The 288358-nt window shown below is 34.8% G+C and overlaps 1 long non-coding RNA gene and 1 pseudogene across 1 annotated transcript; both read right to left on the bottom strand.

Moving 5' to 3' along the window:
* Positions 1–105870: 105870 nt before the first annotated feature.
* LOC147581182 (uncharacterized) lies at positions 105871–227528 on the bottom strand. The gene is made up of 4 exons (XR_015250864.1): positions 227483–227528; positions 109127–109312; positions 108521–108658; positions 105871–105984 (listed from the first exon to the last, which is right to left on the bottom strand). It is a non-coding gene; the product is annotated as an uncharacterized LOC147581182 (long non-coding RNA).
* Positions 106656–107271, bottom strand: LOC112862137 (high mobility group protein B1 pseudogene; annotated as a pseudogene).
* Positions 227529–288358: the final 60830 nt, after the last annotated feature.

Raw genomic sequence — 288358 nt, 5'->3', positions numbered from 1 at the left:
TATATATTATATATATTATACATATATTGTATATATTATATATAAATATAATATAAATATAATATAATATATTATATATTATATATAAAATAATATAATATAAATATAATATAATATAATATATATTATATATTATATATAAATATAATATAATATAAATATAATATAATATATATTATATATTATATATAAATATATTATATATTATATATAAATATAATATAATATAAATATAATATAATATATATTATATATTATATATAAATATATTATATATTATATATAAATATAATATAATATATATTATATTTATATATAAATATATTATATATTATATATAAATATAATACATAATATATTATATATTATATATAAATATAATATAAATATAATATAATATATAAAATATATTATATATATATTTTTTATATCATCTCACAGGTCCTATAAAATTAAACTCTGCTCCTACTGAACACAAATTTTAACCCAACCTCTCCATACTGTACATTATCAAATAGACCTTGTGTGAGGGGAAAATGTAACACACATATTTTAAAAACAGTGTTATTTTAAGATAACACAAATTAACAACAAAAACGCACTTTACATTGGAACCAGCCTCTTCCTTTGGGCAGAATCACACAGGACAATAGACTCAATTAGAGGGGCAGAGTTTTCTCAGCTCTAATAATCCCCTCTCATATTTAAACCCTCTAGATTCATCCAATTTCTGCCTTCTATGTGAAAGACTACCCATCCCTTTGGATTTTCAAGAAAGCCTTTACTGCTTAAAGAGAACCAAATCATTGGGTTTATTATCTACTAACCCTATCAGTCAGAAGAAGGTGAATGGTGCCAAATTCCACTAAATACAATTTCCCCACAAAACCTTCCTCAAAAACTCAGTGTCTTCAAAGACTCTGTCAGCTGGACTCTAAGAGATACTCTTACCTCATCATTCTCTCCTATAACTTTCTGAGTCCCTTAAAAACTAACTATAGGAGCCATGGTTGTCATGCAAAACCTATTCCTGATATCACCCGAAGAATGTCAGGTAGTTATGGATTAATAAGTAGAGGCAGTACTCACTCAACATCCCTCAATTTTAGGTGCTTCATCTGATTAGCCTGAGACAAAATCTTATCAGAAGTGTGGTAGCCACATGAGACAAGAATATATACATAGTATCTTCAAATAGCTTTCTTGGTATCTAGAATCTCTGACAAGACCACACAGATGAAAGCTAATTCTTGTATGTCACTGCTGTTATATACTCATATGTTGCATCAGTGGTCCTGAAAATATCTTATAATAACTACCTTCCTTTTGAGGAAATGTACACAAACATTAGATTTATATTATCACCAGGAAGCAAACACAGAAGATATAATGCCCAGGTGTCCTTCAAAAATACATTTTCTGGGGTGTCTGGCTGGCTCAGTTGTTAAGTATGCAACTCTTGATTTCTGCTCGGGTCGTGATCTCATACTTTGCGAGATCCAGCCACACGTCAGACTGTGCTGACAGCACAGAGCCTGCTTCAGATTCTCTCCCTCCATCACTGCCCCATCCCCCCAAATAAATAAACATTAAAAAAATACATTTTGTTATCATAATTAATTCACTTTGCCTGAAGATTCTTATTATGTTATATGCAAATCCTTATTATCCACAAATTTGACACTATTCTATCTCCCATTCAAAACCTCAATTTTATAGGGGCACCTGGGTGGCTCAGTCAGTTAAGCATTTGACTCTTGATTGCAGCTCAGATCATGATCTCATGGTTTGTGACTATGAGCCCCATGTTGGGCTCTGCGCTGGCAGTGAGAAGCCTGCTTGATATTCTCTCTCTGCCTCTCTCTCTGCCCAACATTCCCTGCCGCCTGTGCTCTTTTTTTCTCTCTCTCTCTCAAAAATAAACTTTAAAAAATATTTTTTAATTAAAAAATAGAAATTCAATTTTATCAATTAAACAAGTGCTGTACATATAGCAATAACCTACTTAATAACTGATTGACTAACCACATTCTTTTTCTTATGAATTGCAAATATATTACTATTTTTTTCAATTTTTTTAATGTTTATTTTTGAGACAGAGAGAGAGCAAGAGAGACTGAGCACAAGTGAGGGAGGAGCAGAGAGAGAAGGGAAGACAAAGAATCTGAAACAGACTCCAGGCTCTGAACTGTCAGCACAGAGCCCAACGCAGGGCTCAAACCCACAAACCGTGAGATTACGACCTGAGCCAAAGTCTGCGCTCAACCAAGTAAGCCACCAGGCGCCCCGAATTTCAAATATATTAAAACGGGCAATTGATCTAAGATTTTGAGAAAACCTAAATAAATAGTATTTTTTAAAAAACAAGTAAAATTATATATTTTACTTACATAAATAAAAATTTATATATTTATTTTTAAAATAACATGGAAGTGCATTTGCTTTAGGTATATTGGCATATTAACTATCTTCTCTTCCTTCTTAAACAACAAAACAACAACAAACAAACAAAATCTTCCACTTTGAAAAACATCCAAATAAAAAGATTATATATTCACATCTTTTCTTAACTTCCTTAACTAAAGGTAATATGCTGCATGGCAGGAAAGTAAGGAAAATCCTTAGAGACCAAAAGATAACAAGAAAGTACAAATGCAAACTACTAACTGAAATTTGAAATGCACTGTAACCTTTGTTCATCTGATCCTCAAGGCTCAGAGCAGAGGTCTTCAAACTATACAATGTTTCCAGATTACTCTAAAACTTTCTAGTGGATGTGGATACAGACCACAGCTTTAAGAAAACCAGTTTCCACATTAACTTATATCAATTTTTTTTTTTTAAAAATTCATCTGCCTGGGCACCTGGGTGGCTCAGTTGGTTAAGTGGCTGAGGTCATGCTCCCATGTTTCCTGAGATGGAGCCCCATAGTGGGCTCTTTGCTGACAGTGTGGAACGGTGGAACCTGCTTGGGAGTCTCTCTCTCTCTCCCTCTCTCTCTCTCTGCCTCTCTCTCCCAAAATAAATAGACTTAAAAAAAATCATCTGCCTGAAACTTTGCCTGTAGTCAAATTCCCAGCAGCATTATCATTTCTAGTTTTTCTCTTGCCCTTTCTTGTTATAATTCTCCCAGTTTCCAAAAAAACACTTTTTTTAAAAAGTCAAAACTTTAACATAACTGAATTTTATTGCATTCCATTTTCCAAATATAAAAACAAAACTTTTGAAGTGTTTGTGAACAGGAGGAAGGGAAGAGAAAAGTGAAAGAAAAGAGAAAAGATCTGAAACAAAGCAAATATTTAAAAAGGACAGTCCAAAATAATCTTGACTACACACAGTTCCTGTAATCAAAGAACTGCCTCAGCTTCTTCTTTTGCATGATTTCAAATAGAAAGTAAAAAAACTTCCATTTTATTTCTGACATAGCAAAGTGATCTTTGATTCAAAAACACATATCAGAGATAAGTTAGTTTAGACGTTTATTGAGATTTATGAAAGTAATTTTCACTAAATTTTGGCACTGAAAAATTCTCATGCATTTTTTTTAACTTGGGTGCAAGTTGGCTCACTATCACTGGTCAGCTGACTGCTTGCTTATTTGTGCATTATGTACTTACTTGTTTTGTATTAATCTAGTTGGAATATGCTGAGGATTCTACTATAAATGATGTACTTAATGACAATCATTAGTTCATGGTTTGCAAGCCCTGAATTTATTGGTGGCCCACATAGTCTCTTGCCATTTCCTGTTAATTTCCATTGACACTTACTTTATTCTACCAATAAGTCATACTCATCTATGAGTACATGAATTAATTTTAAGAGACCTATCCATCTCATTAAGTAATACATTTCCAGTAAAATTTTATTTTTCATGTTTTAATCAATTGTGTACTATTAATAATTGGGTAGTGATTTAATACAAAGGAACTTGGTTAACATTTAGAGCTTAGAGGAAGTGAAAAATCAATTTCAATTTATAAACATAATTTAGTCGAAGAGAATATGGTAGGCCACAAAAAAGTTTGGTAGAGGCTGCTTTCAGGCAAACATGCTTGAGCAATGGAATGTCGAAAAGACCCATCAGGTGACCCACCTCAAAATATCCATAGCCCCTAACTGATCAATGGGCTTACAACTAGGCACTGTTACCAATAAAGGAGAATTCCAAACATCACCATACCTCCTGATCTTCCCCCTTTAAAAACAGCCTTAACCCCCTACCTCTTTGCAGACAGCCTGTCTCTACTGTCCTGCCTGCTGCTCCCGTGAAGTGTATTCAATAAGCTGTCTCCTTTGTTCTGCCTCAGGTGAATGAATGATTTCACCTCCGGTGGCATTGGCTTCCATCCTATTGTTGCCTCACATTTGGTGGCCTCCATTCAATCGAGGGACCCCCCATTTAGGCTCCACAAACTTGTGCATAAAATATAACATAAGATAAATTCCTATGTAGGAGATGCCATGCAAATATGAACTGGTAAAGGAAGGCACAGGTTGACTGAAAATGATCCAAGGTACTCTCACAAGATTGTTTGGATCATGAGATAAGTAGGATTGTTCCTTTTTTTTTTTTTTTTTCCTCAGAAGCAAAGGCTATATCAGAAATGAGTTTCCAATGGGATCAGTGGCTTTTCCACTCCTTAGAAGGCTCTACAATTCTTCTAGGATATGAGCAGCTGGTATTCCAGATATTTTTTTGTAAAATGCTGTCATTCATATATAGACTTGCTGGTATGCACGTTATTCATGTGACTCTTCACTCATAATGTTGCATTTTCCCTGAAGGAGAGAAATGGGAAAGAATGTCTATCAACTAGAATACAATCCATATTGTGTGTCCAGCACAGCACCCTATCTTCTCAATGGGACAGTGGGAAAATAGGAGCTCAGGTCTTCTCTGCTACTGACGCTGGCTATGGTAGCTTACTCCAGATAAAATTTATTGTTAATCCACAGCATAGATTATCGAATCTTCACACAACAGGTGAAAATACACATGGGATCATCTTAGCATAGTAAATAATGGAAAATATATGAATGTTAAAATATAACATTATAATATACTTTTATATGAATAATTGTGGGTATTGATTCACTTATATTCTACTAAACATATTTAGAAGGGTGAAGTAACAGTTTTATTTTGAAAGTTCAATATTAAAACACAACAGATTATGTATTTTTTGCCATTCAAAATTTAAATTGAAACATTTTAGGTATCATACATTTATAACTTATCAAAATTCTTTTAGGGGATATGCAAACAATAGTAAAACTTGATTACCAATAATCCAGATATTTCATTTTAATTGATCATGAAAGTCAGGAGGCCCAGATATGGGAGTTTTATAAATCCTGTAAAAAGCCAGAACCATGAAGGAACATTTGGTCAGTGAAAAGATGAATCAAAACAAAATAGGCACCAAAAAAGAGGACTCTAAGGGAACTTTCCTGCCTTAGTTTTTCTTGATATATGTAGCAAGAGGAATTCATAATCATAGACTTCCTCTCATGTAGTTTTGGGACTATGATCATACTACCAATGTAATCCCTAAATCTCCAAGCTAAGTATACTGTTGAATGTGGTTTCAGGTCGGTGGTACTCTAGTCACCCAGCAGAAGCAAATACTTTAAAACCAGTCTCAAGGATTTTTTTTTATCCTATAAATGTTTAAGGAATGTGAGCTTTCAATGTGAAGAGGCAAGATCAAATAGTGTGAGACAGGACTGTCCTGGTCCCACCTTTCATGTACACCATGAAAACTGTTAGTTCGTGTTTACATGTTCACAATGTCCACCATGAAAACTATTAGTTATCTATTACCACATTAAAAAGCTGCATGACAAATTCAGGGCTAAAAACAGTTTCTGTGCATCAGTAATCTGGACATGGGTTAGTTAGAGACTCTACTTCTGGTTCTCTTAAAAGTTCAGAAGGTGCCTGCTAGGCTCCAGTTATCTTAAAGCTCAACTAGGGAAAAATTCATGTCCAAGCTCACGTGATTATTGGTAGTATTCAGTACAATACCTTGTAGGAAAGTGTTCAACTGGTAGCCTCAGCTTCTCACTGGTGGCCTCAGATTCTCACTATCTTGGCTGTAACCTGCCATCAGTTTCTTACCACGTGGGCTTTTACAATATTGTAGCTTGTTTTTTTTTCAAAGCATGCAAGCTAAGAAGGCAGTAGAGAGAGTAAGCCAACAAGATAGATGTTACAGTCTCTTGTAATCTAATGAAAGAAGTGACATTCTATCACTTTTGCCTTATTCTGATTATTAGAACCAAGTCATTAAACCAGTACACTCAGGGGGAGAGAATTATACAAGGATGTAAATAATCAAGGCAGACATCTCTGTGGTCCATCTTAAGATCTGTCTACTACACAAATTAAATTTACCAAACTATAAAGGATCAGGGAAATGTGACCAAAAAGGGGAAGAGAAATCAATCAAAACTCATCCAGAACAGAGATAATAGCAGAGAAGGAGAAAGAGCAGGGATATCAGAGAGCTCACTCTTTATCCCTGTCAGAGAAGGACATTAAAACAGCTTACAGGAGGCTGTGCCTGGATGGCTCAGTTGGTTGAGCATCTGACTTTGGCTCAGGTCATGATCTCGCAGTCTGTGACTTTGGGAGCCTGGCAACAGTCTCTGTGCTGGCCTGCTTCAGATTCTGTGTCTCCCTCTCTCTCTGCCACTCCCCCCACTCATGTTCTCTCTCTCTCAAATAAATATTAGAAAAAAAAAAATAAAACAGCTAAGTGAGGACACACCAAGAAAACAATTATCTGCAGCCAAGAAGAGAGTTCTCACTGGAAACCAATCAGCTAGAGCCTTGAACTTGGACTCCCCAGTACCCAGTGAGAAACAAGTATCTATTGTTTAAGCCGCCCAATCTAAGATGTATTGTTATGGCAGGCCAAGCAGGATGAGACAGATGGAAAATAAGCACATCAAGACATGCTTAAAATTATTTGTCATTAGGGAAATGAAAATTAGAACTATGAGAGATATCTGCACATAACACAAAAATAGCTAAAATTAAAATATTGACCACATCAAGTTAGAAAGGATTGTGGAATAACTAGAACTCTCATGTACCACTGCTGGGATTATTAAATACTACAACCACTTTGGTATACAGCTTGGAAATTGCTTAAAATATCAAACATATACCTAGCATATAATCCAGACATTCCTCTTTTTACTATTTACTCAAGAGAAATAAAAGGATATGTCTTCACAAAGACTTAAATATGAATGCACACAGATTTATTTGTAATAGTGAAAACCTGGAAAAAAAAACACCAATGTTCATCAACCAGAGAATTGATAAACAAACTGGGGTATATCCCCACAGAAGGAATACTGCTCAGTAGTAAAAAAGAATAAACTGTCGACACATGCAACAACATGAGTGAACCTCAAAGTAATTATACTGGACAAAAAGCAGATAAAAAAATAGTACACATGACAAAAAGTATAAATGCATAATTCAGTGTCTACACAGTTTGATAAAATGCAAATCAGTGTGAATAAGGGATATAAAGCTAGAGTGAAGTAAGGACCTATTATAAAATGGTAAAAGGAACTTTGGAGGGATGATATTGTATTGATTTCAGCAATGTACATATATGTTAAAATATATCAAGATATACAGTTTATATTTTTAGTCCAGTTTACTATATATCGATTGTATATAAAGCTGTAAAAAAATCAAACTAAAGAGAAAAAAAAGTTTAAAAACCATGACAAAATCATTAAATGTTACTACCCATCAATAACCTTCAACAACATTTGGAAACATCATTCCAGCAGCTCTAAATGCATATTATTTAAAAATTTTTTATTGTTTATTTATTTTGAGATGGAGAGACAGAGTGTGAGCGGGGGAGGGGCAAAGAGAAAGAGGGAGACACAGAATCCGAAGCAGGCTCCAGGCTCTGAGCTGTCAGCACAGAGTCCGACACAGGGCTCAAACTCATGAGCTGTGAGATCATGACTTGAGCTGAAGTCAGACGCTCAACCGACTGAGCCACACAGGCACCCTTCAATGCATATTATTTTAAATAAATACAAATTTAAAGATTGCATTATTTGGGCAGGTATTATGAGCATGATTCTGATGTACTTGCTTAATACCTACTATCTTTTCTACCCTCACAAATCCTACATATAGAGGGTAATAATATGATGCACTAGCTATGTATTAATAAGGATACTGGAGCAAAGATAGGTTAATTAATTTGCCAAAGACTATCATTTATAAGTGATAGATGTTAGTCTATGCCAGAGATACTCCACTATTCTTACTATTAAACGCTTTATAATACTGTAATAATACCAGTTTGAAAACTATGGTACCTGAGCCAACAGCATCAGTTTTACTGGGGATTTATTTTAAACCAATTATTGGACCTCAACTCTAACCTACTGAATTAGAATATCTAGAGTTGGGCTGCAAAATCTAGAATTTTTAATGTAAAATCTAATTTACATGTATTTATATGTGTTATATTTACATATATTTCATATTTATGGAACATATTATGGAAATTATATTTTATATAAATATGATTTATACATATGTTTTGTATAAATGTATAAATTTTTCAGCTTTATTGAGATATAGTTGATAAGTAAAATTTTAACATATTCTAAGTGTACAGTGTGATGGTTCAATATACATAGATATTATGAAAGAATCTCCCCTTTGAGTTAATTAACAAATCCATCCCCTCTTTTCTGTGGCAAGAACATTTAAGTTCTCTCTTACCAAATTCCAATTACACAATAGAGTGTTATCAACTATAATCACCATGTTATACATTAGATTTTCGGATCTAATTCATCTTACAACTGAAAGTTTGTAGCCTTTTAACAACCTCTTCCTATTTCCCCTAGCTCCCAGCTCTGGGCAGCCACTTTTCTACTTGTTTCTATGAGTTCTAATCTTTTTTTGATTACATATATAAGTGATACCATGAAGTATGTGTCTTTCTCTGTCTGGCATATTTCAGTTAGCATAATGCCCCCAGTTTCATCCATGTTATTCCAAATGAAAGGATTTTCTTCTTTGTTAAGGCTGAATTATATTCCATTATATATTATTATATTATTGTATATACATTGTGCATATGTATGTTCACATTGACCCTTGAACAATATGGGGATTAGGAATGCTGACCTCCTACGCAGCCAAAAATCTATGTATAACTTTTGACTCCCCCTAAATTTAATTAATTAATAGCCTCTTATTGACAAGAAGCCTTACTGATAACATAAACAGTCAAATTACATGTATTTTATACATTTTATGTATTATACACTGTATTCTTACAATAAAGTAAGCTAGAGAACGGAAAATGTTATTAAGATAATTGTAAGAAGAGAAAATACCTTTATAGTACTGTCCTGTTTGAGAAAAATTCTGCATAGAAGTAGATCCACACAGTTCAAACCCATTTTGTTCAAAGGTCAACTATGTATATATATATATATATATATATATCACATTTTCTTGAACCATTCATCTCTTGACGAACACTTAGGTGGTTTTCATACCTTGATTATTGTGAATAAAGCTGTGTTTATATCACGCATTATTGTGAATAAAGTGTAGTTATATCACTACTGCATAGCTTTGAATAAAGTCAACATGGGAATACAAATATCTCTTCAAGACAATTGTTTTGTTTCCTTTGAACATATACCCAGAAGTAGGATTACTAGATCATATGGTAATTGTATTGTTAATTTCTTGTGGAGCCTCCATACTGTTCTCCCCAGTAGTTGTGCAGTTTACATTCCCACCAACAGTGTACAAGATCCTTTTACTCCAGCATTTGTTATCCCTTGTCTTTTTAAAGACCTGAAACAGTAAAAGTCCTAGAAGAAAACATAGGGGGTAACCTCTTTGATATTGGTCATGGCAATGATTTTTTGGATTTGACAGCAAAAGCAAAGGTAACAAAAGATAAAATAAACAAGTGGGACCACACTGAATTAAAAAGCTTCTGTTTAACAAAGGGAACAATCAACAAAATGAAATTTTGTTCATTTCAACAAAATGAAAAGATAATCTACATATGGAATGGTGGAAAATATTTGCAAATGTTAATATGGAGTTAATATGCAAAATATAAAAGGGACACATAGAACTTAATATCAAAAACCCCAAATAACACAATTAAAAAATGAGCAAAGGACCCAAATAGACATTTTCTAAAGAAAGAATATAATTGGCCAACAGATAATGAAAAAGTGCTTAACATCGCTAATCATCAGGGAAATGTGAATCAAAACCACAATGAGATATCAGGTTATACCTGTTAGAATGGCTGTTATCAAAAAGAGAAGTGATATATAATTTACATTATTGTATTCCATATATCTGAGTTGAACCTGAGGTAACTGCTGATACTTACATAAATATTTCTTAATAAGTTACATGTTTCCCCAAACCTCTCTAAAGTTAATAAAAATATTAAATATGTTGACTATTTAAAACAGTGTCATTTTAATATTCAAATATATCTATTGGCTCTTGCTATAAAAATTATAAATTTAGCAGAGTTAAATTTTTTATTTCTAAATTATTACTAGTTATATCAATACTACATAGCTATTACTTATAACATTCTATGTATTTTTTTAACTTAATTTCCACAGCTGTTTGGTCTAAGTTCTATATTCATGATTTTCTTTCTCATTGAATGTCTTTATATAATAGTGTTTCCTTAACTGTATATTAATTTTTATGCCCCTCTTTTGATTCAGTAGTTTTATAAAATTATTTTTTAAAGAAATTACTGGTGCTCTCTTAACTTATAAAATCATTGAAAGTGACACTCTCTTCTCATAGTATTTGAAGTAAAAACTTCTTAGGTCACATTTTCCTGACATCATTCTTTTAGCAGAAAGTACTGCTAAAAAGAACTAAGTCAACTTATTTAATATTCCTCTGACATGATTTACTTTTACTGTATGATTGTCTTTATTTTTACTGGAAATACAGTTTTGTTAGAATAAGTTGGCAGTGTGTTAGGAGAATAGGTTGTAAGTTAAAAAAATTTTTAATTCATTTCTAGCCTCCCTCTAACATTGGCCTCTCCTGCTCTTCCAAAAGTGGTGTTGGTTTTCTTAGGTTCTTGTTATTCAAAGGGTGGTTTTTGAATAAATGATGTCAACATCACCTGGCATTTATCAGAAATGCAGAATATCAGGCCTGACCTTAGACTTACTGAATCAGAATCTACATTTTAATAGAATCTCAGTTGATTCTTCTGTACATTAATGTTTGAGAACCATTGGCCTAAGTGCGTGCTCATTTGATCCCATCATTGCCTCCTGAAATCCAAGTTCCCAAATGCCAGCCAAGGGCAAATCTTATAAACAGCCTTTCTAAGGATAAAAATCTTAGGACTGCTATTAACTCTTTTCTGCACATAACTCAAGCCAAAGAACTTGAAAAATCCCAATAATTTAATTAGTGAATTTTATCCATAAGGGCATGCTTGTATTAATGTGTTTCTACTCTAAGGTAATTTTATTACTTGATAAAATTTTGACTTCAAGTATGTTAAATGTTACTATTTTAATTTACCACATTTACATTTTACTCTTTTGACCAGGGAGAAGAGCAGAGATAAAATAACAGAGATGATATTTTTTATACTTATAGTGGAATTTTTAAATATTAGTTCTAGAATTTGCAGTTTCCAAACAAAATCAGAAATCTTCAAGGAGTTCTGACTCAGATAAATGTTGATGTTATTTAGCATTCATGTCCTTTTCTTCCCCAAATTTTTCCCCATCTATATTATTTAATGAAGAATGCATAGTTTTGAAATATGAGGTAATTTATGTCTACATATGAGAGCGTGCCATATGCTTCTTGAATTATATTTTGGATATTATTATTGTTTTTCTAGTTGGGAGTAGTTACTAAAACTTTTATTTTTGAGAGCCATCAAATTCCAGGCTTTGTGGGAAAATTGCCAAACAAGCAGCAGTTGAATCAATTACTAACCTGGTTATTTTTGTGAATATAATTAGAAAAAAAAAGTTACTGAAAAAAAAATCAGAGTGTATGTACTCTAAACAAATAATAGTTTGTAACTCCAAATGTATTCATGCCATGATTTCTACTTCTTCAAAAAGGTCAAGGATACCGGAATTATTATTGATTGATTGATTGATGCAAAATGGTGATATTATTAAAGCATGGGGACAGGGTCCATGGACACAAAGAGCTGCACTGAGGTTGTGAAGATTGACTGTTTATGTACTATGGAGTTTGGGGGAGGTAAAGTCAAGAGGAAGTTTCTTCAAGGGATTTCCATATGCTAAAGACTCACAGATTATGGGAGTCTACCTATTGTCAAGCTTAGCAAAGCATTAACATTAAGACAATAGGGAGTTCCTGGAAGGGATCAATTTTAAGAATATGCAAAGTAATTTAGGATATGATAGGGAGAAATTTTTATATATGTTCTTTTCAGTACTTAATCAAGTAAAATTCATCTCATAGATATGATTAAATGGTGCAATTTTAATGTTTAGTAATTCTTTCTAGCAATTTAAAATATTTAAATAGCAAATAAGTCATGTGGCCCAAATATGCCAAAGACTAGGCAAGATAGTTAAGAATTACATACTTTCACCTTATATCAGTGGAGAAAACCATAAAAACTTGAGAAAAGACAGTATACATTTGCTGTGTGGAATAAAAAACATTTTAATATACAGAATTTTCAATTATTAAGCATAACATTATATTGGGTACATTATAAACCCTTCAGACAAACAATTATAAGTAAAAATCTATCAAATTTTGCTTTTTATGAAAAAGCATTATTATAATAATGTTAAATGTAGATACAAATTTTATTCAGAATGAAAATCATAGGTGAGGAATATTGAGCATCAACAATATGTAAAGTTAAAGTTTTAAACAAAATTAAGAATAAAATTAAATCCCCATATATCTTATTAGTTTAAAAGCACCAAAATCAACAGATATACATAACATAAAATTCAGTATAAATTAACTTTAGGAGAGCCTGGGAGGCTCAGTCATTTAAGCATCTGACTCTTGATTTCTGCTCAGGTCAGGATCTCACAGTTCATGAGATCAAGCCCCAGGTTGGACTCTGCATTGACAGCATGGAGCCTGCTTGGGATTTTCTCTCTTCCTTTCTTTCTCTGCCCCTCCCCAACTCACACACGTGTGATCTGTCTCTCAAAATAAATAGGTATTTAAAAATAAATAAACAAAATATCAGTTTAATGGTGCATTTGATTTTCTAAAGGGATTTGTGTGGGTCTGGATTTAGCAGAACACACTTTTAATTTTTCCATATTGACTAATTTAAACTAACCTAATTCCAGAAATTTTGGTAAATTTCCCCTTCCCAATCTCATTAACCACCCCAATTAAGAAATGTTTCCCTTTTGTTTCTCAAAAATATATTCATCATAAAGCCTTAGAATGCTTAAATGTCTTCACATGCAGTTCTGTTTAAACTTCCTAGTCCAAATAGTCATAACTTCACCTTTAGTGAGAAAATGGTAATATTTAAACATTGTATATTTTAGAGAATTATTTCCTTTAGAGAAACACAATTTCTCTTAAAGTGGTAGGTAACAATAAACAGTTTGGCATATATTTTTCAGTCAATAATAATCACTGAACTTTAGAAAAGGAAACAAGGAGGAGACAAACCTATTAAAATAAATGAAAATATATAAATTATTTAGAAGTAATTGAGCAAACTATGCAAGTGGTATTGGAATTCAATCAAATACCATTGAAAAAAATAGCTGTTAAGTATTTGAATAACTACAATTAGGTAAACACTGGGGCAGCCTCATAGAAGTCTATAATGTTTAAGCAGCTTCATGAGATAATTTATTTTTTGAGACAATTTTGCATTGTCAGATCATGGAAATATCTGTAATCTTTTAAATCAGGGACTGCATACTTATTGACAGTAAGTCAACTTCAAAGATTTTTTTTCTCTGTCATTAATTACTTTGGGGATGGCTGAAGGCCATTAAAATAGTCACATTTTAAGTCCCTGGTAAGTTTCCTAATTACTCTTTGAATTGTTGCACTTTTAAAACATATTGCATTCCCTTTACTTTTACAGTTCTGTCATAAAACAACATGTCCATGTCTAAAATGTGGTAATGAGGGGGTAGATTCATTATGTTTTATTTAAGCTAGGGATTTTATTTTAAACTTACTTGAACCTATCACATAATTTCTAAATTGCTTTATACACAATTCCAGCAAATGTCATGTCATGGGACCAGCTTGTATTTTTAAGTTAAAATAACGCAAATGGCAACTTAAATGTTAAAAGAGAGAAACTTGAAGCATCCACAAACAATTTGGATTTCCACTGTAATTTAGAGTCATACAATTGAGCCATTTGAGATTGGGCCCTTTGAACTAATGCTAAAGCTATTTTATTATATGGTTCAAAATAATGTGACAAGCTATCATTTGTCTCAATAAATTGTTGCCAACTATGACTGACAAGCAGATTAAAATAAAGCCAGAAACAGAAATATCTAATAAAGAAGAACTATTGCTAATGAATATAATTGTATAGTTTTCAGTTTCCAGTAACCCAAGGACTAGAAGAACAGATACAGGAGCTTGGTGAATAAGAAATTAGCCATAAAACCTGTCATTTTGTTATTGCATCTGGAGGCACCAGCCAGTTTTTTCAATGACAATATCTCTATGTGATATGAGCTGTTGTATAATAAAAATAATAAATGGCTCTGTTGTCTTTGTATCACCAGGTCACTTAGCAAGAAATAAAACCAAAGAAGCCTAAGTAAAGAATAGAGACCATATTGTTCTAAAGGTCAGTATAATCTCCTTCATTCTCTTTTTAAATTGCTCATATAAAAATAAAATTGATTTGTATTACAGTCATAAACTTCCTTTAGAGGAAAGATTAAAGCTATGCTCAGAATGCTTGTTTGAGCATATACAATGCCTTACCTAAATATAGATTTTTTTCTTGATTAAATTCACACTTTTCCATCATCACTTACGGTGTTTTCTTTTTCTGAAGATGGCTTTGAGAAGACCAGTAGCTTCAAAAGTCAGTGTAGATTTTTATTATGCTATGACCTCTTCAAAAGCATTCTGTAAAGCTGTTAATCATTTACAGAAATAATTTTGAAGCCTAAATATTGGGAATTTCAAACTTCCAAATAGAATATATTAAATAATATGAATACGTGTCATGTACATTCATGCATGTGTCCTATAAAAGATTAACAATTCACCATATTATTCTCATTGCATGACATTGTATGACAGTACCTATTATTAATATGCCCTTGATAAGTATTTATTGAATTAATAATGAAATAATTTCTACTTATTGAAGCCTCATTGTAAGTAAGCTGACTACTCAGTTCTACCTCTTGGATCTCAGACCATACATTCTACTTTTTTGTGGACAGAGCATTATAATATGGTTGTTAATTTACAATGCACAGAAATTGTACAGGGTCAGATGATTAATTACTGAGAATCCACAAGGTATACTCACATAAACTTCAATAATGGTAAAGGATATGATACAGATGAGAAAGAAAGTAAAGGCAAACATAGAAAGGTCAAAAACTTTCTGGTCAAAAACAGCTGCCTGAGTCCTTTGCACAGGATGCACTTCCTTTTGGATTATGGACTACGAAGATAATGCAAGTTACTCTGTTTCAGGAAAACCAACATATAAGTTAACTCAGGGGTCTGTGTAATGAGTTAAACCAGGTATAATTTGTCATTTAGTAAATTTTCAAGAAAGGATGTAAACAGGCAAGTACCAGATGCCTCCAGGAGACTTTCAGACTTTAAACGAACAATTATAAGTCACCAGTGCTGCATTTTGTCCTTAATTTGGCCAATGATAAACATCATGGCTTCAGGCATCCCTAGAGATGAGCATACATCCAGTAAGGACCAGTTTCCTTGTACCAGGTGTATACTGAATCTTGAAGGATAGCTTTCCATGCTTGCAGGGTGTTAGCTCCAAAATGATATTTCACAGGCTCACAGGCAGACTTCAAAAGTCTATATCATTACTCTAAATAGTCTGGCAGCTTTTGGATTGTGTGGCATTTAAGATGACCATTGGGTCCCATGGTCATAAGTGTATACTACACCTTGTTTGCTGTAAAACAAACATTTACTACCTTGGTCCAAATGGTTTTATGTGGTATTTCATTTCAGTGAATCAAATACTCTGTAAGTTCCCAAATAGTGGGCCTATTTAATACCGTTGAAATTATTCTCAGATAAATTTGAATTGAGTTTTTGATTTTTTCAAAGTCTGTAGTAACATTTAGATAATCTTTTGATTTTGTTTTACTGGACATTAATCTTAGTTAGAAAATATAGATTTTAGTCATTTAGCTCCAAAAGAAAAAAATTATTTCTCTTATTAATAAGATCTTTTAATAAGATCCCTTACTAAGGGACATTTTCAGAATCATTTAGTGAGAAAAATTTCATGTGTCAATGTACGGCCTACTTTTCTCAATAGAAATCATTTAAATATATTCTTTGATTTCTTAATTATTGAGAAGTAATGTGTTGTAAATGATCCTTTGATTTGTTTTACATTAAACATGGTCTATACCTGGACTCTGTCTAATGTATAACATCCATCTCCCCACCTCACTCATTGAGCTCTAGCCACACTGAGAATATCAAGCACGCTACTATTCTGTGGGTTTTGCTGTTGCTCTTTCCTGTAACTGGAGCATTCTTCCCCCAAATCATTGCCAAATGTGGTCCCTCATTTCAGTCAGGCCTCTGCTGGAATGTCTTCCTGTTAGAGAGAGATTCCCTGACAATCCCTGAAATAGCACACTGCTATCTTTTTTTTTTTTTTTTTTTTTTTTTTTTTTTTAGAGAGAGAGAAAGAGGGCACAAGTGAGCAAGGGGCAGATAGAGAGAGAGACAGAGAGAAGGTGAGCTCACCCAAAGTGGGGCTTGAGCTCACAAACCATGAGATCATGACCTGAGTCAAAGTCAGATGCTTAGCCGACTGAGCCACCCAGATGCCCTGACTGCTATCATTCTTAATCCCCTTTATTTTCTTGGAATAAAAATAAACAAAATTGAATGCCAGACAGTAACTTTAACAGAGTGGATGACAATAATAAAATGTTAGAAAATGTAAGGTGATTGTAAGAAGAAAGGGGAACAGCTGTTCACTATATTTTCTGAAATGCAAAAATGGGCTTTAATTGTGAGTTAAATTCATATATGACATAAGAAAGATGGTTTAGTATGTCAAACAGCTGTAGTACTTACTGTGAAAGGCTTTGAAATCTTTATAGAAACTATCACAAAAAGAAAAGATCACTTTTTATCCTGAGTTCTTTAGCTCTGATTTTACCACATTTTGGAGTGGACTGATTCTTTTCAAGGCCTCTTCATATCATAGGATTACTGCCAAAATATTCCTATTCCATCTTTCAAACAATAGCTGCATGTGGGATAAATATTATTCATAAATATATAAAGCATAAAAAGTTTAACATGCATATTTTCTCATAGTTTGATATAAAAACAAGTTTAAAAATTTGCACAGATATTTCTCTGTTGTTTCAAACTCATGTTAATTTGAGCTTACTGAAACAAAATTATGATGTCTTTGCTGAATCTCAAGTTTAAGGACTAATGAAAGTGATATAAGAAACTGAATGATGTAAAGTAAGGATGGGATAAAAAAGAATTATATGCATCTCCCAAAGAATTGCATACTAAAAAAATAATAAATGTTAAATTGCAAATGTTAGAAGGAAATGCATAACCCTTATAATTACTATAGTTGAAAAATATGATATATAATACCATATGGACAATTTACATATGCTCAGTAAACATTTCTTGATATTTCTATATATTTTTTAATCTTTAAAAATGATCTCAATGAAATTTTACCAAGAACTATGTGAAAAAACCCTACACTTAAGGAAAATAACAATAAAAATCAACTTTTAAAGCATCTTAAGTGTCAAGATGTTATCCACCTGTGTGGGTTCTTCTAAAACTTATTAAAACAAAACAAAAACTCTGTAAGCGTTTGACAAAAGCATGCATTAGAGGTGATAAAAAGCAAAAATCCCTGAGCTGTTTTGAAGACAATTCTAATTTCTAAACACAATGAAGCAGAACAAATGAACTTTCAGCCTTTCCTTAAAGAATGATCAGTGATAAGCAACATTTCACAGGAATACCTTAGTAAGAGAGCAAAGAATGCAAGTCTCCAGTAGTCCTCAAACATTCACTGTTCAGCACTTTTCATCCATTATACCTCCTGTTTCACTTCATTTGGTCACAAACACAATTTAAACTCTTTTCCTTAAAAAATAATCCAGAGTCTAGGAACACACAAAGAGAATGAATATATAGATTTCTCAAATTAACAAAATAAAAACTTCTTCTCTTTATCCTGTCCAGAGTTGTTATTTTATAAAGACAGTGGGAATTAGAATCAGTGGTGTGTACTTTCTGGCTACAGGCTGTCTCTTATACGTTAATCTGAATGAAAGTGCTGATTTAGAAACATGCAAAAAGGTAATGCACATTTTATGCTGCCATGCTCATTAAACCTTGTGACCCCCAGGACCAGTCCTGGTCAGTTTGGGGATAAAATTTTGTGAAGAAAAGTAGCTAGACTCCTTAGACAAAATGACTGCATGTATTTACATGCTTCTGGAACAGAAGATGCTATTTTAGGAAAGAAGTTGTATACAGATGATATGGAAAACTAAAATGTGCTTGATTGTGATCATTAAAAACACTATCAGGCTTCTCATGAGAATAAAGGTTTGCCTCCTGGCCTGATTCTAACAAGGATAATTAAATTCTGCATACCTAAAATCCTTTTCTGATTCCAGCCTGGAGAAGTCATTTCTTTTTTATTATGTACTGCTGTTCTAGGCTCTGAAACTCTAGCTGTCTTTTGGCCCAGAGATAATTGCATTTCAGTGGTGGGCAAAGTATTATGCTTCGTATGCTATATAGTAAAATGCTTTCATATGAGAAATTTTATCATAAATTTGCATTATTAATATGGATATTTTATTCTATTTTTTGAAATGACATAATTGAAAATACTACATATTTACTACATCTTAAGGAAATAAAAATGAGCTAAAGTAGCAACATATTTTATAACTGTCATATATTTGACATAACTAATATAAGTTACATTAAGAAGAACCACATCAAATATGAATCATTTTCCTAAGAATTTAATATAATAATCTATGTTCTTACATTATTTTTTCTATAGCACTGCTTAGTCTCAGATCCTTACCCTTCAAACCTCACTAGTGCAGCATCCAATTCGCAACAGCCTATATCCATGTTTTCTTCCTTTATTCAAACCAAGACTGATTTCATGAGAGAAACAAGTCTCTTCTCCCTGCAGGCCTCTCTCCATTTCTAGTTAAACCAGAAACTACCATTCTCGGCAATGTTAAATCAAATGAGCAGTGAGACCAAGTGTGGAAAGGCTATTTCTTTGGTGTTGTGTAAAGCAGTTCCTGTTATTTAGTGCCTTGTCTGTCATCCACCCTTCTATTGCTATATGCCATCATCTAATTATGATGCCTCCCTGCCCGAAATCCTTGGTATTACTGGGAATGCAGCTTATGTCTGTGAACATTCTAGTATTGCTCAATTAATTGACCAGCTGCATCTCATTAGGATGATTGGCAGGTTTATGATGCAGCTTTGGTGGAAATAGTGGTAACTGAGAAGGCCAGCCACCCAAACAACAGAACCGGTTCTATCTTCCCCACGTTCACCTTACTATCCAAGAGGTGCGATGAGCAGACCACCAGCGAGTTTGTCTCCTGCTGGAAGGAGATACCGTTTTCAGATTTGGACTACCAAAAGTCTGTATGAAGTTTGGTTGTTTATATAACTGTAATTAAATGAAAGCTTTGTGATTAAACTTGCTCTTGTCCCCAATAATATTACCCCCGTGCTCTTGTAAATCTGATAAAGGCACCATGGCATCAAATTACGCTACATTCTTAATTCCACAAATGTATGTGTTGTCTAGTTTCAATCCCATTTTGCTTTGAATTTCAGTTTCATCTAAATCATAGGTTAAAAGGGGACATTCAAAAGCGGTTTTATTATATTTCTAAGTTTCCAACAAGGTTAATGAAGTTCAACACTTCAGCTGAATCTGAAAATGAAGGAAAAAGTATGATTATTATAGTTTCATTCTGAAACTGCTGCACAGAACCAAGCAAAATCATTATAATACCACATTCTATGAGCAAATACATGGTGATGATGTGACATTCCTTCCTTTTAAAAAAAATTTAGTCTACTTTTGTTTAGTGCCTACTGTCCAGCAGTCTTGAATGTAAAATGCCTTCTAGGATAAGATGCATACTCTCAAAAAATTTATTCAGAATAGCAAATAACTCTCCTCTGCTACTTTTATGTAAATCAGTTTCTAATGGTGTCTCTGGAGATACCTACTTTTTTCTGCTTTATGGTAAAATATATATTTGCACTTAATGTAAATAAGATTTTTAAAAGAATTAGAAAATTCATGTGCATATAGTGTTTCAAGATATGAGTTGGAAATAAGTAAGAGTGGCTCAAGTTTCACTTACTTTTTATGGACAACTTTATAAACAGTAGGATATATAGAAAGATATTCATTAAAGCTATCACATCCGAAAACCTAATCTCAGGAGCAAAGAAATCAGAGAAGGAATAAACTATTTCACGTGTTCTAGTTATCAGCTGAGTGAATTTTCTAAATTTCATGGTTTTGTCTGTAAGGCACTAGAATTGTATTGAATTTTCAAGTAATTTTGGGTGCCCAGTAAGTTTTTAACTTGTGTTAGTACATTGGTGGATCAGTTCTGTTTAAGTGACCTGGTAGAAATTTTTTCTTTTCTGAAACATATTACCATTCTATTTTTCCTAAAAACAACTTGAATGTAGCCTAAAATATTTATAAATAATATGATAGGATGTTTGGGATTAGCTTTAAACAATACAGGATGGGAGATGCAGATGGCATGTAGATGGGAGAGATCAACAGACTAATGTTTGTTGGCCACAAGGAAATTCTTTACACTAGGCTGTCTACTCTTATATATGTTTAAAATTCTCTTTAATAAACATAAAAAAAATCGTCTACCTTAGGGGTTGCAAACTGGTGGTCTTCAGGCTAGATCTAGTCAGCCAACGTTTGACCCACATTGTGCTCTAAAACTGAGAAGGTTCACATAATAATCTGACTTTCCAGATTTTCTTGAAACATTAGATGTGGCAACATTGAGACAGTGTTCCCTCATAATAACACTAATGCCGAGTAGCAGCTATTTCCTTCAAGAAAAGATGTGCATTTGCTATAGCCCTGAAACACCCTAATGTGTTATTTCTCGCTGACTTCACTTATTTACTTTGCCTTCCTGACTCTTGTAACCATTGAAATGTTTAAGTTATAGTCACTCTTTTATTGAAAGATACTGCTACTGAGAAACATTCAGTTCTTTGTAATGAAGAATATGAGCTCAATGTTGCCATCTTCTGATTTTTCAAAAAAATCTGGAAAACTTAGGTTATATGAAATTTCCAGGTTTACAAATAGCGTCTGCATCAAATATCAGTCACAAAAGTGACCAATAAATCAGAATATTTTCCAATGTTCTTATAGGCATATCCACGCCAATTTAATTGTGTATGAAAAGATTAAAAATTAAATATAATGGAGAATGCCAAGAAGGTATTTTAGATCCTGAAATACAAAAGAGAAAACCTTCCTCCCTCTCATCCAAGATTTACACTGTGGGCATGAGAGCTTTTATATCAGTTATTTACTCATCCAGGATTTGTGATAATTGAAGTGTTTTTATTCCTGAACCCAAATGTTAATCATCCTATGCTTCGGTCAAAATGTAATCAGTTACTCTGATTACATTGATATAATCACATACATATACACATAACACACACACACACCTTACTGCATGTTAAAATATATTTTCCATTTCAAGAAATTGTAAATCAAGCATATAAAAATGAAGGGAGAAGGAAGAAATATACCAGTGTTGCAGTGAACAGAAGTAAAAGAAGAAAAATGAGTTATGGATGTCATTATATATCATTCATGTTTAAAAGAACTTTTTGTAACATGAATATTCAATTTACAAAGGCTTGTTATAAATCAGCCATCATGGGTGAGAGATTTATCTTGCTTGCCTGCGTGATATCATAACTCATTGCTTCATGGGAAGAAAACCATAGAGTGAATTGTTAAATTCATTAAAATCATATATATTACTGTCGAGGAAAAGGCCAATTGATTGAAAGCTGCTAAACCACCAAATCCTTGATTCTTTTACATAGGAATACTTTAAACAGCTTTATTAGGATTGGTATTTCAGATGGGGTTACAAGAGACAAAAAAATGATACCATGTCAGGTTAACAGTTTGCTAATAGTTAACAGTGAAAGCTTTTGGGGAATTTAACATAAATATGTTGTTTTTTAGAATTTGATGATGAAGATTTTTTATCCCATCCAAGCTGTGGGACTTTTACCACTGAGGAAATATAGGATATACAGGGAATTTCAGCACCAGCACTGAACCCTATGCTCACAACAGTTTCACATTTGGGTTAGACCTAATAATAGTGTATTTTAAGTTTTACCCTTTGGTCTTTTGGGTTCAGGGAAACTTATTAATATCTTGATGTAGGAGGAGAGTAAAAATGCTGCAGGGTGGGTTTCTATGTATTCATTTAGAGAAATGGGTGGAACGCCAACCATGAAAAAGTCCCCTCTCTTTTCAAATGGTACAAATGGAATGTATGGGGAGATGTGTGACTCCTCTGGAATGCCATGAACATCCTAACAGATTTTTTTTAATATAGCCATTCACTTCATAACAGGTAGTCTCCTCTTCTAGACTCCTAAAAAAAATGGTAAAAATTGACTTAGACTGTAGTATAAATGATTGTTTTGTGTTCAGTTGGAATTAAATCACTAATACGTGTGTGCTATGACTACGTTGGCCTCTGCTGAAATCTAGGAATTGGGAAGAAGCAAGTGGAAATGTACCTTCTAGGGTTAATTAATAAAACACAGCTTTTTAATGTAGCAGAGATTATATGCAGGTCACTTGCTCTTTTGTTAACAATGTCAGGTTTTCTTAGCATATGTATACAAATCTGTTAGGTACATCCAGTAAGAGCAGTTGGAAAGCAGCTCACCTTTCAATATTATATAGTTTCAAAGCTGGCCTTTTTCCGGAAGTTCCATCTTTCTTCCTTAACCACACCAACCCTCACACTTTGAAGATGATATTTTTATCCTCAGAATCATTAAGATATAAGCTGCTACTTGGAACTTGTGTACGTATCACTGAGTGTCTTGGACAGGTTATGTTTGGTTATGGGCATTTGCATCACCTTCTATTCCCTTTGTCCTAAAATATCCCATCTACTCAAATGATTCATTAATCAAAATATTCTTAGATTACACTGAAATGTTTTTCTCCACATTTGGCCCCTAAACTTTCCACTTTACTACCCTGTACATTCAAGTTTCTAACCCCTGTGCCTGACAACCCACAAGATTCATATTTTTTTTATAACAAATCCTTCCCTATTTTCACTATATAATGACATTTCTTCAAATTAAGAAATACCTTCAAATTAAAGAAATGAAAAGTGTGAGAACACAGAGTTCAGAGGATTTTTTAAATTAAAATTGACAAAAATGCAAATTTATTTGTTGTTGGAGGGTGCTGGACCAGATAATAAGGAAACTGTTTGGAAACACAACTTCTCTGCAGGTAAGATACAAAACAAATTGTTCTTCGGATACTTCTTTACTAGACCATTTTTAACATCACCCTTCACTTCTCAGACATTTCTGGGTAGGCATCTGATTGGGTAAAGTCAACAGTATCAAAAGAGAATAATGGTTATTTCGTGCTCTTATTTCAGTTTACTAATAGACTGCAAACCACTTAAAGGCAAGATCAATGGTTTCCTCCTATTTGTGTTACCTAGCACAATGCCGGGTGCCTGTCAAGCACTAATTAGATGTCAGCTGAATTGGTAGCTTTAAGACTAAATAAGTGAATGAATTGCAATGAATGGATTGTCAGGTATTCTTCTTTTATTATTTTTATTTTTTTTAAGTTTTATTTAAATTCCAGTTAGTTAACATACACTGTGATATTAGTTTCAGGTATCAGGTATTCTTAAGAATAGTGACTGAGCCTGATCTTTTCAAAGGTTGTGATGGCAGTAAAGACATGACTAAATAATGGTTGCCCAAGTATTGCCATGTCAGTGATTTGCTTTAAGAATAAATATGGAATTTTATGTATTATATCAAGGATATGATCCTGCTACACTCACTTTCATTCCTACATATCCTGATTTATTCCTGAGATTAAAAAAAATAAAAACAAAACAAAAACTGGAGTTTAATATAGTGAAGAATGCCCAGCAGAGTGTCAGGCATGGTCATCTTCTGTCCTGGGCATCTTACAGCAAACATTAAGAATCTCTGACCAGGGGATGAGCTTTTAGAATGAAAAACTACAACTCCCCTATAAACAAGTAACAGAACAGTGGCTCAGAGAGGCAACTGACAAAGGAGAGCAGAGAAATGAGGAAGAAAAGTAAGTCCTCAACTGTGGGTGCTAGAAATATTCCTGGGTATCCCATTTATAAATCTTTATAAACTCCCATTTATAAAACTTTCCATATAAGACTAATTAGAGCAGTTGGGGTACTATTCTAAAGAATATAAAATGATCCTGTTGATGAACCACATTTTACTTTCTTATTTTCAGTGTGAATTTTAAGTCAGTAATGGCACATAGCTCATTTAACTCTGGAATGTTCTTGCTCCTGCTTTATTGTTTTTAGCTTGGTTAACTTTTCCTCTTTGTTCTAGTTTAATTATGTTTCCCTCCCCAAATATGTTTCCCTCCTCAAATAACTCCTAATCCCCAGTACCTCAGAATGTGACCAAATTTGGAAGTAAGGTCTTTACAAAAGTAATCAAGTGAAAATGAGACTATTAAGGTGGACCTAATCCAATACGACCAGTGTGTTTATGAAAAGGGGAAATTTGGACACACACACAGAGGGAAGGAAACGTGAAGAGACAAAGGGAGATGATGGTCATGTGACTGGAGTAATGTGCATTCGCAAGCCAAGGAATGCCAAAGATTTGCCTGCAAACACCGGAAGCTAGAAAAAACAACACCCTGATTTCAGACTTCTAGCCTTCAGACTGTGAAACAATAAATTTCTATTATTTTAATCCACCCAGGTTTTGGTACCTTGTTTCAGCAGCACTAGGAAATTAATATATTCCTGGTCTCAACCTTAAATGCTACTTCCTCTCATTAATCTTCCCTGACAACGTTTTCCCCAAGTAATGGGCCTGTATTGTTCTCTAGGACATGATACTTATATGTGGTATACAGTAGACACTCAATAAATATGAATTGAGTGAATGAATAAATGATTAGAAAATTGATATTGGTTAATTCTTAGAGAAGCTGGAAATCCTTATGAAAAACATTTGTATATTAAGACTTATTCCTATCAATCCTTTCCAACAAGTTAAGGACTGTGTAGCACATAAAATAAAATGTACATTCCATTAAACTATCATTTTAATAGTTACTTTTTATAAATTGTATTTTATTTAAAAATAGAAGTAAGTATATTGCTATCACTCATCATTAAGCCTAATTTTAGGTGGAGGAATTTTAGGGGGAGTATTACAAGGTTTACCTTAATATACTTCAGGGTAATAAATTATAAAATGTGGCACAGATGTCTCTTCAAAACCAAAAATGAGGATATTATTGATGTTTCAGGTAGTCTGGAAGAGTCAGTTTTCTAAATGATAATCAAGCAGTACTATAGACCCAAGTCCCTTTCAGAAAAAAATAATAGTTTCATGCTATGAAATCATATTTGCATCCATTTAACTCCGTTCCTATTTTCTTTATGAGGAATTGAGGAACAGAGAGCTTGTAAGATTTACTCAGGGGACAAGTCAATAGGGGTGTCAGGGCCACAACATGAGTCCTTACAATTCGAAGCACTCACGTTTTCCATTTTAAGTTATTTCCTCTCCGAACGAAATTAGGAAGCATTTCCAAAGGACTGAAAAGCAATCATTAATTCCTAATATGTCTTGACTATGTCTACTTCTCCCTACCTCTGGCAGTCACCACAGTCTAAGATATTCCTCACCTGACTTTATGTTCCAAACTTCTCCCTGGTCTTTCTGCTCCCACTGTTATCTCTACCACAAATGGTACCACAATTGGGTGGAAGCACCCAGTACCACGGAGTTTTCACATGGCAGCCACTATTCTTTCTAAAATCTAAGTTTGGTGATATGAATGTCTTGCTGAAATCTTTAAAATTCGTCCCATTATTTTTGGAATAACAATCAAAATCCTTAACCTGACTTTGAAAGTCTGAATTATTCATCACTCCACTCCCTACACAACTCTGAACTAACTTTGCACAAATCTTCATTGATCCATTCACAGGAGTCTCTTAGATTTCTCAAAGTTCAGTCTTGCTGCCTCAGAATGTAAAGGAATTCCCTTCTACCTGAAATGGTTTTTTGTCACTTAATTGTTTCCTAATTGTTTTCTTCACCTAGTTAGGTTCCATTTATTTTTGTATGGTCTTTGCTTAAATATCATTGCTCAAAAAAGCTTTTCTTGCCCATTCAAAACTTTGGTTAGGCTCCTTGTATTTTCTTTCATAGTATTTATCACTCCCAATTATATTTTTACTGTCATCTCCCTAAAGGTAAACATCAGGGCTGTTTTGTTCACTGATACACTTCCTAGCACCTTTTAAGTGCCAGACTAGATATATATATTGAATTAACTGATGGTTTTCATATTAGCATGAAGGATACCAGATGCCTGGCTAGTTTACTGACTCAGATTCTCTGGGCACAGGGCCCTCCTTAAAATAAGTGATTCTGATGTGCTGCTTAGTTTGTGGAAACACTCAGCTAAGCAATGTTTCCAACAGTCACAACATGTGACCAAATTCAATCTCTTTAGAGAAGAGTAAGTGTAAAAATTATCCAGGTAGCCTCTATAAATGTATAAAGATTTAATAGTCTGTGTTTACATGATGTAAAAATGAATAAGATAGAACTGATTTACCTAAGACAGAACTGTAAATCAGTTGATCACAAAGTAGTACATCAGATAGATTTATAATCAAACAAACTTCAAGACACTGAAATATATTTTTTCATATATATTGAGATGTGACCTTTAGTTCTATTAGAAAGTATAAAGTAAAAGACTAGTTTTAGGACCCCAACTTGCATTAAGTCTTAATGGATGAGAGGGGTAAAAGAAGGAAATTTCTGGAATCATGAAAGACTGTGGCTGCCTCAGGCACTAGAGTTAGAATGCATGAGAAGTTAGTTTGTAAAGGGCATTGTAAGCCAAGCCAAAAAACCTAACATGTAAACATTTTAATCAATATAGTAACATTTACAAAGACAAAGACACTGTCTTGTAGGAGTCTGATGAACAAATATGTCTCTTAGCTGATTTCAAGAACTTAATTGTTTTTTCCTGTCAGCTCTGACACAAGTTACCATCTAAACTGAAAACATTATGTTTGCCAATGAGAACATTGTTTATTACTATATATATATATATATATATATATATATATATATATGAAACTGAAAGCTTCAGTTTTCTAAATTCTCTGAAATGTCACATTGGAATTTAAATTGATATTTAAAGACATTTATCAGAAGCATTTGTTGTATTCAAAATTATAATTTATTTTCTATGGACTGCTATATCTAGCTATGGGAAATGCACATTTGGTATCATTGACATAAAAATGTATCAAAATTGCTAACTGGAAAATATTCTATAAATAATAGAATGGGAATCCTCTAATTCAATAGTTCTCAGCTCCAGGCCATACTTTAAAATACCCAGGAAGTGTTTTAATTAATTGATACTAGGCACTCAGTCTATGTTTCTTGTGTTCGTTTAGAGTTACATTATTAGTTTAAGAGACTAACAGTAAATAATTACATCTGTACCAACTAATCTGCTAACATCAGGGGGGAGAGAAAGATATCAGAAAGGAAGTTTAATATTGGCTGAAACCTAAGTTTTTTCTAAAAGCACACTTCCTATTGTACATTCTTAGCCTGCTTCTTTCAGATGATGAAAAGAGATGCTTAAGACACCTCCATGATAATGTTTGAATTTCTTGTCCTTATCTTTTAGAAAGATTTGTGATTATTGCAAGTATTATTAAAAAATTATTTTGTATACCATATTTTGCTCTAGACAAATTATATTCATTGTTGGATTAATCTTTAATGTTTTTCTTTTTCTTTATATTTGCTGTGCATAACTTAGTATTGCAATAGGAAAAAAAGAGGAGTCTTGTCTGAATGAATTTGTTTCTGTGAGTACCATGAAGTTCAAGCTTGCCAGACATTCGTGGTTCTGCCTTGATGTGATATGTGAGCAGATTTCTATGTGATGGATTAATATTCACCCCTGAAGAACAGAATCTAGGGAAGCTTTCCTACCCAACTGACCTGCATTCTAAAAGCTATTACAATTTACATTTAATCCTTTGAGCTTTATCTCCCACCAAAATTGCAAGCAGTTTTCCTGTCTCTGGCAGTGCTTGGGCATATTAATTAGAATATTTAAAAGCCACCGTTGTCATGGCAGACACGTATTTCTAGGTATAGAAAGAAAGCACGCAATGAGTCAGGAAGTTTATTTAAATTCTCAGTGATAGGGGCGCCTGGGTGGCTCAGTGGGCTAAGCGTCCGACTACAGCTCAGGTCACAATCTCACGGTCTGTGAGTTCGAGCCCCGCGTCGGGCTCTGGGCTGATGGCTCGGAGCCTGGAGCCTGCTTCCGATTCTGTGTCTCCCTCTCTCTCTCTCTGCCCCTCCCCCGTTCATGCTCTGTCTCAAAAATAAATAAACGTTAAAAAAAAAATTAAAAAAATAAATAAATAAATTCTACGTGATAATTGAGAGCTATATACTTATATGTAAATATAATAAAAATATTATATAAATAATATAATATTGTAAATATATACAGATATGAATATATATATATATATATATATAAAGTGTATATTTCTATACACTTCAGCTCTTGATTTTGCTCTTATGCCTAATGAGAATAATAACTTTGGTTATACTTAATTCACAGAGTTACAGTAAGATACAGTACTCTGCACTTACACAGTAATATTCAATACTATGGTAATGTCAGCCCCAATTCACTTGGCATCCACTCATTCACAAAATATTTCCTGAAGATATACCATGTGGGTATATTGTAATAATTAAAATCTTGGCTTGAAGTCAAACCTTGCTACCTCTTCCTAGTTATATGAACTTTTGAAATTAATTTGGTCTTTCCAGTACTCGCTTCAGCAGCACATATACTGATTTTGTTTCTTCAGTTCTCAGTATTTTTTTTTCATCAGAAAAGTGGAAGGAATGGAAATATGTACCTCAAAGAATTATTGGGAGAATTTCATGGGGTAACATGTTATTAAAGACTTAGCACTAAATAATGGATAGGAATTGAGGAATGACAGTACAGGAAAATGCTCATAACAGGTCTGATCCTTAGAAGGGCCTGTTTCCAGAGCTGGCCCTTGGGTGGCTTTAGGAAACTTGGCTTTGGAACATTCTGTAGACTGATTAGGTCTCTCTACCATCCTACCTAGGCTGTTTGTACTGACAATGTGATTTATGGTGAACATCCACTTTCATTCTGGGAATCTTAAATTTTGGTAGATGTGGCTAGGCAGAGTGCCTGCATGACCCGCCCCCAATAGAACCTCAAACTCTGAGTTTTAAAGTGGCTTTCCTGTGCAGAGTAGTGTAAATTTCACTGGTGGAGGAATGAGTGTGCTAAGGGGGGCTTTTTGAGGAGCACATAGAAAGCCCATGGTGGGATTCCACCAGACTCTGCTAGATGTGTCTTTTCCCCCTTGCTCATCCTGTTGTGTTTCTTTTCTCTGAAATAACTCACAACCATGAGTATAATAGCCTCCAAGTCCCCTGAGTTCTAACAAATCAACAAATATGAGAGTGGACTTGGGACTCCCTAACCCAAATAGTAACAGTGATGAAGTTTTTTAGAATTATCTCCATTCACAGAAACATGACTAACGTGTTATTTGGAGAAAAGAAAGCGGGAGAGGTGGGGATTCTGAAGCTCTGTTGCCTAGATATCTATGGAATCACCCATATATGAAATAGAAGCTGAGCTGTAATTTCTTATGAGAGGTGAAAGTTACCAATGGACCTGAAAAATGATCAGTCTAATCCCAGGAGAGCTGGCTCAGTGGATCCCTGGGTTTGTTTTTGCTATGGTAGCTAAGGTGGCAAAAGGTAAAACAAGAAAAAGAAAAGAACAGATAAGGCTCCCAAATCCCCAAGATCATACTTTTTAAGGTGGAAAGGAGAAAGTATATTTTCAGGATGCCTACATTGCCTCTGTGTTTACCAGAATTAAGTTAGTATTAATTTGGACTAGAATTGTGAGGGATAAGAGCATATTATAATACCCACAGCAATCACTAAGAAAATAACTCAAAAAATGGGGGAAAAATCAACAACAGAATTAAAATGATATATTAGGTATCTGCTTAATAATAAAAAAATAACCTACCCTCTGGGAGATATGACTGAATGTAATTATTCTTCTAAGACTTTGAAATTATGAAAATATTAATGTAAAAACGGAATTATATGAATACAATTTAAGTTAAAATTCAAGTATAATATATATGGACAATATAAAATAATTCAGCAGTGTTTTCAACATTCAAATCACTTTAAAATAAAATATAAATTTATATCCATTCATACCATATATGTAAATTCAGAATATTGAATTTTCTATTTAAAAAATAAAACTGTGATTTTATAAACATGAGAATAGACCTTAACAACAGGTTCTATATTTGTGAATAAGGACTTTCAAATCAGATACTATTAGAGCATTTATAATTGGCTAAAATAAATTTGTCCCATTCTATTGATTTTTCTAGAAAAAGATGTACCTCTTCTTTCACAATAAACAAACACTTAAAATGTGTGTATATCTGATTTATTTTTAAATATTTGTAATAGTTTCATGAAGTTAATATTCCAGTATTAAAATTTTTCTTGACCTTAGGCTCTTTGCCAAATGATTAAGCATATGGAAGCACCCTTGCCACTAAAAAACTGCTTTCAAAAAATCCAAAGAAATTTTTCATACTGAAAATAATAAAACCTTATGTACTTATTTTATAAAGTTCATATTTTATGAATTAGACTGAAATAATGTCTGTATTTAAAATCAAGAAAATACTATATACTGGCTGCAACTCTTTAATAAATTGCATTAATGTGGAAACTCATCAAATTACCTCCAACAATTCATAGCATTTTTCACCTTTAAGACTTTTTGAGTACATTAACTGCAATATAAATTGCCCTTTTGAGCTATCACTACATGAACATTCATGACTTGAACTCCATGAGGCAGGATAATTTGGGACTGGTGTGAGTAGAGTGGTATGCGTGAAGATACACTCTGGTTCAGACTCATAATGAAACACCATTCAGAATGTGACAATTTCTTCCCTTACGAATCATGCAATTTCCAGTGTCATCCTTCAGGAGGATGACACTGCTCAGTTGGATTATCACTCATGCAGCTTTCTGCCAAAAAAAGATTGGTTCTTTAGAGTTGTAAAGTTCAAGAGGCTGAACAAAATATAAAAGAGGAAGAGAGGAGAAAGGAAAAGTTTTAGAGTGTTTATGAAACCCTCTTTAGGCTGTTCGGATGTAGTCAGAGTGATAACTATATATTCCCCTGTGGCTCGAGATGGAAGATGACTTTTTAGTGGTCACTAGAAAATGCATGCATGGATAGGGTGAAATGCTTCTTCGTGCTGTGATTATTAATTTTTTAACTTGTCTTAATTTTTTTATTTTTAACAGTAAACAGAGATTGTTGAACTTACATTTGTATCAAATAGGTTAATTAATGGAACCCATGTTTGAAATCTTTAGAATCTAGTAAGACTTTAAAATACCAAACAGATAAAGCAGATAAGGCCAGACACAGAGAGAAATTTGTAGCTTTTTAATACTTACATTAATAAAGAAATTATATTAAATCAATAACCTAAAATTCTCTATTTAGAAATAAAAAACAAAAGAGAAAATTCAGCCTAAAGCATACAGAAGAATTAAACATAAAAGACTAAAGTGGAAATCAATGAAAAAGAAGACAAATCAATGAAACCAATATTTGGTCCTCTGAATGATCAACACAATTTGCAAACCTTTATCTGTATTGTACAAGACACATGTTAACAAGATCAGGAACAAAAGAGTCAAGTTCCTATCATTTTTAAGAGTTTTGTATTTCAAAAGGTAGGGTCAATCAACCCCATACGGGATGTGCCAGTGGAACAGAAGGAAACTAAACAGAAATAAAAAGAAGGATATTTAGATCAATAGTAGGTCCTTGTGAGCACGCCTTTTCTCTCCCTGGAGTAACAGTGGAGTTCTATAGCAAGAACTGATAGCCACTCAGAGGAAACTTAACCACTACATTTTGCATTTGCCACTAATTTAGTTAAGATTATATTTGAATACATTTTAGGCATATGTTTGGACATATTTCTTGTCTTCAATAAGAAATTGTTGGAAAAAAGTTATAAAAAAATCTGATTCAGTTTGCCAGACAATTCAATCAATATATTATTGGTATTCCTATTGATATTGCATTGTTGGTGCTTTCTTTTACTCTCTGAGGAAGGAAACTCAACTTGAAGTTAAGTTGTAAAGAACGTTAAATCATGATCTCTTTAAGTTATCCAGCAAGGGTTTCCAAGAGAAGAGAATGATAAACTGTGTAATTTGAAACAACTTAGACAATCAAGAAGCGAAAAACTTAAAAAGTGTTAATAGAAAGCATTTAGGAACTTCAAAGCAACCATCCTGCTCAACTTGGAAACCTTCTGTTTAATGTTTGTTTTTTTGTTTTGTTTTGTTTTGTTTTCCCTTTCCAACGGAGGTTAAAGGAATCTATTAACTGGAAGAAGGTAATTAATTTCTACATTCAGATCTGGGTCCCCACGAAGGTCCAGACTCCTCTCCAGAATCCTTGCAGTAGCCAAATGATAGAGAAAGAATATGGGTAAAATTAAAGACTTACTAATTTTTTTCCAGAGTTCTCTAAAGTTTTATATTTAAATTTGTTTCGTTGTTCAATGTGTTATTGTGTACAATAATAGTACAATAATAGTAACACCCTCTGTTATATACTGGATAAATGGAAGGACATTGCTGAGAAAAAGAGGGGAAGCCACAAACTACTTGAATTTTACACTCAGGATCGTAATGGACTCAAAATCCAAAGTTCATATCAGCTACAGAGAACATACTTTTCAAATTTATAGACACCTCTGATTCCACTAATTGAAAGTACCTTTGCCACCAGAGAAAAAGCAAGGATAGTCCAAGGCTTGAGGAAGATTGTGAGCAACTCAAGTGCAGGCTTAATATTATGTTGACTTTTTTTTAATGAATGACAACTTTATTTTATATACTTAAAGACTGATGAAAAACCATTACTAATCCTATTAAAGAAAATCATATATCTCAGTCAGAAAGAATAACTATATTTATTCATTACCATTTGAGTTTTCTACAACACAATTTGAAAACACCCAGCATGCATGTTTAATCTCAGTACAATGGATTCAAGATCAAGTATACATTTTAAGTATTAAGGCTAGATTATAAATTATCATAGTCATCATCTTCATCTTTTCGTTTTCTTTTCAATGCATTTGATGATTCATTGGCAGTATTTTGCAATGACACCATGTTAGTGGTAAAAAGAATGCACCAATTAATGATGCATTAATCAGAACATTCTGAACTGTGGATGTTGCAGGAATTGATGCTCTTAAAGTTGGGGACTGTGAAGTGGGCATCTCTACTGTGAAACTTTGTCTTGTGAGAGACATTGGAATCCCTACTTCAGTTGACACAGAAGACATGGTTTGTGCGGATGGCGCAACTGCTAATAACTGAACCAACACTTGACCAAGGAACTGTTATTCTTCCCACAGAAGTAGATGCCTTTTTTTGTAAAGACTTAAGTCTATAGTTTGTAGCAATCAGGTAATATCTATTAGGTGGCAGCCTGGGGCTTGGATATGGCAAAGGAATTTGCTTTCTTTTTTTTTTCAATATCTAATATAAAAAAACTCTTGAGGGAGAAGAGGTAAAAGTCATAATATTCAAATATTGCTTGACTGAATGAGAAAGTAGATGAGTATGTAAATGAATATTGGATCATTTTAGGGAACATGATTTTGTTTTCTCTTGATTTATATTCAGATCATTTTTAACAGAATCCTGAAATTTATCTTCCTCTAATTTTACCTCATTAGCTTTAAGTAAGCACACCACTTTAAGTACATATGTGCAGATATAGTGCATGTATATTTCTAATAAGCATGCCTCATGATTATATTTCTTTTTTTTTCTTGTTTTACTTTTTGAAAATATTTATTAAATTTGAAAGAGACAGAGGCACATGCATGAGTGGGGAGGGGCAGAGAGCTAAGAAGAGAGAGAAAATCCCAAGCAGATCATTGGGCTGACAGCACAGAACCCAGTGTAGGGCTTGAACTCATGAACTGTGAGATAATAACCTTGGCAGAAATCAAGAGTTGGATGCTTAACTCACTGTGCCACTCAGGTGCCCAGCTTCATAGTTATTTTTCTAGACACACATTTGCCCATTTTTATTGTATTAGATATCCAGATGAAAATGAAAACTTCTTTTTGAATGTTCAAAAACTACCAAATTCAAGCATCTGCTTGGATTGTTCAACAGTATTTAACTTTGGGACTTAATCATTGGCTGAGATTTCTATATTTAATATCTTTGACTCACTCAACTTTGTGAGTAAGTTTCTTAAGCCAGCTAGGGGCACATTTTTGCATTGAGATGGTCTTTTATACTTGGCACCTTCCAAATATCACAAAATTGGCTGCTATTGATAAGGAAAAAAAGAGCCTAATCATTTAAAATATCCATTCATGTGATCCATTACATGCTCAATTGGGAATTCTGTGGGCACTTTAGTTAAGGTTAATAGATCTGACTCCTTATTTCTGGTTCCTAAAATAAATCTGCAAGTCAGATCCACAGTCATTAAATTTAAGTTAATCAAAATCCAAAAATCAAAAAGTTCTAAGACCAAATTAAGAAAGAAAAGTCATAGCAAATGTGACCTCAACTGATGTGTGGTTATTAGTTTGAATAGTTGTATTTGAGCACATGTGTTTGATTATGGGAAACTTCCACAGATTCCACAGAGTGTGTTTCATAATATATGCATATATAATCTATCATCTTCATAAAATTATAAAGCAAATTCTAAATTCTAAAATACAACTAGTGTCAAGAGTTTTCTATGGATCATATAACAGCTCCTATTTTGCTTTCTGTTTCCAAGGAAAGACGCATTTTGATGAACCTGGAAGCTTAACCATAGCTTTGGATTCCATAGTGTGGATTTATGATTGAATTTTTACATCAGATCTGGTGTTTTAGGATTATATGAACAGGGTTTGAAATATATGAATAGAGACAAGATTGACCAAAAATTTGTAGTTTTTATTTCTCTAAAAGCCAAATGAGAGACTCTGCAGCTAAGATAGACTTTCCAGAAGACTGGATAGTGTGTGGAAGATAGAGGAGCTCCCTTTGTTTATAAGCCTGATCTCAGCTTCACCCAAGGTCATCGTATTTAAGCTAAAATTTATCCAAACCTCCAACATCTTCATGCATACGTGACCTTTATACCCAGATACCTTGATCTCTAAACTCTCCTTTGTTTAATTTATATGTATTAGGCCTTTCTAACACTTGCATTGTAAGAAGGTAGAGTGGGAGGAAGAAAGAATCCCCATCACTGGGGCTGTAAACTCTTAAGTAACTACATATTCAGCAGGATAGATCTGATCCAATCTCATTGCAGGACTTAGGAAAAGGAGCAGCTGGATCTTTTCATCTGATCTAGAGTGTTCATAGGAGCCCCAACTGAGCATCACATTGGATCAATTGATCAGATGTATATATATTTTTACTTCCCTGTTCTGTTTTTGTCTTATCAATCTTGTCTTATTTAGAAATTTGGAGGGAACCAAGAGTAAAAAATCCCTGTCAGTACCACCATGTGCTCATAGCACATGGACAGCAAGAACTTCTTACTCAGTTAACATAGTCAAAGATTCTAAATACCAAGTAGCCATGTGCCTCTCTTTCCACTATGTGTTTTTTTTCCCCAGTAAAACCTGTCTAGTTTCAGAATATATACCATATCTTATTAGACCTGTGTAGGTTTATTAAATCAAACCAAGACATTTAGCCCCTTTTGTATTCTTCCATGAATCATAATTTAGTTATATATTTGTGTATATATATGTGTGTATGTATATATAAATATACAATTAATAAATGAATCTACATAACTACATATATAAATTTAATTAATAAAAATACCATTTATCATTTACCTATATTTTCAAATAAACGCTAACTTTCCAAGAGATCAAATTTGGAATTAATTCTGCTCCTTTATAAAACTTTTTTTTCTTTGTTAAAGAAATGCCTACAGCATTATTTTAGGAACCACACAGAGCTTTAGTACAATTACTTCATAGTTACACTTACTTTTGTAACAGTATTACCAGTTTTAATTATTCATATTGTGATTCACTCATTAATTTTGATGAAATATTAACTTTCTTACAAGGTGAAAAATTTGTCCACATTAAGAATATACCTAAGAAGACTTAAGATATTTCCAAATTAGGCCAATACTAATACTTCTGTAGTAATTGTTTGAGCATTCTCCTTATGAACCATCTAAATGCAATAATAGATAATTCTTCATTATTGCCAGTCAGAATTTCTCTTGCTTCTACTTTGGGAATTCTTACCATGAAAGAGATAACCAGGAACCTACCTACCACCTTTAAAAAAAAATAGGGTCCTTACTTCTCATTCACTGAATTCCCTGCCAGAAACTGTGGGAACAGCCTTGCTAGTAGGCCAAAGTCTGGACTTATCCATCCAACTTCTTCCTTTCTTGCACTTATCTCTGCCAGTTTTAGGAGGTTCTTCAGACTACATTTGCCGATGTAAGATGCAACCTGTATGGGTTACATTTGATATTATTTCCCTCAGCTCTTCATGTGAATCTGTAGATACAATAAATTCAGGATAGAGAAGACAGTTCATCTAATTCTCTACACAAAGTATATTTGAATCTTAGATCTTATCCAACTATAAATCCTAAAGCATTCACATACATGGATAAGAAAAACAAAAATCCTATCTACAATGACATTGAGATGTGACTTTTTTTTTTTTCAACGTTTATTTATTTTTGGGACAGAGAGACACAGAGCATGAACGGGCGAGGGGCAGAGAGAGAGGGAGACACAGAATCAGAAACAGGCTCCAGGCTCTGAGCCATCAGCCCAGAGCCCGACGCGGGGCTCGAACTCACGGACCGTGAGATCGTGACCTGGCTGAAGTCGGACGCTTAACCGACTGCGCCACCCAGGCGCCCCCGAGATGTGACTTTAAGGCATTATATTGAGCTCATATGCCAAAATTATAACAATTCCCATTCCAGTCACTGTTCTAAGTTTTTACACATAATTACCATATTTAATATTCACAACAGAACTTTATGAAAGATACCAATATAGCCAGATGAGAAAACTAAAGAACAAAGAATTTAAGTAACTCACTCAACTTGTAATTAATTAAGTGTCACAACCAGGACTTAAAACAGCATTATAGTTCTAGAATGTGTGCTTTTCATCGCTGAACTATACAAACTTATAATATGTATAAATTGTTTTTATAACAAAAATATAATGAATAATGTTTTCATACTCAAAAATGTAATTTCAGCTCTACACCTTCCAGAAACTACGGTAGGATTGTTTTTTTGGCACCAGTGCTTTGTGCTTCCATGTAGTCCAGGTAAATAAGTTCTGTGTATTATTTTCAGGCCTAATATTTAATTGCCTATATGAGACTCTGACAAAGAGAGGGAAACACTCAATTTAGTGGATACTCCATCTGTCTATATTCCATAGTAACTGCAGTGAGTTGAGATTCCTGTCAATCTGTGAGGAAATATAATTATACAAAAATTAAAATTGTATTGTTTTAAGGCACACACATTTGGGAATTGCCTGTTAACAACAGTAAAATCTAAATACATTACATGTTTCTGGTATGAGTATAACAAAAGAAATATAAACAAAACATGATAAGCAAAAAATGTTAATCATTCTAGAACTCTTGTCATAATTAAGAATTGACAGATATTTTTATCATACAGAATTTTATACTTGTTTCATAATTTCATGTGCCTTAGTAACTTGGTAGTAAATGATTTCTTGCTTTGATCACTATGTTGAATAAAAATTAAATGTAAAATGGCAAAAGACTAAGAACTGAAATAGGTAAATGATTTACTGTCACAAGACTATCTCACTTAAAACACAATAAATTTTTTTTACTGTAATGATACAACTTAATTCATCAACAAATATGTATTAGTCACTTAATATATGTTCATTATTGCTGAACTAAGAATTAGGACAGATTAAAAAATAATTTTTAGAAAAGTGGCTAGAGATCCATAAGATTTTCAAATCATATTTTATAAACAAATGTTAGATATGATGCATCTAAGATTGAAACAACAGTTTCTAGAGCAAAGAAATTTATCAATAGTAACTCAGTATACCATTGTCTTTTCAAATCTTCTATTATCTACTAGTTTAAAAATTTTTAAATGCAATATGTATTTGTTTAATTTTAAAATGTTACCTTTAGAGGAAGATGGGGGCAGAGTAGGAGGGCTCACCTTTTTCTTATGAATACAACTAGACAACTATCAAATCATCCTAAATACACCAGAACTAAACAAAATGAGAAGAAAGAGGAATTTATCCCAAATGAAAGAATAAGAAAGGGCATGGCCAGAAATCTAAGTGAAACAGGTAGAAGTAATATGCTTGATAGAGAATTTAAAGCAATGATCCAAAGAATACTCACTGAACTTGAGAAAAGAATTGAGACATCAGTGAGAAACTTACCCCAGAGATAAAAATGTTAAAAAAAAATCATTCAAAGATGAATAGTGCAATAAATGGAATTATAAACATGCTTGATGCAATGAACAGCAGGCTGGAAGAAGCAAAGGAATGAATTAATAACCTAGAAAAGAAAGTAATGGAAAGCAATGAAGTTGACAAAAAGAAAGAAGGAAGAATTATGCAAAATAAGAATAGATTTAGGGAACTCAGTGACTCCATCAAACATAATAACATCTGTATTATAGGAGTCCCAGAAAAAGAAGAAAGAGAAAAGGGGAAAGAAAATTTATTTGAAGAAATAATAGTTAAACTTCCCTAATCTGGGTAAGGAGACAGACATCCAGATCCAGAAGGCACAGAGAACTCCCATCAAAATCAACAAAGCAGGCCAACATGAACACATACTGTAATTAAATTTGCAAAATATAATGATAAAGAAAAATCTTAAAAGTAGCTAGACAAAAAAAGTCATTAACTTACAAGGGAAAATTCATAAAGCTGTCAGGAGATTTTTCAACAGAAACTTGGCAAGCCAGAAAAGAGTAGCATGATATATTCAAAGGCTGAATGTGAAGAATCTGCATCTAAGAATACTCTATCCAGCAAGGCTATCATTCAGAATAAAAGGAGAGATAAAGAGTTTCTCAGACAAAAACTAAACCAGCTCTACAAGAAATATTAAAGGGGGAATTTGATTGGAAAGGAGAGACCAAAAGTGACAGTATAAAGGCAGAAAAACAAAGCAAGAAAAATGAGTATTTTTGTAAAAAATCAGCTAAGGAACTCACACACACACACACACACACACACACACAATATTATAACATATACCTAAAACATAGGGAGAAGAGGAGACAAAAATGGGTTCAAATTTAAACGACCATCAACTTAATATAGACTGTTATCTGCAGAAGAGGTTTTATACAAACCTAATGGTAACCATGTATCAAAAACCACTAATAAATATTCAAAGAATATAGAGAAAGAAGTCCAAATATATCCCTAAAGAAAAACAGCAAAACATGAAAGAGACAAAGACGATAAAGGATCAGAAAAGGTCTCTAGAAGCAACCACAGAACAAGTAATAAACTGGCAATGAATACATATCTATCAATAATTACTTTGAATGTAAATGGACAGTAAATGGAATCTTAATGGATTGAACATGCCAATCAAAAGACAAAGAGTGTCAGAAGAGATAAAAAAGATAAGAGCCATCTATTTGCTGAGACTCATTCTAGACCTAAAGACACCTGCAGATTGAAAATGAGGGGATCCAGAAACATTTATCATGCAAATACATGTCACAAGAAAGCTGGAGTAGCAATATTTATATCAGACAAATTAGACTTTAAACAAAGACCAACAAGAGACAAAAAAGGGCACTATATCATAACAAAAGGTACAATACAACAAGAAGATATAACAAATGTAAATGTTTATGCACTCAGCATGGGAGCACCCAAATATATATAAAACAATCACAAACATAAAGAAACTAATTGATAATAATACAGTAATAGTAGGGGACTTTAACACCCCATTACATCACTGGACAGATTATCTAAAGAGAAAATCAACAAGGAAACAATGACTTTGAATGACACACTAGACAAAATGGACTTAACAGATGTATTTAGAGCATTTCATCGTAAAATGGCAGAATACATATTCTTTTCAACTGCACATGGGAGATTTTCCAGGATAGATCACCTATTAGGCCACAAAACAGGCCTCAACAAATACAATACAATTGAAGTCATGCCATGAACCTTTTGTAACTACAATGCTATGATACTAGAAGTCAACCACAAGAAAAAGATCTGGAAGATCACAAATACATGGGGAAGGATAAATAACATGCTACTAAAAAATAAATACCTCAATGCAGAAATGAAAGCATAAATTAAAAATACATGAAAATGAAAACATAACCATCCCAAACCTCTGGGATATAGCAAAAGTAGTCCTAAGAGGGAAGTTCATAGCAATATAGACCTACCTCAAGATGCAAGAAAATCTTAAATAAACAGCCTAACCTTATACCCAGAGAAGGTAGAAAAAGAACAACAGGTGAAGCCTAAAGCCAGCAAAAGAAGGTAAATAATAAAGATTAGGGTAGAGATAAAATGACATGGAAACAAACAAACAAATGCAATAGAACAGATCAATGGAAAGAGGAACTGGTTGTTGTTGTTTATTTATTTTAGAGAGAGAGAGAGCTCAAGTGTGAGAAGGAGGGAGAGAGAGAAAGAGAGAGAGAATTCCAAGCAGGATCTGTGCATAGACCCACATGGGGCTCAGAGCTCAACCTCAGAAAGAATGAGATTATGACCTGAGCCGAAATCAAGAGTTAGGTACTTAACTAACTGAGACACCCAGGCAGCCCAAGGAGCTGATTATTTGAACAAATTAATAAAACTGATAAGTCTCTAGACAGACTTATCAAAGAGGAAAGAGAAAGGACTCAAATAAATATAATTGCAAATGAGAGAGGAGAAACAATCAACACCACAAAAATACAATTATAAGAGAATATAATGCAAAACTATAGGCCAATAATTGGCCAAGTAGAATAAATAGATAAATTCATTGAAACATACAAATTACCAAACTAAAACAGGAATAAATAGAAAACTTGAACCGTCCAGTAAGCAGCAGAGAAATTGAATTAGTAATCAAAAAATTCCCAACAAACAAAAGTCCAGGGCTAGATGGCTTCATAGGCAAATTCTACCAAATATTTAAAGGACACTAAATACCTATTCTTCTCAAAATTTTCCAAAAAATAGAAAAAAAAGAAAACATTCCAAATTCATTCTTTAAGGCCAGCATTACCCTGACACCAAAACCAGATAAAGACACCACAGAGAAAGAGACCTATTGGCCAGTATCTCTGATGAACATAGGTGCAAAAATCCTCAACAAAATACTAGCAAACCAAATCCAACAACACATTGAAAAAAGCTATTTGCCAATATCAACTGAGATTTATTCCTGAGTTGCAAGTGTGGTTCAATATTCACAAATCAATCAATGTGATATCATTACATTAATAAAAGAAAAGATAAGAACCATATGATCATTTCAATAGATACAGAAAAAGCATTTGACAAAGTACAACACCCATTCATAATAAAAACCTTCAACAAAGTAGGTTTAGAGGGAACATACTTCAACATAATAAAGTCTACATATGAAAAACCTACAGCTAATATCCTCAATGGAGAAAAACTGAGAGCTTTTCCTCTATGGCCAGGAATAAGACAAGGATGTCCACTCTCACCACTGTTATTTAACATAGTACTGGAAGTCCTAGCCACAGCAGTCAGACAACAAAAAGAAATAAAGGCATCCAAATAGGCAAGGAAGAAGTAAAATGTTCACTATTTGCAGATGACATGATACTCTATATAGACAATCCAGAAGACTACACCAAAAACTACTAGAACTGATACACAAAAAGAGCCTGAGTAGCCAAAGCAATCCTGAAAAAGAAAAACACAGCTGGAGACATCACAACTCTAGAGTTCAAGCTATATTACAAAGTTATAGTGATCAAAACAGTATGGTACTGGCACAAAAATAGACACACAGATCAATAGAACAGAACAGATAACCCGGAAATGAACCCACAACTATATGGTCAATTAATCTTTGCCAAAGCAGGAAAGAATACCCAGTGGGAAAAAGTCAGTATCTTCAACAAATGATGTTGAGAAAACTGGACAGCAACATGCAAAAGAATGAAACTGAACCACTTTCTTACACCATACACAAAAATAAACCTCAAATGGATAAAGACCTAAATATGAGACCTGAGGCCATAAAATCCTGAAGAAAGCACAGGGAGTAGCTTCTTTGACATCAGTTATAACAACTATTTACTAGATATATATCCAGATGCAAGGAAAACAAAAGTAGAAATAAACTACTGGGGATACATCAAAACAAAATATTCTGCACAACGAAGGAAACATCAACAAAACTAAAAGGCAACCTATAGAATGGGAGAAGATATTTGCACATGACATATCTGATAAAGGGTTAATATCCAAAATATGAGAGAACTTATAAAACTCAACACCCAGGAGTTCCTGGGTGGCTCAGTCAGTTAAATGTCCTCCTGTTGATTTCAGCTCAGATCATGATCCCAGGGTTGTGGGATTGAACCCTGCTGAGTGTGGAGCCTGCTCAGGGTTCTCTCTTTCTCTTCCCCTCTGCCACTTTCCCCCACTTGTGTGAGCTCTTTCTCTTAAATAAATAAATAAACAAACAAGCAAACAAATAAGTAAATAATAAACTCAATACCCAAAAAGTGAGTTATCCAATTTAAAAATGGGCAAAAGACATGTATAGACATTTCTCCAAAAATATCATACAGATGGCCAACAGACACATGGAAAGATGATCAACATCTCTCATCATTAGGAAATACAAATCAAAACTACAATGAGATATCACCACACACCTGTCATAGTGGCTAAAATCAACAACACAAAAACAACAGGAGTGGCAAGGATGTGGAGAAAGGGAAACCCTCTTGCACTGTTGTTAGGAATGCAAACTGGTGCAGCCACTCTGGAAAACAATACGGAGGTTCTTCAAAAAGTCAAAAATACAACTACCCTACAATCCAGCAATTGTACTGCTAGGTATTTACCCAAAGAATACAAAAATACTGATTTGAAGGGATACATGCACCCCGATGTTTATAGCAATATTATCAACAATACACAAATTATGAAAACAGCCCAACTGTCCATTGATTAATGAATGGATAAGGAAGATGTGGTATGTATATACAATGGAATATTACTCAGCCACCCAAAATAATTAAATTTTGTCATTTACAATGATGTGGATGGCACTAGAGAGTATTATGCTAAGCAAAATAAGTCAGTCAGAAGAAGAAAAATACCATATGATTTCACTGATATGTGGAATTTAAGAAACATAACAAAGGAGCAAAAGGGGGAAAAAAGAGAGGCCAACCAGGAAACAGACTCAACTACAGAGAACAAATTGATAGTTATCAGGGGGGAAGTGGGTGGGGGTATAGGTTAAATAGGTTTGGGGGATTAAGGAGTGCAGTTGTTATGATGAGCACTGGGTGTTGTCTGGAATTGTTGAATCACTATACTGTGTGCCAGAAATTAATATTACACTGTATGTTAACTAACTGTGGAATTTAAATTAAAAACTTTTAAAAAAATGTTAGCTTTCTATAAATTATGGAACAGACAATTTTTCCATAATGAAATTAAAAAGATGGATTTCTACCCCTAAGAGTACTATAATTCACAAATGTCTATATTTTATCATTAAGGATTAATAATTAGAAATACACCAACATTCCTTTGGCTACTTAAACACTTATTTCATGGGAAAATATTTATGTAGAATTTTTAAAAATATGTTGGAAAAAGATAAATTTCCTCCTGACATAGTTTCTGTAGTCCTATTTCTCACTTTCTGAGGATATCTGTCACCTAACAGTTTTATTTCATTTTATTTTATTTTTACATTTATTCATTTTGAGAGACAGAGAGAGATAAAGCATGAGCAGGGAAGGGGCAGAGAGAGAGGGAGACACAGAATTTGAAGCAGGTTCCAGGCTCCGAGCTGTCAGCACAGAGCCTGATGTGGGGCTCGAACTCACAAACTGTGAGATCATGACCTGAGCCGAAGTCAGACACTTAACCAACTGAGCCACCCAGGCACCCCTATACCTAACAGTTTTAAAGACAGAGATCATTTAAGTCACTGGTAAAATTCTGGCCAACATAGTCATCCAAATAAGATAATAAGCTTAGTTTTCCAATAGAAAACTGTTGGCAAATAAACATATTTGTCAGGCTTTCCAATCTCACAGGGAAAACAATTACTGTGTTTGTTGTGCAAATAAGAATACCCCTCCAACTGGCCCATAGCTCTTTGTCATTTGGAAGTAAAAGCTTTTTGTGTTATTAAAGCCAGTTTCTTAAATTCTTTTGTAACATTCTTACAGACAATGAAATATATTCTTTTTCCTTTCTTGGAAAAAAACATATGGTAACAAGAGTAAAGCTGATGAAACTGGAATTAGTAGAATTAAAGAGGAGAGAAGATTGACTTGAAAGAAGTTATAGAAATGTGAGTATTGAGCATCTGTTATTAGTGGAATTTAGAGCTATGGAAATGTATTAATCATTATATACTCATACAATGGAAAGAAAAGTATTTATGAATAATTTAAAAACAAAGTTTGAGAAAGGTGAAAATCTTCCCAAGACCTCTTTTTGGAAAAGTTTAATTTTATTATTTTGTTGTTGTTAATAGTAAATGGAAAGCCTCATTTCTTTTATGGTCTCTTTTCTTTCTCTAACCTAATTTCTTTTTGTACATATGCATTATAGGTTAAAAAAAAAAAAAAAGGAGAAGAGGGTGGGTGGTGGGCTAAATTTGTGTTAAAAGGTACACTGAGGAACATTACAATTTTTCAAGAGTTTATTTGAGCATATACATCAATCTGAACCAGGCTGCACCAAATTAATGTGGTTAGGAACACTGTTGTGCCAGGAGGTAGGGGTAAGGTGTAAGGGGTAAGGTCTTTTTATAAAGATACCAAAGCAAAGTAAAGCGATTATTTAATTGGTTATAGCTTAAGCACGTACTTTATTTTGGAGAGCCTAATTGGTTGTTTGTGATTGGTTGGTTGTAAATTTCACTTTCTCAAATTTTAGTGCATTGACTCTGGAGTAGTTTTGGTTTGCTTAGGTAGCCTATCAAGATTTTAGAGCCACCGCAGTCTTATGGCCTCCTTGTTTAAATACTTTAACAATTGATATTTGCATTATAAACAGGTTGTTTATGGAGAAAAACAAGAGGGGAAAAATCATTCCACTATAGATCCTTTTCCCCAATCCTGAAAAAAATTTATTTTGAAAATTGCTACTTGCATAATAAATGTGTTCATCCACTTCATCTGGATTTTCACATAACTAAATTTAAGAAATAATGTGGGCATACTTATGTATCAAATATTATAAAATAAAAATTTACAGATGAAACATCCAAAAGACGTTGCTTCCCAACTGTGCTAGCCCCTTCAGGGAATAAAAGGGATGACGATGACTCCCAATTTCTACCTTAGAGGAGCGTCAGTAGTTTTGGACAGATAAAACATCCTAGATATTACCCAACCATGGACTAAAATGGGTTGCTCACTGAACACCCATGTCCTCTTACAAGGCTCTCTTGGGTCATTCTGACACTGTTTCAAATATTCAAATAGTATATTATACTGATTAAAATAATTTGCTTTAGAGTCAAATCCAGACCTGGATTTAAGGACCAATAATAATACAACTTCCAGGATATATAAACTTGGACAAGTTACTTATTATCTTTAAATTTGAGTTGCCCCATCTACAAAATGTAAATAATTACAGTACTCATTTTATGGGAGTTTTGCAGAATAAAATATAATAATTATAAGAATGTTTAGTTCAGAGCCTCACACATAGTAAATATTCAAATAACTATTCATTTTTGTTGTCATAATTAATAACAGGATGCCTCTTTTATTCAGTGCTAGAATGGATTCCATTCCATATGAGCCTGTACTGTTTATGAGGACAAATAGATATATGTATATTGGATCACCAGAAATTGCATAATGGTTTAAACATCTATGCTTAACTCAGCAATGGCTCCTCAAGGAATAATTAACTAATTGTCTATTTTCGGTTTTCTTGTCCCAGAGATACTCTGTCACACTAGCCCGTTGTGATCAACCCATCAGATATATGGTAACTGGAAATCCTATATTTCCTGCTATTTGCTTCCTTTTTTTCCCCCGTGGCTTCTATAAGACCTTATTTCTTTCAATAAAATTTTTTTAACATTTATTTATTTTTGAGACAGAGAGAGAGAGAGCATGAACAGGGGAGGGTCAGAGAAAGAGGGAGACACAGAATCTGAAACAGGCTTCAGGCTCTGAGCTGTCAGCACAGAGCCCCACGCGGGGCTGGAACCCACAGACCGCGAGATCATGACCTGAGCCGAAGTCGGAGGCTTAACCCACTGAGCCACCCAGGCGCCCCTATAAGACCTTATTTCTAATAAGAAATGAATCAGTTTGAGATAGTCACGGTCATGTTTATTCTACTTGTGTTATGTTTGAGGCAAAGCCTGAAATGTGATCATAATCAGCTGATTCCCAATTCTGTGTTTTCCCATCATGCAGTACTCACAATGAGAGGACAGAGTTGGATGATCAGGATGTGTCAGAAAGGCCAGTGATTCCAAGCGTTGGCGATTCTCAGTCATCGATCTCACTTATTGCCAAACTTTTCAGGGGAGCTGAATGCTATAGAAACAGCATTTATACTAAAAAATGCCAACTGTAACCACAACTGCTTTTCAGAAGGAATGGAAATAAAGAGAGCTCCCTATATATGTAGCCATTATCAAAGATTATTAAATATAATTTGAGTATTACCAGAACAAGCCCTGCATTACCAGAAAAGCCTGAGATCTGAGTAAATTAAGTTTTCTGTAATCACATTGTTTATCATCTTTTTCTCTTGAGATAGTTACCTGAGTCAAAGCTGTCAATTTGAGAGAGGCATTATCTAATTAGCTTGTGATCACTCAGACAATCAGACACTATAATACTTTTCTCTATATTCACTAGTTATGAGCTAAAATGGTCTACCTTTTTTTTAAAAAAAAATTTTAATGTTTATTTATTTTTGAGAGAGACAGAGACAGAATGTGAGTGGGTTAGGGGCAGAGAGAGAGGGAGACACAGAATCCAAAGCAGGCTCCAGGCTCCGAGCTGTCAGCAAGGAGCCCAATGTGGGGCTCCAACTCATGGGCCGTGAGATCATGACCTGAGCCAAAGTCAGAGGCTCAACCGACTGAGTCACCCAGGTGTCCCTAAAATGGTCCACCTTTTATATCCATTATCTTAGTAAAATTTCAGGTATTTGCTTTCTTTTTATTTTCTTTCTTTTTTGAAGTAAAATATTTCTTATTATTTTAAAGAGCTATTTTGTGTTCATTTATGACTTTATAAAGAATACATATTGGGGGGGTGCCTGGGTGACTCAGTCAATTAAGTGACCAACTCTTGATTTTGGTTCAGATCATGATTTCATAGTTGCGAGATCGTGCCCCAAGTTGGACTCTGCGCTGAGTGTGGAGCCTACTTGGGATTTTCTCTCTCCCTCTCTCTCTCTGCCCTTCCCCCACTTATGCTGGCACTATCTCTCTCAAAATAAATAAATGAACATTAAAAAAAAGGTGGGGCGCCTGGATAGCTCAGTTGGTTGATTGTCCAACTCTTGATTTCGGCTCAGGTCATGATCCCAGGATCATGGGATCGAGCCCCATGTCAGGCTCCACTCTGAGCATGGAGCTCCCTCTCTCTCTGTCCCCAACTCATGCTATCTAAAAAAATAATTTGTTTTTAATTTTAAAAAAGAATATATATTGGAAATTTGTATTTTTAGTTGATAGTTAAAATATAGTTTTTCATCACCCAAATATTGTCTTTCTAATCTTCATTGTGCTACACAAAACTCCATTATCTTAAAAATATTTATGAAAGAGGGAAGATGGCGGCGTAGGAGGACGCTGGGCTCACCGCGCGTCCTGCTGATCACTTAGATTCCACCTACACCTGCATAAATAACCCAGAAAACCGCCAGAGGATTAGCAGAACAGAGTCGCCAGAGCCAAGCGCAGACGAGAGGCCCACGGAAGAGGGTAGGAAGGGCGGCAAGGCGGTGCGCGCTCCACGGACTGGCGGGAGGGAGCCGGGGCGGAGGGGCGGCTCGCCGGCCAAGCAGAGCCCCCGAGTCTGGCTTGCAAAAAGCGGAGGGGCCTGACGGACTGTGTTCCGACAGCAAGCGCGACTTAGCATCTGGGAGGTCATAAGTTAACAGCTCTGCTCAGAAAGCGGGAAGGCTGGAGGACAAAGGGAAGGAGAGCTGCTGAGCCCCCAGATGACAGAGCTCAGTTTGGTGGGGAACAAAGGCGCTCGCCAGCGCCATCTCCCCCGCCCATCCCCCAGCCAAAATCCCAAAGAGAACCAGTTCCTGCCAGGGAACTTGCTCGCTCCGCGCAAACACCCAACTCTGCGCTTCTGCGGAGCCAAACCTCCAGCAGCGGATCTGACTCCCTCCTGCTGCCACAGGGCCCCTCCTGAAGTGGATCACCTAAGGAGAAGCAAGCTAAGCCTGCCCCTCCTGCCCCTGTGCACCTTGCCTACCCACCCCAGCTAAGACGCCAGATCCCCAGCATCACAAGCCTGGCAGAGTGCAAGTAGCCCAGACAGGCCACCCCACCCCACAGTGAATCCCGCCCCTAGGAGAGGGGAAGAGAAGGCACACACCAGTCTGACTGTGGCCCCAGCGGTGGGCTGGGGGCAGACATCAGGTCTGACTGCGGCTCCGCCCACGAACTCCAGTTATACACCACAGCACAGGGGAAGTGCCCTGCAGGTCCTCACCACGCCAGGGACTATCCAAAATGACCAAGAGGAAGAATTCCCCTCAGAAGAATCTCCAGGAAATAACAACAGCTAATGAGCTGATCAAAAAGGATTTAAATAATATAACAGAAAGTGAATTTAGAATAATAGTCATAAAATTAATCACTGGGCTTGAAAACAGTATAGCTGACAGCAGAGAATCTCTTGCTACAGAGATCAAGGGACTAAGGAACAGTCACGAGGAGCTGAAAAACGCTTTAAACGAAATGTATAACAAAATGGAAACCACCACGGCTCGGATTGAAGAGGCAGAGGAGAGAATAGGTGAACTAGAAGATAAAGTTATGGAAAAAGAGGAAGCTGAGAAAACGAGAGATAAAAAAATCCAGGAGTATGAGGGGAAAATTAGAGAACTAAGTGATACACTAAAAAGAAATAATATACGCATCATTGGTATCCCAGAGGAGGAAGAGAGAGGGAAAGGTGCTGAAGGGGTACTTGAAGAAATTATAGCTGAGAACTTCCCTGAAGTGGGGAAGGAAAAAGGCATTGAAATCCAAGAGGCACAGAGAACTCCCTTCAGACGTAACTTGAATCGATCTTCTGCACGACATATCCTAGTGAAACTGGCAAAATACAAGGATAAAGAGAAAATTCTGAAAGCAGCAAGGGGTAAACGTGCCCTCACATATAAAGGGAGACCTATAAGACTCGTGACTGATCTCTCTTTTGAAACTTGGCAGGCCAGAAAGAATTGGCACGAGATTTTCAGTGTGCTAGACAGAAAAAATATGCAGCCGAGAATCCTTTATCCAGCAAGTCTGTCATTTAGAATAGAAGGAGAGATAAAGGTCTTCCCAAACAAACAAAAACTGAAGGAATTTGTCACCACTAAACCAGCCCTCCAAGAGATCCTAAGGGGGACCCTGTGAGACAAAGTACCAGAGACATCACTACAAGCATAAAACATACAGACATCACAATGACTCTAAACCCGTATCTTTCTATAATAACACTGAATGTAAATGGGTTAAATGAGCCAACCAAAAGACATAGGGTATCAGAATGGATAAAAAAACAAGACCCATCTATTTGCTGTCTACAAGAGACTCATTTTAGACCTGAGGACACCTTTAGATTGAGAGTGAGGGGATGGAGAACTATTTATCATGCTACTGGAAGCCAAAAGAAAGCTGGAGTAGCCATACTTCTATCAGACAAACTAGACTTTAAATTAAAGGCTGTAACAAGAGATGAAGAAGGACATTATATAATAGTGACAGGGTCTATCCATCAGGAAGAGCTAACAATTATAAATGTCTATGCGCCGAATACCGGAGCACCCAAATATATAAAACAATTACTCATAAACATAAGCAACCTTATTGAGAAGAATGTGGTCATTGCAGGGGACTTTAACACCCCACTTACAGAAATGGATAGATCATCTAGACACACGGTCAATAAAGAAACAAGGGCCCTGAATGAGACATTGGATCAGATGGACTTGACAGATATATTTAGAACTCTGCATCCCAAAGCAACAGAATATACTTTCTTCTCGAGAGCACATGGAACATTCTCCAAGATAGATCATATACTGGGTCACAAAACAGCCCTTCATAAGTTTACAAGAATTGAAATCATACCATGCATACTTTCAGACCACAATGCTATGAAGCTTGAAATCAACCACAGAAAAAAGTCTGGAAAACCTCCAAAAGCATGGAGGTTAAAGAACACCCTACTAACGAATGAGTGGGTCAACCAGGCAATTAGAGAAGAAATTAAAAAATATATGGAAACAAACAAAAATGAAAATACAACAATCCAAACGCTTTGGGACGCTCAAAGGCAGTCCTGAGAGGAAAATACATTGCAATCCAGGCCTATCTCAAGAAACAAGAAAAATCCCAAATACAAAATCTAACAGCACACCTAAAGGAAATAGAAGCAGAACAGCAAAGGCAGCCTAAACCCAGCAGAAGAAGAGAAATAATAAAGATCAGAGCAGAAATAAACAATATAGAATCTCAAACAACTGTAGAGCATATCAAGGAAACCAAGAGTTGGTTTTTTGAAAAAATAAACAAAATTGACAAACCTCTAGCCAGGCTTCTCAAAAAGAAAAGGGAGATGACCCAAATAGATAAAATCATGAATGAAAATGGAATTATTACAACCAATCCCTCAGAGATACAAACAATTATCAGGGAATACTATGAAAAATTATATGCCAACAAATTGGACAACCTGGAAGAAATGGACAAATTCCTGAACACCCACACTCTTCCAAAACTCAATCAGGAGGAAATAGAAAGCTTGAACAGACCCATCACCAGCGAAGAAATTGAATCGGTTATCAAAAATCTCCCAACAAATAAGAGTCCAGGACCAGATGGCTTCCCAGGGGAGTTCTACCAGACGTTTAAAGCAGAGATAATACCTATCCTTCTCAAGCTATTCCAAGAAATAGAAAGGGAAGGAAAACTTCCAGACTCATTCTATAAGGCCAGTATTACTTTGATTCCTAAACCAGACAGAGACCCAGTAAACAAAGAGAACTACAGGCCAATATCCCTGATGAATATGGATGCCAAAATTCTCAATAAGATACAAGCAAATCGAATTCAACGGCATATAAAAAGAATTATTCACCATGATCAAGTGGGATTCATTCCTGGGATGCAGGGCTGGTTCAACATTCGCAAATCAATCAACGTGATACATCACATTAACAAAAAAAAAGAGAAAAACCATATGATCCTGTCAATCGATGCAGAAAAGGCCTTTGACAAAATCCAGCACCCTTTCTTAATAAAAACCCTTGAGAAAGTCGGTATAGAAGGAACGTACTTAAAGATCATAAAAGCCATTTATGAAAAGCCCACAGCTAATATCATCCTCAACGGGGAAAAACTGAGAGCTTTTTCCCTGAGATCAGGAACACGACAGGGATGCCCACTCTCACCGCTGTTGTTTAACATAGTGCTGGAAGTTCTAGCATCAGCAATCAGACAACAAAAGGAAATCAAAGGCATCAAAATTGGCAAAGATGAAGTCAAGCTTTCGCTTTTTGCAGATGACATGATATTATACATGGAAAATCCGATAGACTCCACCAAAAGTCTGCTAGAACTGATACATGAATTCAGCAAAGTTGCAGGATACAAAATCAATGTATAGAAATCAGTTGCATTCTTATACACTGATAATGAAGCAACAGAAAGACAAATAAAGAAACTGATCCCATTCACAATTGCACCAAGAAGCATCAAATACCTAGGAATAAATCTAACCAAAGATGTAAAGGATCTGTATGCTGAAAACTATAGTAAGCTTATGAAGGTAATTGAAGAAGATTTAAAGAAATGGAAAGACATTCCCTGCTCATGGATTGGAAGAATAAATATTGTCAAAATGTCAATACTACCCAAAGCTATCTACACATTCAATGCAATCCCAATCAAAATTGCACCAGCATTCTTCTCGAAACTAGAACAAGCAATCCTAAAATTCCTATGGAACCACAAAAGGCCCCGAATAGCCAAAGTAATTTTGAAGAAGAAGACCAAAGCAGGAGGCATCACAATCCCAGACTTTAGCCTCTACTACAAAGCTGTCATCATCAAGACAGCATGGTATTGGCACAAAAACAGACACATAGACCAATGGAATAGAATAGAAACCCCAGAACTAGACCCACAAACGTATGGCCAACTCATCTTTGACAAAGCAGGAAAGAACATCCAATGGAAAAAAGACAGTCTCTGTAACAAATGGTGCTGGGAGAACTGGACAGCAACATGCAGAAGGTTGAAACTAGACCACTTTCTCACACCATTCACAAAAATAAACTCCAAATGGATAAAGGACCTGAATGTGAGACAGGAAACCATCAAAACCTTAGAGGAGAAAGCAGGAAAAGACCTCTCTGACCTCAGCCGTAGCAATCTCTTACTCGACACATCCCCAAAGGCAAGGGAATTAAAAGCAAAAGTGAATTACTGGGACCTTATGAAGATAAAAAGCTTCTGCACAGCAAGGAAACAACCAACAAAACTAAAAGGCAACCAACGGAATGGGAAAAGATATTTGCAAATGACATATCGGACAAAGGGCTAGTCTCCAAAATCTATAAAGAGCTCACCAAACTCCACACCCGAAAAGCAAATAACCCAGTGAAGAAATGGGCAGAAAACATGAATAGACACTTCTCTAAAGAAGACATCCGGATGGCCAACAGGCACATGAAAAGATGTCAGCGTCGCTCCTTATCAGGGAAAGACAAATCAAAACCACACTCAGGTATCACCTCACGCCAGTCAGAGTGGCCAAAATGAACAAATCAGGAGACTATAGATGCTGGAGAGGATGTGGAGAAACGGGAAGCCTCTTGCACTGTTGGTGGGAATGCAAATTGGTGCAGCCGCTCTGGAAAGCAGTGTGGAGGTTCCTCAGAAAATTAAAAATAGACCTACCCTATGACCCAGCAATAGCACTGCTAGCAATTTATCCAAGGGACACAGGAGTACTGATGCATAGGGGCACTTGTACCCCAATGTTCATAGAAGCACTCTCAACAATAGCCAAATTATGGAAAGAGCCTCAATGTCCATCAACTGATGAATGGATAAAGAAATTGTGGTTTATATACACAATGGAATACTACGTGGCAATGAGAAAAAATGAAATATGGCCTTTTGTAGCAACGTGGATGGAACTGGAGAGTGTGATGCTAAGTGAAATAAGCCATACAGAGAAAGATAGATACCATATGGTTTCACTCTTATGTGGATCCTGAGAAACTTAACAGGAACCCATGGGGGAGGGGAAGGAAAAAAAAAAAAAAAAAAGAGGTTAGAGTGGGAGAGAGCCAAAGCATAAGAGACTGTTGAGAACTGAGAACAAACTAAGGGTTGATGGGGGGTGGGAGGGAGGAGAGGGTGGGTGATGGGTATTGAGGAGGGCACCTTTTGGGATGAGCACTGGGTGTTGTATGGAAACCAATTTGACAATAAATTTCATATAAAAAAAAAAAAAGAGGCTGAACACTATCATAGGCCCTTCTGAATCCTGGGCTTGACCATATTGAGATATTTCAAATGAAGTAGCTGTAAGGAAAGGTAATGTTACAAACCACATTTTCCCCAGCATTGTAAACAGTGAGTTTCTCAAAAGTTGGGGCTTCCAACATCTTCTTAGTTATAACCACTGTATTTTGTATGGTTTCTAGCATATAGTAGGCTCTCAATAAATTTCTATTAGTTGAAAAAAAATAAAAAATAAAAATAAAAAGCAAATATTGAAAAAAAAATATTTACGAAAATGCCATTAATTTAAAAATAAGTATTTCCCTGTAGTGTTTATAGAGAAAGATTCTTACAACTATTCTTCATATCAATCGCCCTTCTGCATGGAATCTATACATAGATACATATATCATATGTAGGCTTGCTTTTTTTCTATAATTCTAAATCTATTACTTCTTCAAATTATGTTTAAGAAATATTCCTCAATATCAATGCAGCAGAGAGAATAAAAGGACTAAATGAAAACTGATTTACAATGGAATGGTCAAACTTAATCTAAAATATTGATAGGGAAATGAGAAATGTCCCCAGTTGAACAAAATGAACAAAACAGAGAGACCACAGCTCAAAAATACATAATAACAGATTATTTGTAAGTCAGAAAAAGCCCCCCTCTCCCACGAGGGTCTCAAAACATCCAACTAGTACAGTTCAGAACAGATAGCCTTCAATCCTTTCCAATATGTTTATTTATAGGAGACCTTGTTTAAAATGTTTCTTTCTTTTTTTAATTTTTAAATCTTTCTTTATTTTGGGGAGAGAGGGAGACAGAATACAAGCTGGGGAGGAACAGAGAGATAGGGAGACACAGAATCTGAAGCAGGCTCAGATGGGGTCTTGAACCCATGAACTGTGAGATCATAACCTGAGCCAAAGATGGACTTTTAACCGACTGAGCCACCCAGGTGCCCCTAAAATTTTTATTTCTAATATTTATCAAGGAAAATGTTGTTATTAACCTAACTCACATGAGTTTATTATTTTTTCTGCTTTTTGGCACTTCAGTGAAAAATCTAATCCCTTTATTCAAATGGCAGCAAACAACTGAAAATCTTGCCTATATTTTACTTGCCTGAAGTAAAGAAAACTTTGTTAATCTTATCTCAAATCCACTAAATATAAGTGTTTTAAGGAGGATGCTTTTTCATTTATTAAAACTAAATAACTTTTACTATAACTAATGAGATCCATCTGTTTTTATTCCACAATATTCAAATGTTAATACTATCAATAAGGCATATATTAAATAAGACCCTATTTGATGGCTGGGAATAATTGAAGAACTTTATCTGGGTTCATTCATTTATTGGTTTATTTAAAAATATATACTGAAAGTATACTATACACAGAATACTGTGGGAAAATATGGAGGTTGAAAATATAAATTAGACATATATCTTTGTATAATAAGCTAACAAATTAAGAAAATAATTAAAATATGTACACAGAGAAGGAACTAGAGTGACAACAGCAGGAAAAGCAATCCTTCCTGAGATGACCAGTGAGCATTTTAAATACAGTGGAAGTTTAGGAACAATTTCACAAAGTGGAAGTAAAGGTTCCAGGTATACTAGGGAAAAATGCAGAAGTTTAAACATATAGACAGGAATGATTACAGTTTGTATAGGACATGGCAGAGGACATAGGTTATAAAAAAAGGAACTAGTCTGTTAGATTTCTATAAAGACATGAAAGGGTCTTCACTGACTGTGATGTATCTAAATGTGAATTTTGTCTGTTTGTTTAAAATAATGCTCAGTTTTGATTAATTTTTTCAATATCAATACTGAGATATTTTTTCACCTTGAAAAATTTCAAGTATTATTTCTGGTATTTCCTGTAGTTTTCTGTAGCTGTTCCTCCTGAAAATCCTCTCAGATAAAATTGAAGCTTCTCACTCTGTTCTTTAGTTCTGTCAACTTCCAAACTTGTCATCTCTTTATTTCTCTCTGATATGTTTTGTGCTACACATTCATTTCCAAATTCTAGTAATTAATTTTCTTTTCAGGATTGTCTACTAGTCTATTATTTTATATACTGACATCTTTTTTTCTGATATTTTGTTTCCATTTCTAAGATTTTCAAGAGGAAAAGATTGTGTGTGCTTTGTCTTTACTGTCTTTACTAGAACCTGTCATTGACATTTAAAATAAATTGTAACATGGTTCCAGCATAATACTCTTCCTATTTGGTCACTTCAAATGCTATAAAAGTCACCTGGTTTATCAAGTCACCATGAATTATTGCCCTGTCCTCTGATGTGTCACCAACTATCTCCCTCATCAGTTTTCCTTATACATTGATGAGCCATGTTCTTTTTTTAATATATGAGAAACATAACAACATACAATAAGCTGATTACATTAGTTTTTCAGCATGCCTCTATCATGTTGAGGGTGACATTTTAAAAGGTGTAATAGCTCTAGGTCTTTTTTGAGTTTGTATATAAAACTAAATTAGAAGGTAAAAAAATCCAGACATCCTTACAGAGATTTCTTTTTCTCCAAAATGATTAAATAATTATATGATAGACACTGAACTCAAAAGCAGAATTTAAAGAAAATGACATTCTATAAAACTTGCTTCAGTACAATCATATTCAGTGACTCATACTGTTGTGCCTTCTAACCTCTGCCCTTAAAAACAAGCCCTTAGAAGGTCACTGCAACCTTAAATGATGTTGATTTTCTTCAGATTATGCTGTAACTTGACAGGAGCCATAAGAAGGCCACATTGTAAATGATATATCTTGGTTACTAATGTCCTTTTATGCTGGCGCTCAGACAGCTCTTGTCAAAACTCTTAGACCAGATAATGCTTTCCTACTCCTTTAAAGAATAATCTGAAAACACTACCCAGAGTGCAATAAAAGTCCCAGAATTGTTTTTCTGTAGATAGGTCATGTCTTAGGGGAAAAAAAAGTTTTCTTTTTTACTCTTTTGGTACTATGGTATACACACACACACATGCACACATATATTATGTTAAGAAATTTAAGTCTCATAATTTTTTTTTTGGTTGAGGAGTTTTTATTTTTTTATTTGCTGGATTTTACTTATGAAATTTAAACTAACAAATACATATGTATGTGGTCCTAGTTTTCTTTCTGAAATTAACATATAGCAAAAAAAGTTGGGGGGAGCAGGTGAGAAGGTTAAGTTTCTCTCTAGGCCATGGAAAGCATTGAAAAACACTAACATACATATTAATGTATTAGGTTAATCATGTGTCCTTATTCTTGGTATATATTGAGATTTTAACATTTATGCCTACAGACTTTAATAAACAAAATTGTCAGAAAGAACAATATTTAAAAAAACATTTTTTTTAATGTTTAGCTTTGAGAGAGAAAGAGAGACAGAGTACAAACGGGGGAGGGTGAGAGAGAAAAGGAGACACAGAATCTGAAGCAGGCTCCAGGCTCTGAGCTGTCAGCACAGAGCCCGATGTGGGACTTGAACTCATGGACCACAAGATCATGACCTGAGCTGAAGTTGGACTCTTAACCAACTGAGCCACCCAGGCACCCCAAGAGCAAGTTTTTAAATAAATGATTATTTCAAACTTCCTTACTACAAAAAGCCCTTACCTTCTAAGCTGACAGGACACATTTTCAAGGAATTTTTTTATAATATCAAAGGTAAGAATTTATGTTACTCAACACTTCAGGCTTTCATAATGTCTTTAGCCTTAAGACTATAAAATCTTCAATGGCAGTGATACTCTCATTTATTTTGTGTACCCAGCACAGGGCTAGGTGAAGTTGGTACAAAATAAATGCTATTTGGGGCGCCTGGGTGGCGCAGTCGGCTAAGCGTCCGACTTCAGCCAGGTCACGATCTCGCGGTCCGTGAGTTCGAGCCCCGCGTCAGGCTCTGGGCTGATGGCTCAGAGCCTGGAGCCTGTTTCCGATTCTGTGTCTCCCTCTCTCTCTGCCCCTCCCCCGTTCATGCTCTGTCTCTCTCTGTCCCAAAAATAAATAAAAAACGTTGAAAAAAAATTAAAAAAAAAAAAAAATAAATAAATAAATAAATAAATAAATGCTATTTGATAAATTGAATGGGTCAATGAGCTTTTAGTTTTATTGCATTATTCAAACATAATTAAAAGGTATTGAACGCTTATGTGATATTTTAAGAAAGGGGTAAGAGAACACATCTGTATCATTTTAAGAAAGAATTAAGAAAATGGAAATTCAATTAATTGCCACTGAACAGGTGCAAACTGAGTTTTTCAGAAGGAATAATTAATTTATAGAAATTAACCTACAGACATTTTAAAGGAACATGACACAAAACTGCATGTCATAAGATTATATAAATAATAATATTTTACAGACAAATGAGCCTATAAGGAACCTTAGATATTTTCTAGTCCTGTTTCAAGCACTTGGAAGATCTATCTTTAATTTGAACCAGCACATAAATTGAGCATTGCTGAGAAGTCAAATTACACTTTGGTGAAGATGGAAGAAGTGATGAATAATAATAATGATTGCACTTTACTTTTATATAGTAATATATGCCATTTAATCTACTTTTATATCCATAGCTCTAGAGCAGGCTGCAAAGATTTCATAATATCAAAATAATGATATAGCTTACATCTATCTACACTACACTTATATGTTTTCCACTCTTTTCCTGGAAATGCCAGGAATTTTCAGTTCTCAAATTTCAATGCATTACTCAAAAGTCAGATCTATGGTTGCAGACAGTATCATCTCTATAACTATCACTTCTCAATATAAGCAGTGATCTTCAGGTTGAAGTAGTTAGACATATTTGTATTGATTTTTATAGTGATGAGAAACCAAGGCAAGTACCTTCAAAATTTCATATCAAATATTCCCTAATGTAGCCCAAAAGTCTGCGTGATAATATAAAGGTTTTTTTTTTAAAGCTTTTTTCCCTGAAGCTAGAAATACAATACCAATTATTCTAATGCTGCGTCACTTCTGCCCAGTGTGTAGATTAGAGCAGTGTGGTACAAATTCCAGAAAGGAAAAGGATGGGAGCTGGAAAAGATGACAGTTAAACAGTACTCTCCAATTTTAAGCACTTATGATTCCAGTAATTTTATACTGCTAATAGGTAGAAAACCATTCCATATTTTTCACTACGGATGACATTCATGATTACAAATAAAATACCTCCCGTTTTGTTTTCACAAGGCTTTCATCCTGATTAATGTGAAGCACTTGGACATAGTTAACTAGACAGATTCCAAGCCCTCATGAAGTTATTTTCAATATTATCATTACTAATAAACTACATTAAATCTCATTCGTGCATATTTATTTAAAATATTGTCCTCACCAGTTTCCAGGGTATTTAATGATCTGAAACATTTAAGACAATTTTTGTAGAAATAGAAAGAAGTCTCTCTAGGAGAGTTTAAGGAGCATCTTCTATGACAGAAGATAAAAGGCTATTATGAATGTTACTTAATTGGATGCCATGCTTTTTAGAAAATAGGTAACCAGGGCAATGTGTCAAGTTGCAGAATTTCTTTTTGTTTCCAGTCAAACCAGACTATGAAAACTTACTCTTTGGGATGGGGAGAATGGAGGAAAGAAGGGTCTTCCTGATGCTTCCAGTCACCTTGCTGAAGGCAAGGGTGACTGAGGATAATGATAGCTGCCTTGAGTCTTCATATGTCCACCAAAACCATACATAACTACCAGCACCAATATATATATATATATATATATATATGCCAAAGCACACCTAAAACTACAAATCAAATGTAAGCTTTAAAGCAAACACTAAAACCCTATAGGGTCCCTTTCATGATCTTGCCATAAACCTTTGCATTTAGCATACTAGACAGTCTCCTTCCCACCAGAGACACCAGAGAGGTTTGGGAGTCACTAGTGGGAAGAAATCTCCCCAATAAAAACCCAGTCAGGGAAGATTCTTTGTCCGCAGGCCTGAGACTCTCTTCTTATAATGAGAGGCACCAAGGTAGGCAGGTGGGCACAGGCACTGGCAGCCTCTACATTACTCTAGATCTGAGGGTTCTACTCCCCCATCAAGAGATACTCTGTGGCTTGCCTAGAAAAAAACCCTTCTGTCCTCTCAGGCAGTGCTAACATTGACCAGTGGGAGCCACAATAGCACCACATAAATAAGCCAGCAGATCAAAATAATACTGCAAGTGTCTGAAAATTAAATTATAATTGGAATCACAATCCACAAAAGTAGTCCAGGACCATGTGTTAAACCTAACCAGGGTGACTTCTTGCTAAAATAAAAGAAGTACTCATGACCCAAAACCTCTTAACTTAAGACAAAATGTTTAGGATACAATTGAGAATTGCTCAACATACCAAAATCAAGAACACCATGACTTTAATGAGAAAATAAAATCAACTGATACCAACACCAAGATGAATCAGATGTTGGAATTATCTGAAAAGGATTTTAACACAACTGCCGTAAAATGTTTCAATGATCAATTAAACATTCCCTTTAATAAATTAAAAATTAAAAACAATCTCAGCAAAGAAGTTACTTTATAAGAACCAAATGTGAATTATAGACAGAGAAATATAGTAAATTAAATTTGTAAAAGGTGTGTTGAATGGGCTTAATAGTACAGTGAAGATGGCAGTATAGAATCAGTGAACTTAGAACAGATCAAAAGAATATATCTAATCTGAACAACAAAAAGAAAATAGACTTAAACAAAGAAAAAAGAACAGATCTCAGGAACCTGTCAAACAATAACAAAAATGCAAAATTCCTAATGTTAATGGAGAGAGAAAAAGAATGGGTTGAAAGAATATAGGTGAAAAATCTTCAAATTTGGAATACACTTGTTTTCAAATTTTCATATACTTATTGGCTATTTGTATATCTTTTTTTGGAAAAATGTCTATTCAGATTCTTTGCTCATTTTAAACTAGTTATTTATTGTTATTTTTTGTTATTGAGTTGTATGTATTCCTTATATGTTTTGGATATTAATCCCTTGTCAGATATGATGTTTACAGATGGTTTCTCCCAATTACAAAATACAGATTCAACACAATCCCTTTCAAAATTGCAATGACATTTTTTCACTGAAATAGAAAAAATGATTGTACAATTCATATGGAACCACTAAAGACCCTGAATAGACAAAGCAATTTGAAAAAGAAGAACAAAATTGAAGGCAACATACCTCCTAATTTCAAATTATATTACAAATCTATAGTAATCAAATCAGTATGGTGTTGGCATTAACAACAGACATACAGACCAATTGAACAGAATAGAGAGCCCAGAAAACAATCCAAACATATACAGTCAACTAATATTTGACAAGGGCACCAATGATACACAATAGAGAGAAGACAAATAAGTGATGCTGGGAAAACTGGATAGCCACATACAAAAGAATGAAATTGGACTCTTATCTTACACTATACACAAAAATCAACTCAACGTGAATTTGACTCAAATGTAAGACCTGAAACCATAAAACTCCTAGAAGAAAACCTAGGATAAAACCTTCTTGACATTGGCCTTATCAGTTATGTTTTAGATAGGACAGTAGTAAAAGCTTAGGTAACAAACACAGAAATGAACAATTGGGTCTATATCCAAGTAAAAGTTTCTGCACAGAAAAGAAAGCAACAAAATAAAAAGGCAACCTATGGACTGAATAGACATTTCACCACAGGGGATAGAAAGATATCACAGAAAAGGTGTTCAACAGCATTAGCCATGGGGAAATGCGAATTAATACCATGATCAGGGAACTCTATATGCCTATTTGAATGGTTAAAATAAAATTAAAAATATACTAATCATATCTACTGCTGGCAAAATTCAGAACAACTGGAACTATCTCATATGGCAGTGCAAAATAGTACAGGCACTCTGGAAAACAGTTCAGCAGTTTCTTGTAAAGTTAAGCATACCCTTACCACATGACTAAGGAAGCAGTCCTGGGTGTTTACACTGGAGAAATGAAAATTTATATGCACAGTAAAATCTGTACACAAATGTTCACTGAAGCTTTATTTATGATAGCCAAAAGCTAGAAATAACTGAAATGGCCTTCAACGGGTGAATGGATAAATTATGACATATCCATACAGTGCAATACTACCAGAAGTAAAGAGGAAAACTATTGATATAAACAATGACTTAGGTGAAACTCAAAGATATTATACTGAATGATTACATGTCTCAAAAATTACATATTGTATGCTTCCATTTCCTTGTCATTTTCTTTTAATTTTTTTTAATGTTTATTTTTGAGAGAGAGAGAGCATCAGCAGGGGAGGAGCAGAGAGAGAGACACACAGAGTCTCAAAGCAGGCTCCAGGCTTTGAGCTGTCAGCACAGAGCCCGATGTGGGGCTCAAACCCTCTGACCACGAGATCATAACCTGAGTTGGAGTCCGACGCTTAACCGACTGAGCCACCCAGGCGACCCTCCTTGTCATTTTCAAAAAAAAAAAAAAAACAAACAAACAAATGGAAAACAGGTCAGTGGTTAGCAGGAGTATGGGTGGAGGTGATGGCTATCACTATGAAATGATAACATGAGGGGTTTTTTACACTTCTAGAGAACTCTGCATCTTTATTGTGGTGGTGATTACCCAAAAGTATACATGTGTTAAAACTCCTAGAATTGTATAACAAGAGAAAAACATCCATTTAAATGTATGGTAAGTATAAAATAGAAAATTGGAGCATAAAAAAACAAAGACAAAAAAGTCATTATCACAAAATCAGCATACTAATTATTTGCAGAAAAGTCTGGAAATGTGACCGTCATGGATTCCCAAGGAGATCCTAAGGTCTTAATAACATTTTTTTATCTTAACCTGGGCATTTGGCATGTCTTAAATATTATGTGCATATATTTATAAAACATTTCAACAATTTGGCATGTCATATATATGTTTCAACAATTCTAAATGATAATTTGGACATAACTGGTAACATTGTAGTAGCATATATACTATGCCACAATCAGTCCTTATATTCTTTTAAATAATGGTACATTATTCTCCATGGAATCATATACAAGTGTGCTTATTACAGCACTTTCTGGTGAAGAAAATATTTAGATGTGACCTATTCATAAAAATAAAATTGATTAATAAATATGGTTATTTACAGGAAGAAATAGTACACATATCGTTGAAAATAAGTATCTGTATCAATATTGATATATCTCAAGAACTTAATACAAGCAATAGAAGCAGGTTGTGCACTGTTGCATACCAGTTATTCTTTTTTATTAGTAAAATAACTAAGCTAACATATAAAACAAGTGCAAAGGTAATGAATATCAAACATGTGATAGTGCTTATCTCTTTTGTAAGAAGGAGAATAAATGAAGAAGGGAATAGAGGAAACTAAATTCATCTGTAGTGTCTTGTTGAAAAGAAGAAAATAACTGCATCATATATGGCGACATTTGATAAAGCTCGCTGGTGTGTGAGAAGGGATTGATGGCCGTATTATTACCTATACATTTGAACTATCTTATAATTTAAAGGCATATTGATTATATTCCTATCAACTGATTTTTCTTAAATGTGAATTGCTTCTGCCATTTATGTTACTTTCCTGGCTCCTATGTACATTTGAATTTGTAATCCCTGCACTTCACGGTGAGGCTAAAAACATGTCTTAGGCCTCTGACAGTTGACAACCTTTGTAAACACTCGGCCACGTGGATCCGGAACCTTTTTGCTTCTAATTTTTTCCCTCTTAGTTTACTACAGCCATAGTTACCAACACTGCTTCTATTCTCTCACACCCAGGACCTGTTGTTCTAGGTCATGCAAACTCTGAACAGAACGACTCTTTTCTCTGGGCTGCTTTCCTTGAGATGCTCCTTCTCCACCTCTCTCTGAGTCCCTGCAAGAAAGATTGGGAATATCACTACTGGGGCAGACTAAGTAGGTATATAATTCTTGTCTTTTGTTCACTTGTTTTCCTATAAATTAGGAAGAGAGGCCCATCTTTGGGGAGGAGTAAGCTGGAGTGGTTTTTGATAGTTTGCAAGTGAGGCTGTTCCTGCCAAACCCTGGAAGTCTGTGGGACCCACACCCCCCCCCCCGCCACCATCTATCAAACTATATTTTTTTCTTATTCTCCTTGGGAAATCTTGGCACGATAGGTAAAACTAGATTTTTCTAAAATCATCCTTAAAAAAGCAAAGCAAATTCCTGCTCTATGGAAATGAGGTTGGATCCTTACCAAGCTACTAAGATTCTGTTAACATATCCATGTCCGCAACTTATCTCTTTTTAACATTTGTGCAAAACAAAAATATATAAAATCTCTATCCCTGAAGGACTTGAGGTAAAATAATTGGTTGCTTAAACAAAGTGAAACACATTTCTTGGCTTTAAATCTGAAATGATGAGTTTTTAAAATTATCCTTCACTTTATACAAAGTAGGTACATTTAATGAGTTTATATATATGAAGTTTACTTACCAAGTTCACTGTTATTAAAACAACTCAGTAATGTATCCTAAGATTAAGTTGATAAGAGTATCAATGTATGTGGGTAAAATGGAAATCTATCCACTTATGCCAGAAACACTTATGAAAATGTGTTTGAAAGATATTTCAGAGTTTGGGTGAAGTTAATTAGCATCTAAGCACCACTTAAGAAAGTACTTCCTTACAAGAGGCTACTTCTATATGACAGCTCAAGAAATTTATGATAAGGAAAGATGCAGATTGCGCCTGTCATTTAGCTCATCAAGACTAGAACAAATGGGCTTTCCTTCCTTTCCAAAAAAGATGTTTTACCGCTTAGAAAACACTTTATTTTTTTTAACTCCTCTGATCAAGACTGTTTTGTTTCTTGAGTATTTTTAAATTGAGCATGAAAATGTTAATAATTTATCTTGTAAAAGATAAACTGTGTACTCTGTAATATCTAAAACCCTAGGGTGGGGGCTTTGTTTCTTGCTTGTCATGTCCTTATGCATTTATGTGTTCATTGTATGGTCCTTCTGTGTTGTATAGATTGACCATATTACTGTTTCTGATTGAAGGAAATGTGATTCTTGAGGTAAAGAATTTTGTATCACATAGTATCTAGCACAGTACCACACATAAGGGACATTGTTTAAATGTTTATTTATTTATTTTAGTGAGAGAGAGTGAGCATGGGAGAGGCAGAGAGAATCCCAAGCAGGCTCGAAACTGTGAGCACAGAACCTGATGCAGGGCTTGATCCCACAAATGGTGAGATCATGACCTGAGCCGAAATCAAGAGTAGGATTCTTAACCAACTGAGTCACCCAGGTGCCCCCACACAAAAGAGACCCTTAATAAGATTTAGGGAAAAATTTATTTTCTGAATGAGACCAATTGAAGATAATATATTACATGTGCTTGGGAGTCTGTGGTATAGAAAGCCCTTCCCATACAGATTAGCTAAAACACAAAAAGCAAAAAACAAAACATAAAAACAAACAAAAGAAACAAAACAAAACAGTATTAGCCTGAAGCAATGCCTTATAATGTAAACTGCTTTGGAGACTTGCCTTCCAATCTCTTCCTCTACTGTGCTAACTCTGTGGACTTAAAAGACATATAACTCTTGATTCCCCTATTCTGTGTTCAAGTCCTAGGCAACCATTAGTCTACTTTTTATCTGTATAGATCTGCTGTTCTGGATATTTCATATAAATAGAATCATCTTATTTGTGAGTTTTGTGACTAGTTTCTTTAACTTAGGATGTTTTTGAGGTTCAGTCATTATATATAAATATAAATACATATAATAAGTATAATTAAATAATTATATAATATTTTAATATATATAATGTTATATATATGTATATATATAATTCATTTTTATTGCCAAATAATATTCCATTGTGTGGATGTACCACATTTTATCACTTTTCAGTTAATGGACATTTGAGTTGTTTTCACTTTCACTTTTTGGCTATTACAAATAATACTGATAAGAACATTCAGGTGCAAGTTTATTTGTGGACAGGTAATTCATTTTTCTTGGGTAAATATCTGAGACTAGAATTGCTGAGTCATATGACAATTTTTTATTACCATTTCAAAGAACTACTAAATTGTTTTCCAAAGTATTTGCACACTTATACATCCCAACCAGCAAGGCATGAGGGTTCCAGTTTCCACACATCCTTACCAGCTCATTATTTCCTACCCTTTATATTATAGTCATTCTAATGTTTTTATTATGATCATTCTGTTTATTATTATTATAAATAATAATTATCATATTATTATAAATAATTGTGTATAAATTATGGTTATCCAAATTGAATTTCTTTTTTGGAAAATTGACTTTCTGACTATACTAGTGACCATGTTTTGATTATTTGTACTTGAATTATTGAGTTCTAAGTGCTCTTGATGTATTCTAAATACAAGTCCCTTATCATTTATGATTAACAAATACTGTCAGCATTCTGTGAATTGTCTTTTCACCTTCTTGATTGTATCACTTGCATCACAAAATATTTTTAATTTTAATGAAAGCAATTTACTTTACTCCTGTTTTCTTCTAAGAGTTTTGTAGCCTTTAGCTGTGTGCCTTATTTCTTCAGTAACTGTTTTAAACTTTGATCCCTACTGCAGCACATAGTCATCTAGAGAATTTTCCTAAGCTTCCCACTTCTCTGAGCAATTTAATTCATACCTCCACCACCTGCCACAGTTTTTCTAATATCTCAACTTCTCTTAACATGAACAATCACTTTTCCTTCCTTCTAGGATCCATTTCAGTAGTGAATTTGCAAAAAGAAAAAAATACTCTTAAAATTATATTAATTTCTTTTATTATATTAGCAAACAAACTTTTCTGACATTTCTATCCTTCTTTAAATAGACAGAATAATGAATGACAAACCTGATAGATTTAAAGAACTTTCCTTGTTTAAGATTGTCTATTTTCTGTGAAAAAAAATTCTTAAATATTTTAACTTACCTTAAGTTTCACCTACATATTTTTCAACGTTTTTTACTTTATTTTTGGGACAGAGAGAGACAGAGCATGAACAGGGGAGGGGCAGAGAGAGAGGGAGACACAGAATCGGAAGCAGGCTCCAGGCTCCGAGCCATCAGCCCAGAGCCTGACGCGGGGCTCAAACTCACGGACCGCGAGATCGTGACCTGGCTGAAGTCGGACGCTTAACCGACTGCGCCACCCAGGCGCCCCTCACCTACATATTTTTCACTGGCATATGTAGCTTTCAGTATCCTTGGTCACTGCTTTCCCAGTATCTGAGCTTACTACCTGTCAACCTCATCTACCTAATCATAGTTTGTGATTCCTTATCTTTCCTTTGAATAAAGTTGTTTAAATTGCCCATCCTTTCTCTACCGTTTATTCTCTCAAACACACAAAAGAGAGTATGTGCATAATATAGTTCTTGAAAAATAAACAAAAAATAAAAGACAAATCTTCAAAGAAATAATGATGACTTAAGTTTTCAACAATCTTTCTTCATATTTATATTACTCTGCTTCTCTGGTTACTTAAATGATAACATATATTATATGATAAAGAAAAAGTGCAAACTCCTTTCTATTAACTTACGAAATAAGACTAGGAAGCACTTGGGCAAACCCCAAATACATAAAGTTTTAAGAAGCATGGTTAGCCTTTTATTTTCTATGGGTGATATTTTTTCAGAAAAAACTCGATATCTATTTGTTATTTGTTTGTCCCCATTCATTATAGTATATTGTTCTAACTTGTATTCAATAACTATTCATTGAATTGAACTTAATTGAACTACATCTTTTAAAAAGTAAAACCAATTTTCTTCCCATCCTTTATTTCCCTCTTTCTTTATTTACACTTATATTTTTCAGAAAACTTCTCTAATTTAATTTCCAGTCAGAGTTGTAAAATTCTTTAGACCACTTGAAGAAAAATTTATGTTTCAAGTTCTTTTATGTGAAGGCAATTATTTATCATGGTTGCTTTTCTCTATTTGGTATCCCGGGGATATAGTTCAATAGAGTTTTGGAAAATTCTCATTACTCTTCCAGGCAATATTCTGGTGATTCTTTGTATTTTGTTGACTTGACTTTCTCAGTTTTTTTCACTGAGTTTATGGCTTTGGATGCTGTGATGAGAGGCAAAAGGAATAGGCAAGGATTTAACAGATTTTATAAAGGTTAAAGAAGTCCACCATTTATTTCAGCTTCCAGTAATGTACTGTACTCCATCAGACATGCTAATTCAGAAATCCTTACCTTAGTGCTAGACAGTTAAAATGAATATATTATCATGAATATTCATGATTATATCGAAAATGGAAAATTGTGTAATGTTCAACTTTTTCTAGTTGCTTTCCAAAAATTGTATTTGCATGGCCCTTCTTAGGTGTCATTACTTAAAAGGCAAAATTTGAATGGTCCATCATCATTTTATAAGTGTTTAAGCAGTGAGGTTTGCAGAACGCAAGTGATTTAATGTTTTCACTGGCTATGTGATATACAATAAAGAGTTTCTTCTCATTTTAACCTTCCATGATGAAGTCAAAACATACTTTTATATAGACAATAAACACTTTACAACTTTGTAAGTGAAATAAATTACCCCATTTTGCTTCATTCTTAGTATTTGCTTTAGAATAAAGTTTGAAAGAAAAACCCTTGTGGTGAAGTAAAAATAAGTCACTGCTCTTTGGCAGCTTGAAGGAGGTAGGTGAGATCTCATATTCTTTCCCTCCTGGTTTAAGTCTTTTTAGGCCAATGGTTGTCAGCTATATAGATTCAGTGTAGTATCTTTGAATTATAGTAAGGCCAACGTGAAGGGATTTTTTTATAATTATACCATTTACATGCTTCCATTTGACTCACCCTCAATGTTTGAAGATAACTATTCACTTTCTTTGTGGAATAAAATTCATATGTCTCATATGACAACAAATAAGTATATATAGTGCCACATGGCCTTCTTGAATGCCATTTGGTGGCTCAGTCAGTTGAACTTCTAACTTTGGCTCAGGTCATGATCACAGCGTGTGAGTTCGAGCCTCGTGTCTGGCTCTGGGCTGACAGCTCCAAGACTGGAGCCTGCTTCAGATTCTGTGTCCACCTCTCTTTCTGCCTCTCCCCCACTCTCACTCTGTCTCTCTCTTTCTTTCAAAAATAAATAAAAAGCATTTTTTTTTAAATTTTTTTAACGTTTTATTTATTTTTGAGACAGAGAGAGACAGAGCATGAACGGGGGAGGGGCAGAGAGAGAGGGAGACACAGAATCGGAAGCAGGCTCCAGGCTCTGAGCCACCAGCCCAGAGCCCGACGCGGGGCTGGAACTCACGGACGTGAGATCGTGACCTGAGCTGAAGTCGGACGCTTAACCGACTGAGCCACCCAGGCGCCCCAAAAGCATTTTTTAAAAAAGAACAAACATTACTTCTTAGTGTATGTGAAGTTATTTTTTCAAAGAAATCTACAAAAAAGGACAAAAATAATACATTCATCATATTTCTCTGTTAAATAGACTATTAGGTAGTAATTACTAAGGCTGCTTATGACATGTTCCAAAGTTTTTCAATAATGGAATATAGATAATCACACTATCTGGGTATCTTACTGTTTTACCTGTTAGGTCAAAATACTTATTTCTGAGGTAAATTATTAGTAGAATGGGCAAAGACAAACTCAAGTATAGCCTTACCAATCAGTATTTTTACAAATAAATTTTAGATATTCAGAACTATAATGACAGAGAAGATCATACTAGATTCAGCTAATACATTTAAAATAAATCAAAGTAGCAGTTGATAATATATTTTGTACTAAGTTATTGGATATGCAGCTTGGAATTTCCAAAATTAAAAGGGCATAATTAAATTTAAATATTAAATAATGGATTTCTGCCTTAAAACTAGTAACACTTAATCAACAAGTCTTCTATCTTGGAACCATATTTGACTATTAATTAAAAAAATTTAAACTGGGTTTCATATAAATATTTAGCATATAATTTCCTTCTAGATCTTCTTTAATCTTTTCTTCCCAATTCAAGATAAGGTATTATTTAAATTGGTTTACCAAGTCCATCTCCACAGTCATTAATTAACTAAATATAGAGCCTCTAATGTATGACTCATAGACATTTTCTTTTCTACTGTCTGTCTAGGAAAAGGTTTACCATCTATTGTTTTGGGATTGATTGGGTGATTAGATGACATTTGGAAGTTAACAAGAAACTATTTCTTAACAGAAATTTCTTTTTTTGACACTAAGTACCACAAAATATTACATTAAAATTGTGGTACTAGCAAAATGAATGAAAGTTAATTGATAAGAAGACACTTTTGGTAATACCTAAAATTCTAAATCTGATTTACACAACGCCTTGTTTTCCACTGGCCGAGCATCAGCATATTTCCTTAATGGGTCTACCTATAGCTTTTCTTTATTGCTAGATATGTTTATATAAAATTGGGAATTAGGTGGCTCTTTCATTTTTTGTCTTAGTCTAGTAAGGTATTTAAAATGATGATTAGCTCATTATTTTCTTGACTTTCTTTAAAGTCAAACATTTCAGTGTCCTTAGCAAGGATAACTCCAAATACTATATGAAGCTTAGAGATTATGTAAATAAACCTACTCCAGATTTTCCTGAGTTGAATTCTACAGTTGGTAAATATTCAATAATGGAAAATCAGAATTATGAACTCATGTAATAGGAAAATCCTTTGACATTATTAGGTCATCTCTAGTTATGTAGATTACATGTGACACTAATTTTTGGTCTAGAGCAGCAGCTTCAACACATAAAGCAATATTCATCACACAAAGGGAAAAAAAAGATGAACATAATGCCTTTCTCTATACTGTTTTTTTCTTTTTTTTTCAACGTTTATTTATTTTTGGGACAGAGAGAGACAGAGCATGAACGGGGGAGGGGCAGAGAGAGAGGAAGACACAGAATTGGAAACAGGCTCCAGGCTCTGAGCCATCAGCCCAGAGCCTGACGCGGGGCTCGAACTCACGGACCGCGAGATCGTGACCTGGCTGAAGTCGGACGCTCAACCGACTGCGCCACCCAGGCGCCCCTATACTGTTTCTTAAAAAAGAACTCTAATACTTTGATTCCTCTTACTTTTTCTTTTATTCTCACTGATGTCATTCTTTTCACCTATACCCTCTATACAATTATTTTATTTTCCTATTCTCAACAATTCTTATCATTTCCTTACAAGTATATCTTTATTCATATACTTTTAATCCTTTAGCTTCCCTTGGGTCACTTAATGTTGATTACATCTCCCCAGAAAACGATTTCAGTCAAATCAATATTAATGAAAATAGTAAGATTATCTCTGTTTTGATCACTGATTTTTAAAAATCTTTCTCATCTACTCACTAGCCCACAGTTATAAGCCACGGACTCAGTGTGGAAACTGGTTTAAAATGGTTTCCATGGGCCTTGGTTTCTCATCTATTCTGGGATTTTACTATTTGTTTCTCTGATATATATGTGCCAGCTTTCCTCAGTCTACTCATGAGTACTAAGCTCCTTGGAGGGTCCTTATGAGCCCTCAGACTAACTCTCACCAAGGAACAGTCCGTTGACAAGAGTAATTTATTTTCCCCTCAAAGTTTTGTGGCTATTCTGTATTAAGGTATATGGGTATGCTGGAGCAGGAGAAGGAAGATGTAGAAAACAGGCTGAAAGATGTATGTGTGTGAAGCATAGGATAGCAATGGGTAAGGCAGAGAATGAAAACACAGTATTCACGTTTGCTGCCTGATGATCCGGGTTAGGTTAGCAACAAAAATTTGCTAAACATCTTTGTTGATGAGATGTTGCCACAAAGATGCAAACATTTATTTAGCAAATAAATGTTAAGTGACCTAACGAATTTTTTTCTTGATTTCCTTCTTATTTGACAATACTTTGACTGTAAACTGCCGCTGAATTAAACATATTTCTACCAAAGATATATAATTATTTGCAATCTTCTAAATTCATGTAAATAGTGTTTGTTTTAAACATTTGAAATAGGTACTGCATATGTTCACAGCGCAGTTGGGCTGCCCATGATCTGCTTTATGATGCTTCCTTGTACAACACTACTCTATTACCAGAATTCCACCTGGCACCAGGTAATGAGTGGATAAAAACATCATGTCTGATGAAAGAGTGAATTTTTCTGGATAACTAAGTGAAATATAAACACAGTTCGTGATTTTATTTCTTTTTCCTTTTAATTATTTGGTATTATGTCATTGTAACTTACATATAAATAATATCAGATTTTTAAAAATCCTACTAATATGCTTGATACAGTTGAAAAATGGGTCTTTGCTTTAATTTATCTTAAGTAAGGCTGAGTTAAGGTGTTGACTTCTGACATTTTTGTGACACAAAGTCCACAACTACCAATAGGTAACAAAATAGGTAACAAAATGTAATAATTTGGTAAATTTAATCTTAAAGGCAATACACTAACAATAATAAATAATGCATGTGGTTTAAAAAATTAGATTCTTTTTTCCAGTTTATTAAGAAATAATTGACATATATCAATGTGTAAGTTTAAAATTTCAGTATCTTAACTGCTGCCAAAAATTTAATATACATCTTAGAGGTTTGCAAAAAACAATCTTTATTTAAACAACACTTGATAACAAGCATGGAAGGTACTTCGATATTTAAGAGATTCAAGTTTACTGATATCTCTGGTATCTAAAAGGATTTAAGAATGTTCTTCTATTGATGCTCAAAAACAGTACAATAGGCAAACTCACTTTTAACCAAATTTACTGTAACTAAATATTACATATAACAGTGTGTTGAAAATTTATTTCAGAATAAATGAAATACAATCTTTTAAAAGATAGATTTATTTATTTATTAATTAATTAATTAATTTATTTATTTATTTTTGAAATAGAACAGAGGAGGGGCATAGAGAGGGAGAGAGAGAATCCCAAGTAGGCTCTGCATTGTCAGCACAGAGCCCAATGTGGGGCTCAATCTCACAAACTATGAAATCATGACCTGAGCTGAAACCAAGAGTTGGGTGCTTAACTGACTGAGCCACCCAGGTGCTTCTGAAATACTATCTTTATTTTGACTTAGTAATAATCTGCATTAGGTTAAGAAAATATTAACCCAATCAGTATAGTATGCAAAACAAGAAGAATAAATTGTTATTAAAATAATGTAGATGTGATTTTTAAACTTTTAAATATGTTGTTTTAAGCTATGCAATCCAGTAGATAAAGAAGTGAAGAATCTTCCTAAATATTATAATATATCTTAAAATTTATCTCAACAAATAAAACATACAACTCAGTTATCTCTAAGTTATGTACTAAGCTTTCAGGACAAAGACTAGTATAAAATGAAGCTACCAATGTTTTGGGTCAATGTAAATCATCTACAAACTGGAAAAGAATTTTATTTATTTTTCCCTTAGAAAATAGTGATCTTTTCAATTATTTAAAAATTGTGATATGCCTACATTAAACACCCATATACTAACCTATGAGGCCGCAGTATTATAGAACTTATTTGTTTTAAGAACTTTCAAATTACAATCATGTCTTACAAATTTTAAATCTGCTAGTGTATCTTTAGATTTTTATTCCACCTGATAATTTTATAGTTCTTAACTTTAGAGGCCATTCTGAGTTGAAGTTAGTACTAACTTCATCCATTGCTTTATAGAGATGCATGTGTATAAACATCAATTATATGGTTGAAGAGGTATGTAGCTTCCTTTCCTAAGAATTTATTTCACATATGATTTATTTTTTTTTTCAACGTTTATTTATTTTTGGGACAGAGAGAGACAGAGCATGAACGGGGGAGGGGCAGAGAGAGAGGGAGACACAGAATCGGAAACAGGCTCCAGGCTCTGAGCCATCAGCCCAGAGCCCGACGCGGGGCTCGAACTCACGGACCGCGAGATCGTGACCTGGCTGAAGTCGGACGCTTAACCGACTGCGCCACCCAGGCGCCCCTCACATATGATTTAATTTAAAATTTCATCACATTGATTCCACCCCCAAGTTTTTCTTCAAATGCTTGGGTCATTAAAATAGATTTAATATCTAGTAAAAAAATCAGTAATTTTTTTCTTCATATGAATCTTAATTATAATTGTTCAATTGTTAAAGAAAAGTGAGCCTAAGTTATTATGATAAATAGACTATATATGGGTAATATATTTTGATTCATACAATTAAAATGCTACCTACAAATATTGCAAAGACTTAAAGAAGTTTATATAAAGAGGTAAATTCAGCTTAAAAGCTGGTGAAGAAAGGAAACTTTAAATTGTTTACAATTTAGGTTTTGGAGTAATTATAGAACGTTAAGTTTGAATAACTAATTATGAGTCATTATACATTTCACCTAAATACAATAGGGGTTGACATGCTTAGATACTATATTTTAACAATTAATGGTTCAAGTTGTAGAACATTTTTCCAAAACATGAACATTAGCAAAATTCTACAATGTATCTTTCCATTTCTAACTTATGTTGATGCCATCTGTTTGGTATGATGTCCGATCAGGTCACTATGTAACTTTTCATTCTTTCCTTCCAAAAATGTTTATTTTTAAAATTTATTTTATAGCTAGCCTAAATAGCCCATTCTTACTGAAGTAAGCATAATAAGAATATGAAAGATCCTGAGACTGTGTAGTCTTAAATAAAATTACTCTGATTTACATCTATATCTGGTATATACAAATCCAATAGCAAGTTCAGTAATAGTTGTCTAAATTCAAATGTATTAAATATCCTAACAAATTTGTGAAATTATATTCTAACTCTGAATACTGCTAGTCACATGCCATGTGACTTTTGTGTCACTTAATAAATGGACTTTTGAGTCACTTAATAAATGCCCCTGGGAGTCTTACCACCTACCATAATCCTACCCCCTGTAAAGTTTTTCTGGATAACCAGATGCACAACCACAGAGGAAACTAACCAAGAGTATATAATTAACTGGGCTATCATTTATAATTGTACAAATATTAATATATTATTGACATGAACACACTGTACAATGATTACAAAGAAGTGCCAATGGTAGCATTGGGTTGAATGAAATGGCAGATACAGACACCACTGTGGTAAATCACATAGCTTTTATGCATTTAAGGAACTCATAATAAAGTCAGTACTGTCAGAGTGTCAGCAACATTATCTCATCTGAGGTAAGCTAGAAAACTACAGCTCACTATGTAAGCCCCCGGGACCATGGTACTGTGAGAGCAATGAAAAAAGAAATTCTCAAAAAGCAGAACCAAGGTCTATCTGATTGACTAAACATGGCAAATATGCAATATAATGGAATGAAATCTTCCCAGTTTTTATCTTGCAGGGTTTGGTGTAATACAAACCAATGTCTGCTGAGTTTTTCACACACACACACACACACACACACACACACACACAAACACACACACACCCCACCTTGTTTCTGAGTGAGAGTTTTTACTCTCTGTGTACTGTTTCTGTATTTGGGAGATTGTGGAGAAGATGGTCCTATACTATTTTATGTGTCACTTAAAGGGCCAAACTCTAGACACATAGACAGGATTGAGCACCACATAGGGATCCTAGACTTGAGTGGGGTGCAGTATCTTAGAGATAACTTTAAGCAAATTGTCATGTGGCAGTTTCTTGGAATATTCCTTAGGAGGCAAGTAGGGCATGCCTGGTGCCCTGTCTTTTGCCATGCCTTAATCTTTATGTTTGAACTATAAAAATTAGTCTTGGAGCTCAATTTTTCATGAAGATAAAGGGCATATTAGGAGGTTGTGGAGTAGAAAGATTCAAGTAGGTTGTATCCCTGAAGGAATTTGTGGAACAGGTTTTCCATATCAACCTGTTTCCAAATCGTTAAATAAAAGAGAAATTGTGGTGCCTATGTGGCTCAGTCAGTTAAGTGTGGAGCTCTTGGTTCTGCTCAGGTGATGATCTCAGGGTTCATGAGTTTGAGCCATCAGCGCAGAGCCTGGTTCAGATCCTCTGAATCTCTCTCTGTCTCTGCCCCTCCCCTGCTCTCGCGCTTTCTCTGTCTCTCTCCCTCTCAAAAATAAACAAATATTTTTTTAAAAAAAGAGAAATAAACTTCTATGATGTCAAGCCAATGTTATTTTTATTCCCACTTCTCATATCTAAATCTAAATCTAACTGATAACATCAATCATGTAATAGAACCCAAAGAATTTTACAACTACAACAAAATCAATACCATATAAGCAATATTCATTTAGCACATGCAATTAAATTATAAATCAAAAATAAAGTTAACTTAAAAAATCCATATGTTAATTTTAATATATGCTTCCTTATAATTTGTGAGTAAAAGATGACAAGAAAATAGAAAGTGAAAAAAATCAAATGAGTGATGAGAGTGCTAGTATGTAAAATCTGGGATTTAGACAAAGTCGTTTTGAGGGAGTAATTTATAGAAGTAAATTCACCAATTAAAAAATAGGAAAGATTGAGACTACATTAACTTAGCTGAACACACAAAATTAAATAAACTCAAAATAAATAGAAGTAAAGCATTTGTAAAGATACAGACAAGAAAATAGTAAAATATATGAGTAAGAAATGATCAGAAAAACACAAAAGTATTTATCTGAAACTTATATTTTTAAAAACCTCTCACTAGTATAATCCTGAAATATTAGAGAATGAATAAACAATCAATTCTAAAACTGAATAATATGACATAATTAAAAATAAAAAGATTTTTAGATATAGGATTATAAGATGTAATTTTAAGAAAATATGAAATACCAAATTGGACCATCTTTATAAGGAAACCAAAAACAATAGCAAAGGAAAAGATTAAAATTATATGCAAATATCTACCTCTCAAAAGACAATAGGAAAAATGTTTTAAAGGCAATTTCAACTCTATTAATACAGATAACCTTTAGTATGTAACTAATGCCTTTCACACTTCCATACAATAAGAAAAATCTTATAATGTAGAAATAATCCAAGAGGATCAGTAAATACAAGTTTCTTATGGTGATAGAAGGTTTCTTATGGTATCTTTTTAAAAGTTATGAGAACAAAGATGTTTTCTTTTTAGCTATGCTACACATGAAATTGCAAACCATAGAGTGTACTTTAATGAGGAAATAGATCGTAACAATTACATCTTATTCATTTAAGAGAAAAGCCATTTTTTAAAGAATGAAGAATAAATTAATTCAATATTTAAAACCTCAAGGATTTTATAGATATTTAAAATAATTTTATATAGAAGTAGACATTTTACCAAATGTTGAAAAATTTGTCATCTTTCAAAATGAATCTTTCTGCTGACTTGATGCTATAAAATCCAAATTTTCATAATGACATAATCATGATTCATAGGAGGGCATAGTTCTTCTTAAACTAAACGCCACTAATTTGCTTTCATGATTGAGCGCCATGGTTTTTTTTTATGATATTTTTCAAGGATAAGATTGGTAGGATATCAGAGGAAGAGTGCAAACATTCTAATTGTCTTTTGTATATCACTCCTGGGATAATTCAGATTTGAAAAAATCAAACTTCATCTCAGGGAAAATCCAATAAAGCATTCTGAGTGATTTTGACCACTCTTGATGTATTCACTTAGGAAGAACACATATATAAATTCTCTTTCATCATTATTTTTTGTTTATTTCTTCATTGTTGCTCATGCTCAAAATGATATTCTTCCACTACACATCTTCTCTAATGAATGAGATATTGGTCCAGAGAAGAGACATGATGCTGATAGACAGAGAGCTCTTTGGAAGACAATATTGTCGGAGAGATGCTAATTGTTATATAGCTCAATGTGGAGCCCTCAGTTGTTACTTCAAGTGGACAGGCATATGAGAGCTTGCTGCTGTGCACAGCAAGATAAACACCTGCAGCAAATAAATTGGTGCTATATGAAAATTTAAAAATAACAAAAACACTTAAGTGTCCCTTTTTGAATTAATTTAATATGCCTGTCATATGGAAATACTTGATGCAGTTCACATGAACTTTATATGACTGCAAAACTGTCAGAATTTATTTGAAGACAATTTGTATTAACAAATAACAGTTTTAGAATAATTACAGCCAAGTGACAATTATACACAATATTAAAGGTTTTAAAAATGTTTTTTAAAGCAGTATTACATAAACAGCTCTCTATAGTCTTCTCACAGGAGAATAAAATTTGCTTAGTTTTATAGAAGATAAATTTTAGTATATGAGAAATATCTGGAAAATTACATATACTTCATAGGTATTTAACTTTCAGTATTATTCAAAATCTATTCCTATCACAATCTATATTCCTTCATTAATAAAAGTTAGATGCTTTCCTTGGATATCAACTTGGATAATTTGCTGGTGAAAAGCCAGTGGATAGTAGTATCTATGTGCCTCCCACAAGAAGTTACTCAAATGTCAAAATCAAACACAATGTGTCAGAATAGGTTTTTCACATGATTCCTTTTTTATATATTAATTTTCATATATTAATTTGCAAATCAATTATTCTGAGATTTGAGTTACAAGTGTAATATGTTATTATCTTTGATCCTTTTTCATTATTATTGTGGGAACTTCAAAGGTAGATTCTAGGGCAGATGCAGGTATAAAGTCTTTAAGATAGTGGAATGAGTGAAAGGAACAAAAAATAGAGATATGTAAACCTCATCAATGTTAAAGCTAGCAAATAGATGCAGCATCATTTTATAAACAATGAAGAGTAACTCTAATATTTAGTGAAATTACAGTCAGATGGGAAAAACAAATTGTGAATTGACAATTTCTCAACTGAAAGAAAGATGCACGATGATATAAAGTAATCATATGCATTTCTAAAGCATACATTAGTATCCTTTTGTTGTGACTCATGAGTCCTGAGGACTTGTCAAAACAAAAGAATTTAAAATTACCCCATATGTACCCCATTGCCAAATTATGAATCAGCATTGGCCTCAAGGATTAAAAAAAGCCTATACATTTATACTTAGCCATATATTTTACCACTGTCCCCTTGTAAAAAAGGAAGCGTGAAGATGAGGGAAGATGAGAGAAATCAATGAATAAACAGTGACCCAACTTTATAGTTGTAGAGCAACTATCAAGCATAAATAGATATGCACAGAAAAATGTATTCTGATCCACAAATAAGAATTCAGGGTGGCTACTTCTCCCTAATTCAGTTTCTCACTTAAGAAGCCAGTTCACTTAAAACCAGGAAAAAAAAGCAAAAAGAAAGAAAACAAAAATTCAAATGGGGTATGAATTGTTGGAACACAGTAGAACACAGCAGGCAGGAAAAGAAGTGATTTCAGGATATAGAGGAATCAAATAGAAACAAAGTATCCTGAATGCAATGGACTTTAGATAATAATATATCTCTTCCTCTTAGAATATTGAGTGACAGAAATGATCACTCAAGTCTTTTAATACCCCCAAAACAAGATTAATTCTAAAGAACAAGTTAATGGGTCTAAGAGGATCTTCCACATTCAAATATCATGAAAAATATGAAGGGAATAAAGTATACAAGCAAAAATAAGCAAACATAAATTATGTAGAAATTGATAGTGACCAGTCTTTTTAAATTGCATACCTGAAGTAAATATTTCTACCTTTCAAATTTTTACTCATTCATTTATTTCATTCAGTTATTTCATGCATATTTTTAGCATATCCTGGCATAGTGATAAGATCTGGCCATCATATAGGAACAAAATCAGACATATACCTTGCCTGCACATACCTTTACCTCTATACAGACATACAAATGTAAAGAACAATTGAAATAAGTCTATAAAGAAGAAATACTATTCTAAATACAAAAAAGGGAAATTTAGCCTAAGTTTGAGTTTCAAGTTGCATGACAAGTGGGACTTAGTTGTGCAACTGGAGGGGAGGAAAAAAAATTCCAGACATAAATAAACTATATAGTGAAGAGAGTATGAGAGATATGAAGTAATAGTGAAAAGAACAGGATAGCTGAAGCCTAATATGGATGGCAGCTAATGGTAACAACATTTAAGTAACAGCTTCAAACTCTTAAAAAAGTATTGAAAACATTCATTCTGATTTTTAGTAAATGTGGGTTACTTTACCTAGAAGCATCTTCTTATTGGAAAAACAAAAGATACTTAATTCAAAATCCTGAGTAAAATATGAAAAACTGATCTTCAAAAATTAAAGATATCAAAGACAAATTAGTAGGACAAATAAGAGAGGAAAATCCTGAGACATAGACAAAGCACTCAAGGTCAGGGTTTCTCTAGATTAAATCAAGATATGATACTGAAGTGTGGTTGTGATGGACTTGAAAAGAGGAGAAGAAGGTTTAGCATCCTATTGTTTATCCACAGTTGGTTCCACCTTCTGGGTAGAAATGAACCAGAAGTAAACCACTAGCATTCCCATCTTCCCCAGGGCACTATGAGGAGACCAGACTTGCCACTAAATAAAATGACATGGAATAAATTTTATAAAAGCCTAAGGGATATAGCAATTTTAAACTTCTATGTGTCCCAAAACATAACCTCTATATATTGAAAGCAAAATATTTATAGGCAAAATTAATAAGCAAATTAAGTCATAGTGTGTGATTTTTAACAGACCTCTAGTCATTAGTGAAATAATTAAAAAGATAAAAAACTATCTGGAAAGATTTCAAAAATCTGAACATGATTATCAATGTTGACTAATAGACATGTATAGAACTCTCCAAGAATTTGAGCATTTTTCCTTTTTCGAGGGTAAATAATCTATTTTTTAAAAATTCATCCTATTTTGGTTGGCCAGTGAGCAAATTCTAACACATTTGAAATGATTGTAATATACAGAGCTTGTTCTCTGACCATAATGCAATTAAGCTACAAGTCAACTGCAAAATAAATAATTAACTTCTGAAAATTAACCAAGGACTTCAGAAATTTGAAGTTGGGAAACATCAGCAAGATGATAAAACAGGAAGCCCAGCCCTCCTTCTCTTCATAGACACAATTATTCAACACGAATACAAGGACCGATTCCCTTTGTGAGAAATCCAGAGATCAGTTGGGAGGCTCCTACACCCCCAAGCAAGCATGAAAACAGGCACATTCAAACTGGTAGGAAAATTTAGAGGCCACTCTCACCATAATCCCTCTCCCAGGCACAGCACCACATAATCAGGAGGAAACTGAGTTCCCAGCTTCTCCCAAGGGAAGGAAAGGACTGGATAACATACCCATCATTATGACTTTTCAGGGGACTGCCCAAGAAACTGGTTTCTGTCATGCCTGAATCTGAGCACTGACAGGAAAGGGCCCCATGCTAGGAGCTGCTGAGAACAAAGGAGACGATTTGGACTATACACACACTTATTGGCTATAAACCCTCTCTCCAGTTTATTGCAGAAATTGTAGGCAAATATCCCCAATCCTGCTTCCCCCTGAGAAGAGCAAGAATTGGAATATCCATCCAATATCCCAGCTTTTCAAAGAGCTGCCAAAGGGACAAGCTTCTTAATCTCCTTAGAGCACTTACAGGACGTGGCATGCTCTCACTGGCTGGGAGCCACTGAGAACAAAGGTGAGGTTTGGTATAGTATACAGTCACCACCAGATCCCCTGTCCCTGGCTCAGTGTGACATGATCAGGAAAACTCAGTCTCTGGCGTATCTCTAGGCAGGGAAAGAGAACACTGAAACATATATCCAACATTCAGATTTTTACAGGGGGTTGCCCAAGGGACTGATTTCTCTCTCATCTGCCTCAGATTGCTGATGGGAAATAAAGAAATCTAGATGCCTGAAGGCTGCTGCAAACTCAAAAAGAAGAAAAGAAAAAGAGTTGAGCAGTATGCTGCTGCTTCAGAAGATCCACAGTATAGCAGACAAACATGGAAACAAAGATTATGTTCTCCTTAAAAAGGAACCAAAAAATCACTCTAATCAGGATTTATATGTTTAAGTCTAGACACAACATGACCACAGGAAAGATATGAGAGGCTGCAAGAATCTCTACCAAGGCTGATAGACAAAAGGCTTTCTTTGAATGAAGCTAGTCCACAAAGACTGGAAGACGTCGCTGTGTTTTCAAATGTGCAGACACCAATGGAAAGTGTTGAGGAAAATGAAGAGACAGGAAAACATAGTCCAAACAAAGGAACACCAACAACAACAAATCTACAGAAGGTGACCCTAAAGAAACGAAGATATATTAATTGCCTGAGAAAGAAATCAAGATTACGCCCATAAAATGCTGACTGAAATCAGGAAAAATAATATATGAAGAAAATGAGTATTTCAACAAAGAGAAATCCTGGAGCTGATTAATAAAACTGCCCTGAAATAGAATCACTAGAAGAGTTAAACAGCAAACAAAATTAAGCAGAAGAATCTGAATATAACTACAGACCATTTGAAATGATCCAGTCACCGAGGAGCAGAAAGAAAAAGAAAGAGAAATAATGAAGAAAACCTATAGAACTAATAGGACACCATCAAGTAGGCCAGTATATACATTATAGAAGCCCAAAAAGAAGAGCTAGAGGAAGGGGAAGAAAGTTTATTTAAAGAAATAATGACCAAAACTTCCCCATTATCTGGAGAAGAAAAGAGATATTCAGATTCAAGAAACCCAAAAATTCTCTAAAGAGGAACCCAAAGAAGTCCATGTGGAGACACATTTTCTCAGTGTCAAAATTCAAAGAAAAAGAGAAACTTTTGGAAGTCTCAAAGGTAAAGTGACTCAAAAAATTAAAAATAGAACTACCTTATTATACAGCAATCCCACTTCTGTGTATTTATCCAAAAGAATTTAAATCAGGGTCTTTTAGAGATATTTGCATTTCCCATGTTTATTGTAGCATTAATCAAATATCCAAGATGTAGAAACAAACTAATGTCCATTAATGGATGAATGAGTAAATGTGCTATATAGATATAATGTAATATAAATCAGCCTTAAAAGAATAAGAAGGAAATCCTGTCATATGTGACCATATGGTTAAACCAATTTGGTAAGGTTTGTTTTATGTCCCAGAATGTTGTCTATCATGGGGAATGTTCCAAGTGAGCTTGAGAAGAATGTGTAAACTGCTATTGTTGAATGAAATAGTCTATAAATGCCAATTCTATTCAGTTGATTGATACTATTATTGAGTTCAACTATGTCCTTGCTGATTTTTCTGCCCACTAGAGCTGATAAAGGGATGTCTGCCATTTATGGTAAAAAAAGATGTTGAAATTTCCAACTGCTATAGTTCATTTAGCAAATGAAAAATAGCAAAATACCAGACCGGGTAGCTTATAAACAGTAAAAATGTATTTCTTACAGTTTTGGAGGCTGGAAAGTTCAAGATCAAGGCACCGGCATGGTCATGTTCTCCAGTGAGAGTCATCCTTCTGGTTAATAGCCAGTGTCTTTTTGCTGTGTCCTTACATGGGTAAAAGGCTAAAGATCTGCCTAAAGACTCTTTTATGAGGCACTAATTGCATTCATGAGCCCTCCAACCCCCATGACTTAAGCACCTCCCACCTACTAACACCATCATGTGGGTGTTAAGAATTCAAAATATGAACTTGGGGGGACACAAACATTGAAATCATAGCACCAAATATGATAGTGGATTCATCTATTGCTGTTTGCAATTCTGTTAGTTTTTGCCTTACATAGCTTGATTTAAGTGCACAAACATTAAAGATTATTATATCTTCTTAGAGAATTGAACTTCTTTATCACTATGTAATGCCCTTCTTTATCCCTTATAACTTCCCCTGCTTTGACATTTGTTCTGTCTGAAACTAATATAGCTACCCTTGCTTTCTTTGATTAGTTTTAGTATGGTATATTTTACTCCATCCATTTCCTTTTAATATGTATGTGTCTTTACATTTAAAGTGGATCTCTTATAGATATCCCATAGTTGGGTCTTGCTTTTTGGTCCACTGTCTTTTAACTAGTGCATTTAGACCATTGACATTCAAGGTGATTATTGATAGAGTTGGATTAATATGTATCATATTCACTACTGTTTTCTCTTTATTACCCTTGTTATTTGTTCGTATTTAATCTTCTACTCTTTTGCTACCTTTTGTGGTTTCCGTTGAGCATTTTATATGATTTCAGCTTTTCTTAATTCTTAGCATATTGCTTGTACTTATTTTCATTTTTTTAAGTGTATGTCAATGTATATCTATTTATAGTTGTTATATCTTTCCATGAATTGACTCTCTTATCATTATGTAAAGACTCTCTTTGACTCTTGGACAATTTTTACTTAATCTGTTTTCTCTGATATTAAGTATAAATATCCATGCTTTCTTTTGATTAGCATTTATATGGAATATGTTCATCCATCCCTTCATTTTCAGCCTGCACGTGCCCTTAAAAAAATGGTTATCTTGGGGCGCCTGGGTGGCGCAGTCGGTTGAGCGTCCGACTTCAGCCAGGTCACGATCTCGCAGTCCGGGAGTTCGAGCCCTGCGTCAGGCTCTGGGCTGATGGCTCAGAGCCTGGAGCCTGTTTCCGATTCTGTGTCTCCCTCTCTCTCTGCCCCTCCCCCATTCATGCTCTGTCTCTCTCTGTCCCAAAAATAAATAAACGTTGAAAAAAAAATTAAAAATGGTTATCTTGTAGGCAGCATATACTTGGATTATTTAAAATCCATTCTACCAGTCTATATCTTCACTAGTAAATTTATCTATTTAGATTTGAAGTGATTATTGACTTATATTTATTGATTTATTTTTTGAAGCTCTTTTGTTTCTCTCTTTCTCTTTTTTATTATTATTTATTTTATTTTGAGAGAGACAGAGAGAGTGGGAGTGAGGGAGGGGCAGAGAGAGAGAGGGATACAGAGAATCCCAGGCAGGAATTAATTATTTTTTCTTTATCCTTTTTTTTTAACTATCCTTTTTTTTAATCCTTTTTTTGCTAAGTTTTATTTTTTTCCCTTTGTGGTTAGGAGTGCAGAAAATTTTCTACTGTAACAGTCTTTTTGAGGTAATAATAACTTAAGTTCAATCACACAAGATATGTCTATACTTTTACTCCCCCATGCACTTTATTTTAATGATGTCAGAATTTACTTCATTTTAAATCGTGTATCCACAATCTTTGTGGTTATAATTATTCTTAATACTTTTGTCTCTAAACTTTTATGCTGGGATTAAAACTGATTTATGAGCCACCCTCATATTATCAAATTATTCTGTATTTGTCTATATATTTACCTTTACCAGTGAGTTTTAAACTTTCATATGCTTTTACGTTGCTGCTTAGCATTCTTTCATTTCAACTTAAAGAACTCCCTTAATACTTTTTATAAGGCAGAACCTGCGATAATGAACTTTCTCAGTTTTTGTTTGGGAAAGTCTTTATTTCTCCTTTATTATTTTTTAAGTTTATTTATTTTGAGAAAGAGAGAGAGAGAAAGAAAGCATAAGAAGGGGAGAGGTAGAGAGAGAGAAAATCCCAGGCAGGCTCTGCATTGGCAGTGCAGAACCCAGCACGGGGCTTGAACTCATGAACTCAGGACCTGAGCCAAAATCAGGAGGCAAATACTTGACCAACTGAGCCACCCAGGCGCATTACACTGTATGGGCTTTAAAATGAAACTCTCCTTCTTAATTACTGTCTTCAGTGTATCTTTTCTAATTTCTGTGCCTTACCTGGCTGCTTTAACTTCTCACCTGGATTCTTGGGCTCTTGTGAAGGTATTTTTGTCCATTGAAGCTTTTCCAGTTGGTGTTTCTTTGAGCAGATGAGGGCTAGAATCTTCCAGCCCTGAACACATTACTGCTTTTCTTATCTTTGTCAAAATAATGGAGATGTGAGAATCTTCAGTACACCTGAAGAAAGATTAGTAAAAATTACCCAATCCTTCCAAAATAAGAAATATAAAGAGAAATGAACAAAGCCTCAGAATTGTCAGAGAGTATCAATTGGTACAATATTTGTGTAATAGGACACTCAGAAGGAGAAATTAAAAAAATGAACAGAATATATACTTAATGAAATAATGGCTATAAACTCTTGATGAAAACATTAATTTCAAAGAACAAAAATCTTTATTTTTCTAATTGCATTTATTTAAATAATTATTTTAAATAAATTAGACTAAATAAATTAATGGATGAACAAATAAAACATGCTAACTAATCAATAATATGAAAAATAGAATCAATGTATACTTCATAAAGAGAGGGACTGACTGCAAAGTGGCATGAGAATTCTTTGGGAAGAGTGACAGAATTGTTCTTGATTATACTGGTGGTTTCATAGGCATATGTTTCTATCAACATTCATTGAATTATATATTTTACATGTGCACAACCTATTGTATATAAATTATATTTCAATAAATTGCAGAAAATAAAACTGAATAGTTTTCGAGAGTATGAGTAGTGTACCCACAACAGAATTATTTAAACAGCTAAATAAAAGATTCCCAATTTCACAAATAATTTAAGAAATTCAATTTTATGAAATAATTACAATTTTTTTTCACCAAGCAGGTTTTGAAAATTAAAAAAATAATATTTGGTTATGGAACATGATAAATAGATGCTACAATATAGTATTTTTTATATTGTAAATTTGCATAATACCCTTCTTCGTCTTAAGTTAAAAAGATATGCAAGGATACATACAACTATTCATTGTGTTCTTTGTAATAGAAAAAGAAAAATGAGAAGTAAAACCTAAACACACACTAATAGAACATGGATTAAATTACATTATAGTTTATAAAATGTGACAGAGTGAAAGCATAGGTATGTAGTTCATGTTACGTGCATTTGTTCTTCCATTAGAATATGTATAGTATAAGCAAATTATGTAACCTTTCTGTTTCAGCCTTTGTAAAATGGGAGTGACAGTACCTACTTAAAGAGTAGCTACACAAATGCTCAGTGTTGATCCTATTCTTCCCCTCCTTCTTCTTCCCCTCCTCCTCCTTCTTCTCCTTTTTCTTTTTCTCATCATCATCATTATCATCATCATTATAATGACTATTACTTTACATGGTATGGCTTACAATGCATGAGTTCAAAGTTTATTTGGACATGTAAATAATGTGTCAAACAATCATGGTACCATAAAGAAGTGTGAAAATAAAGAGATGTTTTGATATATATAAGAACATAAAAGTTATCTCCAATAGGAATATCAGGTTAAAATACTGAGATAAATAACTTGCAATTTTGCAAAAGTTTCCTCTGTGGGCATAATATGTAATGTATTATGTGTAATACACAATATATAATTTGTACAATTTTTTTTTAATAACATTTATATATATATATATTTTTTCAACATTTATTTATTTTTGGGACAGAGAGAGACAGAGCATGAACGGGGGAGGGCAGAGAGAGAGGGAGACACAGAATTGGAAACAGGCTCCAGGCTCTGAGCCATCTGCCCAGAGCCTGATGCGGGGCTCGAACTCACGGACCGCGAGATCGTGACCTGGCTGAAGTCGGACGCCCAACCGACTGCGCCACCCAGGCGCCCCTATAATTTGTACAATTTTATGTAATTATTAGAAAAGGAAAAGTTTGGATGTGTTCACAACTAATAGCAATGATTGCTGTTGAGGATTCTATTCCAGGAAATATTTAAAATTTTGCTTGTTTATAATTTCTAACATCTAAATGAAGTTATATTAAAATTTGTAATAAAAACATTTTAAATATTATATGAATCAGTCCCTGCATAACTGGTTGGAGTTTGGTGAGTAAAGAAAATAATTAATGGATATGAAAGGGGACGACATTTAAAATTTTTTTTTTTTCAAAGTTTATTTATTTATTTTTGGACAGAGAGAGAGACAGAGCATGAACGGGGGAGGGGCAGAGAGAGAGGGAGACACAGAATCGGAAACAGGCTCCAGGCTCCGAGCCATCAGCCCAGAGCCTGACGCGGGGCTGGAACTCACGGACCGCGAGATCGTGACCTGGCTGAAGTCGGACGCTTAACCGACTGCGCCACCCAGGCGCCCCTTTTTTTTTTTTTTTTTAAATTTTTTTTTTTCAAAGTTTATTTATTTATTTTTGGACAGAGAGAGACAGAGCATGAAAGGGGACAACATTTTAAAGCAATCTTAGTTCCAAGGCAGTGGTTTTAATCTGTAATAATTTGATGTTTACCCAATCTAGTCTGTTCCTTATTTGCACTTTGCTTAAGACAAATAATGAGCACTCACAAGATAAGCAGATAATCTAGAAAAATGATAAATTTGTGGCTAAAACCTCAGAAATTAAGCTAGGGTTAATAAAACTAACCATAGTTGCTGTAGTTCCATGTATTTGTCCTCTTGTTAAGACATGGGCTGCCCCATTCAAAAGCGTGCATAAGCAATTATAATACTGATTCAACTTAAGCCTTCACAGAAATTTTCCATCAGCCGAAAGGTGTTTGTGTATCTCTAAAAATCTCAACCTCATTCTTTTCAAGTAGCATTTATTAGCAGAGTTGCCTTGTTATAGGAAGGTGTGCCTCCACTGGCATTTGTAACACTTACTGAGTTTCTAACACTCTGTGCCAGGCATCCATGCTACAATGAAGAAATGTAAGACCCAATTTATATCCTGAGAGAATTTATCCTCTATTTAGAGTATTAATATTTGAAAACACAATTTCAGTAAAATAAGAGTAAAATAAACGTATACACATTACTCCCAGAAAACTCAGGGAGCAAATAGACCTATACCAAGAAATGGTGGAAGGAAGGAATTTAAAACATTTTACAAAAAGATAGCTTTTGAATTGTCTCTTGAAAAATATAAGTCTGAACAAGAAATTTCTTAGTGGGGAAAGAAAGAGCCCATAAAAGTATAGATACAAGAAAGATGATGATATTATCAGGACTTGCAAAGTATTAATACATGTAAATAACTTTGAAGTTGTATAAGCCGGGATTAGCAATAGATTGTTTGCTAAGAGATCTTTTGTTACATATTTGCATAAATAATTATTCTGTAAACAATTTGTTTTAAGTTTCTTTTCCCAGTGATTGTTGGAGCCAATATATAATGGAGAATTTTTAAATAGCCATTTGAAGCCTTGCAGATGGAAGAAATTAAACTCAATACATGAACATATTTTGTTTCTTTGTCTGACTTAATCTTGATTTCCAGGTGCCACCATCACTTCATTGGCAAATGAAGTGACAAATAAGCTTGATTAGTGGACTAATCATTTAACTTGATTTTCATTTTTTTAGTTTCTATTTAGTTGCTTTTCTAAATGATCACAGGTGCATTAATCTTTGTTTTTGTTTTGCTACTATTTATGAGGAATCAAATATAGAAGAATAGCAAAGTTTCCACTAAAATTCTGACATACATGTATGGACCTAAGGTTCAGAACATTGTTAAACAACCTTTCTGAGACTATCAAGAGACAATATTCTTGCCTGATCAAGATAATTAAGTTCAATTATCAGTGAAGTAAGATAGATTCAAGTACTGCTTGAATATAGAACTCCTCATCAATAGAGTAATCCACTAGTAAGTAAATGACAGCTCTTGTCTGTCTCCTTGATTCCTGGCATGCATTCTGACAGCATTTAGAATAATAAAAGAACACATATGCTTTACATGACTATGTCATTAAAGCAGGAGGAAGGAATGATTTAAATAAGACACTTTAAATATGGAAACTATTCACAACCATGAATAAAGAGATTTACAGAACCCCAGAGCCTATCTAGTCAAATCTTATTTTACAGATGAGAATAGTAAAGTTCAAGACTTTAAATGATTTCAACTGGGTAAATTGAAATGAACTTCCAACCCAGTGTTGTTTTAATTATTTCAATCTGCTATTACATTTGATTATAAAATATCAGCCATAATTTAAAATAGCATTATATGACAATGCACATTCTATTTTGAAATATAATATAGACACACAGAAGTACTTAATAATATACTAGGAGTCCATGACATTAAAGCACCTAATAAGAACAAACCAATTTTTTACCCATTAGTCCCTATCTTTGGAGGAAATCAAAGGCACTTCCACGTTATAGTAAAGCTAAAATTCTTAAGTTTATCTTAGCATAAATTATTATATAGCACTTCTTTGAGTTAGACAGTTACTATCTAAATTATCCATATGATTACTATTTTTAGATAAGGGAAGTAAAACAGAGAAGTCAATAACTTGTCCAACATTGCGTAAACTAGATACGGTAGATCCAGGATTAGAACCAAAGTAGCACTCATCAAAGAATCAAACTAGAGGGTCGCCTGGGTGGCGCAGTCGGTTAAGCGTCCGACTTCAGCCAGGTCACGATCTCGCGGTCCGTGAGTTCGAGCCCCGCGTCAGGCCCTGGGCTGATGGCTCGGAGCCTGGAGCCTGTTTCCGATTCTGTGTCTCCGTCTCTCTCTGCCCCTCCCCCGTTCATGCTCTGTCTCTCTCTGTCCCCAAAAAAATAAATAAAAAACGTTGAAAAAAAAATTAAAAAAAAAAAGAATCAAACTAGAAATTAATTGGTTCAAAGACAGTTTTTTAGAAAACGTTTATTTATTTATTTTGAAAGAGAGAGAGAGTACACAAGGTGAAGTAGGGCAGAGAAAGAGAGAGAGAAAATACCAAGCAGGCTCTGCACTGTCAGCACAAAGCCTGATGTGGGGCTCGACCATACAAACCATGACATCATGACCTGAGCTTTGTAGAATCTTGAGAGAATTACACTGAGTTACAAGAGACTATGCTAAAGGTTACATATTGTATTCTGTCATTCATATAACATTTTTTAAAGTTGATTTATTTATTTAAGTAATTTCTACACCCAACGTGGGGTTCAAACTCATGACCCTGAGATCACAAGTTACATGCTCTTCCAACTGAGCAAGCCAGGTACCCCTCATTCATGTAACATTTTAAAATGGAGAGCAGATTGATGGTTACCAGAGCCAGGGTTATAGGAGGGAAGAGAGGTGGGAAGGATGTTGCCATTATTATAAAAGGTCAACAGGAGGGATCCTTATAGTGATGGAGCTATTGAGATTCTTGACTGTGTTAGTGGATACAAAAACCTGTACATGTAATGAAGGTGTATAGAATTAAAATATACATATATATATATATATATATATATATATATATGATGAAGTACAAGTAAAAGTGGGAAAATCTGAATATAATCAGCAGATTGGATCAATGTTGATCTTCTAGTTGTGGTGGTGTTATACCATAGTTTTGCAAAATGTTGTCTTTGGGGAGAAAGTAGATAAAGTATACAAAGGGCCTCTCTGTATCTATGTATCAATCTACAATTATTTCAATAAACATTTCAGTTTTAAATAAGAATGAAATATTCTGCAACATGGATGAACCTTAAATACTTTATGCTAAGTGGAAGAAGTCACTAACAAAAAGAGGTAGTAGATATATATTTGCCTAATGCTAAGTGAGGGGAAGAGGGAAAGTGATTGCTGATGGTAGTGGCTCTTTTTTATAGGATGATTAAAAATGGTCTAAGGCTAGATTGTGGTAAATATACAAAAAAGCAGCTGAACTGTACATTTTAAATAGGTGAGTTTTGTGATATATTATGTATCTGAATAAACCTCTTTTCTTTTAAAAAGAATCAGAGAAAATTATGGCATTTAATTTGTATCAACATTTTTTCTTCTCCCAAATTTGTAGAAGTTTTCCAAATGTAGTTGAGATTTTTCCCTCCATTTTTAACTGACTTTTCATATTTAAGCATGGGTTTGAACTATCTTTGACTTTCCTAAGTGAGCAGACTGAACTAAATAATCCTCTTGGAGTTAATTATAAAGCTAGCTGCTCAATGTATGAGAAACTGAAACATATTAACACAATTTAATTCACACCTCTACAACTGGTCCATATTTTCACTAGTCTCTGGTAGAGGGAATGTTAAGACTATATTGTTTATTTCTGTCAACTTTCTTTTCAGGTAGATTCTTACTGATTTGCTCTTTTGTCATTCTGACCCTATTTGTTTCATAGCTCCAGACATTTCTAAACATTTTTATTCTGTTATGATCTTCTCCCTCGTTTTCCAAAATAAAAGTGTTTTCTTATTTATTAGACATCCAAATGGAAATACTGATAGGACTTCAATATGAAGTCTCATCTTGATTTGAGAGTTCTTATGGTGTCAGTGGTATTTAGATGTCCAAAGACTTTTCTCTGGTATACTCCATCTGTTAAAAGGTATGGAAGAATGGTGGAAACATTCAAAGAAGACTGAGCAGTCTCCAGTGTGTTAAAGGAAAAACAAACATTATTTGTTGTCTTTGAATTAAATAGAAGTTTTTTTCTTTAGAAGGAAGGTGATAATTGTGTCAAATGCTGATTATAAGTAGTGTAAAATGAGCATTAGTATACAAATGACCTTGATGTGGGGATTGTGGTTGAGAATGTGATCTCTACTAGTACGGGTTAGTGCTATTGCCCTAATTCCTGCTAAGGCACTTGTAATTTTCCTCACTATCAATTATTTTACACCATCAGTACAAATGTTAACACAGTGCAAAGACAAACATGAAATAATGCCTAGTATGCTTTTGAAAACAATTTTGATCTCACAACCACCTGAAAGGGTATAAACAATTCTGAGGGTATAGACAATTCTGAGACAATTCTATAAATCACAATTTAGAAACCACTCTTTTAAAAATATGGGAATCTATTTAAATAGATAAATATAAATACTTTCAAAAAGCAAATAACTGTTGACTTTTGTGCAGATAGATTTTTTATGCCAGTAAAAATGAACTATAGTACATTTCTACTCCTAAATTAAATTATAAGGACTAGTTTATTTTTTCAAGAAAAAATGTATAATTCTTTTTCAGGAGGTCATATTAATATGAGAAACAGTATCTTAACATTCACATTTCATGTGCTTTTCAATCCATAGGAACAGAATATTTTTATATCATTCTCCCATTTTTTTAATTAATGAGGGTTTATTTTATTATAAATAAAATAATGTGTAGTAATAATTTACTATTTAAAATTTACCCACTAAATTTTTTAAAACAGTATTATGAAACATGCTTGAAGATTTTGGGCAATGACAAGTTGGTATAATTTAAATATAAGCTCAGTGTTTCAGCTTTTCAGTATTTAATGTTATTGATAAGTAATTTAAAATTAATTTCAGTTATTAAACCTAATTTTAATTTTGCTTTACATTGGATGACAGACATTTAATTAGCATTTACATAATAATGAATATCATAAAGTCTTAATCACCTTAGACTCTAGTTACAGATAATCCATGCATAGATAAATCTAATAGGTCTATGTGCATTTAAGATAATTCTAATAAACTGAATAATAATATGTTTGAAATGTTGGTGAGAATAATTTGTTTTGTTGCTGTGCTCTCAAACTGATTATTTCAAATAGAGGTAGCTACTCTTTAGAAGCACAATGAAGCAATCTCCAGCTAGAAAAAGAGCTGTCGCTTATTGGGTTCATGAAGTAGAGAGCCAAAGGATGCTGTCAGGTGGAGATGAAAGTCATAAAGTGTATGAATTAAAAAGAACAGATTCATTTATCTTTGTCTTCTACACCTGGACAGAATGCTAAGAGCCATCTGTCAAAACTGCATTCAATGCAGGGGTGCCTGGGTGGCGCAGTCAGTTAAGCGTCCGACTTCAGCCAGGTCACGATCTCGCGGTCCGTGAGTTCGAGCCCCGCGTCGGGCTCTGGGCTGATGGCTCAGAGCCTGGAGCCTGTTTCCGATTCTATGTCTCCCTCTCTCTCTGCCCCTCCCCCGTTCATGCTCTGTCTCCTTCTGTCCCCAAAATAAATAAACGTTGAAAAAAAAAATTAAAAAAAAAAAAAAAACTGCATTCAATGCAATAAAGGGCATTTTGTTTGTGAATAAATTAAATGGACCTGGATGGGATTTTAATGGAAATATGTACAGTTGAGATTTCAAACAATCAAGCTTGGCATTTCCTTCAACAGGCTTTTGACGGGCCTCTTTAGAGGGCAATTCTCAAGGAGAATTCCCCTTTCCTCTTTTTCTTCTGGCAATATGGCTAATAAAAATATTTTTTCTTTTTAATATTTGATACATTGGATCATAGAAAATTAGAAAAAGAATTCCAAACAGTCTCAACCAGGAAACTTTGCTTTGGGATGGATAAATAAAGTGAAAAATATGACTTTACTTAGAATGCTAAGTGGATTTTCACCAAAATTGATGAAAATAATGTATCTTTTATGGACTGACACATTGTTTAAGTAAATAACTCATTCACAGAAGAATATTACTATATGAATTTTTCACTCTTTTCTTTTTATTTTTCCTTTTAAAGAATAAGGTACCAAATTGGAATGGGGGAAGGATCACATTTTTTCAATCTTTTTCATCTCTCTCCTTATTTTTAAAATTTGTTTTGATTAAGAATGAATAGAGGTATGTAGAATGACAAACATTAAAATAAATAACAGAAAAACCTATGTAAAACTGATATACAATTTGTAAATATTGTTTTGGGAAATGGAAATAGAATATCTTCAAAGTTAAAGCTCATTAAAATCATGTTTGTAAAGCTGATGTTAAAGTGTCCAGTTTTCACGTAAGCAGTTGTGACAACTTTCTAACAAAGATGAAAATATTTCACAGAAATAAAATGTTTTAGTTAAATATTTCTTTAAGATACAACAATTTTTTGCAATTATATACATTTAGACTCTTCAAAAGAGTAGGTTGCATAATAATGTAATTTGTGTTAAAGAAAACCACACAAAATAGAGAAGTTCAATGTTCAGAATAGTACTTACTCTGGGGTGACTTTTTAAAAAAAATTTCAAATGTTTATTTATTTTTAAGAGAGAGAGAAAGACAGAGTGCAAGCAGGGGAGGGGCAGAGAGAGAAGGAAACACAGAATGCGGAGCAGGCTCCAGACTCTGAGCTGTCAGCACAGAGCCCAAGGTGGGGCTTGAAGTCACAGACTACAAGATCATGACCTGAGCTGAAGTCAGACGCTTAACCAACTGAGCCACCCAGGTACACCCAAGGACCTCAGTTTTAACGTGCCAAAATTAGGGGTGCCTGGATGGCTCAGTGGGTTGAGCATCCAGCCCTTGATTTCAGCTCAAGTCATGGTCTCATGATTGGTGGGCTGTATACTGACAGGCTTCTTGAGATTCTCTCTCTCCCTCTCTCTCTGACCTTCCTCCACTCTCATGTGCATACTCTCTCTCTCTCAAAATAAATAAACATTAAAAAAATAAAGTGCCAAAATTAAAATATGCCTCACCACATACAAAGCTCCTTGGCAAATAGATATTTTGGTGCAAGTCATTTAAGGAAAAATCTGCCCCATCATTAGTTGATGACTAAACTAATGAAGCAGAAACTTCAGTGGCTATTCAGTATAAGGAATACAGATTATGCAATTAGCTCAGAAAACTCACAATTTTTTTTAATAAAAAAATATGAAGCATGTAAAGAAAGAGGGAAACATGGTCCACGCATGGGGGAAGATGCAGTCAGTAGGATCTGTTCTTTAGGAGCCTGATTTTAGACCTAGTAGACAAAGACTTTGTATCAGCAATTATAAATACAGTTTAAAAAAAACTAAAGGAAATCATGTTTAGAATATTAAAGGAAATATGAAAATGATGTCTCACCAAATATGAGGAATTAAGAGATGATGATAATAATAATGAATGGAAATTCTGTGATTGAAATATAAAATTATTGGAATGAAAATTTCTCTACTGGGGCTCAACAAATATGAATCAATCAGTTTGGGGGCACCTAAGTGGTTCAGTTCATTAAGCATTCAACTCTTGGTTTTGGCTCAGGTCATGATCTGATGGCTCAAGGATTTGAGACCCACGTTGGGTTCTGCACTGACAGTGCAGAGCCTGCTTTGGATTATCTCTCTCTCTCTCTCTCTGCCCCTTCCTTGCTTGTGCTCTCTCTTTCTCTCTAAAAATAAATGAATAAATAAACTTAAAAAAATAATCAATCAGCTTGAAGATAGTTCAATTGAAAATAACCAGTCTAACGAACAGGAAGAAAAAATAATGAAGAAAAATAAAGCTTCACTGACCTGTGAGATATCATCATTTATACCAACATATGCTTAGTAGTAATCTCATAAGGAGAAGAGAGGGGGGGAAAAGGCAAAAAAAAAAAAAAAAAAATCTCCTTGAATAAATAAGTGGCAAAAATTTTCCAGATTATATTAAAACAAAACAAAACAAAAACCAAGTAATATTAATTTACATATCCCAGCAACCCAACATAAACCAAGTAGAACCAAATCCAGGAAAACCACACCTAGATATATTTCAATCAAACTGTTTAAAGACAAAGAGAAAATTTTGACAGCAGCAAGAGCAAAGTGTCTTAGCATATAAGAGAATCTCAATAAAATAAACAGCTAACTTCTTATCACAGGCCATGGAGGTCAGAAGGTTTTGGCATAACATATCCAAAGGACTGAAAGAAAAACATAGTCAACTAAGAATTCTATATTCAGCAAAACTATCCTACAAAGAAGAAAACATTAAGACATTCCTAAACAAAAGCTAAAGGAATTTGTCACTAATTGTTCTGCCCTATAGGAAAACCTAAAGAGAATCTTTAGATTAAAATGAAAGGATAGTACACAGTAATTTGAATCCACACAAGGAAATAAAAAGCACTGGTAAAAATAATTGTGTAGGTAAATACAGAAGACACAATGTATGTATTTTGTTTGTAGCCTTTTTTTCTCTTATCAGATTTAAAAGACAACTGTATAATCAATTATTATAAAACCATATTGATGAGCCTATAATGTATAAAAATGTAATTTGTTTGACAACAATGGCACTAAGGTGGGGAAAAGAAATGAAAGTATAGTGAAGCAAAGTTTTTGTTTACTGTTAAAACTAAGTTGATATTTATCTGAACTGGACTATTTTTAGTTAAGATAAAAATTGTAATACCTAGTGAAACTCCTATAAAAATAACTTAAAAATATGGTAAAAGAAACAAGGAAATTAAAATTCTACACAAGAAAATATCTATTTAACAAAAAAAGATAACTAATAAATTAGTAGAGGAAAAAAGGCATAAGATATATAGAAAACAAAAAGCAAAGGGGCAGAAATAAGTCTGATCTTTTCGGGGATTACATTAGGTATAAATTGATAAGATACTACAATCAAAGACAGAAATTAGAAGAATGGAGAAAGGAAAAACCCATGATTCAATTATATACTGTCTATAAAACACACATTTCAGATTCAATAACACATATATGTAGAGTAAAAGGATAGAAACTGATATTTTATAGGAACAATAACCAAAAAAAGAGTTAGAATGACTACACTAACATCAGACAAAAATATATTAAGACAAAAATTCTTACTAGAGGCAAAATGGATATTTTATAATGCTAAAAGTCAATCCATTATAAAGAAAACAGTTAACAACATATGTCCCTAAGAACAAAGCCTCAAAATAAATGAAGCCAAAAACTGGCAGAACTGAAGAGAGACATAGACAACTCAACAATAATATTTGGGAACATTGATACCTCACTTTCAACAGTTAATGAAATAATTAGGCAGAGGATCAATAAGGAAATAGAAGACATCAACACTATAAATCCACTAGATCAAAGAGACATCCCTAGTATAGACCACCGATAGCAGAATATATCTTCTTCTCAAGTACACATGGAACATTCTACCTCATATACCATTGATATGCCCTAAAATGAAATTGAAGTCATGAAAATTATTTTCCTTATAGTCAGTGAATCAAATCAATTTAAATCAGTTAAAAACTCCATCCTTGTAAAAAATTGCCTAGAAAGTTCATGATATAAAAATTTTAATAAGTTTTTTTCAATTTTGAACTTAATATAGACATAGAATATTTTTAAAAACAGTAAAAATTCAATTTTTAATATTTATTTTTGAGAGAGAGAGTGGAGGGAGTGAGAGAGGAGGAGAGAGAAAGGGAGACAGAGAATCCCAAGCAGTCTCTGCACTTTCAGTGCAAGGCCTGATGTGGGGCTTAAACTCAGGAACCTTGAGATTATGACCTGAGCTAAAATCAAGAGTCAAACACTTAACTGACTGAGCCACCTAGGTGCCCCTTAATTCCATTTTTAAAACTCCAACGATTATGTGATTTTTTAATATTTTAATCCAATCATAACTACATATTTTACAAGCAATTATTAATAATGGTGAGAATAAGAATGTGGAGGAACTATATAAGAAGCATTGAAAATTGGTGTATATAGATTACAAAATGTGAAAATGTGAGGGAATTAAGAATAGTGATGATGGAGAAGAATGATTGGAATGAAATTAACTAACTGAATAATTTTAGAATCTACTAATTAGATATAATCAGAACAAAGGACAAATGCAGAAAAGCAAAACATATATAATAGATGTTAACAATTGTGAGCACAGCAAAACATGAGACTGTTCTCAGAAGCTTTATCTCTCTCATTCCATCTTATACAAAAATGCCTTTCAGAATTAGAGAAAGGCAATTTTCTGAAAAGCAAAAATGCTAACACTTATTGACCATTGTTATATGTCACGTTCTGTTGTAAATATTCCATACATATCAATAATTGATTTAAGCCTCATTCTAACAAGTGAAAGTAGCTTTATAGATTTGAATACTGTAGTTCAGAGAAATTAATAAACTTGCCCAATATCATACAGTTAGCACTTTGTAAAACCAGGATGTCAACATAGTCTGATTCCAGAACTCAGGTGCTTATTTAACACTGGTTTTTGGACTATGTTTATAGCTTTTAAACTGCATTTAGGCATGGGAAACTCAAGAATTGATCATTGGACTTACTGTTTTCCCCTGGAAAAAGTGAATTGCTTAATTCTACCAACTTTGAAAGGGTAAAAATATAATTAAAATTGATTAACATTTTATAAATAATGCTAATAATATTTTGCAACACCTTATTTTGATACAATGGCCCTAATAACAGTCTGAAAAACACTAGTTCAATTACCAAGCACATTATTATATTTCCCTCACTGTATTTTCTGCCCAGTTTATTTTTTTGAATTGATAAATATTTAGTCTCTCATCTGATCTTTGTGATAGTAGAATGAAATTGTTAAAGTGCCTTTGAACTCAACCTATAATAATTATTAAATTTTTTCAACTGAACTTAACTAGGAAGGATACTGTTTACTAAACTGCTGCATTTACTTCTGTGATCCTGTATTTCACTGTCTATTAATGTGGCAAGTCTTAGTTTTTAGTCCTTTGGAGGAATCAACTGCTTCAAAACTAACCCATAAGTTGTTTATTAGCAAAAATCAAGATTAAATTTTAGACATAAAACACACAGGTTTACATAGAGAAAAAATTCCAAACTCTTAGGTGAATTAGAATATATTAATAAATCAGATTAAAACTATCAGGAAGTATGATCATTTAGAAACAAATTTTAAATTGGTTAAACATATCAACCATCTCAGAAATATTTTCTTAAGTTTGATTCCACACTTCCATACCATACCTGGTGCTCATCATAACAAGTGCACTCCTAAAAAAGAATAAAAAGAACAAACAAACAAAAACAAGTGTACTCCTTAATCCCCATCACCTATTTAACCCCCCATCTCCCTTCTAAAAACCATCAGTTTGTTCTCTATTCTTTTTTTTTAATGTTTATTTATTTTGAGAGAGAGACAGTGTGAACAGGGGAAGGGCAGAGAGAGGGAGACAGAGAATCAGGCTCGAACCAACAAACCATGAGATCATAACCTGAGCTGAAATCAAGAGTCAGACACTCAACTAACTGAGCCACCTAGGCTCCCCTGTTCTCCATTCTTAAGAGTCTGTTTCTTGGTTTGCCTCTTTTTTTTTTCCTATGCTCATTTGTTTTGTTTCTTAAATTCCACATATGAGTGAAGACATATGGTATTAGTCTTTCTCTGATTGACCTATTTCACTTAGCATAATACTACTCTGACTCCATCCACATCATTGCAAATGGCAAGGTTTCATTCCTTTTTATGACTAATATTCCATCGTGTATATGTACCATCTTGTCTTTACCCATTCATCAATTGACAAACACTTGGGCTGTTCCCATAATTTGGTTATTGTAGATAATGATGCTATAAACACAGGGTGTATATATCACTTTGACTTAGTAGTTTGAATGTATAGTTGTCTTAAAGAACTAAAAGCAGCTAACAGATTTTCTTGGAGACTCAGGTTTAAATAAAACTGTATTTCCATTCTAAGATAAGTTTTGCTTATTTTTTTTACTATTGGGATATTTTTGTTTGTCCACAGGTATGTCCAAATAACCATCACAATGTTGATACAGATACTGGTACAGATATTAATAAATTATCATTTGATTTCAGATTCTTTTTTTTTTTTTTTTTTAATTTTTTTTTTTCCAACGTTTATTTATTTTTGGGACAGAGAGAGACAGAGCATGAACGGGCGAGGGGCAGAGAGAGAGGGAGACACAGAATCGGAAACAGGCTCCAGGCTCTGAGCCATCAGCCCAGAGCCCGACGCGGGGCTCGAACTCACGGACCGCGAGATCGTGACCTGGCTGAAGTCGGACGCTTAACCGACTGCGCCACCCAGGCGCCCCTGATTTCAGATTCTATACTCAGAAGAATAATTAATCATCCCTGCTATCAATGTTGCCTGTACTATCAATATGAAGGTATTTCAACTGAAAAAGAAGCAATGCAGCTAACTCTATTTTTACCCAGTTAACATTAAATTTCTGCTATGGAAATTATTTTTTAGTCATACAACTTTAAAATTAGAATGAATTAAGAGTTTTAAAGTTAGAATTGGAAAAATACTATTAAAATACTTTTAGAATTATAATCAATTTGTATGTTGTGAGAAGCCTAAATTCTGTGTTGAAAAAAGTTTAAATGCTTCTCTAATTGCTCACCTCTTTAGTAGCAATGATGTACTCTGTTATTAAACCAAAATGCTTTCTCTTATTCTTCTTATTTTTCCTTAAAGAATGTAAGCTACTCTTAATCTCTAAATATCTTTTTGTCTCCCTGGTGGTTTTTTTAAAATTTTTTTTTTTCAACGTTTATTTATTTTTGGGACAGAGAGAGACAGAGCATGAACGGGGGAGGGGCAGAGAGAGAGGGAGACACAGAATTGGAAACAGGCTCCAGGCTCTGAGCCATCAGCCCAGAGCCCGACGCGGGGCTCGAACTCACGGACCGCGAGATCATGACCTGGCTGAAGTCGGACGCTTAACCGACTGCGCCACCCAGGCGCCCCCCTGGTGGTTTTTTTAAAATGTGGCTTTGATAGTTAGTTACAGTCTTTCTGCCCTTGATATATTTCACATGTTTTCAGATCACTAAAAGGAACAAGCAGCTAGGACTTCACCGACCTTTTATCTATAAATGTTCCAGAAGATCAGAAATTTATTTAAAAATTTTATTATTGTTTAATTATAATCTTCTAGAGAGGATGTGGGAGGAAAGCTGTTCCTACCCTTCTACATACTGGAGGCTTCATAAGACCTATTAAAGAAATGAGCTAATTCTAACAAAGAATTTTGCATGACCACCCAGGTCCAGGCGATTTAGCTCTACACACATCTGGTGATATAGAAAAGCAAGATGCTGCAGAGAAATGGCCTTGAATTGGTTTCCCTTATTGTCAGAGAACTAGAAGATGAGTGGGAGTGGAAGTTCAGAAGATAGCCTACAAAAATAGTTGTAGATTTTGAGAGTTAGGCATGTCAGATGAGAATACAAAAATTCCAAATATGTGGGGGGAGGTGCTGAGGAAAGGAAATATATTTTTAATCTTTAGAAAAAGAGGTTACAAGAAATTCTTTATGCCCAAGAGTCTATTATTTCTCCTTATGAGAAAAGTGTTAAGACTTCAGTATGCAAATTACAAATTTACTTAAAATAACATTTCCTGACATGTTTAAGCTAAATGAAGATAAATTAGTAAAACTTATTATAAAATTCTTTCTTTGAAAAATTTTAATAAAAGTCCTATCTCCTGGAAAAGACAGTGTGAGTGTACCTGAAGGCAAGAGGATGAACTAAATTACTTATCACTTTAGGAAAAACAAACAAACAAACAAACAAACAAACAAACAGTAAGTACAGTAAAACCTTGGTTTGGGAGCATAATTCGTTCCTGAAGCATGCTAGTAATCCAAAGCATTTGTATAGCAAAGCGAATTTCCCCATAAGAAATAATGGAAACTCAGATGATTCATTCCACAACCTAAAATATTCATATAAAAATGATTACCATACTGGAATATAATACAGAATAATTTTTTAAGAAGACAAAATATAAAGAAAAACAAATTAACCTGTACTTACCTTAGAAAACCTTCATGGCTGGTCTGAGGGAGACAAGAGAGAGGAGGGTTATTGTGTAGGACTACTTTCATTATCACTAATGGAATCACTGCTATCTATTGGCTCAATGGAATCTTTTTCTTTTCATGCAACTTTAACAAGGAACCTATCCAATGACACTTGCTTTTGCCTCCTTTTGAGGATTTCTCGGAAATATGACATTACATTGTCGTTAAGTAGATTCATCACTTGCACTGCTACAACCTTATTTAGGTGGTGGTTTTCTACAAAATTTTACCCTGTTTCTGACATTTTATGCATCTCCCTAATCCCATTTGAAGTGAGGGACTCGTCCACCTTTATCTCCTCCTCTGCAGAGGAGATCTCCATAACCTCTTGCTGTTGCTCACTATGCAACAGTTGGATGCCATTTGTGGGCACCTTCCAATGTTCTGAAAAATCACTGATTTCTGCCAAACACCACGGTCTGAGGCCAAGCATCTGAGCACGGGAGACAATCACCACAATCCTGCAGCAGGAGAAAGAGAGAGAGAGAGAAGAACCACTGACTCGGTTGTAATCATGTGACATTTGCTGTCATGTACTACTTATATTGCAAAACATCTCTTGTTTATCAAGTTAAAATTTATTATAATGTTTGCTCGTCTTGTGGAACACTCACAGAACAAATTACTCGCAATCCAAGGTTTTTTTGTAATGCTATATAAGTAGAACTGTAAAAGGTTTAGACTAGGAATTTCAAATTTCTTTAATTTAAAATATACCAGGCATAATTACCATTCCTGACACACTAAGCCTTTATTCCAAATTTCATTTGAAAAAATCAAACTACTATGGGTATTTTCATGCAGGCTGAAGTGTAATTATATATATTTTTTGCTTCTATTAATCTATCAAATGTCAAAAAATGGGGTTATATATTATGGAAAATAAGAAGATGAAATAGATATTCCTATTGTACCCTATTGTCATCAGATGGAAAACTGATGAGAAGTGAGATGTGCTTGTAACTTTTTCACTTTCTGATTTATTTTCAAGGTCTCTGTATCATAAATTATCTGCTTTATGTCTTTTGGAAATTAGGGATTGGAAATCATTTTTATTGTACTACCTCCCCATTTTCATTCCCCTAATAAGAGGACCATTTCATTTAATCTTTGGGTTTACAAAGATTAGAGCCCCCTCACCTACCCCCAGTGGGTCGGGGTTTTCCAAGAAATTAAAAACATGTGTTCCAGCAATTTCTCTCTACCTTATGGTTGTAAAATAGAACAGAAAAGTTGAAGCATAATATTTCTCTCTTTGTATTATAGAGAAGGAAAAAATCTTCCTCTATGCTTCAAGTTCTTCCAGCTGGACAAAGAATTAAATTTACATGAGACAGATAAATAGGATTAAAAAGCCCACAAAACTTATTACATGCACACAGAAGCCCAATAATGAAATTGAGATTTAAAGAAATGACCAAGGCAGACTGTTTTTATACTTTTTAGACAAAGAGACAATAAATTTGTGAGAATTGACAGGATAAAGAAAACAGATGTTTGGGAACTTTAATTAGTGAGGAATTCTAAGTGGAATTTGGGCTGAGGCAGTGATTAGAGAAAAGTAACTGTTTTGCTTCTGTCACTCTTTCAACTTTAAAGTTGCTATCTCTAGTGATAAGGATGACTTTTTACTTTAGTACAAGGAGAGTAGGTTTCATATGGGATATTTATTTCTTGATTTCAGGAGGACCTAAGAGGGTCTGAGTGTCCTTGCACTGGCTGTTTCTTAAGGAACTTGTGTTTAACATAATAGATATGCCAAAGTAGCACATTTTGGGGAGCCTGCTTTTGGCTCCTATAGAATACTTTCTCTTCTGAAGAATAACCAAGTTCAGGACTAATGTGGTTGTCCTAGAAGGCAAGGACAGATCAGTTTAGGTCGATGTCACTCTAAATAACAGGCCTGTGCTTTCCCATTTGTCCTGTTTCCTCACCTTTATTTTCCATTTGTACTAATGTTCCAGTGTAGGTTTTTATTTGTATTAATCTTTTTTTAATTTATATATTTTTGTTCTTCCTTTTGCTATAAAAGTGAGTCAGATTAACAAATAACCATTTTCATATAGGTGAAACAGAGCTGACCTTTTTCTTACAGATCATTTCTCTGATTTAGCTTAGGCAGAATACTAGGCAAGGTTTATCCCAGCTCACTTGAGTTCCTGAGTTATTGAGATTCAAAATTAAAGGCCAGCCATAAATGAAATATGATTTTGCCTGTCATTATCTTCTGCATTTATTTCTGTTAGGAACCCTATGCTGAGGGTTATTTGTTTTATTTGAGGCTGCATTTATAGTGCATGTAGCCTGGGCACCAGATTTGATAAGTAGAGGAACCTGTTGAGTGGTGGGGGAAATACAGCATTCCGTCCTTTTCATTTCATAACCAAGTCCAATTTGAGAATATAAACAGACATTTTAGGTAATGTTCAATCTTTCTGGAAGATAATTTCTCAACTCCTCTCATATTTTATTTTCTCTCTGGCTCCTCTCAGGGAGCATTGTGAACATCTGATCTCATAATGGCAAAATAAATGAATCATCATACCTCAAGGTGTTCTCTGAATCCTCCGACAAAATTACAAAATGGCTGGTTTGATAAGTTTGGGATGTGGCTAGCCTGGTCCATTTCCTGGGCTACATGATGTTGTCTGCTGCTGGCATTTGTGGTCAGAGTTGTAGTCTTTCTCAGATGGATCAGAGCTTAGAAATGAAAACCTTCTCAGTTAGTTTCCTTAGCCTGTATCTAGCTCCACAATTAGATGCTATGCACACAGTGCTTATTATAAGGTCATTTCTCTCTGCCTGGACAGGCTTCCTAGTAAGTCTACCAGCTCCTAACTCAGCATCAGTGCTGTATAGGGAACTGTCTGGAGTGCAACATCATCCTGCCTGACCACATTTCTCTGCATTTTTTTTTTTTTAAATAAAAACAATGTATTTACTTAGAAGTGTTCAGAATGTCAACAAAACAGCTGCAACTTATTCTTTTTTCACAATTACAGACCAGTATTCAGTTAACAGAGCAACAATTATTTTGTATAAACTGTACCAGAGACAACTGAAGATGAAAAAACTACCATCCCCATATATAACTAATTTGTGCTGTAAACCAGCAAGAACCTGCTTTAAATTTCCATGCCAATTTACACCCCCACATTGCACCAGGCAAGGTTAGTGGCTATTGAAAGTACCACCAACACAGGGCTATCTAAAGACACATTTAGGAGTGTATTAACTATACAAAAAAAGATGCCGTACAGTTTAAAAACAAGTATTACACAGCCTTACATTCAATCTTTTTCTTTAAAAGGAACTGTGTACAGGGGGGCTTAAATGCTTTATAGACAAGAAAGAAAACTGCCAGAACTAACTTATTCATCATCATTCTCTTCATCTTCCTCCTCATACTCTTCATCTTCCCTGTCTTCCTCCTCTTCCTTCTTTTTCTTGCTTTTTTCAGCTTGACACTCCCTTTTTTGCTGCATCAGGCTTTCCTTTAGTCCAGTATGCAGCAATATCCTTTTCAGATTTTTCCTTCAGTTTAGCAGCCTTCTTTTAGTGGGACTGCTTGTCATCTGTGGCAGTATTATTCCATGTCTCTCCCAGTTTCTTTGCAACATTACCAATGGATAGGCTGGGATGTTCTTCTTTGATTTGGGAGCAATACTCAAAACAAAACAAGAAAAAGGCCAAAGCAGGACCCTTGGGTGCATTGGAATCCTGCAACTTCTTTTTTGTTTCCCCTTTAGCGGGGATATTAGCTTTCATTTCTCTTTCATAAAGGGCCTTGTCCACCTTTGCCATGTCTCCAAGTTTTCCCTTCTCTTTAGCAGACATGGTCTTCCACCTCTCTGAGCACTTACGAGAAAACTCTGAGAAGCTAACTGAAGCATCTGGGTGCTTCTTGCGCTCCTCTCGGCAAGCTAGCACAAAGAATGAATACGATGACATTTTGCCTCTCGGTTTCTTAGGATCCCCTTTTCCCAGGTTTAATTATTTTCCTCAGTGAGGCACAGAGTCGCCCAGTGCCTTTCTGGCTCTCTCGCCCCAGCACTGTCTCTATGGAGCTCTGCCTTCTTTTTTTTTTTTTTTATTTTTTTTTTTTTATTTTTTAAAAAAGTTTTTATTTATTTTTGAGACTGAGAAAGGGCATGAGCAGGGGAGGGGCAGAGAGAGAGGGAGACACAGAATCTGAAGCAGGCTCCAGGTTCTGAGCTGTCAGCACAGAGCCCAGTGGGGGGCTCGAACTCACACACTGTGAGATCATGACCTGAGCTGAAGTCGGACACTTAACTGACTGAGCCACCCAGGCACCCCTGGAGCCCTGCCTTCTTAACGGTTCTACCAAAGCATCATGTGTCCCACCAAACACAACCTCAGAGAGGAGAAAATGTTGAGGCAACAATAACAGCAACACTGAACAATTATCTCAAAGAAAAATCATTATGTAAAGGGACTGTGAGAATCAGCAGCTGGGACTAAGCAGCTCATCAGCAGCCGGTAGGGTCTCTTTTTGAAGGTAAGTAAATTATACGAAGAAATCAATTTCTTCTCCATATCTGACTTGCCGAGAGAGTAAATTTGTGACTCCCGACACATTTATAAATTGTTATTTACTTCTCTAAAACTTCAAAATGGCCCTGTTTGTGTATGCATATATGAGAGCTATTTTTTTGGTCTAAGTGTCAGACTCCAAGAGGAACTACGAACATTAGTTTTTAAAAATGGAGACAAGGACAGACAATACTATTAGCTCTTGGTTAATTCTATTACAAAACTTATAGAAAAGTGATACCAGATTAGAGCTGCTACAAAAAAGAAGATTTTGATAGCATCAGAGTGAATTTCATGTTCAATGACATTTAACATGGAAAATTGTCCCCTGGAGTGGACCAGCTGTTTACTTTCAATGATATCAGATTGAAAAGAATAATTCAATGTGTAGATATATGTCACCATGGGTAAGAATTGGTTTATAGCCCTCCCAAAGCTCATAGCAACAATTTACAAGGTAAACTCCTTCCAACTTCCTTCCTTCCAATATGTAAAATCATATTTATTGAAACAAATAAATTTCCAATCATGAATATCTGAATGAGATAATACAGATTAACTTACTTAAAAAATAATTTCCCTTAGAAAAACAAACCCAAGAATAATTCCACATGATGTAATGCATTTGCAGATTAATCTTGTCCTCAAATAGATGACTATAAAACATAGAAACCTGTCTCACTATGGAGTCTCTGTGGAGATTCTTGAAGTTCCAAGTGCCCAGTTGCTCAATAAGTGCTAATTGGCAGAGATGATAATGATATGTTAACTCATTTCCGAAAGGGTCTTCTTATTCTCTGTTGGTTTCCACATCCATCTACTTTAAATATTGAAAGAAAAGAAGAAAATAAGTACCCATAAGAAGTATAAAATTTTCCACAATTTGTGAAAACAAGAAATCTCTCATTATACGTTTTGATTGCACAAACACATACACACATGCCCAGACACCATTCAGTGCTGCTAATTAGTTTATAGTTATTAACTTTGGAAGACTCTCCTTTCTTTGAATTATAGCAGACACTTCAGAGCTTACTTGGCTGAACAGAAAAACTAGTAAGGGGCCGGATCTTCTCTTTATTACCTTTGTCATGATTATTCCTTCTCTTGTACAAAGTAGCCATTTAGAGCTGGTCTTATCTGGTCCATGGGATACTATTTCTTTGGATGGCAATTGTAATATAAAGGAAGTCTCATGAACCTTATTGACACTATTAGAGACTGATACTTCATCTCCAGCCACATTCACTTTATTTTCAGAGTTATTGCCTCTCTGGTTTATGTTTACAAGATATTCTCCTTGTCTTCCCTTTGTCCCTTCAGAGTAGCCAAAGCATGGCAAAGTGTCCCTGTGTTAGGTGGCAGTATGAGAACGAGGAAGGCAGGGGCATGTTTATGCCTTCTTCCTGCTTTATATCCATAATGGGGTGGGCATCTTTTCCTTTTAATCTGATCTCTTCTGTGTTTCAGTTATCTGGGTAAAAGGAAAAACAGGTATTGTGTTTGTTTAATCATTTACATAACCTTTCTTCTCATTTCGCTCAGGCTTCTCCCCCTGTACACACACAAACGTGGAAGCAAGTCAAAAGGCTTTTTTGGCAAGTTAGGATTCTGGTATCCTTCTGCTTAGATAGATGATTCTTCTGCATGTGGGTTATGGGTTGTGGAAAGATTGTCACACATGGTTCCTGAAAACATCTACATGGCAAAATGGCTCCAGGTTTCTCATAAATTGACACATATTCGTATAAGTGTTTAGACTAAATACTTTAGAGAATCCTGGACAAGTGAAACCTAGATTCAGGCAAAATGAGTTACAGGCAAAATGAATTAGATATAGTTAGCTCTGATGCAAAACAGTATTTTAGAGGAAACAATTGACCAAATTCTGCATGTTGGAGCTTGATATTTCTCTCAACTTCCTCCAGATCTCAAACCCAAAGAAGAAAGTAGGAGGCAAAAAAGCGTTGCTCATCTCCTCAAGATAATACCACAGAAGCTCTAGCTCAAGTGGGAAAGGCTACATGTGGATCACTAAAACATATTCTTAAACTTAAGTTTTTAGTATTTTCAGATGTCAAGTGAAGGAACTCAAGTAGCTTGTAATATTGAACACATCTTTTCACGTGTTTGATTTTTATGTATTTTTTCAATGAAATATCTGTGACTTTTTTGCATTTTGGATTGCTTATTTTTCTTCCTATTGAGTGTTGAAAGTTCTGTGTACATTTTAGATACTAATCCTTTGTGATTTGCAAATGTTTTCTTCAGTCTGTCTTGTCTCTGAAGCTCTTAAAACGGTCTATCATAGGGGCGCCTGGGTGGCGCAGTCGGTTAGGCGTCCGCCTTCAGCCAGGTCACGATCTCGCGGTCCGTGAGTTCGAGCCCCGCGTCGGGCTCTGGGCTGATGGCTCAGAGCCTGGAGCCTGTTTCCGATTCTGTGTCTCCCTCTCTCTCTGCCCCTCCCCCGTTCATGCTCTGTCTCTCTCTGTCCCAAAAATAAATAAACGTTGAAAAAAAAAATTAAAAAAAAAAAAAAAAAACGGTCTATCATAGAGCAAAAGATTTGTTTTATTTTCCTTTTATGGATTATGCTTTTTGGTGTCAAATCTAAGAACTTTTGGCCTAGCCTGGAAGCCGGAATATTTTCTCTTAATTTTCTTCTAAAAGATTTATAGTTTTATATTGAGTTACTTTTTGTATGAGGTGGGAGATCCATCAACCTTTGTGGAAAGGTGACAATGAATTGTTTTTTTGCATTTTTGTCAAAGTCAGGCAGGTTTGTATAGATCCATTACCAAACTCTATTCTGTTCCAGTAATCTATGTATCAAAACCTCTACAATTTGCATGGCCTGAATACTGAAACTGTATAATAAACCTGGAAATCAGATAGACCGATTTCCTCCCAGTTTATTCTTTTTTCTGTCAACATTATTTTAGTCATTCTGAGATCTATACATTTCCATATAAATTTTGGAATAATCTTGTCTATATTTACAAAAAAATTTTGCTGAGAGTATGATAGGAATTAAGTCTGTATATCAGTTTGTTGAGACTTGACATCTCTACTCTGTGAAGTCTTCAAATTCATAATCACAAAATGTTTTCTCATTTACTTAGATCTTAAACACTTTATCATCAATTTGTAGATTCTGGCAAGAAAATATTTCACATGTATTGTTAAATTTATATCTATGTATTCCATTATTTTTGAGCTAGTATGTATGGTATTTTATTTTATTTTTTTTAAATTTTTTTTTTCTTCAACGTTTTTATTTATTTTTGGGACAGAGAGAGACAGAGCATGAACGGGGGAGGGGCAGAGAGAGAGGGAGACACAGAATCGGAAACAGGCTCCAGGCTCCGAGCCATCAGCCCAGAGCCTGACGCGGCTCGAACTCACAGACCGCGAGATCGTGACCTGGCTGAAGTCGGACGCTTAACCGACTGCGCCACCCAGGCGCCCCTGGTATTTTATTTTTAATTTGGTCATGTGTTCATTGCTAGTACATAGAAATACAATTTATTTTTGTATGTTCATCTTGTATCTTATAAACTTGGTGAACTCATTTGTTAATTCCATAAGTTTTTATTTTTATTTTTGTATATTTGTCAGAATGTTTATATAGGCAACCTTGTCATATACAAATAGGGACAGTTTTATTTCTTCCTTTCTAATATACATATATTTTACTTTTTTTACTTGTGTCATTGCAGTGACTAGAAAGTCAGGACTATGTTTTATGAGTTGTGAAGAGAATATTAAATCAAAACTCAAATGTAATACATCATCTTCTTATTCAGTTTGTGATTGGTTTCCCATATATTTTATAAAACTAAGAATTTTGATAAAGATTTTCTTTTCTGAAGACCATGCATAAACATATTTGAAAAAAGAACTCTTAATAATGTGAATTATCTAAAGATTGCTTCAATTTTCCTGCCAGGCACTCTATTAAGCATTATCATATATTTCAGTATTAACATTCTTTTTCTTTGAGAACCTCTCACTTATGGACCCGGCTTACAGGTCAAACATTATTCAGTTTTCCCTCTAAAATAAAAATTCTGTGATATTATGTGATAAAACTGTGTGGTAATTTTCTCATATCTTTGCTGAGTGTTGAAATATACGTGAAACCTCTACAAATTTCTTTCATCATGGCCTTCATCACCCTCTCGCATGAAAGCCCAGAAATGTCCATTTACCTATTTTGCCCCAAATTCTAAAGCTTTGTTTCTAATTTGATGCATATTTGGATTGTGAAAAATGTCCTAGAAGCAGTCATGTGCCAAAAATGTGAGAGGAGCATGTATGTATTCATGTATTTACTCCTAAACAGTATAGTCTGTTCTCTAACCATTAATGTGCTCTTTGGTTGATTTTGCTTCACTTAGAGAAAGCAGATGTATTTCCTCAGGCAACAGCTTACTTTTTCTGCAGTTGTCCAGTATGGGGTAACAGTGCGGGCATGTCATATTTAGATACTTGCTCTAAAAGGTTAATGCTTCAGTAGCTAGTACTTTAGCACTATTTGCATATACTCACATAATTTTTCAGGGCCATAACTTATTTATTTCACATTTCTAATAATGTAATTGTTGAAAAATAAGACTATACTATTTTTCCTATTTGGCAACTGAGGCAAAAATGAAAAAACAAATCCTATATGAAATAGCTATTTTTAAAACTTACCAGTTATATCATTTCAAAATCTTTAGGGTGTATTAATTTCACTTTATAGGTATAGAGGAAGGAAACATGGATGAAATGTACTTTCCAAGGACATAACTTCATGATTTCTTAACAGCAACTAGAATGCAGATACCTTTCCAGGGTTTTGAAATATCTTGAAGGCAAAGAAAAACAATGTAACTGTTGGGTAGACTTTAAAACTCCAAGTTTAGTGAAGGCACTATTGAACTAAACACTGATTGTGCTACATTTAAAATCACTTTCACATTCCCACTTAAATTTTGGGTAATCACAAATCGATCATGGAAAAATTTACCTTTAGCTAAGCAAAAATTAGAAAACTGAAAAGAGTATAAATGATTTTAGAGATCTAAAGCACAGGATTAGCTATTACAGAATCAGCAGCTCAAAAACTCTCAAACATTTGCAAAAATGTCAGCAGGCAGATAAATGCTAAAAAGTAAAGGCAATATTTTGTAGTTCTTGAAAGAAGACTTGTTAGTCAATGAAGACAAGCTTAAGATTGATGTGCGGTAGTTTCGGTAGAGAGTAGATATAATATTAACCACCAAGATCATCATACATGCGCATAATAATCATCAGATGGGAAAAAGAAAAGTCAATAATCCCAAAAATTGAACTTGGAAGAAACAAAATAGTTCCTTTTTTTTTTTTTTAAGTTTTTTCATTTATTTATTTTGAGGCGGAGAGACAGAGAGAGAGACAGAGAGGGAATGGGGGAGGAGCAGAAAGAGGAGAGAGAGAATCCCAAGCAGGCTCCGTAGTGACAGCACGGAGCCCGATGTAGGGCTCGAACCCGAGAACTGTGAGATCATGACCTGAGCCGAAACCAAGAGTTGGACACTTAACTGACTGAGCCACCCAGGTGTTTTGGAAACAAAATAGCTTTTAAAAATCTCTAAAGAATATACTTAGAGAAATTCAAGGTAATATTACCCATATAAAACATAAACAGCATGATATAAATAAAAAACATTCATGGAGAAGAAATAACCATTGAAAAATGTTGAAAATAAAGACAATGTTAATAATTATGTGTGAGATGTAAAAATAAGATAGATAACCCACCAAGATGACTTCCCCTAATTTTTGTTTCTTCAAAGTACTAATGTAGATCAAAAGCCCTAAGAAACTATTGACTAAAGGAAAAACTAAGTCACTCCAGACACGAAAACAGTGTTTCTCAAAATTTGTGGACTACTTATATTAGAAACAATGGAGATGTTTAATAAATGAGCACAATTTCCTGGACCCAGAAAACACCCACTAAATCAGAATTTCTATAAGTATAGCTCGGACAGATGCATTTTAGTAAGGCTTGCTAGGCAACCTTAAGGTTACTACAGTGAGTACAATTTAAAACTGTTTAAAAGGCTCAAACATTTAAAGTAATTTTTAGATTAAAAAATTTTTTTGCACTTATTTTTCAGAGACAGAGACAGAGCAAAAGTGGAAGAGAAGCAGAGAGAGAAGGAGACACAGAATCCGAAGCAGACTCCAGGCTCTGAGTGGTCAGCACAGAGCCCGATGGGGAGCTTGAACTCATGAACTGGGAGATCATGACCTCAGCTGAAGTCGGACGCTTAACCAACTGAGCCACCCAGGCGCCCCCTTTTTCAGACATTTTAAACTTCTTTTTAACCTTTTCTGAATTTGAGAAACACTTTCAAATACTAGACCCATATATCTTTCCACTGCAAAAGAAAGCTTCTTTATGCTCTGTATCTCCATATTACACTTAATCTCTATGAAAATGTTTTTCTTCATTTGGAAACCTTCCTTCATCAACAAATTCTAAAATTCAGAACTCTTATTTAATTAGGAGTTAAAGTTATGGCTCATAGTGTGCTCATTAAATGTTTTGAACTGAAAGCGTAGAGGTTCACTGTCCAGCATAGCACTGACTAGCCACATGTGGTTACAGAAATGTACCTACTCAGAATTTCTATGACTTATAAAAAAAAGTAAAATGTCTCACTAATATTTTTATAATAATTAAATATTGAAATGAGTTACTTAAGAATGCAAACAATAAAACAACAAAAATCATTTTTAGGTGCTAGTTCTTCTAAGTATGTTAGTGAATTTATCCCATTCGCTCTAGACTATTAGAATCTATTCCAAAAGACTATATGTTTTTGTTTCCTAATCAGAAAAACATTCTCATTAAGCATTAGGTCCCTTGAGTTTTAAGCAACAGATTGCCAGGAGACACGTGTGATATGATTAGGATATAAGGAGCATCTGAAAGTTTACCTTTGCATTCACCCTTTCATGTCTCAAAAGTACGGAAAATCAAATGAGGAATCTCTTAAGGTTTTAATTAATTCCTATTTCTAAGCACAGAAACTGTGACAAATTGCCCTGCCTACTAGTTTTTTGTTTATTTTCATAACTAGGTAAATTTAGGAAGTATAAGGCCAGAATTCTCACATGAAATTATCATTACTTTAAAAACTATTTCAAATAAAAGAGGAAGGGAGACATAATTTGTTCAGGGGAAGAACATACTAAAAAAATATATGTATGGTATTAATTTGTTTTATCACTACACATTTATTTGTATTTCATGCAAGCATAGATATTGATTTTTATTTTTCAAGCAAATGTCAAATTTCATAAATGGTAGGTAGAAAACACAGACATATTTTTTCAATTATAATGACATAATTACAACTAATTACTCTAAGTTCACCAGTTCCATTTCATTCATTTAACTATCATATAATTGCAATAGCAAACACTGTGAATACATATTAAGTCTTACCATGTTTTAAAATCATGTATACATGAATATATATGATTTTTGAATGTTCAAGATTAAGACTGGTATTGACATATTTCCACTATGGCATTAACTGTCATCATTTGTCAGAATAGGAAAGTGGGTCTAAAGACAGTCCTAATCTATTAATATTCAGATACCAATACTGGATCTCATTTACAGTCATATATTTAATGGAAAGTAATATATCACAAGGTGACTGAATGAAATATACTTTTTCCGTATAGACAGTACACCATTATTCAACTCAATACTAGAAAATAATTGTGTTATACATTCTATCGTCTCTCTGTCTCTGTCTCTCTTTTTTGGGTGTTTGCTTATTCTTAAGCAAGAAGTGTGATGGACAATTATTTTTTCTTTATCTGTACTCTGCATGATCATTCATCACTGCCCTGTTCCATGCTTTAGTATTTTTTGGAAGAAAGGTTATTTTAACCGTAAACAAAAGTGCTATGGGAAAAAATTTAAAGTGTTACTGTTAAAACTAGACCACAATCCAGAGACAGTATGGTTGAAGAAATGCAGATGATGTATGTAGTCCATACATATTCATAGTATTTTTGGAAATCTGTGTGTAGAATGGAAATAAAAATCAAAGTATAATAATGTCATAGTATTTGAAAAATTGGCTCAAGAAAATAATTTCCACATTATCATTGCACATTTGCAAGAGTACAACAGTGCCTTATTTCTATAGGAAATGTCTTGCATGATTTATAATTTTTATTTTGTTTTTTCTTAATGTTTAAGAGTAAACCCTAAGTCTTCCTAACTTTCTAGATTTCATTTTTTTATTTTATTTTATTTTTTTTCAAAGTTTATTTTTATTTTTGGGACAGAGAGAGACAGAGCATGAACGGGGGAGGGGCAGAGAGAGAGGGAGACACAGAATCGGAAGCAGGCTCCAGGCTCTGAGCCATCAGCCCAGAGCCCGATGCGGGGCTCGAACTCACGGACCGCGAGATCGTGACCTGGCTGAAGTCGGACGTTTAACCGACTGTGCCACCCAGGCGCCCCTAGATTTCATTTTTTAAAACTAATGCATGAGATTTGATGTGATTCACTTTACATTAAGTATCAATAATTATCACCAAACAGAAAGTAGATGCCCAAAAATTATTTATTAAAGGAAAATTGTTTAAAATGGAAGGCATTTGAAGAAGATTCTTAATATTTCATTAATAAAATAATCAAAATAAACAAATTTTTGTTTAAAGTTAATATTTGACCTGTGATTATGTTTTCAGTAAAAATAAAAACAAAAACAAACACTTGATTTTGCTTCTTAATAAGACATAGAAGGTCTCATGACTTTTATTCCCAATATATTTTTTAATGTTTTTATTCATTTTTGAGAGAGAGAGAGACACAGAGGGAGAGAGAGACAGAGCACGAGCAGAGGAGGGACAGAGAGAGAGGGAGACACAGAATCCGAAGCAGGTTCCAGGCTCTGAGCTGTCAGCACAGAGCCCGATGTGGGGCTTGAACTCGTGAACTGGGAGATCATGACCTGAGCTGAAGTTGGACATTTAACCGACTGAGCCACCCATGCACCCCCTTTTATTCCCAATCTTAACTGCAAAAGCAAATTAGACTGTAATATCATATTATTCCCTCATTAGTGAGCTGAATATTGTAATAAACTTGAATTAACTAAAATACAGAGAATACCAAGAAATTCCTAGGGAAAGAAGATACCCAAAGCTGCTTTCATCCCTGATAAAGAGGCATGAGGAAGAGGGATCATTGGTAAGAAAAAGTCACGTTTAATAAACTTTAACGTGCATGTGTGAATTGGTGTGACAGATGGGAATTACCATGAGCTTCAGTGGCAGAGAATTTGTACCTACCATCTGCTTTTTCCCAAAGATTATCTCTGACTGCTTGGGAATGGTATACCAAAATACTATTTCAATAGAGAAACTAAGGTTCAAAAGAGAACTAAGATTGGAGCAGGGCAATAGAGCTGAAAGAAATTTCTTCTACATAATCCTGGACTTCACTGAGGGCAAGCCGATGGCTTTTGGCTGCTGGCTTTTGAAGGCTAGCTGCACAAGAAGGAAAGGAAATCGCTTAGAAACTCTCTGGGTCTCCACTGAAGGCACTATAGAAGTCCTTCAAATGTTGTAGATATGGCAGCAGAGTAGAAAAATTCAAAGCCATGATTGAAATTAAAGTATGCAAAAACTCCACAAAAACCCTTGTTTTATGAGACTAGCAGAGGCCTAATACTAAAATTGATGAAACATGATAAGAAAAAAATGACAGATTAATATCTGTCATAAACATAGATGAAAAAATATTTTACAAAGAATTAACAAATTGAGTCTTACCTACAATATGTAAAAAGGATAAAATTTTACACCAAACTGAATCAAAAGTCAATTAAACTTTCAAGAATCAGTCCGTATAATTCAGCATGTTAACTGAACAATGAAGAAACTTATGTGATCATCTAGAAAGTTGCAGATTAAAAAAAGATTTGGGAAAAATTCTCATAATGTCAGTAAACTATGAATAAAAAAAAATCCCACAATCTGATAATGGACACCTATAAGAAAACTTACAGATAACATCATAATAATGAAATATGGAAGGGCTGGCTGGGTGGCTGGCTGATCCTGGGTGGCCCAGTCAGTTAAGCGTCTGACTTGGGCTCAGGTCATGATCTCACAGCTTATGGGTTTGAGCCCCATGTCAGGCTCTGTGCTGACAGCTCAGAGCCTGGAGCCTGCTTCAGATTCTGTCTCCCTCTCTCTCCGCCGCTTCCCCACTCGTGCTCTGTCTCTCTCTAACTCTCAAAAATAAATAAAATATTTTTAAAAATTAACATTTTAAAAAATAATGAAACTGAATGTTTTAACACTAAGATTAAAAACAAGGCACATATTCTTTACCAAATGCCAACTAATTCATTTTTAATTTATCAAGATTATTTATATTTAGATATTTAATTCCTGGTGACTAAATAGATTCTCTGCTAATATCTGAAAAGTGTAAGAAGATAAATTAATTCTTCATATCAACAGTAGAGTAAGCTTAATTTTCTTACATAAAAACTTTCTGCTTAAAAGCACATTTTTATTTTCTCTATAAGAGGACTGAATATTTTTTCCACGTTCTAAAGTGTAGGCAAACAATATTAGTTTATCACTTATTGAAATAGGAGTCATAAACCTCATTTGGAACAAATTGGAGACTAACAGAAAATATTGACAAAAGGTTCACGTTTATTCTAAGGCTAAGGCTAAAATTCTTGATGCAGTATCTCGCTTTCCCTTTTCTAACTTCTCTCAGACCACAACAAGCTACATGTATTTTCCTAATTATATTAGTGCAGCTTATGTTCAACATGTCAGAGCAGCTTAACACTCCAATCAAACCCTTATAACTGGTCAGCATAACACATATACATTACACATGTATGAATAATTAGAGGCTTTTGGATTCGTAGAGTATGTTATTTAGGTACATTTTCCCAGTGTGTACCTGGGAGAATCATTCAGCATTGTTCATAAAGTATTCCTGCTTCCAACAATAGAGCATGCTAAAAAGAGCAGCCTGCATTAGAAGTGGCTGAATCATAAACCAGTGGTGTGCCTCGGGGTATATGTATCTTTGATGTCTGATTGAGAGTTATATTTGAAACCACTATTGTTTTTCTTTTTGTGTTCACATGACCTTCTTTTATGTGGCATATCTCTCCTAATTATAAGGAATTTTAATGGTTACCTTACTTTTAGTATTTTTAGATTAGGACTACCCGTTTCTTTAAGTTGCATTGTCCATGTTTTCCTTTCATTAATGTATATATATTGAGAACCAATTTCATTCTAGGCCAGAAATTCCATGTTAAACAAGATAAATACAATTTCTACTCCCAAGGAGCTTATATTTTAGGATGGGAAGTATAGATAATAAATAAACATGAAAGTATCATAAATATGTTATCTAAAAAATAAAATAACTTTGTATGAGAGAGAGTAACCAGGGAGTCATATTATATAACTTGGTGAGGTAATGCGTAGGTCGAGTAGAAACTTAAGAGTTACCCTTTGTATGTTAAATTTAAAATGTTATTTTCCATACCAGTGAATAATATGTCAATTAAGCAATTGAATGCATATGTTTGGAATTCATGGGACAGTTCAGAAATTGGAGTTAAAAAACAACTAGGGGTAAAAAACATATAGATGGCACTTAATGTATTATACCTATATGAAAATGTGAAGGAAAGAATACATCGATTTTCTACAACCAAGACTTAACATAACATTTAGAGACCTAGCAGAGAAAAGGAATCAGGAAATAAGGAGTAAAATGTGAGAAGAGAACCAGTAGGGTGGTTTAGGTCAGACCATATCAAATAGATTTTAAAAGTCCATCTAGCAAATTTGGCATACAATAACAGAAAGATAGAAATTTGATATTATTCATTTACATAAGTAGAAAATAACACTACAAGGACTTATAAAATTGAATATCTATTTGAAGCTGGAGAAATTTCTAGAAAATGTAATTCATTATTATTTTACATAAAGTTGGTTATCAGTTATTATTTTTCAGAATATTACTTTATCCAATAAAAGTTTTCTTAATAGAATGTTCTTGCGTTTGACTTTCTTGTGACTCTAGACCTAGGGGTCAGCAAAGTTCTCTCATTATAACAGTCATGCATATTCAAAATGTTCATGCATATTCAAGGACTACAGATCTTTTTTGCTTACACTAAAGAATTTACAAAATGATAAAGATTGATCTTTCTCTTGTCACCCTTCTTTGAATGTCACTTGGTTTAGGTTATGTTTACATAAACTCTATCAGTTATACAATAAACTTGCAAAGCATGTTAATCACAGGTCAATTATGACAGATTTTATGACTAAAAATATACAACTAAGTTTTCATAATGTTGAGAAATATCAGAGAAAGCACATTTGATGGGCTTTGGTTTTGCATTATGATTTGTGATTGATTTTAAAGATACTTTGCTTTATTCTTTCAGTACCTATCTGTTATTGTCTGTTATATTGTATTTTCAACTTCAGATTGTGGAAGTAACATTTCAAAGATGGAAATTAATGCCTCCTATGGCCCAGTATGGAATCAGAGCCTTTATATCTGTACTTTTCCCCTAAAATCCATGTGAGTAAACTGTCCTTAACATAAGTATACTTGCCTCTATTCCTGATGCTACCTCTATCAGATCTGGTTTTAGAGTACAGTATTTGCTGAGGAGATGTTACAGAATGAATGTTTCCCCCACAAAATTCGTAAGTCGAAACAGCACCAATGTGACTGCATTTGGAAACAGAATCTTTAAAGAGGTAATTACAATTAAATGAAGTCATAAAGCTGAGGACTTAATCTGATAGGACTGGTGTCCTTAAGAGAAAGGAAGAAACACCAGAGATCTCTCTCTCTTTCTGGTATGTGCACAAAGAAGCCATGTAAAGACACGGTAAGAAGGTAACAGTCTGCAAGTCAAAAAGAGAGGCCTCACCAGAAACTGAATCTGCTGGCATCTTCACCTCAACTCAAATTTAGATGTGGCTTTTCTTTTCTTTCTTCCTTCCTTCCTCCCTCCCCCACTCCCTTCCTTCTTTCCTTCCTACCTTCCTTCCTTCTTTTCTTCCTTCTTGCCAAAGAACTTGAATTACAGGGAAGTGTATATATATATCCAATTGACTTTAAACAAGTTATCTGGACGCAAACAAAAAAACCTCTGCCTTGAGGATCAATCACAAATGAGGCCAATGGTGGATTCCATTTTATAGATGGGGCATGTGAAAACTGTGAGGTTCATGGTTATAAACAGAGGAACACAATACATAGAAAAAGAAGCAAAAGTCCAGTCTTGCGAACATAACCAAGATAAACCTATAAAAAAGCATGATAAAAGTGTAGAGATACTACTATTTGGAACAATAGAGATACCCAAAATTACATCACTGGACATAAATAACAGTTCCCAATCTCTTAAACTAAGAGGAAAACGGTGGAAATACAAATATTATTCTTAGGCTGATAAAGTTGATAGCAGAGTGGGCAGTTTTTTTCTGCATTTATTGTTTCTCAAACACTATTCTTCTTTGTCCTTCTCTGCTTTATGAGGTTAACTTGTTTTTTTATATTACTTGGGATTCCTTTCTTCTTGGCTTCTATTTGGGTTCAGACGATACAAATTATTGGCAGAAGATTGGTGTGTTGGAGGAAAAGTTGGGGAATTATTTTCTTGGTTATCTCCTACCAGTCTATGATGGTATAGTGGTATATATTTTGTACCTATAGCCATAGTTACTTTGAAGCCATCTTCTCCCAAATTTAAATTCTCCCCATGTTCCATTTACCACCTTCCTTTTCCCTTTAAACCTACAAATAAAAAATAATTCACATTGTTGCTAGTTACTGGGTATATGAACTTCCTTTGTTAGTTTCTTTAATCCTATCCACACCTTTTCATATGCCCTTTTTATTAAACTTTTTTTTTTTTTTAATTCTCTCCTTGAGTAAGCCATCCTTCTGGGACCTAGGTGATAAAATAATTAGTAGGTCTAGGAAAAGAACCCTCAAAATATGACTCTGGTCATATATTTGACTAATTTGTGGACAGCTTACTTTTTTATTTTTTTTTTATTTTATTTTTTTTAAATTTTTTTTAACGTTTATTTATTTTTGAGACAGAGAGAGACAGACAATGAACGGGAGAGGGGCAGAGAGAGAGGGAGACACAGAATATGAAACAGGCTCCAGGCTCTGAGAAGTCAGCACAGAGCCCGACGTGGGGCTCAAACTCACGGACCGCGAGATCATGACCTGAGCCGAAGTCGGATGCTTAACCGACTGAGCCACCCAGGCGCCCCAGCTTACTTTAAAAAAAAAAAAAAAATTCTTTTAATGTTTATTTTTGAGAGAGCTAGAGAGACAGAGCACAAGCTGGGGAGGGGCAGAGAGAGAGGGAGACACAGAATCCTAATCAGGCTCGAGGCTCCATCCAGTCAGCACAGAGCCTGACATGGGGCTCGAACCCACACACCATGAGATCATGACTTGAGCTGAATTTGGACGCTTAACTGACTGAGCCACCCAGGCACCCCTGGACAGCCTGCGCTCTTGAGAAAAAAAAAATGGAAGGGTTATCATCTATGACAGGCGATGATATTATGATTACCTATTAACAATAGTGGCATTAGGTAAATCAGAATTAGAGGGTTGAGCATTGGTGGAAAAAGTGGGTGTAGCACTTAAGACATATGGAGTCAAAGGTGATTACAAAGTGTATTGGGTAGTCTGGAAGTTTCTGTTGCCCTAGAGAATATATAAAGTAGAAGTGTAATGCTTTGGATTAATAAATTTAATAAACCTGATTAAAAATCAGAAAAAATTAGAAATCTTTTCTGACAAATTTAACGTAATTCCTTATCTGATGTAGGTTAGGCCAGACATGGCTAAAATTAAGCCTAGAACATGAATGCAATTCTTGTAGAGTAGAAGCACCAAATAAATACACAGCTCTGCCAGGAATCTTGTGTTAAAGAATAGGCCATGATAAGGAAGGCTTTGCAAACTAAATGGAGCAAAAATGGAATTTTTGAATAGACACAGATAAATTTGATAATGTTGAAAACCGTAGTATGTCAGAAACTTTATTAAGAATAGAAACATCTTGCTATACCCATCTCAAGAATCTGAAAGAACCATTTTTTTTTTTTTTTTTCAGGCACAGAAAGTCTTAAGCACTCTACGTGGGTCATTGTTTCACAGGAGATGCTTATTTTCCTTGGGATGGTTTAGCACCCCTCCTTGCCTCCAGACTTGCAAGAAGAGCTAAATCTCTGTGTACTCCTGTGTAAGAATGTATCTGGGAGCAGGGTTTGCAGGGTTTGCCAGATTTTTGTGGCAGGAATCAGAGGAGCATGAGTGTGAATGGAATCTAAGGGTGAAAGACAAAGAATAGCTGAGTGTAAGATGATTGTTAACATAATTATATCCCCCTAGGACTCAAAATTTATTACATTGGATTAGTTGTGTGGTTATAAAAATCATTAGGACTCTTCAAATGATAGATGATGAACAAGTTGAAAACCAATACAAAGAAAAGAGTTTCTTCATGCTTAATGAGTTTATAATCACCTTCAAATAAAGCATGTGATCACAGAGGAAAGTTAAATTGCTATTCTATTATGTATGGAACATGTATACATGCATTATTCCAAAAAACCCCAAAGGATCATCAAGCTTTCCAAATTTTATTCTAATATCTTAATACACATTGACATCAATCAGATACCTAAATTGAATTAATGTGATGAATTGAAAGGGGAAAAAAGCGATGTGTTCTTTAAATATCATGTTTCCTCAGGCATAAATGTGTCAAATTTCCTCTTTAATTGTAAATATAAGTTACAAGAAATACTTGTGGAATGCAGGAATGATTCCCTTCTCAAGGCTTGAAGTAATATTTAATTAATCAAAAAGCTGGAAAATCCAACTAGAAACCTGTTGAGTAGGTAAAAGTTTATTATTCAGCTGTTTCACTATCCACTAATTTTAAACAACTAAAACAAAGACAAAACAAACATTCAAAATATCCCAGTATTAATCACAGAGTTTTTGACCTTTGTTTATGGGATGAATAAGTATTCATTTGTGTAGGTCTGGACTTTCTACATTTTGGAGTTGGATACAAACATTTTGACTCTAAGGGAAAGGTATTTGGAAGGTCCTTTTATAACTTTTTAAAATAAATATAATTCATATTGATATAATTAGTATTGATGATAATAACATCTCCATTTACCTGATTTAAGTTGTGATGGATACATCTTTCTTCGTGTAGTATTAACAATATTATCAACCACACTGGGAAGATTCTGGACCAATTTTTCTCAATCAGAGCTTTGCAAGCATAACATTCTCAATTTATTCCAATAATATATAAAATATTTTTGGTTAAGGTGAATGTGCATTTCTGTTGCAAATTCCATGAAAAAAATAATTACCACAAATTTTATATCCAAAGTTCCTCCCACAAATAAAATGACAATAAATATATTGTTAAAATAAATATATTGTTGATAAAAGGTTATACAACGATTATCTGGATTCCTTTAAAAATATTTTATACGAAATGCAAATTTTAAAAATTCTGTCTGAATCAAAGCACAGGTTTATTAATTCAAACAAAAGAAAAACTGCTGCCATACATAATTACTCTCCGAATAGAGATTATTCTATGCCATAATAGAAATAATAAAAGGAATTAAGTTAACAAATAGAATTAACACAAATTATTACAAAGTGAGTAAAACTTATTTAAGTACATCAGGAATATTTCAGATTATATGACTGTTTTGTTGAAAATAGTAAATCTTTTCTCATATGACAATTAGTACTATAAATTCCACCCACATTTCTGAATTTCATAAGTTTTATTAACATCTCTGGATTTTTTTTCTCAATAACGATTCAGATATAGACTACTTGTGTCGTGCAGTTTTCCCTTCTGAGCTTTTTAAACATTACTTAATTATCAGCAAACTAATGTTGCTGAGTGGAACCCTTGCCAGCTTGATTTTTTGTGTCTTCTATCTGTACTTTTGTAGGATTTCTTCTCTAGCCTTGAAATTGAGTCACTGCTGCAGTAGAAATCTTGGTGTTGATTGTTATTTATCAATTTCCTTGGGCAAAATGAACTATTTTTATTTTTTATGAGACCTTGAAAAAGATGAGTCCTTCCTTTTTATCTATAATCCACTCTCTTAAAGCACTATTCTACTGCATCTCTGTCTAGTGATGAAATCATAAATTAAAAAACAAAGTGAGGAAGTAGGAGTTCATAACTGGGGCAAGAGAACCAAGAGGCTTCCAAGGTATTGGTAAAATTCTATTTGGGTGAATATCTGTTATTATTCTTATTTAAATACACATCATACATGCATTCTCATCTATGATATATTTACAATAAAGATGCAAAAATGCAAGAAAATATAAAAAGAGATGTGTATATATCCTTTAGTATGTTCCTTGGAAAAATTTAAACCTCAAGTTACTTTTTCCTTCTATGGGTATTTGAGAGTTAGAAGAATATGATTTTTAGAGTACCAGCTCTGACCTTTACTGGGCGACTAAGATAAATCACTTTTATCTCTGAGTTCCATGTTCTCTCTATATATAATTAAAAGATTAGAGTATATGATGTTAAAAATCCCTTATAGGTGTTATAACCTTGACTCCAGATTAAGTTGCTGACAGCCAGTATTGCTGTGTCATAACCAACATGTAGTATTTCTAACTGATTGCATCAGTGATGAAATAGCTTTTATTCTCTAATAATAACAGTAATAGTGAGAATTACCGACTAAGATTATGAAGTCTCTTGATTTTCTATAGGAAATTACTTTTCTGCAATAATATTAAATGAAAAGAAGTAAGAAGTGGTTAAAAGCTTTCAAAGATGGCCTTGGATACAGAACCAATGGCAATATACGATATTATATGATTGGATTCAGGTAGCAGAAATGGATAGAGCCTTCATTTTAAAACTGTAATTTATTCAAATATACAAATAATAGGTCTTTATAAACATGATATATTTCTATTATTATGGTAAGTATTTTTTATTTTTGTAAGATTTAATGATTTTTAGAAAAATATAATTCTAAATTTGACCTATGTTTCATTCAATCTTAGTGTTCTGCATTGCTAGAGTTATTTATATTGATAGCTAATTCTATTCCAGGTATTTTTCTAAGTATTGGAAATATAAATCTGAATAATACAAAGGTTTTAGGTAACATGCTTTACTTAAATTTAAAAAAAAAATTAAAAAGAGAATTAGAAGTAATATTCTGGGATTTGATATTTAAATTTGTACTAATCATTTTGGAAGAAATCTAAATACACTCAAAATAATATAATTTTGAATATTAATTTGCACATAGTTTCTATATACCATGAAGCAGGAGATCAATGACTAAATAAGACAATGACAGCAACAGTAAAATAAAATCTTTAGGAGGGAAATATTGCTATAAGAGAAATTTAAAAAGCACAATAAGCAAATAATTAACATGGCAAGTCATTAAGAGTTATAGTAAAGATTTAAAAGAAAGACATAAATAATCACAGAAGAAAAACCAAGACGACTTAATTACACACAAGTTCATGATCAGGAATAAGAGACATTAGATGTCCTACATGAATCAGCTGCTGTAACTGAAACATGTAACAGGAAAGAAATAGAACAGAGAAATCTACCTATCTATACAGTTCACATGAGAAGAGTCCAAATTGGTAAAATTTTGTGATGTCTTTTCAGTAAAGAATAGAAATGGTAGTAAAAGACACATTAAAGCCATTAGACTCCTGATTTCAATGGAAACAACAGAATCCCAGACAGAGGTGAGTGTGAGTATTAAACCTTGGGCACAAGGTAGGGGTGACTGACATAACAAGCTATAGACGTTGTGAAGATGGCGAACTCATCTCAGCATCCAGGGAATTAAACAGGTGCACGGTTTATTAAGGGCTGTGTGAATCATGTAAATAGAAGAATTCTAGCTATACTGGGCTAAAACTTGAACTGCTGTAAGAGAAATTCATATCCCCAATGCAAGCCAGTTAACACCCAGAGCCTCTTTTTTGAAAGACTTTATGTCAGGGAGACAAAATGTAAAATCTTTTGAAAAGGGCAAGAAGATAAGCAGGGATACTTTAACGCATTATCTAGACCTAGAGGCACCTCCCAGCTTTATCTGATATTATAAGCATCTGACTCTTTCATTATGTTTGAATATTTTGCAACTTTGTAGAGAATGAAGGCACGTGTAGAGGGCAAATAATTTTGTCAAAAATAATGCAAATGTATGTTTCCTGGTGAAGATACATTTAATGAAGAGACTAGTTTTGCATTTCATTGTAAATTTATTTCAGCATTTCTGATTACCTGCACCTGTGTGTATCCTTTGGATTCTCCTTTGAACTGGTATTTACATCTTCTTATTCTCTCTTAATGGGAAAAATAAAATCTTTGAGACATGTTTAATGTACATTTGTATGAAAGTTACCTATAAAACTATTTCAACAGTTTTAAAGTTTATCCATTGAGATGCCCAAAAGATTCCCCTGACAGAGAGAGATAAACCATGGAAGTGTTACTCATGATAGCTTAAGCTGATATATATATATATATATATATATATATATATATATATATATATATATATATTCCAAAGGGAATGCCAAGCAACAATAGATGTTTAACCTTTATAATCATTTCTTTAGAAATTTTTCTTTACTAAGTGTATGTTGCAATGTATTTTGTTTTCTGGTTCATGCATAGGTGATAAATTAACCCCCTAAGTGTCAGCAGTGATTATAGTTTGACAGTCTGAGTATTTGATAATATCTATAGATGAGTGATAAAGAGATCTATTATCTGTTAGATAAGAGACAATAGAGAAATAGTTTATTAGTCTTCTGTGTTATTTTGCCTATTTGTTTTCAACTCAAATCAATGAAGAATTTTATGTCTGAGGAGAAAGGCTCCTTGAAGTCAGAAATGAATACTTGTCTTTCTGTTGTACTCTTGACCTGTTGCTGAAATTATAAAACTGAAGCTTTAAACAATTTATATGTTTATGTATCTTTATTTGCAATTCAGAGAGGTATTTACCTCTCCTGTGATGATGAAATATCTTCCCATCTCCAGAGAGTATTAACAAATTGGATTATGATATCCCTTAAATTGAAAGAGATCTATTCCAATTGGTTTATAAAAGTAAGTAAGCATTTATTTCCATAGAATTTTCTTAAAATTACTAGCAAATAAGGATACGGACTTTCTAATATTTTAAATGCTGTGGAAGAAAAAGCAATTCTTTCAGCAAGTTCAGGCTCTCAAAAACATTTTAAATAACTTAAATTTACATAACTAAGGCAGATCTTTAGCAAATGAGACCAGTGTGTGTTGAAGCGCTTAGATGGTTCACTAAAATGCTTATATTGCAGCCAGTTCCCAATTATCCATGTCTTGGTTTTCTGTGTGAAATAGAAATCCTTTACTTTGGGTAAAAGTTACAATTACTATGAGTTGTTGAGACTATACCAGTACAATAGTGATACAACAATGAAACCATGTAGTTGTGTGTGTTTTAGAATAGTTTTAGGTTCACAGCCAAATTGAAGGGAAGGTATAGAGGTTTCCCAAATACCACCATAGGTCACACAGTTTCCCTCATTATCAACATCTTTCCAACCACACAGTGCTACATTTGTTGCAGTTGATGAATCTACACTAACACATTGTAACTAACCATCCAAGGTCCATAGTTTATATTCTGATTTACTCTTGGTCTGTACATTCTATGGGTTTGGGCAAATGTATAATGACATGTATCCATCATTATGGTATCATGTAGAGTATTTTCATTGCCCTAAAAATCCTCTGTGCTCCATCTATTCATCCCACTGCAATTGTAACTCCTGGAAATCATTGATACTTTCATTGTCTCCAAAGTTTTGCCTTTTCCAGAGTAACATATCCTTGGAATCATATAATTAGTATGTAGCATTTTCAGCGTTTTAAAAAACTCAGTAATACACATTTAAGGTTCCTCCATGTCTTTTCATGTATTGATAGCTTCTTTCTTTTTTTTTCTTTTTTTCTTTTTTTTTTAAATATGATTTATTTTCAAGTTGGCTAGCATACAGTGTATACAGTGTGTTCTTGGTTTTGGGGATAGATTCCTGTGATTCATCAGTTACATACAACAGCCACTGCTCATCCCAACAAGTGCCCTCATCAATGCCCATCACCCATTTCCTCCCTCTCCACCCCCCCCCCCCCCCCCCGCCATCAATCCTGTTTGTCCTCTGTATTTAAGAAATCTCTTATGGTTTGCTTCCCTCCCTCTCTTTTTGAAACTATTTTTTTCCCTTCCCTTCCTTTCCCCCATGGTCTTCTGATAAGTTTCTCAAGTTCCACATATGAGTGAAAACATGATATCTGTCTTTCTCTGACTAACTTATTTCACTTAGCATAATACTGTCCAGTTCCATCCATGTTGCTGCAAATGGCAGGATTTCATTCTTTCTCATTGCCAAATAGTATTCCCTTGTATATATAAACCACATCTTCTTTATCCATTCATCAGTTGATGGACATTTAGGCTCTTTCCATAATTTGGCTATTATTGAAAGTGCTGCTATAAACATTGGGGTACATGTGCCCCTATGAATCAGCACTGCTATATCCTTTAGGTAAATTCTGAGTAGTGCTATTGCTGGGTGGTAGGGTAGTTCTATTTCTAATTTTTTGAGCAACCTCCACACTGTTTTCCATAACTGAACCCACAAAGGGAGGTTATTTCTTTTTAGTACTAAGTAATATTCCATTGTCTGAATGTACCAAGGTTTACCCATTCACCTACTGAAGGACATCTTGGTTGCTTCCAAATTTTGGCAATTACAAACTTTTTAAAAATATCTATTTATTTTTTAAAGAGAGAGAGAGCACCAGAGGGAGAGGGGCAGAGAGAGGGGGGACACAGAATCTGAAGCAGGCTTCAGGCTCTGAGCTGTCAACACAGGCAAAGCCCCACGCAGGGCTCGAACTCACAAACTGCGAGATCATGACCTGAGCTCAAATCAGACGTTTAACCAACTGATCCACCCAGGAGCCACCAAGTTTTGGTAATTACAAATGAAATTGCTATAAACATCCATGTATAAGTTTTAGTGTGAAGATAAATTTCCTACTCCTTTGGGTGAATACCAAGGAACACAACTGCTGAATTATATGGTTCATTTTTTAAGAAGCTGCCAAACTCTCTTCCAAAATGTCTGTCCATTCTGGATCCCCACCAACCATGAATGAAAGTTCCTGCTACTCCACATCCTCACAACCATTTGATGCTGTGAGTATTTTGGGTATTGGCCATTCTTACAGGTAGGTAGTGGTATCTTGTCATTTTCTTTTCCATTTCCTTGATGACATGTGATTTGGAACATCTTTTCATGCACTTATTTTCCATCTGCATATCTTCTTTGGTAAAAGGTCTTTTAAAGTATATGGCACAGTTTTTATTTGGGTTGTTTATTTTCTCGTTAAGTTTTGAGAGTTCTTTGTATATTTTAGGTTATGCATGTATGTGTGTTTTTAAGACCAAAGAATAATTTTGTCCTAAAGCAGATAATCTCACATTTGTTGACCTCAGAACTACTTTACATTCTTTAAATAACTAAGGATATAAATTTTGAAAAATGTTTTACTATATGAAAAGTATAAACTAAAACATGTTTAAAATATTTATTGATGTATTAAAAAAAACAATGAATGCTTTTTAAAAAAATTACTGCCCTAAAGTAATTGATCAGTATGTTACAGAATATAAAAAAGCATGATAAAAGATAAAATTTGGAGAGCGAATTTTATGTTCCTGGATTTATGATATCTGAATCTGTGAAGAAGCCATAAAAATATTAGAACTTTGGTAAAATTGGCTCAGTTTTGATGGATTTGCTTCCTTGATTTACTGATTAGTGACTTCACCAATACTAGGAAAGATTGTAATAATCTGTGTAATATGCTTTGATATCAGAACTTCAGTGAGGTACTGAAATAATTTCCTGGGCTTTCTTTAAACATTATTAAGTTTTGAATTATTTAAGGAATAGGAAAAATGTTTCATACTAATAAAAATATCTAAGGATTTGTAGAATAATATTCTCTTGTTATTTTGAATGGTTTATTAAAATTTTTATTAGATAGTTAACCAATTAGTCTTTCTCAAGTACTCACAGTTATGTCTTTTTTTCTCCAGCTTTATTGAGATATAATTGAAATATAACATAATGTGAATTTAAGGTGTACAACATACTGATTTGATATACATATATATTGTGAATTGCTCACCACAATAGGTTAGTTAACACATTTATCACTTCACATAGATGCTTGTTTTTGTGTGCACGATAAGAACATTTCAGATGTACACTTGTAATATCTTTTAAGTCTACAATACAGTATGTAATACAATACTGTATTACAATAGAGTATTATTACAGTATTATTAACTGTAGTCACTGTACTATGAACTACATCTCCAGAATTTATTCATTTTATAATTGGAAGTTTTTTTCTTTAACCAACATCTCCTCATTTTTCCAGTCCCCCAGGACACTGGCAATCACGAATATACTCTGTTTCTAGAAGTGTGACATTTTTAGACTTCACATATACGTGAGATCATATAGTATTTATCTTTCTATGACTTATTTAACTTAACATGATGCTCTCAAGGTTCATTCCCATGTTATAGAAAATGGCAGAATTTCCTTTATTTTTATGGTTGATAATACTCCTGTGTGTGTGTGGAGTGAGAAAGAGAGAGGGAACACGCACAACTCCTTGTTCATACATCCAGTGATGGTCATTCAGCTTTTTTCTGTATCTTGAGTATTGTGAATAAGGTTGCAAGGAACACGAGAATGCAAGTATCTCAAGATAGTGATTTCACTTCCTTCATATATATGCCCAGCAGTGGAAGTGCTGAATCATGTGGTACTTCTATTTTTATTTTATTTATTTATTTATTTATTTATTTGAGGAACTTCCATGCTGTTTTCCACAGTGGCTGCACCAATTTATATTCCCACCAACAGTGGACAAGGTTTCCCTTTTCTTTATAGTCTCACCAACACTTGTTATCTATTGTCTTTTCATAATAGCCATTCTAAAAGATGTAAGACAAGGGGCACCTGGGTGGCTCAGTTGCATAAGTGTCCCACTCTTGCTTTTGGCTCAGGGCATGATCTCACAGTCGTGAGATCAAGCCCCATGTTGGACTCCATGCTGGACATGAAGCCTGATGAAGATTCTCTCTCTCACTCTCCCTCTGCCCCTTCTCTGCTCACGTGCGTACTCTAAATAAGTAAATGAATGAATAAAGATTTTTTTTTTATTATTTGCAAATAACATCTCCCATAATGTAGGTTGTCTTTTCATTTTGTTCACTGTTTCTTTTGTTGTGCAGAAACTTTTTTGTTTGATTTAGTTCCACTATTCAATTTTGCTTTTGTTGCTTGTGCTATTGGTGCCATATCCAAAAAATTGGTCAGTTCCTTAGCTGGGCTCCAAGCTTGCGCAGAGTTTCTGTTCAGCCTTCTTGGTCAGGCAGGGCTTGTGGCTAAGCTCCACAGTGGGTATGGGTGCTGGCTTGGCTCTCTGCCTAAGCAGAGCAGTAGGATGGGCTCTGCAGCAGAGCAGTAGGATGGGCTCTGCAGCTGCCCAGGGTCTCTGGCTGAACTAGTTGGTCAGGTGAGGCTGAAGGCTATGCTTCACTACCTGACCAGATGAGACCATTTACTCTGCTTTGCAAATGGGCAGAACTGCTAGCTTGTATCTCTGCTTGGGCACTGCCACCAGCAGGAATGAGGTTCACCAAGATCTTTGTCCTGATTTCTGTGAGCTCCCACTCATTTCCTCAACCCCTAGCTGATCCCTGGTGATCTAGCTCTACTTATATTCCCAGTGATGTCCATGAAGTGAGACTTAAACGGACCTCCTGGGAAGCATCCTTTGACACTGAGAAAGCTGGATGCCCACCTTGGGCTTTCTTTTTCCTATTAGAGAAACTGTGGGACCTAAGGGGCCATCTTATTGTGGCACTGTGCCAGTATTGGGGAAGGGCAATGCAGTCAAAGTGTAATTACTTCTCTTACTCTTCAAATGCAGTTTTGGTTTTTATCATTCAAGAAGATTCTTCAGCTTTACCCCTGGCTTCTGGGATTTTCAGAAAGGCATCTTATCTATGCATAGTTGCTAGTTGGTCTTTCTGTGATGGGAATTAAGTTGGGAACAAAATTATCCTGCCATCTTGCTGACATCAGTTCTTACAATTCTATCTTAAACAAGTGCTTACTCAGGATTGAACTCTAAATTTAGAAAAACATAAAATGAAATATTCATATTATTTTTACATCTAAAATAATCTTTGAGATTTCCCAGGGGAACAATGGAAAAATCATGAAGATTAGTTAATTACTCTGAGAACAACAGGAAGGCAAATTAGATTAATGGAATCTGTCTTCTTGGAATATTTTCTTTAAAGCTACTCTTATGCCATTTAAAATGTAAATGTATTCATTTATTCAGCATATACTTATTTAGCACCTACTATGTTCTAGGAATTTTCTAGGAGCAGGATATATAGCAGTAAAAAAAAAAATAGAAAAATCCTTTCTTCATGGAATTTTCACATTGGGAGAGGAATGGAGAAAAATTTAAGAAGTGCAAGCAAGAGGAAATATGTGTGGGGTGCTAAATAAACCGAGAAAAGATCTGTTGAGGGACTGAGATTTGAGCAGACTTAAAGGAAGTAAAAGAGCAAGTCAGACAGTTTCATGAGGAAAGAAGCTTCAGACAGAGGAAAGAGCTGCCCGAAAGCCTCTGAAGTGAGAGGATGCTTGGTAAGATGTAACAGTTAGAAAGTCCGTGTGGCAGGAATGGAGTGGATGAAGAGTGTGAAAACAATGAGTGGAAAGTGACCGTGTAGGACCTTTTAAGCCATAATATATTTTTTCTAACTGAATGAAATGAAACCCACTAGTGGGTTTGTGAAGAGGAATTACCTGATCTGTCTTTAGAGGATCCCTCTAGCTGCTAGCGGGGCTAGGAGACAATCAGGACGTTGGGTTAGGAAGATGTTACAGAAGGACGGAGAGAGGAGAAAGTGAAACAGGGGAGTCATGGTGCAGCAGGGAGAAATGACAGGTTTTGGGATATATTTTGAAGAAAGCGTTCATAGAATTTTTTTTTTAAGTTTATTTGTTTTGAGAGAGTGTACACATGTGCAGGTGAGCAGGGAAGAGGTGCAGAGAGAGAGAGAGAGAGAGAGAGAGAGAGAGACAGAGAGAATCCCAAGCAGGCTCCACAAGCTGTCAGTACAGAACCTGAAGCTGGGCTTTGAAATCATGAACCTGTGAAATCACGATCTGAGCCCAAATCAAGAATCAGATGTTAACTGACTGAGCCACCCAGGCACCCCCAGAAGTTTTTGATAAATTGGATGCAAAGTGGGAGAGGAAGAACCTGAGAACCTGGAAGAACAAAATTGCCATTTCCTGATATAAGCTATTGTGGATGAAACAGGTGTTTGTTTGATTTTGAAAAAGGTTGAGGTTAGAGTTAGTTCTGTTTTGTATATATTACTTTTGTGATATTTTATTAATTTATATTAATATTAATTATTAATTAATATTATAATATTATAATATTAATATTAATTTTAATTTAATTAATTTATATTAATTTTGTATATATTAATTTTGCCTATTCAAATGTAGAAAGAGGTAGTACAAAGGTTGAATACATGAATCCAGTGGTCAGAGAAATTACCAGGGTTTGTGATATAAATATTTAATTCTTCAGGTAAGAATACAGATGTTATTTCACACAAGGCAGTCTCTTATTTAAAAAAAAAAATTAATATTATTTATTTTTGAGAGAGACAGAGACAGAGCACAATTTGGGGAGGGGCAGAGAGAGCGAGACACAGAATCAAATCAGCTCCAGGCTCTGAGCTGTCAGCACAGAGCCCTATGCGGGGCTTGAACCCACCGACCTAGAGATCATGAGCTGAGCCAAAGTCAGACGCTTAACCAACTGAGCCACCCAGGTGCCACTCTCTTATCTTTTTTTTTTTTATTTTTTACTGAAACTGCTATGAAACTTACTCTAAAATCCATATTACTCCATAGTTGAAACCAGCACCCCTAGTAACCTTTATTTCAAAGTAAATTTATTGAGCTGCTAAATTTCCATAATTTTTGAGTTATTGAAGAAGTATTCAAGTTAAATTACATTTACATATGAAAGAAGAGATATTGATGGGGGGATGAAGGAAAAGTAGAAAGTAGGCAAAAGAAGATGACAATTACACTTGAAATTACGATTCCTTTTTGTTTAAAGTAGGATTTATTTATTCAGCATTTGCTGAGCACGAAAATTCTTAATTAAAAGAAAAAAAGTATTGTGAGCTGCTGCTAAATAAAAGGAAAACTTTTCTACATTACCATTATATTCACAGCTGTAATTCTGGTTAGATTTACAATTCCATTTTCCCCCCAATAAACATTCACTTGCTTCTACAAATGCATTTGAGGTCATTATAACTGCTCATTTTTCTGGGCAGATTCCAAATCTTAACCAGAGATATATATGGGAAGAAGAGGAAATAGAAATAACTGAAAAGCTTGCTATGAAAATGACATATGAATTATTTACTTATATGTAAATAATTAATAAAATATTTAAACTATTATTTAATGATTTCATTTATATAAATCCTTAGTCCAATGTTTCAATAAATCTAGAGAAAATTATGGTTATGATAAATAAACGAATAGTGTCTACATTCTTCCTAAGGGTTAACAAATGTTGACAATAGCATTGCTGTCTTAATTAAATGAACATTTTTGTAATTATCACATTGATTTGTAAAATCTAAATTTTAACATTGAAAGAACAAAATGACACTACCACGTCTTCAAGTTTGTTTTCTTACAAAATTAGATGAAAAAATAAAGTTCCAGAAATTAAATTCTGTACTCTTTATATATGTGTGACATACTTATTAGGAATTTCCTTAAGATCTCTCACACCCAGAAAAAATAATTCAAAATGGTACAGATTAATCTGTCAAAAAATATAATAAGACCCACAAATGTAGTAAACATACCAGTATCCTGAAATATATTGATAACATTGTAAATAGTATTTAAAATATTTGCATGAAAAGTTAAGCTTGTCTTAATCCTAAAGAATATACTACATATATTTATGAAAATATTTCTTCTATCTAGGATTGCTAAAGAAAAGAAACACATTGCCCATAAGATAAATTAAATGTATTAAAATATCTATAATGGTGGCGATTTAAAATTATTTATTTATCTAGGGGAGGGGAAAACGGGGAGAGAGAGAGAGTCTCAAGCCAGTTCTTCATGGATGCAGAGCCCGAACTCATGAACCATGAGATCGTGACCTGAATAGAAATCAAGGTCAGGTGCTCAACCAACTGAGCCACTCAGGTGCCTCCCAAAAGGTGGAGATTTAAAAATGAATACTTATTTAGTTTTTTATGAATGCAAAAAATATCTTACAGAATCTATCTGCTCAAGAAGAAACTTTAATTTTATTATTATTTCAGATTGTAATTTTGTATTTAATTGGGTAGTAATTAACTTCTGTCTCTTCCACTTGATAATATGCTAGTAAATGAATGGTGAACACATGAAAACTATTTTTCTGTCCTAAGAATATATTCTCAAGGGATATAGTCAGTTGAATATGTGATTTCTGCTATAGAATTTGCAATTTGATTGTCATTATATATGTCGATCAAGACATTTTATCAGTTTTCTCTCAAAACAGCTTATTGCTACTTAGAATGATTTTTAACTTGATTTCCCCAATATTTTAAGAATAAACTTTTAATTTTAAATGAAAGCTGAAGGGACAACATGATTAATTATATCCAAATTACCTTTATTTAAGTCTTTTTAAGATGAGATGAACATTTTATTTTGGAAATGGCTAAAAGAAAGGTACACTCTTAGTTTAAAATACACTTTTAGGTTATAAGCAATATGTATGAAAGTAGCTTCAGTGAGGGCAGGACAAGCAGAAATAAGGAACAGGCTATCCAGAGGGGAGAGTTGCTGATATGGCATAGGGTTGTTGGAGAGAAAAGAACAAAGAAAAATCTGCCAACTAAATGTCTCATTTGAGACCTGTAATAAAAATAATGTAGCAACTTTTAATGTTTATTTATTTTTGAGACAGAGAGAGCTCAAGTGGGGAGGGGCAGAGAAAGAGAGAGAGAGGGAGACACAGACTCCAAAGCAGGCTGCAAGCTCTGAGCTGTCAGTACAGAGCCCAACATGGGGCTTGAACCCACCGACCGGGAAATCATGACCTGAGCCGAAGTTGGACACTTAGCCACTGAGCCACCCCGGTGCCCCAAGAAACATTAGTTTTTAAAGTAATTTTAGAAATATAAGGAATTACTTAAAATTTCTATAAAAATTTTCTTCTAGGGGCACCTAGGTGGCTCAGTGGTTTGAGCATCCAACTTCCGTATAGGTCATGATCTCACCGCTCATGATTTCAAGCCTAGCGTTGGTCTCTGCGCTGACAGCTCGGAGCCTGGAGACTTCTTCAGATTCTGTGTCTCCGTCTCTCTCTGCCCCTCCCTGATTCATGCTCTGTCTCTCTCTCTCCCTCAAAAATAAATAAACATTAAAAAATAAAATAATAAAATAATATAAAATAAAATAAAATAATAAAGTATTCTTCTTATGGCTTTACTTTAGGTCTGTTATAATTGCATAGAATGTTTAATACCTGACTGATTATGCTCATAGTTCTTTGATCATGTCCTAAAGTGTGATTTCATGCTCTTGTTGTTGATTCCTTATTAAGGGCATATTTAATTAAAACAAACAAAAAAAAACCCAACTATATTATTTGTTGATGAGAAATACATATAACCAAAGTTTGATCACATATATTAATAAGTCCTACATGTTCAAGAAGACTTACTAATTTCCATTTTAATCAAATAAATTTTTAAGTCCACAAATATAATTATTTCTTTTGGTTCCACCTCTCTTCACTTATTACCTCCTCATCACTTATTACCTTTTCTTTTTGAGCATACCAATTATAGCTGTAGCAGCTGGCATGACCGTTGATAGATCACTATAAAAGTTCATGGGCACTTTATAAACAGTATTCAGCTACTCTTTCTTTCTTTTTCTTTCTATCTATCTTTCTTTCTTTCAGTTATTTATTTTTGAGAAAGAGAGACAGAGTGTGAGCAGTAGGAGGGCACAGAGAGAGGGAGACACAGAATCTGAAGCAGGTTCCAGGCTCTGAGCCCGCAGCACAGAACACCCATGTGGGGCTCCAGCCTACAAACGTCGAGATCATGACCTGACTGAAGCTGGCCATTTAATCAACTGAGCCATCCAGGCGCCCCCTCCCCTCCCTCCCTCCCTCCCTCCCTTCCTGCTACCTTCCTTCCTTCCTTCCTTCCTTCCTTCCTTCCTTCCTTCCTCCCTCCTTCCCTCCTTCTCTCCCTCCCTCCCTCCCTCTCTCTCTCTTTCTTTCTTTCTTTCATTTATTTATTTTTTGGTCACAACCATTGATGCACTGTGCTATTTGCCTGCCACCTACCTGAATTTAAATAGCTTGGTAGAGAACTCAAAAGGCAGTCTGAGAATGCAAATCACCTAGAATATGCAAATTACAAGTTTGTTTAAAAACGTGGGTGTTCGGTTAAGGATGCTAAATCATCTTTCCATCCAAAGCTATTTTGCTTAATTACAAACTTGATGCACATAGAAAACAATTTTATTCCCAAATCACTCAGATCCAACATATATTTTGTTGGCATCTTCTTAATTAAATCTGACTTTTGAATATTAATTATGAACTCTGTGGAGATAGACTCATTGAGAAAATTTAAAATATATGCGTATATGCTGACCATTTAATGTTAAAGTTGTTTTTGCAGAAATCCCAAATCCTAAGTGACTGTCTCAAGAAAATCACACAAATTTGCTATTATGTAATGCAAGGACTTAAAGTGTAAAATAAACGGATATGACTAGATAATATATCCAGGAGACAAGGAGCTTCTAGCGGATTTATTATGTAAAAAAACACTCTGAAGCATCATCTCAATGTAATATATTAATAACTTAAGAAAATGTATTATTTATCTATTATATTTAATATATGTTTATATATAAGTTTATGTACTTTGAGCATACTCAGGCATCACATTAAAAAAAATAACCAGATAATATTAATATCAATGTCAGATCTGACCTAGTTTAAAGAGCCTCCATCATATATATCAATCAACATTTCACTTCATTTGAAGAAATAATATATAATGAGATATGTTTAACAACAGCGCCACTGCTAAACTCTATGGTGCTTTTATACAAATTATCAGGAAAGTATTATCAAAACACTTTAGTCCCAGTGACACCTGGGTGGCTCAGTTGGTTGAGCGTCTGACTTCAGCTCAGGTCATAATCTCACAGTTTACGAGTTCAAGCCCCGCATTGGGTTCTGTGCCAACAGCTGGAGCTTGCTTCAGATTCTGTCTCCATCTCTCTCTCTGCTCCTCCCCCACTCGCTCTCTGTCTCTCAGATATAAATAAACATTAAAAAAAAAATACTTTAGTCGCATATGTCAGAAATTTGTTAGAATACACTAATGTTGTAAAAAGAAGATATTTTGCTGCTTTCTGTTAGAACATGGTCACCATATATATGCAAATTGACTGTCTATGATGCAGATGGTGCCTCACAAAGTGAGGCAATTTTGTTAGACATTTTTGGTTTGTTTCCTTAAGAAATATGCTCTAAAACGCTCCATTCAAGGTGTATGTATGGATGGACCATCTTGATATGTCAACTACAGGTTAAGGAAATGCATATATTGCCAACTGATCTTTAACAGAAGTAACAAGAATACCCAATATGGAAAGGATAGTCTCCTTAATAAATGGTGGTGAGAAATCTGGATATCCACACGCAAAAAATGAAATTGGACCTTTAGCTTACATCACACACCAAAATCAACTCAAAATAGATTAAAGACTTAAATGTAAGACTTGAAATTATAAAACTCTTAGAAAAAAACATAGGGGAAAAGATTCATGGCATTTGTTTTGGCAATGATTTGTGGATATGACACCAAAAGTATAGGCAACAAAAATAAAAAAAATAGACAAATGGGACTACATCAAACTAAAAGTTCTGTGTGCAGTGAGGGAAACAATTGATAGAGTGAAATGGCAACCTATGAAATGGGAGAAAATATTTGCAAGCTATACATCTTATAAAAAGTTAAGCTCCACATTAAAATAAAAGCATAAATTAAAAAAAAAGAAATTAAAGTTCACTGCAGGGAAAAATAAGGATTTATTTTTCTAACACTGATCCATTTTACCCATTTTTTTTAAATGTTAAGCCTGAAATTTGTCCTTATATCCTCTACTAGTTACATAATTTCCTCTAGTACCTGTTACCTATTCTCATCGTTAATATTTTTCATGTTTCTTCATCAGTTGTTCTTGATGAGACTTGTCAGTTTTTCTATTATTTTTTTTTCTTTACAAATAACCAGGTTTTTTGCTTTAAGCATTCCATATATTTACATATGTTTAAATTTATCATTAATTATATTTTAAATTTTTTATTATTATCAGTTTCTTAAGGAAATTTCTAACATGCTGTTAATGTTATAACATTTCTTTCTGCATATAATTTTTATTCCTATACATTTTGGCATGTAGTGCGTAGTCTTCTGGTTATCATTCTTTCCTTATAGTTCCTGAAATTAGGTTTGATTTCTTCATTAACTTGAATTATTTCAGTGGATTCTTATAAATTTTCATTCTGATTGATTTGCTTTTGCACATCCTTTATTATTCTACAAAGTCTTTTGACAACAAATGATACAGAAAGTAGGTATTAAATTAGAAATACAAATAGAAAATCCATACTAAGGAAAACAAAACAAACCTTATAATTCTAAAGTTCAACAAAATTATTATCGATTTAGCTTCAAATTTATCTTAAGTTTCCTGGCAGCCAAGACAAAAAGGAGAATACTATCAATTATACATCAAAGCATTTCAGATAGGAAGCAAACCTCATGGCAAAAAGTAACAAAAATGAAACTTTCTTTGATATAATCTGAAATAAATCTTCATGTGTCTTCTATAAGAAGACTCTAACTTTTTAAAAAATAATCTTAGTAATATATGTATAACAAATGTGGTAGAAAAGACCATGTGTTATGTATTTTTTAAGTTTTTGTTTTAAGGTATTTATAAATGTGGTGACTATATATTCTACTTCCTGGATATTTCCAATTCTAATTTGTCTAGACACAGGTGCACTCCTGTGCTCACTTTGTTCACATGGTTGTCTGGCCATGTGAACAATTTAGTAAATGGTTGTTAAGTGTAAGTGTGGTACTTAATTGTCCATGTGGGTTTTCTGCAGTGCTCTTTTCCTTCTGTCATGGTATAATGATGATGTTCAAGATGGTAGCCATTCCTTAAGCCTGTGTACCACAGTGAGAATAATTCAGAGCAGGAGCTCTGAGAGTCATAGTGGACATAAAGCATGAGCAAGAAATAAAACCTATGTAGTTTAAACTTTCTGAGATTGGAAGGTTGTTTATTACTCAGCATAACATTGCTTCACATAGTGGATTTCAAAACTGAATTCATTCAAAGTAGTTTTATGTTGTATTAAAATGTTTAGAGCAATGTATACTTCATATGGTGTCTTTAAAAAAATTTTTTTAATGTTTATTTTTGAGAGAGAGAGAGACAGAGCATGAATGGGGGAGGGCAGAGAGAGAGGCAGACACAGAATCCAAAGCAGGCTCCAGGCTCTGAGCTGTCAGCATGTAGCCCAATACAGGCTCGAACTCACGAACTGCGAGATCATGACCTGAGCCAGTCGCTTAACCAACTGAGCCCCTGGTATCTTTTGATCCAAAGATATTATTTAAATAGCCCAAAGTACATAAACATAATTTTTTCTCCAGTTATCACTTCAGCTTTTTCAGGATATGGATAGGAGACATTTGAAATATGCTCTCTTAAATAGGAACCAAAAGTATAGAGTTACTATAAAATAAGGAATAATTCAAGTGTTCTGAAACCTAGAATGAGTTTGTCAACATTGCGGCTCCAATATGATTATTAAAAAGTTTATCAAGTCTTCTTAAAAGAATCTACATCTTATTCACTTGTGTACAGAAATTACTGCAAGAAAGCTAGAAATGTTATCTAAGACTCTTCTCCCAAAGTAATATGAATTATCAGTTGACTCATATATTAAAATTTATTCTACAATATTCACTACCCAATTTAAAAAAGGGGCCATTTAGACCCACAGTTTTTTAAATAAATGTTGCTATGAAGTTTTAATTATCAGAATTCTAAAGTCAGGAACACTGCCCTCACATCTCCCATCTATATGCTTTTCTCAATTCTCTTTTTAATTTCCTTCTCTTCTTATACTCTCCTCTTGCTTTGTAAAATATAGCTTGTACCATTATAGATGGGTCAGCCTCCCTCAGAATTTTCCTGATACTTAACTCCTTTTCAGATATTTCTTCTTTTTTATTTCTATACTTATAAATTGTAGATCTGAAGTCTTTCTCACATTTGAAAATTTAAATAAGTTAATTTTAAGTACTAACAACTGAAAAGACAGTGGACTTCCCTTCCATGGTTGGGTGTCTCCTTGAATATAGGAGCAATTCTTAATAATACACAGGAATTATATTTTTGAGCTGTGATGCTCTTGGTATACTTCAAACTATGTTACATACATCAAAACTCACTCCATCTATTAGAAATGATGACTACCTTCCAAAAATCTATATAAAATAAACTGACTCAATTTCTTTACCACAGGAAATTGATTTGTTACATTAGTGTTTAGTGTATAGTAGGAAGAGTAATAGTAGTATTGTATTATCTTAATACAATGTCAGAATCCCCCTAAAACCCTAAGTACTGAGGTTCTCATGAAGCTTATATAAATAAAGAAATATCTTAAAATGGCAAAAGGCACTTTTCTCAGCTATAAAACCCATTAAAAGTAATAATAGTGTCTACAATGTTAGTTAATAGACATATGACTAAACTGTCAGTTTAAGCTAAATGAACACATACAGACACATGCACTACATACAAACACAATCTTTAAGTGATTGACTTTGTCATATCTATGGCTGAAACAACATTCCCATCAAATTGAAAACATTAATTAGATCGTTCAGTTTGTGATGCTCACTGGCTAAGTGTCATTACATAGTCCAAAATGTATATATGTTTCTGAACAAAACATTTTGTTAATATATATGCTGCCTATTTACATTTGTGCTACTCCAATGCCTATATCTGTGCTCATATTAAAAATGAAAAAGCAAAGGAAATAGGTAAAGATGCAGGAGACATAACAATGACAGATATGAATTATAAAGCCATGGGATTCAAAGGGAAGTATTACCGAGGTTTGAGCAAGTGAGGAATTGAAGGAAGAGATGACAGCTCAAGGGTGCAGTTGTAGAGAATTGAGAATCCGACGTTACTGGAGAAGTAGATATGTTAAAATGAGGTGAACTCAGATAGGAGGAGAGTCAGGAACACTCACTGGTGGAAAGAAATAACCCCAGACTATCCTGCTAGCCCTTGTTCTCAACATACTTTTCATAATCAGGTACTATTTTAGAGATTGAAAAGATTTAATAGTCACCAGTTAAAACCTCTAATTCAATCGACTGAATTGCCTTGGGGGACCAAGCCAACTAAAGGTACAGTTAAGTGCAGAACCCAAGTAACCTAACACCACACTGATCTGTTTTTACTTCTGCCTCAGATAAACATGAACAAAACAAAGTAAAAATATTATATCAATGATAGGATTTATTGGTGATCAAACATCTGTTCAATACATTTTCTTTTTTTTTTTTTTTTTTTTTTTTTTTTTTAATTTTTTTTTTCAACGTTTATTTATTTTTGGGACAGAGAGAGACAGAGCATGAACGGGGGAGGGGCAGAGAGAGAGGGAGACACAGAATCAGAAACAGGCTCCAGGCTCTGAGCCATCAGCCCAGAGCCCGATGCGGGGCTCAAACTCACGGACCGCGAGATCGTGACCTGGCTGAAGTCGGACGCTCAACCGACTGCGCCACCCAGGCGCCCCTGTTCAATACATTTTCAATAACAAACACATTTCAAATTGTCAAGCACTTCTGTTTCTAAATTGCATACTACTGTTGTGTCATGAAAATTGCATACCTAACATACCTAAATCTGGATTAATCAATCAACAAAACGGTTCTTTGAGAACCCACTTAACTTTCTAGAGAATTTATTGTCACCTTACATTCTATTGCTGCAGATGTAGTCTGAGTTAGCATTTTCAGTCTAATATTATTTTGTTCAAATTTATGAGTGAATTGGGATTGCTAGAGTACATAGCTAATTAGACTTAATAACCTAATTTTTAGGAACATAAAGTATTATTTTATTAAGCATGTGGATTTTTATCAATAATATATACCTCTACTCTTAAATTAGTAATATCTCTTAAATTTTGTTTGAAATGCAGTGACTCCCTAATTTTCTCACTGTTTTAAAAAATAAATTATTATACAGACATAAAAGCTTTCAAATAATTGGAGCTAACCCATTTTAATCACTAATGCTTATTTCTATTTTATCCATTTTTAATGGATTTTTTTTAGGTTCTCTTCCACATGACCTTGTCTCTTTAAACAAATACTAACTATAACTTAAATGTTTCCTGAAGAATCCAGCTCAAAATCACTTACATTATAGATCCTTAAGATGAAAGAAATGTAGTCTAATTTCCTCCCTTATTTTGTAAAAGAAGGAACTCAGTAAGGGAATCACCTTCAGAAGGTACTGGAAGACTCTAACCTAGATAGAGGGACTCCTTCTACCCACCTCATATTCCTAGTTCCTTTCTGAATTCTACAATTGTGGATGTGAACTAAAACTTTTGTTTCTCTGCACACACTACAGTGTTGAGTTCCTTCATATATTTCAAAGATTATGGTTGTATTTTACTTTGGTATCATTTCTTATGTTTGATTACATTTAAAACATTGTAGCTTGGGAGCCTCCTTCTGATGCTAATACTATGTTAGGAATGACAAACTAGTTAAGAAATCATTTTTTAATGAGTATAAACTAAGTGTAAGAAAACAGGACTTGAACTAGTGACTATACAATAAAATATGTTTTCTTCTCTGTTTACTTTGGGTCATCTATATTAGCAGATTCAAATTTGAAATTATGTTTAATTTCTCAATTCTAACATGGTCATTTTAGTGACTTGTGAAGCTTGTCATGATTTTTTAAATGTTTATTTATTTATTTTGAGAGAGAGAGAGAGTGAGAGCATGAGCAAGGATGGGGCAGGGAAAGAGGGAGAGGGAATACCAAGTAGGCTCCATGCTGTCAGCACAGAGTCTGACACTGAGCTCCATTCCATGAATGGTGAAATCATGACCTAAGCCTAAATCACTGGACTCTCAACTGACTCAGCCATCCAGGTGCCCCTTGTACTGATTTTTTAATTCAAATATTAGAACAATCTTTCTATAATTCCTAATGCCTTGCCTAAATTCAAAATCAAATTTATTTTGGAAATTATTAGTAGTTGACTATATATATATATATGTACATAAATTCAAAATGTAATCGTCTAGAAATTGTTAAAAGTGGAGTTTGAAAAAAATATATATATACACATAAACACATATGTAATGTCTATGTGTGTGTGTGTGCATGTGTGTGTGTGTTTGTATATACAAAATGTCCAAGGGGCAGAGCCACAAGGACATACCACACACACTCAATGTCTTAAATTTTAAAGATAATCTTTAAAAGAAAACTGAAAGAAATACAAGTGTTCATCTTTATTTGCATTCTGAATGATTGCAGACTAGGGCTGATTGTACTGGATTGTACAAAAGTCTAGGGGCATATTTCAGCTCACCAAGAGGTTAACAAGCTGTCCATTTATATGGTCTTTATATAATCTATACAATCCAAACCTGTACCATTTCTCAAAGACTTTGGGACCAATTGACTAGATAGTGTCCAGGAAACAAAGAATATATATATATATATATAGATATATATATACATACATATAGATATTTACCTCTTGAAGATCCCAAAAGGCCCACATTTTCTGGTTACTCTTTTCTTCAGAGGCCTCACTTTTGCTCCAGGCTTCCTTTCCAGAGGACCTGATATGGAAAAACCTGTGTGGTTTCCTCTTTGGAAAGCAAATGTCATTTGGTTGCTTTGTTTCAGGGTTATTTGAAAGTTGAATACCTTTCTGAGGAATTGTTTCTACAATGATTGCCAATTTTCTGCTTGAGAGGTTTATGATCAAATCATCTCTGGTAGGAATTTCTAGTTGGGATTCTTTCTGCTGCTGATCTTTGAGGACATTTTCTAGCACATGTTAAAATTTCTTTTTCTACTTTAGTTAACATTCACAATTCTTAGCACCCACTAAAATGAATTATACAAAGCATATGGCTTAGAAACTGGTAGATTTAATTTCAAGGAGGAGTAAATACATACACGATTTTAAAATGGAAGGTGGAAAGATGGTGGGCAAAATATTAAAAAGAAGCAATAGTCTTCAAAATAATTTTCAAGATGTAAATATTTTGCTAAATGATAAATAATGTCTCAGAATCTAGCAAACACATAGGGAAAGGCCCAATATAAGTTGATATAACAACTACAATTAAACATTTCATTAAACAAAATAACTTAGATTTTAAAAAAGTAAATCTTATTTTCTTTTGGATTCTACTTTTTAAATACCACTTAGAAAAAAACTTTCTTAAACTGTTCGCATTATTTGTCCATAGATATCAGCTTAATGACAGTATTCGTGAAGGTTTTTAGTATTTTCAGGGAGTAAGCATTAAGTGAAATAATGAGTGACATTCTTTATGAAGACGATGTGATAATAACATAAATCCTTCATGGAATTAGCAGATTGAATGTGACACACATTGTCCAACAATAACTACAAATCGAAAGTGCTCCATGTACCAGAACTGTGCATAGTAACACAAATGAATGCCTACATCATTTCTTCAGAAACTGAAGTCACTAATTCCATTATATCTTATCTCCCAATTGTTCTAGGTTGTAGTAAATTAGATGTGGAATAACATAATATCAGTGTCATTTTAACTTTTGGCTCAATGTGCTCCATGACAGAAATACCCGCTCCAATTTTATTGTACTGTCTAAAAGAAAAATATATATGGAGTATATGTATAAATATATATGTAAATCCATCCCAGAGAGTTCATCTCAATCTAATTAGCCTAAAATCTTAAAATCACTAAGAATATTAGTGAAACCATTAAGTATTACAGTTATGGATCATTCCCAAAGGTAAGATATATATTAAAAATATGATAATGATGGTGAATTTAAGATAACTTGACAATTTTTAAAATACCTTTCAATTATTTGTTACACAAAAAAATTATTACCATTTTTTATTTTATAATTTTTTGATATATTGAATAGTTTACAGTGTTGTGCTATGTACCCAAATAGTAGTTTTGTTGAGGCAATATAAAAAAAAGAGAGATAAGAGAAGCCTCAGATTTAGTAAGTCATGATTTTAGAGGGCCATAAATTCCCTTCTCTAAATCTAGGCTCAACCTCTGACTCTATTGTATTTCTACCTTTGTATTAAATTTCAGAAATGTGTCTACCACATGGTAATGAAATATTGAGATTTGAGTTTGTTAACTTTTCTATTACAGCTAAAAACACCAAGTAGAAACTAAATTAAAGCATTGTTATAGTCTCCTCCAGCTTTCTCAAAACAATTTCATGAAACCGTTTATTAGGTTATATATGACTTGTAAGTAAAAAAATAAGGGATATATATGCAGCAGCATGAACATTTTCAGATAAAAAGAATCATTTAATGAATGACTACAGCATACAAAAAAATAGAACATGACTAGTCTAGAAAAGTTTTCTAAATTCCTTTAAATTACTTTGCATCCACAGAAAGCACATTTTACAGCAAATATCCATGGGGCGTCTGAGTGGCTTAGTTGGTTGTGTGTCTGACTTCATCTCGGGGTATGATCTCACAGTTCCTGAGTTTGAGCCCTGCGACGGGCTCTGTGCTGATGGCTCAGAGCCTGGAACCTGCTTCAGATTCTGTGTCCCTCTCTCTCTGCCCCTCCCCTGCTCATGCTCTGTCTCTCTCTCTCAAAAATAAAATTTTAAAAAAAAAAATTAAAAAAAGCAAATATCCATATTGGAAAAAATAGTGAATATTTAAACAATAAGAACCACAGACATTAATGCACAATGTAATGTAAATATAGGGAAACTAGACTATACCCTCTGAAAAAGTATTGATGGGACTCGGGTTCAGGTTTCATTCACTCATTTATGCAAAATCATTAATAAAGGAATTATATGGTGTCAAGAGTTGTGCTGCACAAATGATAGACCATTCTTACCTTCAAATGGTTTCAATATAATTGGGTATTGGAAAGGGTAGAGAAAAAAGATTATAATACAAGGTAATAATTTTTATAGTAGAACCACAAGAGATGATATCAGGACATATAAAGGGTTCCCCAAAGCTGCACTCTTGGAGGTAGGACAACTTTAAAGGAAATTTCATGGAGGAGGTGATGACTGAGACATGGGAGTTGACTAAATTGAGGTAGGAGGTGCATACAACCACTTGAGAGGAGACTGGTCTAGTGTACTTCGTGGGACTTGGAATGTTTCCCATGCCTGGTGCTGTAGCAACAAAAAAAATGGTGAGTTGAGACTGATAGAGAAAGCCATTAATTTAGACAGGAGTCTGAGAAATTTGTTAAGTGGTTTGTCCTTTTTATTACACATAATGAAAAGAACAAAAGGATTTTAAACTTGGAGTGGCATCATATATTTTTAGACATATTTACTTTACCAGTTGAAGGGAGTAAGGATTAGAGGTATGGAATTGTTTGGGAGACTGTTTTTATGATCTCTGTGAGAACTGAAGTCTCTGATGCTGTGGAGTAGATAAAAAAGAATGGGGCAAATTAAGGAGGTATAAATAGACTGAATGTACAGGATTTGGTAACATTACATGAGCAAAAAGGAGAGATGAATGACAGTTTCAGATTTTATAATGTTGAAAGCTGGGTGAAAGGCTGGGCCATTCACTGATATGGGCACTATAAAATTAAAGCATTTAAAGTAGAGAAGGAGGTGTTTAGCAGAAAATTTTTGTTTTATCCATATTGAATTTAAACTATTTCAGTTTATCTGACATGAGATATGTAGTAGGGATTTGGATATACAGTTTTGGAAAACTATTATATTGTTATATATATAATATTATATTTCAGTATATATAATATATTATTACGTTGAAGATTACTTGAAATTCATCACCATGGAGATGGGTGTTGAATCTTTGGCATACTTTTGGTGAGTTAAATGAGAAGAGAATTGAAAGTGGAGCTCAGTGATAAGCAGGTTCATAGAAAGAGGGGAAGGAAATAGAGGATTACTGGGAAATGGGAGACGGGAAATCAAAGTATCATTATGTAAATCAAACAGAAGGAAATTTCAAGATAGGCATCCTCAAAATAGTTTCAAATTTGAAATAAGGTGGGGCGCCTGGGTGGCGCACTCGGTTAGGCTTCCGACTTCAGCTCAGGTCACGATCTCGCGGTCCGTGAGTTCGAGCCCCGCGTCGGGCTCTGGGCTGGTGGCTCAGAGCCTGGAGCCTGTTTCCGATTCTGTGTCTCCCTCTCTCTCTGCCCCTCCCCCGTTCATGCTCTGTCTCTCTCTGTCTCAAAAATAAATAGAACTTTAAAAAAAAAAAATTAAAAAAAAATTTGAAATAAGGTCATGTAAATCAGAGCCTAGAAAATTTCGGCTGTATTTAGAAAAATGACCATCACAAGAAGAGTTTTAAAGGCATTATGGGCAAGAAAAATGGACTGCACTGGGTTATAGAGTAAATGAGAGCTAAATAAACAGAATAAATTCAGTGGCCAATTAATGAATTCCCATTATACATAATGCCCTATATAAGATGTTTGAGGTAAAATTATGAAGACAACAGACATGGTCTCTATCCCATAAGATTTTCTAATAGGTGAGGTATGCCTTAATTACATGCATGCAGATAAAACCTGTGATTGAAGAATTGCAAAGTTTACTTCTTTCACAAAGTTGGTCTTTCAGAGAAAAGTAAGGTCTAAGGCAGAATCTAGGAGGAATTGGTTCCTAATTAAACCTTTCCTCACTTTTAAATGTAAATGATCTTAAATGAGAGGGTTTTAAAAATTATATATATATATACACACACACACATATACTGTATATGTATATATACATATATGTATATATACACATATGTACATGTTTATAATACAAAGTCTGCAGTTATATTGTACATGTAGGGAAGTAAAAACCACGCTAGAAGTTAATACCCTGTCAGTTGATATTAAAGGACACGAGATGAAAAAAGCTCAGACCTTACTTTGAAGGCGTGTGGCCAAAGTCTTGTAAGGGAGAGATAAAGTAGGGAGAAGAATCTTTTAACTAGTATTAACTACTAGTATTAAATGTAAACAATACCCAAGTCTAGCATTTTTTCATAAGTGGTATTGTCAGCAGGTAAGCTCTGTAAGAGTAAAAGCTGTAATTTTAATTTTGCATTAGTAATACTTAATCCTATTCCTAACATGTAAGATAATTGGTTGCACAATGGCGCTCTCTTTTCATGTTTTAATTACCAATGAAGCCAAGCATCAGAACAAAATCCAAATAATTAGCCATCTTTAGAAATAACTTGAAGTAAAAAATTACTTCAAATAATGTTTAAATAGTATTAGAATGTTTTAAAATATTATTAACGACAAGTAAAACATAGCTAATTCAATATGAAATCTCATAATTGAATGTGACTTTAGAGATCACCTGGCCCAGAAGAGCTCAAAACTAATTAATGCCTCAGTTGGCTCAATCTAAGTCAGCTTCTAGGCCTGCTGCACTTTAGCCTGGAGGATGGGGCTTGCTTTGATACAATTCAATCCCCAAGATGACTAGTTTGACTCTGTTCCCATGGTTAGAACTGTTCTAGTGAGCATCAAGAAGAATTTGGTGCAAATTCTTCACCACATTTAGATCATATAATATGTGAGTACTACTTAATGAGAACCTTTTGTGTGACTTCATTTTCACATAGAATTCAGATAAAAACTAAGAATTTCCAACTCTCGGTCCAAGGATTTAACGGATAGCTATTGAAAAATTAAAGAATCTATTAGTGGAAAATGACTTTCAGAATGAATGGAGACATTATTTCACATCCTAAGGCAATAGTTCCCCATCCCATCAGATTGGCAGCATAGTCTAAAATAATTCATTCATAAATGAGTGGTCATCTCTGTAAATGCTTGCAGTGTTTGGGATTCTGGAAATAAATGAGATATGATAGAGGAAATAAATGCTTTGTTAAATCTATCACAATTTTCATTAAGAAATCAATGAAAGAAGAGAAAAAATATATACACAAGCTAAAAAATATTAAAAAATCATTAGAAAGACAGTCATGTCAAGGAACCATTAAAAACATTAAAATTAGGGGCACCTGGGTTCAGTCGGTTAAGCATCCGACTTCGGCTCAGGTCATGATCTCACGGTTTGTGAGTTTGAGCCCCGCATCAGGCTCTGTGCTGTCATTTCAGAGCCTGCAGCTTGCTTCGGATTCTGAGTCTCCCTCTCTCTCTGCCCCTCCCCCACTCTTGCTCTGTCTCTCTCTGTCTCTCAAAAAATGAATAAACATTAAAAAAATAAAAAATAAAAAAACACATTAAAATTAGAAACTGTCAGATATGTCAGTTCTTGAGAAACTAAACTCATCCTTTAATTACATTTGAAACATAATCATTTTATAAGTGAAAGCATCTGCATACACAAAATTTGTTAAAGTCTTAGATTATTTTAGTTCTAGGAAGTTTATTTTTTTTTAATTTTTTTTTTAATTTTTTTTAAATTTTTTTTTCAACGTTTATTTATTTTTGGGACACAGAGAGAGCATGAACGGGGGAGGGACAGAGAGAGAGAGGGAGACACAGAATCGGAAACAGGCTCCAGGCTCTGAGCCATCAGCCCAGAGCCTGACGCGGGGCTCGAACCCACAGACCGCGAGATCGTGACCTGGCTGAAGTCGGACGCTTAACCGACTGCACCACCCAGGCGCCCCGGAAGTTTATTTTTTACTTATTAAAAGTATTGTAACACTTCAGACCTCTATAAAAAACAAAAATTTAAAGAAAAAAAGAATATACTGGAAAAATCCTAATCTTCATAAAATCTTGGCAGAAAGAATATAAGATGACCATAAAAATGTAAGAAACCCATGGGGGAGGGGAAGGAAAAAAAAAGAGGTTCGAGTGGAAGAGAGCCAAAGCATAAGGGACTCTTAAAAACCGAGAACAAACTGAGGGTTGATGGGGGGTGGGAGGGAGGGGGGGGTGGGTGATGGGTATTGAGGAGGGCACCTTTTGGGATGAGCACTGGGTGTTGTATGGAAACCAATTTGACAATAAACTTCATATATTGAAAAAAAAATGTAAGGTTATAAACAAAGAAAATACTAACACTTTTGTTTGTATTAAAGAATATCATCTGATAACCACTGGATTAATCTTCCCATTATAATATAGTTTTTCCCATAAGAAAAACTCAATTACTAAACACAATCAGAAAGTAGTAGAAAAAAAATTCCATTTGTACCCTACTGTGAAGATTTTGCAAGTGGAAAGACATATATATATATATATACATATATATATATATATATATATATATATATATATATATATATACACACACACACATAAGGGCAAAGTTTTCTTTAAAGAAATATTTGCTGCAGAAAATCTCATCCCCAGAAAGGTGAAAAAGCAAAAAAAAAAAAAAAAAATGAGAGCTACTCACTTTGATCTTAAGATGAAAACTTCAATACTAGTAATAGGCTCTGAAATGTTGAGCCTGGAGAGGCTATTAGAGATTCTTTATTCCATCTTGCTTCTTAATTGCCTCCCTGATTGAAAGTGAGTTGGCAGAACAACAAATCAACAAGCAGCCTACTTCCTGCCAATTTGATTTCCCAAGGTGTCTATTGTATGTGTCTGCATTTGTGTGTACCCATACATAGACACAAGATGCATACATAGGGAGTCCAGGACAATAAACTTTTTATGATAAGTGAAGGCTTTGGCTCAATTTTCTCAGGCATTCTCTTATCCTGGATCATCAGTATCAACATTCAAAAGAAATTTTGGGTTGATTATGTCAAAACTTATTTTTATTATTATTTTTTAATAGCTTAAGGTATCAACATAAACCCTCTAAACTTTACCTCGTGGAAATAAAATATCAAAGAGAACCTTGGAGCACAACCAGTCTGAGCCACTCACTCTTAACTCCTTTCTCAGACCCTATTCTATAGACCATTCGTTCTCGAACTTTAGGTGCAGCAGAATCACTTAGAGATTTGTTAAGACACAGAATGCTGAGTACTCCAATCTCTAAATCTTTGATCCAGTAGGCCTGTTAAAAAAAATTGCATTTCTAACAAGTTCCCAGGTGGTGCTGATACCACTTGGAAAATCACTGTGCAATGCCTTCCACTGACTGGATTTAAAGTGGGTTGGAGAAGACAGCAGAAAAGACAAGCCCAATCAAGAAAAAAATCAGCCTAAAGCTTCTTCCTGAAGGATGAAAAGGAAAAAAGAAATAAGAAAGTAAATCAGTGTGTAAAGCAACAAATCTCCCTTTCTAACAAAACATACTTTATGGAAATTATGTATTTATCTTCACCAGATTAGCCCTAAGAACTGAGATGGACTCTCCACCCAAAATTTCATTTGCATGTTGAGACTGATGACACCACACACATACCCAAGGGGCATGAAGAGATTTATTGGTCACATAATGAGGTCATATAATGAGGGAGAGCAAGGCTGGTTTCCATGCTGAAGCCAAGCCAATAATGGCTTGAGAAAAGATCAAAGGAGAGCAACTGGCTTGGGATTTTGTGGTGGTAAGGAAGTGGGCTGGGATGAAGGTCTTCCTATGTGCAAACTTGTGTTTGTATGATTTAAACTTTCCACTGATGCCAAAAGAGGGAATATTCATTCAGGTTTTCTTTTCAGCTTGCCTAGATATGGTGCCAAAAGGAAGGTGAATGGTGGGCTTAAAACCTACCAACAAACATCAAAAATGGAGTCAGATTTTTTTACTACAATTCACTCCTGAAGATTTACTGATAACTGAAATACACCATGTTTCATTTAATTCAATTTGGGTTTGTTTGCATGTCATTATGGTACTGCGTGAGGCCTGTAACCTGAGGCTAATTAATTCCTTTTTCAAGAGTCCAACACTGCACATTTTACGTAGTGAAATGAGTGCCTTGGCCACTGGCAAGAATGTTTGGATCTTCCCAAAAAAGACAAAGCATGTTTTGCTGAGGTGGTGGTGGTGGCTTTTGTATATGGTGGTGGTGTTTGTGGCTTTAGTATATGCAGAGAACTCTGTGACATTGATTTATATTTTTGCTATTTATGAGGCAAGAGATTTCCAGCCTTCCTTATCCCAAAGAGAATGACCTTGGATAAGGAAATGTTATTGCCAAGGACCAAACCAGGTGTCCAGACTATTGGCAATGGTGGTAAGAATGTGTAAGAATCAGCAGAGAGGGCTGATTGTTGGCTAGTGCATCCAATGCTAAAATAACTGACTAAATTTGGCTAAATGTGCTGACCCTTGGGAATTGTCCTTGATCAGTGATTTTCTCGTTAAATGATAAAAACCAGAAGCTCTCCAGAGAGCTCTGTCACTTGGGACAGGACCCCACCATACATAAAGTATATGAACTCCCTTAGTAGTTCACTCAGTTGGCCCAAGGGGCTGCCCAAGTACCAAGGACTCTAGGAGAAAGATGACTTCCTCTGGCACCATGGCATCTGGCAAAGAGCAAAAGGCGGGGGGAGCCCTTCTCCAAGAGGGGTACACCAGAGGGTCTACAAGTGTCCTGGAAGTACAATTTATTTTATAGCAAGGAAGCCACACTGTGCTTATAGGATGCTATACCTATGGCCAGTGGTACATAGAATCACAGATTCAAGATCTCTGTATCCAAGAAAGTCCAGCATACGACCAGCAATTGCTACTCTAATGATATATAGCATGTGACTGAGGAGGGAAGTTTCTTTCATGAGAAGACTGTGAACAGCCTGTGGTAATCATGAATAGTCCAGCGACTCCAGGAGGCATGAAAGAGAGTAGCTAACCTTTACAGTGCAGGAATTGGAGGTGTAGGGAGGTGGAGATTGAGAAATTGGGGTTGGGTGGGGGTGGGTAGAGGGATTGGCAATGTCCTATAGAAGTTTAGATAGATTCTAGAATTGTTTGTTGAAGGTATTTACATTCAAGGTGGGCCAATTTTTAACAGTATAAATAGACAAGTAAAATTTGTAAATGATTATCTCCAGAAAGTCTAAAGTAGATGTTGAGCTTGTTTTAACATTGTTTGATATTAATGATGCTGATGAGATCAATAGCTGTTTCCCAATAGTATCAGGGATAGAAGAGTATCCAGCTGAGCAAATAATTTTTAGAAATTCAGCTGAGACATTGGGGCCATGCACTGTGTGAGGAAATGGTACCATGTTGGTAGCCAAATAAAACTATATTGTAAAAAATATATTTCACCCTTTGAAGGTGAAAGCAGCTCAGAAGCAGTTGAAATAGATATTTAACAGAATTTATAATCCAAATCAGTAATGGCACAATATTTACCAATTATTGATTGTATGGAATCAGTAATTTCAATACAATCAGTATGAGGGCTTTAATGAGTGGGACCTATTGCATTGAGGTTGCAGTAATCCACTCTGAGATACCATTCATTCTAAGTAAATAGGCCAAATTGAGCTGTTTAATGGAGCAATGAGGGTAATCAACCTTCTCGAAAAGGTTAACTATTTTAACTGGTGGGGAAGGACAGGGGCATTGGATCTATTTTGTTAAGGCAGTTATAAATGTCAGTGACTTAATTTTTCTGTATTACTGTTGAGTTACTGCATCCATGCCTGCCCTGCTGTGGATATTTTAGAATATAACCATGGGAAAGTTAGGCAAAAAACTAGTTTGAACTAGTGAATAAGGATAAGGATAAGGTAAAGTATAAATATTTTTTTTCTATTTTATATTTGGTAACTCATTTAAGGGTATAAAAGGTAGTTTTTTATATTTAGTGGATTCCTATGCATAACTCTAATTTAAGTCCTAGTATTGATTAAAGCCATGGGAAGTTTGCAAATTGGTACTTCTCAGTAGGTGTTAAAGTTGATTCAGAACCTGTGTTGTAGAAGTGCAAAATCTAATCAGCATCCTTTATCTTCTGTTATACAAAGTATTTTAATAAATATACAGTATCCAACCGGGTCAAGTTGTGAACATAATTTTTAGTTTTTTGTTTGTTCCTTTCCCTAATTTCCTTCTCTTTGTTTCTTTTCTTTTCTTTCAATTCTTTTCTTTTCTTTTCTTTTCTTTTTTTTTTTCTTCTTTCTTTTTCTTTCTTTCTTTCTTTCTTTCTTTCTTTCTTTCTTTCTTTCTTTCTTTCCATCTTTCCTTTCCTTTCTTTTCCTCTCCCTATCCTTTCCTTCCTCCATCCTCCCTTCCTTCCTCCCTTCCTTCCTTCCTTCCTTCCTTCCTTCCTTCCTTCCTCTCTTCCTTCCTTTCTTCCTTCTTCTTTCTTTCTCCTTTCTTCTTTCTTTCTTTCTTTCTTTCTTTCTTTCTTTCTTCTTCCTTTCATTACTTAATATATTTTAGGTGTGGGGTCATCACTGCATTTCTCATATTTATAAGTTTCTTCCTTCAGAAAGTTATAAATTGGTATCTATGGAGGAAGAAATCTTTTCCCATGGCAAAGATTGCTTTATTTGATTTAAGGACCTTGAGCTTAAATGTCAAGTTTTAAATAAACCCTTTCCTATCCCATGGATTGGAGATAGGGCATGGGTTTTTTCCTGTAACTCTGAGGGTCTGGATCTTTTTTGCAACAAAGGTATGGGTAGCAGCATCAGCAAAGGCCAATATTAGGGCACTAGTATTGCAGGACTTTTTTACCGCTATACTCGGGATTCATTGTCTCGCCGCTTCGAAGAATGAAGAAGTGGACACAGGATAAAATGAACAGTAGGCAAAAGTTTATTAGAGTATAAGAAAGTAAGAATAGTATGAAAGTTCTCTTTATAAAGAGGGGACATTTGAAAATGAATACCTGAGACTATAGGCAAGGGTCTTTGTTTTATAAGCTTTGGTCAGCCCCCACTTCCCTTCCCCCTGTTTCATCTCAGATTTTATCCTTATTGGCTGGATAACTCTAGGTGCTGGGTTGCCCATTCCTGACTGGTTCCACTCCATTGTGTGAGGAGTCAGATTATGGTCATACTGTCCCTCGTGTAACTTAAGTTTTATGGCTTACTTTTTTTAGTTAGGTGTTTTGATTGTCAAATTCCTGAGGGAAAACTGAGGGGGAGTAGGTGGTGTCTGTTATATTCTAAAGAGGAACCTTATGTTCCAGAGCGTTTGCTGTGGTCAGATGCTCCTAGCATTGTTCCAAAATAGGTGTTTTTCCCCACCCAGGTACCTCAGGTCCTAACCTAAAATCTCTCTGCCTATTTTATCCTATCTTTTCCCTATCATACTAGTGAGCCATTTACTTTTAAAATGTGACCTCAGCATGCTACAGGATGACTTCTCTTCCTCTACACAAGTGACCACCCAGTAGATCCACATATTGCACAGGGTACTAGTCTTTCCCCTGAAAACTCTATAGATTAAGGCCAATGCCTGGATGATACACACAACCAGCAGTTACAGGGTAAAAGTTGTTCCCTGAGCCTAGTGTTGATCACAGATTATGCTGAATTGGATATTCACAATTTAGTCTAAAATTTATAGATGAGTCTGAACTGAGATATGCAACACAATGCCATTTTAAAGAGGGCCGCAATGTCATATTCTTGTCCCTAAATGTTTGAAAATTTTGTCTTCAGTTGGTTAAATCTCTAACAGAAACTTCTTAAGACTCAGCAAATGCAACACAAAGTAGCACCTCAAAAAGCATAAGCTAGTCAGTAAGCACCATTTCAACATACATGCTAGACAGCAGGCAGCAGAACCATATAGCAAACCAAAGAAAGAGAAGAAAGACCCCATTGGTGGTGGTCATCACATAGACACTCTGCCCATGGCGTCCATTCTTGTGGCCTTTCACAGAGATGGGATGGGTCCCTCAATCCAAAATTCAGTTTGGATATGGAGACTGATGAAGTCACTTATACATCAAGAGGGTATAAAAAAGTTTGTTATTCATATGAGGCTTTGAAGGTAGAGCATATATGCTCCAAGGCTGGTATAAAAGTGTCTTAAGAGAATAAGAAGCAGCAACTGCTTAGGATTTTACTGTGGTTAGGGAGTGAGGCTGGGGTAAAGTTTTCTTTTTCTTTTTTTTTTTAAATATTTATTTATTTATTTATTTATTTATTTATTTATTTATTTATTTTTGAGAGAGAGATAGGACAAGCGGGGGAGAAGGAGAGAAAGAGAGGGAAACACAGAATCTGAAGCAGGCTCCAGTCTCTGAGCTGCCAGCACAGAGCCCGACACAGGGCTCGAACCCATGAACCATGAGATTATGACTTGAGTGGAAGTAAGCCACTTAACTGACCAAGCCATCCAGGCACCCCTGGGGTAAGGGTTTCTGACAGGCATACACAGGGCTTATGAACCTCTTCATGGTGACAAAGGAGGGAACAACTTAGCTTTCTCATTAATTTGTCCAGATGTGGACAGAAGAAGGAAGGTGAAGCTTGAAAGTTTTTAACAATTAAATATCAAAAGTAGACTCTATTACAACTCTTTTATTATTGCTCCAATCCTCTTATCATGTTTTACATTATTTTGTTGGGTGGGGCAGGATAAAGAGAACTTCAACCCACTCCTATTACTGTTTAAAAATGGAAAAATCCCGGGGCGCCTGGGTGGCGCAGTCGGTTAAGCGTCCGACTTCAGCCAGGTCACGATCTCGCGGTCCGTGAGTTCGAGCCCCGCGTCAGGCTCTGGGCTGATGGCTCAGAGCCTGGAGCCTGCTTCCGATTCTGTGTCTCCCTCTCTCTCTGCCCCTCCCCCGTTCATGCTCTGTCTCTCTCTGTCTCAAAAATAAATAAACGTTAAAAAAAAATTAAAAAAAAAAAAAAATGGAAAAATCCCAAAATTAGAAAAAAGGAGAGAAGACTTGATATTGACTGTGAGTCTTCTTTATGCAATTCTTTGTAATAAATATTTATGTATTTCTATTTCCTTTATTTTTCTCAGGATTAAACTGAGAAAGTGGTTTGCCCACGGTTACACAGTTGTAAAAGAACAAATAGACTGGAGAGTCACTTGGGTGCCTGTTTAACCCCAAATCACTTTCTTCCCCATTGCCCCAGGATATCTCTCAGTTCAGGGGTTTTTGTTTTGTTTTGTTTTGTTCTGTTTGTTTTTCCCCATGTGGTTTCTCAAGTTGATACAAAAAAGGAAAAGTAACAAAAATCAAATGGATAGAATAATCCAATACAGATTGCATGTCAAAGCTATATTTTGTATAGTCTAACTACTTACCTAGGTATCTATGTATGTGTATTTTCTAAGAATCAACAATGGTTAGCATTTTTGGACCCAGTTTTCAGTTAGTGGTATTACATTTGTGTCTTAGGAAATGAGAAACTGGCATTTCATTAAATAAATAAACTTTTATCACTTGAAAATTATCTATATATAGTCTCATTAGATTTTTCTTTCCTTGGGGACTGAATAACTTACTTTGTTATATTGTATAGCTTTTTTTGGTATAATCACACTAAAATGGATTTTCTGTCACAGTGGAGGATGAAGTTGAAGGTAAATGTATTAGTTATTCTACTTTTCTAATTTCTTGGGTAAGAATTCTGCATGTGGAGACTTTAAATACATTATAGGGCTTTCATAATTATCTCTTGTATTCTAGCTCTTTAAGTAAGACATAAATTTGCAGAAATTCTATTGGGTTTAGAATAACAAGAGTTACCAGCCCAGATTTCTTCAATAGCACAATTTCTATTTTTTCTCACATTAATAAGTTTAAAGAGACAAAATCAAATACATACCTAAGCAAGCATAGTAAAGGCTTGGTATATGATTCAGTAAGGATGCACAGACACTGCAAGTGAAAAATTGAAAAAGTAAATATATCTGGTTCCATGAGTCTTTGATAGTATTTAAGAGGATAGGACCCTCAAGAATAAAGTTTATGACCTTAGAAATGTCTCCTTATCATTGTATGGAAACCAATTTGACAATAAATTTCATATATTGAAAAATAAATAAATGAAAAAAAAAAAGAAATGTCTCCTTATCTAGTCTCCATGGTATTCATATTCAGAGAGATGGGAGAGGACAGAGTCAGGAAAATGTTTTTGTGAAGTACTCAAATTATTCAGTCACTGCAGACTCCAAAGTGAGACAGTGTTGTAAGCCATTCTATAAAATGACCTAATGGAATTTGGCTACCTGCTACATGGCCATCCTTCGTAGCTTATGATCATCTCCCATATTTCAAATTGATCAATGCTCTTTTACCTTTTTCTCTGACTATTATACATGTTTTTGTTCTGAAACTCATTTACTCTTTGATTCACATTTTTGCTCACTAACATTTTAATTCCCAAGAGCATGCTAGACATTGTCTTGGAAGTTAGGAAGAGAGACATCACAAAGTTGAGTAAGAGCTATGTACAGAATTGCTGTCTCTAAAGAGTTCAGAGTCAAGTGGGAGTTCAAGTCAATAGGGAAACAAGCTAAAAAATTATATATATAATAAACAACATATGTTCTGTGGTGGAAAGGCATGGATTGAGGGCTTCAGGAACATAGTGGGTAGTGACTGAGGAAATGGAGAAAAGTCTTGCTAAGGGAGTGCAGCATTTCACATCTGAAATTCATTAGAGATTTATAAAGGTCTTACCTTTCCAAGTATATTCTAGGATTCTTTAGTATAGGGAATCCTATACCATCTTGCAGCCTTCATGGTACCTAGAACTATGTGTGTGTTTATGTGTGCTCAGGACTAAGGTTTACTGTTCAATGGAGTAAGAGATAAAAGAAATAAGGGTATGTGAATGGCAGAATAATATTCAATTAAATTAAGTGTGGGGCCTGTTTCTCTGTAGGGGAACTACCTCAACCCACTCCACAACATGGAAATGAAGAACAGAACAACATTCTGTGCATTGACCTCATGGTCCTTAGGGTTCTTAGGCAGTTAGTAATTAATTTGTTCCTATAGCATACTATGCTATATTTGCAAACCATGCCTTCATCTCACCTAATCACATTTTCAAACTCATCTCCACACATTCCATATAGTCTTCAGGTTGTAATTTGTATTGGGGTACCAGGAAAGTCACAGAATACGCTATTCAGTTTAGATATTCATCTCTTTGAGGATATCTTGCTTTTTGGTCCCATATAGCTTTGTCTCATGGCTATTCAGGCATTACTCTTCCCAGGTTCCAACTATCTCCTCTTTTGTACTCTGCATTTAAATGGTATCACCTCATTAGCTGGAGTTTGTATTATTCATGGTTCTCAAGAGGAAACACGGTATCTAAATCTATATCATCTGTATCATCTGTTGAAAGAGTCTACCTGGGAAAGGGGTCAGAATTTTAAGGAATTGGCTTATGGCTATGAGACTGTGGAGACTGTAAAATTAGAGATCTGTAGGGAGGGTAAATCCAGCACGCTGGAAATTCAAGCAAAATTTGTATTACAGTCTTGAAACAGAATTGTGTGTTCTAGGAAATCTCGGTCTTTATTCTTAGACCTTTAATTTGGTTGAGGCCCACCAACTCATAGTCATCTACTTTACTCAAAGTCTATTGATTTTAAACATTAACCAAATTTTTAAAAAAAAAATTTTAACAATTTATTTATTTTTGAGAGATAGAGAGACAGAGTATGAGCGGGGGGAGGAGCAGAGAGAGAAGAAGACACAGAAGAAGACACAAAGCAGGCTCCAGGCTTTGAGCTGTCAGCACAGACCCCAATGCGGGACTCTAACCTACAAACAGTGAGATCATGACCTGAGCCTAAGTGGGACAGATGCTTAACTGACTTAACCCCAATATTAACTAAATTTTAAAAAATGTTTCATAGCAACATCTAGACTGGTATTTCACCAAACAACTGGGCACCATAGACTAGCAATGTTGACATAAAAATAACCATCACAGGATTCATCACAAACATGAAGCTGGATGTATAATTTATTCCAGGTCTTCCTTTAATAGCCAGATCCAAATGTGTGTCTTCCCCAAGAAAGCAACATGACAGTGACAAGATAACTTTATTAAAAGGGCCATTGTAATATCGAAATAAAAGTGATGTCTGTAAAAACTAAAGATAATATATGTTTTATCAGCAAAGTCTGTTTACAAAACTAAATTTACTTATCTTTAGAAAGGCATCCACATTTTGCTATTGTGACTGAACCAAAAATATTAGAAACATGTTGTCAGGAACATGGATCCTAGACAAAATTTTGGAGGCTTAGAAGTATGATATCATGTTATTGGTAGGCCTGCAAACTTGCATGAGTTTCTCCTCCTACTTTTTGACATGCTTTTATTTATCCAATAAATATGAGGTAACTGATACCATTACTATGTCATTCTTCTTGTGGACTACTATAATGAATACAGCAAAACATTCTTTGACTTTAGAGGGGATATAATTTTATGTCATGGGCCTATTAGTATCAATGGTATTAATTTCAAACTATGTTGAATATATGTGTATTAATTTGATTTTAATAGCAATGTTTTTATTTCCTCAGCCAACATAAAATGTCAGATTACAAATGAAACTGCACATTTTTTAAATGTAAACGTAGATAACTATGTTTCATTTTTTGTGTGTGTGAAAGTACTCTGCATGTATTTTCTATCATTTATCTTGGTTTGTGACTTCTCACCTACAGAATTAGAGGAGTTCTTTATGTATTCAGAACACTAAACTTTTGTTGCTTACTTTATTGTGATACCTTGTCAACTTTGATATTTTTATGAGTGTTTATAATGTATCTTTTGATAAGCAGACATAAATTATTAGTTTTAGTGTTGAAAAAAAAATTGTTGGCCATGCTTGCTTCGAAACCTATGGGGAGAATCCTTCCTTCCTTTGTTCTAGATTTTGGTGGTTTGCCAGCAATCTTTGACATTCCTTAATTTGTAGAGATAGCACTTCAATTGCTGTCTCTTTTACCACATAGCATCCTCCCATCATGTGGCAGTGTCCTCTCATTTCTTATAATACTAGGCATATTGGATTAAAAGGCCATCCTATTCCAGTGTATCATCATCTTAAATAAACTACTTATATCTGCAATGATCTTATTTCCAAATAAAGTCATATCCTTAGGTACTAGTAATTAAGATGTCAACATACCTTTTTGGGTGACACAATTCAACCATAACTCATCCTCATGGATATCTTTCTGGGACTCAATTTTATCATCCATAAAATGAAAGACATAAGGAAAATAACTTCTCAGGTAACTTGAAGCATTTACATCTCAGGTAACTTGAAGCATTTTTAATTTTAGTTACACTCTATAATTGCTGTTTATAACATCTTTCTTTATTAAACAAATATTCATGAAAATTATAATACATCTAGAGTACTGGAAATATAGAAATAAACAGCAGTCCTCATACTTAATGTCTTCCACTTCAATGGGTAAGATGGAATGTATAATGTAGTATGGAATTCTAATGTCTATTGAAAACATTGTGAATAGCTGGGTGGAGTGGGAACAATGAAATGCTTCTTAGACAAGAGTTTTCTAAGTTATGAAAGATGAATGTAAGTCTGCGATTTAAGAAGGCAGGAAATGATTTTTAAGCAGAGGGAAGAACTGAATGTGTATTTGCAAAGGCACTGAAGTATAAGAGAATATTCGGGATTCAACGAACATCTGGTAGTTTGACCTTCACAGAAGCCTCAGCTCTGGCAAGGGACTGAAGAGATAGGAATGGTAAAATTATAAGAGGCATAACTATAATTCATAGGAATTTGAGCTGTATCCCATAGCTATGGTGAACTTAATGACTAGTACCTAATGAGAGAGTGTATTCATATGTTATAAATTATTTAAATTCAGTGTGGTAGCAGACTGGAATATATGGGATATATTAAGTCTTTGTGGAAACAGAAAGATCAATTAAAAGGCAAATGATACTACTAAGGCAAAGAATCTTAAGGGCTTGAAATATAGCAGTAGCTAAGAGAATGTAGCCAAGAGAGCAGACTTTGGAGTTAACAAGGACAAAGAATTACCATAATTTGGCAATGAATTAAATTTGGAAGAGGCAGAGGCTGATGAAAAAGGAGTCTAGGATTTGTCAAGTCTTCTGGTTAATTCAAAGATGGTGTATTTCACTGAAAGGAAAATTTTTTTTTTTTTTTCTTACAGTGTTTTTTTATTTATTTATTTATTTTTTTACTTTTATTTTTATTTTTTTTTATTTATATATGAAATTTATTGTCAAATTGGTTTCCATACAACACCCAGTGCTCATCCCAAAAGGTGCCCTCCTCAGTACCCATCACCCACCCTCTCCTCCCTCCCACCCCCCATCAACCCTTAGTTTGTTCTCAGTTCTCAACAGTCTCTTATGCTTTGGCTCTCTCCCACTCTAACCTCTTTTTTTTTTTTTTTTTTTTTTTTGTTCCCCTCCCCCATGGGTTTCTCTTAAGTTTCTCAGGATCCACATAAGAGTGAAACCATATGGTATCTGTCTTTCTCTGTATGGCTTATTTCACTTAGCATCACACTCTCCAGTTCCATCCACGTTGCTACAAAAGGCCATATTTCATTTTTTCTCATTGCCACGTAGTACTCCATTGTGTATATAAACCACAATTTCTTTATCCATTCATCAGTTGATGGACATTTAGGCTTTTTCCATAATTTGGCTATTGTTGAGAGTGCTGCTATGAACATTGGGGTACAAGTGCCCCTATGCATCAGTACTCCTGTGTCCCTTGGATAAATTCCTAGCAGTGCTATTGCTGGGTCATAGGGTAGGTCTATTTTTAATTTTCTGAGGAACCTCCACACTGCTTTCCAGAGCGGCTGCACCAATTTGCATTCCCACCAACAGTGCAAGAGGGTTCCCGTTTCTCCACATCCTCTCCAGCATCTATAGTCTCCTGATTTGTTCATTTTGGCCACTCTGACTGGCGTGAGGTGATATCTGAGTGTGGTTTTGATTTGTATTTCCCTGATAAGGAGCGACGCTGAACATCTTTTCATGTGCCTGTTGGCCATCCGGATGTCTTCTTTAGAGAAGTGTCTATTCATGTTTTCTGCCCATTTCTTCACTGGGTTATTTGCTTTTCGGGTGTGGAGTTTGGTGAGCTCTTTATAGATTTTGGATACTAGCCCTTTGTCCGATATATCATTTGCAAATATCTTTTCCCATTCCGTTGGCTGCCTTTTAGTTTTGTTGGTTGTTTCCTTTGCTGTGCAGAAGCTTTTTATCTTCATAAGGTCCCAGTAATTCACTTTTGCTTTTAATTCCCTTGCCTTTGGGGATGTGTCGAGTAAGAGATTGCTACGGCTGAGGTCAGAGAGGTCTTTTCCTGCTTTCTCCTCTAAGGTTTTGATGGTTTCCTGTCTCACATTCAGGTCCTTTATCCATTTGGAGTTTATTTTTGTGAATGGTGTGAGAAAGTGGTCTAGTTTCAACCTTCTGCATGTTGCTGTCCAGTTCTCCCAGCACCATTTGTTAAAGAGACTGTCTTTTTTCCATTGGATGTTCTTTCCTGCTTTGTCAAAGATGAGTTGGCCATACGTTTGTGGGTCTAGTTCTGGGGTTTCTATTCTATTCCATTGGTCTATGTGTCTGTTTTTGTGCCAATACCATGCTGTCTTGATGATGACAGCTTTGTAGTAGAGGCTAAAGTCTGGGATTGTGATGCCTCCTGCTTTGGTCTTCTTCTTCAAAATTACGTTGGCTATTCGGGGCCTTTTGTGGTTCCATATGAATTTTAGGATTGCTTGTTCTAGTTTCGAGAAGAATGCTGGTGCAATTTTGATTGGGATTGCATTGAATGTGTAGATAGCTTTGGGTAGTATTGACATTTTGATAATATTTATTCTTCCAATCCATGAGCAGGGAATGTCTTTCCATTTCTTTAAATCTTCTTCAATTACCTTCATAAGCTTTCTATAGTTTTCAGCATACAGATCCTTTACATCTTTGGTTAGATTTATTCCTAGGTATTTTATGCTTCTTGGTGCAATTGTGAATGGGATCAGTTTCTTTATTTGTCTTTCTGTTGCTTCATTGTTAGTGTATAAGAATGCAACTGATTTCTGTACATTGATTTTGTATCCTGCAACTTTGCTGAATTCATGTATCAGTTCTAGCAGACTTTTGGTGGAGTCTATCGGATTTTCCATGTATAATATCATGTCATCTGCAAAGAGCGAAAGCTTGACTTCATCGTTGCCAATTTTGACGCCTTTGATTTCCTTTTGTTGTCTGATTGCTGATGCTAGAACTTCCAGCACTATGTTAAACAACAGCGGTGAGAGTGGGCATCCCTGTCGTGTTCCTGATCTCAGGGAAAAAGCTCTCAGTTTTTCCCCGTTGAGGATGATGTTAGCTGTGGGCTTTTCATAAATGGCTTTTATGATCTTTAAGTATGTTCCTTCTATCCCGACTTTCTCAAGAGTTTTTATTAAGAAAGGGTGCTGGATTTTATCAAAGGCCTTTTCTGCATCGATTGACAGGATCATATGGTTCTTCTCTTTTTTTTTGTTAATGTGATGTATCACGTTGATTGATTTGCGAATGTTGAACCAGCCCTGCATCCCAGGAATGAATCCCACTTGATCATGGTGAATAATTCTTTTTATATGCCGTTGAATTCGATTTGCTAGTATCTTATTGAGAATTTTGGCATCCATATTCATCAGGGATATTGGCCTGTAGTTCTCTTTTTTTACTGGGTCTCTGTCTGGTTTAGGAATCAAAGTAATACTGGCTTCATAGAATGAGTCTGGAAGTTTTCCTTCCCTTTCTATTTCTTGGAATAGCTTGAGAAGGATAGGTATTATCTCTGCTTTAAACGTCTGGTAGAACTCTCCTGGGAAGCCATCTGGTCCTGGACTCTTATTTGTTGGGAGATTTTTGATAACCGATTCAATTTCTTCGCTGGTGATGGGTCTGTTCAAGCTTTCTATTTCCTCCTGATTGAGTTTTGGAAGAGTGTGGGTGTTCAGGAATTTGTCCATTTCTTCCAGGTTGTCCAATTTGTTGGCATATAATTTTTCATAGTATTCCCTGATAATTGTTTGTATCTCTGAGGGATTGGTTGTAATCATTCCATTTTCATTCATGATTTTATCTATTTGGGTCATCTCCCTTTTCTTTTTGAGAAGCCTGGCTAGAGGTTTGTCAATTTTGTTTATTTTTTCAAAAAACCAACTCTTGGTTTCGTTGATCTGCTCTACAGTTTTTTTAGATTCTATATTGTTTATTTCTGCTCTGATCTTTATTATTTCTCTTCTTCTGCTGGGTTTAGGCTGCCTTTGCTGTTCTGCTTCTAGTTCCTTTAGGTGTGCTGTTAGATTTTGTATTTGGGATTTTTCTTGTTTCTTGAGATAGGCCTGGATTGCAATGTATTTTCCTCTCAGGACTGCCTTCGCTGCGTCCCAAAGCGTTTGGATTGTTGTATTTTCATTTTCGTTTGTTTCCATATATTTTTTAATTTCTTCTCGAATTGCCTGGTTGACCCACTCATTCGTTAGTAGGGTGTTCTTTAACCTCCATGCTTTTGGAGGTTTTCCAGACGTTTTTCTGTGGTTGATTTCAAGCTTCATAGCATTGTGGTCTGAAAGTATGCATGGTATGATTTCAATTCTTGTAAACTTATGAAGGGCTGTTTTGTGACCCAGTATATGATCTATCTTGGAGAATGTTCCATGTGCACTCGAGAAGAAAGTATATTCTGTTGCTTTGGGATGCAGAGTTCTAAATATATCTGTCAAGTCCATCTGATCCAATGTCTCATTCAGGGCCCTTGTTTCTTTATTGATCGTGTGTCTAGATGATCTATCCATTTCTGTAAGTGGGGTGTTAAAGTCCCCTGCAATTACCACATTCTTATCAATAAGGTTGCTTGTGTTTATGAGTAATTGTTTTATATATTTGGGCGCTCCGGTATTTGGCGCATAGACATTTATAATTGTTAGCTCTTCCTGATGGATAGACCCTGTCACTATTATATAATGTCCTTCTTCATCTCTTGTTACAGCCTTTAATTTAAAGTCTAGTTTGTCTGATATAAGTATGGCTACTCCAGCTTTCTTTTGACTTCCAGTAGCATGATAAATAGTTCTCCATCCCCTCACTCTCAATCTAAAGGTGTCCTCAGGTCTAAAATGAGTCTCTTGTAGACAGCAAATAGATGGGTCTTGTTTTTTTATCCATTCTGATACCCTATGTCTTTTGGTTGGCGCATTTAATCCATTTACATTCAGTGTTATTATAGAAAGATATGGGTTTAGAGTCATTGTGATGTCTGTATGTTTTATGCTTGTAGTGATGTCTCTGGTACTTTGTCTCACAGGGTCCCCCTTAGGATGTCTTGTAGGGCTGGTTTAGTGGTGACAAATTCCTTCAGTTTTTGTTTGGTTGGGAAGACCTTTATCTCTCCTTCTATTCTAAATGACAGACTTGCTGGATAAAGGATTCTCGGCTGCATATTTTTTCTGTCTAGCACACTGAAAATCTCGTGCCAATTCTTTCTGGCCTGCCAAGTTTCAAAAGAGAGATCAGTCACGAGTCTTATAGGTCTCCCTTTATATGTGAGGGCACGTTTACCCCTTGCTGCTTTCAGAATTTTCTCTTTATCCTTGTATTTTGCCTGTTTCACTATGATATGTTGTGCAGAAGATCGATCAAGTTACGTCTGAAGGGAGTTCTCTGTGCCTCTTGGATTTCAATGCCTTTTTCCTTCCCCAGTTCAGGGAAGTTCTCAGCTATTATTTCTTCAAGTACCCCTTCAGCACCTTTCCCTCTCTCTTCCTCCTCTGGGATACCAATGATGCGTATATTATTTCTTTTTAGTGTATCACTTAGTTCTCTAATTTTCCCCTCATATTCCTGGATTTTTTTATCCCTCTTTTTCTCAGCTTCCTCTTTTTCCATAACTTTATCTTCTAGTTCACCTATTCTCTCCTCTGCCTCTTCAATCCGAGCCGTGGTGGTTTCCATTTTGTTATGCATTTCGTTTAAAGCGTTTTTCAGCTCCTCGTGACTGTTCCTTAGTCCCTTGATCTCTGTAGCAAGAGATTCTCTGCTGTCAGCTATACTGTTTTCAAGCCCAGCGATTAATTTTATGACTATTATTCTAAATTCACTTTCTGTTATATTATTTAAATCCTTTTTGATCAGCTCATTAGCTGTTGTTATTTCCTGGAGATTCTTCTGAGGGGAATTCTTCCGCTTGGTCATTATGGATAGTCCCTGGCGTGGTGAGGACCTGCAGGGCACTTCCCCTGTGCTGTGGTGTATAACTGGAGTTGGTGGGCGGAGCCGCAGTCAGACCTGATGTCTGCCCCCAGCCCACCGCTGGGGCCACAGTCAGACTGGTGCGTGCCTTCTCTTCCCCTCTCCTAGGGGCGGGATTCACTGTGGGGTGGGGTGGTCTGTCTGGGCTACTTGCACACTGCCAGGCTTGTGATGCTGAGGATCTGGCGTCTTAGCTGGGGTGGGTAGGCAAGGTGCACAGGGGCAGGAGGGGCAGGCTTAGCTTGCTTCTCCTTAGGTGATCCTCTTCAGGAGGGGCCCTGTGGCCGCAGGAGGGAGTCAGATCCGCTGCCGGAGGTTTGGCTCCGCAGAAGCGCAGAGTTGGGTGTTTGCGCGCGGAGCCAGCAAGTTCCCTGGCAGGAACTGGTTCTCTTTGGGATTTTGGCTGGGGGATGGGCGGGGAAGATGGCGCTGGCGAGCGCCTTTGTTCCCCACCAAACTGAGCTCTGTCGTCCGGGGGCTCAGCAGCTCTCCTTCCCTTTGTCCTCCAGCCTTCCCGCTTTCTGAACAGAGCTGTTAACTTATGACTTCCCAGACGCTAAGTCGCGCTTGCTGTCGGAACACAGTCCGTCAGGCCCCTCCGCTTTTTGCAAGCCAGACTCGGGGGCTCTGCTTGGCCGGCGAGCCGCCCCTCCGCCCCGGCTCCCTCCCGCCAGTCCGTGGAGCGCGCACCGCCTCGCCGCCCTTCCTACCCTCTTCCGTGGGCCTCTCGTCTGCGCTTGGCTCCGGCGACTCCGTTCTGCTAATCCTCTGGTGGTTTTCTGGGTTATTTATGCAGGTGTAGGTGGAATCTAAGTGATCAGCAGGACGCGCGGTGAGCCCAGCGTCCTCCTACGCCGCCATCTTCCGCCCCCAGGAAAATTTTGAAAAACAAAAAAGGAAGCATAAGAACAAAACTGAGAAGTATTGTTTTGTAAATGATGAGCTGGAAGTGACTTAGGACATCTAAACAGAAATGCTCCATGTGGTTGAGTATGTAGGGCATTTCTGACTGTGCTCAGACTGAGTGGAGTTGTAACAAATTCCCCTGATGTATCCTGGAGATTTGGTGGTCATATGCTACGTGATTTACGTGGACAAAGCTCTCCTTCCCACTAGGTAGGAATTTCTATCCTTGATTTGAGCATGAGAGGAGCAGTTCCCCAATGAAAAGCAATTGGAAACCCCACCCCTTCTTTGTGTTCCAAATTAGTAAACCAGTACTGATGAGTCCAAAGAGCAGAGCTGGGCAATGATTTCTGCAGACAATTTTCTCATGTATATAGAAAGTGATGGAACCATTAGGGTGGCCTGTATGATATGAATAAAGAGAAAAAAGGATTGGTTCAAAGGCTATCAGATCATTGATAAGAATCATGAGTCTATACGTGGGACATGAATTTATACATGAGATAAATCAACCTATACACAGAATAAAATTGCATTGAACTATGTAGAAACACACACACACACACACACACACACACACACACACACACACTCCAATACAGATTTTAAACTGTTGAAAACTACGTCTATAGCCTAGTTGGTAGAAATGTACCAATGTCAGTTTCTTCCTATTGATGTGGTACTACATCCGTGTAAGGTGTCACCATTGGGGAAGCTGGGTGAAGAGTACATGGGACTTTTTGTACTATTTTTGTAACTTTTTTGACTCAATAATTGTTTCAAGGAAAAAACAAAAAAAAAGTTCAAAGGAAAAAAAATCAGCCAGAGATGCTGCTGCTGTCTGCACCCTCCCTTATCTATCACTAACTTGATTGCTGAACAAAACAGGCTATGGCATTACTTATGCCAGTCATTTCCAGTCACATTTGAAGAATAGAGTTACTAGGGAGGTAATGTTCCTGAGATTAAGGCTGTTTCCATTTCTATATATAATCTTAGTACATCTGTTGTATAAACTTGAAAAAGCTACTTAATCTTTCTATTCCACAGCTTTCCCCATATGTAATAGAGATAATGGTTGCTAATGGTTGTAAAGAAGTTTAATGAGTTAGCATATGAAAACACTTGGGTCATGTTTCTAGAAGGTCTTATCTTTGTGATCAAGTGTTTGCTGGTAGTTTCTAGCAAAATGCCTTGCATATATTAAAAGAATGTTTGCAATTACATTTATGGCAACTATTTAAAAAATCATATCATTTGAATGCTTATTTCAGTATGTAGTATACTCAGCAAAAATGCTTAAGCAGTTAAACATTTTAAAAATGAGAAAGCTTTTTTGCTGACATTAGAGCTTTTAATGTTTCTGAATTAATAGACATTCTTATAATCACAGACCTCAACTGTCAGTCACAAATAGCAATTTAATGAAGACAGTGTACTGCAGCAATCCCTTAAGTATTTATTAGATAGTGATTCATCTACATTTTGTGCAGGAAGACTGATTTGATAAGAAGACACTGACCTTGCAAGAATGTATTAAATTTGACCAACTCACACTGTTTTTAAATGATTCACCTTCTCTTAAAGTCTGTGTATAATAAAATGAATGGCATTTTATTTACATTATTGTGAAATAAACCAGTCAGTAAGTAAAAAAGATACATGAAAAATATAAAGTTAGAATTAAAGAAGAAAGAGAAAGGAGGAGGAGGAGAATTGAAGAAAGAAGCAAAGGACAAGAGAAGAACGACATTCATGATTGACTTACCAGAAAGAAGCACAGCATTTTCTAAAGTAAAATTGGCCAATCTAACCAACATTCATAAAATTTAATAACAATAGTTTTGGAATTTCTTTTGAAAATATTCGTATTCAATCCAAAACTGAGCTGATGCATGATTCTATTATTATCAATTTATCTATTTCTACATTGACAATTTTAGTAAAAAGAAAAGCTACACTGCCCACACTGATTTTAAAGTTCTATATGCTAAATTCTTAAATGGACTGAAAGACTAGCCCCTTGTTATCTGTAATATTTTCTACCTACTATACTTTTGGCACTTCCTGAAAAAGTTTGTCATTATGTTTAGTTTCTAATAATTATTTATAATACCACACTATCTTGATTACGATAAAATTATACTAAATTTTGAAAACGGGTAATGTTCTTGCCAGATTGTTCTTATTTCCCTCATTGTATTATCTATTGTAAGTCCTATGCATTTCCGTATGAATTTTAGAATCACTTTCAAATTTTTATATAAAAAAATCTGCAGTTTTGATTTGGATTGCATTGAATCTATAGATCAATTTGGAGAGAATTGACAATATTGAGTCTTCCAGCCCATTAACAAGGTATCTCTCTCCATTTGTCTAGATCTATTTGAAATTCTAAGCATCATTTTACTTTTCAATGCACAGATCTTTTGTGAGATTTATCCTAATTATTTCACATTTAATAATACTGTAAATGGCATTTAAAATTTTCAGTTTTCATTCATTTGTTCTTACTATGTAGAAATACAAGTGATAAACCCTGCATCCACTATCAATTACCTTCCCTTGCCCACTAATCTACTCTCTTGTCTCTATCATTTGCCTTTTCTGGACATTTCATATAGAGTATTCTGATGTATGGCCTTTACATGTGGCTTCTCTCACTTAGCATGATGCTTTTCAAGGTACATCCATGTGGTATCATGTATTCATACTTCATTCTTTTTTATGGCTGACTGACGCTCTGTTATGAGCGTCAAATTTTGTTTATCACTTCATCTATTAGTGAATATTTTGGTTGTTTCCACATTTGAGCTATTACAAAAAATGCTGTTGTGAACATTCATGTACAAATTTTCACGTGAACATATTTTCAAGCCTTTTGGCTATATACCAAGAGGGGAGTTGCTAGGTCATATGATAACTACGTTTAGCTTTTTGAGTAACTGCTGAACTGGTCGCACCATTTTACATTCTGACCAGTAATATATGAGGGTTCCATTTTCTCCACAACCTCACCAATACTTGCTTTCATCGGTTTTGTTGTTGTAACCATCCTGTCAGTGTGAAGTAGTATATCATTGTGATTTTTATTTACATTTCCCTAATGACTAACAATTTGGGGAAAATTTTCATGGACTTAGCCATTTGTCTTTTTTCTTTGGAGAAATGTCTATTCAAATCCTTCACTCATTTATTAATTGTATAGTTTGTCTTTTTATTGTTGACTTGTGAGTTCTTTACATATTTAGATAATAAACCTTTATCAGATGTTTTGAAAGTATTCCCTCCAATCCCCTGCATCATCTTTTCATTTTCTTGATAGTATCCTTTGCAGCACATACATTTTTAATTTTGAAGTCCAATTTATCTATTTTTCCTTTGGCTGTGTTTGCTTTAAGTGTCATATCTAAGAAACCATTGCTTAATCTAAGGTCACAAAGATTGATAGCTATATTTTCTTCAAAGAGTTGCATGCTTTTAGATCTTACATTTAGATCTAAAGACCTAAAGGCCATTTTGAGTTAATTATTGCATATTGTGTGAGATTAAGTTTCAATTTCATTCCTTTGCACATGGATATCCAGCTGTATTTATTGAAAAGAATTTTCTTACCCCATTGAAATGGTCTTGGCATCCGTATAAAAAATCAGTTGACAATAAACATATTAGTTTATTCTTAGAGTTTCCATATGATTCTATCTATGTACATATTCATCATTAAGCCATTACCACACTGTCTTGATTAGTGCAGCTTTGTAGTAAGTTCTGAATCCTAGAGGTACAAGTCTACTGATTTGTATTCTTTTTTAAGACTCTTTTGGGGGCCCCCGGGTGGCTCAGTCGGTTAAGCATCCAACTTCAGCTCAGGTCGTGATCTCTGTTCGTGGGTTGGAGCCCCGCGTCGGGCTCTGTGCCGACAGCTTGGAGCCTGGAGCTTGCTTCGGATTCTGTCTCCCTCTCTGTCTCTCTGCCCCTCACCCACTTGCATTCTGTGTCTGTCTCTCTCAAAAATAAATAAACATTAAAAAAATTTTAAAAAAAGACTCTTTTGGCTACCATGGGATTCTGGTAGAAACTAGATGAAATTTATAGGACAATTTGAAGGGTTTGTCCCATTTACCAATAGTAAGTCTTCCCATCCATGAACATGAGATTTCTTTCCATTTACTTAGATCCTCTTTAATTACTTTCACAGATATCTGGTAGTTTTCAGTTGTACAAGTCTTTAATACCTCTTGTTAAATGTATTCCTAAATATTTTTTGATGCTATCATATATGGAACTTATTTCATTTTCAGATTGTTTGTTGGCAGTGTATAGTGAAAAAGTTGATTTTTGTGCATTGATTTTATATCCTCCAACCTTGCTGAATTTATTGGTTCTAATAGTTTAGTTGTGTGTATGTGTGTGTGTGTGCATGTGCGTGCGTGCATGTGCATTTTCCCTAGGATGTTATATAGATAGAAGCATGTCATCTGCAAATAGGGACAGTTTTACTTCTTCCTTTCCTATCTAGATGCTTTTTATTTATTTTTATAGCCTAATCGCCTTGGCGAAAACATCCAGTATAAAATGTTCTAGGAAGTGGTGAGAGAGGATATCTTTGACTTATTCTTGATCTTAGAGGGAAGGTTTTATTTTACCATTTAGTATATAGCAAAATTGTGGGGTTTTATAGATGTTCTTTATCAGATTAAGGAAGTTGCCTTCTATCCCTATTACATTATGAAAGTGTGTTGGATTTTGCCAAATGCTTTGTCTGCATCTTTTAAATGATTCCATGGGTTGGCTTTATTCCATTGATATGCTTTATTCTGTTGATTTTAGTATGTTGAATGTATGTTAATCCTGAATCCTGCAACATTGCTAGACACACTTAATTCTAGTACTATTTTTTCAAGATTTTCTATGAAGAGGATTATGTCATCTATAAACAAAGGTATAGTTATACTTTATCTCTTCTGATAATGAAGGTTTTATTTCACTTGCTTTATTGCATTTGCTTTTATCTCCAATAAATTGCTGAATAATTGTGTTAACAGTGGATATTCTTGCCCTATTCTTGTATTTCAGAAGACTCATTCAATCTGTCAACATTAAGCATGATGTGAGTTTCAAGTATAGATTACCCTTATTAAATTGAATGAGTTATTTTATTTGTTTGCAGAGAGATTTATTTAATTTTTTAATGTTTATTTATTTTTGAGAGAGAGAGAGAGACAGAGCACATGCAGGGAGGGGCAGAGAGAGGGAGACACAGAATCTGAAGCAGTTCCAGGCTCTGAGCTGTCCGTGCAGAGCCCCATGTGGGGCTCAAACCCACAAACCATGAGATCATGACCTGAGCTGAAGTCGGACGCTTAACTGACTGAGCCACCCAGATGCCCCCAGAGAGTTTTCTTTAAAAATCAGGAATGAATGTTGGATTGTGTCAATGACATATTCTATATCTATGGAGATGATCATATGACTCTTATTTTTTAGTTTGTTAATATAGTGAATTATGTTGATTGATCTTTAAATATTTCCATTCCTGAGACAAACCCCACTTAGTAATGGTGTGTTATCATTTTTATATAATGTTGAATTTGGTTTGCTAAATTTTGTTCAGAAATTCTGTGTTTATACACATGACAGATATCATCTATAGTTTATTTTCTCTAATGTGTTTATCTGGTTTTGGTATCAGGATAATGCTGACTCCATAGAATGAGTTGTAAAGTAGCCTCATTTTAATTTTCTGAAAGAGTTCATGGAAAATAATGGTATTATTTCTTCCCCAAATATTTGTTAGAATTCATCAGTGAAGCCATATGGAGCCAGAGGCTTTCTTTTTTGGGAAGGGTTTTAATTACAAATTTAATTTTTAAATTTATTGGTATAAAGTTTTTTACTTCATTATTGTTCATTTAATATATGTAGATCTTTATTAATGCCAGACTTCTGAAACCTGATATTGGAAATGTTTGTCTTCTCTCTTTTTTTCCTGATCAGTCTCACTAAAGATTAATCAATTTTACTAACCCAATGATGAGCTTTTGGTTTTATTGATTTTTCTCTATTTTTTTTCCTGTTTTCTGTTTCATTAATTTCCATTCTTGTCTTTACCATTTCCATGCTTTTGTTTATGTTGTGTTCAATTAGCTCTCTTTTGCTAGGTTTTCTGGGTTTTGTGTGTGTTTTTTATAGGACCTGACATCATTGATTTGAGAACTTTAAATAGGTTGTAATTTCAATTTCATTTAGTTAGAAATATCTTCTAATTTCCCTTTTTATATCGTACTTGATCTATGGGGTATTTAGAAGTGTGGTAGTTTCCAAAAAGGTGAACATTTATGATATTTTTGTTACTTTTTAACAGCTGCATTATGACTAGAGAAAATATTTTGTATTACTTAAATCTTTTTAAAACTATTAAAACTTATTTCTTGGCTCAGAATGTTACTGATGTATGTAAAACATTTATGCAAACTTAAAAAGAATGCATGCTGCTATTGGGAAATTTTCATAAAATTGTCATTTAGGTCAAGTTAGTTGATAGTTGGTTTTTAAGTCTTCAATATCCTAATTCTTTTAATACTTACTCTATAAGTTTTTGAGCATGGACATTGAAACCTACTTTATTTGTGGGTTTATCTGTTTTTCCTTGCTATTCTACCAGTTTTTGCTTCTTGTATTTTGAAATTATTATTAGGTGCATAAACATTTAGGATTGTTTCATTATCTTGAGGAATCGAGCACTTGATCATCATGAAGTGACCATCTCAAGACTTAAAAATATCATTTGCTCTGAATTACTCTTTCAGGTTATTTATAACCTATTATTGCCTGTATATTTAAAGTATATTTATTATAGGCAGCATATAATCTTACCTTTTTACACAATCCAATATCTCTGTCTTTGTAATGATATGGTTTATGTTTAACATGAATATTGATATGGTTGGATTTAAATCTTCCAAGTTGTGGTGTGTTCTCTGTCTTTCCATTTGTTTATTTTGTTTTCCTTCTTTTAATTTTCCTTTTAACACATCTTGCAGCGGATTTGCTTCTGATGAATCCTTTGTTTTGTGTGCCTGAAAATTTTTCTTTTACCTTCAGTTTTAAAGATATTTTCTCTGTTTATAAAAATCTAGGTTGACTGTTTTTTTCCCAATACTTGAATGATGCTGATTTCACTGTTTTCCTGAATGTTTCATATAAGAAATCCGATGTCATTCTTACCTTTGTTTCTCTGTATATAATACCTTCTAGCCATTTCTCCTTTTAGTGCTTTTTTAAAAAAATTACTGGCTTTGAGCAACCATATTGTGATCTGCCTTCATCAAATTTTCTTCATAATTCTTATTGTGGAACTTCTGAGATCTGTGGTCTGGTAGTATGTATCAAATCTGGAATTTATGTTGGTCGTTGTTTCTTCAAATAATATTCTTCTCCCACCTCTGCAGACCAATTTGCCCCACAGGTCACTAAGGCTGTGTTTATTTTATTTTATTTTTTTCTGTATGTGTTTTTCACTTTGGAGAATTTCTATTGCTATGTGTTCAAATTCACCAATTTTTCAATTTGCTATATATAATCCTCCTTTAATCCTATCCACAGTATTTTTTACCTCAGATATTGAAATTTCCATTTCCAGAGGTTCAATTTTATTTTTATTTATGAATTTTAATTTTAGAACATTTTTACATTCACAGAAAAATTGAAAGTGCACAGAGGCCTTACATAACCTTCTCTCCCACACACAGCCTCCTTCACCATCAACATCTCACATCAGTGTGGTGCGTCAGTTACAATTAATGAACCAATATTGACGTATCATTATCAACAAAGTCCATAGTGTACTTTATAGTTTACTGTTGGTGTTATACATTCTATGGTTTTGGATAAATATAGAATGACATGTATCTACCATTGTAGTAATATACAGGATAGTTTCGTTGCCTTAAGAACCCTCTGCTTCAACCATTCATCCCTCTTTTCCCCTTCACCCCTGAAAATCACTGATCTTTTCATTTTTTCCATAGTTTTGCCTTTCACAGAATATATGTAGTTGGCATCAGCAGTATGTAGCCTTTCAGATTGGTTTCTTTCACTTAGCAATGTGCATTTAAGATTCCTCCATTTCTTTTCATGGCTTGATAGCTTATTTATCTTTAGTGCTGAATGTTTTTCCATTGTTTAGATGTGCCACAGTTTATTTCTCCTCTCACCTAATGAAGGAAATTTTGGTTGATTCTAAGTTTGGTCTTTTATGAATATGGATGCTATAATTATTTGTGCGCAGCTGTTTGTGTGGATATATATTTTCAACTCATTTGGATAAATAACAAAGAAAGGAATTACTGGATTGTGAAGTAAGATTATGTTTAGTTTTGTAAGAAACCTCCAAACTTTCTTTTAAAGTGGCTGTACTATTGTGCATTCCCAACAGCAGTTGAGAGTTCCTGTTGCTTTGTCCTCATCAGCATTTAGAGTTGTCATTGTTTTGGATTTTTAGCCATTATAATAGGTGCAAAGTGGGATCTTGTTAATTTGAAATTATTTAATGACATTTAATGTTGAACATCTTTTCATATGCTTATATATATGCTATATCATTAATATGAGTGTCATAATTTATGTGATATATCATTTATATATCATATACCATCTATATATCATCATGATGAAATGTGTGGGTCTTTTGCCCATTTTTTAATTGGGTTGTTCATTTTCTTACTGTTGAATTTAATGGTTTTTCATATGTTTTGGATTAAAAATCTTTTATTAGATTTGTCATTGATAATTTTTTCTTCCAGTCTGTGGCTTATCTTCTCATTCTCTTGACAATGTCTTTCACAGAACCAAAGGTTTTCATTTTTTTAAGTACACTTTTCTCCCAACATGAGGCTCGAATTCATGACCCTGACGTCAAGAATTACATACATTCTCTACCGACTGAGCCAGCAAAGCTTCTCATTTTAATTAAATTCAACTTACTAATTTTTTTCTTTCGTGGATTGTGTCTCTGTTGTTTCATCCAAAAAGACATCACCAAACCCAAAGTCATCTAGGTTTCTTCCCTATGGTATCTTCTTCTAGGAGTTTTATAGTTTTTGCATTTTTTAAATTCAGGTCTATGATCCATTTTCATTTCGTGTGTGTGTGTGTGTGTGTGTGTGCATGTGTGTGCAGATATAAGGCCTGTATGTAGATTTTTTTTCTTCTTTTTGCACATGGATTTTCAAGTGCAGTAATTTTATCCTTAGTATTTTACTTTAAATCTTCAGTTTTTCTTTTAGTTTGTTTAACATAATAAATTTAAAAAATCATATCATTACAAGATAAATTTTTCCCTTCTTTCTTTTCTTCTTTCTTTTCTTTTTGTTGTATCTGTATAAGAGGGTATGTATTAACTGAACTTACTGTAGTATATATTTTATAATATATATAAATTAAACCATCGTGCTATATTTTTTAAATGTATACGGTGATGTATTAAAGTTATTTCTCAGTAAAACTGGGAAAAAAGAATTTAAGAAGTAATAAAAAGGTTTTAAAAATCTTACTAATATACGTGTTTGCTAATTCTAACATATATTTCAGTTCTACATATGTCCTGATTAACTGAGTTTTCTCCTCATTATGGGATATATTTTCTTTCCTTGCACACTTGAAATTTTTTCTTGGATGCTAGACATTTTGAACATTACATTTTGAACATTTTGCATTGGGTGTTGAATATTTGGTTTTTCTATAAATATTATTGAGTTATTGAGCTTTTTTCTGAGATGCATTTGAATTATTTGCAAATGGCTTACCTCTTTCAGGTCTTGGTTTAAAGGATTAAGTGGGATTTGCTAGTTGAGACAGGAAATGGAAAACAGCCTTCAGACCTTTTGTTTTGTTTTACTTTAATTACCAAGGCAAAATCCTTCAGTGTGTTCCACTTAATGTCCCACAGATTATGAGTTTTCCCAGTCTGTTTTGTGAAAACAGGAATGTGTTATAACCCTTCTGATCTGTGGATACTCTTTTCTTCAACCATTACAAGTATTCCACCTCTAGTCTTGGATATTTTCCTCATATGCATGCCCTATAATCAGCATCTTACTGAATTTGCAATGGAGAGACTCTAAGTAGATCTCTGGAATTCTCTGTGCAGGTTAACCTTTCTTGAACTCTGCTCTACGAACTGATGCTGCCTGGTCTCTTCAGACTTTTAGTTCTGTCTCCAAAACCTAGGGAGTCTGCCAGATCTACCTGAATTCTTTCTCCCTATTTTATAGCCTGGGAACTCACTCCAGGAAATAATCTGGGACAATTGTAGAGCACATCTTTGGTTTCTCATCTCCCAAGGATCCCTGTACTTTGTTGCCTGATATTCAATGACATAAAAACCATTATTTCACATACTCTTTGTATTTCTTATTGTTGCTTTTGTTTCACATGAGGGAGTAAACCTTGTGGGTCCTTGTTAACCCACCTGGGCTAGAAGCAGAAGTTGTACATTTGATGCTTTTATTCCATAGTTCAGTCATAAATTGTCATGCTTAGAGATTCTGCAATCTCCTTTAATTTACCACTTGAATCATTGAAGACGACTCTTAGGAAAAATTGAAGAAATGTATCCATCTCAAGTCATTTCATATCTAAATTTCTCCTTTAGAGATAGTATAATTTAAGGATTAGTGGACTGAAAATTATTTTTAAAGAAAGCTTCATTTATATTTCAATAGCAAAGTGCTTTAAGAACTCAAAATATAAGTTTCTGTCTTTCATAGAAGGATATTAAACAATTTAGTGCCACTTTTAGTAGCAGAAAAGGCATCTCCCCACTCTTCTGCTGTTTATGTCAGCAGTGCTCATTGGGAAGATGATCATGTGAAAATAGCATGACATCAAGCTGCTAGATCTTTGTTCATGGAGAATGCCTATAAAGAGCCATGATATTTTTAAGATATAAGAGAATGTTTAAATTCAGAATGATGAAAGACAGAAAAATGGTATAAAGCAAATTAATCAAGTAGTGGACATATAAAAAAGACTGAGTTGAACTTAAATATTAAAAATAGGGGTATATGGTAAAGATTGAATATTAAATAAGATCTAGTACTTGCATATATGCAATTTCAAAAAGGAAAGAAGGTAACAACAAACTGCTATCTAGAACCAATTTCCAAATGAGAGCAAATTGCAATTCTACAGGACAATCTCATAGGTTCTGTAGTTATTTCACTCAATTAATAAAATGAGTGGTTAGAAAACAGGATTTTTCTGCTATTTAATGTAGAGAATAAGGTGCTGCTGAGATCACAGTGACAAATGCCTGACAGGGACAGTTTCGAGTTATTCAGAGAGGGTAAACAGTGTTCTAACATAATCTTTTAGGGAGATAAATTGCTCCCATACAAAGTAAACGTCACACTTCTGATACTGCATCAGCTGTGAAAAAGCACACAGGATTTAAAAAGATCTGTTCAGATCAGTCTTCTCTGATCTTTTTTCAGTTCAGTGCCACATGCAAGCTAAATGTGAAAAGAGAAACTTGTCTTTGACATTATCCGTGACTCCTGTCTGAACACTCCTCTTTCTGTTTATGCCTAATCTCATGTTTCACTTAAAAAAAAGAAAAAAGAAAAAAGAAAAAAGAAATGGAAAAATTGATGACCACAGATTTCATTCCACACTTGCCTGCTATTTTATTTTTTTATGATTTTTTTACTTTTCTGCTTTTTAAAATAAACATTATGAAATCTCCATAAGAGGCTCTCAAGTTATTTAAAAGGAAAGTTTCTTTTCAAGAAAAAATTTCAGACTATTATATTCAACAAAAATACTAAGATCTTATCAGTTCTCAATAGCTATTCTACACTTGTACCATTACTTTGAAAATACAGTTTGAGAAAATGGAGAGATAACATGTCTTTGAAGCTGGCATATTATGAGATCTACTTTCATATTTTGAAAAAAATGCCTTTAAAAACATCACAGTGAGGCTATTCACTATGTGTCTTTTAAATGTAACTAAAAATTTTGAAGAATCATTATTGCAGATGAATACAAAACACATTGAAAAACATTACAATTAGTGTTATAATTGATTTTTCATAAAATACTATCAGTGTGACATTAGGACCTAAACGAACTAACATGGAATTGATGATATTCATCATATATACATATTCATGTAGTGTTTGCTTGACTTTTTATGCACCTCAGTAGCATGCTATTATACATTTCATAAGGGATTTTCCCAAGGAGTCAGATTTAAAATCTACAGCTCCCAGATGCTACCTTCTACAGCATTCCTATATCAACTATATTTCACCTTTAGATAATTAACTCTGAGATTCTCCTGAATCAATTAGCCTCTCTCATTCTTTATTTCATAGCTTTTCACTATGAAATATGAAATATTTTCATTTTCACTATGCTAGTTCTCATTAAAATTTCCTTACTTCCCCTTTAGCCTGGAGAATTCAGTTAGCATTTCTTCCAGTTTCTTGTTTGTTTTTCTCCCAACCCCCACATCAATTTATCAACAATGCCTCCAAAGCTCGTTTGGGTATACATCACTCATAACACTTAATATACTATATTGTGGCGATTTATTCATACATCTATTTCTCATACTAGAAAACAAGCTTCTTGAGATCTAGCACTGTTATTCCTTTGTATATATACCTTCTGGAATATTCCCTTTTGTATATACAACTTGCTTATTTTTAGGTAATTGTTATCAGTCAAGATCAGTCAGACAAATAATATACTTTGAAAACAATGTATAAAGTGAATAAATTACATGTGTGTAAATGTGTCTCTGTATGTGTGTGCATACTGTGTGTATGCATGGATGAGAGTATAATCATGAATCTCAAAGATCTATCAAAAAAGTGTTCAGGGTAAAATGCCAATTTATCCGACTTATGCAAAATCACAATTAAACTTTTATAATAAATACAAATATATAGAAAATCTTACATGAACACAAGGAGGAAAAAGGAGCATGTACTCACAATTCCAAAATCATTAAGAAACATTTTCTATTTTGTTGCATAATTGACCACATTAAGAAGGATACCCAAGCCCAGTTCAAAATTGGACAAATACATATACCCTTGAGAGAAATAAGTGTAACTAAACGAAAATGCAGCCAACCACACTAATTCAGAAGAATAAAACTGGGTTCTGAAAAAGCATGGATTCTGGAAAATAGGAACAACTCTATTTAAATCTATTTTTTTTCCTCTTGGAGATAAATAAGTGAGATCTGTTGGCAGTTTAGAAAAACAGTTCCAGTAAAAAAGCCCTAAATAAAACCACAGCATGGGATATTAGGTAACATGGCTAGAAAGGATGTTTGTTATTATGTTTAGCTGTTGTAAGGTCAGCGTCAAAGAGGAAGAGTCTTTAATATCATGGCCCAAGCAACAATCAAATACTGTAGGTATTTTTTAGTGGAATAATAAATAATACATCAGAAATATAGATGATTCTTTTTAATAATCATTTGCTGAGAAAAAAGTGGGTATATAGAAAAGAATACATATTGAATGATTATATATGAAATTCTAGATCAGATAAAACAAACTCATAATGTTAGAAATCAGATCCAAGCTAACCTGGAGTGAGAGGTATTGGGGATCAACAGCAAAAAGTCCAAAGTTATCTGGGGAAAAAATAACATTTTATACCTTGACTGCAATGTGGTATATATACGTGAGTATATATTTTTTCACTAGTAACTGAATTACAAATTTAAAATGTATGCTTTTTGCTCCATTTAAACTATGCTTAAAGAAAAGTTGATTTTTAAATATTTTGAAATATTTTTGTAATAGAATTAAAAATATAATGCTTAAACACAATTTGACAAAAAAAATTGTAAGGTATCTACAATGAAAAATAAAAATATTGTGAAGAGAAATTAAGAAAAACTTAATTTATAGATATATCACCTTCATGGATTGGCTTTCTGAGTGGAAACTAACAGTTTAGCCTAATAGTTTCATGGCAATTAAAAGACATAGCTATCTCTGGCTGACTTCTTTCACTTAGCATAATAGTATCTAGCTCTATCCACGTCATAGCAATTGGCAATATCTCATTCTTTTTATGGCTAAGTAATATTTCATTGTATATATACACCACCTCTTCTTTACCCATTTATCAATGATGGGCACTTGGACTGTTTCCATAATTTGGCTATTATAAATATGCTGCTATAGATATTGGGGTGCATGGATCCCTTTTAATTAGAATTTTTGCATTCTTTGGATAAATACCTAGTAGTGCAATTGCTGGATCGTAGGAGACTTCTATTTTTAAATTTTTGAGGAACCTCCATACTGTTTTCCAGAGTGGCTGCACCAGCTTGCATTCCCACCAACAGCACAAGAGGGCTCCCCTTTCTCCACATACTCACCAAACCTATTCCTTCTGTTGTTAATTTTAGCCATTCTTACAAATGTGAGGTGGCATTTCATTGTAGTTTTCATTTGTATTTCCTTGATGATGAGTGATGCTGACATCTCTTTATGTGTCTATTTGCTATTTGTATGTATTCTTTGGAAAAATGTCTATTCGTGTCTTCTGCCCATTTTTTTTTAAAAAGTTTATTTATTTTGAGAGAGAGAGAAAAAAAGTACAAATAAGGGAGGGAGATAGAGAATCCCAAGCAGGCTCTGTACTGTCAGCACAGAGCCCGATGTGGGGCTCGAACTCATGAACTGTAAGATCATGACCTCACAGCAAAAATCAAGATCATTACCTCATGAGCAAAAATCAGGAGTTGGGTGCTTAACCACTCAGCTACCCTGGCACCCCTCTTCTGAACATTTTTTAATTCAATTCTTAATTTTCAGGGTGTTGATTTCACTTATATGTGGAATTTAAGAAACTAAACAAATGAAGAAAGGGGGAAAAAAAGAGAGAGGCAAACCAAGGAACAGACTCTCAACTATAGAGAACAAATAGATATGTTACAAGGAAGGAAGCAGGAGGGAAGATGGGTTAGTTTTTGGCTAGCTATATCTTTTTATTTTGTTTTTATTTAAATTCCAGTTAAAATACAGTGTAATATTAGTTTCAGGTGTACAATATAGTGATTAAACAGTTCCATACAACACCCAGTACTCATCACAAGTTTATTTTCCTTTTTCCTCACTCTTGCACTTGGGTGTTTACATCTGTCAAAGTCCTACATTTTTATCATTGCCTCATGTTTTATAGCACACAGGCTAAAACGATGAACATATTTTTTGGTGCATATAAGTGTTTGTTTCTGTTGGATATACATCTATGATGGAACCAGCCAGTTCATAGTACATATACATGTTACTTTGCAGGGAGTAATGCCAAATTGATTCTCAAAGTAGTTGTGCTACTTTTTAAAGTGTATTCCTTTCCCAGCAGTACTCATTAAAGATTATGCAAATAAATTTAAATATTTAAAATAATACTTTTCTAGAAAAAATAAAAGTTTATCAAAATTGATCTCAACAGAAACAGAAAATTTACATTTTATTTTTTGACAGTGAGGGAGAGTGAGAGAGAGAGAGCACATGCAAGCAAGTAGGGAATGGAGCAGGGAAAAGGAAGGGAGAAAATCCCAAGCAGACTCCACGCTCTGAGCAGAGCCCAATGCGGGGCTCAATCCCATGGTCTGTGCTAAAATCAAGAGTTGGACTCTCAACTGACTGAGCCACCCAGGCACACCAAGACAGAAAATTTAAATAGACCGAATTATAAAAAGAGATTAAGAAAAAATTGAGGTGATTGCCAAAGGAAAAGCATGAAAATAATATGGCTGTGGAGGGGATTTCTAACAAATTGATGAAATGCAAGTCCCATGATAACCAAATGTTTCAGAAAATAGCAAAAACAACTTACATTATTTTGTGAGATTATTTCACAATCATGACAATTCAGACTAATCACTTATGAATACTGATGTAAAGTCCTGAGGTAAAATTGTAGCAACAGAATCCAACAGTATGATCAAGTGCAATTTAGTCCAGAAATGCACCAATCAGTAAATCTATTAATACAATTTAGCATTAAATATTTTATAGAAGACTGTTTTATTCCCTTATTGTTTCTTTTATTATATTTTGTTTAAAAATGAATTTTAGTTGTTACCCTTGAGATTAGAATTAACGTCTTAATTTCTAATAATCTAATTCAGTTTAATAGAAATTGAATTTCAATTTTATACAGCAACATAGCTCCTTTTCTTCTCCCCTCCTTTGTGCTGTTAGCACACAAATTACATTTGTATACATTGTGTGCTTATCCACACAGATTTATAATTATTATTTTTGCAATTGTGTTTTAAGTCAAATAGGAAAAAATTACAAGCAAAACATACATTTACATTAACTTTTCTATTTCTGTATTTTATTGCCTATCTTGGTGCTTATTTTTTTCTGTGGGTTCAGATCACTGCGTTAGTGTCTTTTTGTTTCTTTTAGAGCTCCCGTTAGTATTTCTTATATGACAAGTTTACCAGCAACTAATTCTTTCAGTTTTTTATCTTAGAGTGCTCAATTTCTCCTTCATTTTTGAAAGATAGTTTTGCTGGATTTAGAATTTTTAGTTGATAGTCTTCTTCTTACTGTCTCTGTCCTCTATGGTTTCTGATGAGGAATCAGCTGTTAATCTTATTGAGAATACCTTGTATGCAATGATTCACTTCTTTCAAGGATTTCAAGATTCTCTCTGTCTTTGTCTTTAGACGGTTTTATTATAGTGTGTCCAGGAAATGATCTTGGTGACTTTATACTACTTGGGCTTTCAGTGAGCTTCTGAGGTATGCAGACTGTTGTTGTTGTTGTTGTTTTAAGTTGGAAAGTTTTCAGCCATTATTTCTTCAAACATTTTTTTGTCCCTTTCTCTCTCTCCTTTCTGGAAGTAATATTATCCATGTGTTGGTATGCTTGATGGTATCCCAGAGGTCTCTGAGGTTCTGCTGATTTTTATTCATTCTTTTTTATTTTCTGTTCATTAAACCTGATAATACCAATTGGCATATCTTCAAGTTCTATGGACTGCTTAAATTTGCTGTTGAGACTCTAGTGAATTTTCATTTTAAGTACTGTACTTTTCAACTACAGAATTGTTGTATGGTTCATTTAAAAATCTTTTTATTGATATTCTTTATTTGATGACACATTGGCCTCATAATTTTATTTAGTTTGACATAAGTTAACATGGTTTCATTTAGTATATGTATGTGTTTAACATAGCTGATTTAAAATCTTTTTCTAGTAAGTCTAATGTCTAGACATCTTGGGGACAATTTCTAGCAATTAATTTTCCTGTGTAAGGAACATACTTTATTGTTTCTTGAATGTTTTATGCCTTCTTTGTTGAAAACCAGGCATTTTAAATAATATGCTCTGGCAACTCTGTATATCAGATTCTTCCCCCTTCCCAGGGCTTTTTGTTCATGCTATTCTCTGTTGTTTGTTCATTTCATGACTTGTCTAAACTAATTCTATAAAGTCAGTGTTCTTGGTCATCAATGGCTTCTGAAGTCTCTTCTTGGTTAGTTTAGTAATTAGCTAGTGATTAGACAGAGATTTCCTTAAATCCCTGGAAAAAAATAGGTCTCTCAGTCTTTGCTAAGGGGCTGTGGTGCATATTGAAGCAGACCTTTAACACTCAGGCAGGCAGAACTTTGACAACTCTGCTTTTGGATTCACTTTCTACTTAAACATAGCCTAAAGGTTCACCAGAGGTAAGAGCTTAGGGTTTTCTCACATCTTTCTAGAGCATATGCACAGGATTGTGTATCCACACAGTCTTACCAACGTATGTGTCCTTCTAAATTCCCAGGAATATGGCAGAATTTTTCAAACCCTCTGCAGACATATTCTCCAGTTTTTTCCTTTAAGCATTTGTTTAGCTTTTCATTTGCCCCACTATTATCCATCACCTCAGGCAGCCATAGAGTTAATCAATTGACTCCAATTGTTTTTGACAAAAGTGCCCTGGAAAAAGGCTTTCCACTCCAGGTGAGCTCCTTAAAGACGACTTACAAGTAGAGTGTTCCAGGGAACCACCAGACAGTTCAAATAATGCTATTTCTCTGGAAATTATATGGGAAAGGAGGTTCAACCGTCTTCTGGCCCCTCTATTGACTGCTAGATTGCTGCTTTTCACCATGATTCCTGGCCATTGATTTTCAAGGCTACAGTAGAGCTTGAATGGGGGATGGGAAAGGGGCAAGTTAAATCACAAGGTTCATTGTTTTCATTGAGATTTCACCAATTTTCTTGAATGAATGCTCTCTACATCGTTACAATCTCTTGGTTAATTCCTGGAGTTTAAAAAAAAGTCGATTCTGTCAGTTTTTGTCATTTTTCTCACTGTTTCTATGAACAAGAGAGTTTTTGGAAGTCCTTTCTCTTTTATTGTTGCTAATGTCCTTACCATCTGTATTAGTTTTCTAATCTGTCATATAAAGTATTACCAACTGGGTGACTTAAACAATAGAAATGTGTTGTCTCAAAGTTCTGAAAACTAGAAGTCCAAAATCAAGGTGTAAGCAGGTAAATTCCTTCTGAGGTCTGTGAGGGTAATGTTTTTGAGGACTCCTTAGCTTATAGATAGCCATCTTCATGTTCAGATGACATCCTTCCTGGATATTTATCTGTCTCCCAATTTCTCCTTTTTATAAGTACACCAGTCATATCGGTTAAAGGCTCATCCTAATGACCTCATTTTAAATTGATAATTTCTGATAGGCATCTCCAAACAAGGTCATGTTCTAGGGTATTAGGGGTTAGGACTTCAATATATACATTTGGATACATTGGACATAATTCAACTTGTAATGCTGTCTTAATTAACCTATGTAGAAAAGTCATAGGACTAACTCCATGAATGCAGAAAGCTCATGCTGTACAATGCAAAGCACACTTATATTAAAAGCGCTCAATGAATTAGAATTTGGTAATTCTTTAACATGGTATCCTTATTTATATATGAATGTATTTTATGTATTCTTCACTCTTTCAAAATTTACACCTTACTTAATGGGAAGACATTAGGGGCTTTCCTGCTGTTTTCAGGGGAAAAAAGTAGGATGATTGTTGTCATCACTGCTATTTTATAAAAACTATTTTTATAAAGTTTAGAGAATGTAATTAGACAACAGAAAGGGTTAGATGCCTAATAATTGGAAAAAGATGTTTGGTTATGAGTTATTGTATATTTAGATAATTCCAAAGGATCAATGTGGGAAAAAAAAGTTTCTATAAAGAACATGAGAACATTGTAGGCTATAGAACTGACATAAGAATCCATGATTTCAAGGGTTCTGCTTCCAAGCATGACAGAGTAGCTTGCAAAAAATCAATACATCTGCCAAAACATGTGAAAAATCCAGATAAAAGTACTGAAAATACATTTGCTGCTGAGACAATCAATAATAAGGATTCCTAATCCTCAAGAATTCGGCAAATGTCTTGAGAGCAGAATCAACAGCTTGACGTATTCATTTCTCTGCTACTCTCTTTACATCAGAATACCAACCCTAAAGTTTATAATGTTGGTCTATCTTCCCCACAACACTGTCAAACTTCTGCTGTTATCTCGGTATTTTCATACTTGCCTCCTGCATGGCCATGAACTGAATGATGTGTATCTTGCCTCGTTATCATAATTGTCAAATTATCTGGAGAATAAAAGCAACTGTAGAAATTTGTTTCATTACTCTGATCCTTTTACCCTTCAAATTTTTTAAGGAACATAATTTTCAAACTAAAATTTCATATCCAGGGAAATGTTCATCACTGGTTAAGATAGGATAAATATATTTTTCAGGCATGTAAATACTTGAAGGTTTAATTCCTGTTTAGTTTTTTATTAAGAATATATATATAAGAATATACCCTCATTTAGATTTGGAATCAAATAACTAGTGGATCCAAACTTGGAAGAATGTAAAAGGAAAGTCCCAGTATAGTAGCTGTGTAAAGGAATAAAAACCCTACACTATTCCACTTTGGAGAACACGTTAAGAAAGATTCAGCAAGAAAGATTTTTGGAAGAGAAATTATTTTCTGTAAAACACTGGATATAAGGAAGAGATGGAAAAAAAGAATAAATTTGATAAAGAAACACAATTTAAAAAATGAAAAAACTAGAAATATTTAGGAAAAACATAAAGTTATAGAAGGGAACATGGTCCATGTATGAAGCAAACAATTAAAATTAGAATGGAAATGTGTATATTCAAGTAAAGTGACAAATTAATTTCTAGTTATAAAACGATAATATATTAAGAATATTGTGAAGAAGCCGTACCTTTCTCAATGAGGAGAAAAAAGAAAGTATTTTGCTAAAATGAACTTCTACTCTACATATTTTTTATCTAAAACATTAAGGTCTGACAATTAATTCAACATGTTTTTGATGTATAGACTTCTCCAGATGCATGTTATTCCTGCAAATAAAATTATAAAGCACTTTATATTGCCATATAGCAAGTTTTTGTTTTATTGTGTAAATATCTCAGGAAGTTTTTTATAATTTCATTTTACCATTAATTAAGAATATGAGGTGTACATAACATATAAAGATAGGCATTTTAAAAAGTATTCTACCATATTTTACAGTTTCCATAACAGGATATATAAATAATTTCCTTTTATTATTGGACTACCAAAAAAGTTATCAATTTATTCCTCTGAACATATATTATAATGTGACACTAAGTGGTCTCACTGGCATTGCTTCAGTGATAGTTTCTGTAATAAAGTTTTTAGAGAGCTTAAAAATATGCATGTTTTTAATAGCAATGCCTTCTAAGAAGTAATTCTTATTAGGTATATTCTTTGTTCATAAAGTTCTTGCTCTCCTTGGAGATTCTGTTATGGCTACTCACTTAAGATGTTTTCTGAGCACTCTGATATGTTTTCTTATGGCATAAAAATCACAATAAAAGTACATGTTGCCATAATAGCATGTAGCAAGACATTTTTTTCTAGGCAGTGTGAACAGTGTGAACAATTTCTAAATGCCATTATGTGATTAAGCAGTGAGGCACAACAGGTTATATTACATTGTGAAGCTCTATAATAGGTATTGAAATTGCCTCTCAACATCACACTCGGGAGTATCTCTGAGATTTGTACATGACAATTTCACAGGGTTATTAAAAAAAGAATAAATGAAGTCATTAAAAAACATTTTTCTTAGGTAAATTTAAATGCTTTCTATCACCCAGTGTGCAGTCATTAAAATCTAATGCTTTTTCCCGGGAAAATATTTCATACAGATTTTTTAGCTTTTTTTCTTTTTTTTTACTGGTAACTCAAAATTTGTAAAATCTGACTTATTTAAATTTGGTTCCTTTCATGAAAAATAATGGGGGCAATTACCTTCGACTCAGTTTCCAAGGTGACAGTTTATCAATCATAGTAATAAGTGCTTGGGTTTCTTCATAATACATTTGACTCTATGACTTTTCCATCTTTCTCCAACTCTTAGATTTCCCCCAATACTTTGTGGAGTCTTTTCTTTCTCAGATGAGAGTGAGAATGCCCTCCCCAGTAAAAAACTGTGGAGGTTTAGGAAATAGAAAAATATTCATAGGATAAGAGAATCCAACTGTACGTAAATGGAAGATGTCACTACTCCCACGTATTATATATAAGAGCAGCAGAATAAAATATTTTAACTTACACTTTCACTATAACAAAGTGGCTTATAAGGTTATTGCTTATTTATTAAATGGCACGAGGCCATGCCCATATTCATAAAGGGTTTTATAAGTCACCTAAAAGTCAGAGTAACAAAAGCTTTTGACCTCTCAGTTCAGCTAAATTTTGAGTGCCCTGTTTTAGTATTGTTCCTGCAGAAAATGGTGCTTGGACAAGTGTATTCAAGGGCAGATAGATTATTTAAATGCGTAAGGGACACTGGCAGGGAAGAGAGATGTAAAACAGACAAGGAAATTTCAGCGAATAAAGTATGCACTGGCAAGCCAGCTACTACAGTTGTTGAATGAAGCTTAACTCGGTGAAAGTCTGGGAAGCATTTGAAACCACACAATATAGAATTATCCCTACCCAAGGGGAAGGAAGTTGGAAACGGATACAGTAACTCTGGAAAGTCATTTGGTGATGCTACTGGGGTAAGGAAGTAGATATTAATACTACAGCACTTCTAGACTCTCAAGAGCACATGAGCAGAGTGACCTTCCATAGGTCAAGACACAAGCACTGAGGCACACAGAAGAAGACAGTGGCAGCTGGAAGTTGGGTGGAGCACATGGGAAAATCCAAAGAATGGGAATGGACACTACCAGTACGTATTAGATCTGCAAACATTGCAACATTTCTGCTAACTACATTACATTCCCAGGTTTTCTGTTGTTTACAATTTGATAATCATATTTTCCACAGTTTCAGCTGCGAAACTGAAAAAAATATTTATCAGTAAAGATTATAAGACAACGTTTAGATCTCCATATAGAGAAAACACATACACTTATTAGTCTTCTTTTTTTCACTGTTGGTTATCACCTATGCATTTTCCAGTGGATCTTTGGGTGACCTCATAAAATTATGGGGTCAACTCCCATTAAATTCAACCATATCCTGAGGCTTTTTGGAGAAGATGGCGGCATAGTAGGACGCGGGGCTCACTGCGCGTCCTGCTGATCACTTAGATTCCACTTAGACCTGCCTAAATAACCCAGAAAACCACCAGAGGATTAGCAGAATGGAGTCGCCGGAGCCAAGCGCAGACGAGAGGCCCACGGAAGAGGGTAGGAAGTACGGCGAAGCGGTGCATGCTCCACGGACTGGCGGGAGGGAGCCGGGGCAGAGGGGCGGCCCGCCGGCCAAGCAGAGCCCCTGAGTCTGGCTGGCAAAAGTGGAGGGGCCGGATGGAGTGTGTTCCCACAGCAAGCGCCACTTAGCATCTGGGAGGTCATAAGTTAACAGCTCTGCTCGGAAAGTGGGAAGGCTGGAGGACAAAGGGAGGGAGAGTTGCTGAGCCGCGGGACAAGAGAGCTCAGTTCGGCGGGGAACAAAGGCGCTCGCCAGCGCCATCTCTGTTGCCCTTCCCCCAGCCAAAATCCCAAAGGGAACCAGTTCCTGCCAGGGAACTTGCTCGCTCCACGCAAACACCCAACGCTGTGCTTCTGCGGAGCCACTCCTCCGGCAGCGGGTCTGACTCCCGCTGCCACAGGGCCCCTCCTGAAGTGGATCACCTAAGGAGAAGCGAGCTAAGCCTGCCCCTCCTGCCCCCGTGCACCTTGCCTACCCACCCCAGCTAATACACCAGATCCCCAGCACCACAAGCCTGGCAGTGTGCAAGTAGCCCAGATGGGCCACGCCACCCCACAGTGAATCCCGCCCCTAGGAGAGGGGAAGAGAAGGCACACACCAGTCTGATTGTGGCCCCAGTGGTGGGCTGGAGGCAGACGTCAGGTCTGACTGCGGTCCTGTCCACCAACTCCAGTTATACACCACACATCAGGGGAAGTGCCCTGCAGGTCTCACAACTCCAGGGACTATCCAAAATGACCAAATGGAAGAATTCCCCTCAAAAGAATCTCCAGGAAATAACAAGAGCTAATGAACTGATCAAAAAGGATTTTTTTATTTATTTAAAAAAAAATTTTTTTAACGTTTATTTATTTTTGAGACAGAGAGAGACAGAGCATGAACGGGAGAGGGTTAGAGAGAGGGAGACACAGAATCCGAAACAGGCTCCAGGCTCTGAGCTGTCAGCACAGAGCCCGACTCGGGGATCGAACCCACGGACCGCGAGATCATGACCTGAGCCGAAGTTGGCCGCTTAACCAACTGAGCCACCCAGGAGCCCCAAAAAGGATTTAAATAATATAACAGAAAGTGAATTTAGAATAATAGTCATAAAATTAATTGCTGGGCTTGAAAACAGTATAGAGGACAGCAGAGAATCTACTGCTACAGAGATCAAGGGACTAAGGAATAGTCACGAGGAGCTGAAAAATGCTTTAAACGAGATGCAAAATAAAATGGAAACGTCCACGGCTCGGATTGAAGAGGCAGAGGAGAGAATAGGTGAACTAGAAGATAAAATTATGGAAAAAGAGGAAGCTGAGAAAAAGAGAGATAAAAAAATCCAGGAGTATGAGGGGAAAATTAGAGAACTAAGTGATACACTAAAAAGAAATAATGTACGCATATTTGGTATCCCAGAGGATAAAGAGAGAGGGAAAGGTACTGAAGGGGTACTTGAAGAAATAATAGCTGAGAACTTCCCGGATCTGGGGAAGGAAAAAGGCATTGAAATCCAAGAGGCACAGAGAACTCCCTTTAGACGTACCTTGAATCGATCTTCTGCACGATATATCATAGTGAAACTGGCAAAATACAAGGATAAAGAGAAAATTCTGAAAGCAGCTAGAGATAAATGTGCTCTAACATATAAAGGGAGACCTATAAGACTCGTGACTGATCTCTCTTTTGAAACTTGGCAGAACAGAAAGGATTGGCACGAGATCTTCAATGTGTTGAACAGAAAAAATATGCAGCCGAGAATCCTTTATCCAGCAAGTCTGTCATTTAGAATAGAAGGAGAGATAAGGGTCTTCCCAAACAAACAAAAACTGAAGGAATTTGTCACCACTAAACCAGCCCTCCAAGAGATCCTAAGGGGGATCCTATGAAACAAAGTATCAGAGACATCGCTACAAGCATGAAACCTATGGACATCACAATGACTCTAAACCCGTATCTTTCTATAATAACACTGAATGTAAATGGATTAAATGCGCCAACCAAAAGACATAGGGTATCAGAATGGATAAAAAAAAAAACAAGACCCATCTATTTGCTGTCTACAAGAGACTCATTTTAGACCTGAGGACACCTTTAGATTGAGAGTGAGGGGATGGAGAACTATTTATCATGCGACTGGAAGCCAAAAGAAAGCTGGAGTAGCCATACTTATATCAGACAAACTAGACTTTAAATTAAAGGCTGTAACAAGAGATGAAGAAGGGCATTATATAATAGTGACAGGGTCTATCCATCAGGAGGAGCTAACAATTATAAATGTCTATGCGCCGAATACCGGAGCCCCCAAATATATAAAACAATTACTCATAAACATAAGCAACCTTATTGATAAGAATGTGGTCATTGCAGGGGACTTTAACACTCCACTTACAACAATGGACAGATCATCTAGACACACGGTCAATAAAGAAACAAGGGTCCTGAATGATACATTGGATCAGATGGACGTGACAGATATATTTAGAACTCTGCATCCCAAAGCAACAGAATATACTTTCTTCTCGAGTGCACATGGAACATTCTCCAAGATAGATCATATACTGGGTCACAAAACAGCCCTTCATAAGTATACAAGAATTGAAATTATACCATGCATACTTTCAGACCACAATGCTATGAAGCTTGAAATCAACCACAGAAAAACGTCTGGAAAACCTCCAAAAGCATGGAGGTTAAAGAACACCCTACTAAAGAATGAGTGGGTCAACCAGGCAATTAGAGAAGAAATCAAAAAATATATGGACACAAACGAAAATGAAAATACAACAATCCAAACACTTTTGGATGCAGCAAAGGCAGTCCTAAGAGGAAAATACATCGCAATCCAGGCCTATCTCAAGAAACAAGAAAAATCCCAAATACAAAATCTAACAGCACACCTAAAGGAAATAGAAGCAGAACAGCAAAGGCAGCCTAAACCCAGCAGAAGAAGAGAAATAATAAAGATCAGAGCAGAAATAAACAATATAGAATCTAAAAAAAACTGTAGAGCAGATCAACGAAACCAAGAGTTGGTTTTTTGAAAAAATAAACAAAATTGACAAACCTCTAGCCAGGCTTCTCAAAAAGAAAAGGGAGATGACCCAAATAGATAAAATCATGAATGAAAATGGAATGATTACAACCAATCCCTCAGAGATACAAACAATTATCAGGGAATACTATGAAAAATTATATGCCAACAAATTGGACAACCTGGAAGAAATGGACAAATTCCTGAACACCCACACTCTTTCAAAACTCAGTCAGGAGGAAATAGAAAGCTTGAACAGACCCATCACCAGCGAAGAAATTGAATCGGTTATCAAAAATCTCCCAACAAATAAGAGTCCAGGACCAGATGGCTTCCCAGGGGAGTTCTACCAGACGTTTAAAGCAGAGATAATACCTATCCTTCTCAAGCTATTCCAAGAAATAGAAAGAGAAGGAAAACTTCCAGACTCATTCTATGAAGCCAGTATTACTTTGATTCCTAAACCAGACAGAGACCCAGTAAAAAAAGAGAACTACAGGCCAATATCCCTGATGAATATGGATGCAAAAAATCTCAATAAGATACTAGCAAATCGAATTCAACAGCATATAAAAATAATTATTCACCATGATCAAGTGGGATTCATTCCTGGGTGCAGGGCTGGTTCAACATTCACAAATCAATCAATGTGATACATCACATTAATAAAAGAAAAGATAAGAACCATATGATCTGTCAATCGATGCAGAAAAGACCTTTGACAAAATTCAGCAACAACCCTTGAGAAAGTCGGGATAGAAGGAACATACTTAAAGATCATAAAAGCCATTTATGAAAAGCCCACAGCTAACATCATCCTCAATGGGGAAAAACTGAGAGCTTTTTCCCTGAGATCAGGAACACGACAGGGATGCCCACTCTCACCGCTGTTGTTTAACATAGTGTTGGAAGTGCTAGCATCAGCAATCAGACAACAAAAGGAAATCAAAGGCATCAAAATTGGCAAAGATGAAGTTAAGCTTTCACTTTTTGCAGATGACATGATACTATACGTGGAAAATCCGATAGACTCCACCAAAAGTCTGCTAGAACTGATACAGGAATTCAGCAAAGTTGCAGGATACAAAATCAATGTACAGAAATCAGTTGCATTCTTATACACTAACAATGAAGCAACAGAAAGCCAAAGAAACTGATCTCATTCACAATTGCACCAAGAAGCATAAAATACCTAGGAATAAATCTAACCAAAGATGTAAAGGATCTGTATGCTGAAAACTATAGAAAGCTTATGAAGGTAATTGAAGAAGATTTAAAGAAATGGAAAGACATTCCCTGCTCATGGATTGGAAGAATAAATATTGTCAAAATGTCAATACTACCCAAAGCTATCTACACATTCAATGCAATCCCAATCAAAATTGTACCAGCATTCTTCTCGAAACTAGAACAAGCAATCCTAAAATTCATATGGAACCACAAAAGGCCCCGAATAGCCAAAGTAATTTTGAAGAAGAAGACCAAAGCAGGAGGCATCACAATCCCAGACTTTAGCCTCTACTACAAAGCTGTAATCATCAAGACAGCTGGTATTGGCACAAAAACAGACACATAGACCAAGGGAATAGAATAGAAACCCCAGAACTAGACCCACAAACGTATGGCCAACTAATCTTTGACAAAGCAGGAAAGAACATCCAATGGAAAAAAGACAGTCTCTTTAACAAATGGTGCTAGGAGAACTGGACAGCAACATGCAGAAGGTTGAAACTAGACCACTTTCTCACACCATTCACAAAATTAACTCAAAATGGATAAAGGACCTGAATGTGAGACAGGAAACCATCAAAACCCTAGAGGAGAAAGCAGGAAAAGACCTCTCTGACCTCAGCCGTAGCAATCTCTTACTCGACACATCCCCAAAGGCATGGGAATTAAAAGCAAAAATGAACTACTGGGACCTTATGAAGATAAAAAGCCTCTGCACAGCAAAGGAAACAACCAACAAAACTAAAAGGCAACCAACGGACTGGGAAAAGATATTTGCAAATGACATATCGGACAAAGGGCTAGTATCCAAAATCTATAAAGAGCTCATCAAACTCCACACCCGAAAAACAAATAACCCAGTGAAGAAATGGGCAGAAAACATGAATAGACACTTCTCTAAAGAAGACATCTGGAAGGCCAACAGGCACATGAAAAGATGCTCAACATTGCTCCTTATCAGGGAAATACAAATCAAAACCACACTCAGATATCACCTCACGCCAGTCAGAGTGGCCAAAATGAACAAATCAGGAGACTATAGATGTGGAGAGGATGTGGAGAAACGGGAACCGTCTAGCACTGTCGGTGGGAATCCAAATTGGTGCAGCCACTCTGGAAAACAGTGTGGAGGTTCCTCAGAAAATTAAAAATAGACCTACCCTATGACCAGCAATAGCACTGCTAGGAATTTACCCAAGGGGTACAGGAGTACTGATGTATAGGGGCACTTGTACCCCAATGTTTATAGCAGCACTCTCAACAATAGCCAAATTATGGAAAGAGCCTAAATGTCCATCAACTGATGAATGGATAAAGAAATTGTGGTTTATATACACAATGGAGTACTACATGGCAATGAGAAAGAACGAAATATGGCCCTTTGTAGCAACGTGGATGGAACTGGAGAGTGTGATGCTAAGTGAAATAAGCCATACAGAGAAAGACAGATACCATATGTTTTCACTCTTATGTGGATCCTGAGAACCTTAACAGAAACCCATGGGGGAGGGAAAGGAAAAAAAAAAAAAAAAGAGGTTAGAGTGGGAGATAGCCAAAGCATAAGAGACTCTTAAAAACTGAGAACAAACTGAGGATTGATGGGGGGTGGGAGGGAGAGGAGGGTGCGAGATGGGTATTGAGGAGGGCACCTTTTGGGATGAGCACTGGGTGTTGTATGGAAACCAATTTGACAATAAATTTCATATATTGAAAAAAAAAATTCAACCATATCCTGATGTCTTACCTGAGTTTGAATCATTCGTCCAACTACCTTTTGTAGATCTCATTTTAAGTAATAGTGGTTTAATAAAATAGCAGCTAAAGTGGATAATGTTGTGCTAAGCACTGTATTAACCAATAGGCTTTGATTTTTCACAACAAGCCTAGAAGTAGATAGTGTTACTATTACAGTATAACACACCACGAAATAGGCTTGGAGAGTTTAATTAGCTTTTTAAAATGAGGTAATGTGGGGTGGAGTTGAATCAGGCATTCTGATTCTAAAGCCCCTGTATCAGTTAAAGTTTAACAAGGGTAATAGAATCAATAGATGATGTATAAGAGAGTTATTGCAAGCAGCTGGCTCTATGCAATTGAGGGGACTAGCCAGGCAAGTATGAAATCTGTAGGGCAGACTATCAGGAAGAACAGGGTGTAACTCTTGGGCATCAGCTTTAGCTTCTGTCCACCATTGAGGTCTATATTTACTATCAAGGGCAAGATGATGGATTTAAATGAGCACATGCTAATAAAATTAATTCACTATTCTAACATATTCCACGGAATCATTTATATATTTTTGCGTTTATTCATTGATTGTCCATTGATTGAGCATTATAAAACAGGTACAAGAAATATTGAAATAAAGATGAGATGAATTTTGCCATAAAAAAGGTCAATGCTAGTTTTATATCATCTAACTAAGAAATCTAGTAACATTATTGCAAGGCAGTTTATTTAATTTAATTTATTTTTTTAAATATATTGTTAGAGTTTATTTGAGAGAGAGAGAGAGGGAGGACCAGTGGGGGAAGGGTAGAGAGGGATGGGAACAGAGGGTAAGAAGCAGGCTCTGTGCTGACAGCAGAAAGCCCAGTGGGGGGCTTGAATTCATGAGCTGTGAGATCATGACCTAAGCCAAAGTCTGACACTTAACCAACTGAGCCACCCAGATGCCCCATGCAGGGCAGTTTTTTAATCTAGTATACTTATTGAAAAATATGACAAGTTAGGATAGAAAACTTAAAATTGATGGCTAGAAATATGTGTTTATATGATAATATACAAGGAAAGATGAGTGATCAAACTGAATAGACTTGGGATAGGAATTTTTATTTTATAAAAAATAACTAGTTAAAAACTTGAAAGTGGGAACATTATAACATGACACTATTAAAATAAATTTTGCACACAAAAAAAATCCCAGAATATTTTAAACTACAAAACAATTTTCCAGTTCATATTTAAAACAAAAATCCTATCAAAGTCAGTATGTATTTAAAAGAAAAATCCTATCAAAGTAAAGATGAGAATTGCCAAACTGTTCCTTCTTGAATAATAAATGGTTTAATGTTCTCAATTATGAAATTCAAGGTGATCAAGTGGTCAATGTCTATAAACTGTATATTTTCAGCACAATTCATGTCATTTTGTTGGCTAGAACTACAAACAGAACAGGTTGATAGTGTGGCAGAACTACCAAGCATTTTGCTATTTTGAACTAACAGTAAAAGGAAAACAGTAATTGAAATTGTTTTATTCACTCAAACAAAAATGTGCTCTTCCCATATTTGACTTTCAGAACAGAAAAAATAAACTTTAAAATTTAGAAATAAAGAAGTTACTGGGATAAGGATTACTGATATCCTAAATAGGGCCTATCATTAACTACCTATTTTTTCTCTCAGGAATCTTAGTGGCATTTAAAAAAAAAACCCAAACATACCTTTGTGTTCCCATACCAATTTTATTTTTCATTAAAAAAAATTCTATGGGAATTCAGAGGATACACATAGGAATAAGATACACATATGATACACATATAAATCTACTCTGGGTAATTGATTCACCTCTTTACCTCTTCCAACAAAGAAAGAGTATTTTTTTTTTCAAAATTTAGTTGTTTTGCAGTGAGAAGATACTTGAGAAAATAGAATCTTCCATACAATTGGTGCAGAACATATATTTAGGTTTGAAATCTGTGAATATCTTACCTATATAAAATTAAATTAATTAAAAATTATTAGACCAAAACAGAACAAACCTATCATGAATATTCACTATGACTAGCATTGAAAAAGTAGCAACTATTTTAGAAATCACAAATTAAATTGCTTGGAAGACTAGATGCATTTATTGGGCACTAGAAAACTCAGGAACGAGAGCTAATAGATAAAAGTTAATACTCTTAACAGCATGACCACAAAAGGAGAAGTAGAATAGAAATAAGCAAATGATCTTTTGGTTAATACTAATTTTGTAGTATATAAAACTTATAGGGACTTCAAAGACTTAAAAAGTTACAGTATATATTTTTAAGTTTATTTATTTATTTAGAGAGAGAAAGGGAAAGAGCAGGTGGGGGAGGGGCAGAGAGAGAGGGAGGCAGAGACTCCCAAGCAGACTCCACATAAGAGTGCAGAGCTGGATGCAGGCTTCAGTATCACAAACTGTGAGATCATGACCCGAGTTGATATCAAGAGTCAGATACTTAACTGACTAAGCCACCCAGACACCCCACATTTAGTATGTATTTTATTTGACTCTTTTCTGAATGACATTGTTTTAAATACTTGAAATATGATTTTAATTGTTTTAATTAGAGCTAGGTTTTTAAAAACATGAAGTAGTATTCTCATTTTATGTATGGCCTTTTCAGTTGTTTTGTTGTCACGTGTCGAGGCATTCTTTATGTGATTGCTTGAATTGTCATGCTTTCTCTGATAGTTCTGAATTTACTTTAGACCTAAAGCCCATAAAACTTTCAGAAGAAAACAGGTAATGCCACCAAAATTCGCTCAGTTGCTTAAATCCAGCATTGCAAATGATGGCCTTTTACAGAAAGAGATTTCAGAACCCTGGTTTAAACTAATCTTTGATTTTCTCTTTCATTCATCATTTATGTTTAGGCAATTCCATTAAAATTTCCAGTTACATAATTCACACATCCTACCAAATTTGTTTTTCTTCTACCCCTCCTGCCACTACTGTTCCATAATTCCTCCCCTTGATTGCTGTAAAGTTTCCTAAATGGTCTTTTGGCTTCTATCCATTCTCTCCTATTCTCAACAACAGCTGCTGCACTGATATTTCTAAATGCAAAGAAGATTATGACTGTTTAGAATCCTTCATTGCCTTTCCTCTGCTAAATTAGCTTATTTTCCATTGTTAAATTATATGGCTCTTAGTACGACATGTAAGAGCCTTCACAAACTGGCCTCTGACAGTCTCTTCAGCTTCCCACTTCACTAATTTCCAACTAACCTCTGCATATTCTTATGGAACTGTTTTGTTGGTCAATGTTCTGTGAGACATAATTTTTTTGATTTTTCACATGATACTTTTTTTGCCTGCAATACAGAAAATGGCAAAGACATAAACTGAGAAAGACAAAGCTAAAAATAGAAATGAAAGATGCCCATATTTACCTAGAAGACTGGACTAGGTAAGTAATAGGAAAAAAATAAAATTATATTAATCACAAGACAAAAAAGTAAGAAAGATGACACTAGGCAAAAGATGAACACAATAATATTATGCTTTGTTACTAGCTCATTTTTAGAATTAGTGATATCCAGTTAAGATCCTCATCTCAAGAAAAATCCACTTTCTAAAGAGAATTGAGGAGACAAAAAATAATTATTGACCATTTGTATACTGCTTGTATATTAACATTCAATGTTGAATGTATTTCTTTGAATTTAGGCTTTCTCATATATTTGACAAAAAATGGAAGATAGAAGAAAATAGTGTATCTTTGATAGGAGGCTCTAAGATGGTGGAGTAGTAGGAGCACCATTGGCTTGCCTCCTCCTTCAAACACAGCTGGATAAGTATGAAATCATTCTGAACACTTAAGAAATCAATCTGAGGACTGACAGAACAAACTGCACAACTAGAGGGAGAGAAGAGGCCACATTGTGGAAGGCAGGAGGTGCAAAGACATGATTTGAGGGAGAAACGAATTGCAGGTGCTATAGACAGGAGAGAGTCCTGGTCACAGAGAGAGAGAGAGAGAGAGAGAGAGAGAGAGAGGGAAGAGAAAGAGAAAGAGAGAGAGAGAGGGGAGAGCACAGGGGATCACACAAGGAAAACACTTTCCCAGAGCCATTGACTTGGAAGACAAGAGGTGCTGGTTTTCATTAGTTTTTGCAACCAGCAGTGCTCAAAGGCTGGAGTTTTAGAGGTCTATAGCATAGCATGTGGAGACCCAAGGGTGCTGCAGTGCTCCTGTGGAGGAGGGCAGATAGCCGAGGGGCAGATGGCACAATCTGAGGATCTCCTGGGATGCACTGGGAGAGACAGATTCCCCTTATTGGAGTACATCTGGGAGAGGTGGTAAAGGTTCCTTTTCTGGGAACAAAAGAGCTGACAGGCACCACTGACCCCCAACTCCACCCCTCAGCATAGGCACAGGAAATCCTGCTGAGGGGTAACTAACTTGGACACGGGTTCTTTGCTGTGCTTTACTTCAAACTCCATGTTCCTTTGCTCTGGTGGGACTGCCCTTTTGAGACAAACCTGCATCAATCCTATTGTGGCTAGATGGTCCCCCAGAGGACGAACGTGGGTCTTCACTATGCCAGGTCCCTAAAATTTGGAGTTTTAAAACTCAGCCTGCCTGCCTAGAATAGATCTCAAGGTGCACTGTGCTGCCTGGTAGGTAGACAGCTCAGGCACAGACAGGTTGAAGGCAGCAATATGAGGAACACCTGGGACACATGAGGGAAAACTATTTTCTCCTCTGTGAGTGTTTTCCAGACAGTGTTGGGTGCAAATTCTACTCTTTGAGGACTAGGGAGCTGGCTGACACCATTTTTCTCCCCAACCCTCAGCTTAAACTAATTTCAGTAAGCAGCATAATGCCAACACTGGTGGCCTAAACTGCTTACAACAAGCCCACCCCCTCCATTCTGCTGGTGCTGCTTTTTTCAGGCAAATGTGTGTGAGAGCCAGCACAGAGTGCTCCTTCCTCTGAAGGCCAGTACAACCTGCCCCCCCCCCACCTGTATATCAACTGATCATAGAGTTCTGCAAAACTGCAGGTCTAGTGGAAATAGCATCAGGTCTCTTTTAACAAGTAAACCAGAGCACACCTAGTTAAAACTTACCACACTCTGGCAAAGGTCCAAACACTCCTCACCGCAGGCAAGGAGAAACTCTGCAAAGGACTGACCTGAGGAAAAGAGCCACCAAAACACAGCAGCAGATTGTACACAGCATGCACCAGAGACGTTCCCTGAACAGCCAGGCCCTGGACATTAGATGACTTTTTCTTCATAAAGCCATTACTCTCAGGAACAGGAAACATAACAGGCTTTCAGAAAACACAGAAGATGAGACCTCAATGAAATGCCAAGATGGGGGAATTAATCCCAAAAGAAAAAACAAACGAACAAAAAGGTCACAGACAGAGATGTAATGAAAACAGATATAAGTACTATACCTGATCCAGAATTTAAAACAACAATAAGGATACTAGGTGGGCTTAAGAAAATTATAGAAGACACCAGGTAGTCCCTTACTATAGGGATAAAACAGTTTCAAAACTAGTCAGGCAGAAATGTAAAATGCAATAAACAAGATTCAAAACTGACTGAATGTAATGACCACGAGGATGGAAGAAACAGAGGAATAAATAAGTGATGCACAAGACAAAATTGTAGAAAATAATGCCACTGAAAAGAACAGAAAAAGAAAAATATTGGATCCTGAATATAGACTTAGGTAACTCAGTTACTTCATAAAGTGTAATAACATTTGTATCATAGGAGTCCCAGAAGAAGAAAAGAGGGAAAATAGTGCAGAAGGTTTATTTGAGAAAATTATAGCTGAAAATTTCCCTAATCTGGCGGGGCGGGGGGGGGGGGGTGGAGAGACATCCAAATCCAAGAGGCACAGAGAACTCCCAACAAAATCGACTAAAGCAGGCTAAACACCAAGACATATTGTAATTAAACTTGCAAAATATAGAGACAAAGGGAAAATCTTAAGAGCAGCAAGACAATAGAAGTTCCTAACTAACAAGGGAAGACAAATAAGGTTAGCAGCAGATCTCTCCACAAAAAGTTGGCAAGCCAGAAGAGAGTGGCATGATGTATTCAACATGCTGAATGGGAAAAATATGCAGCCAAGAAAACTTTATCCATCAAGGCTGTCATTCAGAATAGAAGGAGAAATAATAAGTTTCCCAGATAAACAAAAATTAAAAGAGTTCATGACCACTAAACCAGCCCTGCAAGAAATATTAAATGGCACTCTTTGAGTGGGAAAGAAAGACCAAAAGCAACAAAGACTAGAAAAGAACAGAGAAAATCTCCAGAAATAATGACAAAGCAAGTAATAAAATGGCACTAAATTCATATCTATCAATAATTATTCTCAATGTAAGTGGGCTAAATGCTCCAATCAAAAGACATAGGGTGTCAGAATGGATACAAAACAAGATCCATCTATATGCTGCCTAAAAAAGACTAAAATGAGTCTAAGGACACATGTAGATTGTAAATGAGGAGATGGAGAAATATTTACCATACATATTTAAAAGCCAGAGTAGCAATGTTTACATTAGACAAACTGATTTTAAACCAAAGACTGTAATAAGAGATGAAAAAGGGCACTACATCATAATAAATGAGCCTATTCATCAAGAGGATCTAACATTGTAAATATTTATGTCCCCAACTTGAAACACACAAATCCATAAAACAATTAATAACAAACATAATGGAACTCATTGATAATAATACAATAATAGTAAGGGAATTTAAAACCCCACTTACATCAATGGACAGATCATCTAAGCAGAACATCAACAAGGAAACAATGGCTTTGAATGACACATTCAACTTGATGGACCTAACAGATATGTTCAGGAGGTATCATCCTAATGAGGTAAAACACACATTCTTTTCAAGGGCACATGGGACATTCTCCAGAATAAATCACAGGTTGGGTCACAAATCATGCCTCAGCAAATACAAAAAGACTGAGATCATATAATGCATACTTTCTGATCACAACACTGTGAAACTTGAAATCAATCACAGAAAAATTTGGAAAGACCACAAATACATGGAGCCTAAAGAACATCCTACTTAAGGATGAGTGGATCAACCAGAAAATCAAATAAGAAAGAAAAAAAAATACATGAAAACAAATAAAAATGAAAACATAATGATCCAAAACCTTTGGGGTGCAACAAAAGTGGTGAAAAGAAGAAAGTATAGAGCAGTACAGTCCTACTTCAAAAAGTAAGAAAAATCTCAGATACACAACATAACCTTACAGCTAAAGGAGCTAGAAGAACAACAAATAAAGCCTACAGGCATTGGAACAAGGGAAATAATAAACTTTGGAGCAGAAATAAATTATACAGAAACAAAGAAAAAAAACCCACAATATCAATGAAACTAGGAGGTGGGTCTTTGAAAAAAATTAATAAAATTGACAAACCTCTAGACAGGCTTATCAAAAAGAAATAAGAAAGGATCCAAATAAATAAAATCATAAATAAGAATGGATAAATAACAACCAACACTACAGAAATACAAATAATTATGAGAATATTATGAAAAATTATATGCCAACAAATCAGGCAATCTGGAATAAATGGATAAATTCCTGGAAACATATAAGCTACCAAAACCGAAACAGGTAGAATTAGAAAACTTGAATATATCAATAGCCAGTAAAGAAAGTGAATCAATAATCAAAAATCTCCCAGCAAACAAAAGTCCAGAGCCAAATGGCTTCACAGGGGAATCTACCAAACATTTAGAGAGAGTTAATACCTATTTTTCTCAAATTATTCCATGAAATAGAATGAAAGGAAATATCAGCTGACAGCTTGGAGCCTGGAGTCTGCTTCAGATTCTGTCTCAGTCTCTCTGCTCCTCCCCTGCTCTCTCTCTCTCTCTCTCTGTCTGTCTCTCTCTCAAACTTAAGATAAAACATTAAAAAATGTATTAAAAAAAAGAAGAAATGGAAAACATTCCATTTTCAGGGTTTGGAAGAACAAACGTTGTTAAAATGTCTACACTACCCAAAGCAACTTACACATTTAATGCAATCCTTATCAAAATAACACAAGCGTTTTTCACAAAGCTACAACAAACAATCATAAAATTTGTACGGAACCATAAAAGACACTGAATAGTCAAAGCAACCTTGAAAAAGCAAAGCAAAGCTGGAAGCATCACAATTCCAGACTTCAAATAATACTACAAAGCTATAGTCATCAAGACAGTATGGTACTGGCACAAAAATAGACACATAGATCAATGAAACAGAATAGAAAACAAACAGAACTAATCTTCAATAAAGCAAGGAAGAATATCCAGTGGGGAAAAGGAAGTCTCTCCAACAAAGGGTGTTGGGAAAACTAGACAGCAACATACAAAAGAATGAAAATGGACCACTTTCTTACATCATGCAAAAAAATAAATTTAATATGGATGCAAAACCTAAATGTGAGGCAGGAAATCAAAATCATAAAGGAGAACACAGGCAGTAACCTGTTTGACATTGGCCACAGCAACTTCTTACTCGAAAGTCTCTGGAGGCACGGGAAACAAAAGCAAAAATGAACTACTGGAACTTCATCAAGATAAAAAGCTTCTGCACAGTGACAAAACTAAAAGGCAAACTTTGGAATGGGAGTAGATATTTGCAAATGATGTATTTGATTAAGGGTTAGTATCCAAAATACATAAAGAACTATCAAACTGAACACCCAAAAAACAAATAACCCAGTTAAAAAATGGGCAGAAGGCATGAATAGATATTTTCCCCGAGACATCCAGATGGCCAACAAACATATGAAAAGATGCTAATTCACTCATCATAAAATAAATTCAAATCAAAACTATGAGATATTACTTCATTCCTGTCACAATGGCTAAAATTAACACACAGGAAGCAACAGATGTTGGAGAGGATGTGGAGAAAGGGGAATCCTCTTACACTGTTGGTGGGAATACAAACTGGTACAGATTCTATGGGAAAGAATATGGAGGTTTCTCAAAAAGTTAAAAAATAGAACTACCCTGAAATCCAGCAATTGAACTACTAGGTATTTGACCAAAGGACACAAAAATACTGATTTGAAGGGATACATGCACCCTGATGTTTATAGCACCATCATCACCAATAGCCAAATTATGAGTAAAGCACAAATGTCCATGGATGGATGAACGGATAATACAGAAATGGAAAACAGTATGAGGTTCCTCAAAAAGTTAAAAATAGAACTACCCTATAATCCTGCAATTGTACTCATTGTAATACTAATTGGAAAGGGATACACGCACCCCAATGTTTATAGTAGCATTATCAACAATAGCTAAATTATGGAAAGAACCCAAATGTCCATGGACTGAGGAATGGAAAAAGAAGTGGTATGTATATACAACGGAATATTACTCAACCATAAAAAAGAACAAAATCCTTCCATTTGCAAGGACATGAGTGGGGCTAGACAGTCATGCTAAACAAAATCAGTCTGTCAGAGAAAGGCAGACTTTATGATTTCACTAATACGTGAAAGTTAAGAAACAAAACAAATGGACATAGAGGGGAAAGAGAGGCAGACCAAGAAACAGACCCTTAACCATAGAAAACAAGCTGAGGATGTGGGTGCAAGAATGGGTTAAATGGGTGATTAGTTTTAAGGAGGGCACTTGTGATGACCACTGGGTGTTGTATCTAAGTGATGAATCACTAGAATCTACATCTGCAAGTAATATTACACTGTATGTTACTTAACTGGAATTGAAGTAGAAACTTGAAACTAAAAAAAAAAAAAACAGTGTATCTTTGGTTTCTCTTTATTATCTCTAGTCTTTCCTTTTCTCAGTCATTTTCTAGTGGTCAGCAAAGAGTGAATGCTTATTAATTATTCCTGATATTAACCGGTTTTTGTAGGGAATGCAGTATCTATGATTCTTGTCTTTCTAGAATTTAGATGTTACCACAGAGCAACCACTTTATTTATATTGTTCTACATAAAGAGAATACTCCCAAAAATATCTACCATTGGCAACGCTCAATGTTTCTTCTTAGCTCCATGTAAATCTTTATTAAATCATTTTCCCTTTCAGAATAATTTCACACACTGATGGCAATTATAGTAGAAAAACACGAAATGTTATTACTTTAAATGAACCTTTTATTTCTTGTTAAATATAGAAAAGCTGCCTTAATATCATAATTGTGATTTGTTTTCAGTGTAAATGAATAGGACAGGGACAAAAGGCTTTAAATAATATTCCCAGACATCTTTTACAGAGCTATGGTTAGAGGAGTGGCTTTTGGAATTAATGTATTATTAAGTTCTTTTATGATAAAGTCTAAAAGTGTTTATGCTGATTTATGCTGTAGCTTACAATTGTATTGCACAGGCAATACTGCATTTTCTGGAAACTGTCTATTGCAATGGGCTATAAAAACACTAATGGGAAAAACAAAATATTGTTGTGGGACATTTGTCACTAATATGCAATATTATGTGTTAGAAGAAAACGTGGTTTCATCTTATTAATTCTTTTTTACACTTTTTTCTTTAGTGATAGCACTCAGTTAAAAAAATAGTATATTGGGGGGCACCTGGGTGGTTCAGTTGGTTGAGTGTCCAACTTCAGTTCAGGTCATGGTCTCACGGTTTGTGGATTCCAGCGCCATGTCGGGCTCTGTGCTGACAGTTCAGAGCCTGGAGCCTGTTTTGGATTCTGTGTCTCCCTCTCTCTGACCCTCCCCAGCTCGCACTCTATCTCTCTGTCTCTCTCAAAAATAAACAAAAAAAATTTTTTTAAATTAATATTTTCTATTGTAAATTTTGTGGCAATTTATTTATTTTTTTTAATTAAAAAAATTTTTTTTAATGTTTATTTATTTTTGAGACTGAGAGAGACAGAGCATGAATGGGGGAGGGGAAGAAAGAGAGGGAGACACAGAATCGGAAGCAGGCTCCAGGCTCTGAGCCATCAGCCCAGAGCCCGACGCGGGGCTCGAACTCACGGACCGTGAGATCGTGACCTGAGCCGAAGTCGGACGCCCAACCGACTGAGACACTCAGGCGCCCCAATTTTGTGGCAATTTAGAAACAAACCTCACAATTCCCACATTTGTAGGTGTCTATGAAATAATAAATTTAGTTAAATAATATGTTAAAGTCTTTGTTTAAAAGGATCAATGGATAAAACAATAAACTTGTTCTAATACTAACATTGAGATGTCTCAAAGACTAATACAATAACATGAGAAAACAGATTTAAAATCTTGGAGGCAAAGAGCATTCAGACTCTAGAAGGAACAGCTATTTCAGGTGAACAAAAAGTCAGGATATAAAATATAAATTGCAAGGGAAATGCTATGAAAACAATGAGAGAATTAGCAATAATAGAAACAGGGAAAACAGAATTTGAACTCATCATAGATGTATAGAACTTTGAAGTTGTTTGTTGTTGAGAGGAAAAAAGAGAATAAAGTAGTCACATTCAGTATTTAGTGACATTAATCCTTTATTTATTATAATTTTATTTTTACTGTCCAAATATTAAAACAAAGTACAAACCTTGGAAAAAGAATGAATATAATTAAAAACATATTTTAAAGGGTGCTTGGGTGGCTCAGTTGGTTAAGCTTTCGCCTCTTCATTTCAGCTCAGGGCACGATCTCACGGTTCATGAGTTTGAGCCCCATGTCAGGCTCTGCACTGACAGCATGGAGCCTGCTTGGAATTCTCTCTCACCTCCTCTCTGTCTGCCCTTCCCCTGCTCTCTCTCTCTCTCTCTCTCAAAATAAATACACTTTATATATATACATATATATGTATGTATGTATGTATGTATTTAATATTTTATCTTTTTGTTATGGAAAATTAGCACATTTTTAAAGTAATTAGTAAAAGTATATATCCCAAAGAATTTATCACATTTAATGAGAAGAATATCTGTAAATATAAAACGAGATGATGAGTTAGGGGCGCCTGGGTGGTTTAGTTGGTTGAGCGTCTGACTTAGGTTCAGGTATGATCTTTCAGTGTGTGAGCTTGAGACCCACATCAGGCCCGCTACTGTTGGTGCAAAGCCTGCTTTGGACCCTCTGTCCCCCTATCTCTACCCTTCCCCCACTTGTACTCTTACAAAAATAAAAAATAAACATTAAAAAAATGATGAGTTAGATACAATGTCTTAATGTCTTGTATACTCTAAAACATTCAGGTTCCTTGTTATATAATGTTGAAAACTCAATATAAGAAGCCTTAGTCCCAGGGTGCCTGGGGGGGGGGGTCAGTCTTTTAAGCATCCAACTCTTGATCTCAGCTCAAATCTTGATATCAGGGTTGTGAGTTCAAGCCCTGTGTTGGGCTCCATACTGGGTGTGGAGCCTACTTAAAAAAAAAAAAAAAAAAAAAAAAAAGAAAACTATGGGTCCCCATATTGTACATTTCAGCAAAACAAAGCTTACTCTTAATTTTGCCTTATTTTATCATTGAATCACTGGAGATGTTTTAAAAATTCATTCTTGGGGCACCCGGGTGGCTCAGTTGGTTAAGCGTCTGACTCTTGATTTTGGATCAAGTCATGATCTCATAGTTCCTGGATTTGTGCCCTGCATCGTGCTCTGTGCTGACAGTGCAGAGCCTGCTTGTGATTCTCTTTATCCCTCTCTCTCTATCCCTCACTGCTTGCACTCTCTCTCACTCTCAAATACATAAATAAAAATAAAGGTTTAAAAAGTAAAATAAAATAAAATAAAATAAAATAAAGTAAAATAAAATAAAAATTCATTCTCTCCTTCTAGGCTAGCAAAACTGCACTTCTCATTGTCCTTGGGAGTTATATGTGGCCTAACTTTCTGGAGTATTATGGAAAACAAACATATAGATGGAGAGAAATGCCATATTTATGGCTTGGAAAACTTAATATCGTAAATATATGAGCTTTACAAGTTATGTACAGATTTGATACAATTTCAGTCAAAATCGCAATAATTTCGCATGAAAATTTTATAACAAACTTTATAGTAATGAAATGTAAGCAATATGATTTAAACTATTTCCTGGGCTGGGTCTTAAGAATGAATTCCTCTAAATCCACTTTCCTCTTTCCACTGTCTGTACCTGGACATAGAGATTCCATTTCAGTCATGCAGATGATGAAAACACTTTTAGAAAACCAAGAGAGAATCAACCTAAAACCCTAATTAACCATAGGTTACAGAGCCATCACTAATACATAGATTGCTTAACTAGGAACTCTTATGTAAGAAAGTTGTTTCCCTTAAGTTATTTGTATTCAATTACTATGTTACATTTGTTTGGATTGTAATCCCATGGTCCCTTGAAGTCAATGTGATTTGCTCTGACCAATGCAATGTGCCTGGGGATGAAACACTTTCAGGATGTTTTAAAAGCCAGTTTATTTTCCATTGTATCACTTTTCCTGTGTCACAGGACATCAATATTCCAGATAGAGATTTCTGTGTCAAATCAGGCTTTGGACTACAGACAACATGCCACAATACCTATGTGAATCCATTATGGACACTTAGTGTGTAAACAAGAAAAAAAACCTTATGATAAGCCACTGAGATTTGGAGGTTGTTTGTTGCTGCAGCATATTGTACCCTATCTTGGCCAATTTAAGAAGCTTAACCTGAACCTTGATGAACACAGCCTTGCACAGCCATGTCATGACTTAATCTGGCTATAGTAAGGGAGTACTGGCATAAAATAAGAAGTAAAATATTTAGTTTGTGTATGGAGTATGAAAGAAGCAAGTACAATACTAAATGCAAAATCTTTCAATATTTTTAAAAGGATGTTTTCTACAGATTTAATGGAGAAAAGGAAATAAATAGCTCAATTCTATGCAGTTAATAAAATCTAAAGACTTGTTAACAAGATAAGGGAGAAGATGTGAGGAGAACTGAGATTTTAAGATAGAGCATTGGCTAGCTTCTCATTCTAATTAGAAAGTAAAGAGAAAGTTATTAAAGCAAATACAAAAATATGTCAGAAAGGACAGTGAGTAAATATTGATCCTAGGGAGAAAGGCTAAAAGTCGGGAAGCATGACTCACCATGCTGTTTGCAGCATGAACATTAAGGCAGTTTAGAAGAAGGTATTGGAGATGCTTTTGAAGAGGTCACTGGACACATTACATGTGTGGTTTCAGACCAAACCAATTGAGAATGAGCTCAGATAAAAACCAAGGGAAATTGCAGGAAAAGAATATACACTATAAGTATTTCAAATTGCAAAGAAAATAAAATGAGAACAATAAGTGGAAAGGGTGAGTAAGTCAAACAAAAGGATCACTGAAATGTTGGAAAGCAGAAAGAAAAAGGCAGAGATTGATTAGAAAGAGGAAAGCGCTGAAGTTGAAAGAGCCACTCCACAGGTGAATAGATGGAAGGCCAGAAGATGAGTGAGGTGGGGCAAGCCAGGATCTCTGGATAAAAAGTGCCAACAGAGAAAAGACAGCAAGGGATGACACAGAATGAAGGCGCAGCTCCCAATTTAGGAAATAGTAGAAATAGAACCAATTCCATGAAAAATATCTCTTGTTATCCTTTAAATCTTCTGAATGAATTACGATGACCTACACATTCTGCTTTCTCTTCGGGAATTATATTACAAACATTTTCATGTTATTATAGTTTGATTACAAGTCAGCTAATTTTATAAACTTATTTTTCTGCTTTATTTTTAATGACTTTATTGTGAAATGTAGCATACACAGAAAAAGTTCATGTGCATAAAATATTTACGTATGGATTAATAAATAATTATAAAGTGATCTTCATGTAACCACCAACTGGGCAAAACTAGAACATTGGAAGCTACTCCCAAAAACTCCCTTTGTGTCCCTTCCTGTTCATACTCTCCTATAGCCCTGAATCTATATATCAACTGTGGTAGCGATGATATACTTATGACATAAAGTCTATAATATACCAACATTTATATATAAATAAAAAATTATTTACATATATGTTTTTAAATAAGAGAGCTTGTAAATCTGGTTTTAGATTTACTTTTAGTTATGTGGTAGTATTTATACCAGTAAAGTTTTAAGGTTTTTTCCCTGAGACCTATAGAATTATAAATACATTCTATACTAATTTGTAAGTTCTTATTCTTTAAAAAAAAATTTTTAAGTTTATTTATTTTGAGAGAGAAAGAACACATGAGGAGAGGAGGGGCAGAGAGAAAGAGAGAGGGGATACAGAGCAGGCTCCACACTGCCAGTGCAGAGCCAGACAGGGGGCCAGAACTCACAAACTGTGAGTTTGTAATCTGAGCCGAAAGCAAGAGTCAGATGCTTAACCGACTGAACCAACCAGGTGCCCCTAAATTCTTACTAATTTTAATATTTTATTATCTATTTTCTATAAATGCAAGCATGTACTGTCCAAATAATGAAGGATTGTATCCCTTTCTTTCTGATCCATATTCATTATATTTATTTTTCTGGCCTTATATACTGGCTGTGACATTTAGTAAAATGGCAATAATGATCAAGAGAAACTTTGTCTTGGGGGGCTTGGGTGGGTCAGTCGGTTGAGCGTTGACTCTTAATTTTAGCTTAGGTCATGATCCCATGGTTCATGAGGTGGAGCCCCGTACTGTCAGTGCAGAGCCTGCTGGGGATCCTCTCTCTCCCTTTGTTTCTACCCCCCCCCCCCGCCCAGCTCTTTCCCTCTCTCAAATTAGATAATTAAACTTTAAAAAAAGGAGAAACTTTGTCTTGTCCCATTATTTCAAAGAGAATATTTTCAAAGATCCATTAACAAAATAATATTTACTGTAGGTATTATTGTAGATAAGCTTGATCAGAATATAGAGGTCCTCTTACATTCTTAGCTTATCATGAGTTATTTGATCTTGCATGGATTTGAATTTTATTAGATGTTTTTTATTGCATATATAAAGACAATTCTATAATTTGTTTTCCTAATACTTATGGCAAGTTTCTCTTGCTGGATTTCTCATTTGACAATACATTTTTTATTCCTGGGGTATTTTAGGAATTTTGCATATATATTTAGGAATGAAGTTTAAACTTTAAACACCTGCCTTATCTATGGCAAGTGTTGCTATAAGATTATGGTAACTTTATAGATTTACATGAATAATCCTTGTTGACTTTGGATAAACCTAGACTTTTTTTTTTCTTTTTTTAGCTGAAATATCTGAAATAATTCACCAGTGAAGTCATACAGGCCAGCATTTTCTACCTGCGAATTTTTCTGACTATTGATTTAATTTCTTAAATAAATATAAGGTAATAGAGATATCTTAATTCATTTGGAGAAAATTTTACTAAGTGTTTTTTTTTTTTTAGTACTTTGCTAATTTCATATCAATAATTTGATATGACTGTTTTAAAATTGTGGAGTAAGGACCTTTTGAATGTAAATTGTTACAGCCACTGTGGAAAGAGTATGGTTTCCTTAAAAAAATTAAAAATTGATATACCGTATGATCCAGTAATTCCACTATTGGGTTTTTACCCAGGGAAAATGAAAATAGTAATTTGAAAGGACATATGCACCTCTATGTTTACTAGAGCATTATTTACATCAGCCAAGTCATGGAAGCAACCTAGGTGTCCATTAACAGACAAACTGATAAGAAAAATGTGGTATATATACATAATGGAATACTACACCGCTATAAAAAAAAACTATGAGATCATGCCATTTGAGAATTTGAGACAACATGGGTGGACCTAGAAGATATCATACTAAGTTAAATAATTCATACTTAGAAAGACAAATACCACATAATTCCACTCATAAATGGAATATAAAAAATGAATACACAAAAAGTAGAATCAGAACTATAAATATAAAGAACGAACTGATGGCTACCATAGTGGAGGTGGGTAGGTGGTTGGGCAAAATGGTTAAAGGGGAGAGAGGATACAGGCTTCCAGTTTATGGAATGAGTAAGTCACAGGAATAAAAAGCAGAACATAAGGAATACAGTCAGTGACATTGTATAGTGATATAATGGGACAGACAGATAACAGCTTATATTTGTGATGAGCACAGCATAATGTATAAATTTGTCAAATCACTAAGCTGTACATCTGAAACTAATGTAACATTGTGTGTCAACTAAGCTCAGATCAAAATAAGTGAAAATTCACTGCTTCATCAATGCAACCAAAAAGTGGACAAAGCCACCTTTTTAAAAAGTGGAAAAAATAAGTCAAAGACAATAATCCAAGGAGCATTTAGTCAGGAGAAGCTACTGAGTCTCAGTAAAAATGGTAAGCTTTGTGGTGTTCAATTTGCTTTAGTCTCTTCTTTCACTGCTTACTTTCACATTTGCCTTGAAAAACATCACCCTGGCAACCATGGGAGTTATGAAAACTAGCAGCCTAGAAATCACCAAAATGGGAAGACTGAGTTTGTAGTTACTCAAAACCTTACCCATAAGAAATGAGATGAGCTGTTTGTCAGGTCACTGGAAACACCTTGTTCACAGGGCTTGTAATTCGACCTGACTCAGGGTTCATTCAGTGGTAAAGCCCTGTAGACCCAGGGTGTTTGGCAATTTTTCAACATCACACCTGTTTGAAGTGATACCAGTTAGGGGAAAAAGAATGTGACCAAAAAAACATAAAAGGATGAGCTGGGGAGTAAGATATCTATGTGGGGCTTTGAAAACACTAGGACATACTATTTGGAGTACAGATCACTACAGACATATGCAGGGCTATGAATATACTTAAGAAGAGTCTGAAAGGTCCCAATTCCTCATCTGTTTCTAATTCTGAGTCCCTTGACAAGCAGTAAGTAAAGAATAAGGAATAGTTGTAAACTGCTGGAAGTAGAAAATGTGCTAAAATCACACACAATCCATCTGTCAAACATGGACTTACTTGTTCAAGGCATTTAAGGAAATACCTGTTCAGTCAGATGACTACAGAGCAGACCAGACAGACTTTGCACATGGCAGAGAATACAGACATTCCATAATTCGTCCAAACTAACCAAAATATATGAAGAAAAAACGTACAGAACTGAAATTTCTACAATAAATAGATGGACACTTTAATACCTCACTTTCAGTAATGGAGAGAACACTAGGAAGATGAAAAAGGACAGAGAAAACTTGAACACAACAAAACAACTAGACCTACACTGGACTTACTTTCATAAGATCCTATTCGTTTGTTTTGATGTAAGAAACTTAACCACACACATAACACAAACCCAATGCAGATAGCTTGGTTAGGTGGCAATGGCAAAGGAAAAACAGTTAAATACAGAGACTTCTAGCTCTGGCTTTGATGAAGTATCTGGTATCCCACTACCCTGCCCACTGGAAACAGCAACAATCAGGCATTGAATCACAGGCTGTGAAAGATCATGATCACTGAGAGAAGTGATGGCAAAGGAGTCCCGTCATCACCTTAGGTGTTTGCCTGGACACAATTTCCTGACTTCGTACAGCAAGGTGCTCTTCAAGCAGAACAAGGGGGTCGAGCTAAGCTGAGGACAGCACATATCAATATCCAAGTCAGCCAAAGCAACTAGAACCCATGTGGCAGGGTGATGAAGAGAGAGCTGTGCAGAAAATAGCCTCTGAGGTCTAGATGGGAGTCCTCTAAGACTTCCTGACTGAAGGATAGGCTGCACACACACACAACAAGACAAATCTACATGAAGCTTAGTAGAATATGGTTGCTAAGAAGTTGTGTGTGGAAAATTAGGGTCAATCGGTTAAAAAACCCAGTTAATACCCTCCATACCAAATGTGACACCAGCTGCTATTTATAATTAAGTATCATGTGATCCTTAATTATAAATAGCATGTGGTAAAATAATTTCATGAGTTTGAGCCCCATGTTGGACTCTGCACTGGCAGCATGGAGCCTACTTCAGATTCGCTCTCTCTCCCTCTCTGTCTGTCCCTCCCCCACTCATGCTATCTCTGTTTCTCTCAGAATAAATAAACTTAAAAAAAAAAGAATGTGGTTAGCCTCATTGTGCTACAATTAAAATGAAACTGAAATAGATAAAACAATTGTCCATACGTGCTTTTAAAAACAGATGTGAAACAAAAGTAAAGGCCCACAGTTTGTCTCAGGTATATGCAAAATTTCCCAAATAACTGCAATGTACGTTTGCTTAATTTTACGCAAGTAACATGGTGCCAATTACAAAATTGTGTCCATTTTATAAGCCAGAGACACTTTTATTTCATTTTCCATCTTTTAAATGAAAACCAATCAGTGAATAATCAGATGAAATTTCTATTGCTATACAAATTAAATATAGGACCTCTTAGAGGACCCTATTTTCTTTTGCTGCCAGATTAAATCTGTATTCATATCCAATTCATCAGGATCAGTACTACAAAGCCCAATTCTATCTGCTTAATTTGGCTAGAATTTCCTTTTTGGTCCTACTGAATTCTGATAAAAATAGCGTTCCATGGGAATATTTAGGGGATTCAATGAATACCACATTTCTTCCTCTTCTATGAGATAAAACACCTGAGAAGTAAAAAGAAAGAGTAAATACTGATGGGCCAAAATGTCATCTTTATTATTGATACAACTTATTTGGGGAATGTAGCTGAGCAACTCTTAACTAGTTTCCATTCCAAAATCATTATCAGATAGAGTTACATTTTGTACCTTAGGGAGAAAAGGCTGAGAGTTCAGGGATAAACCAGAAACTGGGTTCCATTCATAGCATATAATAATCAAATGGGTTTTATTCAAAGTACAGACATTTAGTTTAACATTCAAAAATTAATCAATGCAACTCACACATAGGTAAAAGAGGGAAAAAATGATCGTATCACCAGATATAGAAAAAAGCCTTTAACAAAATCCAGAAAACACTTATTATGAAAAATTAATTTCAGCAATAATAAAAATAAATATAATAAAAAGGAAGTTCATCAATCTGAAAAATGGATTTGCCAAAACTACAGTTAATAACACAAATGATGATGGATATATTCTTAAAATTGAGAACAAGACTGGAATATTCACTTTCACTGCTTATATTCAACATTGTCCGGGATCAGTATGGCCAGTTCAATAAAGGCAAGAGAAAGGGGTTAAAAAGCAAAACAGTTGGGAAATAAAATTAAAATACTCCATTTTCACAAAAGACGTGATTCTATCCTTAGAAGATCCTGATGAAATTACAAAAAAATATATAAATTCAAAAGTGATTTTATTATTAAGGGTCAACTGCATTTTTACATTCTAAAACAATCAGATAATCAAAAAATAAAATGTTAGAATATCATTTGCAAGAACTTCAAAAATAAAAATATAAAGGAATAAATTTAACAAGAACCATGAAATATGTTTAGTCTTTTGTGTGTCTACATCTACACAGATAAACTACAAAATATTGTCAAGTTACATTAAAGAATGAAAAAACAATATAGAACATTTTATGAATTGGGATAACAACACTGTTAATATGTCAGTTCTACACAAATTGGTCTATAGATTCAAGATAATCACAATCAAATTCCCAATGAGCTTTGGGTGGAAATATAACAAATGTAGGTATAGCACTCACATGACCTTGCTTGATTCCAAGGTTTTCTATAAATCTATAGTAATCAAAAGGGTGTGTTGACATAAGTTGATATAAGCACTGACAAAGAGTGAATAGACCCAAACAGGTAGCCTATTTTTTTAAAGTTTATTTATGTATTTTTAGAGAGAGAATATGTGCTCATGCACAGAGGAGGGGCAGAGAGAGAATCCCAAGCAGGCTCCATGTTGTTAGTGCAGAGTCCTACGTGGACTAGAACTCACTAACCATGAGATCATGACCTGAGCTGAAATCAAGAGTCGGAGGCTTAACCCACTGAGCTGCCCAGTTGCCCCCCAAACAGATAGTCTTTTTTTTTTTTATTTTTTTTCAACGTTTATTTATTTTTGGGACAGAGAGAGACAGAGCATGAATGGGGGAGGGGCAGAGAGAGAGAGGGAGACACAGAATCGGAAACAGGCTCCAGGCTCTGAGCCATCAGCCCAGAGCCTGACGCGGGGCTCGAACTCCCGGACCGCGAGATCGTGACCTAGCTGAAGTCGGGCGCTTAACTGACTGTGCCACCCAGGCGCCCCCCAAACAGATAGTCTTAAATAGACCTATACATGCATGGCCTAATGATTTTCAGGAAATATACCAGGGTGAGACAAAGGTGGAAAGTACAGTCTTTTCAATAATATTGTCATTAATAATGAATAAATATATGAAAAGAAATTAATAACCTTGATGGTTAGCTGGAGACTTGACTATGAAAGTTAAAATGGGTGCCTGGCTGGCTCAGTCAGTAGAGCATGCGACTCTTGATCTCAGGGTCATGAGCTCAAGACCCACATTGAGCATGGAGCCTACTTAAAAAAAATTTGTAAAAGCTAAAACAAGAAGCTTCTAAAAGAAAATATCTGATAATATTTTCATGACCATATTATAAGAAAAAATTTGCTGGTTAGGACAAAAACAGAAAATCACAAAAGATAATGAAAATAATAGGTTGATTGTACTTCATCAAAATTAAAGACTACTTTCACAAAGACACTATCAAGAAAATGAAATGTAAGCCAAGGGACATAGTTGCAAATATATATATTTTTAACAAGAACATAGTTACAATATATATATATATATTTTTAAGAAGGATTTATTTTCTATAAGTCAGTGTAAAAACATCAAAAACTTAATAAGAATTGTTTAAGACATATAAAGAGACACTCAAAGAAGATATGTAATGCTCAATAAGCATATAAAAAGTTACTCAATATGAATAATTACTAAAAGCAAATTAAAACTTCAACTAGGTATAAGTTCACTGTCACTAGAAAGGCTAAATTTTTAAAAGCAAAACAAAACCTGCATAATCAGAATTTGGTGAGGGTGTAGTACAATCTTTAATCATAACCAGAAAAAGAAAGAAAAAACAGATTGTCCATCAGCCAGAGACTCAGGCTTTGTTATTGTAAGCAATAAAGAGAAAACATGCTATAGGGTGAATAAATCTCACAGAAATAAAAAGAGTACCTAGTATATGATTCTATCTATCTATATGGAGTTCAAAATCAGTCAAAACTAATCTATTATGGTAGAAATTAGAAATTTATTGCCAAGGGGTGAGAATTTCCTGGAAATGCATGAGAGTAATTTCTAATGTGATAAAAACTTCTGTACAATGCTCGGACTGGGGGTTTATACATTTATTCAAACTCATTAATTAATGTCTGCATATAATTATATGTAAAGGTTAATGGAAGAACTAACTTAAAAATTTAGAAGTTCATTTTATAAAATTATTATTTAAAAATATGTATCTCTTCTACCAATAAAATAATTTTTAAACCTATAATTATTTACATAATTTTTTATTTAGCAAATTTTAGTTCTTTTCTTAGTTCCTGCATAATAAAAATATTCTCCTTGGATTTCTTATTTTGGTTTATCTTACTGTTATGTGAGGAACACCGTTGATTAATATTGTGAAAGATATTTCTTTTTTGTAGTTTCTGACCACTAAAATATTTGAGGACTTCTTTTTCTTACTTTTTTTTAGAGAGCACAGGAGAGAGAGAAAATCTTACGCAGGCTCCACACTCAGTGCAGAGCCAGACACAGGGCTAGAATCCACAACCCTGGATCATGACCTGAGCCTAAATCAAGAGTCTCACACTTAACTGACTGAGCCACCCAGGCACCCCTCCTGCTTTACAAATGGAAACTTATGTGTAAATAAATTTCTTGTTTCAGAAATGTTTTCTCTATATAAAAGTTGCATCATTTTCTTCTGATATTTATTCTACAGATGGAAAATAAGAAAGTGATTATCTTAATTATTTTTTTCAATATGTGTGCTTGTAGGATAATTTCTATAGAATTTTAATTTCAAAATTGTGTCGCTGTGTATAGAGCTATGGGTTTCCTTTAATTCATTCCATGAATAGTTTACTCCACCTTCTCTGGCCAGTTTTAAACACATCTAAGTTATTATCTTTTCTATCATCATCTGTCTCCTACTTTAAAATCCATAGCCTTGTTCCTCTGAATCCTAGATAAAGGTTTTGCATTTTTTTCCCACATCAGTGGTTTGCCTTTGTTCATTGTCAACTCTGAAATCATACTTTGTACTGTTGATTTTAATTATCTCAGTACATTTTAAGTGGCAATGAACGGAGATGAAAAGAGGCTTGCGTTATATTTTAGTCTGGACTTTTACTCTGTTTTCATGTGTGTGGTCAACCGATTTTATTTTTGAGCACATCTCTTTCTCTTTTTTTTTTTTCAATGTTTTATTTATTTTTTAGAAAGAGAGAGACATGGAATGGGAGTGGGGGAAGGGGCAGACAGGGAGACAGAATCTGAAGGAGGCTCCAGGTTCTGAGCAGTCAGAACAGAGCCCCATCCTGGGTTGGAACTCACAAACCATGAGATCTTGACCTGAGCGGAAGTTAGACACTTAAGGGACTGAGTCACCAGGCGCCTCTAGCACATTTCTATTAAAATTGTAGTTTATGTTGATTTCTCTCAAGGTCTGATTATAAGCTGTTTAATAGATACAAAAAAAATAATAACAAGAACAATAATGCATGCCACTGTTGTTGTAAAGTTTTTAAGATGTTTCCACAGCACCGAGTGGAGATCGCTGCTGATGCTGAGAGTATAGGGACAGTAGAATAAACTGTGTGGCTTGTCTCTGTTTCCCCCCTTTCCTCCCACTGAGTGGCTACTCTAAGTTCACTGGAGAGTCTGAGGTCCTCTGAGATACATTTCCAGTAGGAACCTACACAAGGGTAATGTCGGTTCCTGGGCATTTTGTTCTTGTACTATTCGTAGTGCTGGCGCCTAGATTTCTGAGGCGCGTGGGATGTACACGTGAACTTGGAATCTCCTTTTTATTCTGCCTATTATGAAACTGACCTGACTACTTAAACACTACTGTGCTGAATGCATATGTTTGTTCCCTCACATAATGAAGGGATCAGATCACCTAAAAATTCAAAACTGAAAATTTATGTTTTGTAATCAGAGATATATGTATTATGAACTGTTTTATCTCAATATTACTCAGTTGCTGGCTTAGATTGCATTGAAAGTCTAAAATTTTATAATATGCCTCACACTTGAGTAAATACAAAAAAGCCTTTGAAAATAAAAATATATCCTAATGATACCTTAGGCACACCAAAATCTAATTTGAGATCTTTGTCAAGTTGACCTTTCATTCAGAACAAATTATTTAACTTCCAGTTACTTCAACTGCAAAAAAAAAAAGGAATTGGCTATATTAAATAACTAAGAATAATTGTGATAGATGGTGAGTAACTGTACATTAAAAGACTAGTCAGCCCGTGTGGGAAATTTACAGCATAGAATTTGCATATTGGGTAAGGACCTCCCTTACAAACAAGAACCTTCCTTGTCTGTAAAACATTTAGCTCAGGAAGTGCTAAGTGATGATAATTGGGCTATGATTTTCTCTGCTATGCCAATATCATATTACTTTCAAAAGGAGTTAAGAAGGTTATTAAGATTTCTTAATTAAAGTCTTTCCAGGAACAATAAAGTTACCTTAACATAAAATCCACCCACAGAAAGAAAGTGGCATATTTTTACTTTGACCTATTATGTCAAACCTGCATGAGATCTTTTATATGTGTGATGCATTATAGGAAACCTTTATCCCTCTGCCTTCAGAAGTCCCTGGTTGATGAAAGAACCCTTGAGCTCCCATTCAAATAAGAAACTTAATTTGTGACTCTATTTTTTGAAGACAGGGCAAATGTAGGCTGTAGTAGCTTCTAATAATATAATTTTAGAAGTATAATTCATAAGTTTTTGTGAATAGCATAGGAAATTTTCACAGGAAATCCAACTTCTTGCTGCTTGCTTGTGGAAATGCTCTGTTTTTTGTTCAGAAGTAGTTACATTCTGGAACAAGGATTCATGAGAGAAATATTTGAAAAGAAGACTATATGTGATATTCTTTATAACATTCAATTTAAATCCTTAGATTTATGGGTTTATGGAATTTGAAGAAAAACTGTATGTTTTTTAAAAAAATATATTTATTTTTGAGAGAGACAGATACAGCATCAGTGGGGGAGGGGCAGAGAGAGGAAGAGAGAGAGAATCCCAAGCAGGCTCCACACTGTCTGCACAGAGCCCGATGCGGGGCTCGAGCTCAGGAACCATGAGATCATGACCTGAGTTGAAACCAAGAGTTGGTTGCTTAACTGACTGAGCCACCCAGGTACTCCAAATATACCATGTCTTTTAAAAAGTGACCTTAACATTTGTCCTATAAGTTTTTGGTGGAAAAGGGAGAAATTTATAGTAGGGATAAATAAAAATAAATTGATTTAGTAACTGGGAAATCAGGAGCAAATAAATATGTTAATACATTCAGAAACTATTTCTTGAATCATATAGATTATACACAAAACTCAGCTTTCTAAGCAAAATATGACTGTATATGTAGGAAAGATATGGTTGGCAATAATCAATATTCATAGATGAAAGATAGAACCTAATTTTTCTCCTGCATTGTTCTAAGGTCAGAGTTTCAAAAGGAGACATGGGCCAGATATTTCATTATAGGCTAGATTTCATTCATTTTGAGGCATCAACCTCTGCTATGGGAATTTCCTCAGAAACTGAGGAAGCACTATTGTTCTCCCATAGAATATACAAATTTTTAAAGTTAAATATGAAAAAAGAAGTGTATGGATCAAGGATCTAGTGAAGTAAATCCTAACATGATCATTCTTGCCTTTGTCTACCTTCTACTTAAGCCATATAAAATTTGTTAGAAGTTTTAAAATGAGAGCTAAAATTCAGGATGAACTGAACCAGCTCCCTCCTAAATTCACAGAACTACACATAAGAATATGAGACAAAGGAATTTTTTTTCTAATGCTTGAGTGTATGGGAATTTCTACAGTTGCACATTAACTTGAAGAAGAAATCTACAGTGTTATGAAATTCACTGAAATATAATACAGGGATATTGTGACAGAGTGCAAATCACTAGTCAACTCCTTTTTTTGTCTCGTATTTGTTCATCCATTTTTACTTCTGCTTTTTTCTTCAATTTCTCTCTGTTAACACACTTTTGACAGTATTAGAAATCCTAACTAAATTGGCTTAAAATAAGTCATTGTAATGGTTAATTTTATGTCTCAACTTGGCTGGGCTACAGTTCCCAATTCTTTAATCAAACACCAGTGTAGATGTTATGGCAAAAGTGTTTTTTTAAAATGTGGTTAACATTCAAATAAGTAGACTTCTTACCTTCAATAATGTGGGTGTGCCTCATCCAATCAGTTGAAGGCTTTATTATTATTATTTTTTCAATATTTATTTGGAAGGGTTGGGGCAGAGAGAGAGGGAGACACAGACTCTGAAGCAGGCTCCAAGTCTCTGAGCTGTCAAGCACACAGCCTGACACATAGCTTGAACTCACAAGCTGTGAGATCATGACCTGAACTGAAGTCAGACAATTAACCAACTGAGCCACCCAGGCAGGCTCCTTCAGTTGAAGGCTTTAAAACAAAAGAGTGGAATCCCCAGGAGAGTAAGGAATTCTGCTTCCACACTGCCTTTGGCTTCAAGACCAGAGCATCAACTTACCTAGCTGATCTGTATAGCAGATTTAGAACTTCCCAGCCACCATAACGGCATGAGCCAATCCTCAAAATAATTCGCACCTAAGTGCTAGAGGAAAAAAAAATATACAGCTTTGGGAGACTCTTCTCAATCTCATAGTAGTAGAATGGTTTCTTTTTGGTAACTGAAAACATGATTTATATCCTAGAATAAACCTCAAATATTAAGGATAGGAGTTCCATTTCTACAAACAACTTTATCAGTTAATGTCTTTTTTTTTTCTTTTGGGTAATTGTAAATGTCTACTCCTATAACTACTACTTTTTACAAGAATGAAAGGAACAAGTAAAAGATCATTAAACATTAAGATTAAGTGGGTTCACTTCAAACTTAATCAAGAAGAACACCAGTCAAAGTCATTAGGGTCTTATCTAATAATATTTTTCAGGACTGAAGCAGCTTTGTAAAAGCAATCTACTTCTGTTGACAGTCTTAATTTTTCTTTCAAATATGTTATTTAATTTTAATAGCTAATTTCTTCACTTGGTATCAGGGAAGCTAGTTGGGAAGAGCTACATTTTCTTTAGCAGTGAAGTATATTTCCTTTCAAGGAAAGAGATATCTCAATCAAAAAATATGCTGGAGGGAGAGAGAGAGATCTTACAAAGAAAAAAAAAAGTAATACTATTGCACAGTAAGCATAGACCGCATATGTTGCTACCCTCAAGGTTTAGCTACTGAACCTTGAAAGTTTCAAATTTTTATTCAGGATAAAGCAACATAGTTTTCTAAACTGCACAGATTCATAAAATGTCCTAAAAGATTTAAATTTTAAGCTCCAATTTTATTATTAATACTTATTTCATCTTATTTGGGATAAAGTTTAAGATTTTATCTATTTTTGCAAAGATCACTCTTCTTTAGTGCTCCAATAACTGTCTAGGTAATTGTAACACAAGTTTAAATATAATACTAAAGAACTCTTTTTTTTTAATGTTTATTTATTTTTGAGAGAGAGAGAGACAGAGCATGAGTGGGGGAGGAACAGAGAGAGAGGGAGACACGGAATCCAAAGCAGGCTTCAGGCTCTGAGCTGTCAGCACAGAGCCTGACAAGGGGCTCAAACCCATAAACCGGGATATCATGACGTGAGCCAAAGTCAGACGCTTAACTGACTGAGCCACCCAGGTGCCCCAATACTAAAGAATTCTTAAAGCATATAATTTCTAATTGATTAAAAATAAAATATAATTATATATATATTCATACAAAAAAGACATGAATTAGATATGAATTCAGAAAAATATGAATTAGATATGTCATATAGAATTGCATTAAAATGAATGAGCATTTTTAAAAGAAAGTTTGTGTATAAAATGTCTATTTTTACCTACTATATATGAAATAATGAAAAAGATGCTCTTACCAAGTAACTTCATGTGCAAAGTCATGCATTAGTCACTGTGAGAGGGTTAAAATATAATAAAAAAGAATAGTGATGAAGAATCTATATTCTGAAGAAAATTAGAACTTTAGTTATAAAATCAATGTATAAATATATTAAATAAAATATGTAAATAACATGTATAAAATACAAAAATTTAAAAAGCTGATAGAAATGAAGTATAATGTTCATTATGAGTTCAATCAAATATTGAGAAGTAATTGTAAACTGGGGTATCCAATAAGGGCTTGAAGGCAGAGGAAACTTTTGAACAGACAATAATGTAAATGAAATTAATATATTTAAATATGCAAACATAGTTGCACTGGAAATACTATAAACATTTATATACAAACCAAAGGCTTGGAAATATTAATAATGAATATAAAAATCAATTTCCCTAATATATAAATATATTTGTAAGTAAAATATAATGAGTCAAATGAAAATGACAAAAGGATGCATTAAGGATTCACAGACACAGGTGTAAGATTTCTAACAACAGTTGAAAGCATGCACAATGTTACTAGTAACTGACAAAATATTTGTTGAAAATATCAGTAAATAAACTCTCAAAGTAGATATATTTTTAAGTTATAATAATAAAGTTGTTGGAAATGTGGTGAGGTAGTAATTCTAAAACATTAATCTTTGGAATATGAATTGATTTTTTAATATAAATAATTTGCCATTATGTTTTAAGAACTTCAAAAGGGTGGAAAGCTTTTAGTGCAATAGTTTCACCTATAGTAATATATCCAAAGAAAAAAATCTAGCACAAAAAATGATGGATGAGGAACCCATTGCTATATTTCATATAACACAAAATTGAAAAAAAAGGCTAAATATTCAATGGTCTGGATATTGTTAAAATAAAAATTATTTCATTCACATGAGGCAATGTAACTAGATCAGTAGAAATGAATTAAAAATATTAACAATATTTTGTTGTAATGTTATATGAATACTTAATAAAATAAAACTACTATAATCTTACTTTGCTAAAAACAATTATGTATAATTGTTTTCAATTTTATATATAGAAATAGATAAATATATATTATATATCAATATATTTATATGCATTACAATCCTTTAGTTAATATTTTCTAAAATATTAACAAATTAATAAATAATATCACATTTTTCATTTGAATTGAATATATGTAAAAATTGAATCTATGTAAAATAAATAGAAACAAAATAATATGAAGTGACAAGATCCCATTAAGATAATTGAAACAATAATGGCAATACAAAGAAAAATAATGAATCAAAGTTCTAAATATATGTCATGTTTTTGTAATCTTAAAATAATATATCCTGAAGATACTGGCAACCAAGGAAAACTAGAAATATGAATTTTCCAGGTATATTATTTTTAAGGGGGAAATATTTTTCCCCCAAATGTTAAGAGAATCTATGGCGTTGATTTCTCTGTAAAGGATGTTTTGCAGTATCCTCAGGAGCAAGTACAAAAAATAAAAAATGGGTTTATGTGGTCATTTATTGTATCACTTGCCATGAACATTCGTGGGTATACAATTAAACCATATTTCTGTGAAAGCATATTTCCTTGGAGTTAAAAGGATATAGTCACATTACACAGGTTTCATGATATATATAGAAGACAGAGTGATTATAGAGATCTTAAAAGACTGATCATCACAGTGGCTATTGGACAACTGTCTCAAATATCAATGTTTAAATGGATATTTAATTAGAGATGGAGAAGGAATTTAACAACTCATGTCTTTACCCAATACTATAAAATATTTATTGTTTTGAGTCCTGAAGAGATATGCTCTTTATAACATATCCTCAGGTTATGACATGTAGTGTCCAAGTTGAACCGTTTTCTAAATGGAGGCTTTCCCAACCTCATAGAGAGAAGCTGAAAAAGATGTCTATGACATAAAATACTTGTAGGTGCAAATTAGCATTCTGCATGTTGAATCATTGAACCTTAATGTTTCATGTGGAATACTGATTTTAAGAGGTTTTTTTTTTATTTTTTTAAAAATTATTAATGTTTATTTATTTTTGAAAGAGACACAGAGCATGAGTGGGGGAAGGGCAGAGAGAGAAGGAGACATAGAATCTGAAGCAGACTCCAGGCTCTGAGCTGTCAGCACAGAGCCTGATGCAGGGCTCAAACACATGAACTGTGAGATCATGACCTGACCTGAAGTTGGAAGCTTAACTGACTGAGCCACCAAGGAACCGCAAGAGTTTTTTAAATTGAGACTTGGCAAAGGGGAATTTTAAATGACACTACAAACAACTAAATAAATCAATATTTTGAATAGATGCCATTAATATTATCAGTCAGAATCCCACATAATAATTGATTAAAAATACCTATTTTTATTTGTGCATCTGTTTTAAGGGTAAGAGGAAAGGCATACTATGTAAAAGTATATTAAATTATCATTAGGAGAAGGAAGTCCCAGCCACACACAATAAATTACAGTTATAGTTGGAAATACATCACCAATACCTTTATTAATGTTAACATCTATCTTCCTTGAGATATTTTTATATGGACTGATAGATATTTTTTCATCTATATCTCTCATGAATCAAAAATTTATAATCAATGAATATATGACTTCAGAAATTTAAAATTTTTATTTTTAAATTTATATAAATAATTATGACAACAAAAATAAAACAACATAAAATAAAATCACATTAAATATGACAATGATCAATGGCATATGGTTGAGCTACTTATTGTGAAATTGAGTAAGAAAGGGCTATAATTTAGTGAGAAGAAAGCTGACCTAGTGATGATAGAAGATATAATATTTAAGAAAAATAAAATAGGAACACAATTATAGAAAATTTAATTAAAGGTTGAGTATGAAAAATCCAGGGCCCAATTTAAGTAGTTGCACTGAAACCACTTAACAAGCAAATCCAAATGTGGATTGCATCAAGCAATGGAGATGTTTATTTCTTGCTCACATACTCACAGTATGGTGTGGATATGAAGGTTGGTGGGTAGCTTCCTTGCAGGTACTGAGTCAATGAGGTAGGCTATGTTGTTATACAATCCTTTGGAGTCTGGTTACATCCACATGCACCTAATAGAAAGGGAAGAGATTTTGGAGAAAGAAGACCTGTTTATTAAATGTGTAGTCCACAAATGGCACATATCACTTCTCCACTAGAGCCATTGTCATAAAAATAATTGCAGAATGGATGGGAAACTCAGTGTGCTTATAATCTCAGAAAGAAGGGGAAAATAGACTTCAATGAACATCTAGCAGTCTTCATCATAAGCCAGTGTGAACCACATGTGTGGATCATGTTAAAAATTAAAAATTATCACAACTCTGTAAGGTAATTTGGGGAAGTATTATCATATATATTTTGCAGCTGAGGAAATTTTGAGGCCTTTATAGAATTTTCCCATTTTTTCACCTTCTTGTCACAAAACATTATCTCAATTTCTAGAGGAAATTAGACCTGATCAACATAAGAAACATATCACTGTCATTAGCATAAAGTAATTTTGTCAGGTAATTAATCCAAGTATGGCTTTGCATTCCTATTTTGCTGTATTTCCCTGTTTATGAAGTTCTGCCTCTATAGCCTGTCTTGGACAAAAGGCACAAATTCTTAGAACCTGGCCTGTTTTTCCAGCCTCCCAAAAATATATGAAATACTTTCTCTTGAATTCCAACCCAGAATAAAACCTTGCTATCTACTAAGATTACCTGTAAAAAGCCTGTTTGTCTGCTTTGATAGTCTAGTATTTCATCCCCCATGATTTTACATTTCAGGAATCTGTCAGCTTGTTACTTATCAATATGCCACACTCAACTATTGACAGATTTATCAACACCAGCTGCCAACTCCCACCCTGACAAAATTCAGACACTGAATTCTGTTGGCACCTGACTTTCTTCCAACACTATGGCTGGGTCTACCTTCTCACTGATTTCTCTACCTTAGGTCATGAATCTATTTCTAGGTCCCCGAGCCATGTTCTTTTATCTGGCTTCCTTTGGTACTTAAATATTAACCGTGTCAAAAGATAGGGCAGAAATTTAATTTACCCACACACATCAACAGATAGTCTAATTTAAATCCAGAACACCCATGCACATAAGATCAATTGATCCTTGACAAGTGTGCCAAGAACACACAAGGAGAAAAGATAGTCTTTACAAATGTGCTGGGAAAACTAGGTATCCACATGTCAAGAAATAAAAAAGAAAGAAGAAAGAAAATAAGAAAGAAAGAAAGAAAGAAAGAAAGAAAGAAAGAAAGAAAGAGAGAAAGGAAGGAAGAAAGGAAGGGAAAGAAGGAAAGAAGGAAGGAAAGAAGGAAGGAATTTAACCTCTACTTTACACCGTATACAAAAATCAACTCAAAATGGATTAAAGACATAAACATAAGATCTGAAATTGTAAAAGTCCTAGAAGAAAGCTTAAGTGAAATGCTTCTTGACATTGGTCATGCCAATGATTTCTTGGATATGATACTAAGAGTACAGGCAACAAAAACAAAAATAGAGATGTAGGACTATTACCAAAGTAAAAAGCTTCTGTACATCAAAGGAAATAGTCAACAGAATGAAAAGGCAACTACAGAATGGGAGAAAATATTTGCAAATCAGATCTCTGATAAGAGGTTAATAGCCAATATATGTAAGAAACTTATACAACAATGTGGGGGGAAAAAGCCACTTGAAACTGGGCAAAGGACTTGAACAGACATTTTTCTTACGACATACCAATGAGCAACAAGTATATGAAAAGATACGCACATCATTAATTATCAGAAAAATGCAAATTAAAACTTCAGTGAAATATCAACACATTTGTTAGGACGGCTATTCAAAAAAATGACAAGTGTTGGCAAAGACGTGAAGAAATTCAAATCCTTGTCCCTTATACACTCTTGGTGGGAATGCAAAGTGGCATAGCAGTTATAGAAAGCAGCATGAAGATTCTTTGAATCCGACTTCTAAGTGTTTATCAAAAGGAAATAAGATCATTATCTCAAAGAGATATCTATACTCTAATATTCACTACAGCATTTTTCACAATAGCCAAAATATGGAAACAACCCAACTGTCAACTACACATGAGAAAGTAAGGAAGATGTGATTTCATATATATAACTGGGTGGTGTTGAGTATGCCTATTACCTTGATTTTGGTGATGGTATCATGGGTGTTTTATATGTTCAAACTCATCAAATTGTATATATTACATACATACAAGTTCTTTATATATCAATTATACATTATTAAAATAATAGATGATAGATAGATAGATAGATAGAATCCAGAATACATTTTACCACACTATAATAACTTCAAATGAATAACAGTGGAAATCATAGATGACTCTGTGATTTTCACTTCTCCCTTAAAACAAATAATATCACTTCAGAGAGACAAGAAAATGAGTTTGTAATTTCTGGATTGTCATTTAAATTGAAATTTTTGTCTATTTTAAAATTCTTATTCCACTATAGTTTTTAAATTTTCATAGACATATGTAGAGTGTATCAAATTCTTGAGTCTTGAGCTTTAAACTGATCAGAATATAACATCATAGAATGTCCACATACATTCAGATGGTCTTTGATATTTTCATATCCTTGAAGGGCATGATACTGAGACCTAGTTTGAAATTGCTTCATACAGGGTTTTGAACAGTATGTACACTAAATATGATGCAACTCCTTGGTGGCTTCTCAGTACATGTGTTTCCTGCCAATATGGAACCAAATGAAGTGATACATAAATGTACAGCTATTTAACTCAAGATTATTATATACGTTAAATATGCTCATGAGACTGGCATCCAGGACTAACCACCATGCTGCTACATAACTTTCCATAACCACAGGCAACTGTATGTGGTATACTTCAACCAATATAGAGAACTAGCTGATCTTAAATTGGCGAGAAAGATCTGTTAGGCATTTCCAGGGTAGCATTAACCTATGCAATGATGTGAGAAATACTACCTCGTTTTCAATGTATTTCCTGTCCCAGATATATTTATCAAAGAATTTAACAAGGGTGTTTCTACACTATATGGAAGATGTTTTTAATGGCTGAATAAAATTAAAAGTCTGATCGAAATTTAGAGAGCAGTCCGTATTCAGAGAGAATTCCTCTGTGCATCTTCTGCAATATCAGAAATTGTTGTGACCATTTTTGATGCAGACGTGCTGCTGTGTGAGACACTCCCATCTTTTTTTACTTTCAGCTTTCCTATCAAAGATTGTGGCTCTTCTGTATGCCCCATTCACTTGTCCTTCCAGTTGCTACATACAGTTACTACTTAATAAAAACTAAGAGATAAGACTGTGACAAATGCGACATTATGGTATAGCTACAAAAATTAATGTTTTAGATATAATATTTTCAGGAGGATTGGGAAATCACAGCTATTTATGCAAGGGGGAAGAAGATAATCTTTTCCAGAGAGGTGAACACTCATAGAAAAATTAAAAATAATAATGCGAAAAAATGTATGGTCATAATCTATTACTCTTCTAGTCTTCAGCCATGATATTTAAGATTGAACCCAGATAATCATGTATCAAACAAGTCACATAGAAAATAAATATATTTATAATATAAAAATAGTACATAGAATATGTGATTCTATTAGGTGTTATGAGGAGGGTGGAATTTATGTTGTGTTCTGAGAGAGTGGAAACTAATCAAAAGGTCAGATACTTGAGTGTAAATTTAAAATTTCTTGAGCTATTCCGAAAAACATCCAGAGTAAAGAAAAGGATCATTTTATTAATATTATAAGCCCCAACCCCATAAAAGAAGACTGCAAGTACAGACCTTTAAGTCTCATTTGTAATACAGTAATTTGTTTAACTTTCACATTTTAGATAGCCCATTCATTTTTCATGCCCCCTGATCATCTGAGCACATGTAGTCTTCAGATAATTTTCTCTTAGTAAGAATGTTATTAACAGGAGAAATAAGATCCTAACTGTCGCTGACAGAGAATTCAAGTGACAAACACATTGAATTACGTGACTATTTTGTGTGACTTTTAAGATTGAAGTGACTAGAATACCCTCACCAAGAGTACTGTGAAGATTAACTATAATATTGTAGAATTGAATGGACTCTGCTGAGGTGGAAATAACTCTTTAACATAAACCTATAAATCCAATGCAAAGCTGTGATAAAGAATTACTAGAAATACTAAATTTTAAATTTCATACAAACATTTGCTTCATACAAAGTATCCAAAGTGAAAAGTTTTTATACAGACTTAAGACATAGCAGTAGAGTTTAAAGTAAATAAGGCTAGCAACCACCAATGATTGTAATGTTTCAGGAAATACACTAGGGTTAAGGAATATTCTGAATGAGAAAGAAATAACCAAGGTCACCTGGGTGCTCAGTTGGTTGAGTGTCTGACTTTGGCTCAGGTCATGATCTCGTGGTTCACGAGTTCTAGGCCCTCATCAGGCTCTGTGCTGACAGCTGGGAGCCTGGAACCTCTCTTGCTGTCCCTCCCCCGCTCATGTTCTGCCTCTCTCTCTCTCTCTCAAAAATAAATAAACATTAAAAAAAAAAAAAAGAAATAACCATGAACATGACTTATGGCACAATTCTAAAAGTATGACATTGAATAAGGAAAAGTACAGTAAATGTAAGAGTGAGGTAAGAAAAAGTAAAGAAGAAAAAACACATGATGGCTATTAGATTCTTCCTACACTTATATTATGAGACAATTTGATATCAGTAAAAAATCAATTGAATATGTCTCTCTTACCTACCGACTAACCAGAAGCAGGAGAAAATATTTTATTGTTAGCCTCATATTTTCTTATTAACAATCTATTTAAAAACTGTATGATCTTAACCAGCAAACACTGAAGAAAACATTTTGTGTTTTTCATCAGGTTTTGTTTCTTATCACTTGCAAACTAAAGTCAGCAGAGTAGAACAAAAAATTTTAAAATATTTATTTTCATAGTTTAAAAATGTGTAATAGCCAGGTGATAGCATGGAAAATGGTGTAATGTGTGTGCTTTCAGATGTTATCAATTAGAGGTTTCATTAATAGTTCCCTGAATCACTTAGCACCATAACACTGGGAGCACATTGCCATACCACTTTGGCAGCTTTGATCAGCTTTGTCACTACAGACAACTAATAGTTTTTATATTGATTCATGCATTAATCAGAGCCATTTTAATTTAAGAATTAGCATACCCAAACTGTTCTGATTTATAGTGCTAATGTCCTAGGAAAGACTGAATTAACATTTTACTGCTGTTAACCAGAGGTGATGTCTCATAAAAAATTAGAAAATCTTGCCCAAATTTCACATTCCAAGCTGCTTAAATTTCAAGATAGCTCAGCGATACCTATAGATGAGAGGAGGAAGCACATCTTCTTCTTTTCCTGCTGACAAAATTAAATGCCAGATTTCAAATGTCTAATGGAAGTTTTGATTTTTATAACTTATAGATTATAAATGTATAAACTGTTATAAACTATACTTTATAAATAGCTTATAAATGTATTTTAAAGATGAGCAAATGTAAAGAACTGAATATTAATATTATATTCCTAATCTTCATCCAGTATTACTGATTTATTTTATGTAACAGGTAAAGTTCATTTTAAATATTTTCTAATTTCATTACTGAAAGATGATAATTGGCTGAAAAAGAAAGTAGAACTTTGTTCATCACTGTGAGTGTAATTTGGTAAACTTTTTTCTTAGCAACTTTCCTCAGGCAGTGGTTATGCATTAATGTTCATCCCAGAGAAATTCTGGTTCCCATCCCTTAGGGGTTTACACAGCAAATGTCACATTTTCCATGTGCAGATAAATTCATAAATCAATGTGTACAGCTCATATTGCCTGAATCTTTATAGCAAATTTTAATCAGCTAAACATACACATTTTGCCACACTTCATCCACTGCTATGAAAGACCAGAATATAGCAGATGTAGCTGCATGACGAAGAAACATTGCAATTAATGTCAGGCAGAGTCTGGATAAAATATCTTCTGAAAATGTGACTAAAATTCTCTTTCAATGATTCAATCATATATTCACTGTGTAAAACAGAGTGAGAAGAAATTTTGATCTTCATATCAGAACAGTTTCAGCTGTAATAAAGAGATATTTTGTCATTTCCACAAAGTTGAGTTGCCTTAGAAACTTGAGAGGAGATATCTATAGGCCATAAGGATGGAGGAAAAGGACGGAGAGAGAATAGAGTGGGCTTTGTCTTGTCTTGTGACTTTAAGTGCATATATCTGGTTGTGCCTTTTGAGTAGAAGAAATAGTTGAGACAATATCAGGATGTTAAATAAGACAAAATAAGATTGCTGACAAGGTATCTTAGGAGAGAGATATGAGGCTGAACATCCAGAGTGGGCACAAAGTATAAGGCACCAACACTGAGTCTGTATGACACTCTTCACTGGGGGATGGAGGGTCAACATGTCCCTTCGTGACAGGATGTTGGCAGGCTTATTTTACATAATGGTTTCCATCTTGGAAGGGGCAGAGTTTACACTCAACGTAATATATAAACAGGACATAAATTTGCTTTTCCTGCCTCACTGCATATGCTGACATCACCATTTGCAGATCTACAGAATGTCTGAGTCTTCACCACACAATATTGCTGCTGACTAGAGTACATACAGTAAAACCTTGGTTTGCAAGCATAATTCGTTCCTGAAGCATGCTTGTAATCCAAAGCACTTGTATATCAAAACGAATATCCCCATAAGAAATAATGGAAACCCAGATGATTCATTCCACAACCCCAAAATATTAATATAAAATGATTATAATACTGTAATATAATACAAAATAATAAAGAAAATACAAGATACAAAGAAAAATAAACAAATTAACCTGGCATTTACCTTTGAAAACCTTCGTGGCTGGTGTGAGGGAGGCAAGACAGTAGAGGGTAAAAGTGTAGGACAACTTTCACTATCATTAATGGATATTGACTACAGTGTAGTATTAATAAACTCTTGTCCTATACTGTATTTAATGTAACTGGCAATAAGGCAGTAGAGGAAAGGGTCTATATCTGCAGGCAGCCTAACCCAGAATGAAGCAAAGCATTCCTAAGCTTACTCTTGTATGGAAAAGCAAAGGAGTGGCCTTAGGTGCTTTGAAGTCACAAAAAATACACTAGTGCCAGTTGTAAGCACCTTCTAACATTATGAAAAATCACTGATTTCTGCCAAACACTGCAGCCTGACACTGAGCATCCGAGCATGGGAGACAATCACCCACAATCCCACAGTGAGAAAGACAGAGAGAGAGAGAGGAACCATTAGCTCAGTTGTGATCATGTGACATTCAGAGTCATGTACTACTTGGATTGCAAGACATTTCTCATTCATCAAGTTAACATTTATTAGAAATGTTTGCTCATCTGCACAAGCAGAAAAGTTACTTGCAATCCAAGGTTTTACTGTATTTTATATGAAAAAAAGTACATCTATAGGCTCATACTCAAGGTATTCAGTCATCTTACCATGCGCTCTTTAATGCATGCAGCTTGACAGAAAGATAAGGCAGAATGGTGAAGGCTCAACTGCAGAATGTGCTAGGAAAAAACATCTTACAAGGCTGAAGCACTGTGCTATAGGATACATTTTATGCCTTAAACCACTGGTCAGTATGTGATGGCATTTCCCACATATGCAGATTGCCCAGATCCAGGAACCAAAAGATAGAAGTAAAAGTGACCCTCTTCATAATTATAAATAATAATAATAATAATAAATATAAAGTTTTTTTTCCTCATAATTCTGGGATGCCTAAGAGATAAATGCTTCTACCAAAGCAAAGAGTTGATTCTAATGAGTTAAAAATTGAGAGAGCCACTTTGCAATTTTTCAGATCTTCATAGCACTAAACCAAAGAGAAGTTAGTGAATGATCCTAACTACCAGTCATGATACAAAATTGGGGGCCAGGAGGAACAATGTCTAGAATCAGAATATTGACTTCATTGCCACTTAGTATTCCTCATGCCTGATAATACTATCAGTGGAAAACTGTGGAAACACAATGATGATATGACTACTAAGGCCTTTGCTGTAGACTCTGGGTCTGAAGTGCTCTCTTATCCAGCAAGAGAATGAATGCAGGATTAAAATGTGAGACAGACTAATGTCAGGGAGGAGACAAGCGCCCCCAAGTAAGGGTCCTTGCTCCGTTTTTATTAGGATCAGAAGGCTTACAAACAGGATGGCCGTGCACAAAGAGACAATGAAACCGTGAACATTAAGTCATGGGCATGGGGGAAAGGGGTTTTGAAGATATGCAGTGTTGGGGTTTGGATCAATACAAAATAAAATTCTGGTGCTGAGCAGATGGTTGTTTACAGCAGACTTGAGGCGCCACCTCTGTTTACCTAAACTGGCCCAGGGGACAAGAAAGACAGAACATGCTACCTCAGGGTCTACAAGGCACCTTTTTCTTGATAATTAGCTCTGCTTTGGGCAACTTCGTCCTGCTGTAGTCTATAGCCCTGTTTACCTAATTTGGTCTTTCCTTCCTGTGAAAGCAGATTTCTGCTATTGTAACAAGTAAGGGGTGGAGGGTGGGGGCATTTCTGCCCTGAATACCTATACTTGTTATCTTATTTTTGATGCTTTCATCATGAGGCTTTTCTATTCCTATATCTTTGTCCTATACTGGGGGCCTTTGCCCTGTTTACCTAATCTTGTTTACCCAATCTTGGGTGTGTTCATCCTGTGGCTTTCTAATTCTTTATGTCTTGTTAACCCATCAGTGAAAGCTCAGGGAATTCCTAAGCTTATTCTCCACAGGCCTATGTTTCCCTATACTGAGGGATCAGTTTTCTTTAACCAAAAAAAAAAAAAAAAAAAAAAAAAAAAAAAAAAAAAAGGCTAGAGCACATATTAAGGAGTACATTTTGTATACTGTATTGCATATTCTATTTGCACCTCTACATCTATCCTCATTCCTTCTCTGACTTTTCACTGTGTACAAGATGGCTTGGCCTCCATGGTTTCCATTTGAACTCAGTTAATAAGAGCCTCTTGAGGATAGAGAGGATTGGTATTTATTCCTTCTGCTTTCTACCATTCACTCTGCAGTCTGATTGTCGCTGCATTCTTCTCCCCATGCTGTAGCTTCTATTTAGGCTTCATTCTTAAGAACAAAGCTTTCACTGGGTTGCAGTGATTGTCCCTCCCCTTGACCTTTCAAGCCTGGGAGTGGGGATCATTCCCCACTGTTGCTGGATTCCATCTTTCCAATTTTGTTGCTTACACTGCTATAAATTCTATTTGTTTAAACTCTCTTCAAATACTACTTTGAATGTTTCATCTGTTCCTGTCAGGTTTCTGACTAATATGTCAGCATATTAAATGACCCAAGGAAAATGGTGCATTGTAGTATCACCAAGAGTAATTCAAGAAAATCATAGGGAAAAATTAGAGGAATGTAGAGAAAGGAGGCCAGGAATTAAATAATGAAGAGTCTGATGAACCAAAATGGACTTCAAAAAGGTAATGCATACTCAAAAATGGATCAAAGACCTAAAAATAAGATGCAAAACTATAAAACTTCTGGAATATAACAGGAAGAAAACCTAGATGACCTTGAGTATGGTGATGACTTTTTAGATACAACACCAAAGTTACAATCCATGAAAGAAATAATTGATAAGCTGGATTTTTTTTAAAATTAAAACCTTCTGCTCTGCAAAAGAAACGTCTTTTTAGGACAGCAAAATATTCTATATTATATTATAATGAAGGATATATACCATTATACATTGTCCAAACTCATAGAATATGCAACATAAAGAGTGAATCCTAAGGTAAACTATGGACATCGGGTGATTGTGATGTGTCAATGTAGAATCATCCTTAGGGAAAAAATGTACATTCTGGAGAGTGATGTCAGATAATGAGGGAGGCTACGCATGTCTAGGGGCAGGGCATATCTGGAAATCTCTGTACCTCCCTCTAAGTTGTTGCAAACTTAAAGCTACTCTAAAAACATCTTATTTTTAAAAAATGGGAATAATGCATTTTCATGGAGGGATGAAGATGAAATGAGGTGTTGTATTTTGTGAATAAGGACAATATCTAGCCCACAGTGAACTAGCATACTTAAATGGTAATTCCCTCCCCTAGCTTTCCTCTCCAAATAGGATGAACAAGCCTTAGCCCAAACTACTACTCTTTTCCAGTTTACTAATTCTATATTCAGGGTATATAATGAAATGTATATATGACAAGCATAATGTTCACATACTTGAAAAAAATGAGCACAATTTTTTTTTTTATAATTAGCAATGATATGAAATAGATTAATGGAAAAATACAATAAGTAAGGAAACCTCCCCTAATTTTACTACTTGTAAAAAAATGGATAATGTCAAGACTGGGGGAAAATATTTTCAAAAGATATATCTGATAAAGAATGGTTATCCAAAATATAGAAAGAACACTGAAAACTCAACAATAAGAAAACAACCTGATTGAAAAGTGAGCCAAAGACCTTAACAGACACCTCAACATAGGAAATATACAGATGGCAAATAAGTTTAGAAAAGATGCTCCACATCATATGTCATCAGGGAAATGCAAATTAAAACAATGAGATGCCACTATACAAAATGGCCCAAATCTGGAACATTGACAATACCAACTGCTGACAAAGATGTGGAACAGCATGAATTCTCATTCATTGCTGGTGGGAGTGCACAATGGTACAGTCACTTTGGAAACTGGTGGTTTCTAACAAAATCTAAACACACTCTTTTTTTTCAACGTTTATTTATTTTTGGGACAGAGAGAGACAGAGCTTGAACGGGCGAGGGGCAGAGAGAGAGGGAGACACAGAATCGGAAACAGGCTCCAGGCTCTGAGCCATCAGCCCAGAGCCCGACGCGGGGCTCGAACTCACGGACCGTGAGATCGTGACCTGGTTGAAGTCGGACGCTTAACCGACTGCGCCACCCAGGCGCCCCTAAACACACTCTTATCATACAATTCATCAGTCACATTCCTTAATATTTGCCCTAAAGAGCTGAAATTTTATATCTAAGCATAAAACGGCATAGCGATGTTTACAGCAGCTTTATTCATAATTTCCAAAACTTGAAAGCAACCAAGATATCCTTCAGCAGGTGAATAGATAAATTGTGGTACACCCCAACTATGGGATAACATTAAGCACTAAAAAGAAATGAACTATTCAGCCAAGAAAAGACAAGGAGGGGACTTAAATGCATATTACTAAGTAAAAGAAGCTAATACAAAAAGGCTATACATTGCTTGATTCCAACTGTATGACATCCTGCAAAAGGATCAGTGTTTGCCAAGTATTGGAGTGAGCAGGAATGCACAGGTAGATCACAGATGACTTTTAGAACAATAAAAATATTCTGTATAATACTACGATAGTGGATTTATCTCATTCTACACTGTGTCAAATCCATAGAATGTAGAAGACTAAGAGTGAAACTAGGTTACCTATGGACTTTGGAGATTATGATGTGTTAATTTAGGTTCATCAGTTGTAACAAATGTATCATTCTGGAGGGGGAATGTCAATAATGCGGGAGGCTGTGCATTTGGGAGAGCAGGAGGTATGTGAGAAATCTCTGTATCTTCCCTCAGTTTTGCTTTAAACTTAAAACTAATTTTTGTTTTGTTTTTGTTTGTTCAAAGTTTTTATTTAAATTCTAGTTAGTTAACATACAGTGTAAAATTGATTTCAGGAGAAGAATTTAGTGATTCATCACTTACATGTAACACCCAGTGCTCATCACAACAAGTGTCCTCCTTAATACATATCACCCACTTACCCCACCCCCAACTCACCTCCCTTTCAGTACCCCTCAGTTTGTTCTCTATAGTTACAAGTCTCTTATGATTTGCCTCCTCTCTTTTCCCCCCTTCCCTTATGTTCATCTGTTTTGTTTTCTTAAATTCCTATGAGTAAAATCATATGGTATTTGTCTTTCTCTGACTGACTTTTTTAGCTTAGCATAATACACTCTAGCTCCATCCACATCACTGTAAATGGCAAGATTTCATTCTTTTCAATGGCCAGGCAATATTCCATTGTGTGTGTGTGTGTGTGTGTGTGTGTGTGTGTGTGTAACACATCTTCTTTATCTATTCATAAGTCGATGGAATTTGGGCTCTTTCCATAATTTGGTTATTGTTGACAATGCTGCTATAAACATCAGGGTTCATGTGCCTCTGAATAAGTATTTAGGTATCCCTTGGGTAAATACCTAGTGGTGCTAAGGCTGGGTCATATAGTAGTTCTATTTTTAACTTTTTGAGGAAACTCCAAACTGTTTTCAACAGTGACTGCAACAGTCTGGATTCCCACCAACATTGTAAGAGGGTTCTCCTTTGAATTCTTACCAACATATGTTTTTTCCTGTGTTAATTTTAGCCATTCTGACAGGTGTGAGGTGATATCTCCTTGTAGTTTTGATTTGTATTTCCCTGATGAAGAGTGATATTGAGCATCTTTCCTTGTGTCAGTTAACCATCTGTATGTCTTTTTTGGAAAAATGTCTATTCATATCTTCCATCCATTTCTTGATGGAAATATCTTGGATTATTTGTTTTCTGACTGTTGAGTTTGATCAGTTCTTTATAGATTTTGGATACTAACCCTTTATCAGATATGTCATTTTCAAATAATATCTTTTCTGAAGGTGGATAAAAGGCTTTGTTTATTGTTTCTTTTGCTCTGCAGAAGCTTTTAGTTTTAATGTATTGCCAATAGTTTATTTCTGCTTTTGTTTCCCTTGCCTCCAGAGACTTATCTAGTGAGAAGTTACTATGGCCAATGTCAAAGAGGTTACTGCCTGTGTTCTTCTCTAGATGTTGATAGTTTACTTTCTCACATTTAGGTCATTCATCCATTTTGAATTTATTTTTGTGTATGGTGTTACAGACTGGTCCAGTTTCATTCTTCTGTGTGTGCTTTCTAGCTTTCCCAACACGATTTGTTGAAAAACTGTTTTTTTTCCATTGGATATTCTTTCCCGTTTTGTTGAAGATTAGTTGACCATATAGTTGTGGGTTCATTTCTGGGTTTTTCATTCTGTTCCATTGATCTACGTGTCTATGTTTGTGCCAGTACCATACCGTCTTGATGACTACAGGTTTGTAATATAACTTAAAGTCCGGAATTGTGATGCCTCCAGCTTTGCTTTTGTTTTTCAAGATTGCTTTGGCTATTCAGGGTCTTTTGTGGTTCCACACACATTTTAGGATTGTTTGTTATAGCTCTGTAAAGAATGCTAGTGTTATTTTGATAGGGATTGCACTGAATGTGTAGATTTCTTTGCGTAGTATAGACATTTTAACAATGTTTGTTCTTCCAATCTATGAGCATGAATGGTTTTCCATTTCTTTGTGTCATCTTCAATTTCTTTCATAAGAGTTCAATAATTTTCAGAATACAGGCCTTTTACCTCTTTGGTTAGATTTATTCCTAGGTATCTTATGGTTTTTTTGCACAATTGTAAGTGGGATCAATTCCTTGGTTTCTCTTTCTGCTGCTTCATTATTGATGTATGGTAATGCAACTGAATTCTGTACATTGATTTTGTTTCCTGAAACTTTACTAAATTTGTGTATCGGTTCTAGCAATTTTTGGTGTAGTCTTTCAGATTTTCTACAGAGTATCATGTCATCTGAGAAGAGTGAAAGTTTTGCTTCTTCTTTACCAGTATGGATGCCTTTTATTTCTATTTGTGGACAACAAAACTACTTTAAAAACATAAAGTCTTAATTTAAAAAAGAAAAGAAAAGGGGGGAAGCTAATATATTTTAAAATGCTGTTTTTAAATATTGAACACAATATTAAACACAAAACATTAAGCTCCAAATCAAATGACATTTTAGAGATTCCTCTACTTGTAAAATGAATTCACCATCTTCATAAGATGGATCCACGATTGTATTTTAGTCTGTCTATCTTGAAGACAATTTGTTCTCTTTAACTGCCAAACTGGTGGAGGTCAAATCAATAAGCACATCAATAAGTGCACTTCTAGTGAGCTCAGTTCTAAAGTTCAGAATAGCACCTTGGAGTAGTATTGTTCTTGGAAGGATGACTAAGGATGGAATATTTGACTAGTATATCATACTTTGAAAAAAGTGTTCACACCAAAAATACATAAACTGCCTTATTCTTCATACTACATTGTGCCTTAAGGCAATGATTTCAGCCTCCTCAGAATATACTTTTTAACTGTTTCTCTGTTCAAAATCCCTGGCACCTGTCAATTTTGCAAATAGCTGAAAGATGTAGCACAGAGGCCAGAATTTGCATCATTTTGGACATTTGGATAAGAGATTTGGTAATACCAAAAGGTCAGTAACTAACAGAATAATAAAATAATTTCCCAGTAAGATGAACACAGATTTTCAAATTATTTTAAATTTGGGTTCAAACAGCACATTTGAAATATTAAATATTAATTATAAGAATTTTTATTTACACCTTTAATGTTAAAACATAAATTAATATTTTATATGTGCATGTCTAGATAAATTGGTCTAAATCTTTATTTTCATTGTTTTTGTATTTTCATCTGTGTCTATGAGGGACTGGTCTCTAGTGTTCTTTTTTTAATAATATATATATAATTTTGTCATCAGAGACAATCTTAGATTAGACAATTGTGAAGTATCTTTTAAGCTATCTATATTAATATTTTCAAAATAAGTTTCTAGTAAACCACCATGGTTGTTGTTTTGCTTTCTCATTCTTACATGTGTGCGTATTATTTCTAGATTGTTAGCTTATTTCTAAAAATACTCTAAAATTATTCTACCACTTCTTTCTATCCTCCACAGTTTCTGATATGAAATCTACTGTCATTCAAATCATAGTACCCCTATTTTTCTCAGGCTGTTTTCAAAATTTCATCTTGAAAATTTCTCACCAGTTTGACTATGATGTGTCTGGCATGGATTTCTTTGATTCCATTTTGTTTGGGGTTCAGTTATATTCTTTAATCTGTAGGTTTATGTTTTTCACCAAAGAGACATATATGAAAATTATTTCCTCCTAGTAGCTATTTACAAAATAATGCAAGTTTCTAGAAAAAAAAAACTGAACCTATATGCCAAGAATATTAAAATTATTTGTGTATTTTGATTCAGTTTTCCTTTTAAAAACCTATCCTAAGAAAATAACAGAACAGTGATCAAGTGCTTATAAACAAAGTAACCCTTTCTGATATTATGCATGGGAGTAGAACTTTCCACCACATTCAGTAATAGTAATTTTAACAACAATAGGCAGAGCTATTATGCTCAGTTAAATATTTATTGAATGTCCAGAATATATATGGCTTATGTTAAATATTATTATGATCACTAAAACATACAAATATAAGCCCTTTTATTTGACCTCTAATTAGAAAGATAGTACATAAAGGCATTATCCCTTATAAATATTTGGTCCAGAGACACAACACTTCAAGGATCTCATGATTTTTAAATGTTAGATTAGATAATTGAGAACTATATTTTAAGCTATCTATATTAATATTTAATTTATTAATTATTTATTTATATTAAATACAATTAATTTTTTGATTCAATTTGCTAGTATTTCATTAAGAAATTTTGTATCCATGTTCATCAGGGATATTGGCCTGTAGTTCTCTTTTTTAGTGGAGTCTTTATCTGGTTTTGGTATCAGGGTAATGCTGGCCTTATAAAAGGAATTTGAAAGTTTTCCTTCTTTTTCTATTGTGTGGCATAGTTTGAGAATAATAGGTATTAAATGTTTTTAAATGTTTGGTAGAAATCACCTGTAAAGCCATCTGGCCCTCAACTTTTGTTTGTTGAAATTTTTGATTACTGATTCAATTTCTTAGTGGATTATCAGTATGTTCAAGTTTTCTATCTCTTCGTGTTTCAGTTTTAGTAGTTTATATGTTTGTAGGAATTTATCCATTTTTTCCCAGGTTATCCAATTTGTTGGCATATGGTTTTTCATAATACTCTCATAATTATTTGTATTGCTATGGTGTTGGTTGTTATTTCTCCTCTTTCATTTATGGTTGTATTTATTTGTGAGCTTCTCTTCTCAGAGTATTCCAAAAAATAGAAAAGAAGGAAAACTTCCAAGAAATCATCCACCACAATTAAGTGAGATTTATTTCTGGGTTGCAAAGGTGGTTCAATATTCACAAATCAATAAACATTATACATCACATTAATAAAAAAAGATAAAAACCATATGATCATTTCAATAGATGCAAAAAAAAGCGTTGAACAAAATATAATATCATTTATGAGAAAAACCCTCAACAAAGTAGACTTAGTGAAAATATACCTCAACATAAGAAATGCCATCAATGAAAAACACACAGGTAATATCATCATCAATGGGGAAAAACTGAGAGCTTTACCTTTATGGTCAGGAACAAGACAGGGATGTCAATCTTAACCACTGTTATTTAACATAGTACTAGAAGTCCTAGCCACAGCAATCAGACCACAAAAAGAAATTAAAATGCATTCAAATTGGCAAGGAAGAAGTAAAACTTTCACTATTTGCAGACAACATGATACTCGATATAGAAAATCAGAAAGAGGGGCGCCTGGGTGGCGCAATCGGTTAAGCGTCCGACTTCCGCCAGGTCACAATCTCGCGGTCCGTGAGTTCGAGCCCCGCGTCAGGCTCTGGGCTGATGGCTCAGAGCCTGGAGCCTGTTTCCGATTCTGTGTCTCCCTCTCTCTCTGCCCCTCGCCCGTCATGCTCTGTCTCTCTCTCTGTCCCAAAAATAAATAAACGTTGAAAAAAAAAAAATTAAAAAAAAAAAAAAAAAAAAGAAAATCAGAAAGACTCCACCAAAAAAAAATACTAGAACTGATATACAAATAAGGGATATAGGGGCGCCTGGGTGGCGCAGTCGGTTAAGCGTCCGACTTCAGCCAGGTCACGATCTCGCGGTCAGTGAGTTCGAGCCCCGCGTCGGGCTCTGGGCTGATGGCTCAGAGCCTGGAGCCTGTTTCCGATTCTGTGTCTCCCTCTCTCTCTGCCCCTCCCCTGTTCATGCTCTGTCTCTCTCTGTCCCAAAAATAAATAAACGTTGAAAACAAACAAACAAACAAAAAAAAAACAAATAAGGGATATAAATCAACGCACATAAATCTTGTCGCATTTTTAAACACAAATGAGGCAGAATAAAAAGAAATTAAAATATCAATCCATTTATAATTGCACCCAAACCAAGATATCTAGGAATAAACATAACCAAAGTAGTGAAAGACCTGTACTCTGAAAATTAAGAGGTACACTTATTGTGATGAGCACCAGGCTTTGTATGGGAAGTATTGAGTCACTATATTGTACACTTAAAACTAAAATTACACTGTAAGTTAACTAGATTAGAATTTAAATAAACACGAAAAAATCAACATTTTTAATGTTAATTAAAATTCAAATAATTTAAACAAGAAAATATATATTTTTATTTTTTTATTTTATTATTATTTTTTTTATATATGAAATTTATTGTCAAATTGGTTTCCCTACAACACCCAGTGCTCATCCCAAAAGGTGCCCTCCTCAATACCCATCACCCACTCTCTCCTCCCTCCCACCCCCCATCAACCCTTAGTTTGTTCTCAGTTCTCAACAGTCTCTTATGCTTTGGCTCTCTGCCACTCTAACCTCTTTTTTTTTTTTTTTTCCTTCCCCTCCCCCATGGGTTCCTGTTAAGTTTCTCAGGATCCACATAAGAGTGAAACCATATGGTATCTGTCTTTCTCTGTATGGCTTATTTCACTTAGCATCACACTCTCCAGTTCCATCCACGTTGCTACAAAAGGCCATATTTCATTTTTTCTCATTGCCACGTAGTATTCCATTGTGTATATAAACCACAATTTCTTTATCCATTCATCAGTTGATGGACATTTAGGCTCTTTCCATAATTTGGCTATTGTTGAGAGTGATGCTATGAACATTGGGGTACAAGTGCCCCTATGCATCAGTACTCCTGTGTCCCTTGGATAAATTCCTAGCAGTGCTATTGCTGGGTCATAGGGTAGGTCTATTTTTAATTTTCTGAGGAACCTCCACACTGCTTTCCAGAGCGGCTGCACCAATTTGCATTCCCACCAACAGTGCAAGAGGGTTCCCGTTTCTCCACATCCTCTCCAGCATCCATAGTCTCCTGATTTGTTCATTTTGGCCACTCTGACTGGCGTGAGGTGATACCTGAGTGTGGTTTTGATTTGTATTTCCCTGATAAGGAGCGACGCTGAACATCTTTTCATGTGCCTGTTGGTCATCCGGATGTCTTCTTTAGAGAAGTGTCTATTCATGTTTTCTGCCCATTTCTTCACTGGGTTATTTGCTTTATGGGTGTGGAGTTTGGTGAGCTCTTTATAGATTTTGGATACTAGCCCTTTGTCCGATATGTCATTTGCAAATATCTTTTCCCATTCCGTTGGTTGCCTTTTAGTTTTGTTCGTTGTTTCCTTTGCTGTGCAGAAGCTTTTTATCTTCATAAGGTCCCAGTAATTCACTTTTGCTTTTAATTCCCTTGCCTTTGGGGATGTGTCGAGGAAGAGATTGCTACGGCTGAGGTCAGAGAGGTCTTTTCCTGCTTTCTCCTCTAAGGTTTTGATGGTTTCCTGTCTCACATTCAGGTCCTTTATCCATTTTGAGTTTATTTTTGTGAATGGTGTGAGAAAGTGGTCTAGTTTCAACCTTCTGCATGTTGCTGTCCAGTTCTCCCAGCACCATTTGTTACAGAGACTGTCTTTTTTCCATTGGATGTTCTTTCCTGCTTTGTCAAAGATTAGTTGGCCATACGTTTGTGGGTCTAGTTCTGGGGTTTCTATTCTATTCCATTGGTCTATGTGTCTGTTTTTGTGCCAATACCATGCTGTCTTGATGATGACAGCTTTGTAGTAGAGGCTAAAGTCTGGGATTGGGATGCCTCCTGCTTTGGTCTTCTTCTTCAAAATTACTTTGACTATTCGGGGCCTTTTGTGGTTCCATATGAATTTTAGGATTGCTTGTTCTAGTTTCGAGAAGAATGCTGGTGCAATTTTGATTGGGATTGCATTGAATGTGTAGATAGCTTTGGGTAGTATTGACATTTTGACAATATTTATTCTTCCAATCCATGAGCAGGGAATGTCTTTCCATTTCTTTAATTCTTCTTCAATTACTTTCATAAGCTTTCTATAGTTTTCAGCATACAGATCCTTTACATCTTTGGTTAGATTTATTCCTAGGTATTTTATGCTTCTTGGTGCAATTGTGAATGGGATCAGTTTCTTTATTTGTCTTTCTGTTGCTTCATTGTTAGTGTATAAGAATGCAACTGATTTCTGTACATTGATTTTGTATCCTGCAACTTTGCTGAATTCATGTATCAGTTCTAGCAGACTTTTGGTGGAGTCTATCGGATTTTCCATGTATAATATCATGTCATCTGCAAAAAGCGAAAGCTTGACTTCATCTTTGCCAATTTTGATGCCTTTGATTTCCTTTTGTTGTCTGATTGCTGATGCTAGAACTTCCAGCACTATTTTAAACAACAGCGGTGAGAGTGGGCATCCCTGTCGTGTTCCTGATCTCAGGGAAAAAGCTCTCAGTTTTTCCCCGTTGAGGATGATGTTAGCTGTGGGCTTTTCATAAATGGGTTTTATGATCTTTAAGTATGTTCCTTCTATCCCGAAGAGTTTTTATTAAGAAAGGGTGCTGGATTTTATCAAAGGCCTTTTCTGCATCGATTGACAGGATCATATGGTTCTTCTCTTTTTTTTTGTTAATGTGATGTATCACGTTGATTGATTTGCGAATGTTGAACCAGCCCTGCATCCCAGGAATGAATCCCACTTGATCATGGTGAATAATTCTTTTTATATGCCGTTGAATTCGATTTGCTAGTATCTTATTGAGAATTTTGGCATCCATATTCATCAGGGATATCGGCCTGTAGTTCTCTTTTTTTACTGGGTCTCTGTCTGGTTTAGGAATCAAAGTAATACTGGCTTCATAGAATGAGTCTGGAAGTTTTCCTTCCCTTTCTATATCTTGGAATAGCTTGAGAAGGATAGGTATTATCTCTGCTTTAAACGTCTGGTAGAACTCCCCTGGGAAGCCATCTGGTCCTGGACTCTTATTTGTTGGGAGATTTTTCATAACCAATTCAATTTCTTCGCTGGTTATGGGTCTGTTCAAGCTTTCTATTTCCTCCTGATTGAGTTTTGGAAGAGTGTGGGTGTTCAGGAATTTGTCCATTTCTTCCAGGTTGTCCAATTTGTTGGCATATAATTTTTCATAGTATTCCCTGATAATTGTTTGTATCTCTGAGGCATTGGTGGTAATAATTCCATTTTCATTCATGATTTTATCTATTTGGGTCATCTCCCTTTTCTTTTTGAGAAGCCTGGCTAGAGGTTTGTCAATTTTGTTTATTTTTTCAAAAAACCAACTCTTGGTTTCGTTGATCTGCTCTACAGTTTTTTTTAGATTCTATATTGTTTATTTCTGCTCTGATCTTTATTATTTCTCTTCTTCTGCTGGGTTTAGGCTGCCTTTGCTGTTCTGCTTCTATTTCCTTTAGGTGTGCTGTTAGATTTTGTATTTGGGATTTTTCTTGTTTCTTGAGATAGGCCTGGATTGCGATGTATTTTCCTCTCAGGACTGCCTTTGCTGAATCCAAAAGTGTTTGGATTGTTGTATTTTCATTTTCGTTTGTGTCCATATATTTTTTGATTTCTTCTCTAATTGCCTGGTTGACCCACTCATTCGTTAGTAGGGTGTTCTTTAACCTCCATGCTTTTGGAGGTTTTCCAGACTTTTTCCTGTGGTTGATTTCAAGCTTCATAGCATTGTGGTCTGAAAGTATGCATGGTATGATTTCAATTCTTGTAAACTTATGAAGGGCTGTTTTGTGACCCAGTATATGATCTATCTTGGAGAATGTTCCATGTGCACTTGAGAAGAAAGTATATTCTGTTGCTTTGGGATGCAGAGTTCTAAATATATCTGTCAAGTCCATCTGATCCAATGTCTCATTCAGGGCCCTTGTTTCTTTATTGACCGTGTGTCTAGATGATCTATCCATTTCTGTAAGTGGGGTGTTAAAGTCCCCTGCAATGACCACATTCTTCTCAATAAGGTTGCTTATGTTTATGAGTAATTGTTTTATATATTTGGGCGCTCCAGTATTCGGCGCATAGACATTTATAATTGTTAGCTCTTCCTGATGGATAGACCCTGTCACTATTATATAATGTCCTTCTTCATCTCTTGTTACAGCCTTTAATTTAAAGTCTAGTTTGTCTGATAGAAGTATGGCTACTCCAGCTTTCTTTTGGCTTCCAGTAGCATGATAAATAGTTCTCCATCCCCTCACTCTCAATCTAAAGGTGTCCTCAGGTCTAAAATGAGTCTCTTGTAGACAGCAAATAGATGGGTCTTGTTTTTTTTATCCATTCTGATACCCTATGTCTTTTGGTTGGCGCATTTAATCCATTTACATTCAGTGTTATTATAGAAAGATATGGGTTTAGAGTCATTGTGATGTCTGTATGTTTTATGCTTGTAGTGATGTCTCTGGTACTTTGTCTCACAGGGTACCCCTTAGGATCTCTTGGAGGGCTGGTTTAGTGGTGACAAATTCCTTTAGTTTTTGTTTGTTTGGGAAGACCTTTATCTCTCCTTCTATTCTAAATGACAGACTTGCTGGATAAAGGATTCTCGGCTGCATATTTTTTCTGTCTAGCACACTGAAAATCTCGTGCCAATTCTTTCTGGCCTGCCAAGTTTCAAAAGAGAGATCAGTCACGAGTCTTATAGGTCTCCCTTTATATGTGAGGGCACGTTTACCCCTTGCTGCTTTCAGAATTTTCTCTTTATCCTTGTATTTTGCCAGTTTCACTAGGATATGTCGTGCAGAAGATCGATTCAAGTTACGTCTGAAGGGAGTTCTCTGTGCCTCTTGGATTTCAATGCCTTTTTCCTTCCTCAGTTCAGGGAAGTTCTCAGCTATAATTTCTTCAAGTACCCCTTCAGCACCTTTCCCTCTCTCTTCCTCCTCTGGGATACCAATTATGCGTATATTATTTCTTTTTAGTGTATCACTTAGTTCTCTAATTTTCCCCTCATATTCCTGGATTTTTTTATCTCTCTTTTTCTCAGCTTCCTCTTATCTTTTAGTTCACCTATTCTCTCCTCTGCCTCTTCAATCCAAGCCGTGGTGGTTTCCATTTTGTTATGCATCTCGTTTAAAGCGTTTTTCAGCTCCTCATGACTGTTCCTTAGTCCCTTGATCTCTGTAGCAAGAGATTCTCTGCTGTCAGCTATACTGTTTTCAAGCCCAGCGATTAATTTGATGACTATTATTCTAAATTCACTTTCTGTTATATTATTTAAATCCTTTTTGATCAGCTCATTAGCTGTTGTTATTTCCTGGAGATTCTTCTGAGGGGAATTCTTCCGCTTGGTCATTTTGGATAGTCCCTGGCGTGGTGAGGACCTGCAGGGCACTTCCCCTGTGCTGTGGTGTATAACTGGAGTTGGTGGGCGGAGCCGCAGTCAGACCTGATGTCTGCCCCCAGCCCACTCCCACCGCTGGGGCCACAGTCAGACTGGTGTGTGCCTTCTCTTCCCCTCTCCTAGGGGCGGGATTCACTGTGGGGTGGGGTGGCCTGTCTGGGCTACTTGCACACTGCCAGGCTTGTGATGCTGGGGATCTGGCGTCTTAGTTGGGGTGGGTAGGCAAGGTGCACAGGGGCAGGAGGGGCAGGCTTAGCTTGCTTCTCCTTAGGTGATCCACTTCAGGAGGGTCCCTGTGGCCGCAGGAGGGAGTCAGATCCGCTGCCGGAGGTTTGGCTCCGCAGAAGTGCAGAGTTGGGTGTTTGCGCGGAGCCAGCAAGTTCCCTGGCAGGAACTGGTTCTCTTTGGGATTTTGGCTGGGGGATGGGCGGGGGAGATGGCGCTGGCGAGCGCCTTTGTTCCCCACCAAACTGAGCTCTGTCATCAGGGGGCTCAACAGCTCTCCTTCCCTTTGTCCTCCAGCCTTCCCGCTTTCTGAGCAGAGCTGTTCACTTATGACCTCCCAGACGCTAAGTCGCGCTTGCTGTCGGAACACAGTCCGTCAGGCCCCTCCGCTTTTCGCAAGCCAGACTCGGGGGCTCTGCTTGGCCGGAGCGCCGCCCCTCCGCCCCGGCTCCCTCCCGCCAGTCCGTGGAGCGCGCACCGCCTCGCCGCCCTTCCTACCCTCTTCCGTGGGCCTCTTGTCTGCGCTTGGCTCCGGTGACTCCGTTCTGCTAATCCTCTGGCGGTTTTCTGGGTTATTTAGGCAGGTGTAGGTGGAATCTAAGTGATCAGCAGGATGCGAGGTGAGCCCAGCGTCCTCCTACGCAGCCATCTTCCCTCTCTCTCCGAAAATATATTTTTTTTAAATAAAAGAAATTTAATCTGCAGTGGCCATTGAAATGATTTTCATGTTTATTTTTTGAAAGTATTTTAGAATTTGGCAGAGTGAGGTGTGCCTGGGTGGCTCAGTCAGTTAAGCATCTAACTCATGATTTTGGCGGGTCATAATCTTGGGTTTGTGGGTTTGACCCCCATGTTGGCCTCTGTGCTGTCAGCACAGAGTCTGCTGGAGGTTCTGTCTCCCTCTCTCTCTATTCCTACCCCACTTGCCTATCTCTCTCTCGAAGGTAAATAAACATTAAAAAAAAAGAAATTGGCAGAATGAAATTTTAAAATAATTAAAATAGTTTCTTTTTGATTAAAAAGAGACTAAGCCACTAAATGTTAGGCTTTCTGTTAAACATAGTTGTAAATACACAATGTGTTGCGTATCTCTTATTCATAGGACATTGGGCTTCAGTTTTAAGTGGTTTACCCTCAGAATTACAAATATCCAGACAATAGGAAAAAATTTCTATTGTGTTTCTTCTCTCAAAATCATCATACTCATTTCTGGAAACATACAGAAGAAACATGGTTACACTTCCTTAAAAGCTGTGTCTGTTTCTTCAAGTCTCACCATGTTAAATACAGAAATCATAGCATAAAGTTTGCTCTGGAAATTAAATAGGAAGCTCTCTGAATTTCCCAACAACTTGGTTAGAGAGTCTAGTGTAGACAGTTACCTCTAGAAGAGCTGTTTTTCTGACCGATATTATAAAGAGATATGAAGTAAAATAGTGTATAGTTTTTTAGTTTATAGTCTTAAAAATCTTTTATGATTAAAAAAATTCTTCGAAAAACTACAAGAGTCTATTTTAACTGATTCTAATTTTGAAATCAACATTTTAAATTTAATATTTAATTGATAGTAGGTGACTTCCGGAGTTTTTGTCTTGCTTAACATTAGATTTCTGTGTCACACTGGTTGGCTTTAACCACATGATATAGCTGAGAAAAATTAAATTAATTTTATTCATTATTTTCTAAGTGTCAGTTTAGCAAAGATTAATCATTTTACATTTCATTAAACAAGTACTATATTTTTTAAAATATACAAACAAATATATCAATAACCTGAAATATAAAACTAATGAGGTCCAATATATGAATCACAGGAATATCATTTCATGCAATAATCCTGTTGTTCTTTAAATTATCCTTATGATACTTGTCTCAGGATTTTTGTTGCCACGGTAAAGGTCAATCACATTTAGATTGAGATTTTTGTTCTTTCATTCATAATGTGTAGTATTTATCTAAGTGACATTTTGGAAATACTTTATGAATAGAACCTTAATAATTTCCTAGTTTAATAAATGCCCTTTTCCTTGTTGTTAGTGGAATTTATGCATGGAAATTAAACATTGATTAATGAACTTTCTTTTACAAAAAGAAAGATTGCTAGCAATTCTTCTCTACAAGCATTTCTCAACAAGAAGTCATCAGATTTCCAGATAATTATTTGTTTGACTATAAACCCAACGATAACCTAATGGTTATAATTACTGAAATTTCTGGTGACCTAGATTCTCAGAATGTTAGTGTCATTCTACTAGTTAGAATTACCAAACCTATTAGTTAGAATTAACAAATCTAGGATTAACAAACCTAAAATTAGTAAACCTATAACACAAAAGCCCAAAGATTTTATTTAGAAATAAAAGTTTATCTCTTATTTACATGAGTGTCCACTGAAGGTTGACTCTGGTGTGTGTGTGTGTGTGTATGTGTGTGTGTGTGACTGTGTGAGAGAGAGAGAGAAAGAGGGAGAGAGAAAGAGAAAGGAAGGATGCAGGTTTGAAAAATAATTATATCTAAAGCACCATTTCTCAAATGCAGGTCTCAAGCCATTCAGTGCATCCTTAAATGAATCTAGTGGGACAGGACAAGCATGTTAATGCAAATAAAATCACAAACTAGAATAGAAAAGAAAATAGCCCTGTGTGTCACATATATTATACAGGTAAGAATTTTCACTTGAAACGTCTTTAGTAATGGTTTTTGGGGGTATGTGTGTGGATAATGCATTCCTTCCCTTATTTATATCATTGTGAAACCATTTCAAAACTATTTGTGTTCTTTGGAAGTATATTATTATATATAAGGAGAAGTGCCAGAGGACCTCATTCAAATAGCAATTGAATCTAGTCTAATAATATTACTGGTAATTAATATTCTATTAAAATTAATGCAAATATTCTTCATATGTTATTACATAACAAATTATTTTCTGGAACTGAAAATAAATCTAAGAACACCAGTTTTGGGGGCACCTGTGTGGCTCAGTTGGTTAAGTGTCCGACTTTTGATTTTGGCTCAGGTCATGATCTCAGGGTTCATGGGTTCGAGCCCTGCATCAGGCTCTGTTCTGGCAGCTTGGAGCTTGCTTGGGATTTTCTTGCCCCTCTCTGCCCCTTCCCTGCTCAAGTGCACATGTGAGCACTTTTTTTAAGTTAAAAAAATACTAAACAACACCAGTTTTTAAAAATTCTATTTCATTATTTAGTTTTGTGATCTCGAAAACTTTTTTGACTTTCTTGGTCTTAAGTGAGGGAAGTGGATTGCTAGTCCTAAAATTCCATCCAAAACTTATTTTTTTATATACCTTGTTTTGTAATACATTAATGCTTTTGGGGGTTGTTAAGCTTCAAAGCCCAGCTCCTCCAAGTTAGCTTCTTCTTCCAACAATATCCCTACTTCCACTGTAATACTAAGGCTGTTAATCCAGAAGATTAATATCTCACAGAATTCAAAATGAATTCTTATATTAACAGTTTACAAGGCTTTTATAGCAAGAAAAGTTTATGACTATATGACAACCATGACTTTCATGTCATTATTATTACTGTTATTTTTAAGTCAGTCACAATATTTGAGTTAGATTTCATAAGATGATAACTTCAACACACTAGATTTATGTCTATCTTTGAACAGTTTTTTCCTTTGTCTCCCATTTTATGATCTTTTTTCCTTATCAGCAATATTCAAATATTTTTAGCATTTTTCTGCTATACACTGATGAAGAAATCATTTTTGTATCCTTCCTCTATTTGTTACCTTGAGATTATATATCGTTAATGTATTAGAAACAATGGTTAGGAATACAAAAATTTTGTGCCTTTTACACCCTCCTGCTTTTTGTGATATTGTTTTGCATATAAAATGCATTGCTGGTGCACCTGGGTGGCTCAGTCAGTTAAGTGTCCAACTATGGCTCAGGTCGTGATCTCACAGTTTGTGGGTTCCATCCCCGTGGTGGACTCCATGCTGATGGTGCAGAGCCTGCTTGGGATTCTCTCTCTCCTCTCTATGACCCTCCCTGACTTGTGCTCTCTCTCTCTCAAAAATAAATAAATAAACAAAATAAGTAAAATGTTTGTTTATATGTGTGTGTGTGCCCAATGCTATTTGTTATTTATTTTGATTAGAGTTGAAGACATATCTACATAATTACTAGTTCCATTGCTGTTTAGCTAGTCATTACTTCATTTACTTTTATATTTCATTTTAGGATAACTTTCCTTTTCTCTGAGGTAAAATCAAACCAAACTCAACCAAACCAAATAGCTTTCTTTGTTATTTGCTCTAATGCTAGCATGCTAGCAGCAAAATCTCTCAAATTTTATTTGTTTGAAATTACCCTCATTTCATCTTTGCTTTGAAGGACATTGCCATTTGGTTTGCAATTCTAGTTCGGCAGTTTTTTTGTTTGTTTGTTTTTTGTTTTTAGCACTTTATCCTATGCAATTATCTTCTGCTTTTATAATTTAGTGTTGTCACAAGGCCAGCTGTCTTACTGTTGCTCCCTGGTCAATCTTTATGTTTTCCCCTTGTCTTTTGATTTTAGAAGTTTTCTATGAAATGTGCCTGGTTGGGATTTCTTCACATTTATTTTACTAGACTTCATAGTACTTTTTGTGTCTGTGGATTGTTGGATCGTTGTCTCTCATCAGTTTTGACAAATTCTTAATCATCAGCTCTTCAGATATTGCTTGTGCTTCCTTATCTTCTTCCAGAGCCTCAATTACACAGACTGTTGACATTTTTATGGGTCTTATGTGTCTCTTTGCTTTTCCTGTATTAGTTTTCTGTTGTTTGCTAAATCCAAACTCATCTTTTACCATCTATTCAGAGATTATTTCTATTACTGGCAAACACCAATTCCAAGCCATATGGCTCTCCAGCTGTCCCAGCTGAGAGCCTAGGGTTTTCACCAGGATTTTTTTTTGCTGGGTAGTCCCTTTTAGTCAATTGTGCATTGTATTGGTATATAAAATTAACTCAGCTTTCTAGCTATTTCTACTGCTTTCTTAGGTTGTTGCCATGTGTACTAGAATTAAAGTGGTAAAATGCCTAAAGGAGAAACAGATTATAAAATTATTAATAATCATCTCTCTACATTTCCCTTCTCTCTGGGATTTTCCCTTTTCTATAAGCCTTGGCTACTTTCAATGGAGTCAATTTCCAATGTTTGTGTCTTTATCCCCATGAGGTTGCCAACAAACAACTCTGGTGGCGTCTCTGCTTCTTATCCTCCTTTTGATTATGTTTTCTGCTTGATGCTTTGCTTCCATTAAAAAAACATCCAATGAGGGGCACCTGGGTGGCTCAGTCGGTTAAGCCTCTGACTTCAGCTCAAGTCATCATCTCACAGTTTGTGGGTTCGAGACCCACATCAGGCTCTGTGCTGACAGCTCAGAGCCTGGAGCCTGCTTCTGTTTCCGTGTCTTCCCCTCTCTCTGCCCCTCTCCCCGCTGATGCTCTGTCTCTCCCTCTTTCTCAAAAATAATAAGCATTAAAATAAATTAAAAAAAATCATCCAATGATTCAAAGGCAAAGGCAATGCCAGTATGTCATGCCTAACAAACACACACAAAAATTCCTTTTTTGCTCAGGGATCTTTGCTCCTCAAGCCCTGATTGCCTCAGCAGCTCTTAATGTAACTTCAAAGAGATTTTTTTTTTAAATCCATTTTTCTCTTTTTGTGACAGAAGCATCCATCTTCTATATGACATTCTGTCATATCCAGAAGGAAATTCCTGTAGTTTTAATTTGCATTTACTGATTTCATATCAAGAAAAGTGTCACTTCATGTTTTATTGCCCATTCATATTTCCACTTCGGTGAATTTTCAGTTCACAACTTTCCACTACATTCTTGGAATTTTTCTTATGATTGGTAGAACTTGTTCATTTATTTGGGAATATAACATATTGTAAATGACATGCATATTATCTGCAAAATGTGTGCAATGTTTTTCACTTTTTTTTTTTTTTTTTTTTTTTTAATTTTTTTTTTTTTTTTCAACGTTTATTTATTTTTGGGACAGAGAGAGACAGAGCATGAACGGGGGAGGGGCAGAGAGAGAGGGAGACACAGAATCGGAAACAGGCTCCAGGCTCTGAGCCATCAGCCCAGAGCCCGACGCGGGGCTCGAACTCCCGGACCGCGAGATCGTGACCTGGCTGAAGTCGGACGCTTAACCGACTGCGCCACCCAGGCGCCCCTGTTTTTCACTTTTTAAAGGTGTCTTTAGTTGAGTAGTTATTTTAAGATGTCAAATTTTTCAATCTTGGCACCTAATGATTTATTCATATCTTACCATAGTTTATTGAGTAGGAGGCTGAATTATTTAAATTTTAGTCTTTCTTTTATTTAAAATAAGCATTAAGAGCTATAAATTTTCTTCAAATCATGACCAAGATGCATCAAGTTTTGAAGTGTTTTGGTTTAGCCATATAAAATTACATTTTTGTAAATCAAAATGGTTGAATAATGACACCGTCATATAATTAAACCTAAATACTATGGACATTATCAAACACTTTTTCATTTGTTTTACTCATACATAATTTAAGTAGAGTAAAATTCATCCCTTTTAGCAAGCAGTTTGAGATATTAACAAAGGCACAATTGTGTAACTATCAATTTAATTAGAGTATCCATTTTTACTCCAGAATTCTTATTCTATTCTTGCTTGTAATTCAAATTTTCTCAAACCTTCAATCCATGAAAACCATTGACCTCTTTTCTGTCCCTTTCATTATGTCTTTAAGGAATGTCATGTAAATGTAATCTTATGTAGCCTTTTGAGTCTGGCTTCCTTAACTTAGCATAATGCATTGGAGGTTATCCATGTTGTCCTGTACCAATAATTGTATCATTTTTCATTACTGAATAATACTATATTATATACATATATCACAGTATGTTTATCATTTCCCAGTTGAAAGACATTTAGATAGTTTCCAGTTTGGGCAGTTATAAAAAATGGCTATAAACATTAACATTAGGATTTATATAAAATATATTTTCTTTCGCTTGGATAAATACCTAGACGCTGTGTTTCTGAATTATATGGTTAATGTATGATTAACTTTTAAAGAAAAGGCCAAACTGTTTTGTAAAGTGGTTATACAATTTTGTAATCCAGTCACCAATGTATGAAAATTTCTATTGTTCCAAATCTTTTCCCATATTTGACAATGTCAGCTTGCCCTTATTACTTTTTTGTCATCCTGATAGGTGTACAGTGGTATCTTATTATAGTATCAATTTTCACCTTTTCATGTGCTTATTTATAATGTATATATTTTCTTTGTTGGAGTGTCTTTTTGATTTTTTTTTTTTTTTTGCCTGTTCCTTTTTTATTAGTTGGGTGTTTTCTTATTTCTGAGTTTGCAAAGTTCTTTTTTTCTTGTTGTTTGGTAAGCTTTTTATATATTATACATACAAGTATTTTATCAGATATTTAGTTTGCAAATACTTTCAATCTGTGTCTTGTTACAATCTGTTAAGTGGTTCTTGAGGAGCAAACACTCTTAATTTTGATCAAGTATGATTTATAATTTTTTCTTTAATAGATTGTATTTGCTGATGTATCTAAGAAATCTTTACCAATGCCAGGTAACCAAGATTTTATTCTACATATTCTGCCAGAGGTTTTATAGTTGTAGGATTTAAGTTTGACTCTATGATCCAGATTGGCTAATGTTTGTGTATTATGTGAGGTATGATTTTTTTTGCATATGGATACCTACTTGTTCCAGCTCCAATTGTTGTATGACCTATTAGACTATTCTTTCTTCACTGAGCAAAACTTTTTTGAAAGTGAAAAATCCACCTATATGTTTACTGTTTTTTCTTTTCTATTAATCTCTTATCTATCCCTTTACCAATATCATACTATATTGATTACTGTTGCTTTATAATAAGTTTTGGAACCAGGTTGTGTGAGTCCTCCATCATTGTTCTTCTTTTTAAATATTTTTAGGGGACAGAGATCACACCTTATCAATTTTGCCTTCCACATCTTCCGTTAATCTGTCCTTGATAGTGTCTATCTCATTGTCTCTCTAAACTGGTTTAACAGTAATTTTGCCACAGTTATTTTCCAATTCACAGTTTTCTCTTCATATGTATTCTGCTGTTAACATGTTTTGTGCTCTTAACCTATTCTTTGTGTTCTTATATCCACTGTTCTTAGAAATTCTATTTGTTTTTTCGAAAATCTTGGTAGTCATTTCGGAAAGTCAGTTTCTTTTTCTTTTCCTGTTTCCTATTTCCTCATTTATTTCTTTATTTTTACATTCTGTGTCTGAAATGTCAAGACACTGAGTCATTGTAAACCTGAGTCTATTACTTGCATGTCTTACTGATGACTCTTGCTGATGGTGTATTATTTTTTCTTGTGCTATTTATTCTGAATATTTGGGCTTTACCTATAGAAATTCTGTAAGACCTAAAATATGTTTCTCCAGAGATAATGGATTTTTGCTTCTTCCAGATATTTAGTAAGATAACAATATATAACAATTTTAGCTTACCTATTGGCCAAGAAATGTATATTTGAAGCCTCAAGATATGTGAGGTTGGAGATTTTAAGAGTTTTCAGAGAAGTGATGTGTTTCCTACTTGGATCTGAGATCATTATCAGACAAGATTTCTTTAAATATCCCTTTGCCAACTAATGGAATTTACACACAGAGATACTAAAGGTATATTTCTTCAAGATCCTATATATTTCTAGTACTTTCGTTTTAACATCTACCTCATGTGATTATAACGAACACCCCCAGGGCACCTACAGCTTCAGTAGCACATCAATTCCTTTTAATTCAACTCCTTTTCTTAAAAACATTTTTTAATGTTTTTATTTATTTTTGAGAGGGAGGGAGACACAGAATCTGAAATAGGCTCCAGGCTCTGAGCTGTCAGCACAGAGCCCTTCATGGGCCTCAAACTAGTAAACTGCAAGATCATGACCTGAGCCAAAGTTAGACACTTAACAGACTGAGCTACCCAGGAGCCCCTATTTCAACTCCTTCTTAATCTGGTTACTAAGAATTTGTTTTAATTTATTTCAAATTTCGCTATGAGCTCAAAAGTGTGTTTATTATTAGTTTAATGTACCTAGATTTCTTTTAAAGAGGGAATCACATAACATCCACCTGCCATTGTTGTAATCACTTGATTACAGAGAACATAAAACTGGCAACTCTTGTTGGAAAGGAAAGCAGAGAAACCCAGCCTTCACGAAGAGAAGAACAGAGAAAACATTACAAAAGGAGGTATAAAATGGTATGAAGGAAATTCCAGATGACGTGAAAATTTCTCATTCTTGCCTCTTTTTGAGTATGTCACGATAGCTCTGATTTAAGATCAAAGAAGACAGCTCTGTGTCCTTGTAATACTGTTTTTGCTTAGTCTAAGCAAGTGGTCTTCTGATGCTTTCAAAGAAAATTCCTAATACGTATTCTGAGCAGTCCTTGCCTGGTCCCAGATCCCAGCTCCAGACGTTATCCACTGCACACCAGCTTTTGGATTTCACCAATTTTCTGGCTTGCCTCTCCCTCCTTAGGATGAATAGTCTGGGGGAACTGGACCATTAGAATTGTAGTTCATTCACTTAATCACTTGCAAGAATCTGTCATCCCACACTGCACTTCATTTATCCTCACCAATGGCTAAATATTGGACTCTGAAACACCTGCAAAATAGTAAACTCCCACACTTTGAACTCTGCCACACCTATTCTCCTTTCAGATTTCTTACCAATTACTTGCATTACAGCTGATTTTTTCTTTTGCTTTCTCCTCCTCTCCTTCCCCTAATTTTGCTCCTTTTCTTTTCTTTTCCTCCTCCTCTTCTTCTTCATCTCTTCTTTCTCTTCACCTTCATCTTTGTCTTATTTCTAAGTAGTGGGGTCTCCATTCCTTTGACTTCTCCACTTACTACCTACCAAATGAAGTCTGCTTTCATTTTCTCCCCTGAGGTTGAATCAACCATCATTTAAATCACCCTCTGGCCAAAATCATGTAGTTGTTCCCATTGCTTTCCTGTCTCACTTTTCTGACAAAGCCACAACACTGGATCTATCCAAATGTCTATTTTTCTCAGAGCCTACATCCAAGCTGCCAGACACTACAGGAATTACCATCACATTATTGTCACTAAGATTCATGTTCATTATACTAAAGCTAGTCCCCCATGCTTCCAGAAAATCCTTCTCTGATTTCTTTTTTATATCTTTCATTCATCTTCCAAAATGCCTGTTCCAAATGAGGTACACTCTCCCCAGTCATTATTCCAATTGCCTTTGTTCTTCACAAATACCTCACCTATACTTTCCCCCCTCCATTTGTACATTATAGAGGTAAAAGACATGGAGAAGAGAACCTCCTGCCAGCAAACCTGCACTTGCATCCATTCTAGTTATTCCACTTTAAAGTTTGAATTGTTATCCCTCATTTTGCACTATGTGCTGCCCACCCCAACAGATGCCCTTTTTCAACAAGTATCCTCTCCTATTGACTTCTTATTCTCTGTCTATCCTATCAGTATTTAAATATACTCGTCTGTCTTGTGTGAAAGAATACATGAAAAGAATGACAATATTTGAGCCTATGCTTCCTTCTATTTTTTTCTTACTTTTCCCTCTCCTAGGCAAAATTATTTTAAAAATTTATCTACAATTACTTTCTCCATTTCTTCAACTATTGAGAATTCTGCAGTACTCCATAGTCTGCCTCAACCCTCACCACTTCAAGGAAATTGCCCTCATCAGGGTCACCAAGGACCTCCTTGTTATTAAAATGGATTGCTCTTAGTTTCATCTTCCTTTAACTATCAATGTGTTTCACATAGTTAATTCTTCCTCTTTTTTCAATTCTGTTTCCTTGGTTTCCATGACAGCATATTCTGACTTCCACTTCAACTATTTTGCAGGTTTCTCACATATCAATATATATCTCAAATGAGAACGCTTCTGATTCTCATTTTTAACAATGGTCCTGGGAGGTCTTATTTATTACCATGGTCTGTATTACCATTTCTATGATGATTTATCCCAAATATAAGTCTGAGGTTTGGGAGCTCAACTGGAACCTTATAACTATAAATGACCTCTTTTATATCCATTCTTTGGATGCCCAAACATTGCTCACCCAAAAAACATAATCATTATTACAACCTTCCTAAATAGTGGCCCAGCCTCTATATTTAAAGCAAGTCAGCCTTTGTCCTTGATATTAAAATCAACTTCATGTTATTTATTTTTCTCTGAATTTGAGGTCAGAACAATATTTTCTCTGTTATTTGGATCTATGCAGGGTAAACTAGTAAACAGTCAAACATGGTAAACCATGCTTCTTGTATAACTCATAAAATTATCATTGGAGCACATGAATAAAGAATTTTACAATGATTATTTAAAAGACTGAATAAAAGGCATGTTTAGGCCACCATAATCTTCCAGTATTGTTATTTATCTTTTAAAAATTGTCCTCAATTGTAATACAGCACTTCAAAAGGTACTTCCCATTTTTGTGCAGTCGGGTCTTTGAGCAAAATTTCCCCTTAATGTTAAACATGATGAGTTCACAACTCAGTTTTAAAAATGGCAAGAATGAAGTCCTTCACCTCTCTCACTAAACAGTCTCATCTATCAAAACGTGCATGAAAGCCACATCGAATTGAGAATCTTGTGTAAATCAAACAGCTCTTACCTATTTATTGTATAAAGGAATAACTTATTTGGCTCTCACTCACTCTAAAATGCTGGAGTCAAAAGAGAAATGACTCTCCAATATTTTGTCTAAGTAGCACTTTTTCTTCTCCTTGAGAGCAATTCCCTGGCCCATTGTTCTCTATGGCTTTGATTTTGCTTTTGGGAGAAACTGTTACTCACATTATATTCCTTGAATAGATGTGTAGGGGGAACTGGAAAGCAAAACATCCATCACACCTGAGACCCTTTCTCAATCTGTGTCCTGCCCAGAAAATAATGAAATAGTTTTAATATATTATTAATGTGGCACTACTAATATATTAGTATAAACATATTATTATATTGAATAGACAATATTTAGTAAATAATACACTATGCCACACAAAACCACTGTAAAACTTTCACCTTCCTTCTCATTTTCAGTTTTTCCTTCCCAGTTAGGAGTTACTAAAAGTATCATCTTCCTACACCCCTGATAGATATTTTTTCTCTTGCCATCTATCTATGAAACTAGACTATCTCAACATATATAACTCAAATAGTAACCACAATATCATCTCTTATGTCTTCATTATTCCTGTTCACTCCCCAAGGAAAATTGCTAAAATGATTTTGATATTTTTGCATAAATCCCTTTTCTTGATGAAAATGATTATGAGAAATATAAATAGTAGAAAAAGGACTAAGTGAAAATCTAGGCCCAGAAACTGCCTGTGTAAGTCAAATATGCTTGCTTATTTAAGGACACTGAGGAAAAAAGACATTCAAGATTAACTGCACAGAGGTCAACAATGTTCTCAAAAAGAGGTGCAAGTGTCAAGGAGTTTATACATAGCCAGTAGTTACACAGTGTACGGGATAACAGTTATGAAGATGAGGGTGACCCTTGAAACTTCAGAATTATATCTACTTTTCTACACCAAGCCTTCTTTTCAGACATAAAGCTAGGTGAATTTTCTATACATACCCTGTTTGAATACATGCTAGAGACCAACTTACTGGGGCAGGTATAACACACAAATTTCATTTATACAATGCAAAATATGTATGTCAGTGTACAGCATACAGAATATACTTAGAAACTCAATTTTGCCATCTACCTCACTCCCAGACACATTCAGACTTATCCAAGAACATTTATGAGCTTAACGCAGAGTAATTGAGGCTAAAAAGGTTATCCAGATGATTCTAGAAATCAGGTTAACATTTCCTCTTATTTAACCCAGCTACAGTGTGTATTTCCTGTTATTTAACCCAGCTGCAGTGTGCATTTAACCCAGCTACGGTGTGCAAGTAGAGTTGATTGGTCATGGAATAACCACATTCGATTTTCTTTTTTATCCACTGCCGAATTTCTATCCTCTATCCCCAATAAAGACTGTATAAAACCAAAGTGTGTAAGTTCATATTTCCTACTAATTTGAGAATAGTAGTAAGAGATAAGTAATAAAAGTTGAGGTCCAACTGGTATCAGAGCCAGAAAAATATGAGAACATTTAGAGCATTGTTGGGACAATGACATTTACAGAATGAAATTGAGAGTCAGTTATAGGGGTTTTACAGAAGGGTTGGCATGATATGAATTATTTTTTAAAAGCACCTTGGCCACTCTCAAAAGCAGATGTTAGATTGACCTTACTTTGCTTCTTATTTGAAGAAAATACACTAGTTGGCTCATTAAATAAGACAATGGCTTGGCCAAAGTCTGGACATAGTGAAAGCTGACAAGATTTTGGACATATTTTGATAATAGAATTAATAACATCTTTGCTATTAATGGACTAGATCTATGTTATGAGGAAAACCAAAGAGTCAGTGAAGATGACAAGTGTCTTAGGGAACTAGAATGATGAACTGCTGAGGGAGGTTGTAAAATAAGAAGAATAGGAAGGGATGAGAATTTTGGATTTGGTTCTTTTGACTTTGAGATATCTCAGCCATTGAAGGGGTACTGTTGAATTAAAAGTTATACATATGGGTTTGGACTTCAGGAATGATGTCTGGTCTGGAAATTTGGGAATACAGATAGTATTTATTTATTTATTTATTTATTTTTTTTAAACGTTTATTTATTTTTGGGACAGAGAGAGACAGAGCATGAACGGGGGAGGGGCAGAGAGAGAGGGAGACACAGAATCTGAAACGGGCTCCAGGCTCTGAGCCATCAGCCCAGAGCCTGACGCGGGGCTCGAACTCACGGACCGCGAGATCGTGACCTGGCTGAAGTCGGACGCTTAACCGACTGCGCCACCCAGGCGCCCCAACAGATAGTATTTAAAGCCATGATGTCAGATGAAATCACCAAGATAGTATGTGTATATAGAGAAGATAAAAGATCTAAGGAAGAAGAGTAGAAACTTGAAAGGAGATGGAGAAAGTATAAAATGTGTATTAGGAAATAAAGTTTGGTGACTTAAATGCCAACTGAAAAAAAAGAAGAAAAAAGTGATAGATTGTTAAAAATGTTGTTTATTGATCAAATTAAAGGTGGACTGATAATCAGGCATTGTGTTTCGTAACACTGAATCATTGCTGATTTTGACAAAAGCAGTTTCAGTGGAATGACATGGTGAAACCTGACTACAGTGCATTCATGAGAAAATCAGAGAATTAATATAGAAAAAATTTTCAAGATATTTTATTCCATAAAGGAAGAGCAACAACACCCATGTCTTTCGCCTACCTCTATTTTATTTTATTTTTTATTTTTATTTTTTTAATTTTTTTTCAACGTTTTTTATTTATTTTTGGGACAGAGAGAGACAGAGCATGAACGGGGGAGGGGCAGAGAGAGAGGGAGACACAGAATCGGAAACAGGCTCCAGGCTCCGAGCCATCAGCCCAGAGCCTGACGCGGGTCTCGAACTCACGGACCGCGAGATCGTGACCTGGCTGAAGTCGGATGCTTAACCGACTGCGCCACCCAGGCGCCCCATCGCCTACCTCTATTTTAAATGGTGGCTTCTATTGGAGCAATATGATAAAGATTGTTTTCAGAGATGAGGTTGAATAGGCATGATGCTTTTAATGGAACATGGAACACACATTCCAAAGAACATAGTGTAATGGTTTTATGTGTTGGAGGTAAGTAGGAAATGGAACAAAATAAAGGATGTGTGAGCCTTATGTGTGTTAGTATAATATGGTCACAGATGAAGGACAATATGGGACTTCAGAGTTTCTTTTGTTTTGTTTCTTGACGAATAGAGAAGAAATACCTGGTGGCATTAATGTACAAGAAAACAGGCAAAAAATTAAATATGTTGCCTATGATTACATAACTATTAAGTGGAAGATCCAGATTTTGAACATATCCTAAATGAAGAGTATTACTCTTAATTGCTGCACAATCCTACCAATATTTAAATGAGGGGGTTTACTTAAGACTTCATGTTTTTCTATAAACAAACATTCATTGTTTACTTTCACTGTCCCTCTCTCTGCTTTTAGTATCATTTTCTTTAAGGTTAATCTGGATGGGTGTTTGATGCAAATTTACCTCGGAGATTGAGTTTTATAGAGATTCCTATGTAATCTGGAGGGAAACAGAGCCAGACATTTCACTATTTTTGTCTTTTCTGTGTTTTATGCAGATGCTGCAGGGGAAGTCTGCCCATCAACAAGAGAGAAGTTCCGCTGTTCCCAGTTTTCTGTTACTATGGTTGCTGCAGAAATCTATGGTCCTCCAATGAAACTGTTGTCATATTTTCTAAGCCTCAGTGGAAAATGGATTCTAGGTGTAGGGCTCATACCAGCCTCATGACTCACATATCTTTCCAGCCTTACAACCTTCAAATGGGAGTTAGGTTTTGCCACATCCTTTCTACTCACTTCTCAAGATGCTGTTTGTCTCAGGATTAAGGATTTTTCAGTTAGGCTTAAGTACTTTCTTATTTTAATTTTTTCATGTTTAATTTATTTTTTAGAGAGAGACAGAGAATCTCAAACACACTCCATGCTCCACATGGAGCCTGACGCAGGGCTCAATTCCATGATCCTGGGATCATGACCCAAGCCAAAATCAAGAGTTAGACCCTTACCCAACTGAGCCACCCAGGTGCCTCCTAAGTGATTTCTTATTCAGATTACTACCATTAGGCACAGGAATTTTTGGAACTTTTTGGCATATGAAAAACTCCTTTCCTAAATTTTCAGGAGGACTTACAGTTTTTGACAAGTGTCATTGGCCATTTCCCTCATGGTCTTGGAGTTGTATATGTTATGGGAAGAGCAATGGGGGTGTAGGTGACAGTAGAGGAGATTGCATTGGATTCCTGTGCTGAATGTTTATTATTGAAAGGGGAACATAATTTGGTTAACAAATAAAAACAAGCAAAAGAAAAATTAGACTAATACCAATTTTAAGTCAGAAAGATTTTGGAAGAGATCTATTTTATTTTTTAATTTAAAAACATTTTTTTTAATGTTTATTTATTTTTGAGAGAGAGACAGAATGCAAGCAGGGGAGGAACTGAGAGAGGGAGACACAGAATCCAAAGCAGCCTCTGGGCTCTGAGCTGTCAGGACAGAGCCCAAGGTGGGGCTTGAACTCACAAGTTGTGAGAGGATAGACTGAGCTGAAGTCAGCTGCTTAACCAACTGAGCCACCCGGGTGCCCCAGAAGAGGTCTATTTTAGAGATATTTAGTTCTTTGGCATTTTATCATTTGTTTTGGATGAGTTATCACCAATAGGATGCCACTTGTCTAAAATATTGCAAGCCTAGTCATATATATCTGATAATTTCTCCTCAATTTCACTTGGTTATTACTGATACATTTATCACCATCTAAATTATGAGAAGCAATCTCAACATAAATATATACCCTTTGTACAACGGCTTTGATACAATAGTGATATCTCTTATCATAACAAATTAGTGTTTATGTCATCCATCTCATTGAAGACTAAGGGCTTTATTCAGATCTCTTCTACTTACAGAAAATATCCTCTGTCAATATGATCTTGCATAAATTATGATACATTACAGAATAAGTGAATTTATTTGGCTACCGGTTTCAAGTGACAAGTTCAATTAAGAATGTTTATTCTTGTATATCATATTTTCCCGTTAGTCTGTCTTCTTTCAAACTAATTTTCCTTGTAAAATTTTATCAACAGGAGTAAATTCATCCAGACCTTGCACAAGGCTATTACAATGATAAACTTTATTTTTGTATTCTTTGCTTTACTAATGATAGAAAACATTTAACAAATTTAGTATGATTATATAATGACAGAGTGACAAACTATCATAATAGAAAAATAGATGAAATGTATTCTAATAACACCTCTGATACCATTCAGATAAAAATGTTTATTCACAGGAGGAATTAAGTTATTTTCTTTAAATATTAGCCTATAGAATGAAATAAGGGTGAATCCAATGCTTCATGAAATTTTGTTTCAAAATTAATTTTCCATCTCATCTGCTAAAGAAATGACACATGAAAATAGTTCTAATTTCTGTGTGACCATGCTAAACAGAGAGCGCATTTTCAGAGCTGGCTTCACTGATAATATTGTTCCAAGGTTAAGTTTATCTGCATCCCAGGAAGATGAAAGAAAGAATGTAGCATAAATGATGGTTCTCACTTTTTCTTGAATAAATGAGCCTTTAATCCAGTAAACTATAATTAAACATTTTAATATTCTTCACCTTGTTCTCTTCTATATTCCAAGCCCAGGAGTGATGCTTGCTAGAAACACCTCTGAAAAATTACATCAATTATAACCTTCTTTGAATTTGAATTAAGACTGTTATCTTGCTTTCTTTTTTCCCTCTGGAAAATCATACCAAAATGTATTCTAATTTTCCTTGTATTCCTAGATAAAATTTATTTTTCACCTAGCTATTTACCAGCAAGAACAATAAACGCGGGATGATAAAATTGAGTCATTTCATTACTTGCACTTCTACATATTAGCAACATTGATAAATTATTGTGAACATTCCTAGCGTCAAGAATTTTTATACTTTAATTGTATAGCATATTTGTTGTTCATTCTCTTAAAATTCCTATTGGCTGGGTACAATATTGTACATTTATTTGGGTACAGTGAGCCCAAACCTAAATGGACAATAAAAGATCTTAGGTAAAAAAGCAATTTTTATCACTTCTTGAAATTTAAACCACAAAGCTGTCAATTAGAATTTCCTTGTGTTACAAGAGGAAATGCAAATCTAAGTTCCTTTTGAAGTAAATTGTTTACTATCTTTTTAAAAAATATATATTAAATTTTAAATAATTCCACTAAATCTTTATGTTTTCAAAGGTTTTTTTTTTTTCAGGTGATCATCTGTATACTTTATTCTTCTGTGTCCTATAAGAAAGCAGACACTAATACAGTACTTTATAAAAGGAAAACATTCACTAACTAAGCTCAAATCCATAGGGCACACTAATGAGAATTGATTGAGATAAATGGAAAAGTTCTGGAGTCCTATAAATAGAAAAACACGGGAAACTGACAAACAGGGAAAAAGGATTATAATAACTTTAATGTTTTCCTGGGACCCTACAGTGTACAAGTTAGCTACACTTTACTGTACTTTATCAAAAATTCTCAGCAAGCTCACATGTGTTGAATTAAAAATCTCAAAACTTTGTCACAATGACATGATTTTCTTGGAGCTCCTTATATGTAAACAATGTGAATTTTGTTATCAGGAAATATCAAGAACACTCCCCAAGCAACATACTGTTAATTTTCAAAGAAGCAAGAATGCATAGACCTTGGCCAATTCATTTTCTGTTTGATAATTTCTACCTGTCTAAAAAAAGTTTCTAGAAAACATTAGGGAATCAGTAGAGTGCTTGTGCAAAAAGAGTTTATAAATGCCCAGGCCTGTCTAATGGGAGACATTTCAGGACTGAGCTGGAAAGTGGCTGAGTAGGTCAGGGCAGAGTGTAAATCCAGTCTGCATGATATTTTCAAAATGTAACCCTCAGAAAATAGCAGTGAAAATACTCTTTCTGCACATAATCCTTTTCCTTTATTCTTCTTTTCCTTGCCTTGTTACCTGTGTGGTAAAGTCAAGACTTCTATATTTGCTTGGGACTGCTTAGCATACTCTATTATACACTGCTTAGGTCTGCCATGAACAAGGCTGAATGGCTCCTCTCTGTGGTCAAGCCCAGGTAATCAAGAGATTTCAGTGGCTTTCAAAACTTCAAATCTTTAGTCTTCCTGGTTGCCAAATATATATATACCAAATACATATATAAATATTCCTGAATGATAAGGACAGGCTGTGGAAGGAATGAATAAGTTCAGGAATGCTAGGCCCTAACCAAATACCATTCTTTCAAAAATAGCCTGCAGGAACTTACACACTATCTTTAGTTTGCTTGGGCTGCCCTAACAAAACAACTCAGACTGGGTGTCTTCAATAAGAGAAATTCATTTTCTCACAGTTCTGAAGGCTGAAAATCTGAGATCAGGATGCCAGCATGGTTAGCTTCTGGTGAGATCTCTCTTCCTGGCCAACTTCTAGCTATGTGCTCATATCACCTTTCCTAAGTGTGAAGAGGGAATGAGAGAGGAGAGAGAGAGAGTGAGAGAGAGAGAGAAAGAGAGAGGAATCTCTCTGTGGTGTGTGTTATAAGAGCACTAACCCTACCAGATCAGAGTCCTTCCCTTATGACATCATTTAACCTCAATTATTTCTTAGATGCTCTATCTCCAAATATAACCACAATGGAGGCTAGGGCAGCATATGAGTTTGGAAAACACAAATATCCAGTCCATTATAAGTACTATTTCATTTATGACAGAATGAGAAAGGAAAGTATTAAAAAATACCTTTTAAAATCCTACCACTCCTTAAGAGATGAAGCAGAAATACATCTATAAGTAGTATGCGTACACGTTTTCAGCCCACATTCTGCTGAATAAATATGAGAATGGGCTACAGAGAGAGAAAAAGGACAAAGGGAAAAAACAAAATCACACCCAACTCATTAGAATATTGCCTTTAAAACTGAATATACACTGAAAAACAAAATCAGAAGTGAAAGATTACATGTGACTTATTCGTTCTGTCTTATATGAACAAGTCTTAAATGAAGAATTTTTTTCTTTCTTTTTTTAGCAACTGAGTGAACTTGAGATTGAACTGCAAATTGCTGCTTCTACTTTCCCCACGCTGCTCAAAATTTGAATTTCTGTTAGAGCTGCCAAAGAAAGCCAAAGCCTGAATAGATCAAATCAGCACTGTCAGCTCACTGTGGCCACATTATAAGGAATTAGTTCTAATGAGGAATGACTTCGTAAAAGCGGAGACCCAGAAGGATGAGGAGACAGCTCATGGGTACTCACCTTAAAAGGAAGCTTCATGCTGAGTTTTGTGTAAGGTAGGAATTTTAAAAGTCAATATGGAATAGGATATAAAGTATAAGAGTGCAGAAGGTCCTTGACATTTACTGACAGAAGACTGCATTTAATCTAAATGATAGCAATTTTTCATTGATGGAATTTCAGAAAGAAAAATAATTGGGCCCAAACAGTGAGCATACAAAATAATTGTGAAGAAAGTTAAGAACAAACTTTAGACAGAAATGACCAGACAAGAGAAATTTTGAGACCTAATTATGTGAAGGTAAGAATATAATGAATGCTTTACTGACGACAAGAAATGGGAAAGTTATGTGAAATTAAAACATAGGATTTAGAAAGTAACAGAGGGTTTAAGTTGAAAATGAGTAAAATGTTAAGCTAATGACAATACTGATGATAAGGATAAAATTAGGCAATAAAGAGGTTTCAAGTAGAAACATCAGGTAATATATGCATTTTTTTCCCATTGAATTTTGGGTACTCATGGGAAGGTTTGGAAAACACATTTCACCAGCAAAAGAAAGAAGTTTTATTTGGGAGTTATTTGTACAAAAATCCTGTGACATTAATTTCTATGTAATCATAGAAATTAAGACAAAAGTTGCTTTTCATTTACACTACGAAATATTCCCAAAACTTTAACTTTTGGAGTAAAAACTTACTTTAGAATATTAATATGGAATTATAGTATTAGAATGTGAAGGTCGTTGTAATAAAAATCTCCTCTCCCTTCTTTAAAAGATTAAATCACTTCTGGGTACTAAGGCCCTTTTTTGTACATACTTCTTTGGTCACAGTCTTGTCATTGGATTTCATCTCCCTACTATGTGGTAGGTTTTCTTCCACCCTAATTAAAACTCAAAGTGATGTTCAAGGTGTCTTGGGATATTTTTCTTAAGTAGAACGCTGGTATGTAACCATGTCAACAATATTCCAAACGAACTTAACCATGCATTCACTGTTGGAATTTAAATTTATCTAGGATATGTCTAGAAAGCTTGTAGAGCAGCAGGTTAATTAAATTCAGAGGAGCCTTTTGAGAAAGACTTCTCATCCTGAAGGATAAAGTACAATGTTGATCTAATAAGACCAGAATCATATCAGGGAAGGCAGAATCTCTTGCTATTTCTCTTGCCCTATCCACTTTTTTTTTTGCATTTTTCCCTAGGCAACCACCAATCAGCATCCTCTCATAATAGATTAAATTCAACCTTTAGAGTTTATATGTATGATTTGTTTCTGCCTTCTTTCACTCAGCATAATTCTTTATGTATCATTACTTTTTATTTCTGAGAATTTCCCTCTTTCTTTTTTTACTCACCTGGTGATGGAAATTTGGATTGTTTTCTTTTTCTTTTTTTATTTTTATTAATAAACTGGATACAAATATTTGTGTATGGGTCTTTTTTTGTACCTATGTTTTCTCTTGAATAAATAGTTAGGAATGGATTTGCTGGGTCATGTGCTAAGTATACATCTAGCTTTACAAGACACAATCAAACTGTTTTCCAAATCAAGTGTTCCATTTTACATTCACATTTAATAGTATCATTCTGTTAAAATTTAGCCATTCTATTGGTGGGCATGGTATTTCAGCAAAGCAACATTTCATTGTGGTTTTAATTTGTGTTTTCCCAATTACTAATGGTGTTAAACTTGTTTTCACATGTTTATTTGATATCTGTATGCCTTTTTCTGGTGAACTGTCCATTCAAATATTTTGCCATTTTGAAATTGGGTTTGTTTTGTCATTGTTAAGCTTTACGTGTTTATCATGTATTCTGGATATAAGACCTTCATCAGATAATATGATTTACAAACGTTTTCTGCCAGTCTTTAGCCTGTCTTTTCATTCTTTTAACAGTACCTTTTGCAGAGCAAAATATTTTACTTTAGCTAGGATGTATTTTATAAATTTATTTTAAATTGTGCTTTTTAATCCAATCAAAGAAATCCTGTCCTATCCCAATCTAACAAAGTGTTTCTTTTATATATTTTTCAAGAAGTTTTGGTTTAGGTCTATGCCCTATGAAGGATACAGTTTAGGTACAAGCCCCATATAAGATTAATTTTGGGGCATAGTGTGATGTGGTCTTTGGTTTTATTTTTTACTTTTTCTGTGGATACCTATAACCTTTGTTTAAAATGTTATATTTTCTCCATTAAGTTATTCTCATGGTGTTTTAAAAATAAATGGCCAATTTCTGGCCACTATATTCTGTTTCATTGATTTATATGTTCAGACTTAAGTCAATAAAACAATGCCTTAAATCTTTTTTTTCCAAGTGCTCTCAGTATTTATTTGATTCCTTTGACATGCTTTGAGGTAGGACAGACATTTCATAGACACCAAAGTCCTATGATTTGAAGGTCACAAGCCTACATCAGAGGATTATAGATTTATATATTGAAATTAGGTAGCATAAGTATCTAATTTTGTTCTTTTTATTTTTTTCCAAAATTGTTTTGGCTATTCTGAGAAATATTTTGCACTTTAAAAGTTTAGAATCTGTATGTCAGTTTCTGTAGAAGTCTGCTGGGATTTTGACTGTGATTGCATTTAATCTCTAGATCAATTTGGAGGGGATTTACATTTTGATAATATTGAATCATCTAATCCATGAACATAGTATATATCCCAATTTATTTAGTTCTTTACATTTTCTCAGCAATGTTATGTGATTTCCTATGTATAGATCTTTTACATATATTCTTAAAATTAATAATTAAGTATTCCTTGTTTTCATTCATATTACAAAAAGAGTTAAAATTCAACTTGAATTCTTTATTAATATATAGAATACATTTGAGTTTTATAGATTGCCCTAATATTCTAAGACCTTGTTAACTTTTCTTTGAATTTTAATAGTGCTATATACCCTTTCAGACAATATGTGAGCTGCTCATTTTCCTTTGTAAAATGTAAGATTAGTTTTCTCCAGAGTCTCAATTGCTTATTCCACTTTTTGTTCTTTCCTTGATAATTAGGCCTTACTGAATCTTTTGGTCTAACATGCAAGTTATGGGAGAAAATGATAAGAAAATTCACTTTAGAATTCTTCTGCTATTCTTCCTAGCATACTATTCCTATCTACCCTCTTTTAAAGTCAAAATTATGAGAAACATATATCTACCACTCATATACAATGTGTACATGTTTAATATCTATTTTTAAAGAGCTTAAAGCAAAAATTTCTTCTGATCTTAAAAGTTTCTACTGCAACACTCTTCACAATAATTTACTTCTTGAAGCACATATCAGATAATAACAAAAATGATATTCCTAACATATTAGACAATTTGGTATCACACTTTAAGAAGAAAAAAAAATCTACGTAATCATCTAAACATTTTAAGTACAGAAAACAAGTAATTTTGATAGGATTTTATGAAAGCCATCCTAAGCTTTATCAAACATGCAAAGTTTAAAGAAGCCCATCTGTGCTTAAGATGGAATTAATGGAAAGCCTCTGGAATCAACATATTTATCAATGACATAAAATATATTTTTAATATGAGCTGGATATCATTATATAGAATTATCATTTATCCCAAGTAAATGTTTTTAACAGAGTCACCATTTTATTTAAAAAAATACTATATAACTAAATGCCTGCGTATGAAATTATAACCCACTCCAATGGTATTACATAATAAGGATCTTCACCCATCCATAGATATAACTTTGCTCAGCTTACCATAAAGTAGCAGCAAACAAAATGAGAACCAAAGTAGGCAAAAATTCTCCTCATTGCCCAAATTATTACACAATACTCTGGAAAAGCAACAATAAGTTACTTTATAGTTTCAATATTTTCCCTTCATGACAGTTCTCTCTTCTACTCATTATTCATTTTCCTTAAAAGACCCTTGAAACCCTTTGTGATGGCATGGGGCTAAAACATTTTTTGTGACCTAGTACGGAGAAGGGCATCTACCAACTTTTGAAAAAATGAACTAGCATAGAAATTCTGACACTCACTAGGAATAACAAACTATCTACTTACAAGCTCTCAGGGAGCATGGTGAATAACAACCAATTGGCCACAGACCAATCCCTTGGGCTTGCTTGATCTAAACCCCATTCCTCTTGCTGGCTTTGGTTTTAAAATGGGTACATGACCCAATTCTCACTAATAGGGCATACGAGGGAAAGAATGCTTGAGTAGATTCTAGGAACACTTTTCCTTTTCCAAAGAAATGTCAACATTAAGAGATATTATATAACCTACCTCTAGATATGCATATCTGGGTGTGGTATCTGAAAGCATTATAGTCTTGCTCTAGATCTGATGATGAAATCAGTGATAGGGCAAACAAAATGGAGAGATGAAAAGTTGTTGGTATTTCTGTTAATCAAATAACCCTGAAAACCACTCTACCTCTGGATTTGCTAATGTATGAGATAAATAAACACCTTACCATTTAAGACAGCTTGAGTTAGAGTTATTGTTTTTGTGGCTGAAGCATCATAACTGATACAGGTTGGAAGTCAAAACCAGAGATTAAGGTAGGTTTTCAGACACACTACTCACCAAGTCTGTGTAGGTTTACCTTTGGCAATAGACTAACCTTTAGAATGCCAAACTGTCATTAAGGGAGCAGCAGATATTTCCAGGTCCTACTCACTGGTACAGCACTTCCTACTATACAGTTGGGTCAAGCTCTTATTTATCAAGGGAATAAATACTTCACCAGGGACTAAATTATCATCCACAATTGAATAGGACAGTGGCAGTCAGGCACTGAAGGATTCCCTAGGTATTTAAATCTTATTTCTATTGTTCATTTTATCAAATACATTTCATTAGTTCAAAAGTTAAATCCTTCCTCTCCCAAAGAAAACTTACAACTCCCAGTGTACAACATTATAGCTCATAGAGCCGAATCGGACGCTTAACCGACTGAGCAACTCAGGCGCCCCATCAGTTCTTACGCTGTTAATGTGTCTTGTCTCCCTATCTCTACGTTGCTCAGACGTCCAGAAGAAAACTACCAAACAAAAAGGAAAGCAGAAACACTCCAATATTAGAAGAGAGACTATTAGAAAAATAGAGGAACACTGAAGTGTCTTCCTGCATGGTTAGATAATTTGGGCAACTGATCAGAAAATCTAGAAATGTGTACTTCTGATCCCTTTGACTCATGAGTTCCCTGCAGTATCTGTACTAATTCAATTAGGAAGGGGAGCAAGAACAAAGGCAGCATTACTGAACTATGTAATACACACTACGTGCATTAAGAAACACTATTTAAAACTTTTTCAAATGGCTTAGACACACTATACTTTTATGATGCACATGCAACTATGCCATTTTATTCTCTAACCACAGAGGGAATTGAGTGAATCTGAGGGAAAGATAGGAGCTGGCTACCAGATAAAACAAGATATCCCCCACCTTCCATCTCCAGGACATTTCTCCACATTTCCATGATCCTACTTAATACAAAAGTATATGTGGTTTTATAATGTATATATTTATTACTTAAAAAAATTTCCATATCAAAGACCATACTGAGAGCTCATATGAGCTCTACATTTGTAAGGAACACAGGAAAATAGTAATCAGGTACTTGCAAAGTTTACCTGACTCAGCTGTGGCTCATCATGGTCTATTTGAAATAAGAAAATGTGAATTCTACCATTTGGCTTTGCAGTGTAAGTAGAGACAGCCCTTTCAAAAGAGTTTCAGACAAACTTATAAATAAGCTATTGCCAATTAAGGAACACCATTAAATAACAACACCTCCATTATTAGATGCTTGCCAAGAAGGCCGAGCAACTTAACATGTCTTATTCCAAGGAATTCTCAGAACACGATATAATAATAAGATAACTATTGTTTACAGATAAGGAAACAGGATTAGAGCAGTTTAGTAATCACTCATGGTCATATTGTTTACTAGTGTTGGAGCAGGAGTTTAAACTGAGTTTTCTTGAACTCCATCTTATGTAATTAATAAATGAATACCTACCCCTATCAACAATGAAAAATAAAATTTAGAAATATATTAAGCTAAATGATAGTAAAACCTGAAAAAAAGATATAATTATCTTCTTTGAAATCTCTTTGAAGGAAGAATAGGCACATGTATACACATCTACTATGTACAGAAAGAAGGAATATATTTATACAAAAAACAAGAAGAGAATTACAAGTATATGTTGCCATAGTTAGAACTGTTTTTCACAGCAGGAAACATATCAAATCAAGGAATCAGGGGCAAAATTAAAAATATCTTAAAAGTATAATATATCATATCCAAATAGAATTTACTCCCAAAGCAGGATAGCTCAGGATAAAGAAAACAATTTATAAATGTTATACATCATATCAAAGTAAAAATATATTCAATAATTATAGAAAACATGATTAAATATAAAACATTTGTAACTAATTTTAAAAATATAATAAAAAGATATATCCTTAACCTAGTAAAGATTATCGCCTTAGCAACTTTAATAAACATACACCTTGCCCTTTTGAAGCTGGAAATACAGACTTTAAAATATAATTCAATTGAGATAAATACTGTATTGAAGAGATTCAGGGAAATATGCATAGATAGCATAATGTCATGTGATCTGATCAAGAAAGATGTTTACATCTAAAGGATGGGTAAGAATAAGCTATGTGAAAGGGGAAGAGGTGAGCACTCCAAGCAGAGGGGTGAATACCCTCAAAGGGACCAGAGAGAGAAAAGACTATGCTATATCCCAGGAATCAAAAGGTCCAATGTGTTTGTGTTTGGAGAGAGGGGGAGGAAGGAAAAGGAAAGGAGTGTGAGAAGAGAATTTGGCAGAAGACTTAAGATCTATATCTTAAGGAAATGGTCATTTAAAGATTTAATCAGGAATGTTATCATTCATTTGTTCTTTCTTCCAGTTACTCAATTATTATTCAGCTCCTACTATGAACCAGACTGTCTTACATATTGATTTATGGCAGGGAACATAATAAAACTCTGCTCCCAATAAGCTCTAGGAGGGGAAGATAACCTACAAATAAACTCACAATTAATATATAAGATATGAGGAACTCATAAGTACTATTAAAAATAATAAAATCAGTATAAAGATAGAATACTACTAGACTACTATTCAGATTTGAATGTGCATAAGAACTATCTAGCATTCTTGTTAAAGTGCAGAGTCTGACTCGGCAGTTCTGGAGTGAAGTTTGAGATCCCCATTTCTTTGTTTTTCCCTTTTTCTTTTATTTCTTTAGTTAGCACACAGTGCAATATTGGTTTCAGAAGGAGAAATCAGTGATTCATTACTTACGTACAACACCTAGTGCTCATCACAAGTGCCCTCCTTAGTACTTATCACCCATACAGCCCATCTCCCACCCACTTTTCTCCATCAGCTCATAGGTTGCTCTCTATAATTAAGAATCTCTTGTGGTTTGTTTCCTTATCTTCTTTTTCCCTCCCTTCCCATATGTTCATCTCTTTTGTTTCTTATAGTCCACATATGAGTGAAATCATATGGTATTTGTCTTTCTCTGATTAACTTATTCTGCTTAGCATAATACATTCTAGCCCCATCCACATGATTGCAAATGGCAAAATTTCATTCTTTGTGATGGCTGCTTAATATCCCATTGTATATATACACCACTTCTTTATCCATTCATCAATGGACATTTGGGCTCTCTCCATAGTTTGACTATTGTTGATAATGCTACTATAAACACTGGGGTGCATGCACCCCTTTGAATCTGTATTGTTCTATCCTTTGGGTAAATACCTAATAGTGCAATTGTAGGGTAGTTCTATTTTTAGTTTCTTGAGGAACCTCCATACTGTTCTCCACAGTGGCTGCACCAGTTTGCATTCCCACCAAGAGCACAAGAGGATTCCCTTTCTCCACATCTTTGCCAACACTGTTGTTTCTTGTGTTGTTAATTTTAGCCATTCTGACAGGTGTGAGGGGTATCAAAATAGTTTGATTTGTATTTCCCTGATGATGAGTAATGTTGAGAATCTTTTCATGTGTCTGTTAGCCATCTTGATGTTTTCTTTGGAAAAGTGTCTATTCATGCCATCTACCCATTTCTTAACTGGGTTATTTGTTTATTGGATGTTGAGTTTGATAAGATCTTTATAGATTTTGGAGATCCACATTACTAATAGCCTCCCAGGGGATGCCGATGTTGCTGGACTGCTCACCATGTTTTGTGTTGCAAGAGGACAGAGAGTGAAGAGTTTATTCAGGAAAGCCTGGTCTGATGGATTACATTTAATTCATAAGTACAAACCTAATAATAAAGCCCGCAAAATATATGAAGGGACAAATAGACAGTTGTATAATAATAGTTGGAGATTTTAATACCCCACTTTTAATAAGGGCTAGAAGAACCAAACAAAAGATCAATAAGGAAATAGGGAATTTGAACAACACTATAAGCCAACTGGAGCCAACAAACATGAACAGAACATTCCACCCAACAATAGCACATTCTTCTCAAGAGCACAGGAAACATTTTCTGGAATAGACCATATGTTAGGACACAAATTAAATCACAATAGATTTAAAAGATTAAAATCATACAAATAATCTTTTTGGATCACAGCAGAGTGAAGCTAGAAATGAATTACAGAAAGAAAACTGGAAAACTCACAAATATGGGGAAATTAAATGACACACTCCTAAACAATAAATGGGTCAAGAAATAAACCACAAGGGAGATTAATCATCTTGAGATAAATGAAAATGAAACATAACATGCCAAAATTGGTGGGGTGCAGTGAAAACAGTGCTCAGAGGGAAACTTATAACTGTAAATTCCTATATTAAAGAAGAAGAAAGATCTCAAATGGATAAACTAATTTTACACTTTAAAGAACTAACTTACGAAGAGCAATTTAAATACACAGCTAGTAGAAGGGAGGAAATAATAAAGATCAGAATAAAAATCAAATAGAGGATAGAAAATTAGGCATTTACTTCTATCAACATAAAATACAAGGTAATTATAAACTCCAGGGTAAAATTATTGAGGTAATTCTATAAAGCAAATAAAATGGCATGATTTGGAACAAATTATGGAACTCAAGTAAGGATACTCCATTAAACCTGCAGCATTTTTTTTTCCGGGGATTAGGGTATGGTGACACTAAAATTATGACCAAGGAAGCATAATTGTTAAAAACTCATTGACTCTGCAGTAAACAATAATATCATAACATAAATGTGAATTGATTTTCAGTTATTAGAATGGGCCCATTGACAGAAGATGATAGACACTGTTACATAAAATGATTTGGAAAGAGAAAATTAAATGTGACAAGGTTGACAATGTAAAAAAGTAAAGGCACAACTCTGAGAAGCAGGCAAGAGAATGGCTGGGAGGGAGAAAAAGGTTAGGGAAAAGTAGGTAAATTGGCATACTTGTCTCATACCATGGAGAGGCAAGAAAGCTCCATGTAGTTGAAGGAAAAGGAGATTGAGCATAATGATGTATAATTATAAGCAGTAGAAAAACAAAAGATAAAATATAGCTACAAAGTAGATAGATTAAAGGGTTTTGAGGTGATAGTTTCAAATAAGCTTATATTTCTATTGTTTACAGCAGGGATGTAAAATCTAAAACTCAGAAGTCAAAATAATGGTGAAATCATATTATTTAAGACCGTGAACCTAAGCATAAAGGTAAAGAAAAGCAGAAATGTGTAGTAGGAACTGCTTCTAGACAAAGTCGAGGGCTGGAGATGTGTGGAGCAAGGAACAACTGATTTTTATTATTAATTTTTCAGAACATTGTTTTTTTTTCAAAAAGAATAAAATAAATTTATCTTTAAAATGAATTAAAAGAGAAAAAATAAAGAATGTTTCAATAAGTAAAGAAAGAATATTATCTCAAGAAGATGTCCAGATTATTGTTTAAATTTCCTAAAAGCATAAGTTGTCAGTGACTTCCCAATGAAGTGCACAGGTAACCAGATAGTGCCCCTGAAAAGGAAGAACTATATTATGTCAAAGGCTTGTAAGACTTATGACTGTAATCAGGAAGTTCAATAATTTCCCTTCCTCACAAGCAATCAATCATCCAGTGAGCCAGCCATCTTGGAGAAACCATCTCTCACTGTCATTTCATTTTGTTTTTGAAGTCATAATCAATGTAGTACTTTATCAAATGAAACTAAGAAGAGCAAATGTTAAAATGAAAGAGACCATAAAATCACTATTTTCAGATGGCATGCTATATATTTGAAAAAGTGAAAGGAATTAGAATTGATAAATTAGTTTAATAAAATAGTCAAAACCCATGCAAATATGCCAAATTCAATAGCACTCAGTGACATCACCCATATCTAGTTAATACACACAATGAAGAAAAAGATAGCATCTGACATAAACAAATTATATGAATCTGTAGAAAAAAAACTTTTGAAACCATTGCCTTTTTGAGCTTTCCCAGCTTTTACATCTGTTTACTGCACCATCCAGTGACATCAAACTCCTCTGTTTTCAAAATCCAAATGCACATTTCTCATGAGTTGTTTTACTTAATCTCTTAACTAACCCTGCCTCTTTTTTGAAGACCTATTTATTTTTTAGTGTTATTATACCACATCTTCCAAAATTGTTTTCCCACTTTAAGGTCTGATATTTCTCCATCTAGCTTCCTTTTCTTCTTGATCCACTGTTTTAAATATTAAACTGATTAGGATTTGGTTCTTAGCACATTTTTCTGATTACAAAACCATCTCATGCCCTTCTATAGCCTGCTTCCACCTTCATATAGATGACTGACAAAATCCCAATGCCAGCCTACACCGCTCCCCTAATGTTAAGGATGATTCCACATTCCTCACATATTTCAAATGCCACACTTTGCACATGGAATTTATAATTTCCCCAACTTCATGTAGCAGTGCATGACTCCAGCATCAATCCACCAAGCAAATCAGGATTCTGGGTGTGATATTTGATCCATCCTTCTCTTTTCCCTCACTCATCTACTCTAGCACACAATCCTATAAATTGTTTTTCTAAATGTATCTGGAATTTATCAATTATCTTCACTTCTACAATTCTAATCATAGCTACCGCCAGTTTTCACATGGATTAATACCCCGGGCTCCAAACTGCTCTCCCCCCTCCTCACTTTTGATTCCCTTTAATTCTTTTACAGAAGCTACAAGAGCCACCATTTAATCTTATTATGTTACTCTCCTTCTGAAAACATTTCCATTGTTCATCATCTCTTCTTAGAATAAAGTCTGAACATAAAATAGCCACTAAGACCATCTGGTTACTAGTTTTTGTTTTTTTCATATTAGCATAACTTTTGTCTCAATCTCCCTCATATAGTTAGCAATTCAGCCTCACAGAGTTTCTTCCAATCCCTTGAAACCCCTATTTTTCTCTTGGGTCTGGGCATGCTGTTTCTTATGTTTAGAATACTCTTCCCTATGTACATTGTTTGGACAGTTACTCCTATTCATTCTTTAGGTCTGTTTAAATCACTTCATTGACTATAAAACTGCATCTGATCTTCTCTCTGTATTTCTGCAGTACACCCCACTTTTCTTTATCACCTTTATTGTCATTATGTCTCCCACTAGGTTGTACATTCTTACATGACAAGAGGTATGCCTATTCTATTCATTCTTGCCTGCCTGGGGCCGCAGCAAACTTGGCACTTGTTAAGCACTCAACCTTGCTTTCCACTTCATAGAGACATAATTCTTTCAATTTCTCAAGGTTTTACCTATAAAAATTCATATTTGAAGTAACTCTTTGTCCCTTTCTTCATTCTCAAAAACAGACTGTTCTGTTTGTTTTTCAGTCCAAGTCAGCCATGTATACTCTTCTTCTGATAGCCTTATGGCTTGATATTGGCTATTCACTTTCCCCCAAGTATTTTAAACTTTTTCCTTTCTAGTAGATTCTATACTCCAGAGTAGAAACTGTTCAAATTTTCTTGCTTACTAAAAATATCTCCCCTTGAGCCTCTATTTTCATTGAAGTACTGCCCTCTCTCCTTTCCTTCACCATCAAGACTTCTAACAAAGTTTCTAAAACTGCTGCCTCCACATTTCCTTACATTATACTTAGTTCTTTAAGAGAATAAATCTGCTAAAACAAGCATCAACCATTCCTGCACTGATTAGAAACTATTTGATGGTTTGCATTACCTCCAAGAGACTCAAATTGTTTATAGTAGGACATAAAAACCCTCTGCATCTTATTGCTGTCTTATTACAACCATCTTGTACCTGTGGTTCCTTAAAGAAGCCAGAATTCCCAATGAGTCACTTGAACCAAAGTATGTTCCTGGTGGCATTATTATTTCCTCCTGTGTAGCCTATGCACTGGGTTGAAGAATGTCTTCCCAACACTCACTTCTGCCCTGAACCTTGGAATGTGACCTTATTTAGAAACAGGGTGTTTGCAGAGATATAATATAGTGAAGATGGTCATACTTGATTAAGGTAAACCCTAATCCAAGACCAGTCCCCTTATAAGGAGGAACAAATTTGAACACAGAGACATAAATAGAGAGAACCCACCAGGAAGACATAGAAGATAGTCTCATGTGAACACAGAGGCAGATTTTGGAGTGAAACCCCTACAAACCAAGAAAGGCCAAAGATTGCAGGCAACTACCTAACAATAGGAAGAGGCAAGGAAGGATACAGGATACTCCCCTAGAGCCTTCAGAGAGGGTATGGTCCTCCTGATGCCTTGATTTCAGACTTCTAGCCCCCAGAACTATGAGGCAATAAGTTTGTGCTGTTCTAAGCCACCAGGTTTGTGGTAATTTGTATGGAAGCCCTGGGAAACTAATACCTCAAAATTCAGGGCAACATATCTTGATAGTTGCTGATTAAACACAAGTCAAAATCTCACTAGGTGATCATTTATAAATTAATAGTGTTTTTCAGTATATGGGAGCTAGTGGTGCCATTTTCTCCATAGTATTAGAAAGTCTTCTTTATTGTGATATTATCTAAATCACAGGACATTCCAAATTTACATTTGGAATTGCCCATAGTCAATCAAGTTTAGCAACTGTAATCAAAGCAATCAATAATATTTGGGTAACCAATTGAGATCTATCCTCTTTTTGTAAATGAGACTTCCATGCAGTTTTTGTTGTTGTTGTTTGTTTGTTTGTTTCTTTTTTTTACCTTGAACTGGTTTCAGAGAAATCATAAGCAAAGGTGTCTTAAGCAATAAAAATAAATAAATAATATCCATTGTTGCTGGTGTTCCTTTTTCAGTCACCATTGGCAAGACCTTTGACTCATAATTTAGAAGTATTAACAAAGAGATGGCTAGATAGTGTGTTAAACAATTTTCTCAGTCAAGAGAGTCTATACTTGTCAAATCAGTGCTGATATTTGTTTCAGTTCCTGTAGACCCTCAGGAATCAGCTGAGACGTACACATTCATTTCACTTACATGGTCTATTGGGAGGGCCAATGGATCTGTTTAACTTTAAGATAATGGCTATCTAATTTCTTTGCTAGTAGATGTTCTTACATTTGTCACGTTTGAATAAAAGCCTGTGCATTTTTACACGTACATGTACACACACACACACAGACACACACACACACACTTTATCCCATAAGTCAAAGAGGATCACCCAACCAATCATTTTGTTTTATCTAAACCTGTGGAGACTGTGAGTTACATTATTTGCATTCAAAAGAAAAGACAGAAAATTCCCAGTGAAATAAAAATGCTTAGTTTTGCTGGTTCAATAAAGCAGAAAAATGAGGGAAGACACTGATTTTCTTTTCTTTTACAATATTTGTACTTCTGAAGGTTAGTGGACTTCTGTGGGGAAAAAAAAAATCTCTCAGTGATATTTTGGTTTGGAGACTCAAATCTAAAAAACATGAAAACCTGGTGAGAACCGGGAGACTACCTGACAGAGTAAAAAGGTCACTATTCATGCTTCATCCTCTTCTACAAACACAGAAACCTCTGGAGTGCACTTTAGGAAAATCCTGTCAGAAGAAATTGTGCCAGAAGCAACCCTTGATCAGAACTGTAACTGTAATCATAATAATTGCACTACTAAAACTAATGAAAAATTATATTGGAATTCATCCTTGAAATATTCATGGCAAAGTACCTATTCCTTTCATGCTGTTAGTCATTAGTCTCTGAAAAAGTGTTGTGGGAGTAAATGTCAACCAAACTCCTTTTTCATTTAATGTATCTGCTAAGTTAATAGACAGAAAAAAAAATGATCCAGACACAGCAATTACATAGATGGGCAAACGAGAGAGAAAACAAGTCTGTCTGATGAAGAGATATTTCAAGGGATACATTATTGTAATGCAAATGTTACATTTTCCTGATGTTTTGTTTAAAGAAGAAACTGCTTTATTGCTGTTGTCAATGTAAGGCAAGTATTATTGGTATGCTGGACATCTTGAACTCCCAAGTTCATTTCCATTTTGAAGTATACTCCTCCAAGGAGCAGGTAATAAATCTGACTCTCTACCTGGATCCCTGAAGAAGACAATGCTTCAGCTCGTGCACAGTACGTATCAGTCTAGGCATATCTGTGAGAAGATGATGACCTTACAGCAGCCAGTGTCTTCCAAATAACAGACAGATGGCAAAACTAGCCTGACAACACCAAGATGAAGAATAAAAAAAATCAAGCGTAAACAAAATCATTTCAGTCTGGTTCACAGTGAGATGTACTTTGTCATTGAGCTTTGGTGTCAAAGAACACTAAAGAAGATAAAGTTGGCAAGATAATTTATAGGTTACATCTAGCATACTCCATGGCATATTGAAAATGTAACATGTCCATATCAGAAACTTCTGACATTATCATTAACAGCTATGGGAAGCTTGACACTGATTCTATTACCTGTATTTCTCCCTTTCCAAAGACAAAGCAGGCTTCTCATTGCACAAAAGTTGTTTTGCTTGTTCTCTTTTCTTTCCAGAGTAAGTAGTTACTGAGCAAGATGGTGGAGAGATTTTTCTCTTCCTGAGAAAAGTGTAATTAGTGAAATGGCCTGAGTTTCTCATCAGAAG

This window comes from Puma concolor, chromosome B2 (genome assembly GCF_028749965.1).
Source record: "Puma concolor isolate L17-30 chromosome B2, mPumCon1.1.hap2, whole genome shotgun sequence".
Taxonomy (NCBI): domain Eukaryota; kingdom Metazoa; phylum Chordata; class Mammalia; order Carnivora; family Felidae; genus Puma; species Puma concolor.
The sequence above is the reverse complement of the archived record's forward strand: the minus strand, read 5'-3'. Positions and strand labels throughout refer to the sequence as shown.